Genomic DNA, 288358 nt, shown 5'->3' on the forward strand with positions numbered 1-288358 from the left:
TGCCATGAAGGAGTTGATGACAAGTTGTGTTTTTGCAGGAGGAAAAAAGAAAGGCTGTGTCTGATAGTGTCTCCACACTGTTGTCTGTACTTTCTTCTGATTGTTTTGGCTGGGTTCCAGTTTCTTACCCTGGTGCTGCTGTTGCTGCATCAGAATGATTTATTCTGCCTTACTGACAGACATCTGTGAAGGTTGTGTGGCTTTGTGAGTGCCTTTTTGCAGGGGCTGGGTGTGCTGGGTGTGCTGCCTCTGAAGCACTGTTGAGTCCCTCACAGGCCACATGCTTGGTAGAAGTGTGCAGCTCCAAGACTATCAATGGTCATTTCAAACCATCTCACAAAGTCTGTGTCTTCCCTGTCCTGACAAGCTTTCTGCTCAGTCTTTTACATTTACCCAAAGGGCTTTCCAATGAGAACCTACTGATGCTTATTCCAGTGTTAAAAACTTCTGGAGACCAGGTGATTTCCCAAAGTGTCCGAGGTGGGTCGCAACTATCCCAGGTGTTCTATAACCAACATAAGCCAGAGCTAGCAGAGTGGTGCTGAGAAAGAGAGGTGTTTCATGTCACTAAATCAGGATTTGTCTGATGTTGGGGCACAGATGGTTGCTCTGATGAAGGATGTTCTTGGCTTTCTCCATTTACTGGATTATTCTTGACTGTGGTAACAAAGCACTATCAACAGTAGAAGATACATGCAAACCATATGAATGCCTCATCTACGTGATGGCATAATATTTTTTAATCATAATCTGTAACAATAAATAGGGTACTGCTGGATTTGTTGGCAATGTTATAAGAATTTATTTAGAAACTGTAAAACAGGATAAACTTATATGTCAGGTTTTCCAAAAGGGTAACAATTGTAATAATACACAAAGTTTTAGTTGGACCAAAAGACAAAAAGCAGTTTTTTTCTAATTCAAAAAATACAAACGTTTGCTACAGGTACAAAATTATAAAAAGTTTGTCTTTTCCTCTTGATCTGGTGACAGACACATATAGCAGAGATGTATATTTCACCAGCTTCAAATTCATATAAGCTATGGGAATTGACAGTAAAGAAAAAGAAAAGTAGTTAAGAAAACATAGAAACAACTTCTTGTCTTTCATTTAACCGGAATTGAACTCCATTTTCTTATTCCTTTGCAGTTTTTTAGTTGCCAACATTTAAATTAGTGTTACTCATGCTTCATATAACAATCAGAAATAACAGCAGGTTTACCTCATGCATTTATTTTTAATATTCATTACATAATGTCTTTTCACCATGCTACCTAGGAAGGTTAGTGTTTTTATTGACAACATTTAAGGGAGGTTGAGGATAAAGGAATGCAATCAGGATCCAGGAATATTTCTATCTGCTACTTCACAAGGAGATGTTAGAAATTCTCCAATTAGAATTAAAAAAAATTTAATTAATTCTGCTTGGAACTGTTTGCAATAACAAATGTAACAAAAAGGTCATTTAACAGAAGGGGAAAATGCTGCTGAGTGCCTCTGTCAGTGAAACACACCTCTGTGTCCTGTATTGTGCAAAGATGCAGGAGCCCCACACATCTGGTCTCTGAGGTTTGCATATGGGCTTCTGCACCTGAGAAGACCATGTGTGTCTTATTAATGATGGATTTGTGCTTCAGGCTGCTGCTCCACTTGGCTCTGTGTGTGCAGCATTCAGTAGAGCTGGGCAGAGGAACCACCAGAAATGTTGTCAGTAAAAACAAGAAGCAGCTCACCTTTTTTTTTCTTAAAAATAAAATAAAATAAAAGGACTCTCCATCTTTGCCTGGTAATTTTCAGTGACAAGTGGCCTTTACGTTTGCAGTGTGGTTGATTTGTAACTGTAATCTCCCTTCCAAAGTTGATCTAGCAAAGATGCTTGGTGTTTTCATATTATCTTGCCTAGTTCAAAACTGAATTCTTGGGTTTGCTATACAAGCAGAATGCTGCAAAGCTGGTAAGGCCTGAGATAAGGTCTAACAACTCTTCTTCCTCATCTTTCTGTTTGTGACCAAAGGACGTACTAGATGGCACCAGAAAGCTGCTGTTCCCAGGTTGTGGAATTTTGCATCCCTTCTCACAGGGATGGGTGATCTGAACTGTGGTCCCAAAATGCACTACCTCTTGTTGGCAGTTGCAAACACAGTGTTTTTCATACAGTGGTGGTGGCAGCTAAGCCTTAATCTCATCTCTCTTACCTTAAGAAATATTATCATGTAAGAAAGAAAAAAAAAAAGCTGCATCTCACATTTCTTCTTGCTCTAGAACAACTGGGAAACTAGAGTATGGGGTGCTCTCTGCCATCTTTACTAACTATGCTTCGAGGAAAAAAAAATTAAAAATAACTTACACAGCACTACCACAGGACTCTATCACCAGCCAAGAACAAACTACAGCAATACACTATCACGGCGTTATTTACAACATGATGGAATGTTATGCATATAATAAATTACATTTAATACTTTTCCTCTTAAACTCTGATAAATGTAAGCTCATGCTTATTTTATTTATTTTTTTTCAGTCCAATATATTTTTCTCTATGTATCTTAAGTGCATAGGCAAGTATAGGAGGTGATAGTGCTGTTTGCCTATCTTTTCTATGTTTTTAGAAGCCAAATTGCTCTCCAAATTTGTAATACATCACAGTATGCTACTGTCCTCACTGAGATTTATTTTATAGCACATACCTTTCCACAGCAGAAGGAGTAAGGGATTGTCAGCTACGTGTGTGCTTATATTGACGTTAAGTCTTACTAAGAGATCTTGTGAGCTCTTTTCAAGTGGATGAGCGAAAAGAAGGAAGTGGGATTTGTATGGCATTGCATGCCTTGGGAAATCTGACAGTGCTCCTAAACTTAACAGAAATGTGCAGAGGAAAGAGCCAGGAAGAAGGTTTACAAAAGGCTGGGGTTGGGGCTCCCAGGGGTAGGTGAAAACTGAGAGTCCCTTGTTGCTCTGCAGGACAGAAAGTTTGACTGCTGTATTTATTTTTGCAGCTGTTCAGAGGTTCCATACTGGTGTATGCAGAAGTCAAGCTTTGTTTTGTTAATAAGGGGAGGACCTGCTTGTGTTTTGGTATTTTTTTTAAGGTTAAGTCAATTTACAGCTACCTCGTTGGCTCTGTACCATGGTGGATGGGATTTATGCCAGTGCAAAAGGCTTTGCTCTCCTGCTCATAAGAAGCAACCTGGCCTCTAGGAGTTGAAGAGTCCCATGACAGGCAGCTTTGTGCGGGCCCAGGTGCCAGAGGTGCTTGGAGCCCCAGAGAGCTGCAGAAATACCCTGAGGGAACAAAAGGAAGAACAGCAAAAAAAAGTGGTCCCCTTGGGTATCTATACCACTCTTCTACTCTCTGGTTTCTCCCTGGACAGTCAGCAACACAGTTTCTGCTGGGACTAAAGGCTGACTCCCTCCTAAAGAAAGGATTTGGAGGAAACAAACACTGGCTAAGAGATACTACAAATGAAGAACGCATGAACTGCTGGATTTATGATGAGATGGACCTTGGGGAAGTTGCCTGCAGAGAAGGAAACTACCTCCAGCCTGAGCAGAGCAGTGGAATGCCCTACCTAATACTGTTATGCAAAGGGAAAATTCTGCTCTGCTTTGTGTTCAGATGGTCCCTTCATGCTCTGCATAAATATTCATGTGTGGAGTTGTTAGTTTCATAGAGCAATTTTAACTACTTAAGCATTATTTCTGTTAATCAAAGTATGAAAATGTATCCAGCTGAAGTCACAAGAGTGCAGTCTATGAGGATAACTGTTTTATTGCTACAGGCCATGCCAGATGTAAGTCCTTGATTGTGTACGCAACCAACACATGCAAACACTTTGTTTAGTTTTTGACCTAGGGTAAAGTAGTCTTACCAATGCAGGTAGCCTACTTCTGACTGTATTCCTTTTAACTTATTTGCATTTCTGCTAGGTTAAAAGGAGACTATAATGGTCGCTACCCTACTTTTGTGAATGCTAGAATGCATAGAGGGCAAAAACCGAGCTTCTCTACTTACTCACTCTTCCTATCTACACACCATATATTCAGTAGAAATTAACATGTCACTCAATGTGTTCTCCTCAAGATATAATACACCAGGAACTGACACCAAAGCAACTATGAAAACAAAACCTGGGTACTGCAAACACTTCTAAAACCCATTCAGAATTAATTTTAAACATCTGGAAATGGTTGAAGATTGGAAAGATGTAAATTCATTTGAGTTTCCTTTACAGAAGTTGGGAGTAAAGACAAAGGTTCTGTCCCAAAACAAACAATGCCCTGTCTTTTTCAATACAAGTGAAAGTGGAGTGCCTTCCATATTAAAATTATCACATGATGTTTCCCAATATAAAAACTATGTGCAATTTATGTACAATATTCCCATACACTACTCTGACTGGCAACACTCAAAGCCAATGCTATGATTACAACTGCTAGGTTCATAGAAGAGCACACTCAAGAGGAAATTTGGGGTCTGGTAGCATTCTAGCTGAGGTAGGTTAAAACAGACCTGCTAATTCGAAAATCTTGCATGAGTTCTATGGTACTGAATGAAACTGAAGATTATAACACAGTTGGTCTGTGATATTCTTTACAAAACCAAGATAAGCATAGCACAGTTATTCCATTGTCTACAAGTTTACTAATACAATCCGTTCCAGACTTTAGAGGAAGTACTGATGCTTCCTCACTTAAAAGCATATGTTTTTTTTCTTTACATTATTGGTTTTATTTCCCGCTTCAGTCTTGACATTGCTGAAGGTGCACTGCTGTTCCGCAGGAGAGGTGGGCTACAGGATGCTTGGTTGGTTACAGGCAGCTGGATGGCAGACTGCTTTATGTCTGTGCAATAGCCCAGTCCTGTTCTGGGCTGTCTTTCCCTTCCCACAACGGCTGTGAGGTGGGATGACCCACGGGAGGATTCTGGCTGCTTTGCCACAGGGAAGCCTTGTCATCACTCAGTACTACCTGAGTGATGTGCTCTAGACAGAGACCAGAAGTGAGCCTGGAGCAGGATATCTGGGGGCTGGCAGGCTGCCTGAAGGCACACCTGGGCTGTTTGTCCTGTGGCTGTGCTTTAATGCAAAGCAGTAAGCTGGATTTTGGTTAGAATATTTGTTTTCAGGTTTAATAATTACATGCCTGATAACAATATGTGTGTGCGTATATGTAGACTTGAAGAGGAAAGTTTGTATAAGCAGCAGGATTTAAAGAAAGGAAATTGTACATTGATAGGATTTGAGAGTTTATGCATTTCTCGTTTGATAGCACCACACTTCTATAGGGTTAGAGTGACAAGAGTCCAAGATGTCATGGGCTCATCAAGTCTGCTGCATCTCGACCTCATGGATTGCCACTCTACACACACACACACTTGCATTTGTTAGCTGGGTTCAGAGGAAATGAAGCACACAGGCAAACCATCGTTTGGTTTCCTGTCAACTGCATGCAGGTGATGGTGCCATGGCTGTAAGAAAAGATCACTGTCAGTCAGACTCCAGTTGTCATGGGCAGGACCTGAAATGGCTGCTCGATTTCGTGGGAGATGCCAGGCACAGGTCAAGTCTTGCAAAAGATTTATGTCCCAATCCAGAAAAATTCTTAGGGACAGGTTTTGCATTACTGTTATTAATCTCAAGTGTTTCATTAGGATCAAGACATTAGCTCACAGTAATCTAATAGAAAATTAAGGCTTTAGATCTCAAAGCTACATTGGAACTACAGCTGCACAGGTTTTATGAGGATCAAGGCTGTAAAGCAGTATTTCTCAATGTGGGACACTTTGCACGTGCCATATTTAAATAAATCTCTTATCATTTCAGTTCAAAGGAAACTCCCATGCACTGTTTTTCAATAGCTGTGTTGACAACCACAATCAGATCTTCTGTAAGTGTCTCTGCAGTCATGCCTAAATAACAAACACTAAAATGCATCAAGGATGTTTTTCTTTCAGCTTTCTGTATCTGAACTTTGCATGTATCATAGTGTTAGCTAAAATGAGCCCAGCTGTTTCATGGCAGCATTTGGGAACCAATCTTGTTCTCATTGCAGATAATAATGCAATGAGATTCTAAGGGGACATCATCCTATAGCTTATTGCAGTCTAGAGCCAGAGGGAATATTTCATGGTCATTTGAGCCTCTGAATGTAATTGACAACCAGGAATTCTTGAGCATATAACCTCTGCTTCAGCTGTCAAAACATATGCTTTCTTTATTTAAGGACTTCAGGTGGCAAGGGAATCCAGTTCATCTACTGGTAAACTGCTCCAACATCCATTGTCCTTCAGTCTCACCCATGTTTTCAGCATCCCTAATATCCAAGCACAAATCCAGCCATGAGAGAGAAAATACACTCATTTAACCTTTTGTTTTACAGATGTGTTTGTGTGTGTGTGTGCACATGAGTGTACATATGTGTACAACGCAGAGTAGATATGTTCAGGTACCCATCTGCAGTTGAGTGCCAGTCCAGTGGATGTGCTTGCTATGGCTGTTAAATTGAAAATGGAGTGGCCTAACTCTAACCAGCTGATTATTCGGTGAGCAGCATGCTGCACAGTGTTTTAAGTCAGGGAAGAGGATGCTTTTTTACTGACCTACTGAAAAGTGCCAAAACACACTGAGAAGGCTTACAGAATCCAGCACAGTGTCAGACGGGGACTTCATTAGTTGTTGGGCAACTTGGGCTGTTTTACAGATTGTGGCACCTCCAGTCCTGTGTGCAGGGTCACCTGCATAAAGAAGAAATAACATTAGATTCAAAACTGAGACATCCTCAGCAAAGAGTGTTCATGAAGGCAAAGTGCAGGTAAATGACATGGACAGAGCTGTAGGACTGCAGGTCCAAGTTTAAATCAAGACTATTCATGGAGATGATATCTAGGCTTTGAAACAAACAAGTCTCCTTCCCCCTTCCCTCCTGAATACTTTGGGACCGAGAAGCCAGGTGTCTGTACCTTTTCCCAAATCTAGCCACCAGTTATAGGTATCCAGAAGTGCTGCTTGCTAGGTACAAGGTGGATGGGATCCCTGCATGATGGACCCCAAGTGCTTCAGGACAGAGGTCACGCAGTGGAGCCCATGTACGTGATGAGTATTCCACCCTGGCTGTCTCGGTCCTGCCTGATCTAAGCTGACCTCCTTCAATCCTCAGGCTCCTGGGTATTTCCACAGGTTCTCTCTTATACCACACCCAGCTTCTAGCCATAAGCAGTGATCTTGAAGTAAAAATGCCTTCTAGTTAAAGACAGTTCCTCAAAGAGTAAAACCTCTTACATACAGAGCACAAGAATGATGTGCTGACTGTTATGCTAATTCTCTGACCTATGTTGCCTTTGCTCTCCTTACCACTGTGCTGCTCATACTTCAGTCATTTGCCAATGTTAATTATCTCCAAACATGAGATCTAGAAGGAATTAAGATGGTTTTTTGTCAGACTGGCTGGGGAGAACTTTAGAGACACTGCTTTTCAAGTGGAGCATCACAGGAAAATCAGATCAGGAATTAGTGCATGCAGGTACTTCTACTTGTTTTACGGCATTACTCTTCCCATTGCTCAGGCAAGGCATAAGTGAAATGTAGTCCAAAAAGAGTGAGGAGCCTAGATGTAAGCCTGAGAAGAAAAGAAACCCTATCTGTACTGACTACCTACAGATGATGCTTTCAGCTCCTTTAGCTGGAAAGGGCAAGTGGGGCTGGACTGTAGGAGATTTACCTGGACGTTTCGATTGAGGCTTAGTGCAGGCATGAAGACACCCTCGATATTTTCAAATGCTGGAGGCCCCTGCTGCTGCCCATTTATGTAAAAGGTCAGGTTGTGCTTGTTCAGGTCCAGGAGAACACCAACGGTGGCACCTTTAGAAACTCCTCCTTCAGTCCTAGGGTACAAAGGGCACATTGCTGGTGAAGGCAGAGGGCTACATTATGCTGCTCTCTTGTCCTGGGTTGAAGTATATCCTATCACCATCTTCATGAACTGTTGAAACCAGGTGAGGCAGTGCTCTCTGCCTCCCCCACTCTGGATTATCTTCTGTTAATGGGCCCATCAGCACCTTTGCCACACGATTCACAGATAACCCCCTCCTGGACTATCTCCTGTTAATGGGCCCATCAGGCCTTATCACATGACTCACCATCCCATTGTGAGATGCTCCGCCCAGAAGGAGGAACCAAGCATTCCAGCCTGGATATAAGCTGAGACTCTGAACACCAGAGCAGCATTTACCTACTGGACTCCCAGAGGACAAGAGCTACTGCTGGAACTTCAGACCCATTATTTCTACAGGATCACCGCTTCAACAGAACCACTCTGCTTGGACTGCTACCACCATAGGGTGTCAGGTTGTATTCTGTCTTTGTCAGTGTTCTTGTACTACTGCATTTATTTATTTATTTTAATATTTATCCTATAAAATTATAATTCTAACTTACGACCTCCCACTGGTTTGGTTTCAAACTAGTACATCACTCTAGGACAAGCCAGCCTTACTAAAGGGAGCATGGAGCAGCACAGGGAAGTGATTATCCCTGAGGCATTTGGCGATGACTGATCTACAGCTTTATCTGAAGCACGTGTACCACAGCCATGGGAGTTTAATGAGGGGATCCCAAAGAGAAATTAGATCCACCTCTCCTGTAACTGCAATTTAAGAGGTGAAAATGGGTTCCAGAGCTAACAGGTCCCCTCAGCTAATGACCATCGGAAGGTGAGCCAGTGGAGTCCTGGAGACATGGCACCTCTAAGTATCCCTGTCACAGTGAAGTGATGCATGGCAGGAAACGAAAAAGCAGGAAGCTGTTTTGCTAGATGTTCATTTCTAATCAATATGCCTGCTGATGGCTTGAGAGAGAGACTTTCAGTTTAACTACTCACCTTGTCATGCTCTAAAGGAGCCCAGATTTCCAGAGCCCAGGGAGCCAGCAGAGCTACAACACACAGTGGTTTTTGGGTGGAAGTTGGGACTGGTTAGGCCTAAGTGTAGTTTCTGGTTGACGAGGGGCTCAGCTACAGGACTGGGAGATGTCTCAAGGGTGCAGGCACAGTTATTAATACCAGTGATAATTGGTTGTGTCAGGAGCAGCTGCTGAGAGCTGCTGTAGTGTCAGAGCTTGCCAGGACAGACTCAGCCAGCCATTACACGCTTGAGCAATTTGACATTAATGCACTTTGACATGGGGGTTAGTCAAACTCAGCATTACTTTGGAGCACACTGAGCAAAAATATCCACTAGATATGCAGATTGGCCACAGGCACTGTTGTTCTGCTGATATCGTGGGGCTCTGCGATGGATTTACAGCACGACACAATTTGTTCAGGGTAAATCAGATTTCAAATAATTTGCAGTAGGAAAGGAAGCAGCTGTCTTTTGTCCTGTGCACTCGCCTCAGGCACACAACGTTCACAAGATTAATGGCATTTTATCATAAAATTTATCACAATAGGTAGGCAAAACATAAAAAAAAGGGGAGAGGGGATAGGAGTATGATTAGGAAGAATATAGTGAAGGATAAGAAATTTTCCTCTTGTCCACTAGGTGTCACAAACTGTTTTCCTTTAGACAAAATGTGGCACGTGGCACTTCACCTGAAGGTAGATTATAGAAAACTGTTGTGACTTCTCCATATAAAGCTCGTCAAACAATAATAGTATAGCTAAGAATCATGGATTGACTCTGAGAGGTGTTAGATGTGAAAATCCACTGTTCTCAGATTTGTCTGATTTGATTTCTGGTCCGGTAAGTATTAATAGGTTTCTCTCTGACCTCTTCTCCAAAACCACAAAATATATTTTCCATCAAAACTTAAGATGCTCACCTACCCTGAGTATGTCACTATATAAACTGCTTTTATTAAAAGCTCTCAATCATAAAACTCGCTATGAGATTGTGAGAAGCAACAGTACTATAATTTGGAGCTATTTACAAGTAGATTACTTTCTTTATCCCTGTGTTTCGGAACAGTTTTTATTGTAGGCCACCACATTTTAGATCCTGCTTAAAATGGATTTTATTACATCCTTTTAAATGACATTGTTTCTCTAAGGGAAACAGAAACAGCACTTTGTATTTTTGAGATTATGATGTTCTCTCCTATATGACAAGCTAATTTGTTTCTTGTGGGCTAATTGGCTGGGTGCTGCATGGTGACATTGAGTGACTCCTCTGCAGCCCCTGGGGACAGCTCCACTGAAGAGGAGACAGATTCTGCCTGCAGATTCCAGCCAGGCAAGGGCAGGACCCAGCTGAGGCCCCTACATGAGCCACAGGGGTGTTGGGGGCAGAGCAGAAGGGTCGGGACCTTCTCCCTTTATTCCTGCCCCAAGTTCTGCAGGAATTCATCAGGTAGATTGCCCCATTCCTACCCTGCCATCTCCCCACAGTGAGAAACTTGGTCTGGCAGGATTAAGGAAGGATAGAAGCAGGCAGGAGCTCTTCACCACACCACTGTAAGGGAGGCTGGACTTCCTCTGGGGCTGAACAGCTGCTCTTACTCAGCATCCCATGCCTGTCTTGGGAACAGTACTTTGAGGACTCCAGCACTTTTTGGACTATTTCCTGGTTGATTTCTCCAGGAGGAGAGCTGGAAGAGTCTGTTTTATGAGAAAACTTATGCAATACATTTGCTCATTCTTATGTACACCATTTAGACAGCATTACAGGATAATTTTTCTAATAAATACTTTTGTTGTGGTAAAAGAAGCCAGATAGATCAAGAGGCTCAAACTGATATTGCTCCCTCCTGGTACACTTCTGTGGCTCCATGTAAAAAACCTGCTCCTTTACTGTAATGAATTTTTAAGCTACTTAACGACACTTACTCCACACAACCCCAGCAACCTTTCATGTGAAAGGAAAATAGAACTTTTTTGTTGCAATGCTCCCTTAATAAATACTTAGTATTTTTTAAAGGACAATCCAATTCTGGAAATAGGCAACACTGTTTCATTTTTTCAAGTAAATCCCATTTGTCCTGCACATTTTGATTTCTCTGTGCAACAATAAGTCCTGAGTGCAGAAGTGCTGAACAGAAGCCTGGAAGGACAGAGTACAGAAAGGAGAATTTGGCTACCATGAAAAATGCCATTGCCTGTGGCAGTAGAGGCTGTTATTCCAAGATGCTTTCAGTAACAGCTTGGACAATGTGCAGAATACGATTGCATGAATTGGCTTGAGGAATTAAGAAGAGTAGTTTCACTATTATTTAAAAATAAATCTTAACAACAATTTATGAAAAATTTAATAAACTTAATACTTAGTTCAACTCTCCATTAACAATACTTCACGTGCTAGTTTTACAGCATCTTAACAACTTCGTGATACCTATCACCAATGATAGCATTTTTCATTCAATTGTAGCATTTCTGTGTGATGAAAAAACCTGCTCTTGAGATCTCTGAAGTCAATGAAGAGACTCCCCTGATTGCAAGGGACTTTTAAGACTAAAATGCAAATACTCTAGATTTCGACTTTCTGTTGTTTTTCAGTATAAAATATTTCAGTGTGATTTACATCTTCTTCTTTCCATAAACATGTAGTGGCTGGAGTATATTGCCTGTAGCACCTGGTAGTCCTGCTTTGGGAACTTTGCCAAGGAACAGATCTATTGCATTGAATGTCAGTGCCTCTTGTTAATGGGCATAGAGCACCTCTCAGAATAGTTTGGATAGGAAAGGACCTTTAAAGGTCATCTAGTTCAACCCCCCCACAAAAAGCAGGGACATCTTCAACTAGGTCAAGCTGCTCAAAAGCCCATCCAATCTGATCTTGAATGTTTCTAGGGATGGGGCATCCACCAGCTCTCTGGGCATCCAGTTTCAGTGTTTCACCACCTTCACTGTAAAAAAATATCTTCCTTATAGCAAGTCTGAATTTATCCTCTTTCAGCTCCAAACCATCACCCCTTGTCCTAGCACAAGAGGCCCTGCTAAAAAGTCTGTCTTCATCTTCCTCATAAACCCCCTGTAAGTACTGAAGGACCACAATCAGGTTACTCTGGAGTTTTCTCTTCTCCAGGCTGAGCAACCCCATCTCTCTCAGCCTTTTGTCAAAGGAGAGATGTTCCATCCCTCTGACACTTTTTGCCCAGGATATAGTTGTCCTTCTGGGCTGCAAGTGCATGCTGACAGATCATGATCAGCCTCTCATGCACCAGTATGCCTAAGTCCTTCTTGGCAGGGGTGCTGTCAGTCCCTTTATCCTCCATCCTGCCCTGACCCAGATGCAGGACTGTGTACTTTGCTTTGTTGAAGCCCATGACATTACTACAGCCCCACTTCTTGACTTCGTCCAGGTCCCTCTGGGTGGCATCTCATCCGTCAGGGTGTGTCAACCACACCACTCAGCATGGTGTCACCTGTGACCTTGCTGAGGTTGCACTTGATCCCACTCTCTATGACATTGATAATGACATTAAATAGGATGGGCCCCAGCATGGACCCCTGAGGGACACCACTTGTCACCAACCCCCATATGAACATATAGCTGTTGACCACTACCCTCTGGATGTGACTGTCCAACCAATTCCTTATCCATTGGACAGTCCATCCATCAAATCCATGTGTCTCCAATTTGCAGAGAAGGATTTTGTGGGGGACCATATCAGGGGCCTTACAGCAGTGCAGATGGATGTTGCCCATAGCTTGTCCACTGCTGCAGTGACTCCATCATGGAAGGCCAAGAGGTTGGTAAGGTAGGACTTGCCCTTGGTAAAGCCGTGCTCACTGTCTTGAATTACCCCCTTGTCCTCCATGTGCCTTGGCAGAGCTTCTGGAAGGATCTGTTTCATGATTTTCCCAGGCTCAGATTTCTGGGAACAAAAAGACTTAAAGGTGTCTCCCAAACTTACATCTTACATCTCTTCCCTGAAGTATTTTCTTAACCAGTTTCCTCAGCCCTCTATTTCTGAATGCATTAGAGTCTTCTGTTCATGGCCCCTTCAGCATTACAGAAGTCATGCTAGATCCAATTTTGCACACGGTAAGTGAAAGGAGCAGAAAAGTCCTCTAAATGTGATAGGTCACACAAATTAGTCTTTCAAACTCTATCTCAGGTTATCCTGAAAAGTAGTCATTTATTAATTACCCTCAGTTATTCTCATGAAGATTAGAAAGCAAGAAACTATTACTAAGGGGTAACTTCCATCACAATAACATCCCAGAGGCTAAAAGTTGACAATGAATGCACTTTGGATTGTGATACTGTGCTGTCATGTACTCGTGTCCAGTGGGGAAAAACAAACAGGCAGCAATAACTGTTTCCACAAGACTATTACAGCTAATGAGTTAAAAAACTGACCTAGTTGACTGTTACAGTTAAAAATATAATGCCTAGACCTAATTTCATTGAAGCGCATGTGATTTCATAAGACTACATGCCCTTTGCGAGTGTACTTCCCTTGAACAGATATTCCATGGGTCTTTCCATGCCTTCCACATGCCTTTGTGTTTTATCAGGTAAAAACTGGGAAACTATCATCAACAGAAAGCACTTTGTTCTCCCGATTAAGCAGGACAATTGGAAATCCTAAGTGTTTGCATTGTTTGTGCCTCCCAGAAAAAAGCTTTCGCTTAGCTTGTGTGTTGCTTGCCGGGAGGAGCATGCCGAGGACCAAATCCACAAAATAGGTTTCTGGGACAATGGTGCACAGAATGGTTGCCAGCTTTTTTCCAGAAAACATAAGCTGTTCCACAGAGCATTAAAATTAATACAGCTTAACATTACTTCCGCCCTGAATTGAATCAAGATGTTAAAGGGACAGAGAACTTTTTGGTATATTTATTATACTGATGTTATTTTACTTTAAATTGTCTCAGGACATGATCTAAGGCCTTTGGACCCATGGAAAACAATCCAAGTGACTTCAGATAGCTTTTGATCCAGCTACAGGGTTCTTCCACCTGTCTGTAATGAACTGCAAAATCAAACCATGTTTCAAACAAAAATTCCCAGCAATTGCAGTGTACTTACTTAAAGCACAGGAATGCTGTAGAGTATAAATGACTATTCAGTGGGAGACATTACAATTACCCTTAGGATACAGTGCATGTTGACACAACCTTATCTCTTTAAGGAGACACCTGCATTTCAGTGTTTTAAAAATCACTGCAAAAAACTTTGTTTTAATCATTTGGTATAACAGAAAAACCATCTGAGATAGTGAGAGTGGAAGACCAGCTGAGACAGTCAGTAGAAAACTAAATCAAAGCTGATTCCAGCTCTGCCCACAGGTCTCCTGCATTTCTTTAGTCAGACACTTTACCCACATACCAATCTCCCATTGTGATTGAATAGGTATACAAATACACTATTTCCCTAAATAAGCAAGGGACTTAGGATCCTCTTCAGAGGAGATCTTCTCAAGGGTCTCAGTACCCAGCTGACCTTCAGCTGAGCTTGGCCCTCTCATGGGACACAGAAAGAGAGCAGTGCAGTTCTGCTCTAATACCTTCAAGCAACTTTAACCATGTGCCCCTGCACAATCTGGCATCACTTCAAAGAAACAGAAGCCAGCACTAGGTAACTATCCTGAGTGCTGAAAGTCATGCAACCGTGTCAGCACAACACAGGATCTGTGCTGACAGTTGTTCTCTCTGTGTGATCCATCCCTGGAGGTACCTGTAGCTAGAACATGTCCCAGTTGGTTGTAGTAGTTGAGGTGCTTTTCAAAGCTCTTCAGTACAATGGCTCAGTAGAACGAAAGCTGTCACTTAGCCCTCACTGCCAAACAGTCCCTGTATCCAGATCCACCTCAGTGTGGCCTACAGCAAAACCCTTAATAGCTGTCAGAACGGAAACAAACACCCGCGGCCTAATTATCATACAATCTGCATCCAAGATTCCTCCTAATGAGGAGAATCAACCACCTTTCTCCCTCCAGACATGACAGAAGTCCTGCATCCCACCGTGCTGTGCCCCTGTCTGCTGATGTGGGTGGGACATGCAGTAATGGGTTTAAGTCACAGCAGGGGGGATTTAGGCAAGATCTCAGGGAAAGATTGATAACAGTGAGGATAACAAACAGCACCTTAACAGACTGTTAAGGTGCGATCACTGTCACAAGTGATTTTTAAGAAGGAACAAAATAAGTACATTTAGCCAGAAGCTGGGCTAGAGACACCTGCCTCTGATGTAGAAAAACCGCCTGTGAGGAGAGAAGCCCTCAGGCAGGCAGCACTCACCGATTGGTGTGGGAATTGCAGTGCATGAACCAGCTGCGGTTGTTGTCCACATACATGGCCCAGGCCTTGTCGTCCTTGCCCAGCATCATGTCCTTGACCACGTTGATCCTGGCGATGCCGAAGGCTGGGTCCGGGTGGTTGTCATAGCGATCCACGTGCAGCTCCCAGTAATGCACGCCCTTGGAGAAGGCTGCGGTGCCCAGAACCACTCGATCGTCGTAGCTGTTGCAGGTGGCAGTCTGGTTGTCATTCGACAGCACTATGTCTCTGTGAGCTGAGGAGGGGTCAAAGGTGAACCATGCCACTGTGGAAAGGGAAAAGGAAAGGTAGGATTGCATCAAGAGGGGCTGTGTCCAGGCATTGCCCGCTTTACTTCCATAAGAAGGATAAAATTCTGCCTTATAAAGAAGGATAAAATTCTACCCCACTGCACTCTGAGGTAATAAAGGCCATCTTTCCTTGCCACTGTAGGCAGCTACACAAGATTAACCGGAGCTGGTACCCTTCTGCTCTTCAGCTCAGAAGTGCTTTGCGTTATTTGCGCTTGTTTCCCTGAAATTTAGCTGCTAAGGGTAGTGACATTCTGTCCACTTTCAGGAACAAGAAAGTCACTGAGGAGAACGAGAAAGTCACAAAGGCTTCTCCATGACATGGAAACTGCTCATGTAGGTGAATTGATTCAGGATCACCTTTAATGGAAATAGAGATTAGCTGTGCCTATGCTGGTTAGGATTGACTTCACTAGTTTGTCAAAGTGAAGGGGTCTTTTTACAAAAGGAAAAAAATCCCCAAAAGCTCCTAAAGTATAAATATTTTATACTGGCCTATTTTGGCAACACAGCATAAAAGTGGAAGTGATAATAGCAAGCACTTCTTGATTCATTACAGAATCATTAATGAAGATGAACTTCCTGTAATGTCTGTATGGATGTCAAGTATAATTACAGAGGAACATGCATGAATTCCCATCTCTGTATTATCAAACCTTGCAGGGAAATTGAAGCAGTAGCGAAGAAAAAGACAAATCCACGAGATAAATGGAGAAAGGGAGACAGAATGGGACAAAAAATATCCCATGAGTTGCATAACTGTTTCTGTACACTAAAGAAAGTATCTTAGTTAGATATTAGACTTTTACAGCCAACTAAAGTCACACAACTTGAAGCCTAAAGTGTTACTGATAATGGAAAATGCCAGTAGGTGTCAAACACATTTATGGGTGTAAAGGGACAAAAGTGTCTTGCCACTGAGACCTGCAGCTTTTCATTTAGAAAGTGGCAAAGCCCCAGCTCACCATCGGACGTCTGTAAAATGACTGTCTTGCTGTAAGGACCAACGCCTGAGGAGTTGAAAGCCTTGACTCTGGCATTGTAAGTGCTGTTGAAATGAAGGCCGTCAATGGTGCAGAGAGTCTCCTTGCCAACATATACTTCCTAAACATTCCAAAAAAACCAAGAGAGAGAGAATGAGGGACATAGTTTAACATAGTTAAGATTTCTAAATACAAGCCAAAAGTGAATAGCTTCTCTTTGCTTCCCAGGATGTATGAGTGATGCTGAAGTACAGACAGCCACAGCACGGGAGACATCAAGGATGGTTAGCACTGGATAAACTAAGGTGAAGATGAAGCTGGAAGAGTAAAGCAATAAAGGGCAACACAAAAAATCTCCATGCTCATCTTATTGCAATATCTACTCCAAACGACTATTTTGGAGACTAGTCCCAGTATCTGACACACGGTGGCTGTTATTTTATCTAAGACAAAAAATGAGGGCATATAAGAATAAAAAAAAACCAAGTGCAATTTTGTTCTGTTGGAAAGGTTATCTCATGCCTAGGTTAAAATATAATTTTGAAAACTGAAAACGCAGATCCAGAAGAAAATTATCTCCTAAAAATTAGGATTACATGCACCACATGATGAAACAGTAACTAGACAACAGAGACATCAAAAAAAGTCTTCAAATGTTTGTTATACAGCAAGTACTTCTGTAATGTGAAATACTTCAGAGGGAGGAACATGTAGGCAGACCATTGAGGAGGATCAGATTATGCAGGCTATGATGAACTGAAAGAAGCCTCGAAAATCCTGTCTTGGCAGCAGGTTGAAAGATAATTCTTTTCCACCTCTGACTTCTCTGATTCTGTGAAATCTGAAGGTTTACGGTAGCAAAGGCACCAAAGTGCTTAAAACTGTCATTGAGCAAACAACTCAGATCCCAGTTCAGTTAAGACTTAAGTAACGCCTAGAAATAGTTCTGATGATTAATAGTTCTCTTTCATATAAACCCAAAAGGATGCGATAAGAAAGGAATTGCTTAAGTTTACAGCAAGACGTGTTTGTTGTCTTTGCTGCTATGGTGGCTGCTACGAACAACAAAATCTTTTGCGTCCTGAGTTAGCTGGTGATCATTCATGGAGACAAAGAAGAGTTTTAATAGAATAACTTAGTTTACCTCCATGTGATAAGATATGCTGACTGTCAAAAAAATTTGTATCTGTTGAACAACTCTCACGTTTTCTAATCCACTTCATTTTCCCCACTGTTCACTGCTTCGGTTTATGCAGGTTGATGCTCTCTGCTTCAACAAAGATGTTCTTTAAATCCACCCATCAAATACTGATAAAATGCAGTCAATGTCTTCGCTTTCAGATACAGAATTCTCCATTTTAATGATCAGCAAACCCTTATTGAAAGAGCGTTGCTGAGAAGCCTGCCTTTTATCTTTTAATGGGTAAAACTGAGGATGTTTCTACCACAGCAAGCAGACCATTCGCCTTAGAAGTTATCACCTTACAGTTTTAAGGATTGAGATGGTTTTGTATATTTTTCTAACCTAAAATCTTAACATGGCACTGCTGGCAGTCCACTTTTGTTACTTTGGCAGTAACAAAACTCACCCACACAAATGAGCTTGGATATGCACCAGCCTGAAATCTTGTTATTCGCAAGACATGAACACCACTTTAAAACGTTTATCCTGGATAAACTGGATAAAAGATACTGGAATTGTAACACCTTATTCTAACTCTTCATTCATCACACACTGATATATAACCCTCTTACCTACTAACATTGACTGTATTGGCAGCTCTCAGCCATTCACAAAAGGACCTTTTCAGGTAATGGAAACCAGGCTCTTCAAATCCCTGTGAAATTTTACCTGGACCAAGGAACAGAGGAGGTCTTCCAAAAACCACAATGCCCTCTTCAAAATGGCCTGCCAATATTGCTGCCTCTTCTAATGAGGGGTGTTCCAATCAGGTACCTTTGCTGGCTATGGGTGTAGTAGTTTGGCAGTTCCTTACGTGGATCCACGCCAGGACATTTTCAGCTTGAGAAATCTTTAGGTTTCCAAGGAGGAGCCAGTTTGCAGCTCCCGAAGAAATGCCATCATGTGTTTTTGGCAAAATTCCCCATTTGTGAAGAGAGCAGCTGTACTCCACAATGATCTCCAGATGCTTTTGAGGCACCAGCCCCTAGGGAAAGCACTGGGCCAGCCTGGTCCTGAGCAACAGGAGCATGAAGCCTGCCTGAGGAGGAAGGACGAGGACATGGCTGGAAGAAAGCTGATTGAATTGCTTCTCTAGTTTGTTTATCAGGATGTGTGGAAAAAGTATGGGAGCCCTTAAGCACCCTGCAACCAGGAGCATCACGCTGTAGCATCACCCTGAGGATTTGGAAGGACAGCACTTGGGAAGCCTTTCCATATTTATCAGTTTCATCACAGCGTGACAGTGGAAAAAGCTTCCACCAGCCTGGTCTCATGCACTCCCAGGGGAAAGATTTCGAAATCCTGTATTTTTATGAAGGATTGTACTTTTTACTCAGAAAATCAGGACAGACTAAGCTGCATTTCTGTACCGAGAATGTCAGCTGTTGAAACAGGGTGCAATGAACAGATGAGAGTAGGGGCTTCAAAGAAATTTCTGGTTTGTGCAATGAACCACCTCCAGCTTCTGCAGGCTTGTATGGGATTTTCTACTCTGGAATGCACTAGGGATACCTCAAGGCTTTCTGTGCAAGAGCCCTGAAAATAACCTCAGACAAACTTCCTACCTAAGCCAGAGGTCCTTCAGTTAAGCAGCATCCGCACTGCTTTCTCCACCAACACAATGGAATTAGGGATGTTTTGACAACTCACATCTTCCCTACCCCTCTCCCCATCCTCAGACAGAAAAAAAAATCCATATCTGGAGGAAACTCACATACAAAGAAACACAAATAAATGTTGAATGAAATTCTCACTCGGAATTGGCCACCATCTCCATCATCAAGTTCCAAGATATAACCTTCCACTGGGTTGTGGCTCAAAGGTGGCATCCTCCAGGCCAATGTCACACTGTTGTTCCTGGTGCAACACTTCTCCAGCTGCAGTAATGGGACAGGTGGCACTGAAAAAGGAACTGGGTACAGGTTAGTGTCACTCTGGCCTACCCCATTAGTCTGTGCCGTGAGCAGTATGGCAACTGCTCACCTCCTTCCCCTTGCCAGGGAGCCAGTGTTTGTTAGCAAGAGAGTCCATTCTCTTCCTTGAAACAAAAGGCAGTAAAATTACATAACAAAATGTTGTTACCCCATTAGACAAATCATTTCACTGAAAGATGTAAACAGAAACATATCTGGACTTGATTGTCGTGTCTCATAAGAACTAGAGTCTGGGGAATGCATGTGTGGTTTTCTTCCCAAGAGTCATTGTCTGGAAGAATTCTTCTTCACATCAGAGCACCCACTGTCCCCAAAAGGAGGGGCAGGGGGTGTCTCAGGCCATAGGGCAGCATCGCAGACGCAATGCTGCCAGGGAGCCCAATGTATTAACAAAGAATTGGGCTATTAACAAGCAGAGCAGCCACTCCTCCCAGCACAGCTGAGAGACAGCAGGAACTCCACCAAAAGCAGGAAAGTAATTCTTCACTACAGTTGTGGGGGGTTCTAAAAATCTAATTTACCACCCCTCCTTCTCGCTCTAGTTTTTCATCAAAAATACCTTGGATATGTTAACTTTATGGCAACCACACTTAAACTGTTGAAGCAAATTGTTCCATTTGCAAACTTTATCTAAATCCCATGGTTCAGGTAGGAAAAGGAACTTCTGCATCACAGGAGACTCATCATGGAAATTACAAATGCAAAGTTTTCTACCAACATGCCTTTTCGGTAACTTGCTCAGAAGAAACACCAAGAGACTGTTTACCAGACCAGCATCTTAAAAATAAAAAGAAACAGAGTAAAACATTCAGCTGTGTCTCTGTGGGAAACCGACTCTATCCAACCTCTCCTAAAGACAACTACGCTCTCACTGTTCACTCTTTGCTGGCAATTATAAAGTGAAAATTTAGTCTTCTCGATAGACCTGGCATGCATCTTATGCACTGTTGAAACCATAATGTTTAAGTAGGATGCAAGCGATGCAGAGAGCCTGCCTGGTCTTCTGCCCAAGGCTAAATTTCGCCATTCAATATCTCAATATCATTTCTGCTGAGCTCAATCATGTCTTAGAAGAAACTGAGTGCTTTGAGAATTCATTGGCTTCACAATATCAGTTTGCTTTTCTTTTATCTACTCTGCTTTGACCCTCTAGTTTATTCTCCTCCTTCTGTCTGCGTGAGAGCTAAGCCCTTGAGCTGTTCCTTTCGTCCTATTTTACGTTTCTGGATAAAAGAGGACTGTTCATGTTCTGTGTACCAAGCAGACTGTGGGAAAATGGATGCTACTGTGTGACAGGGCTGAGGCTTCACCCCCACTTTGGAAGTGACATGAAAGTCAACATCACACTTGTGATAAACAGTGCAGAAGCTACCACGGCTTTCCGCTGGCATTATCCATCACCACAGTGAACGCAGATGGTTGGTAGCCCAGAAGAATGAAACAAAAGAGCTTTATAAATTAGCTCTTGAAGGTTTTTCTGTGAAAAGGAAGCCTTGTTCCTATTCCTTGATATTTAAGGATGATTCAGAGGGTGTCATAAATAAAAACCTGCTTGTATTCTCACATGGAAAGTTCAGACTTTTCTCTAGGAGACACTGTGTCTGGAGAAGTCAGAGAAATGTGACAGGAGCCAAAAATCTGAAAATGAGGAATTCAGAGGTAATGGGATTTTTTTAGGTGAAGCATTTTAAGTTTAGAGTTTTGTCTGTGTTTGTTAGCCTGAGTATTCCTGGTGACTGACGAGCCTGGGAGAAGTGGGTCTATCAGCCATCCACACTCCTGCCACTTTTGCTAGCTGGTTAGCCTTCCCAGGAGGCATTTGTCTGGTCTGCCCCATTTCTGAGACTCGTCCTGGCAAGATTGGATGAAAACCTAATTTCTGAAGTTTATAAGATGCAAAATAGACCATGCCCCTTCACCTCTGAATAAACCACTAACCTTTTCAGCCTCTGGAAAAAAAAACAACTCCTAACTCCTAGGAACGCTGATAGGAGGCTTTCAGGAACTGTTCACGTAATGCACAATCAGAATTTTTGGGGGAGGGTATATTTTTTACAATTCTCTTTTAACTATGTAAACAGGAATGCTGTCTAGGAATAAAATGTTTTCATCCAGTAGAGTGCTGTTGTTCCCACTTCCCAGTGGAAGTGTGAATTTTGGCCCAATGTGTGAGAGTTTCATTTTATGGGGAAGTGCCTTGTCTTCTTTAATGTGTTGCTGGATAGTTAAGGCTTTGTGAGTAATCCATATCAGCCTCCTGCTCTCTTTGAGTCAGCCTGTGGCCTGAACGGCACACCTCTTCTGAAGGAGAGGCAGGAAGCTCCTGCCAAGCACCTGTGCAGCTTTGCTGCATGATGCTTTCTGTGACTGCCCTCCTGCTTCCTCCACTGGATGTGGATGGGCGGAGATTTGCCTTGATCTCAAATTCCCTATGGAAGAAGAAAAGATGAACACTTGTAAACTCACAGGAAAGTGCAAAGTGAGTTGAATAATCGGGACACTGGTATACAGTTCACAGCAAGCAGCAATGGAATAGGACTAAGAAAAAAATACAGGCTAAGTGCCAGGGAAAAAAAAGGCTCAGATGTTAAATTACAGTTCTGTCCCACTTCTTGACCAATTTAAAGTTCTCAAGAGATTTTTTGAAGGAAAATATTAAAAATATAAAGGGAGAAATTATACTGCATTGGCACAGAGGGACTTATTAATGAGTCTGAATGATGTCTTGCTATTTTTAAAGTGCTTCATGCAGGTCACTGTTCGATAACAAATTCGACCCTGACTGATGTCTCTTGTCAACTGAGCAGTTCCCAAAACATATTGCTCAATGTATCTCACAGCTGATCAGGGTAGTCCCCTCACAGGGTACAGTAGGGCTGCTCTGAGATGTTGTCTTTTGTCCTCTCGACAAGCAAGTGGTGCAATGGTGTCATCCACCTTCCCAGACTAGTTTGTAAAGGACTAAATGCACCAAAAGAGTGGGACCTCCAGAAACACAAAAACTTTGACTTCCTCCAAAAGTGCAGTACGGCCCTGGAATAGCCTGATTCAGTGCTGTAGCAAGTGCCTCACAAACAGCATTATGAGAGAAGGAGAGACCACAAGAAGCTGAGTCCATGACACAGAGCAGAAAGAACCAGAGGTAAAGCTTAAGGTGAAACAGTTGTCCTTTAATTGTCAGGGCTGTACAGCTTATGCCTGGAGAAGCAGAGATTTGTGGCAGATGTGTCTGGGGAATCTTCATGGTTTGCAGAGGAGGGAAGGAGTCACTCAGGACATGGAGAAGGCGTATATGAATGGATGTTCAGAGGTGGTACAGAAAAGTAGAGTAGGTATATATTTTCCTATTTTGTATGTAGTCCTGTTTTTCAGCCAATCAAGACTGCATGCCAGTTACAGCTGTGTGAACAAAACAAACCCGGAACAAGCATTTGACTGTGCCAATAAACTGAGAATATGTGAAGTACACATCAAGCCAGGCATCAGAGGACAGGAATTTTGTGCCAATGCACTCAGTAAAAGCAACAGAGAGAAGAAAACGTGGACAGAGAAAATTATCTGGGAAAGCTCAAAATGCCAGCAACTACAAGAGCTGTGTGAGTGTCTCTCGGGTCAGTTGGCCCAGGGAGTGTGGGACTCAGTGAGACCCTTTGGTCAACACGACTGCCTAAGCATTACTTCTGCACCTATCACATCTCTGCACATTTAATTTGTTCTTAGATTGCTTCTTCTTTCTGTAAAAAAGAAAAAGAGCCCTATGACCTTTATTTTTTGAGATGAGCTTTAGATCTGTGCTTATAAGTAATGTAGATGAACATGACATCGAAGCAAATGTAATGTGATTTATTACCATTTTCATTCTTCTTTGTCTAACACAGTGAATCAATGTTTACTTAGAAGCATGCTTTCACTCTAAATGACCCATTCAAGTTCAATGAGGTTGAATGAGGCCAGAGTTTGAAAAAAAACCCAGAAATTCAGTCATGTACTAAGCACTGATAACATTAATACAGATATTACATTGCAAAGCTTTTGGGGAAAAAAACAACTTACAGTTGGAAAAGCTATGCTTGCCCTGTTCTCCTAGATCTCCCCAAAACTTCCTTTACAAATCATTGACATCTTTAATGCCAGTGCTTTAATGCTAATGCTTTAATGTTTTAATCTGCTCTTGTCTCAGCCAGTAAAATGAGTTAATAACATTCACCTCAACACCAACATTTGGCAAAGATTGATAACTTGTTGGTGTGCTGGCGTAGGTAGGATTGAAGAAAGATGAGCAGATGTGAAGAGTCATTCACATTTTTTCTTTGTGAAACTGGATGCTCAGAAATATGCAAGTCACAGAGTCACAGAACAGGTCAGTTTGGAAGGGACCACAGAGGGTCATCTGGTCCAGCCTACTTGCTCAAGCAGGGACATCCTACGGCACCTGGTACAGGATTGTGTCCCTATGGTTCTTGAATACCTCCAGTGAGGGAGACTCCACAACCTCTCTGGGCAATCTGTTCCAGTGCTCATGATCATAAATAGCAAAACATCACCATGCAACTGCAGTTTGTCCTTACAGTCAGTAAAGTGATGTTCCCAATTCATTTGGGTGCTCGCTCCTGAATTGCTGAGTTGATTACTCTGTGATACCTATATTTCTAGATGCAAGACCACTCTGCATGAGAAAATGCAAGTAGTGCATCTGAAGAAGTGCAAATCATGCCTGGCAAGTTTGGTGGCCTTCTATGATAGAATAACAGCAGTGGCAGATGAGGGAAGAGGATCTGGTGTCACCTACCTGGACATGTGCAAAGCATTTGACACTGTCCCCCATGACATCCCTGTCTCTAAAATGGAGAGACAAGAATTTTAATGGATGGACCTCTCAGTTGATAAGAAATTGGCTGGATGGCTGCACTGAAAGAGTTACAGTCAATGGCTCGATGTACTAAGTCCATCTCCAGGGCCCCCAACATAGGAAGGACATGGAACTGTGGGAGTAGGTCCAGAAGAGGGACACAAAGGTGATCAGAGGGCTGAAGCACATCTCCAGTGAAGACAGGCTGGGAGAGCTGCGGTTGCTCAGCCTGGAGAAGACTCCAGCGAGACCATATCTGTGGCCTTCCAGTACCTAAAGGGGTCTACTAGAGAGCTGGGGAGGGAGTTTTTACAAGGGCACATAGTAATAGGACAGGGAGAATGACTTCAAACTGAAAGAGAGAAGCTTTAGATTAGGTATTAGAGGGAAGTCTTTGCTGTGAGGGTGGTGAGGCACTGAAACAGGGTGCCCAGGGAAGCCGTGGATGCCCCATTCCTGGATGGGTTCAAGGCCAGGCTGGACGGGGCTCTGAGCAACCTGGTCTAGTGAAAGGTGTCCTTGCCTGTGACAGGGGGTTGGGAATAGATGATCTTTAAGGTTCCCGTCCAACCCAGATAAGTTTACAATTCTAAAATAATGCAGAGTTGGTTGAGGTCATAGAAGTAAAATTTCAGAAAAAAAAAGGCCTAGGTGTCAGACTGAGAAGTTCAAATCAAAATAGACTTGCTATCATAAAGAGAAAAAGATATATACACATCTATATACTAAACAATCCCCAACACCTATGAATGTTAGCTTGGAACTGGTCAGTGGCTTGTTCTGCTTGGGCACACAGAGTTATGAAGGGGAATAATCCCTGATGCATCTTAAGGAATGGTGGCCAGGTTAACACCTTTTCCTCTATTCTTTGAGTGCTGTGTGCATGGTCACATTGTTTGTGCTCACCAACCTGTTGGGGCATGCAACAGATAAACCCTGATCAGGACCAAGACAGCTCAAGCAAAAGCCCTCCCTGAGGGCTAACCCTGACTTTGGGGAACAAAGCCCAAGGGTGGAAGCTCTGCACAGGGTTGGGCTGCAAAAGTCCTGTCTTCTTCTCTGCTCCTCAGATTGTGTCTAACTCAGTACCAGAGCTTCCCAGCCATCCTATGATAAATGACAGCATAGCAGATAACATTATCTTTCATAAAGCACAAGTGAATTTGGCTCAATTAAAGTTTTGTAAGTCTTCAACCTTAAAGCCAGGTGAATGTCCACAAGCCAAATACCGAAGTTGCTCTCACCTCAGGTAACCTGTGGTTAATTAGCAATCTATGTGACTAGTTTAACTAATTTTTTCATATGTTTGTAAAGGACAGTGGTGGGAGATTAGTATTAAATGTATTTCACAATAAATATGGCTAGCATTAAATATAAACTGATTTTAAAAAGACAAGTGCAGACAGCACTCAGAGGAGTTTTATCAGTGATGTTCCTTCTCTCTTGACTCCACTCGCCTGTCTGGCAACATTTCAAAGGAGCAGTTCACAGATGTTTATTGAATAACTTTAACACAGCCTGTTTATGCCAAGATGCAAAGCATTCTTGGTGATCAGACTCTGGCCTTTAACTGTTTGTACACTGTTTCTCCACATAGCTGCCAAATTACCCACCCTAATGACCTCATCTTGGGAGTCTTAGATGGAGAATTAGGCCCATAGAGAACACATAAGCTGAACAAAATTCTTTTTGATTGCTCAAAACAAACAAAAAAAAAAGCACATCTGACATCACTACACGAATATCCTTAACTCATTCACTGACTTCTGGCAGCCTCTATCCTGTCACCCACATGCATAATTAAGGCTTGAATCACCACTGTGAGAAGCTAATGACATCATTCCCAGGGACCACAATGGCTTTCAAACCCAACTGTTCTACAGATCTATCTAATTCTGATGCAGTTCTCATCCTGCTCCACATAAACTAACCCCATTGCAAGCTCATGATGTTAATTTTCTTTCTTTTTTTATGTCAGTGACATGTCCTGTTCATCAGCTTCCTCTTTTAAATTCGTTTTTTAACCTCAGTTCCCTCTAGCTTGTCTACCAGAATTATCCAGATACCTGGAACCAAGGAATGGTATAGCCACGGAGCTCCCTCCCCCTTGTGTGGTATAGCCATGGAGGTAGTTTCCCTTTGTGAATCTCTTCCTTGTGATTTTTTTTATTAAGATCGACACTTTTTGCAGGACAGTCCAGATATGAGTCAAAGGTCAAAGGCTGGGGTGTTTTTTTTTCCCCCCGCTCGTGTGTGTATGTGTGTGTGTAATATTTATTTTCTACTTCAGCTGTTTCTGACAAGATAGGGGTAATCTTGAATTAACCATGATACCTTGAATTAACCACGTCAAACCTAGGAATGCTACAAAATGGCATGAAGTTTCATGCAGCTCATATCCTATTAACCTTCAAAGCCCTACTCTGAAGAATTTATCTTTACAATATTTTTAAGTGCATCTGGTATTTCTATCTGAGCTCGTTCAGCTCAGATAGAAATACCAGATGCACTTAAGGATTATACATACGAGGGGAGTACACCTTTCCAGGAAACACCCAGTAACCTGAATTTGCCTGAAAACCTTTTAAAACTATCCAGCAAATTCAAGCCATTCCTCTTTCCTCCTTTGGTATCGTCACACCTCCAATCACTGTTTCAACACATGCATGAAAAACAGAGAAAGGAAAATCATAAAAGCTCACCCCTACATTTCATCTGAATAAAATCCAGCTGGTGAATTGACTGCAGTAAAGGTTCACTATCCAGAGTCAAGTCAAACTCAGCAGATACTTTTGGCTCCAAAGCTCCTTTGACCCACTGTTCCTGAGATACCTGAACACGCTTGATTAAAGCATCCGAAATCTGAAAGACAGTACCAGGTTTATAAGGAAATGGCAGATGCAGACATTAAAAATGACAGAATGCCTGTGAGATACAGCACAAAGGAAACAGGATTAAGAAAGCAAAACAGACGAGATGGGATCTGGTCGTTTTGGGGTGAGGTCCATTTATGTTGCATCCTTTCATCTTGTCTTTTTAAGATAAATCTCATCTTAGGCTAGGAAAGTAAAAGCTGCATTTATAAAGCCTGTTAAGATTATGTTGTGTGTCATGCCTTTGAATGCCACATATAATTCTGTACTCTGTTCTCTGATCTACATGGTCTACTTTTGCTCTCCTGTTTAAAAAGAAGTTGCACAAATAGAGGCTTAAATGTTTGAGTCTCTCCATTCAGCAGAGATGATTCAGTGGATGAAAGCTAAAGGATTAAAAAATCAAATGGTAAGGAAGGTGTATATTACTCACAGTGAGGATGATAAATTGTCAGATAGATTTTCACATATATGATGGATTTTCTACAATTACATCCAAAGTGAATTTAATTTTTAAAGCTTTGCTCTATCTCAGCCCACAGACAATCAGACCAAAAGTCAAACTAAAATGATCACAACAGATTCTTCTGGAAGTTAAATCCTGACTCTGTGGAAATCAATTAATTCAACTGTCCTTGAGTTCAGTGAAGCTGCCATTTGGAAATCTGGAGTCCCTGACAGTAAAGTTCCTGTAAGTCACGGAGTAGATTTTCTTTTTCTGGGTATAACAGAGACAATTTTCCTTTGTTGCAGGAATTTGAATACTTTTCCTCATTACTTTTGCTGAGGACACTCCTGTCTGAGACCCTGCATCAAGAGCTCCTCATCAGTCTGCACAGTAGGTGGAGGAGTATCCCACAGCCTCCTGCAACCTTGGAATCACTTCCTGGGATGCTGGATCCCTTGGCCATGTCCCAATATCCTGAAGCAGGAGTAGTAGCTCTGAGTAATGCAGTGCCTGGGTGTCTGCTGGCTGTCTTGAAAGCATCATTAGATAAACCAGGAAAAACTAAAAACAAAAATGGGTTTGGTTTTATTTTTTTATAAATGGGTGCAGCAAAAACTGAAGCCACAAAAGTTACAGGGAAAGTAAGCTGGAAAGAAAGTAAAGCATGTATCTAGATAGCATGTAGGTAAGACCTAAAGGTTTTGTTTGTCCTGTAGTGTCCAACCAACAGCCTGTTAAAATCTGTGTAATCTTAACAGATTACAGAGATTTTAATCTACACCACACATTCCTCCCTCCTGCTTGAGACCAGACATGACAGTAACAATCAGTCTCGAATGCTAATAGGTTTAGGTTGGCTAATTCTCATCCTGTTTTTTAGGGATGCTCTGCATTCATGTGTGCAGGTCATTTTGTTTGATGTACCTTTCTTTTCCGGCAATGAATAAGGCAATAAAACTACTAGGGCAAAATAAAATAATTAATAAACATATTAAAATAAATTAAGCAAAGTAATTTATGGGAAAATAAATGTTATGTTATGTTTTGTCTCATCAATAGACACACTTCCACTGTTTGCACCTAAGAAACAATTTCCCACAAATTAAGGCAATTATTGGCTAGGCGATATTTTGCAAAGAAAAGGTACCTGGAGCTGCCACAGGTCTTGATGCAACAATCTCAGTGAAGCAAAGCTACATGCAAGCCCCTTCAGTCTAGATTTCCTTACAGGGGAGGTGTTGAAAGGAATCTTTTACATGGCAGAGCAAAGGGGAGAAGCACAAGGGGGAGAAGTACTACTCAGCTAAATCAATCAGAGAGCTCTGTGGGGCCCTTTGTTGGGTTTCTCAGATGAAAATAAAATAATATTCTGCAAAAAGCTATAATTAACTGCATAGCATCTTTCTCTCAGCCCAGAAGAAAGGGCTGGCAAGAGGAAAGACATCAGGAGTTAGAGGAGTGGTGTGACCGCTAGCTCCCCACCTCAGTCAGGGTGCAGCTGTTAAAGCCATTTCTTTGCTGGGACACTCAGGCAGTCACCAGGCTCTCTGAGTTTTAGACAGTACTTATAGGAGTTAGGTGAACCTGCCTTGGAGGTGGAAGGGGCTAATTAACAAAGTCACAGATTTTTAGACTTAGCTTTAACATCTTTTTTTTTGTTTGTTTGGTTTTTTTTGGTTTTTTTTTTGTTTTTTTCTTCCCCAGAACATTAGGAAGAAAAATACCTGTAAAAACCCAGAGGGATCATTTTCTTTGATAACTTCCAGGCAGTATTCCATAAGCCCTGTTGACTGGCGTAGCTTCAGTGTGCAGTGATTTATCTGGTCCCAAACAACCTGGAAAACAAACACCAGTACAGTTCTATGACTGCCTCAGCTTGCAGTGAATAGTCTAAAATTATTTCAGAAGAGACAAGGAATGGGAGAGTGTGTTAAATCTATGCTTAATTTAGCTGCCATATGGCCACTGCCGTATCTCCATCAGCTTCACTCACTTGCTCTGTATTGTAAATACCGATAATTAGCTTGGCAAAATGTTGTGCACAGGGAATCTCAATTTTCAGAGCAGATTAATTGCTCAAAGATTAGGCTTGCTTGGGGCAGAGAGGGCACAGAACATGTCTCTGCATTTGCAGAGTTCACATTTCCAGTCACACTTTCACTAACATCTGAGCTTTTAAAGAGTCCTTCACTTTAGAGGCAAACTGCTGGAGTGGTTTCTCACAGATCATACCCTAACATTCTCTTCACAATTTAGCATTGAATCTGCTCTGCTTAACACATTGCTGGAATTAAGAAATAAAACAGCTGCCTCACATTTTTTCCAGATCTGGCCTTGATTCTCCTGCTACATGGCTGTGGATTAGGTCTAAAGCACTGTGTTCTGTAGGACAACTTGTGACAGCAATAAACTGCAGAGTTTGCTGTGCTGTCAGCAGTATGTCCTAAGTGCTGGCCCTTGCTAAGCAAGCTGAATGCTGATCTCAGGTAGATATTGTTAACTGATACGTTAGATAATCCACTTCAGTTTTTCCTTCTGTCTTAGACACTTTTAATGTGAATGGCACTATAATACCTCAAAATCACATAAAGACCAGCATTTTAAGAAATGTGTCTATTTAAATGTTTCTTGACTGCCACTTCATTCAACCATTTTAGATTTCTTCTTGCCATCTCCTTTTACTGCACTTCATTAATATATTTTGAGTAGCTCATGTATTTCTGGAGGTGTCTTACATGAATTTAAAGGTTCAAGAAGATATCAAAATCACAACTGTTTACTTGGGCAGAAGGTCCCAAAATTCAAACCACACACAGGTTTCACTGGTAAGCATCTCTCAAAAGATAGACCCAAACCATCAGATAAATAAAGATTGATGGTCTGATTCAACAAACTGCTGAAGTATATCCATAATTTAATGTGTGCAGGCATAGCTCCATTAAACTGCAGAGCTGGAACCTGCTAAAGGACTTCAGAATTTGGTTACTAGGAGATTTCATGGTGTAAAGGGTTGGGGAGCTTGACAAAATACACCAGGTACCTATCAACAGCTGTGCTGAGCTGATGAGAGGAGTGCTCACCTTCAGCTTGTGCTCACGTTCCTTGGTGACCTTTGTGAGCAGTTTTGCCTTTTGCCGTGTTAGCGCGTCAACCAAGGCATCACACTGGGCCACGAGACAGGCTTCGTAATCCAGCCCATTCTCCTGCAACAAGGAGAGTCTTCCCATCAAAGAAAGCATAGTTTGCAGCTTAAGCTATTGCTCATACCTGCTTTTCTGTTCAGAAAAGGTTTTCTTTCAAGATTCTCAGGGTTTTTGTTGCCTTTCTGATTTCATTACAGCTGTACCAGTAATAGCTGCATGCTATAAAATGAAACGGTAAGATGCAACACCACAAATGGTCTTATTCAAAACCTTGATTTACTGGCACTTTCCAGACAACAGATGTAGTGCAACATAATGGAAATGCTAAATGTAACATACACAGTGCATACATACAGGAGAGGATTCTGCTCCAATCTGTTTTAATTATCCCTCTGTAGCAACTTTGAAATCACTGGCTCTGTACCACAGCAATTAGAACAGAATTATGGACCAGAATCTGGTCTACTGGCTTATTACAAGGAAATTAATGAGGTACAAAGCCTTAAGGTTTGTGTGTTGCTTCTAGTACTTTTTTTAAAATAGTAGCACTTGGCAGTGAAGCTCTATACTTGATTAGCTTTTTAAAAAGAGGCAAGTTTCTGTTCACATTCTGGTAAAATTCTTTGCTAGGCAGAAACCAGCATGAGGTATACAACACTGAGCCTTTAGTAGGGTCTGGGAACAATTTAGTGTTACATAAATCCCTGGAACTGCTTTTGTAGTACCCATTCAAAGGAAGACTCTCCCTCACCTCCTCTTCTCATGAGACTAGAAGGAGAAAACTTTCAAGCTCCTCTTCCAAGGAGATGTTTAGGTGTGCTATCAGCTTTCCTCCCAAATACCCCAATTAAATAAAAAAACCAGCCATCATTAAATGTGAGAATATTTTAAACATGTACTGGAGGAGAAGCACTCTTTCCTAAGCCCTTATAATCCCCTAACTCATTACTATCTCTTAGCTCTTTTGCTTTTCTCTTACTTTCTACTCATTTGCTTTGCTTCTTTATTTTGAGTTCAAAATTTTCAGCACCGTACTCCCCTTCCCCCATTGTGACCCGTGCATCCCATTCTCCAGCTGATGGATGCAGGGTCAGTGCTCCCAGAGAAGCCCCCACCGTAGCCCTAGACCTGCCAGCGAGATGTGGGCGGGGGTTTATCTGGTGGTGGGCAGACACCAGACGGCTCCGCTCCTGCTCACAGGTTTGTCTTAGACTCTTCCTGTTTGCGTCTCTCCCTCCTCGGCTTGTGTCACACCCAGCTCCCCCTTCAGCCCATTTCCATCCCGTTACTCTGGAAGTGCTGGGTTGTGCACAGAGCCTGAGTCAGTCGGTGGCTGCAGTGCATCATCTCTCTCCTCATTTTCTGCTCACACATCAAACGGGGTGTTTGGCGCTATGCCTCCTTCAAGTGAGAAAGTATGAAATTGTTACAGCAGATGGGAAAATGGGAAAATCAGATCATGAAGCAACGGGGAGAAGCAAGGAAGCAACAGGAGCAATGAGGAACAGGCAGTATCTGAAAAGAAAAGACCAAGAGATATAAAAGTGACCTCAGAGAAGAGAAAGGCAGGAAAAAAAAGAGGGGGGAACAACAGATCTGCAAAGCAGGGAAAAGTAGATTATGAATTTGAAAACTGCCCCAGGTAAGATAAAAGCATGGTTCCTGGTAGCTCTGGCAAGCTCAGAGAGGAGACAAAGACTGTGGATGGCTGTCTGGTCTGCAGTGCGTTGACACAGGATAAAAAATTAATATATTGCTTACTCCTCTGTGTAAAAGTATTACTAAAATACATTTTTGCTGAGGGGTAAATGTCCATATGTGAGTGTGGCAACCATAATAAGATTCCTGCTGTAAATAACCTGCTCTGAGATATGTGTGTCTGGCTATAAACCTATGAACAAAGGCTACATCGGTTCCCCCACAAAACAACGGTACAAGAACTATTTTTTGTCCAAATGTCAAAAGGCACAGATTGGCTCATGACACATCTAAACTATTTCCCCTTGGCGAAATGTGGCTGTAACAAACCTGACTCCCAGTAGCATTCCCTGGTATGTGCTATCATCAAAGGCTGCTTGACCATTGCATGAGAAGAGTGCAATTTGTCAGGAGAGAAAGCCATTCCAGGGAGCTCCTTAAGGGTTAAAGTGTGTGGGTGATCATCTTGGAGCCATGCCCCAGCTTTCTTTTACTGAGGAACACAATATGCAGCTGATTAGTCCTGCTGTTTTGGTTTGCTGAAATTTGATGTTTCACTCAGGCTCAGCATGAAGACTGGCTCAACACATGAGGGTCAGATTCAAGTTTGTGCCCAGACTTGGCAAAATGTTAGAGGGTATAATTTCCCCTCTTGAGCTCTCCTCTAGCATTTCAAGCAACAAGCAGCATCAAATAATTGGCTTGGTCTTTTGATCCAACTGTAGCAGCTCCCTTATGCAGAGCAATTTGGCAGTAATTTTATTGAAACACATTAAAGGATTTTACAGCATAGTCATAAATAGTCATAATAGGCCACTTCTAGGTTTCAGGAGGGAAAAATACATTTGTAATGGAGCTAGATGACTCAAGAAAGATTGGTGATAGACTACTGTTTTGGATGGTCTATCTCATCCTAAAATAGCTGTTCATATCTATAGGAAGAAGTGCTCTCTAGAGGTGCCTGTCTTTTCTCCTTGGACAGTGAAAAAAGCTAGCTGAGCTACATAACTGTTAAATGGGTAAGTCAGCTGAGAGAAACCTCACACTACAGCCAAAACACAGCACATTACAGGTGCCAGTCAGTGGCTTTGCACTGGTTTCTTTCAGTTAAATGTCCTTTAATTTTACCAGTTTCTCATTTTGCTGTGTTCCCTTCCCCATGTGGCCATGGCAGACTGTGAAGGTGGGTAGTTAGGCTGCCCTGAGGCAACCCAAGAGCTTGGGCAGCTCTTGTGCTAAAAATTCATCCTCTAGGGTTTTCAGTGGCATACTTTAATGAATAAATTATAAACTTTTTGAACTTCTGCTTTGGTTTTCTGTTGCTAACAAGCGCAGGACTTGTTGATGAAAGATGAGCAAGCAGCAGAGTGGGCTACTGAAGAGCAGATGATGCATATCCCATCGCTGTAGACACTATGCAGCTCAAATCAGAGTGGCACATTTCCAGGTACACTCTGCAGGGAGAGAAGGACCTTGAGGATCATCTGACCTCCAGCACTGATGAGTCTAAATCTGATGGAAATTAAGGCTTATTTCATTTTGGGTTTGTGCCCTCAATTACTGCACTCACTATGAGCTCTTTTTCTGACTATTAAATCTGGACAATTACAGGCATGAAAATAACTTACGCTCCAATAAATGACACATTGATTTAGAAGTAGTTACTTTTTTTTTTTTTAGTAGAATATTCCTGCATTTTTGAGTATATGTAGGACATTCCTACAAGTACTCTAATGGGCAGGTTGACTGGATTTTTTGCAGAAATTAGTGCATTTTTAGAAAATGTAAGATGAAAAGCTAACAGCACATTTGGAATGTGTTAAAATGAGAATTTATCCTAAATGCCGAATTCAAGCAATTGCAGTCATGGGAGGAGCCTAGAAGCATGACTAATGGATTCAATCAAACACTAATCAACACAGCTCAGATGTCCAGTATTGAGTATCAGCTTTTTGCAACAAACAGCACACAATCTAGAAGCTAAAAGGGGCTTGCAGGCATTATTTGATGAATAATTTTACCTAGAAAATCCATTCACGAAAGGTCAGATGATTCCAGGAAAGATGAGAATAGCACAGGAGACAAAGTCATCAAATAAATTATTCACTCAGTTCTATTGATTACTGTATTATCAAAACAGATAATATTCTACAGTTACCTGGATCTGCTGCAATAAATTTTTCAGCTGAACCAAAAATTCTTTAGCTTCCTTTGCTTTATCCGAAACACCATTTAAAGCCTGAGACAGTTGTGCCTGCAAGGGAGAAAAGAGGAGGAGAAAAACCAAAAAGTTAGTGATAAAATGCAAATGTTTTTCTTAGTAATCCTTGGATCTGATGATTAATAATGTGCTAAAAGGCTTACACATATTCTTAATTCCACGAAGTGTTTGTGCCAGAATAGTCAAGAATTTTACTATAATCAGATTTAATGAGGGTGAAATATGCATGTGGGGGCAGTCAAGTATTGTGTCTGCACATTCCACTTTATTGCAGCAACTTGGAAAGTCAAAACACCTTTTTGTAAGACAGCTACCCACACGTATAAGGAGGTAGTAGTCTTACACTTACACAGTAGCATCTGTCATGCTGAAAAATCCCCAAGTGCTTTCCGAAATGACACTTCTTTTTCTTCCAAGTCTGAAATCTTTATAAATGTGGTAGATACTACCAAACCTGAGATAAACTAGGACTTTAAAGACAAATTCACCTTCTCAGACTCCATAGTAATGTCCCTTTGGGGCTCCAGCTTCCTGTGCTCCAACTCAACAAACAGGTGAATGTTTCTGCAAAAGTTGGAAAAAACCTTTTCTCTAACTTTTGGCCAGTAAGGCACATAGAATATGTCTTTTTGAAGTCCACACTCTAGGCCTAACCTTCCTTTTCCTCAGCTAACAGCTGAGATCTCAGAACCAGAGGCTTGTGGATGAATTTTGAGGACAGGAAGGAAGGAATGCTTTTGCCCCTGACAGACCCATTGATCCATTCTGGGGGTCCCAGTGCCCTGAGCTGGAGGATCATGACTGTGAGAATGATCAGCTCTCAGTCAACCCCAAATTTGTGCAGAATTTTCTACTCCAGATGAATCCCTGTACGTCTGTGGGACCCTATAGGATTCACTAAGTGTACTCAAAGAACTGGCTGATGTCATTGCGAGGTTCTCTGGGATGGAGCAACTCTGGATATATGTAAGACTGGGGAACAGGAGGCTGGAAAGTGACCCTTGAAAGCACATTAGTGCTAAATTCTAAATGAGAATATGCTTTACAAAATTCATTCATAACGAATGTAAAGGGAAGACACATGACTATGCCTATTTCTCAATATTTGAATCTTTGCTTTTCCCTACACAAACCTTCGCAAATGCACAAAAACCTGAAATGATGATGTTTGATATTAACACCACGGGAAGCCACAGAAGCAAACTCCAGGTTCATGAAAGAGTCTCTGTTTTCTGCCAGATCAGACAGTCAGGACTTGAGGTCAGCTCTACACAGGCTGATCATGTTTGCCAAAGCCTGAAGCCCACTTTTTTTGATCATACTTTCTGCTCCACTCACAGGGCACATCTGAGCCTTTGATTTCTCGAGATGACACAGAACAAGGTGAAAGCAGCACATGACAAAGCAGCTGGAGTGTGAGCAAGAAAGAAATAAGTGGCAGAACCATTATATTCTCTGTCATTGACTGTCCTGACCAAATTGTCCCAGGGAGTCAAGGGTTCCTTTCTTTCAAATCAAAACCAATGGCTGGTCCCTACAAAAGTAAAATTTCCACTTTCCCAACATCTGCCCCACCTCCCAAAGCATCTCAAAGTGCATTTCACCGGATCAGAAGAGACAAAAGCAGTATGTGGGCATCACAGCAGCTGTAGAAAACCACCACAGACAAATTGTAAGCAGGATATATACCAATGGCAATCAGCACAGTCACTCCTGGCTTGTGGCCCACTCCCATCAGAGAGCTGCAACTCTCAGAAACTCAGCCATGTCACTGTCTAAAGGGCTCATAAGCAAATTGATCTGTTCATTAAAACCTGTGGTTGCATTAACTCTGCTGCAGCATGAAGCCGAGTAGAAGACCAGATTTCCATTTGTGAAACACACTTAGAGATAATAGCTTTGTTTTTCCAAGCATTTGTAAAAGATACCTTGCAAATCAGAGGAATTTAGTCATGCATTTCTCATTAAAATCAAGTGGAGCTACATGACTAAGCCCTCAGTAAACCAACCAAGCAATAAAAAATGCCCTGTACACCCAGAGCAATCTTTCATACCACTGGAAAATTTATTGTAAGTCAAACTGAGATGTAACAGGCTCCACTGACTGGGACAATTAATAACTCTTGACAAATGGTGTTCTACCATTTGGTGGAACACCAAAGGAACACCATGGTGTTATCTTTACTTTAATATCTGGTCTTGAAAACAATCATGTGAGGATTGATACAATCCTCAATTGATGAGTTGGATACCAAGTTTCTATTTCCATCCATTACAGGAACACAGAGATCACAAGGGTAAGTAATTAAATCCTGATGGGCAGGGAAGACCTCTGATTTTAGAAAATGAACCAGATAATGGCCATGTCCTTTTTCAACCAAACACTTCATGCTCATTTAGCTTGCCATCCCTCCATCTCTCTTTAGCAGCAGATTGACTATTGATTAGATAAGCTTGTCCTGGTGTTGAATTCTCATAAAGCCCACATGTTTTTGGGAACACAAGTCTTTAGGTCAGGAAATAAAAGCAGGCATGTGGACTCCTACATTTGCCTGCAACTCCCTGCCTGCCTGCCCTTCACAGACCTATCCAGCTGTGGGTGTTTTCAGCATTTTGGCACATATGTATAGTTAACCCTTTAGAATGGGTAGAGTTGAAATGTGTCCCCCACCATTCCTCACATTCACAAGTCTGAAGTCCTACCTAAATGTGATTACCACTGTACTTGCTAGGAAGACATGAAAGGATTAAACTTCAACAGAAAACTAAGAGTTTTTCTTTACAATTTTGAACTGCTGGTCCAGACGCGCTTTTTAGGCAAGTGAATATAATGAAGTACAGCTAAACCAGGCGATTTTCATAGATTTGTGCCATTGGAGCCTTGTTGTTATTTTGCACCAATTTAACTTTCTCTGTAGGAGAAGCTACATGCAGCAGTGCAATGAGGAACCTGCACCACTAACAGGGGCCAACCAGCCCAGTATAACTTTGGTATCAGCAGTACAGCTGAGGGTAAGTGCACATTTTTTTGCATGGTCCGCAGCATGGCCTGGACAAGGTTATATACTCTGTAATTTCCCACTAGGTCACTGTACAAGGCCCAGACAAAGGAGGAGCCAAACAAAGGGCTAACACAAGGAAGGCTTCTTCTGAACCCTTTCAGCTGCCTCTACCAGCTACCCTGGAGCATCTGGAGAGAACACATAAACCTTAAATTATGTTTGGCATACCAGTAAATGTACGTAATTTATGGTTTGGCCAAAGTAACTGCAGGTAATAAACTTGCAGAAATTGCTGTATCAGAGAACTGCTTCTAAGCAGAAGTATCTAATTCCAAAACAATTTATCTGAATGAATGTAAGCTGATGATTTAGGCTGCCTGGCTAAAGAGTTCCATCATATTTATTTTGTGCCAACCACATTTTTATGGAAAATATAATATTCACAAGACCATAATTTCAGAGTCCCCAAATTATTTAATTTTGAGAGTTTCTTTTAGCTAGAATTTTGACATTGAATGAATATGCAAATCAAGAGAAAAATCATGTTCCATGATACCTCAGTCAGAGAAAAAAATGCAGTGAAAATACAAGCCAAAAGGGATTTTTTCAATATTTGACAGTAGGAAAGAGAGAAAATGACTGATTCTAAACTTTGATTACACTGGACTGTAATGTTCCAAAGAGTATCAAACAGTTTAAACTCAAGGCAGACCTTAATACATCACAAGCTCATCTCTCATGCTCTCCAGAACATCAGTCATGTTTGAACTGTGAACTCAGACCCTGCTCATCAAAACAATTCTGCTCAGAAGTGGATTCTGACACTGGGATATGACCAGCAGCTGCAAATTCTTAATCTGTTGCTCCTGGGCCAAGAGAACTTCACTTCGCAAACACTCATCGTGTTAGGGAGTAATGATGGCTGAGCTGCTGGCAGAACATTCAAACTGAAACACCTCCAGAAGAAGTTTGTCTTTCCTCTTGGATAGATAAACATGCAGATCACCCCAAGGGGCATCTTCTTAAAACAGAAAGTCAATTTTTTGCCTTGCCAAATACCTCAGCCTATCTTGTTCTGAGATGGCCACTCCATGGCCAAGGGTTGATGACACCAGTCTTGATTTTGCCCTTTCCTGCAGTGTCTGAAAAGATCTCTCTGTGCTTTCTTTACTGCTATCTGCAAGCAGAGAGTAAAAAGAAGGGAATCCTGCAGCCAGCAGAGCTGGTCAAGTGCTCTTTGAACAGCTGTGGGAGAAGTCCTTTAGCCCCAGTACAGCAGGAAGCTCCAAAGGACTGTCCTCAGCTCTCAGATATTGAAGGCCCCTCTGTATGTTCATATGTATTAGCTAATCATTTTTCCGGAGTCCATCATTCTCAGCAAGAAAGAACTAACTTCATACACATTTTCAACTTCTAAGGCCACATCTTGCTCTATATTCACATGGTTGCAAAGCCTTATTTTTAGCAAGGAAAGCCTGACCAAGTGACCCACCAGCTCCACCAGACCTCACTAAACCCCTGGGTAGCCAAGCAAATGGCTCTGTCCTCTCCACAAAGGAATCCAGGGAGGGGTAGGGAGCATCACTTTGCAGGGAAGCATGAATCACTTTGGAGCATCACTTTGCAGGGAAGCACAGTGACAATTTGTGAATCAGAAAAAGCTTTACTTGTCCCTAGTCCCCATCTACAACTCCTTATTTATGTTTGTGTCATGAAAGTCTCTCTAGCCATTACTCCTGGTTTGTTTGGGAATGCAGAGGGAGGAGACCGTTTTTAAGGCTCAGGAGGACTCCCAGTGTCCATGATCATCTGTACCATGCTTTCTTGTCCAAAACATTCGGGTGGCTGTGGGCCACTCTCCCTCATTGACATACAGTTGTGGCAGCTTGCACTGAGTCCTGGATGAAAGGGAGGTGGTGAAAAGAAGGAACAACCACCCTGTCTCCCCACAGGTAGCTGCTGCCACTGCAAGAGCATGGGAAGGCTGAGGACAGCATGGACAAGGACCCTGTGGAAGGCAAACAAGTTAGTGAGATGGACTTGATAACTCCAGCTATCTGCCTGAGACCTGGTTGAACCTCACTGGTCAAGGTGAGGCCAGAAACAGAGGGAGTCTGGATTTTCCAACCCTAAACAGAGACTGAGGGGTCAGTGGGAAGACAGGAAGGGCCAAAAACCTAAGAGCACCACTCCAAAGGGAGAAGAATCTGAGAGGATGATGGACATGAAGAACCTCTTGTCCTACAAACTGCAACCAGCCTTTGGGGCATTGGGATGAACAAATCCCAGCGCTGAGCATCACCCCAGCTCCGGGCATCACCCCAGCTCCCTGCCGGCTGTCGGGACTCACCTTGTGCTGCTTCCACATGGCTCCCAGGGCCTTCACGTCGTGCTTGCTGTGCTTGCCCTCCTCCAAGCACTGGTAGCAGACGGGGCTGCGGCAGCTCACGCAGTACATGCTGTAGTTCTCCAGGTCGTGCTCGGCGCACGTCGGCAGCTTTCGGCCGCCGCCCGCCCCCTTCCCGCCGCCGCCGTCCCCGCCGCCGCCGGGGGCGCCCGGGTGTGCGGGCGGCGGGGCCAGGCGGTGCTTGGCGAAGGGCCCGCGGGCCGGGTGGCAGCGGAGCTGGCATGCGGCGCAGTACAGCACCTCGCACTGCTCGCACAGCACGGCGGCCGGCTCGGGCGGGCTGCGGTCGCACAGCTGGCACTTAGCGGCGGCGGCGGCGGCGGCGCGGCCCTGCTGGTAGCGCTGCACGATGGCCTCCAGCAGCCGGTTGCGCTGGAAGCCGCGGAGCCCGCGCTGGTCCAGGGACGCGCTCCGGTGGCACTGCGGGCAGGTGAGGGAGGAGCTGGCGGGGCCGGCGCCCCGCGGAGCCGCCGCCGCCCCCGGGGGCGCGGGCACCAGCGGCAGCACCCGCACGCCATTGGGGGACTTCAGGCTGGGGGTGTAGGAGCCGTAGCCGCTGTCGGTCTCGCTGTGCAGGCTTAGCTTGTCCGCGTGGTCCCCGCCGCCACCGCCCGCCGCGCTCTCCGAGTCCAGGCAGGCGGCGGAGCCCGCGGCGGCTCCCGGCCCCGCTCCCGGCCCCGCTCCCGGCGCGGCGGCGGCGGGCGGCGCGGGGCCCCGAGAGTGGAGCAGGGGCGGCAGGTGCTGCTCGCTCTCCGGGGTCTGCACGGCGATGGTGCGGGCGCAGGGCAGGCAGACATTGTGCGAGCAGGGCAGGATGATGGGCTCCCGGAAGAGCGAGCCGCACACCGGGCACTTCAGCTCCTCTTCCATGGCCGCGGCGCGGCTTTGTGCGCGGGCTCCTCAGGCGGGCGGCGCGGGGTCGCCGCCGGCTCCCCCCATTCCCCGAGGCGCCCCCTCCGCCGCCTCCCTCCGCTCCGGGAGCCGGGGCGAGGCCGGGAGCGCTCCCGCCGCCCCGCGAGGTTCAGCACCCGCCGCCGGGAGACAGCTCCGCACGGCCCGGCCAGCGCCCGGGGAGCCGCCCGGCGGCCGCGGGATGCTCGGGGCCGGGAAAGGCTGCCCGCCGGCCGTGGAGCGGGCAGGGAGCGCGGTGGGACTGTTTTAACGTTGGTGGTGGCATAGAGTAATAATATATGGGGAAGGGAGGCGGGGGGCGGAGGCAGGGCAGGGGTAGGAAGGGGCGGGAAGAGCCCTTTCCAGCAAATAAAGTGGTCGCTCTCTCCACGGCTGGGAAAGGCTAAAACATTTTTTAAAGGGTCTCTACACAGCGATGTCTTCATATCTTTAAATAAAGCCATTGTTTGGGCAGCAGATTGAACGCAGGCGGGGTTTAGTTATCTCTAGTAGCCCTCTCTGCCGTCCCCGAATTAAAGAAGGATGCTTACCAGCGAACTAAGCTCGTGCCTCTCCTTCACACGGCTCTCACCGTGCTGGAGCACAAGCAAGATGCACAAAATGTCAGGCACTGACGGAGGGAGGGATGATAAAGGGGTTAAAAGGGAAGCACGAACCCCAGCTACGAGCACTGTGGCTGGCAGAGGCGGCAGAGCGCAGCGAGCCGGGGACGTGCTACATCGCCCCAGCTCCCAGCTCTGTGACCCCAACAGGAATCTACTGTGAAGATAAATCAGGGATGACAGCTGAGAGTTTATGAACTGAAAATAACCATCCTTAGAAGAAAGAAACCAGCAGTGGGAAATCCCCCATCTGTTTTGTTTACATACACTAAGCCTGGATGTAGCAGTGGTTTATTTCAGAGTGAAGAGATTATATGTAAGAGTGATTTCACTGATTTGTATTATTGTTTTTGTCTATCTTGTTTAACAGCCACTACCATATTAAGCTCAAGTCCATAAGCAGATCCTAATTCTTAGTTTGTTTAAAAATGCAAACTGGTCTTTTCAAAACAGCTGTTAAAAATGAGGAACTAAGTGGTATCGAATGAAAAGAAGAAAAAAAAAAAAAAAGAGAAGAGCTAGCCTGCTAAAGCCATTGAGTCTCATCATAACATTTCTCAGTAAATGACAAGGGGTTTTGTGACACTGGTTAGGAAAGGGTTTTCTAGTTTCAGGGTTTGCTTTTGCCAGATAATTAAAACTGTTGATGCACAGAAAAGGAGGAATGGGGTCAGAGAGTATGAATATATTAAAGCTTCAATTTTTTTCAGTCTTTCCTCTCTGCAGTTCCTTTTTGTATCTTGCCCAGCCACTCTCATGACAAGCTGAGGGGGAAAAATCCCTGAGGGGTTTAAAGCCTTGTAGTTCCCCGTTTCAGGGTGAAAAGCAGCAGGTTTGGCCTCTGGCAGATAGTAGAAACAGCCGTGACCCACATAAACCTGCCTGTCATCTGGCTAGGTATCTTCTATTTTCATGTGACCTCTGTGCTGGGATTGAGAGTTTCTAGACTGATTGTGTGTTTGGGCTACCTCCAGCCAGAAACCTCAGTACTGCAAGAAGTGTTCTCAAACACCACTGATTTCACAGCTACCTTATGCTACCACGTAGTAAGAAAAACCCGTGGGTGAAATACTGTTATCTTCATAGTTGCTGTTCTCTGCTCTACCATCTGTCAGCAGCGGGAGTGGATGTACTCTAAAGATTTCTTGCAGACCTATACGGGAATCCAAGTCACAAATTTCAAGTCCGTGTTGGAAGCCATAATCCTAAATGTCATTATGAAGGCATGGTAGCTTTTTCATGGAATTTTGCCTTCTATCTTTACCTGTCCTGTGTGGAAGGTGACAGTGATCGTAACGTGCATAATAGTAGCATCAGGTCTGAGACATCCGAGAAAAAAATGAACAGACAGGTAAATGGTGGAAATGTGAAGGTATGAACACCAAACCTGACCAACTACCTTTTATAGCTGCTTTTTAGCTGGGGCTTGCAACTTCCAGAGTTCTAATACACTGAATTTTACATACCCATTTCCAATCCTACTCTAGAATTTGTGTAAAATCCTAGAACAGTTGGCACTTCACATGGGAAATGGCAAGAAAGAAATCATCTCAGAAGTACATTCTCTTTCAAACAAAACTTTTCTTCTCTCCACAAACCTGACTTGACCTGAGAGCATATCACTATAGTAGAGGACAATTGAAATGGAGATTTAAAAAGTGGTCTGTTCTTCTCTGTTCTGTGGTGTGACTTTCACATCATTCATGGTCTTTTTTAACCTACTGTGTGAATCTGAAAGTTAATGCCCAAGAGAGCTATGGCTTTGAGAACAGGGAGAGCTGCACTTGTTTACCTGTCCTACCAGTCCCAGAACAGCCCTTGTTGCCAAGGAGTTGTAAAGTTTCAATGCAGAAACCTTGATCCTCATGGCACCAGAGACTGCTGCTAGAAGCAGCACCTACTTTAGCAATATTCTGATGAGTTTAGGTTGCAGAGCACAGATTCTTCGCCTTATGAAAAGTATTTCTCTATATAACTGCACTGCTGCTGGTGGAAGTGAACAGTCAAAACATCACTATAACCCTTACTACTCCAGGGGTCAGAATGGAAACTGGTCTAAGAGTTGAAAAATGCCACTGAGCTTGAGCAGACTGACTTTGGAAAATCTTACTCTTGATGAGAAACAGATCCCATCAAGATGATTCCACTAATTTTAATGGAACTATTCATAAAGAATTATTTGGTCTGAGCCTGAAAGAATTGGGCCTTTACTATGTTTTGTAATGAAGGCATTATTATAATGGCTATGATCCCTATGATTTTTCATCTTTTTATGTTCAAATGAGTCTTTAATCTGTTAGAGATGTAGCAGTGTATGGATAACCTAGAGACCCTATATTGGCAGTCCTAGCTTTGATCTTCATTTTAATACTCCAGTATCACTGGTATCATCCCCTTAAACTATTTACCTTTTGTAAGAACCTATTAGCATCTTTTATATCCCCTCAATGGGGAAAAAAAAAGCCAACAAGGTTTATTTATAGTTTTACATTTTAAAAAAACATAAGACAAGTTGTGGTACAACACTGCAGTAAGGAGAGGTTTTGATTAATCTTTTTGCCTCTCTTGCTTTGTTGCTTACGCCTTCTCATTCTGCTTGTTGTGACTTTTTTGTTGACTTCCCATTCCTTTTCTTGTACTTTTTTTAATTTTATATTGCCCTCACACATTAAACTATTTCCAGGTGGTTTTCTTTCTTTCCTTCTTTCTTCTCTCATTTTTTTTCCTTCAATAGCTGTCCTTCACTTCACTTTATTCAGTTTTCTTCTTTTACCACTGCTGTTTCTCCATGGGGAATTTTTTGATTCCAGTATTCCAACATCGCTTCTGCTAATGGGCATCACTCCAAGTGCACATCCTCTCATCTGAAGGGCAACAGGGAAGAAAAAGGATCTTATCTCTGCAGGTTCTTATTCCATTGCAAGAAGGAGAACAGAGAAACAGTTCACAGGAGCAGAGCAGATAAAATGTGCTTGGGCTGAAGCCAGCAGTTTGTGTGATAGTGTGAGCTGAAGAGTTTCACTGCCTCGTTAAACACGCAGGGTGCTCAATTATTAGCGGAGGATGCCCTCAGCAACCACGGTGGACAACACAGCTGCACCTGCTGGTCATTTCTGAATCTGAGGCTGTATTCTAACCAGTGGCTGTACACTCCACACACCTCAGCATTGCTCCTATGCATGATAAAAAACACAACACAGTGTCATCTCTTCTGTCCGCTTATTCTCCATCATGTTCTTTACCCAGACTCGCCTCTCCGCCTCCAGTTGAAGCTGGCACTGCATGTTCTGTTTGAGGGGTGATGTGGCAAAGAGGCATAGGAAGATAGGCTCCCACTGTGGCTAAGAGGAAAAGCTAATCTATATGGTCCATGGGAGCTTTGGAAGTTGCAGCTCCTTGGTTTGGTACATTTGCATTAAGTACATTATGTAGGTATAAGAGTTTTGAAACTGATTTTGTTCTGTGTTGTTTTGGTTGGGTTTTGGGTTTTTTTTTTTTAGCATGCATTCAAGTAGCTATTATATTATTTAGGGTTTTCAAATATTTGCACATTGATCTGCTCATGAAAGGAAGGACAGCAAAGCTTGGCAGCAGCCCAGAAGAGTGTCCCAGAAGCATGGCTGCTGATAAAAAGCTTATCTGTTGGCTAGCAGAAGACTGTATCTGTAATAGAAATGCAGCTACATATTGAATTTTCTCTGTCAGAGGAGTAAATCTGCCATGAAAAATATAATTCACAGATGAGGACAATTCCATACAATGGAATTTTATTCATAGTGTCTGCTGAGTATATGCTTGTTATGATGGTTAAACAGCAAAAAACGGTGCTTGATCCTAAACATTGCTCAACAAATACTCACACTTCTAAATCTATTTCAGCGATCTAAGAATGAAATTCCATAGAGAGAAAAATAGAGCTTTAAACACATATGCCAACAAAAAGTGGTAGGTTGGCGCAGACGAATTTCAGTAAGAGGTCAGTTTCAATGCTTCCTAACAAATTTGTATCTAAAAGAAAGCACAAAGAAAGCACAAAAGGCACTAACCTATAATCAAGACTCTTGAAAAATAAGATCTCATGTTTCTGTGATGCTGTAAAAATACAGCGGCCTGCAAGACTTTGGAATTACTCCAGGGACATCTTGGCTTTCCTGCTGTGCCAGGAATCCTTTCTTTCTTGCTGTTTTTATGCAGTGGAGTGAGATACTTTTCCTTCAAGAGTACAGTTCAACTTGCAAGGAGCATCCTCAGGGGTGCTTGCTCTTTTGAAAGGCGAGAGGATGAGAGCGCTGGACCCTGAGCAGCTGCGTGTGAGGAACAGCAGGGAGTGGGGCCCAGCTTTGGACACATTTCAGAGCACCAAAGGGTTAACATCCTCACAGTATGATTGCTATAGAGCACTCGTGTCATGTTTGCTGCCTTTTTAAAAAGTAACTGTGTAAACTTCTCATTGAGATGATTTGGTTTCAATGGTATTACATCAGACACTGGGTTAGGGCTCCTCATCTGGTCCCTGGGCCAGCTTGAGGAGACAGGGTCGTAGGAGGCTGTTCTGAGCATGGGCTGGCAGTCTGCCTCAATGCTCTGCTCCTGTCCTGACATGGTTCTCTGCTCCCTCAGCTGTCCCTATGGTCATTCCATTCAAGCCTGTAAAGAAAAGTTTACATGGCTTTTTAAGAAGGTAGTCAAGGATTACATAAAAATCCAGACCCGTCCCAATATCCTCTTTTGGTTGGAAGGCTGAAAGGAGGAAGGAAAAAGTAATAGCATTCTAAGTGTCGTGGATTGGGAGGGAATAGACAAGAGGGACAAACACCCCCACAAAACCAAACAAGGAGTAAGTAATCTCAACATTGAAGCACCAATGTTTCCTAAGAGCAAAGGAAGGGCTGAAGGAAAACATATTTGGAAAAGAATCCAGACTGGGTTAGGCACTTGTACATACAACTGTAAAGTGGAGGTAAATTGCCACCATGTGGCAATCTCTTCCCATGTAAAGAAAACACTTACTTAAAGGGGGTACTGAAGTTCTGTCCCTGAAAGTATGGGCAGTGTTCTGTGAACAGGGCTAGGAATGATCCAAGTGAGACTCGCTGAGAAGGCCTCTTATCAAGAAGGGAGCCCCAAGTAGCTTTTCTACCTTACTATATGTAAGAAAGGACAAAACGTGCAGTCCTTGTTCAGCAAGAGACAACAAGCTAGGAAATCTCCCTGAGCAATGAAGGATCTATAAATACTCTGAGAGATGGGCTTTGCTCTTCTATTCTGCAAGTAGCTCAAGTGAGCCCTGAATGTGTATTTGAAAGACCAAGAGACCCATGAGACCTGCCTTCACTGTAGGTACTGGGACAAAATTTACATGGAGTTCTAGTGGGTTTCACCAAAACCTCCTCTACATACTGCAGTGCTATACAGGAGCATCGAAAATGAGGCGCCTTGGAAGCTGCATAGAGAAATGAGCCAAGAAAAATGTAGGAGATTATAACTGAGTGGGGCCAGATTGACAGGTTGCAGAAACAGGCTGCCTTGAGCTTCCCCTTCTCTTTTCAGCTTTGTTTCTGATAAGTAAACAGGAACTCCCACATTGCTATGCACCAGAGAATCAAGACAGGAGAGGCTTCTTATGTGCATGGAGACTCATGTCCTGCCAATTGTTGATGAGATGAGCACTGTAATCCAGCACAAATCTGTGTCACCACTGCATAGGAAGGTTCTTTCTGACACCACCCCCAGCTGCCCATTCTCATCACCTCTCCTGCACTTACAGCAGCTCTCAGACAGCCACAAGCATTAATCCAGACCAGGAAAATTAGCTTCCAGCATCAGCATCTTGATTCAGAGGTGCCTGTGCCTACACAAGGACAGGAGTGGGGAGGAATTCCCCCTTGCAGCACCACTGAAAATTTCTACAAGATCCAAAAAGCAATGTCTGTGGTATGAGACATCAGCATCAGTCAAGTGCAGAGGCAAGTCTGCAAGATGCCAAGCTTTTTTCATCAACAACACACGTCACCTACAGGAGATTTATGCATCCTTCTCTTCAGCAGCCCATTGAGCTGCCCAGTAGGAGGGAGCAAACAGACATCAGCCAAATCAATCACACTTACACCAGCAATGTATTCTTTTGCTTCATTTAGTATTACATTTCCTGATTTGAAAAACACCTTCATTCTGCTTTTGTCCTCTCTTTCCCTTTGCTACATTTTCCTTTCATCTATGACAGCATCTTTTAACATTCTTATATAAGTACAGAGATTCTGCTTCCCTTTTCCTTACGTTGCTTTCCCTTGCTACTTTTCAGTCCTTCTTGATGCAAACTCCCTTGACCCTTTACCTTCCCCTCCTGACTCTTTTGCAGCCTTTCTGCCTTTTTTTCTCCCACTACTCATCTCATAAACAGAGGCCTCCTCCTTCCAAAGCTCTGTTTGTTCCCCACCTCACACTGAATCCAGCCCTAGGTGTACGTTTGTCAGCCCCCTGGACAAGAGGGAAGTGATCTGAAGAACATGAATCCTACAGAGAGGTGGGTTTATCCCATCAGCCCTCTGTACTGGCTATGGCAAGAAACCCTTATTCAAGAGAAGGAAGATGTGCCTATCAGTCCCTTGGGCACAAAGGATTGTCCTTTTCCTGCCTTCACTGCAGAAGGACCAGCCTGCTGATGGGGTATGATGCTGACCATGAAGTTTTCTTTGTCATGTCATTGTGAAACAAGAGGCAGAGGATTCTCCCTGGGGAGAACCCCTTACATAAGAGATTTTATTTGTCAGTGTGCATTGCCAAATGCCAGCCCAAAACAGAAGTACAGCAGAGAGGTTTGCATAAAGATAAAGTAAGCAGCATCACTCGACTCCTGTGCAGCTCCAGCAATGTGGGTCATGGAGGGATGTAGGAAGCTGTCACCATTTAGCCTACTGAGAAATACTAATGTAGAAGAAATGGAAGGCCCTCTCTGGTCTGGAATAAAAAGGTACAAAGAGCACTATGAATCCCACAGACATGCCACGCAGTCTGGTCCATCATATTCTAATTCTTATTTACATCAAACTTTGCACCCTTGCAACCACTGATTTCAAGTGCTTGAGCTTCTTTTTCATTGAAGCCTGTACATGACATGAGGCATGCACAGAATCAAGTATAAACACTGTCTAGTTCCTCTGTATGTTTCTGCTATGTTCTGTAGAAATGGCCAGTCCACTTTCAGGCCTCCTCTTCATTCCTCAAGCTTCATAATTTCTCAGTACACATCACATGGGAACCCAGAATTCCATAAATGACACTCCTCAAAAAAACCCCAAACCATTGCCAATCTGATTTCAATTTCCTTCTTGTACTTGCTTTGATACCCACTAAGATAAGTAAAATGGCAGTATTTGTGAAATACCCAATCTACTGCATGTGTATTTAAAATCAAATCAGTCAGCACATTACCCCAGCTGTAGAGAGATTAGTCAGAATCTCCCTCCTCAACTTTTCCTTTCTAAGTCTCTTGCTGGGCTCTTGCTTCCAATAAGTTGATCCCACTTTTAATTTTATGTTTCCATCAATAGCAGAGGAGTAAAACAGCTGAAGGGAACAGATAAGGGACTTAGTCCACTACTGCCACCATCCAACTCCAAATTGGATTGACTGGCTGAGTGCCCCCAAATCCTCCATGGATATGCAATTTAATAGAAAGAAAAAGACTCCACACACAAAGAAAAATATGCAGAAAATAATAAGACCACTTTGTGAAACATAATAGTTTCAGCAATGTGCATATGATTATATCCTTAATTCAAATGAAATGCAACAGACAGTCTTTTATGTTATCCACGGAAAAAAGAACCCCAGCCAATGATTTAATTTGTCCTTTTACTAAATGATTTAATTTTAGCAAGCTGTTATCCAGGAAGAACATTAAAAAGAGCCACATAGCATCAGCCTAACAATGAACCTGGCCCACCTTATCTTTGACAGCAGCCAATAAAGGGAACAAGGAGAAGTGCAAAATAGAAGTGCAAAAAAAACAGATGGGGAAAAAATGCTAAGTAGAATTTGAGGAAGATGAATAATAGGTTAAAGCAGGTGGAGGAACTAAAATCATTCCCTTAGTTAGAGTGAGGCTTTATTCCCATGGATGAGCACACATGGATTTCTAGAGAGGCAGCTCCAAGCAGGATCAGTGCTCACAGGGAGCAGCGCTCTGGGCTGTGCCTGAGTGCTCCCTTACCTGATGGCAGCAGTGGAGATCAGCTGTCCTGCCTGCACAGGCAGAGCCGCAGGGATTTGGCCAAACATTCATTTTTAATTTGTTTTTCCTTTTAACTTGAGATAGTGCCCCTAAGATTCAATCAATTTTAACTTCAAGCTGAAATTATGCATCTTCAAAGTAAGTGTTGGTTTCTTCTGTAATTGCTCAGTTAATGGGAAAAGTAGGATTATAATAGTCCTACCAAACTCCTTTGTCCCAAACCAGGCAGATCTCTGCCCTAGTGGTATGTTGTGCTGTCCCCATATCTCCCTCTCACTAGCTTCCTTTAAATTATTCCATTTGGTTTCACGACTTGCCTCCCCTTGATCTCCTAATAGGATGGTGAACCCCTGATCTCTCTCCAGTAGCTCTGCTTGAAACCTAACCTTTCCAGACTGCCAAACTTCCATTTGCCCCTCATTTCCCTCCTGCTGTGCCACCAGTCTCATCAGTCTCTTTCTAAAACTTGAGATTTCAATTTTCTTCCATTATTTTTCTTCTAGGAAAACTCAGCTTAGCCTATTCACTGCTCAACCACCGCAGCAGTTGCTGAGTAACAAAGAATCAGTGGAACATTACAGCGTTTGCAGCGGCTCATTTAACAGCACCACAAATGTTTTGTACAAGGAGAGAGCCATGACTTCTATTTGTTACCGACATTTGGAACATCTCCAGCTCAAACGCTGCAGCATTGGGTTTATTTTTTTCTGATTCGGTAAAACGGAGTCTCCATTCATGATCTGTGCACAGCACGGGCCCACAAGCAAGAAATGGAGGGTGGGATTAATTCCACCTGGAGAGTGTGCCTCGTCCCTCCATGGGACAGATGCCTTTGGTGGTGGAGACCTGTTGCCCACTGCCCTGCTGTGCCAGAGCTGCTCCAGGCAGCTGGCAAGGTTTACACCTGACACTCACCCTTCAGATGGGCAAAGCTGGCTTCAGCTGGGAAATGCTGCCTGCAGGGTGTCTGCCTCCTGAAGTGACAGCAGCACCCATGGTGAGGGGCTGGAGAGGTACTGCAGATGTCAGCACTGGAGGAGATGGGGTGGGGGCATCACTCTTTTGGCAAAAGGCCAGGTTGCACAACAGATTCCCAACCCCACTGCCCTTCCTGCTTCTCCCTCAGGTTATTTCTGGCTTTGCTGACAGCCCTGTTTGTCCATAGGATGACTGTGGGTAACAATGTCAGCTCTGACATTCAGTCATAATTGATCCTCAAGGACATAGAGCAGAACAAAGGATGGCTACACTATAAATTACCAAAATAGGCCACACCCCCTTCTCTCCAGAGCCCTTCATCTCCCCTGCCACCATCTTGCCCAGGGGTTCAGTGGGATTGCAGGTTGTCCGTGGTGCCTGTCCCAGGCACAAGGCCAGGAGCAGCCTTCCCCCTGCACATGGAGATGGTCCAGCACTGGCTTCCTTGAAGGCACTGGTTCTCTCTATTGCCTCCTGCATGCTGAGAAACATTGCCCTGGTCTTCCTGATCTTCTCAGTAACTCACTAATACTGGATGGATCGCTTTGTGGATTGTTGTGCAGGGCAGTGTGTTTGACCATTTCTTCAGTGGAAGCCATAATTACCAATATTCTAATCTGAGGTGCAAGTGCCCGTGACAAACATCCCCAGCTCAGGCAAAAGACTGGACATTCTAAGCTTAAAATTGAGTGATACACAGGTTGGCCTGTATTACTACCTGTGGGTAGTGACATCATCAGTGAAATCATTATTTGAGATAACAGAAGTCTCAAACTAGAAGTGGAATTTTTTTTCATATACGTAAATTTCTTGCGTGGATGTACATACATGAGACATACCTGTTGACCAGCTCCAAGTAATTACAGCCTGCTTTTCTGTATTTCCATCACAACCCAGATAGGGTATATGAGAATTAGGGGTGAATGAGGTCTGCAGGAACTCTGGAAGAGGCTTCTGAGGTGACCCCAGTGAGATGAGAAAGGTACTCACATTCTGCCTGCCTCTTCTTCTTTAATATTCAAAATTTCAAATATTTTTACTAACCCATTTGTCAGTTCACTAATAATAATTACAATGGCAATCACAAGATCAGTGTAAGCCTTAAATTGTGTGTTTGTAATGTTCTGAGACTCTACATTAATTGAATGGTATTATAAAATAAGAAGTTAATTTTTTTTCTGCTTTTTTTTTTAAATTTTATATCTCTGTGTAAAAAGACAGTAGGCCTTGAATCTGTAATAAAAAAAGCAGCTGCCTTCACCTTCCAGCAATAGAAATACAGCACAGCAGACTATATATATATATACACCCCACCCTCAGTCTGCACAGTTGTTAACAAACATGTATTTTACATTTAGCCAGTAACTGCTGTTCAAGGTTTCTCTCTAGGTGCTCAGGGATGAGCTAAACATCACTTTGATTACAGAGTGGTGCATTCCCCATATCAAAAGCTAGCAAAAGTAGTTCCTTTGATAGCAAAAGGAACAGCCAGTGGTGATTAAAACAAGCAGATGTCCTGGGGAAGTGTTTGAAGTGAACTGCAGGCCCTGATCAAAGCACAGGTAGTGTAAGCATACAAGGCTAGCAGGAAGAAATCTGGTATTTTATTAGACCAGCACACACTACTGGAGAAAATGGGCAACTTTTCATACAAAAGCCTTTCTTCAGCTCTGTCATTTGGTGTAATAAAAGGTGTTGTGTCTCCCTACCTATGTTGCCTCTCTCTTCTGTTCACAGACCACTACTGAGCCAATACTCCTGCTGCTACAGCAGAGGAAAGTCTTGCTGACAGACATGATTGATGCCACATGGTCCCACACTTCAGGGGAATAATCTCAGAGTTTAATTATTCCAGTACAGAAATGCAAAGAGAATTTATCTGAATTATTGAAAAAGAGCTCTGTCACAGGAAGAAGAAACAAGCAGTTGAAAGACGTATTTGTCAAAACCCAACAATTCCATTGCAACAATAGCAAAAAACTATTTTTCAACATGATTCAGGTTACCACAGAACAAAGCTGTCTAAAGTCTCTGTGTTTTACAATGGCTCTCTGGCTTTGTTCAACTTTATTCCAGTGTCCTCGGATACTTGTTTTTTCATCTGTAGCTATGCACCCCTCTGCCCTACCTGACTGTTTGTCAAACTGAGACAAAAAGAGCTCTTCTGCCACTTTCTCTCAAGAGCAATGAGCTTGACAAGAAAGCTGAGAAGAGCCCTCTTCAGCTCACATTTGCAAGGACCTCACTGCTTGACAGCTCTTCCTCATCCCTCAGCAGCAGCTTTCTCCATCCCGAGGCCTTGCAATCTCTGCAGGGAAGGAGGCTGAACCGCTGAAAAAAGCCTGAGCCTCATGTAGCATGGCAGAGAGACAACAGGGAGACAGGAAGGAAGAAGGCAAAGGTGATTAACTGGGGTGAGAATTTCTGCAAAGGCAGCGCTTGACATCGAGGTAGGCAACAACTTGAAGAAGGGCAAGCCTCAAGTTCATGTTTTGGCTACAAAAGGACATAGACCAGATTTTGAGATTGGAATTAATTTATCTTGAACGTATAGTTAGATGCCCTGGAGAACTGTGGGACGGGACTAACAGGGCAGAGGCAGGTACTAGTCCTGGGAGGGGTGTGGCTCTTTAGTAAGCCGCTTGTTGAAACTACGTCCCCTTCAGTGGGGCGTGTGTGACGTTCATCTAGGGAAAAAAACAAGACAAGGCCAAGAAGGATAAAATGTTAACCCAAGCCTTTATATTTTGTGCCACTAAACTGAACTCCTTCGTGAAAATTTTTGATCGAAGGCAATGCTGATACAGTTGTAGATCTGCCAGTTTGCTTCCAAGCCGTCTGTGATCAAAGAAACATTTTCCCCAGCCAGCTCTGCTGCCAAACAGGCAGGCAAGCAGGAGTGAGACAGGGTGGCTGACTAATTTCCAAATGTCAAAGTTTGCCTTTAACTGTCTCCCTCCCCCCACCAATTTTAAAGAGGTAGAACTACCTGTTTGTGATGGCAGTGCCTTGGGCAAATGAAATGTTATTGTTCTTGGGACACTGGCTACCAGTGCTGAGCACTGTTCCTGAAGTCTCATCACACAGTAATCCCTGAGGAATGCATCTTCCTCTGTTTCTTCAGGGGATGTTTTTTCTCACTCTATGTAATATTTTGTGAGCAGCTACTGTGAAATCCTGAGTAAATGTCACTTGCACTTTCCTTGTCAGTGAAGAGTGGAGTTCTTGCTACAGATCCTGGCTTTGCAGCGTATACCTGTTTATTGCTCTTACAGACAGGCACAGCACCTTGTGTACATGAGTCTCTCCAGAGGGCATGTAAATAGTTTAACAAATAACACATCACCAAATGTTTTCCCTCTCAGCCCAGAGGCAGAAGAGACAGTATTTCCCCAAATAAACACAGTCTAACCAATCCTTCCATATTCCTGCAGACAAACACTTGGGGGGAGAGATGAAATTGTAACCTTTCCCTGAAAGCTGCTCCAAGTCCTTGCCTGTCTAGGACATGGCACAGTGGAGGTCTTCACTGGAAATGTTGCATAGCTGTGGCACATTAGATCTAGGCCATGGTCTGTAAATCCCCAAAAGTTCTTAATGAAAGATTTGACTCTGCAGCAGTCAAAAATCAAACACTGAGGTATATGCTGAAGAAAACAAGAAACCTCTTCAACAGCTGAGAATCAGAGTGGCAGCACTGTCCATCAGCTACTGCCCATCATCAGCTCACACTGCAAACTGTGAGATGCATGAGATGCAGCCATGTTCTGCTGAGGCTGTAACTTCTATGGAAACTCTCAGAGTGATGTAAAATGGGATAACCCCATCTGTAATTCCCACCCCATTGTATTCCCACTACAATATAAGAAAGATATTAAGTGTGTGTGACTCTTGAGGATGTCCTGTGCAGGGCTGGGAGTTGGACTTGATCATCCTTGTGGTTTCCTTCCAACAGAGCATATTCTGTGATTCTGTGATAAATATCCATAAACACTGAAAAGTTATGTGGAAAGGTGAAAGAAACATGTCAATGGAAAAATAAGAGCTCTTCACTACATACATTAATAGATGCTTGAGAAAAAACCGAGGAAGCAGAGCCCCCTCTCCCCTACATGCATTTCACCATAGATGTTCTTGTTCTCTTTTCCCACATGTTTGGCTTCTCCTTTTCACCGTGCTGACAATTTTACTGTTTTAAGGGTGTTATTTTTCTCAGCACTGTTTCCAGGAAACATTTATTTCTTTTTGCCACATTTCTTTTTATTTCTTTCTTTATTGTCTTACTGGTTACACACCTCACCATACCACTAGGGCTGTGTCCCCCAAATACACACTTCAAATTTGCCTATTTCTCCTCATTATTTTTGATCCAGCAAAAGCCCCAATGACCTTTAAACTGAGCTCCTCCTTCCCTGCTGAGAACCTAACCTCAAAAGAGGCTTTTTTTCTCTCTTTATTTTTTTCTTATTTCAATCCTTCTTTTTCAATGTCATTATCTCTCTTTTCCAAAACCAAAACAACCCCCTCAAAGCTACCCCTGTGTTTATTGTCTTCCAACATCTCCCGTGACTCTCCTCATTGAATTTCCCATAAGGAACCCTGCAACAATCACAAGACCCATAGAAACCCCTGCCACAGTGACGAAAAATGCATTGGCTCTACCTGTGTTGCGAGAGGGAGCACAATTGAGCCTCTCACGTCAATTGTGAACTCTGCTGCTCACGTGGTCTCCTGCAAAGACAGTAAACTAAGCACAGACTCCTGTAGAGAAAATAAAAGCTGGAAGGGCTCCCCTGGTGTGTCACATTGCACTGAAGCTTCAAAAAGGTAGGCAAAAAAACATTTAACTTTTGCAAGACAAGGAAGCACAGTAAAATGTTGCCGAGTGACTAATTTAGAAGAGTGAGAAATGTAAAGGAAATAGACAAGACTGGATTAAGATGCAAGTGTGATACAGAGTAGAGCGGTATATAACTTAGGAAACTCCAAGGAAAAAGAAGGGGACTGGAAGGAATTGGAGCTGGTAAATTCAAAGTTAACCCAACTGTTGCAGATATGGAAAATCGGGACCAGGTTGGCTTAGGAAGGCTGAAATCTGTCTCAGCACCTTGCTGTTCCAGGTTCTCTAACAGTGTTTGTCCCTGGACTATAAAGAACTTGACAACCTAAACTGTCTGTAGCTTTATCAGTTCTTTGGCCCATTTTGCTGTCATCCTAAACTAGGTCTAGCACAATTTAAGTTGCAGAGGACGTACATAAGGGAATATTCTTGCACACAGGGCTGTAGTCTTTTTGAAAATTGTAAAAGCTTAAAGTAGTTAGCAATTTCCCAACCATTGACATCAATAAATTAAATGAGGAAAGAAGGCTGGAAGTGAACTGAATCCTTGCATGAAGTACAAGAAAAAGAGGACAGGCACTTCTTTTGGCTTATCAGAGCTAGGGCAGGAGAAACATCTGATCTTCTCTTGGCTCTTTGGGCAGGTTCTGAGGTACAGCCGTGGATTGCTCTGAGGCAAGGGTACTAAACTAAAGATTTGAGCTCTTTCTACTGCTTGTTCATGAGGCACCATGAATAAGCAGCACCTATGGTAAGATCATGGATGTGTCCCTCCTTCACTGAATAGCTGACCTGGTACTTAAAAACCTGTGACACCACCACTGACATTTATGTATGTAATTAATTTCACATTAACAAATTCTCCAGGTGAAGCTTTTGCTCAAAACCAGTGGATTCTGTATCTTAATATGGAGCCTGTTTTCTCTAATGGTTCATTAAAATAGCCAGTTCTAACTTGATTTTTACATTATTTTTATATAACCATTTGCTTCTACCCCAGAGAACAGATGATGCCAGCTAAACAAATTCATTACTTCAGTGATTACAGTGAGGTTGAATTAAGTGATGCCTTTAGCCTTGCTTGGTAGTGTTCCATTCCTTCTGTTTTTGATAAATTAACCAATGATGATCATGGAGTTTTGATAAACTGACAAGGTTTACTTTCTTCATAAAGCTGTGAGCTTCCTACCTGATAAGCATAAAAAAGACTTATTAAGGCCACTATTTTAAATCATCTTCTAACCTATGTTGTTCTTGTTTATATTTCACTTATTTAATTTTTTATCTTCTCTATTTTGCCTGAACACCAGTAGAAATGAAGCAATGTGTGATGGCTGAGAAAAATTACCATACAAGCAATATTTAAAAGAGTGTAGGTGTACAGCGCTCCCAGTGTAAACTGGGAGGAGAGGAAGAGCCAGAGGGAATAATTCTTTGTTCAGGCTAGGCTGCCTCTGTCATTCAAGAGGACAAAATCAAGACAGTAGGGCATTGCCAGGCTGCACTTCTACTGCCATCTGAAAAGTGCCCAGGGGGAGTTGTGCTGTGCTAGCTCAAGATATTTTCCTTCCCATCTGCTCAAGTTGATTTAGAGAAGTGCATTATACAACCTAACTGCTATACTGAGGTTCAAATGAGTGTGGCAGTGCACTTAACACTTCAAGGAGATGTTTTGAGCTAAAGGAGTGATTATATAAAACCAGGCCTTTCAGTCAGCTATGGTAAAGGTATTGCTATATGGCTGTTAGAAGAAACAAACAAAAACCTAGCAGGAAACCCCCACAAAACAAACCAGAAAGCCAAAACCAACCCAAAACAAACTCCCGAGAAGATGAATATTAAAACTGAGAAAGGCTGAACCACACTCAAGTGTATCAGCAAATGGAGCAACAGTGTGAAAACCAGTGAGAACAAGAGTATAAACACCTCACCTGCACAACTTGGGCACTTGGCAGCGAAACACTGATGTTATCGTATATCAGTTATCCAGGACGTGCTCACCTGCAGTTCTTCAGATCGTCTCGTATCACTGCCAGTATCAAAAGTAGCATTTGTAAATCACACATTAAGTTCTTGCCCTCAGCTAAAAAAACCCCCCACACATTTAGTGTCTGAAATGTGATAAAACTTCACTATTAATACCGCTTAATGGAAAGCCTTCTTCAAGTTCCCTACATTTTCTCTTATAAAACTGATTGTGTCCTTTACACAGGCCAGTATTACAAGTAACACCATCTTTCTTCATCCTTGTTTATGTGACTGTTATGCACCTCCCAGGTCTATTTGGTAAATCAGTATTGCTCTGAAGACCAAGGTCCCCTAAGAAAAAGCTTGACAGTGAGACTGTTTGTCAGCTCTTCTCTGAAACATCCAACATTCAAACACCACAGGTCTCCTGTTGTTTCAGACACAGGCTCTAACCCAATTCTCTCAACAGCTGAAGCCAGTGGGACAGACTGACACTGAATTCCATGAGATTTGGATCAAGCCTCATGGGGCTTATTCTAGGTATACCAGAGGTCCACAGAACATATTAGGGAGCATCTTCCTATGAAAATTTTGGAAAATATCTTAAATTGCACACTTCTTGCAGTTTTAGCTAGCTATGGTTTTGTTGATATTTCATTAAATGAATGAGAATTTAAAGTAATTCATTTCAGAATCAAGTCTAGAGCAGAGACAGCAAGATATTTCAGTTCTGAAATTATTAAAAAATCATGGTATTTATGAGTTACTGTTTATCTTCTGATCTATGATAGTTCACCAAAGTGATATCAAATTATCATTTTATCTCTTTCTCTCTATACCTCAAAGCAATATCAAAGAAAAGCATGACTTGACAAGAATAAAGTTGGTAAATATAAAAGTCTTCATCAAAAGAGTGAGTAACCTATTTTCAAAGCACTGACAAAATTATGTTCATTCTTTTCTAAAAGTTTTCATAATCATTGAAAAATAAAAGAGATGTTTCTTGATATTTTTTTGTTACAGTTGAAAGTTGACAATAATTGTGAGATATCTAAAAGTTATTCCAGGTCACTGGTATTCCAAAAAGTTCTGAAAGCTCATAATTAATTAAAGAGCAGTTGCACTCTGACAGTGATAAAAACCAGTAAGTTGAACTCAAAGCATGCATACCTTGCACTCCACATCTTATTTCTCATAGTATAGCGGTTTGTGGCTTTGCATAAATTACATTTCATTTATCCTGTCACAGTTTTTAAAAAGAAGCTAAGACAGAAAGGAGACTAAGAAGAATGAAGTTGCTTTTGCCTGTCCAACCTGTAAACTCAAAAAGATCTCCACCATTTTATCTCTTTAGCATTCTTTAAAGATGCAAGTGGAAATAAAATTATTGATGTGCCTTAAAAGTGACTTTTATTTTCACAGCAAGTGTTGGACTTGATAGCAATCCTATTTTTGATGGTTCCTATTCAGGCAGTCTCTGTAGGCTTCCATCTTCCCAGGACAACTCAACAGAGAAAAGCGAAGAATCCTTAAGATTACATTTGCCAAATGGAATGACTCTTATTTTTCCAGACTTGCCGAAAATACTTCATAAATCCCTGTTTTTGCCTTCAACTCATTTATATACCTGTTTGTTCCTGTCAGTGACTGATTAGGGATCAGCTTGATCTGATCTCATTTCCAGCACTGATGTTTGGACTTAGCAACTTCCCCTCTTTGTGGATATTTGCTGTCGCATTTCCCCCTGCAGGGGTTTTAGTCTTTTGTTTAACTTTAAGTTTTCGTTTCCTTTTGCAACCTCAACATTTATTGTAGATTGTTTTTTGGGTTAGGCTTTCTCTGTGCCATGCTCCAGATGGCACCAAGTTGTAAAATGACAAAGAATTGACTGGATCACTTTATGGTTTGATCCTGTCTCATGTGAGTTGTCTCCAATTTTGCAGCAGGTGCTTAAGGTGTGTGCAGGAATTGTCGCACTCTAGCACCATTCCTACCTGGCAATGACAGCTGTTGGCATTACAGTTATTCCTCAACGTCTCTACCAATGAAGAAAACCCTGAAAAGCTGGAGGGAGTTCAAGGAAGGAAGATAAACTGAACATTTGGATCCCCCAGAGTGCTGGATGGGTTTCTCTCAGTCCACATGTCAGGCTGGGACAATCATGTCTGTCTGCAATAAATTGAAAAGCATGATTGTGTTGAGAGGCACATGAGCTCAGCACATGCTGATAAGGATCATCTATCCTCCTGGCAGGCACATACATTCCTTGGGCAGGAGACAGAGAAACAAACACACAGTTTGCACTGCCTGAGAGGGGCTTTTCTAATAACGAAAAAGGGGGGAAAAGAGGGGTGGATTGTTTTCACACTATTTGAAATGTAAACTGCTTTGATACAATTTCTTTGCCAGGTTCACACCAGGTAAATATCTGGTATCATGTACTTACACCAAAAAGTTATTTTCAAGCATTATGTTTTCTGCATAGAATGTATTTCATTTTTAAATACTGACAGTATTTCAAAGATACTCCTTTGTACCATAACAGAAGTAGGTTGCCCATACAAATAAGGCCCAAACTTGTTGCTGTTCAGGTGCGACATACTAAAATGCTGCAAGAAGCAATGATTATAGTTCAGCTAGTAGAACATCTGCCTCTGAGTCAGTAATTGCTGATTGTCCCTGCACTGAATTTAGGGGTCACTGGGGCTGCTGAACGTGCTGTTCTTGTATGAAATATGAAACAAAAATTCTAGTCACTTGTTGGCCATTAAACAACCGATGACAGCTTTCATCAGACACTCATAATAGCTTTGCTCCTCTAACTGTGCCAGGTAATTACAGTCTCTCTACCTAAATGAACTTTCAATTACACAGAGCACCTTTCTCCTCTAAACTGTTTAGAAATAATGTTATGCACCGTAAAATGATTTCCCCTGTCCCAGCTCAGTACTGGCTCCATTTCAGCACAAGGCAAGGAGATCCAGGTCCACACGAGGATGCTCCCCTCAAGCACTGGCCTGGCCTCAATTCGGCTGGCTGGCCTCATCCATCCTGTGCAACCCCAGCTGCTGCTGCAAGGAAGCAAGGAAGCCCTGCTGGAATTTGCTCATCCCTCTCCCTTCTGAGGGCCTGCAGAGGAGTGAGACAGAGCCTGAGAGAGAGTTCAACCTTTTTGCAGCAGCAGGCAGAGCTCCAGCCAGGCGGAGGCCAGTACAGGACAATGGCATTTGGCACAGCTGAACTGAAGGGTATGAACTGAAGGGTATGAACTGAAGGGTGTGAACTCAGGTTTTTCACAGCCTCAGTTTCGAACTTAATTATTCAGCAGCTCAGTTCAGGCACAAATCTGTCTACTTGCATTGCAGGAGAGGAAAGATCATTTTATGAGAACACAGGTACATCTGAATATAAAATTATGCCCCCGCCCCAGCCAGCATTGTAGCCATTTACAGCTGAAGAGAAATGTTTATCTCCTGGGCAGTGTAATCTACATCTATCTAGTGAAAACATGTTATCTAATAGATTGCCATATTCAGCCTGGAAAAAAAAAAATCTCATATACACAATCGCTAAGGGAGAACGCAGAGGAAAGAAGGAAGAAATATGATCTCTTTTCTAACATCAGCTGACATAATAGTACATAGTAACTTCCACGTTTGTTCCAAATGACCATTTCGCAGAGAAATAATGAATTTTTTTTTTTAAATTACCAATGACCATTCCTCACTCAAAAAGGCTTTGAGGCAGATACAAATTGCTAGAGAATCTGCAATAAACTGCACTCTGCAAGCACAAGTCCTTCCCACTTCTGTGCACCCGCAGCCATTCCCGCTCAGCAGCTTGCTTCCCGCTGTGCCGTTTCGCCTGCAGATTTAGAACTCCCATCATTTTTACCTCAGATGACCTCAGCCCAGCTTAGACAGCATCCTCCAAATCTGACCCCAATGCAGATCTCACTAAAGGAAAGGGTCTGCTCAGTGTCACTGAGATAATAAGACAAATACCCTTAAAGCCTGTAGCTCTGATCCCCTGGCGATCTGCTTTCAGTAATCAGATTCTGGAAAGCTGTTATTGTAAGTCAAGGCGGACTGTTGAGAGTAAGAAGTGAGTTGTTGTGAGGCTAACAAACTGAACTAACAACACAGCCTGGTAATAAATGCCCCCTGCAACCATCTTTTGGATGAGGCAAATGCTTATCAGAACTGTACTGAACTCATGGGAAAGAGGAGAAAATATCCCAAGCACATTGAAGTCCTTCTTTTCCTTTTTTTTTTTTTTTTGACACTGCAAAAGGAGATGTAGGGAAGATGTGAGGTTAATTTATTACACAGTTACCTCACAAACTCTGCTGGATTCTTTCATGGCTATGAATTTTCATATAATACTGAAATAATAAATTCTTACAGCTTTCCATTGTTTCTCGTTTCATTTTGGGGGATTTACTTTTACCAGCTGATAAGAAATACTAAAATGGTTTACTTTCTCAATTACAACAGAAATCCTGAAAAGAAGGATACATTATAGGATTATGAATTTGGTGTGGTCTAAATTATAACTCTTTTTTTTTTTTCCCTAGAGTTCTCATAATGGGGAAGAATCTATGAGGCTGGAGAGGCAGAATGAAAAAAAGACTGGTACCACTACATCTAATTTAATAAAGTGAGAGGGCAGAATAAGGAGATTTTAAACACAGCATTGCAGTGCACTGAGTGCTGTATTGTGGAGAAGATTTATAGCTTGATCTAAGGTTAAACAGAGATATGAAAAAAACATATTTTGGCACCATCAGGAAAGCAAACAGTTAGATACCTCAACTGGAGGTCCCATCAACTTGACTTTCAGATCCAGTCCTTATTTCTCTTTAGTATGATCCTTTCTATAATCCCAAACCAGAATTTGTGATAGGAAAGCACAGACTTTGAGTCTTTTTTCCCCTTCACAACAAAAAACAGCAGCACTTGGAACTGACTGCAGTGTAAAAAAATACAATGAGAGAGAGGAATTAGACCACTCATCATTGAAGAAATGTAACTACCTATTTGCCACATGCACATGCTATTCAGATTTCCATACTGCATCTCACTGCTTCAACTAGTGGGCATAAATTAGTTCAAAAATCCATACCATCCTCATTGTGAAAAGGAGAGAGGAAAGAGAGCTCTGCTTTGAGTTGCTGCCACTTCAAAAACCAAACCAAACCAACAACACAACAACAAAAAATCAAACCTCACAAGAAAAACAAAATCCTACACGTACATTATTGCTGGCTGGGAGTTGCCATTAGTGATGAAACAGTTACTAACACACACTATTCGATCTCTACAGATCACTCCCTGTAGCCTCTGATTCCCGCTGAATCTATTGGCCTTGCCTTGTCCAGTCCTAACCACCTTTCTGTCACACCTATCCCCCATGCCCTAGACATCTCTCTCCTGTTGTCAAGATTTTCTTCTCTTTTTTTCCTGTTTATCCATGAAAAAGGAAGAATTAGTCTGACTTCACTGCAGCAGGCTCAAGGGTAGCATAAGATATGGCAGAGAAGCTGAGGAAGGCAGCAGCAAGAGTGCTGAAGAGTAAAAGAAGTTTTCTTATAGAATATTAGAAATTAATTGTGTAGGCATAAGTTTAACTGTAACTTGCTTACAGCTTAGCATGAGTGGGTCCTGCTTAAAAACTAGCACAGGTGAACTCTAAATGAACTCTATTTGTTAACATGAATGCCTAAGCAGAGGATGAACAAAGACTGGTTATCTTCAGATAAGGACTGAGACTCTGGAGGGCTCCAAGGCTGGCCCAAGATGTAAGATAAGAGCTGCCCATGTGGGCATGGAGAAAGACTTCAATGAGGTGTTGGTGGACCCCATAAATTGCCATTGGACCCAGAGCAGCAGGGCAGGTGAAGATCTGGTGCACAGACTGAGGGTATAAAGGGCTAGGGATTTCTTAGTCCAGGATCCCTTTCCAGAGACACAGAGATTGAGCATCCATGTGTGGCAGCAGAAGCAAGAAAAGGCAGGGGAAAGGAATAAAGGCATTTGAGACCAGAGCTAGGGGACATTGCTTTGGAACAGGGTCTATGCCAGGACAAGGACAGGATTTGGTGAAAAACCAACAACAAGGGCAACAGCAGCAGGCTGAGAGAGCAAGTGGTGTGTACCAGGGTTTATAGCCACAAGAATACATTTCATCAAGAACTTTAAACTGGAACCTGGATCCCCAAACCTCCATATTTGTGTTTTTAGCACTTTGTTCTGAACCTTCCAAAGGCTGAAGTGTCTTTCTTGGGTATCTATGAGGTAGCAGACTTATAAAAAAGGTAAGAGCCCTCTCTTGCTCCTGTTTACTCAGGTAATTTAAATAGGTGGATCTCTGCTCCAGATGTGAGGATACCACTTTGCTAGGGGCCTAGCTGGAAGACCCTATGCTATGTGTTAAAATATACTTGGGGTTTCAACTTTTAGGCAGAGATGTAAAAATATACCTGGAAAAAAAGTGTCAAAATTAGGACCCGAACATTTTTATTTAAAACTGATGAGAAATGATGCCTAAGAATTGAATGATCTTTAGCTGAAAATCTAATTTCTGTTTGGTTATACCACTATATGGCATCATATATCAGGTTCCAATTATAACCAGCCAATTCTAAATTCTTTTCTGCCAAGTGGCTGAGATTTGCATCATTCCCAAAGCACCACAGAACAGTCTGATCTCTATTCCTCCATATCAGTAATAAAAGCTATAGGCCTCATGAGAAAGAGAGTGTGTTCAGGCACTTTAACTACAGGGGAAAATGGAAGAGTAAAGCATGTGTAACTAATTATTAATTTGTCTTGCTTATGCCCAGTTTGTGGTATCTGAATCCTGACTGGCCCTTGACAAGTAATTCTGACTGAAAGTTAAGCCAGTGAGAGACATCTTCCCAACACAAAAAGGATATGGACAGATGAGCTCTGGTGCATCTTGTTTAGCAAGTTTTAAGATATCCCTGATGTACAGCTGACAAATGTGACACGTGCCACATTGCTGCAAACTCTGGAGTATTACTTTAAATTTCTAATGAATGTAGCTTTAAGCAAAGGCGCTGCTTTGTAGCAGGAAGCAGAGGCACATGTCTTTTTGTCAGTTCTGTTGGGTGGAAAAACATTCCTGGGAATCACAAACCAGGCATTTAAAATTAGTCGATGCTTTTTTACCACGACCTACCTTCAGCTCCCTGTGTCCTCATGTCCTCATTCCAATGTGGATAACGATGCTACCTTCTAACATGGGGCTGTCATAATGAGGAATTCCATTAACATCTGTGGATAACTCAGTTATTAAATGGGAAAGCATCAGAGAAAAGGCTGTAGGGAACAGTTTTAATGTATCATTTCAAGATACACTATAATGCATATAGATCACCCCATTTGGAGAAAGGGTGTTAGTAAATGACGCACAAATGATACACAGGCATTGTGTATCCTCCTAATGAATTAGAAAAGGAAAAACATCACATATGAATACGTAAATTAAACCCTGGCCACAATGAATTTCCCTAAAGAGATGTTATGGGACACCACTCTTCTGGAACTTCCTAATTCTTTGTGACATAGCAACATGTATTTTTAATGTGGGGTTTTTTGAGGTAACGTCCTTAGCAAAGATCAGTTTTGACAAGTAACATGTTTCTGTAGTTCAGTTCTGGGAACCAACAAAGACCAAGAGGTCTATACAGCTAACAAAAGCTTGCTTCATATCCAAAAGACATTAACTGCAAATGACTCCAGCTTCCATTATCACCCTGTTAGAACTAGGTCGGAATAAATAAAGCAGTAGATTTAGATTTTAAAGGATAATTATGAATTTGGTATGAATGAAGGCTAGATAAGGTTGCCAGTTGAGAGAAGGTTCACTGAAGACACAAAAAGTGGGGGCTTTTTTCTTTTTCAGATTACAAAGCTGAGCAGTAAGACAGCGTAAAGGTCTCTGCAATGGTAAGCATGTCAACAAGCTGCCTAAAGGACAAAAGTGTGAAGAAAATGCACTCAGAATTTAATGAGATCAGGTAAACCAAAAAAAAAATTAAGGTGGTCTATTATTAGATAAAATAATACAAGCTTTATCTAATAGCAGTCATCTGGGAGAAAAAAAGGGGGTGTTGAATGGAGAAGAAAATAAATGTAATTCCAAATAAGCAGAAAGCTAGCACAGTGTGTACTTCTTTAGCAAAACAAAGTTTTTGCAGTCAGGCACCCTTGGCTGACACTTTTAATCTACAAAAAGGATGGTTTAAAATGCCTTCAGTTTCATAAAAGCTATGAGCACACTTTTATTTTTCACAATCAACTTGGGCAGAAGCAGCATCATGCCTAACCGGGGGAAAAAAATCTTCTTCATTCCAAGGTAAAAAGCATCTAAAAGCACATCAAGTTGTCTGAGAAGTCAATCCCTAAAGTGGCATGTAAACATGAACAAAGATTGGCAAAAGCTTCCTCAACTGTAAGCAGTTTGAAAACAATTGTCACAGAGTCTGGTGACATTTAAACCATGAAAAAGCCATGTGAGTCTGGGAACAAAACTGAAAGTATGTAGAGGCTTAACTCAAAATGACCATATGTGGGTATTTCTTGAAGAGAAAACCCCACAAACAAAGCAGGGTCATGGGAATAGGAATGCACCTCTAAACAATCTGGTTTTGCAATGGCAGCATATTCCCCGAACTCCAGTTTTATACCCGGCTTTGGTTTGGATTTTGAATAATCCAGAACTGCCCTATTTTTTTTTTTTTTAATTTATTTCAAGAGACTCCGGATATGCAAACATGTCAAGGAGATAGGGAGGGAAACACAAAAGGCACAAAATCAGAGTTGGCACATTGAGGTGGCATCGCCGTGGTACCAGGGCTGCGGCCGCACTGGCAGTTTGGGGGATTCCCGTGCCACATCCCCCGTCCTGGAACATGGCTCCCTCTGCACAGTCTTCTCAGGAAAGCACCTGGGTATTTCTGTAAAGCAGAGCAATAACCCTCTGCGAATAACGCTGGAAGACAGACAGCGAGCTCAGATTGAGACATTTGACTCACAAAGCAGATACGTTTGTGTAGCTGCAATGCTTGGAGATTTAACACTTTTGGTACAAAACTTGGCTGTGGGGATATTAAAGTGTTGTGGATTAAGCCCAGCTGGAAATTAAGCACCACAGCTGCCCGCTTAGCCACCCCCACTCAGCCCTCCCCCTCCCCCAGTGGAATGGGAGGGAGAATCAAAAGTAAAACATGTAGGTTGAGATAAGAACAGTTTAATAATTGCAAACAAAGTACAAATAAAAAAGGTGAATATCCCTTTGGCCAGTTTGGGTCACCTGCCACGGCTACGCTCCCTCCCAGCTTCTTTGGTGTACCTTTTCCCCACTAGAACATGAGGCAGACACACAGAGGCAAAAAAACGCCCTTAGGATAAACACGACTTAGCAAAAATCAAAGCGTCAGTATATTATCAACATTATTCTCATTCTGAATCAAAAACAGAGCAATGTACAGGCTACTGAGAAGCCATCTATCCCAGCCCAAACCGGAGCAGAAGAAACGTCTTGATGGAAAGGGAGAGCAGATGTCTCGTTATCAGGCGACTGATGTACCGCCATCGCCACAGGAGAACCGGTCACCCTCCGCCTGTAGCATTTAATCTGCTTTCATGCCTGCTTTCACTGCGCTTCATGCCTCCCCCAGCCCCAGGGCCGAGCCCGGCGGCTCAGCCCCGCAGCCGCAGGGCGCTTCTGCCTCCCGGGGCCCGGGCACTGGGCGCTGCCGCGGGGCTGTTTCTGCGGGGCACGGGCTGAGGCTGCGCCCGCGGGGACTCGCCTCGGCTCAGACAAAGCGGCCGAGCTGTGGCAGCCCACGGTGGCCCCGGCCCTGACCCAGGGCACCCGCGACGCGGCCCCTCCGCCGCCCCCACCCCGCCGCCTCCCTTCTCCCCCCCTTCTCCTCCCTTCCCTCCGCCGGCCCCGCACGGCTCCCCCGCCCCCGCCCGGCCCGGAGGCGGGGCGGGCTCCGGGCGGCGCCTCCCGCGGCGGGGCCGAGGCGGCTCCTTCCGCCGGTGGCCGCGGCTGCAGCATGAGCGGGCCGGGGCTGCTGGGGCCCGGCGGCGGCGCGGGGCTGCCGCCGCTGCCCAAGAGCTTGAGCGGGCTGCTGAATTCCTCGTCCTCGGGAGGCGGCGGCGGCCAGGGTGGGCGCTGGCGGGACCTGGAGCGGCTCTACGCGCAGAAGTCCCGCATCCAAGACGAGCTGAGCGGCGGCGGCCGTGGCTCGCCGCGCCCGCCCAAGCCTCCCAACCTGGACGCGGCGCTGGCCCTGCTCCGCAAGGAGATGGTGAGCGGGGCGGGCCGGGGCTCGGCGGGGGCGGCGGACGTGGCGAGCGGCGGCGCCGCCACCTCCTGGGGCCAGAACGTCCCCCGGCTCCCACCCCGGGTGGGCGCGGGCGGCCCGGGCCGGTGCAGCCCCCGTTAGCCGGTCGGTACCGGCGGCGGGGAAGGCTGGGGCCGGTGGCGGTGGGGCCGATGGGGATGAGGAGCCGCTCACCGCGCCCTGCGGCACCCACCGGGACCCGGCACCCACGGCGAAAGGCTGGCGTTGAACAATACCCCCGGTGTCGGCACAGATTCGTGCAGCCCAAGTGGCAGCGATTCGGCGTAGCTTTCTCCAGGACTCTGTTTTGATCCTGTAGCGCGGAGTTAGTATAGCGAAATTCTTCCGGGCGACCTGGCGCACCTTTTGATTAAACACTAATTGGGTGTTGGTGCTTTGCTGGTGCAAGCTGCAGCTGTAATGACTAATAATAGCCTAAGCCTTGCGCGCTGGGGATTCTGTAGAATCAGTACAAGAAAGACAAGGAGCCGCTGGAGAGGGTCCAGCGGAGGGCCACAAAGATAATTAGGGGTCTGGAGCATCTTTGTTATGAAGAGAGACTGCAGGAGATGGGCCTGTTTAGTCTAGAGAAAAGAAGACAGAGAGGATCTCATTAATACATATAAATATCTGAAAGGTGAGTCTCAAGAGAACGGTGCCAGACTCTTTCCGGTGGTGCCCAGCAACAGCATGAAGAGCAATGGCCGTAAACTGAAACACAAGGAGTTCCATCTCAGCATGAGGAACAACTTCTTTACATTGGGGGTGGCAGAGCACTGGAACAGGCTGCCCAGGGAGCTTGTGGAGTCTGCCTGTCTAGAGACATTCAAAGCCCACCAGGACATGTTCGTGTGTCACCTGCTCAAGGTGACCCTGTTTTGGCAGGGAGGTTGGACTGGGTGATCTCCAGAGGTGTCTTCCAGCTCTAGTAACTCCACGAAGCATATAAAATATGATATTGCTGAAAATCTGCCCAGTTCAAGACCTTTTTTCTTAGGCTAAAAAGGACAAGAAACTCTCTTGAAAGGTCCTTCTGTGGATTTAGAAGGACAGTGTAACGTGCTGAAATCTTAGTCTGCCACCAGTGTTTGAATAGTTGGAGGTAATTTCTTAAAACTTAGAATTGCCGGTTTGCATTAAAGCTCAGGAAGGATGGGTGTCTGTCAACTGCCAGGGCTTTCTTCTGCAATGCTGTAAAAGGAAACAAGGACATGTGGTCTTAGTCATCTTAAGCCTTTCCAAAAAGACAAAGATAACTCATTAGACAAGTCTAATTATTTTTTTTCCGAATGGCAAATTAAATGAGATACTTCTCAAAGTCATTTGATAACTAGACTTCCCCTTTAAACTTTCCTTTAATACTTGACGATAATTCGATAAAATATTTCTGAAGGAAAAGATACTTCTAAACACATCAAAGACTTTCAAGCAACAGGCTCCTTGGTTCCAGATGTACTTTTCTGTGGGCTGTACAAATTAGAGAGACTCTTGTGTACTAATAGGCTGCCTTTCATCAAGAAGATAAAAGCACTTGATTACTGATACTGAACACTCTTTCTTGCAGCAGCCAAAGATACTTTTATTGAGCGATGGGTTTGCTTTCAATTTCCATAGTGAGTGAGGAAGAAATGCACGGAGCATCTTTCCTTGCATGATCAAGCAAGGCACTGTGTATGTTTTTAAGTTTTTAAAGCTGAGAAAGTGATGAACTTGGATGCTTTGGAGAGGGAGGGAGGAAAGTAGCGGCCATTTCAGAATTGCAATCTGAGGAACAGAGTTACCACAGGAATTGTGCTCTATAGGTTGTCTTATCAAGAGTCAAATCTTGGCTGGCATTAAAAACTCTGCTAATGCTATAGGCTTGGACATTTCTCCAGGCTTTCCTTACCTCAGGAATCACACTTGAAAGTTTTGAAGAGACTGCATTTTTCTCAGTAGACTTCTTGTTTGGTTGTTTGATATTAGTGGCAGCAGCAGAAGAATAAGATATGAAACATAACTATTTGGTTTAAAGACCTGTTACATTAATTCTGCTGAGCAATTTTTCCATTGAAGTTTGTGCTTGGCAGTCAGTAGAATTGAACTTCACAGAAAGTACTGAAGTCCTTTATGGAGCTCAAACAGGAGAGCTGCTGGTGAAAATGCTCCCACTTTCCTTGGGAGACAAAGGTCGCCTGTCTCCAGGTTCACTTTTTGGGCTCAACTCAGTCATGATTTCTTTTTGAACAGTTTTGGGCTGCGGTCTTGTCCCTCAAACATTAAGTTCTCATGCAGGTCTGCCAGGTGGATCTTATGTTTGTATGTCATAGTGTTAGGCCCAATTTCACGGCATCCTTTCTTAGCTCAGGTGAGCAGTTTGTCTAGGTTATGAACGAAAATGGGTGAGAAAGTAGCATAGATGTGAGGTGGTGGAAAGACTTATCTGTAATATCCTGGCAGCCAGCACAGTGTTCCATGTCTTGTCCTGAAGTCTTCACATTTAGCCTGTGCAGGACTTCATGTTTTGGCTTCATGATGTCACTAAGTAATTTGTGTTGTTCTTGAAAGATGCCGCATCCTATTTTTCTCCGTAGCATTCTGGGGCATGATTTGTTTTTTCTCCTCACTTTTAGAAAGAGCTGCTGGTAGGATAGTTCAGCAATATCAAAGTAAGATCTTCATGCTAGCGTCTTGTGGTTTTCTTGTGTACTGAGTGTATTGTCCTGAGAATTCAGAAGTATAAGGTGAGGTAAGGTAAGAGTTCTCATTCTGAGTAAAATACAGCCTGGTGTTCAGGTTGCAGTAAAGGCTGCTAGATTGATTTATTTATTTATTTATTTATTTATTTATTTATTTATTTATTTATTTCCTCTTGACATGAGTTGTGGCAAAAACTTCTTTGATGAAACTGAGGCTCACTAGGAACAGTCTGTCGGCTTAACAGTTCCTTGAAAAATATGGCTGAAATGCTTCTCTATAATGCTTCTCTATAACCTCTTCCTGGGTGGTGGTTTAAATTTGCTGCGAGACAAAACCTAGTTTTAATTTGATCTGACTTGGATAGGTGACAATGTCAAGTGAACTCTCCATTTTGTTGCCAGAGAGGAAGACTGAATTGAGTTAAATGAGCAGCTTCATTTCACTTTGCAGTGCAACATACTGGTTTAGTACCTGACATAAAGATGCAGCCTTTTTTTTTTTAAATGGTTCTTCAAATGTTTAATTCGCTCTGGAACTAATGTTTGAGAGGCTTAAGGACCGAATTATTAGGTGCTTAACTATTATCAAGTCTATGCTTGAGTGGCACATGAAAATACTTTGAAGATTTGCAAGATAGGACATTTGTCTTTGTGTCACTTCTGCTTTAGTTTTGCTGCCTTAAAGTAGTGTGGTGTATTGTGCTGGACAGTCTGGCTTTGTCAGATGCCCAGGTACATCAATATACAAAAGAAAATTAGAATAGAAATACTTAGCTGGGAAGTGGGAAAATCAGTCAGAGTCCCATTTGAAATTTTCACTCCAGACCGTTTCAAACAAAAACAGAGCGCGTTGTGATGGTGTGAGAGAAAGATGTGTGAAAGACACACATTGTTTCTGGAAAAATATCTCCCTTGCATAATGAGAAATATAGCCTTTATGAATTTCTCTGCCATGGTTGCCATGGCAGTGAACTGCTTTTTGAAAGTTAAGCACACTGTTCTAATACAACATTTTGAAGAACACTTTGGATTTGTTCTGAATTATTGTATCACATTGTTTATTGTTCTTTTGTCCACCAGTCACCTTAGGAAATGAATTTTACTTCCACATTTCAGAACTGTTCAAGGTGGAAAGAAGCTTGAACCTCCTGTTTAGCAACAAAAGGTACATACTGCCATAGAAAGGCAATTGTAATGATGATTGTTTGAATTGCTCCCCCTTCAGGTTGGCCTTCGGCAGCTGGATATGTCATTGCTGTGTCAACTCTACTCCCTGTACGAATCCATTCAAGAATACAAAGGTGCCTGCCAAGCCGACTCTAACGCAGACTGCTCGTATGCCCTGGAAAACGGCTTTTTTGATGAAGAGGAGGAATACTTCTAGAAGCAGGAAGATTCCCCTCAAGGCTGACTGAACTGAGGTTCTTTTGTCCTTCTCTCCCTGTAACACACCTCAACAAGAGCAACTGGAATTTATATGGATCCCTCTTCCTGAGAAGGAACACCCAGCTACCCCGAGTTGTGTTAAATTCTCTTATTTTAACAGGCTGTCAGTACAAGTTACTCATGCAAATACCACTTGAGCAAAGTGCTGTACTTTTAACTTTTGAAGAGTCCTCAGACATGCTTGACAAGAGTTTTCAATTTAATTTGGAAGGTGGGTGTTTTCATCTTACAAACATCGGTAGCTTATAACTGGAATTTTAATCGTAGAAGACGGCAGCGACTTCCTGAGTTGTAATAACTTTGTAAGGGGGGAGGGAAGCCTCCGCTGTGGTGTAAATAGCTCTAGGCGATTTTTGGGGGCGGGGGGTCAGTGGCATTGATAAATGCATTTTGAACAGGCATCTGGATGCACACACATCCTCAGCACTACTAAGCTAGCTCTGCTCTTACCGGCTGCATCCAGTTTTGTACTGGATGAATTGTTTACACAGTTATTTTTTTTTTCTCCTTAAGCTAATTTATTCCTAGCTTACAAGCTGTACATGTGATAGTGAATATTATCAGCAGGGTTTTTTCCTTCTGTTGATCTAATTCACTTTCTTGGTACTGCCAGTTGGCGTTAACTTTTATACTCTTCTCTGGATTTCTTGCATCGACGTAGCTCTTTGACCTGCTAAACGCTGCTCTGAAATGGTTTGCTTAGCTTTTACTGCACTGCATAGTAAAAGCACATTTTCAAACATAGTCTGTCTGCCACTATGTGGCTTGGAATAACATGAACTCTTGTGCAAGTGTTCTTGATCATATGAAGAATAAGGAAACCTCTCATATGACACAATGGGACAAATTGCAATATTTTATACTGGGTGAACATTGTTGCTGTAAGGTAGATGACAGCTCTTTTTAAAAATGCAAAATAAGTATTTTGAGCACATACTTTGCATATGTTAAAACTTTTTATACTAACTTGTTCTTTGAAATATAACTTATTTTTGTTTTCAGAACTTACTAAAGCACTTGATTAAGTTTTTATTAATTCATAGTGTGAAATGCTTAATCAGCTGAGAGTTGCCAACTATCTGAGTTTTCACCCTTCTTTAATTTAAGTAAAATCAACTCCCAATGCGATACTAGTTTCTAAAATTTAATTCTGAAGATTGCTGTAAAGCACAGTGCCTGAATATTGACACAAGGTAATAATTAAGGGCTTAAACCTCAAAGGGTTTTTGCATGGTTCATGTCTGGCATGCATGCAGTTTGCAGGAAGAATTGGAGATCACATTCTGGGGTAGCTCCTCTGTTAGTTTTTAACAAAGGCTAGGATGTTTCAGTGATAGAAGCCAAGAGACTTCCAGGGTGCATTCCCTCTAAAACTGGCTTATTTTAGTGGAATTCAAAGGCCACAAGAGTAAAGACTGTGCTGTAATTGTGTACGTGTATAAGTTCTTAAGCTAGTCTGTGGCAGTGGTTGGATATTTTTTTAATGTTAATTCTGGTCTAATTGCTTCACTCACCCAAAACTAAACTGAATGATAAGGAAAACACAGATAATTCAGATAGTTACATGTGTACTTAAAAGTTGTGTGCCTATGTGTGTATACATGTATAAATATATATACACACACATATTTACATGCAACTTTATGCTTTGACTTATGAATGTATAAGCTTTTAGTACAATTTGCTGTGCTTTTAGTATTCACAGGAGGCTTTTTCTGGTCTGTTGAAGTACTGCTATTTTCTTGCTCTTTTCCCAAGAATAAAAAGCATGATGTTTAGCATAACTGTTTAATGTTGTGTGTATTTTAATTTATCTTATCAGTGAATACAAACCTTACCCCCCTTCCCAACCCCATTTCCCATAAGAAAACTACAACTAGTCATCACCCTGGACTGAAGGAAACCATTTTAAAATTACATTGGGAAAACTTCCACCTATCTCTATTTGGAATGGAATTTCCTGCTACTCTGTCTTAATTGGATTTTACTTGGTTTTGAAATCAGGAGAAAATCCTGTTTCTACTACTAAAACTAATGATTCTGTTTTACAGATCTTTAGACAGTGCCGTTCCTTAGTAGTCTCGGTGGTGAGAATGGACTTCAGCAAGATTCACAGTACTTTCTCTGGCATAAGTTAAAAAGTGAAATGATTTATGTTTCTAATCATGCTCATGATTTGGGCAACATGGAACATTTGGCTGGTATTCCCTGTACCAAGGGAAGAATAAAAGTCCTAAAGCATCACTCCACAAAATTCGGACTGAAAACCAGGATGGATTATAGGGACTTGCTAAGTTTTCAGTGCCCTGTTCCTTTTAATAACAGCATCTGGTGAGGGAGAGAAGTTGTAGTGTGTATTCCTAAGGAAAACTCAAATAGGTTTTAATACAAGAAGAAATTTGTTATAAAGTCAATAAGCAGCTGTTGCAGAGGCTGATTTCTATGCCTTGGTGTTGCAGTTGTGAGCTGTATCTCTTTACCACATTATGACAGCACGAGGCAGGGGAATCGCTCTGAAAGAGGGGTGCTTGGTAGGAGAGTGTAACTTAAAAACTGAGTAGTTGCTACAGGCAGCTTCAAGTCAGAGTTTGGTGTGTGCACAACAGAACAGAGTCAATGTTACTACTAAAGCTTCCTATCCATGGTCCAAACTACATCCCAACATAGCTTTCCCATTTTGACTCCATAACCCCAGTTCATCTTAACTCCTAAGTTTTTAAGGGTATCTTTTAAGGATATAGGGAAAGGAACTTCTCTACCCAGTGAACACTGCGGAGCTTTTTCAGTCCTGCATAGCACATGCAATAATGAGCAGGCCCAGGAATAGACAGTTTACAGGGAAACCAGAACAGTCGGGCTCCTACTGCCCAGAGGTGGAGAACTCTGTGTAGAGCAGTTCAGAAGGGTACCTGGGTAACTTCACTGGCCTTTCTCCAAAGGGCCTGTAAATGTGGTAAAGCAGTTAGAAATAATTGTTAGATCTCCACTAACTGTACTTGAAGTTTTATTTTTACTTCAACAGTATATCACCCTCCTTCCATTGCTATGACAACTGCAGAGTCATACTGTCATAATTACATTACAGTTTAGTTCCCTGGAAATTTCCCTAGTCTACAAAAAGAGAAGAGTCTGGAAGGAGTGCTCCACTTTGAAGAACGTGGGTGTCAAAAAGTAATGGATGGCTGATACTATGGCTAATTTAACATATGAGCATTTAGGTTCAGCTTCAGCTCCTGGTAAAGTCATTGTCAGTGCTATTGACTTTAGTGTGGATTGACTTCAAAGCAGGGATCTTTTCCTAAAATCAGAACTGCTGCTTGTTCTTTCCAAGACTGTGGAACAGCTGTATACTAAGATACAGGGGATATTCAAATACACACTACAAATGTATTACTAAAAGGTACTGCTTTAATGCACCAAAAGGCAGTAGGCAATCATTAGAGTAACTTGTAAAAAGCATGAATGTTGCTTCAATGAAAGAGTTTTCCAATAAAGGTGGGGCAAAATTGCATTCAGTTTTATCCATAGTTTAGCTGCTTGCTAAAGTTGAGACTTTAGTACAACATTTGATGTAGTCATGAAATTGGAAGACTAGAAGAATTAGGCAAAAATTATTATAGTATTTGTAATTAATTTAGTTCCTAATTATAAGTAACCTGATCATTTTATATGGCTTCTAAAATAAGCTGATTTTTTTAAATTATGTTTACAATTTCTTGTAAATCAGACAGTGTGCAAAATTTAAATGCAATGGAGAGAGTAGCAAAGCCCCCACAGTGTTTATAATTGATCCACTTAGTACTTATTTACAAACCTAAGGTTTTGTGTCACGTTTAGCCTTCATCCTAAGGAAACAAAGTGTATGCAGTAAATCTGTCCAGCGTTTTCCATCAGTCTGCTTGCTATAAACTAGATCTGGTAGGACAGAAGCTGGAAAAGTTGCTCTAAGAGTTCTAAGAAACCTTGTAAGAATTTGGAGCTGGAGGAGGAGAGAGACTTGACTGCTCTTTGGACAGGATCAGAGTGTAACTCCCCTTTTGGTTTCTGTTTGGCCACCCGGCTGCCAGAAGGCAAAAGCTGTGTGGTCACACAGCTGCTGGCAGCTCTGCAGTGCTGGGTGCCAGTGGGGCATGTGGGAAGGAGGCAAGTCTCAGCACATCTTTTAGAGAGAGGATGAAAACTGCAGACACATCAAGGGGCCCTGGGAAACCCTCAGGTGCAGCCTTTAGGACTCAGTGGGATGCTGGAAGGGAAGAGCAGTGTGGAGGAATGTTACAGTTTCTGGTGGTAGGAGCTTGGCACAGTTTGGAAGGAGATGCTGAGGTCCTGGGACACGAGTTCTTTAAAATCCCAAGTTTGATTAGTTCTGCTGCTGACGCCTCAGGGGGCTTTTCATGTCCTTTTTAGACCTGTTTTAGAGACTGGGGTTATGCTGTTTGTTATGTATTTTTAACATGGCACTCATTTGTTGCAGGTACACGCTTTTGTGTAACTGGAAAGAACATGTTTTCTTTGACTTATATTTAGCTGCCTAGCTAAAGCCATCCATTTTCCTTGAGGAATTAGATTGCTCTGAGGGCAAAGGAAACTAATTCCCCCACTCTGCTGTTCAGCTGGCTGCTGGGGAGAAATGTGAAATGGAGGGATTAATCAGGTACATGCCAAAGGGAACCCTAACAGCAGCTCTTTTCTCCAATGTACAGCTCTGTCACCTTCAGCCACTTTGCAAGAATTTACTGTTTTTGTGATGCCTGCCTGTACAGGATACATTACCACAGCAGTTTGAGGTTCATATTCCTTTTCATATACTACATGCATTTTCTCAGAAACTCCACAGAAGTACATTTTTCCATCCATAATCTTTCCTTTATTTGAAGTTACTACATTTAACTCTGGACAACGCTACATGACCTAAGGAAGTAATTTGTTTGTTTTCTTAGCAAAGTAGTTGAAAGATTTCTCTTATTTGCCAAGTCATCTTCTATTGATTTGAACATTTTCTGTGAGTTTCCAAGCTCCCTATGTGGTAAAGCCTCTTAACTGCTTATTCTAAGATCCTGGCCACTGCAGCTCTGCAGGTAGTGTTACAAACATCCAGGCTCTGCTGTGAGGGCTAGGTTCTGCCATGGCTGAAAGAGCCTGGGGGGATCTGTGCACAGGGACACCCTCTCCTTAGCTGAGGTGGCCCCACGGAGCCCTGATGTGCTCTAGGGATTCAAACCTGGGTGAGGCTGGATGTGTGCTGGACTGACACCTGCAGCTTGTGGGAAAATTGCATCTTGTAAGCAACGAAGAGGATTAGCAAGGGGTTCTCACTGAGATGACTCCCTCAGCAGCGAGTCTGGCTATTTGGTTTTAAATGACAGAGGAACTTTGGAGGGGATGAATATTCACTGCAAAAGTCTCCTTCCCTTAGTTTTTTGTCCCCCTCTCTCTCATCTGTTCTACTCACAAAACTTAATTAAATGAACGTGGAAACAACCAGGCCTAAATAATGAAGCCCACATCTGATTTCAGAGGAATGTGCTTTTAGCAGTAGAATTTACATTTTTCAGATAAGGTTGGTATGCAAGTTAAAAAGACAAAGCCATCTGCTACTGAAATACACAGACTTGTGACTATTTTTGGCTCTTTCTTAAACTTTTGCCACAGATTTTAAATGCACTTGTGCTAAGACTTTTCTAAGGTAATGTCTTCAAGAGAATGTAATCTTTCAGAATCCCTCAGTTTAATATCAGAGGAGAAATCCCGTGCAAATAACGGATTGTTACAATTTAGTGGCCGAAGCAGACTGTTTGGAATTGTTAGCACATAGAGAGTTCAGGTCTGTGTCAAACCACTGCCTTAAATTCATGTTAGCAGTTTAATCCTCCTTGCAGTGCTAACTGCTCACTTTCAGAAATCACAAGCATTTCTTCCACAGGTCAGAAACGTCCCTGTGATTATCTGGCTAGACACATGAGTAAGAGTTTGTGAGCTCCTTTTGGCTCAGGATACCAGGCGCTGTCACAAACAATAAAGTTGCCTGTCTGAGCCCTATCAGCTCTTGCTTAAACTCTTCTGACTCGTCAAACAGCAGAACCTTTTAAATCATTTACAAGCAGGCAGTGTAATAAGGTTGTTACTTCAGTTATGAAAGCACCTGGATGACAGGGACAGTACATTTTGTTGGCTTTTTTTCTTTCCTCTCAACCTTTTACAGTATCTTTGGTTCCCTGAATCTTGATTTTTAACAAAGAACTAATTATTTGTACTGAAAGGCCTCATGGATATTGGAAAAGTCAAACGTTGCATGCAGAGATGAGCTAACAAGCGAAGTTTTGAACAGGTAAAGTTCAAGCTTAAACAGGACAACATTTTAACCTGTTCCATTACTCCTAAACAACATCAAAGGCTGTTTGTCTTGTGGAATAAAATTACTTCTTATATGCTATGTTGCACTAAAGATATTCAGATAGACTGAAATATTAAAGTAGTTTGGTATAGGGGAAGGACATTTTATTAGAATCAGCTGAAAAAATAGTATATAGAATCAGAGAGAAAATTAATTTCTCATAGCATTAGAATATTAAAGCTCTGTTACCATTTAGTTTTTATCCTAACAAAATGTGTATGAACACAGCATGTCTACATTCTTTTCAAGGGTCTTGCTATTCCTTTTTCTTCTGTTAGTATTGTACAAATCATACACAATCTTGACTCGTATCTTTAAAATAACCTTTCTCTTTCTGACTGATACTTAGTCATGATGCTCAAATTGGAGAAGCATTTCCTTAAATACCTTGCATCATACATATAACCTGTAGAGAGAATGAAATATATAGCACCTATTCAATGTATAATTTGTGTGCATTTTTAGAAGCGGAAAGACATTTATGGACAGTTCTAGTGTATTTTTGGAGACCATCGTTGCATAGTTGCTTGCATACAGGATTAACCCTTAAGGAAAAACGAGAGAAGCAGAAATTTGAAGTAATCACTGTGGGGAAGAAGGAATTCTGGATTTTGCATATCTTTTATCCTGTCTCATGTCCTTTCTTACAGGATTTGCTTGAGGTCTGAGTTCTCATATGTAAATAGGTTTGTCTTGTCTCCAGTGCTTTGTGTGGTTTAACAATAGGACTTTTTTTCACTTATCACTAGCCAGTCATTCAAAAAGTCCTTTCTGTTTCTGTTGCAAATGCAGAACTGTTTGAGGCTTTCAATGTTCCTTTTTCTCACAGAGGATAATACTCTTTTCTGTGCTTTTGAATGCAGGTGTGTACAGGCAGAATACATCAATCAGGGAGAGAAGCCAAGCATATCTCGTTATTGCCACAGAGATTTATTTGTATAAGCATCTGCTAAAAAGTGTGCCCACTAATGAAAATCTACACTACAAATTCTTTTGCAAATTAGGAGGGAGTTTGTATGGATGCATTTGTTCTTCAGGAACAGAGATCTCAAGGCACCATGCTCATTCTCTCATTCTCTGAATTACTTTCATTTGTAGGCACTGACTGTATTTTTGTTTCAGCTTACTGGTGTTACCCAGTATTCACTTCCTTACAAAAAGTTTGTAGTAGATCTGAAGAGGTGCAGGTTGCCTTGTTCATTTAAAATTAAATCTGTAATGCTTTGTAGTCCTGCAGCCAAGGAATTTGATGGATTTTTGTGTCACTGGTTTAGCAAGGCTAAGCAGAGGGTAGCGGGATAGGAAGCGTGCAACCTGGAGAATAAAATTGAAGGACAGAATCTTTCTAAAAGACCAACCCACCATCTTCACAATGGATTCCTCAAGTAAAATCTTGTATTTTCACAAAATCATATTGCTTGAGTAAATGGTCATAGCTGAAAAACAGCTGGGCATCAAACTGCCACTACGCGCCAGAGGAGCTGATAGGTCTCCTAATTTAGGAAAGGCAACTTAGGTTTGGTCTCTGAGAGCCAGAATCTCTGCCTGCCAGGGAGAACATCTGTCAGGAGTGCCTACCCATCCCAGTGGCTGGCGGAAGCACCAGATGACCTCTGAGATCACTTCTAGCCCTGTCGGATTCTGTGAAAACAAAACTATTCCCAAGGGGGTGGCAGAGGCAGCTGCCAGCTCAGGACAAAGAGCTGAGCCTTCAGGAGCAGCTGCTGCAAGTTTAGAGGAGACAGCACTTTCCAATATAATGGCATGCAATGACAGATGGCACCTTCCACCCTGCCATTATAGTGAGGAAGGATCTGCCCACGAGGGCTTCCTGTTTTGCCACCCCTTATTAGGTCGTGTTGGACAGGAATAAAAACACCTCTCTGAACTTTCAGTCAAAGTGCTTGTGCAGCTGAATTAGATCAGAATCATCATGCTGGCATTTTGTTACATAAAAGTAGCTGACTAACAATGAAAGGAGGGAGACGTGATCTTTGTGATCTTTACATGCTTCTGATACTGTTTCATCAGGGACATGACTTTTTTTTTTAACTGATACAATCTGTTCTGTGGCACAATACTCAAACTATTGTGGGAGGAAGGTACCTTTCTTGCTGGTGGCCTTTTCTTTCAGTGTAGGACCTTAAAACAGACAGAAGCTGCACCATTTCAAACAGATAAGGCAGAAAATGCACAGGCTGTAGGAACAGAATTGACTTTCCTTCTACTTACACACACAGACACACACATCATTTACATAAACTGCACAATTCAGTTGAGCAGAGAACTATTTTAGGGGAAAGTCCACTTAAAGAAGTGCAAAATACATTTGAAAAGATGTGATTTTTAGTACAAACTAAGCCTTCTCATGTGGTTGTGTAAAGAAATGAATACCTGCCATTGTGTTCGTCCACAGGAAAGTTAATTTGCTTTTCTAAAGAAAAGGGTTCAAATAATATCCACCATTCCTGGAAGGAATTCTTCATGAATCATCATTTTGCTCTCTCTCAGGACAAAATGAGTAAGAGATGGATTGTGCTTCCCTTACTGTGCAACCCATCTGCCATTTTCACACAGATTCCTGCTTTGGACAAATTTATAAGGTGTATGCTCAATGTGATACATTCACTTTTGGTCCCTATCCCGCAAAATCCAATACATTTTTTCTCGTGCTGGTATGTGGCATGTTATTATCCAGTGGATGTTCTCAATGGGAAATGTTTTCTTCCTAGTTATTACTGCACTTCTGTTGGCTTTTGATTTTTAGTGATCAAAAGAACACTGTAGCCCTACTGAGAGAAAGAGAGACTATCTCTACTGTAGCCAAGACATGATACATATGTGGCTTTGATGGTTAGAACCAAAGCTTTATTCTGGAAGTGAAGTGAGAGACCAAAGAAAGGATCAAAGTTAAGGAGTGATGCATCTGTGACAGCATCAGATGGGCTGCAGCTTGCCTGGCAGGGAATCACTATAAAGGTAACACCCACAGATGCTTAGAGAGTGAATAAGCAGTTCTGACGAAGGAGTGCAAGGTGAGTAGAAGTGCTTCTATATTGTTGAGGTTTTGTTTTTTGTTTTAAATCTGTGTGATGTTATTGACTTTGTTTACTGAAAAGATATCAATGGTTTATAGTATTTTTTAAGAAATATTTTTCTGCAAAGTGTACCAGTGCTTTCTATCTCGAAATCTCAAACTAAAGTACTTTTTTTTTTCTTTTAGATAGGTGAAAGTAAGATCAGCTAATGTGCCAGCTCCCTTTGCTCCAAGTTTGTTAACTAATTTCAGATTTATTTTGGCACACAACAGCTGCAGTAACTTCAAAATCATAATATGGGATTAGTGATTTGCTGTATATACCCCTAAAAGTCTTCAGATGTGTACATTCCAGGACTGCATGCCAGTGAGGGTCAGAATTAAAGCTCCCCTTAGTATAACAAAGACTTTAAACATGTCACCTTTAATATTCACATTCTCTGGCTCCAGGCATGACTGTTTCATATCTGACATTCACGGTGTTGACTGACTCCTAACAACCTGCAGCTGAAAGGACTTAATGCTTTTCATCTTTCTAAGCAGACATGAACAAATTAATCCTCCCCCAAATCCTGTGATGGTGGAGATAACAATCGTTTTATGGAGCCACATATATGACTTGCTCAAGGTCACAGCACTGGCCAGTCTTAGAGCCAGGATTAGGATTCAGGTCTCATTTCAGGTCCCTGGTCCTGTGCTCAGAGAGCCATGGCACGCACTTCTCTGCAGCAAAACAGTTCTTTTGCCTAAAAAATGTCCTCAGAATTACAGTTAGAGATTGCAAGAAATCAAGGGGATCATCTGGATTTATTTCAGCAGCAGCCAGCACATGTAAAAACTCTTAAGTTCACACTCTTATGCTTCTATGTAAAGGAATTTAAACCACATTTTTACCCAGGGGAAAAAACCTCCAACAAACCCAAACAATATCTATTATTCTAATGAATAGCAATTAAAACATCATTAGCACTATTCCGTAGTTGCTTTGGAGACCTGTAATTTGTCTACACAGAGCTCAAAAAAAGTTTTACAAATTTAGGACAGCAGATCATGTTTAGGAAAAAGATTTTATGAAGCTCCTTATGTTCATATCTTCTTTCTTGCCAGCTCAGTAATACAGTAGCATTACTGGAAAGACTAAGGTCAGAACAGCTAAGAGGCATGAGAGAAAATGGGAATCTTGTTACATAGAGCTTCTTTCAAATTTTAACTGCAGAAACCCGAGTTTCAAATTAATTCATAAACAAAAATCCTATTGATTTTTAGCAGTGGAGGAATGCATTCCTCTCTGGCCACATGAATTTTTGCAGAGCTCAGTAAGACTCAGAATAATCCCAGCTTGCGGAACTGTTTAGGTTTTTAAGAGATGTCATCCTGAACTATTTTGTATTTTATAGCTTTCATGGTTGTATCTTGAATTGACCTTGATACCAAGTCACCAAAACAAGTATTTTGTGACCTGTTTTTCATCATTAATTTCATTCTCACATTTCTCCAAACTGAAGACGGATGTTCATTTCTGAAAGCTTGGATTTGTGATTTTAAAAAACCAAAAATTAATCCAAGAACACATATGTAAGAGTGTCTGTGTGTTCCTTCCAGTTTTGAAATCGACAGAGGTTTCCTTATCAACAAAGGTTTCCTTATCAACTCCAGATGGCACTGCAGTGCTTAACACCACCGGGCTGGGGAGAGCTCAAGGAATGCAAAAGCAGGCGAGCCCCTGAGAAACAAGGGCCTGCTTGTTTTATCCGAAATCAGCTAATAGTTTTCCAGTACAGATGTCCTACTTTACTTTCAGTTTGGTGAAGACTGGGGTAAGAAATGGCAGCTTATATGCCTCTGAGATAGGACTTGTGTGGAAGAAAGGGCTCCCTTGTCTGTATGTGCAGGAGGTCACAAGGGTAGTAGCCCGTGCACCAGCAAAGCCTAATGCAGCACACACTAAAGCAGAATGAAGGGAGAAGCTTTGCTGTTGCACAGCTCTTCCTAATCAGTGATTAGTTCTATCGCTATACAATTGGTAATTCTGTGTTATAAAAGTGTATTTTCAAGGCTGTAGTGCAAACCATTGAAGTAATGAGGTCACTGGTACTTTTCTAGGGAAACTCATAGACTTTACTGCTTGGAAGACATCTTTTGCTATGTCATGTTATCACTTAGACTATTAAAAAACGTCTGCAATAAATACTACTCTTCTTCCATGTTCAGCATTTGTAAACTTGGGAGTAGGATGTTTTTAGATTTGCTTAATGATGCACTCATAAACATCTATACCGTGTATTTTCTTACATATTTTTCTTGAGATGCTCTCTCCTTAGTTTTTATTACCATCTTAATTTTGTAGAAGTCTGCCAGACTCCTACCTTCTCTTTTAACCCTCCTTAGCTTTTACTGTAATTCTCCAATTTTGCATACCCTCATTTCTAAATCCTTGCTACATGGCCTGTGGACCCACAGAATTTCCCAGCTCCCACTGTGCAATCACTGAGCCATTGCTCAATCTAAGTCTCTGTTACACCCCTGGTTCTTCTGTGTGTTTCATGCAATGGAGTTCTGAATTTACTCCATAGGCCACAATACCCCTTCTGATTCCAAGCAAAACTCAAAGAGTTTCTATAGGTCCACTTCCAGGCTGCTGTATTTTAAACTCAAATAAATCCTCTCCTATAAGTTAATGAAATTGATGATGATACATAGAAAGGGCTATTGGCCATCCATCTTCCAGCACAGGTAACTTTCATTACATTAAGTTTATGGAAAAAAGATGAGTTCAAAAGACAAAAAGGAATAAAAGCAAGACAGATGTGATGGTTTTACACAGGCAGAACCTTAAAATAGTCTTGGTTCTCTCTGAAGCACTGTTTGCTTTCAAAAGCATAATAAAATGCACTCATGTGGCCCCCACTCCCCAGCGGGTGTCCTTAAGCTGAAATATTAGTGTATTTGTCAGGGTAGTTTTGGTAAATGAGTAGCTTAAACACCAAACAATGCTGAATGCCCTACATTACTAATGATGCCTCTGAAGACTGAGAACCTGTACCACACCTGCTTTTGTTCCACAGCTCTGGAGCTTTTAATTGTCTTCTCTTGCTTCAGAGTTGTCTAAGGGCAGTGGTGGCTCCTGGCAGCATTACAGAGTGCATAACTAATACGTTATCAGTGTATGCGGCACAACAGGTAAACACTGCTTCTTTCAGAATGTGTTCATGTCCATTCTAAGTGTTCTGAAAAAAACCTCAGAAAATACCTGAGATCAGTTTTCAAAAATTCAAAATAATGTTTAATTTAAGAAGACTCTCCTCAAATAAAATTTATATACATTGTATTTACAATTTTGCTGCTGACAATGTCATGTTTACATATAATAACCTGCATTACTTACACCTAAATGGGCTCTGCTGAGCCTCTAGACTGAAACCAGTTCCAGACCAAATATCTGAAAAAAACCAAACAAAAATCCCCTTTTGTGGGGGGTACAGATAACCATGACACATATGATAAATATTAAAAAAAACACCCAACTCTAACCTAAGAAGAATAAACCAAAGCACTGTTGTTACATTGTTAGACAAACAAAATCGGCATTAGAAATCATGCACATTTTTCTGAAGAGACATCCAGAGTTGTGGTGGATTGACCCAGTCTGGATGTCAGATGCTCACCAAAGCTGCTCTGTCACTCCTCAGGTAGGCACTGAAGAGAAAATAAAAGGAAGGGCTCATGGGTCGAGATAAAGATGGGGAGGGTTAAATCACCAGTTACTGTCAAGGACAAAACAGACTCAACATGGGCAATTAATTCATTACCAATCAAATCAAGAGTCTCACATACTTAAAAATGTTGCATTTTGGGTTTTTTTGCTTTCTCTGACATGCTCAGAAAGTTGCAAAGTGTAACACAAATGACCAAAGTGCTGTCAGCCTTTGATTTAATAAAACAGAATCAGCAACCATTTGCTTTTCTGATCAATTTTGCACAGCATAGGCAGTTCCATCAGACAAACAAGTTTGATGTCTTCTGTGGTCATAATGTAGACTTACTCTAAACCTGTTGGGAATTAACTTGGAGATGTTGCAAAATATTTTTTGATTCATTCTGGAGAACACAGACATGAGACAGCAACTGAGGAAAACAAAGAATGGAAGTAATCCCTATGGATAGTACAGCCTTCCAGAACTCAAGCAGGAGAATTAAATATTGGATGGAACAAAAGGAAACTGGTCTGCACAAAAGTGGGTTTGTGTCCTTATTACTGTCTTCTGGAAACTGATTCTGTCGGTTCCTTTGTGGGCCACTTAGCTCTCCTTTGGCCTGCTGAGGATGAAGGTGCAGAACTTCTATCAGAGTCTCTTCATTAGTTTAGGCCTAAACATTTTTGTTTGTTTGTTTTAAAAGTACTACTCTATTGCTGAATGGCCTCTTGTTTCAGTTTTTGCTTCCACTGAATGTACAGCCAGATGAGGACTGGGTGGGGAGGATGTGACTGAAATGCAGAAGAAGCAGTATCCCAAACAACCCTGCATGTTGGGGATCAGTCCTTTCACTCTCTTCAGCTTTTGGAACAAAGCAGCATTTATGAGATCACACAAAATTTCAAGTATTTATGAGATCACCTAAAATTTGAAGCCAGTTTAAATCTATCATTCCTAGAGATTACTCTAGAACTAGATATTTTATTATTTTGGATTGTTACATGAACATTCCAAAGAATGCAGCTTGGTTTTCCCATTGTAATTTCATTCTGGAATACTTGCCTTTTCTCTAATAATTTGCAAATGTTCACTTTTCTCTTTGAAAATCTGGTTTTGCGGAAATATAAATTTTGGCTTTTACATTTTTCCACTGACTCCCTTCCTCTTAAGGGAACAATTCATCCTTCTCTCTCTGCCAAAATGCCCTGATTGGTAGCAGGGCTGGGTTTTTTTAGTGTACCTTTCATCTTACAGCCACAGCTATGCAGCCAGATTTATAAAACTGTTAGGATATGAGACATTCATATTTTTAATGGGAAAATAAACACCCTAAGGCTGAAGTTTTATGGTTCAGCACAGTAAATAGCCAAACTTCTAATTTTTTTTTCTTATCTATCACCTTCTTTATCCCTATTAAAACAGTGCTTTTGGAGCCTGGTGGCAGAGATCATTCTTAGAAAATTATCATCATGTTGTTGGTATTTCTTCACTGGGTTGACATTTCAAACATCCCATCCCATTCTCTGGAACAAGCAGACCACACCATTTTCCAAAATTAATCCAAAGAAGATGGCAAACCAAGGGAGTATTCGGTTCAAGTTCAAGGTAACTGGAAAAGAAAACAGAACAAATTTATCATGTACATTTATCATTTCTTGAAGAAGACCGAAGAAATCATATGAGAATTCATATTAATTTGTGTGTATAAGACATCACAAGATTTGTTAAAAGTCTGCATTCCAAAGACATGAATAAAATTAATATGAAATTTTCATTTTTCAGAAACTCAAAAGAATTCTATTTTATGTTTCAATGACCCATGAGTTTTCCCAGGTTGTAACAGAGGGATCTGGTGGATATAATATCATATATACAAAGTGAGATAAGTGACCATATATACAGATGGTGAGATAAGAGGTACTTTTTTCTTCCTTTTAAATTTTTTTTTATTTCAATCACTTTCTATTAGAGTTTAAAGAACACAGTTTTAAACTAGAGCTATTTCAGTCACGTATCTGATACAGATTAAAAAGATAACAATAATAATGACTTCGGTAACATCAACAGTCTCTCACACATATTCTATACACATAATCCAGTAATAAAAAATGCAAAAATGTACCTCTAATTGCCTGAGAGTTTGATATCAAGACAAACACTTTTATAAACGCAAGGCACAAAGGTGTGTAGTCGTGCTCCCAAATAACAGCTGGAATTAGCAGAAGCTTTCCATAGGTGGACAACAGCAGTGCTTTGAGAAGTAAAATGAAGTCAGACTTCTTTTTCAGCATCTCAGGTGTCATCCACCACAAGGTAATAAAAATGCCAATGAAAAATGAAGTTTGTTCTAAAAGGAAATAAAAGGTGTTGGAAAGAGAGAACGAAATGCCAAAAATCAAGTCCAGTTCTGAATGAATTTCAGTAAAATGACATGTCCCAAATGCAACGGAGTAATTTTTTAAAAGCCATAGGCAAATACAAATGTTCTCTATCTCCTGTGTTCATTTTAATAGCCAAATATTCCTTACACCAATTCAGTATGATGACATTCAGAATAATTTTATCACAGGATTATATCTGTAAGATTATCATATTTGTGATTTCTGACTCCATACAGCACAGGAAATTAAGCATAAGAACCTCTTCACTTTTACTTTTTAGCAACAAGAGAGGTTTGGGGGTTTTTTTCAACTGTCTGTTAGGCTGTAAAACAAAATCAATCCTTGTCTTCTTTGCAAAAGGTCACCAGCAATGAACCCTTTTCATTCAGCATGAGAAAGAACACCAAGGTGAAAACACCACTGAGCTACCAGACTTTTTTTGACACCACTCCTGTGATATGCTGGCATTAATGCAGATGTCAAAGAAACTCCCACAATAACTGTAATAGATGAACCACTACTGAAAAATGAGTTCAATATTTTTACTGACATATTATAAAAACCTACTTAAAACAACATTAAACAAGAAAGGATTTAAATTAAGCTCTGAATGTGTAAGAAAAATACTAGTTTTAGTGTGCAACTTTGATTTAAACACTATCATCTGAAAAAGTATGAGAAAAAACGTTTTAACCAGCATAGAACAAAACTGCTCCTCTGCCTTCAAGTGTAGTCTGAAACAGAGAAGTATTTACTCTATTATTGATGACACTGGTCTGTATTTTAGCGTATTTGTTTAAAAAAACACCCCAAACAGATACAGCTTTTCCCAATTGTTTACTTTAGTAAAGTTGTAGCACCTTAATGAATAGTGAACCTTGAAGTCAACATGAAACATGGAATAAGGCTGAGCTCTACACTGATCCTCAAACTGTATCAATAGATATCAGGCAAAGACTTCTGAATATTGCCACTTTTCAGTCTCTTCATATCTAATGCTGATCATATCAGTCTGAACTGTAATCAGGATAAATAGGCATCTGCTTTAAATGCAGGTAAATTAGAGAATATGTGTATAATTGTTTAACCATACTGGGTTGGACATTACATCCATTCTGTATCAATTTTTGCAGTATGGGCCTGAAGTTCTTCAGTGCCTAAAGAGTATATAATACATATCACCAATCTTACCTAAAGAAGCTATGCCAAACATTCTATAAAAATCCCACTCTTTGGCATATCTGATTAAGTCATCAGGATCGGTATTTTGGCTTGAATCCTGTAGTTGCAACCACCTGAGATAAGCTTCACAGAGCAAACAAAATATGCAGAGCTTCCCATGAATCTGGAAAATGAAAGAATAATAACAGGACTAGTATTAAATCAGCATAAATTAAAGCATTAGTATGAAATCAGTATTTAAAAGCGATTTCAACACTTCTCCACAAACTCTGTAGGTGTATTATTTTTCTTTAGAATATAAGGAAAATTATTTCTGTTGAGCTACTATTTTAGCACATCATCTGTTAACGTGATAGTCAAATTACAATATGTACAAAACTGCATGAACAGTTCTGTACAGAAGAAGGTATTTAACTGGTTTCTAAGGCCTGATCCATCCTATTTTAAAATTGGGAAGGCTCTTCAGCTAGGAAGGAAAAACCAAAATTGTGCCATTGCTAGCAGAATTATACTATCTAAAATTTCAGTTTAAGGGCAACTACTCCATTCAGCAAACTGGTTTAAGGACACTTATTTCTCTTTTTCCCTGGGACAATCTCCATTAGAAGAAACTGGTAGTGTAGTTGCACCAGAATGTTTCTTAGTTCATGTAAGGGTGAGGTGCCAAAATTAAAGGGAGGAATAGAACCACACAAAACTACTTAAATTATCTTCTGAAGTGAAGATTATGCAAAAATTATGTTGTGAGGGCCAACAATTAGCATGTTTCCACATTAAACAGTCTATAAGCCAGTGCATATATGAGGTGATTTCTGGTTTTATACAGACTTAAACAAGCCATAACAATTTCTGTGCATGGATTCTACTTTCTCCATTGTTATGCCAACTGCACATACATGCACAGACTTTGCCAGTTTAAAATTCAATTTATTTCAATAGATGAACTTTTCACAAACAGTCCTTCCAGAAGCATCACAGAAAACATCATTACCAGTCTCCAGAAGCACTGAATTAATTAAAAATATTTAGCTAGATTTATGCTTGAAAGATGAGGCAAGTGTATTTATCTACACTGCTCAAACTGGCTAAGAGGTACTAACATGAACACAGCATACACTTGTGCTCAGAGATTTTGCTCTAGATTAGCTTCCCTCTCCTGGGAGATCAATCCTTACAGTAAAAATATGCAATACTAAAAAGCTACACCTCTACACTCCAGCCTGGCCAGCCCAACTGTGTAATTCTGCATCAACCATGCTTCAAGTGAAAACCACCATCTTTTGCTCTGGCTTTGAGGGTATGGTTAATTACACAGATATAAACTGGTGAGAAATTAGTACAGTAGGTTTAACTGGCACAGTATTGTTAATTTGGTATGCTATACTCCTATTGCTCATTTCAGAAAGAATTGTTTCCAACAGAAATTTAATTTGGAAATTAATCTGCAATTAGATCTTTCTCTTACAGTGTAATTTAGCACATCATCCTTTTAGCATCAATTAATGTGATAGGCAGATTAGGGGGTGTAGAAAACTGCACAAAGTGTTCTTTGCAGTTTCTTCTCTTTAACATGTAATATGACTTTGTATTTGCTGGTACTGCAGCATCACTTCTGTGAAGACAGAAGCTGTCTTAGTAACAATGGGAGTTTGAGATTCCATGTGTTTTATTCATGATATAAGTGGTTCAAATTGCTGAAATCTGTGGAAGGACAGGACACAAACAGTCTTTAAAGTTTTACAACTATTACAACTGACTTACCAAGCCTAAATATATTTTTAACAAAAGAAGTCACAAGGTAGGGACATAGCAACTTACATTTATCTTTGTATTGAAAAGAATGTGCCTATATGCTTGTGCTTTGCATAAAACTGCATTAATCAAGATGATAACAGGATCATACTCAATATATTTATCCACAGGTTTCTGGCAGGATTTCTGAAAATCACAAAACAAGAAGAATTAGGGGAAGAAAAAGGATAGGAAGAGTTTATAAAATTTTCCTCTGATCTTAGTACAACTGGATAAATACAAACTAGTGATTAAATTATTATTAGTCGTTCCCTAATGTCATCTTTATTTTCAATACAGTTTTAATCCATCCAGAAAAATTGCTTCTCCTCCCTTGACACTACAGTTGACACAAAGACTTCCCTTATAAAATAGAAAGATTTATTATTGATTTTTACAGGCTTCAGATTAAGATCAGTAATGAACTATGCAGGAATGGACTTAGTTATCATTTTGTGCTCCACAGATGCAAAATACTAAACTGCTTTCTCAAGACTGAAGAAATGCACCAGTGTCATGCTAAAGGTTAGCTGATCATGGCGCATCTACTGGGTATTTTATTTGTGTTATTTTGGGTATTTTTTAGAAAGAAAATTAATTTCTTCTATCCCTTCCTTATTTTCAGAGATCATATCCTACCTTTTTCTTCCTTTAAATGAGACAGTAAATGTTTTTTGCTGTTGCGTTGTTCTTCCATACTGTTAAATTGTCTGGATGTTTCAACCAGTATTCCATCATTGAGCAAACACCACTACATTCAGAATGTAGTTTTCACACAGATCTGCAGCCAGAGTCAGTGTAGAACTAAACAGTGCTAGGACACTAAACCATCACTTCTCTGACACATCTGCTGGTTCCTGCAGTGTCTGCTGGAGAGGGTATTTCACCCAGACCACTGGGAACTGCTTGTCATCAATCCCCTCCAGCTTTATTGACTTACCTGCCTGGCTGATCACTCCTTGATTTGAGTTAGGGCTAATAAAAGGCTGTTATACTGTAAGCAGGAGGGTTAAATAGTCTTACAAAAGGTTCATCTAGCAGACCTGAGGGGGAAGTAACTTCTAGCAGAGAGCTGAGGAGCAGCAGAGGAGCAGCAGCCACCACTTCAGCACAAACAAGTGCACTTGCAGAAGGGTGCTCTCCTGCAGGCCAGCTTTCTCCTGCTGCTAATATTCCAGTCTGGCTACTTGTTTCCTCCAAGCTGTCCTCAGCTAATCTTGGTCACCCAGGCCTTCATGCTAGCTGCCACACTGAGAACACAACAGTCATAGAAATTATCTCTATTTCCATTTTAATGAGTGCATGGTGGTGCACTGCCAGAAGAGAAATGTTGGCACACCACTTTCTGAAATGCTGGAACAGCCAAAAATGCAGACAACACACACCTACAGATAAACTCCCAGGACAGAACATAAAGTTTTTCAATTTTATAGAGATTCATTTTTCTGTCAGGCAAAGTACCATGCAACTAAGTACCATGCTGCTGCTCACTCACCCTGCAATAGGATGAGGAGAAGACTCAAAAAAAGGTAAAACCCATGGGTGGTAAAAAGAATAGTTTCATAATTGAAATAAAGTAAAATAGAAAAATAATAGTGATGAAATGGAAGATAAAAAGAGAGATAGAGTCCAAGAGAAATAAGAGCTGCACAACACAATTTCTCACCACCCACTGACCAATGCCCATTCCATCTCTGAGCAGTGACCAACCCCTCCTGGCCAACTCCCCCCAGTTCCTTTACCGAGCATGACACTCTATGGCATATCCCTTTGGCAAGTTGGGGGTCATCTGTCCTGGCTCTGCTTCCTCCCAGCTCCTTGTGCACCTGCTGGCTGGCAGAGCATGGGAAACTGAAAAGTCCTTGACTCGGGGTGAGCACAACAACTAAAACTCATCAGTGTGTTATCATTATTCTCATTCTGAATCCAAAACAGCACTCTACCAGCTCCTAGACATAAAATTAAACCAGCCAAAACTAGGACAGTGTCTGAAGTTAACAGTACCTTTCTATTCAACAGAACTATTTTTGTAGAATCTGAGAATGCAGAATTTCACCAGCAAATTGACTCAGAAGTCCAACATCAATGTCAAGAAAAACATCCAAACAAATGCATAAACTGAAATTGACTGTCTAGGGAATGCTGCAACCTCTAATCAGTATTTCTTGGTCCAGCTTAAAGGAAAATTTATTTCAATAAGACAACACTGTGTATGACAGTACACAAGTTAGAGGTAATGAATTAAAAAACTCCCTCAATTAACCAAGAGTTTGATAAGCCTAAAAGTTAAGTGAATGAGATGGAAAAAGGACATCATTAACACAAGACCACAGTTATGAGATTTATAGAGTGAAAAAGAAATTGCTACTTTAATTAGAAGCAGTGTCTTGCTTCATTTCTTTCTACTGGGACATCATGAACAGATGTTTTTATAGGAGGTATTTTGCATATGTCAAATCTCTGGGTTCATGTAGCATCGGACAAGTGCAATTTTTTTTTTTAATATGTTTATTCACTCAAGCATTGGACAAGTCCATACAAAATAAGATTATTCAAAACAATGGGTGTCATAAAGGTTAGATGAAGGATATCCTACATACACCCAGTTTTATTATGCTTTCAAATTCTCCTACAACAGAACATTATTTGGCCAGGACCAAAAATCTTTCTGAGTAAAGAATGGTATTTTCAATCAGAACATCCCAGTCAAATACTGATCAAAAATTTGCAGTTAAGAGGTATTGAAAAATTTTCACTGACAGCTGACAAGAATTTTAGACAACGAAAATTTATCAGACCAACTATTCAGGCAAAACCAACAAAACAGAAATTTCCTGCAGATATATATGAAGACTGCTACAAATGAATACACAAATAGTGGTGTCTTTTGCCCCACAGCTTCTGGCAGCCAAATACCAAACCTTCTCTGCAGCTGTGAAAATTATGTTAAATTTAGTATTTCTGTCTTCTAGATCTAGATGAGAGCCCTACTTAATATATTTTATATTCCTAATATACTTTATTTCTATGTGAGTCTCTGTTGCAAGAAAGAAAAGTCCTCTGTGCTCACCCAGCCAGTGACCTAGCCAGCATGAGTTCATCCAGGGATTTGTGAGACCTACAAACCACCTTTGCTGCAAAAGACTTGTGCGTGCACTGCTACAGACTAATTGGATGATGGTTGATATACCATTAGTATACTACAGAACTAACATGCCCTCTAGGAAGAATTTTCTCCATACTTGGCTTTTTCATTTTTTTTTTTCCAGCTATACAACTAAAACATGTGACACAAACCTTTAATGCCTAGGAAAGAAACTTGTGACTAAAGCCTGACTTCAGCAAAATCAGTGCAAGCAAGGATTGATGCAGTTTAAGTACATATGTTTCACTAGATAGTTTCAGCTGGTTAAAGGGATGTAACTTTGTGGACACTGATAATCACTAACACTTTGAGAGACGATTAGTATGAGCAGCTCATCTACAGAGAACTGCTTGCACACATACTTTTAAGATTTTAGTCAGGCAGTTTAGTGTGAACTACAATCCTGGTGCTCATGTCTTGTTCCCCACTGCTGTTCTGCACAGCTCTAGTCAGTGGCCTGGGCAGCAGGAGCAAAGAAAGCATGTCTTTAACACACCTGAGCTTTTTCATCTTCTTTGGACTTTCTCAAAGAAGTGCCTCAGTAATCACAAAAGCAGTAAAAAGAGGTAACTAGATTTCTCTATACTTTTAGCCATTTTTCAACTTCTGCCTTAAATAGGTAATTGGCATCAGAAACAAGTAACCGGTATCTTCTCTTGAAAAAACAGACACTACTTCGATTAAAAGTAAAAGTACTTTCAGATTATGTTGCAGAAGAAAAAAGTCCAGTTTTGCACCATAAATTCTATTTACACATCTTCCGATTTGCTTTAAATTTAAGGAACACTGCGAGTGTTTGATACTGACACACAAAAGTCCAACAGACACTGTGCTCCCCTTAAAAAGGATGTTAAACATATATCAATACTCTAGCAAATTTAAATAGATATTACTTTGGGAACTGTTTGACTAATCAAATATTTAGGAAGATTTGACTATGCTTCTCTGTTGTTTAAAAAAAATCATCCATTTTCATACATTAGAAGTTGGCTTAGTTACCTTAAAAATTTTTTAAAACCAATAAGCAGAGGCAAATCAAAGAAAAAAAGAAACCTTCAAAAGCTAGTACAACCATCTTCTTCATAGTGTAGTATATGAGATTCTTTTTGATCAAAGCAATCCAAAACATTTAAAGAAAGTAACATACATTTTAACATCTCAATTCTATTAAATATGACCAAAAAAAGTACTGATATGTTAATTCAAACTGCATGTTTATCAGCCTTTTATAAAACACTACTCAAAAGACATAACTCTTACTTTGTTCATCAAAGATACTCAACTTGCAGTGTTCACAAATGTGTGCCCAATACAATACAGTCTACAAAAAATTGAGAAAACACCTTCTGTCTCTGAAGGATAAAGTTTCTAAAGTAGATGAACATGACTTTTTTTGAGTAACCTCTCTAATATTAAAATATGACTTATTTTTAAATAAAATTATTTTGGGATGGGGTTTGTTGAAAGCAAAAGAACTCTTGAAAAGGAAGCCACAGGACATGACAGAAAGTAAAAATACACACTGAAGAACAAATTTCATCTAAAACTACCATGAAAACCACATCAAGAATACATTCGCAAATCTCTGGGCATTAGAAATATCAACAAAACAGTCTCATTATAATATTCTTTTCTCCAGGGTTTGGAGTTCGGCAAAATTAAGCTACAGTTTTCTGCTGGACTACGTACACAGCAAATTGTAACAAACATTTACATAGCTTTCACATGAACATGGATCCATTTGCATAGGTTCATAGGCAAATTAAAGACTCTTGTGAGAGTGCCCTTAATCCCAATTGCACCCTTATATAATAAAACACATTAGCTGTGCTGCTTTCAGGAATGAATTCTTTATTAGGGATGCAGCCAAGTGTCATAGTGGACTGAAAAACAAAACAGCACAGTTTCAGATACATTCCGTTTCAGAAAATGAATTTAAAATATTGTTTTATAATTTTTTTTTGTGTATAATACATTTTCCAGTAGTGAGCTGGTCTGTAAATAGAGTTATGTAAAATTGGCATGTTATTTTCCAGGATGATCCTTGTACTCTTGACATATTCTTTACCATACCACATAAATGCTTTGCATTCAAAGCATTTGGTCTCTCTGCCTTGCTGCAATAAAAGAGCTTTTCAATTATTTTTTAATTGCAGAAAAGCTAAATGAAGTGTGCACTGCTCAGGCAATTTGGCTTTCTTATTACAAAACACAAGGGGGATCCTGACTGTGCTCTATATATTGCAATGAGTAATTTCTTTTCCTTTGTTATGATCTGGAAAATTTTTAACATTTTATTTTTAAACATAACCACATATATGAAATTGAAACCCAAATTTTAAAAATGTTTGCATGCTTTTCTTTCTATTTCTGAACAAGTGAAGTTTGCTAATTTTCTTTCTGTATTCATTGCACTTCACAAGATTTATTTCAGGTTAGCCAAATATGTTCCCACCCCCTGGCCCAGCATTATTACTGTAGCAGAAGTGTTATTTGAACAATATTTTTTCCTTACTGTTCTTAATGGTTGGTTTGTAATATATGCAGTGAAGATCTGCTGTATTATTTACAGGTCAATTAAATTTTAAGGGTCTCAAAATAATTACCAAAACCCCTCTCTAGAAGGAGCCCCATAGGCTTGCTTTCACCATGGCTGTTCACTTGGAATAGGGAACACATCAGAACAGCCACAGATCAGGACTAAACCCAGACCCATGGGATGCAAAGTGAGTGCCAAACATCACCTCCATTGGAGGCAATCCTAACATGCCCACACATTCCACACTCTCCCCTGCGGCTCCTCAGTTAGCACACTGAACAAAAAGGATATTGAAGAGGTCCATCCATGAAAAGTATATGCAGGATGAGAAAATGGTTCATCCATTAAATGCAAATCCCCAGCAAGAAGGAATGTGCAGTGCCAGAGGTCTGGGCTAGGTTTCAGCTGAAAATGGGTCTTATTTAAACAAAACATTTTAAAAGAAATAACAGAACTTGAGGAATTTGTGGCAGTTAGCCACCTTGCAGAGTTATTAAGAAAAGACATGACCTTTCCAACCCAAGTGTACTGTGTGGACTTCTATGTTTTATAGAAGAAAGTTTCTTTAGTTCCTTCAGCACCCATTGCAAATTTATTCCCAGAGTGGATAATAACACTTGTGAGGTCTTTAATGCTTGCCCACATTAAAATTACAATACGGAGTTCAAAGAAACTTTTAATTATAAGAGCAGTAAGAAATGCTGCGGGAACTAAACTAAAGCAACATTAGACTGAATTTCCAAAATTGTACTCTAATATTGTGGGCTGGAAACACATGTTCCTTAATGAAAGCTTTTAGTGTTTGCCTCTGGAAAAAATTCATTCTTCTCTTCCATAAACTAATAACAGAATACAGAATCATGGTATTTTGCTTAGGCATTCAAATTTAAATCTTCCACCTCAAAATCACACCCAGATCTGGTTAAACACATCCTAAAATAAATGTAGGGCTAGACAGAAGTTGCTGTTGCTTTTAGATGCAGATTTATTAATGTATCAAGGATAACTTTAAAATAGTACTGGGGAAAGTCAGTAGGTCAGTATGAAACAGTGATGATCTCGACAGTGTTCTGCTTGTTCCAAATTTTCCAGGATCCCCTATTTTACTTACTATATGGAACAAATGTTGGGTTGTTGCCTGTTTTTTTTCCTTAAGGTATCAGTATTTCCAGATACTACTTGAAAATGGGAATGAAACACAAGTGCTTTTTAGCAAAAAAAATTACCGAGATGATGCCCACTGGCCTCACTTTGAATATCAATACACAATCTTTCTATGAATTTTTCACTTCTTCCTTAATGCTACAGTGGAGTAGCAGTACTCGGTGCTCTCACTCCACAAAGATAGATAAAAAATATTCTCAGGCTGAGTGATCACACCTTCTAACATCGCCTCAGACCTTCAATTTTTCTCAAATACCTTCAGCTTTTCTAAGGTTTTTTGAGGCCTACTCTCTAAGTTTTATACATAACTCACATAAATTATGTTTTGACTGATAAGTGGGATCGTCATATACTTTTAAGTGAAGACTTCTAAGCTGTCATTGTTTTCAGGTTTGATCATCAAGAAGATTCATAACATTAACACACTCATATCACTACTCGTGAAATTCTGTGAAGTGTATCAAATGACATGCAGTACTTGACTATTTTTTGTTGTCAGCAGCATGATGATGAACAACCTTCCAGGTCTTTGGCCAGAGCACAGCCTTGCCTGCATGGAAAAGAATGCCTGCAGAGAGCTGGTACAGTGACAAAACTATCCTTACGGATTAAAAGGAAAAGTAAACGGAGCATTGCTCTACTGGAAATCATGAAGCCTTGGTAGCTGGAGACAAGAGGAGGGCTTTCCTGCTGTATGCAGATAAACCCAAAGTCACATCAGTTCAACTGAAAGAATCTTTTGATCTTGGCAATCTTTCAGCATTCTCATCTCTACTTTATATACTGTGAGCTAACATGTCTCCTGCTCTCAGCACTGCCTGGGTGGCCAGAAATTGAGGGAAAGTTTTGAAATTATAAGACATGAGCCAAATAAGAGCAGCTAAACTGAAACTGAACCATGATGATCCACAACACAGCCAGAGGAAACAGACTGGTACACATCAGTGAAAAATGGTACAGACCTGGGGCTGCATGGAGAAAGGTGGACAAAATTCCAAATTGCTAGGAATACGTGATTCTTTGCTCTTTCTTTTACTCAGTTCTTTGTTCTTTCTATATGAGTTAAGCACTTGTGACAAATACAGCAACTGGGACTTAAGTCGTTGATTCTACGTGGTATGCCACAGCTCCAGCAGACCAGGATCTTTGGTCCTCAAATGGTTAAATGCCACGGGGAATGAGTGCCACCTACTGGCTCCCGGGTTGCCTTCGATCTGCTTATCTAACTACCAGTAATAAGCAAGAGGAAGCTGTAGATTTCAGTGAGGTCTCCCTTCAGCCTGCTCTTCTCCAGGCTGGATATGCCAAGTGACCTCAGCTGCTCCTCATACGGCCTCCCCTCTACATTGTTCATCAGCTCTGTAGTCCTCCTTTAGATGCTCTCCATAAGCTTTACATCTTTCTTACACTGCTTTGCCCAACAGTGCCCCCAGCACTGGAGATGAGGCCGCCCCAGCTCGGAGCAGAGCGGGACAATCCCCTCCCTTGCCTGGCTGCCGTGCTGTGGCTGATGCCCCCAGGACAGGGTTGGCCCTCCTGGCTGCCAGGGCACAATGACTCGTGTTCAACTTGCCATTGACAAGGACCCCCACATCCCTTTAAATAATCATCACTCAGACCCTGACTTTTAGGTCGAGTGGCACAGGAGCTGTGTCCAACCAAGGAGCCACGCTCAGATCTGCCCTTCAGCAAGAGCCAGTCCAAGCACACACAGCAGCAGACGCACTGCAGAGCCCTGTACAAAAGCACACAGTCAGAACAGCTCTGCCACACGGGTGCACTCGAGAAGCTGGAGGAAACAGAGCAGACAGAAAACCTACAGAATCACAGAGAGGGTCAGGTTGAAAAAGACCACAGGGGGTCATCTGGTCCAACATCCCTGCTCAAGCAGAGCCATCCCAGAGCACCTGGCACAGGATTGTGTCCAGATGGTTCTTGAACACCTCCAGTAAGGAGATGTGCGCTCCACAACCTCTCAGAACAATCTGCTCCAGTGCTCAGTCACCTGCACGGTGAAGAAGTTCTTCCTCATATCCAGGTAGAACTTCCTGTGCATCAGTTTCTGCCCGTTGCCTCGTCTTATTGCTCGGCACCACCGAGAAGAGCCTAGCTCCACCCTCATGACACCGTCCCTTTAGATATTTATACACGTTGATGAGTCCTCCTCTCAGTCGTCTCTTCTCGAACGGGCCCAGGTCCCTCAGCCTTTCCTCCCAAGACACCTGGATTCAGGGAAAGCGGCCACACGCGCGGGCATGGCCCGAGCCCGGCGCCAGGGGCCGCTCTAGGGGCCCAGGCGCCCGCGTGCCACCGGGCCCACCCCCACGTGCCGCGCGCTGCCGCCTACTGACGTCAGAGCTTCCCACGTGCATTCCTGGCCTCCCCCACGCACTGCCCGCCGCCCCAACTCACGCAGATGGAAATACGGAGCACCCCGCGCTGGTAGTCCCGGTACAGCTCCGTCGCCTCCCCGCTGCACTCGATGCAGCGGTAAGCACCGAGCGCCGCCATGGGGCGCGAGAGCACGCCCAGCCCTGTCAACGCTTCCACACCGCCTCCTCGTTTCCGCGTTTGGGAGCGTAGCCGGGCCAGACCGCGCCACGCTGCATCCCGGGAACTGTGGTTTTCCTACTGCTACCGTACGCCCGACTGCGCCGGCGGGGAACTCCATGTCCCAGGGGGCACCGCGGCGGCGGCCCCGTGGGAGGGGCGGCAGAGGCACCCCGTGTGCTCGGCCGAGGCGGCGCGCATGCGCGCTGTGAAGATGGCACCTGCCGGCGGGCTGGCCCGGGGTGCGTGGGTGCCGCTGGCCGTGCTGGCCGTGCTGGCCCGGGCCGCGCTCGCCCTCACCGAGCGCTACCCCGCGCTGTCCCTGCTCCAGCAGGAGCGGCACCGGCAGCGCCACGGCCCGGCGGAGGAGTGGGCGGAGCAGTACTCGGCCGAGTGCGGTGAGTCGGGGGCGTCGCCGCCGTGACCGCCCGCAGCCCCGGGGCGGCGATGCCGGGGCCGCGGGGGCGGGGGCGGTGATGGGGGCTCGGGGCGGTGCGGGGCGGCGGCGGCCCCTCGGCTGTGGGCGCCGCTGCCGCTCGGCTGACTCGCAGCGAGGCATCTCCGGCTGAGCCCGCCGTGCCGTGTGTGGCGCCGAGACACAGAGGCTGTGGCAGTGAGCCGAGGAAAACCTCTCAGCCCTGGGACAGGCAAACCTTAGGTACCACACGGGAGCATCCCTGCTGCCCCACTCACCTCCCGAGCCCAGCAGCTGGGCTCTGCCTGCTTTTTAATTCCTGCGCTCAGTAGTATGTGGATGTGCCAGCACCCCGTGCTCGTATTACTGAGTTTCTCAGTACAAGATAGGGAGCTGTTGCAGAGAGTTCAGGAGTCTGGAACATCTCCTACGAAGAGACTGTGGGAGCTGGGCCTGTTTAGTCTAAAGAAAAGAAAACTGAGAGGGAATCTCATTAAGGTATATAAATATCTCAAAGGCAGGTGTCAAGGGGACGGTGCCAGACTTTTTAGTGATGCCCAGAGACAGGATGAGGAGCAGTAGCCGCAAACTAAAATATGATAAGTTCCACTTCAACTTGAGGAAGAACCGCTTCGTATGAGGAGGGTGTTAGAGCACTTGGAACAGGCTGCCCATGGAGCCTGTGGATTTTCCCTATCTGGAGACATTCAAAACCCACCTACCTGGATGAGGGTTCCTGTGTCACCTATTCAAGGTGACCCTGAAGGTGGCTTGGACTGAATGATCTCCATAAGGTCTCTTCCAACCACATCAGTTCCATGTTTCAGTGAGTGAGATGTGGCTTGATTTAATTTCAGCTACAGCTTTATGTATTTTACTGGTGAACTGGATTATTCTCTTTATGAGGGCCAAGTTTGGGTAGAAGATCTGCTATATTTCACGTTATTTGGTGTCTTGTAATACAGGCATAGTTAAAACTGTTTATTTTTATGTGCTTGAATATCTCTTGTTTCTGGATCATGCGGCTTAATGTGTTGCAATTGTTGGTCTTGAGCATGGTGTGAATGGGCCATACAAAAATGCCAGTCTGAATCACAAGGTGTGTGCATAATACCGATGAAGAAAAAGGTTTATCAGTTGCTTGGAATGTGATACTAAATTATGTAAAAGAGAATAACCAGTGATGTGTCATGAATTCTTAGCTGTCAGCATGGTTTTGTGATTTTTTTCTGCCCTTTATTTCGTAAAGCCTGTGCTCACATCAACAATTCCCGTGGTCCTTAACAACTAAAATAAAACTAGTATAATCCACTTGAATATGGTACGTGAACATGAAATCAGTTGGTGAAAGTTATCTCAGGTAACTGTTGCTATAAATTATTCAAGCTTAAGCATAAAACAAGAAGACTTTCACCCAGTGTTGAGATAAAAATCTGTATACCCGACAAGTTAATAAATGGCAAAGCACTTGATTACCTCTGTTACAAGACGTGACATGAATGATTAACTCAAGGTGCTCCTTCAGAGGTGGATTGGGAAGATTAGATTCTGATTTAAGGGTGGATGTTGTTTTAAAGAAACCGGTGTAACTAGGATTGATGCAAAGAATTCTGCTTGAATCATCAGGTATCTCAGGTACCTTGCATGCACTGATAATAAGAGAGCCCTTGTTACAGAACAACATACTTACCTTCAAGTAGCTGTATACCAATTCACTCTTTGCTGTTTGAGAGTTAGGACTGAATGAATTGCCAGTTGAAAAATTCCCTTAAGCTCTTGGTCTTTGTTTTAATACAACTTGCACAGAAGCTTTTTTTTTTTTTTTTTTTTTTTGTCTCAAAAAAAGACCTCTGGAGGCTACTACAGCGTCCAAAGTACTTTATCTGGTTGGTGTTTCTAGTTATTCATGAAGTTGTTAATGTGGTTCAGTTTTGATTGTCTGACTTGCAGACAAAGGCAGATCCATTTTTCCCTGTGGGTAAAGCAGTTTGTTGCCCCAAGAACTGCAAGATTTGAAGGGGCCTTTCCCTGCTGTAGCTTGTATCAAGCTTGTGGCTTGGCTGTCTTATTCCCTACCACCTTCCAAAAAATTCCTTCACTAATCCTTGCTGTTGTGGAGAAAATGATTCCGGAGGCAGGCCGTGTCTGCACCTCTTTGTTTTGATGTCTGAAGTGAAAGTTTCTCGGTGAGTGTGCAGCCAAAACTCTTTAAGTTACTGACTCACAAACACCAACAGGAACAAGTAACGTGTTAACAACGCCGGCATAGCACGGGAGTGTTTGGCCAACGTGAAGAACAAAGGGCAGTGATGAAACCTCGTGCTGGTAGCACTCTTTTTGGAACCTATGAGTGGTTGGCCACTGTTCTCACAGGACTGACTTTAAACTTTGACCTTCTGCTTTTACCAGCCTTGCTTTTGTTGTAAAACTTCTCCCACTGGTTATCATTTATGGCTCAACGTAGATCCAAGTTCCTGTTTACAGGAAATGATTTTTAGATGCTGTCTTGACTTCTCTTTACAAGCAGACTGTTTCTTTTTCTCTTTTAGCTCTGTGCTTGTGAGAGAGAGGGAATTAACTAACTGCAATCCTTAAGTAAAAATGTAAGAGCACACCCTGCCCCCCAGCCTTTCAAAGTTAGCATCAAGCTTAGATTTACAAACATTAAGGGAGATGATAAAATTTGGTACTTGTGACATGGATTCAAGGAGATAATACTGTATATTTGTTTTTTCTTGTTTAGTCTTGAAATGTTTAAAGATCATAGAAGCTTTAGGATCCAAAGATTTGAAAGTCAACAATTCTATTGGTATAGCATTTAAAAGCATCATGTACGGGAAGTAGTGGTTTCTGTTGTCTATCAGTCTAAGGGGGTGTTGTTGATTATTTTTGTTACTTCTTTTTTTGTTTGATATCTTAAACTTCTCTGCTGTGCCAATAAGCTGTGTTTGACTTTTTAAAGAAATTAATCAGTCTTACACTTTGTTTAATGACATTCTTAGTAGCTTACCTTTGTATATGTTCAGTCAATTAAAGTTCGTTATTCTGGCTGCTTTTTGCAGTCTTTATACCTCTGTTTCCTGCAGCTTTTTCCCTACCTCGTTATGGTCCATTCAATTTATTTTCCTCTGTGGGATTGGAATGATAATTTCTAATTTTTGGGTGAGAGAGTGGAATCATAATGCTGAAAGGGGACACACCTGCCCCAAGCTTTTGTTATTTGCTTCCTCCATTTTTACCTCCGCCCCACTTTTTTAGCACCTCTTTTTATTAATCTATTTTTAACCAAAAGCATAAGCATGAGTAAGGTTAACACTAATTATGTACACGCTGTCCTGTCAGCTATTGCTTCCCTGGCTGAGGGTGTAGTGCTATGGGCAGAAAGTGCTTCATGAAAGTTCTGCCCTGTGGGATTCCCAGTGGGGAAGCTGTTCAGTCAGACATGAGGAAATGTGAGCTGTAATAATAGAATATGTATGTAACTCTGTATGTAACTCCTAAAGGTGTTTTCTCTCTTTTCTCCCAGATTCATCATTTTTGCTCTTCCATGAATCAGATTGTGATGTAGGAGGATCATCGTCCTGTGAATCTATGCTTTCCCTGAATACAGAAAAAATACTGGTATGTTATCGAGAATATAACATATGAAATAATTTTAATAGATTGTTGAAGTGGCAGATCACTTCAGCTGCATGACTTCATTCAGTTAGAATGAAGTTCAGGGAAATAAATGCAGATAGAATCTATTAATCAGTAGGCATAGCTGTCCAAAGGAATAAACTCAAGTTGCTCATAAAAGTATTACTTTGTAGTAATCTGTCATGAGTCTTTAGGGCTGTCAACTAGTTGAAGCAGATGTTGTCACTGGGAGCTAACCTTCACCTCAGTTAATCAACCAATTAATTTTTTAGTTTTGGAGGTCCAGGGACTATGCCTGAAAAAGGGGGAGGTGCATTACTTTCTACCCAGATTAACTTCCTGAGGTTTACCGCAAAACACTTGTAGAAGTGAGAGTAATGACTTCTAGTCTCTACAGAAGTAACATTTTTTATTAGAGTTATATGTTAGAGTTAGAGGCTCCAGACCATATTTCACTAAATGTGATACTGACCTGGCATGTGAAGAATATTCTAACAAATGAAGAGTATTTTTTGGTAGAGAGACCTCATGAGGATTATTTTGGAATTTGGGTTTTCTTGCAACACTACTCTTAGCCTTTTGAGAACACAGGTTTGATATTACATCTTCTGTCTAGTAGAGTGTAGGTGTTGAAAATCTTGAGATGATTTCCATGTGAATATACAAAGTAGCCTTGGCAAATTTTTTAGAAATTATTGGCTGTGAGGGAGTGTGTAAGCAATATTATAACTGGAAGCAACTTCTCCAGAGGTGGCACCTGGGATTAAAACTACTATACTGCAAATCCACTAAGCGAATTATTTAACTTAAATGTTCTCCTCAGACTTCATCATATATTGGTCAGAAGATCTTTTTGGTCTAGTCCAACATTGCCAGCAGTTCTTACTGACGCAGTGAAATGTATATTTGTTGGTACGAAATTTCCCTCTTAAAGAAAACCAAAATGGCTGTTTTAAACAGAGCAAGAATTAAACCTGTTGGGATAGGGTGCTGTGATGAAAATTCTCCTGTTTCTTGAAGACAGAATGACTGACATTTTTTTGTATGTAGAGTTGCAGGATGTTTAACCTGTGCCTGACTTGAGAGTTTGTTGAGGAAGTGTGAAACCACTTTCTCTACCACACCAACAGTTCTGTTACTCTGTAATGACAAAACAGATGAGTTAGTGGTACTTCTCTTGCCATCACATGCAGCTCAGTAATCCATAGGAAATCATTCTAATGTATTGTGAGATTCTTCTGCTGGTGTCTTATTTTCCAATACCAGTGTGGAATCTTGCCATATCTTATCTTTGTGTGCAAAGATGTGTAGATCTGGTTTTGTAAATCCACCAAGGAACGTGTTGTCCTTCAGTAAAAATGTTTTGACGTTTTTCCTAATATTAAGACAATTATAGAAGAATAATGTTTTACAGAGTGAAGTGTTAAAAGTCATTTTCTGAATATTACACTAAGGCCATTGGTGATATAAAAATGTTGTGTTTGTAGATGCATATGGATTGCAATGTAGCTTTAGTTTTTCTTATTGTTATATCTGTTGAGCTCTGCTCATTTTTGTGCTGGTTTTTAATGTCTTTTCTCTGTAAGGGAAATAACTGCCACACTCCATCCCTGTAGAGGTGCAGATACAGGTGGAGTAACAATTTTCAGTGTTACAGTGTAATGTAGAGCTAACACATCACCTTCAATTGCAGGGAAAAAAAAAAAAAAAAAAAAAAAAGGTTTGTAAAGTCTAGTTGCTAATCATTCATGCTTTCCAAAATACTCAAGTTCTTAGAGCAGACCAAACATTCTCCTCATCATTAGACACACAGGACGAAAACTATGCAGTGGGATCTGACAATTTAACTTTTGCACTTTGTAGATAAATAAAATATCTGGGTCATGGGCACAAGTAATGTGACTACTTTTGATTGGACAGGCAAAACAACCTAGTGGAAATTAGCTGTTTAGTTGAATTGGAAGAAGAGAACTGAATGGAGAGAGATATTATTTTCCCCCCTTCTTGTTTCCTAAAACAGTTTAAAAGACCTATTAATTTAAATGAACACTTTGTATTTTTCTAACATAAACTACTCTGGCAGGCTTACAGCTGTCTGTGGAAAGTACTTGTGGAAATAAACAGAGCTGAGTATTTCTACTTATCTGGGGGGCTTGTCTTTGACAGTATTGGTTTCTATAGGTGCATTATTTAGGGAACAGGCATCCTAGATAAGGCTACAATTTGAACAAAGTGTAAAACTGATAGAATGTCATTGTTGAAAGGACAGGCTCTTTAGCATGGCATTGTGAAATTAAACTTTTCTATATTGATAGAGTCATACTCTTTTCAGTGTTTATTTTCAGTGTTTTACTCTTCTGCAGTACTCTTCCTTGTGCAGGAGACAAAGGAATAATTATAGGGTAAACAGTATAAGCTTTCATATGAATTAAGGTGTCTTAAAAAAGCCTAAGAACTTCACCTTAAGCAAATATAATGGTAAAATACTGACAATGTTTTCCCTCAGGTTTTCCTCTAACATGCCCTTATGTTAGAGCAGAAAACAGCAGCATCTGACTGAAGAGAAGCTTTTCTCCCTGTGGGAGACTAGGGATGAACTTGATTTCAGTTACCTTAGTGCAATCACATTAGTTTTAACTGTGTTTTAAGGCATCCTCTTAAGGATTTAAGACATGGGTTTTCTGTTAAATTTTGTATTTGGTGAACATTTAAAAACGTGATGTTTTACAGAGTCAAGCGAAGTTGCTTGCAGAGCAAAAACGACTTCCATTTGCTACTGATAATGACAACACAAATGAAGAATTGGGTAAGATATTTTATATAAGGTTTGTGCAGGTGAATGATGTGCTAATTATTAGCACTAAATGTTTTGAAAATTGATGATTGGAGTGATGCATTAACTTCAAATTGATCTTAATAAGTCTGGAAATACAGCAACTTTTCTCTGTTCGTATAAAGCAAAACTTAGCTCTGTTGATAAAAACCTTTCCTGCTTTCTTCACTAGCATTCTTCACTGTGTCTGCTTAAGCAGCTGTTCAAAAAGAATTCTGATTACGTCCTTTTTAACAGGCTCAGCTACTTCCTGTTTCCATTTTTCTGTGATTATTGATGACTAAAACTGTTTAAACATCCAGAAAATTTCACCAATGCAATATGCTTTCTATGAAGCATAGACCTTGAATCTGTTTCCTGTCTTCGCACTCCTCTCATCAAAACTTACATGCAGCAGGAAGACTTTCTGAATTATGTCCTAGGCTGCCTCTTGAAGTTTTTTCAAAGCACACTCAGCGCAAAAAATGGGGGCATTTCAAATAAGTGAACAGGAAATACTTTTCTCAAAGGACTTAAAAACAGTTACACTGCTTCTTCAAATGCAGAGGTATTACAAGGCAGTGAAGAGATTGTTGAGGATGTGTGACAAGGAAGGCAGCAGACTATCTTTTATATAAGAGCAAAGGGAAATTTAATTCCCCTCTAATAAACTTAAAACAATTAAGAATGGGTTTTTTTGACATAGTTTCTACCTTTGTGGATTTATCCAGGAAAATTTGGGGACTTAATCTTTTTTCATATTCCTAGACTACTTAGCTATTTTAGTAGAATCCTGCACACAATCCTGAACTTCTGTTCGGATGAAAATATCTTATACGTTTAGTATCTGTTCTGTAGACTTGGAAGACTGTGCTAGAATGTCCTTGTGTTTCGCATGTAGGCTGCTTTTAGTCCAAGGACATCCTGGTGTGAGGAGCTTGGTTTGGTCCTTCTTGTTTGTGCTTGCTACTTTTAACTGTTCTGAGGAGAAGTAGCACAGAATGTATGGGGCCTTCTGAAGGAATTTTTGGGGCTGAAATACTTTGACTAATGGACCATTGTTAACCATTAGTTTTTTTTTCATAGTGAAGTGCTAGTATTTTTGTAATACTAAAGATTAAAAAATCAAAAAGATACATTTTAAAAAGAAGCTGATACTGTATCAGCTACTAGCTGTCAACCACTTGCCATAGTTTTACAGACAGTTCCCAGTTCAGTTTGGCATTTTTCCAAGTGTCTTGTATAAACTAAATACAGTCCTTATCAGCAAGACAACTGAGTGACAATATAAGTCTTGATTATCTTGCATTGTCCACATTTTTTCTTAACACTGGAATGGTTGAGTTGACTTTATTTTACATCCCAGCTTTTCTGTGTTCTGGGATTGGAACCTAAAGATGATACTAATAACTGCATAGTCTTGAAGAAGAATGAAATAACAAAAATTGAAGAGGTCTTCATCCTGTCCTTCACCCTGCCCATTTTTTCCCTTTTTTGGCACTACTATGTATTTGTGCCAAGTGAAGCTTTTTACATACTGAGGAGAAAGCTTATATTGCACACAAAAATTTCCTTCTTCATTGTAGAAGTGCTCTGAGTGTGAGACAAGCTCTGGATTAAATATATTTCTTATTTCTCTTTCATTTAACTGTTTTCCTTTTTTAATGAACTGTGCTTAGCAACATTGCCAAAACAATGTGGCTCTGCCTGCCTGAAAGATAAGTGTCTGCATCCTATTAATAATGCCTTTGCTTTAACTACCCTATTTGTCTCTTCTCAAGCACCTCTAAGCTATGAGGTGTCTCTTCCATTCTGTTTGGATGACTGCTAAATTCATTTTAAGTGGAGAAAGGTGAAATCCTGCTCGTAGTTCCACTGCCCAGCTGTTTGGACAAACTGCCTGGGGAAAAGTTCTCACTAACTTTCATGGCTGTGGTCTTGAAGATACTGGGTTTTGTTGACAGTGTAGACAGAGCTTAGTTCAGATTTAAGAATTGTGAGAGATTAAAACATGCAAAATGAAACAATCTTGAGATATTCAGCTGTTAGAACTGAACTTCAGTCATGGAACCACAACTAGTTTTCCAGTCTTGTGCTTTAGCTGTATTTTTATATCTTGTGGAGATTACAGGAACATATTTCTTATGGTCTGTTTCTTTTTCAAACACTTGACTTCTACTTCAGAATGGGGGGATGTGAAAGCACTTGAAAGCTTTTCATAATTACAACATAGGTAAAGACTCAGTTGTTTTTCAGTTTCAGTTTTATAAATAATGAAATCAGTTTAGTTGAGGTATTTCTAGGTAATTGAAATGAAGGAATTATTGTGGACTAATAAAGCTTAGCAATATGTGTACAAACAGGTAGAATTTCCCTAATCAAATTGTCAAAAATAGTTAGTGATAGCCAGGTGGCACTTTTCATTGAGAAAGCATCCAGGGATATTGTGTTGGGATCATAGTACCTTTCTTGATCCTAAGTGTTTTAGAAGCAAACGTGGGCCCTTTCCTGAACAATTTGTGAAAAGGAGCAAAAAACCCCACAAACAAATCACAAAACCCCAAAACAGCTCTGAAGAGCACTGGATGAATTGAGTAATTAATGAATCCTTGGTAATGGCTGAGGGAAGTTATATCATTTTGGTGGCTGTTCAGGAATCCTCTGACTATTGTAATCTTCAATGCAATGTAGGAACTTAAACATTTTATAATTCGGTAGTATTTAATATTTTTTAGAAGTCTGTTTTTTTTTTCTGTTTTATTTACATTTTTAATGTTTTGTTAGCAATTGCTTACGTGTTGTTTGGCAACGGCTTGTATGATGAAGCTATACAACATTTTTCAACAATGCTGCAGGTAAGTTTTCTGCTTGGACCCCAAAAAATAACTTAATGAAAGTATCTGTTGCCACATATGGCTTTTAATAAAACAAGTATTAAATTAAGGATTTTTAAATGAGAGTAATTATTCTACTGTTTATTAATTTTCTTTTCCATCCAAACATAAGCATACTCTTAGAACTGGGTGATCAGTATCTTGGTTATTTGGTGAGTATTTTTCTCATCTGTAGGCATTAAGTTTTTATGGCAATTTGACCAAAAAAGCACGTGTTTTCAGAAACCTCAGCTCTGCAGATCTGAAGTTCTTAGATTGTCTGCTTATTGTGTAGGCTGAGATATTTTAAAGTAGACTTTTTTTGGGTCACAGCATGTTGCCAGTAATATGAGAAAAAAATCCCTGACAGAGATAATGTATTGCTAGTGGCAAGTAACACATTGCTTTCACAATGATAAATGATTTTGTATGCTGGCTTTATCCTTTTTCAACAGTAAGAATTGGATTAGTTTAATATATAAATAAAAGGTAACTGATACTTATATTGTGGGTGTTTTTCCTGACCAAAATAAAGAATTCAGAATCTTCTGCAGTTAAGTAGGAGGTAGTCACATTTAAAACAAAACCACCCCCAACAATTTATAAGATTCAACTAAAGATGATTTCAAAGTATTGTATTTTTATGGCTAAAAACTTGGAGCAACCAGAAGCATGGACATACTTTTTCATTTAAACTGTTTAAAGTACACAAATGCAAGTTGAAAGCAATACTGAAAGTAATAGCATGTATTTTTTCTTAAATGTCATATAGCTTGTTCTTAAATTGAGTGGAAGTGTGGCAATTTAATGGAATTATTCCAGGGAATTTATCTGAGGACAAGAGCATTTGGGGGTTTTGTGTGCTTTTATTTTTATTTGGTTGAAACAGATGTTTAGTGATATCTGTCTTGATTTGTTTTAATGTGAGGTTTTGGGTTTTTTTACCCTAATGAGAAATCCTGCTTCCAGAACCACTGGATTTACGTATTGTTTCCTGTCTTTGTTCAGAAGGAAACTTAATACAAGTGAAGATAAGCAAGATACACCAACTGTAGAAACATACTGGGAGAAGTGTTTATGTAATAGAGTACTTCTGCAGCGCCTACATCTCAGTTTAAAGTATGCTTTAATACCATGCTTATAGTATGCCTGAAAGGCTGTAAAGTGATCATGATTGTTCACTCTGTTTTCCACAAGACAATTTTAAAATGCATATCAAGTGATCATTAAAACATTTAACTGAATAAAACAGCCTTGCTTAGCCATGGTATTAAAAGTAGGAAGTTACCTACTGTTGTTGTTGCCAAATGTAAACTTGGAAGCAGCTCAAGTTTGGCAAGCTGCCAGCATTGATATGCCATGTATTCTGTTGTTTTGTCCACGGTAGAGTTTGTTTCTTGGGGAACAGTTTGTTTCTTGGCAGATGTTGCAATTAAATAGGATGAGGCTTGTGCTAGGAGCTTTTGTAGCACAGCTGTGTTTCCTTGCAGGTGTGAAGATGGTGTGATTCCTGACTGGTTTTCAGGGAAACTGACTGCGTAGGCATTGTTGAGTTGACAAAACAGTTTTGCTGTGTAGTGCTTGAAATTTGTATGGGAAAATGTGGTTGGAGTAAATGACATTAAAAAAGATGTAGATTTATTGTGTAGGGTGCATCCTCCCTAAGTGCCCAAGTAGCAAAGTCTCAAAATCAAATCTAACTCAAGGAAAGTTTGCTTGAATTTTGCAGAACTATTTTGGTAGAACACTTCTGGTTTTTGTTGCTGTCTGAATATAAATTTTGTAAGGATGCCACAATATCTTGTTCCCGAATTCTAAATCTCAAATTTAAATTGCATACAAAATAAGCTTTGAGTGGCCAAATTGTATGTTTCTTATCTCAGTGACATGAGACAGAAGTTACGCAATTACTAGTGAGGTTACAACTAATGAAGATTGGGTAATAGAGTATTCTAATGATTACTGTGTATTTTAATCTATTCTAATGTACACTGTGTAATAACTTCTGGTAGGTGGTCACTGGCACTAGAACTGCACTCTGTTTGGCTTTTTTACCAGACAAATACTCCAGAACAATTCCATTAAATTGAATTGGAAGTTGTGAGCATATGAAAGTACGGACTGTAAAACAGTAAACTTCTTTGCCTGTCAGCTGTGTTTGTTCATTGCTTACTACTTTAGATCAGCTAATATTAAATACATATTGAAGAAACCAAAAAATCCACACCACAAATTAATATTATATTTGTTTAACAGGAAGAACCAGAGCTGGTTAGTGCAATTTATGGACGAGGGATATCATATGGAAAAAAAGGACTACATGTAAGTAGATAATTTTTTTAATTAACACCCAAATGAATTATTTGAGTCTCAACTAAGAGCCTGTAACAGGAATAACTAGACTGGTTAGAACGTGTCAAGTACACCCCAAAGACTTTGTGCTGTCCTGCTTCCATGAGGAGTCTGTCCCTTGGTCAATGCACTGTATAAAAGAGGGATCTAGCAGATCATCGTGCTCAGGCCATGGGGACATTTGCTTTGTGACACTGTGGAAGTAAAGCTGCACGACATAAGTGTGCCAAAGGAGAAGATAAGGCACTGTTGTGAGTGGTAGATAGTAAGGCTGTGAGCCACAGCTTCTTGAAAGAATTGCCTGTTCAGATAACAGGCAGTGTCTTGCCTCTGAGAGACGGGTTTATGAAGTCCCACTGAATTCATCTCCGCATCTAAGGTGTGTTTGGAAATGAAAAAATCTTTTATTGCAGCTTGGGAACACTGTCAGCTCTTCCAATACAGTTGATTTCACATTGCTTTTTGATTGCTTATGCCTCTTGATAAGTATACCACCTTGAATTTGTTAAGAAAAATTTCAAAGTTAAATTACTTGGTTGCAATACTTAACTGCCCAAATAATTTCTTTAGTGGAAAGAAATTTATCAGTTGACTATGGTCCTTGTAGGACTTTTTAGCCAGTTGAATCACAATTGAATGGTTGCTAGAGTTCTGGAAGAATGAATAATTGAATAACTCCTTGAAAATTTTCTTTGTATAGAATGTTTAATTGTCTAGGGGTGCTGACAAGAGCTTGAAGTCCCTCATATTTGCTTGTTTTTAACAAAACTATGAGTTTTTTTCAGTTTAACTAGGTGTTGGTACTGCTTCACTTCATAAAAGTTTTTGAGTGGTACATTCAAGACGCAAAGATGATATTAAACACAAAATTTCTTTACTTTGAGAAAGAAGAAAAAGATCAATGAAATCTAATGCAGAACTTGCTATATAATTACTTGAATTTTTTTTCTAATGAAGTAACTATTCCATCCTATTAATTAACTACTTCACTGAGAACAATTTAAAATTTTAGATAGGGAGGATGATGTTGACATCACCCCATTTATCAGTACTGCTTGGCTTAAGTTGCAGGCAGTGCTGATGACAACACTGGGTGTGAGTGTGCCTGTGTGTTGGAGTTTATGTGGGAGCTTGAACCAGCTTTGCTGCCAAGCAAAGTTCCTTTGGAGCTATAAATCTAATATTTATTCACAGAGTTAAATTAATAAATTATTAGAGGTACAACACGAAGATGATGTGTACAAGGTTTAGTTTTGTTGTTTGTAGCAGACAGATGTTTTTTTCCAGCTCTTTGCAGGATAATGCATCTTGATATTATTAGCAAAGGTGTGAAGGGCTTTTAATATAAACTGTTACACTTTCAGACTCTTAGCCAATCTAGTTGTTCTTCATCTTGAGAGTATATTAGTCTAAGTATGCACAGTTGTTCACCTTGTTTATTTTTCCTCCTTTTCAGGATATGAAAAATGCTGAACTTGCTCTGTTTGAGCTCAGTAGGGTGATTAGTCTAGAACCAGATCGTCCTGAAGTATTGGAACAGCGAGCAGAAGTGAGCATTTTTTATGTCTTTTCAGACTTTTGGAGAAGTTGCAATTATACAGTGTTTCCAGTTACATCTTAACTGATTTAATGACTAAAACTTGGTGTTCTGTGAACATTCCTCCTTTCTTTTAAAATACACCCATTTCCTCTCAAACAGTGTAATTTGTGGAATATTTAGTTTTAAAATAAGGTATAGACCATATAGAGTTACTCTAGCCAATAGAATGGCATATATTGTGTTTAAGTGTTCAGTTTCTGACATACTGTATAGCAAGATAATTTGTGTTTATGGGTTTTTTTAATGAAATTATTCAAAATATCACTTGAAGCTTACTGTTTGCACCTTTTGTCATTTTACTAAATCTACTGCAAATAGTAGTTGTTAAAATACCAATTTTTTAAAAAATGCAATTTTGGGGGTTTATATTTGTGTATGTAATTTAAAAATCATTCCAACCCACATATATTTTTAATTTTGAAAATTAAGTTTTGTTTTGCTAACTAAATTACAGAAAATGAAGGTCAAGAAGCAGCTTTGTAGACAAACCAAAAGTATGAATATTAGTCAGCATCCTGTATAACAATAGCTGCCATAATATTCACAGTTTTAATGTTTTTACTGATTTCTTAGTACATTTGTGAACCTTGATCCAAAAATGTGGGAGGCATTCAAATAATTGGAAATGGACCATTTTCCATTGGTGGAATTTTTTTTTTTTTTCAAATAAGGCTTGGGAGAATACTTTCATTACATTTTCATTTGAGTATGTTGAAATAGCTTGAAATTGAGTATTTTGTTTTGACAGACTTGTTTTTAATTTGGAATATGAGGTTTCTGCAAATGTAGTGATGTTCATGTACACTGATAGTTTTGAGAAAACTTCTTTCACATTTACTCTTTCATAGGGATTTAAAAGCCATAATTGCTGAAATTTATAGTGGAACTTTCCAGCCTACTCCAGCAAATACCATTAGTCTGTTACAGCTGAACATGCAGAAGAGTAGTGTTCATACTTCTAAAACAAATCTATTCAGTCTGTCTGCTCTAAACTGTGTTTTGGTTTTGTACTCTTAGATATTGTCCGCACTAGGACGAATCAGTGAAGCATTATCAGATTTCACCAAAGCTATTCAGCTAAAACCATCAGCAACACTCTACTGGCACAGAGGTACCCTTTACTTCATATCTGAGGTTAGTGGATTTTGGAGATTCTCTTTGGCTTTGGTTGTGGGGATGTTCATTATTTTGTTGACTTCTGTGTTAGTTGCTACTTTTGTTCTAGAACTTCTTTCCTATTTAGTTAAAAAAAACCCCAAACCAGTATAATAACAAAAGCCCTGATTCCTCCTGTAGCTGGCTTTCTGACAGTTCAGAAGTATTCTCTAAGTATTTAATTTGCAAATCTATTTAATGCAGAGAATCAGGGGACAAGTACCTTGCATGCACACCTCAGATTCTTTTGTGTTTGAGGAGTAGGATGTGAATAAAGACTGACTTGATTTATAACCTGCAGCTGCATTTAATTACTATTGGTAAAAACTAGTCTAAAAAGGAAAATAGTTATGTCCAAGGCAGTAAGTCCTCTATATACTTAAGAAAAAAACACTCCTCAAAATAAGCAAAAAACCGCTGCAAAAATGCTAACATCCCATTCTGCTATGTGATCTGTGTGTGGTGTTCTTGAAGCTTTAATGTAGGACAAGTAGCTTTATCTTCAAAGATTGTGTGAATACTAGATAGCTGATTTCCTGCTTGATTCTTCAGATTTCACTGTTTGCTTCCAGCTATTTTTCCATTAATTTCACTATGTATACAGCATTTCCTGTAAAAGTTGAAAGTGTATTGTGCATTTGTTGATGTTCTGATTCGTAGTCGATTCATTGCTGTTTAGCCCTGAGACTGACTTCATATACTGAACAAAATTCTGTAGTTTACTTTTATGAAAATATAAGTGCATATTCCTGTTTATTTGTGTGGTGTTTTCTGTGTCATCTGAAATCTTCTTTATCATAGGATTATGCAACAGCCCATGAAGATTTTCAGCGCTCACTGGAACTGAACAAAAATCAGCCTATAGCTATGCTTTATAAAGGCTTAACCTTCTTTCACAGAGGACTTTTGAAGGTAAATCTATATTAAACAGTAGTTCATGTAGAACAGTACCCTTTATTTGAAGTTATTTCCTTAAAATATTAGAAATATCATTGGTGCTGATGTATGTATTTTCTTTCACATAAGGAAGATTTTTGAGGTAAAAGAGTGCAAACAAAGCAAAGATTCCTTTATATGATATGTAAATACTGGAGGTCTTGTTGAATCTCAGTAGATCAGTGATAAGGCTTGTTTAAGGGGTGCTTTGAAAGATATTTATTTGTATTTAGCACTCTGCTAGTATTTGTACAATTATGTTCAAAAATTTCAAAATGAAATGGAGATTTCCTATGTTTTGGGAGGGGGAGAGGGATGAAGAGGAAAATAATTTTAAACTCCTCCTCAAATGATCTAGGGAGTAATCAAGGAAAGTGCTGGTAGAGCCTTGCATTTATGCACATTTATTTCAGTTATATGTTGTTTGTGGAAGGCTAATATCTAACTTGAGGGAATATAATTGCTCCTTCAGTTTCTAAAATCAGCAGGGTAGTAAGTTCTTCCCATGTCTTTATTAGTACTCTATTGGTAGTTGTAGGTAATTGTCCTACGTTTTTGTTCAGTGGGTTTTTTTGTGCACATTGTAGTGCTCAGAATAGATTTGAGAGTTTTTCTAAATAAGATTTTCTAAATCGACTAAATATACCAGTAATTCTTTCCTTACGGCATCTCATTTATTTCACTGAAAACTTCAAGATACTTTTCAGGCATTCCTGAGTAATATAAAGTAGTTGATTATTCCATCCTTAATTCTAAGTCTCAGTATTGAATATTCCAATTTGTGTAGCCACTTTAGTTTGAAAAACTGAGTTCTTAATCAGATTCTTTGAAGAGGAATATTTCTTTAACCACATGCTTATTTTGTTAGCTTTTGTTTTTATTACATTGTATTCCTCACAACAGTAATAGCTACAGTATGTACTATTGTGTGAAGATGATCTCTTACTCTGTAATCCCTCAAGAGAATGTTTCCTACTGAGGAAATAACAAAGAAAGCAATAAGACAATTAAAGGCAGAGTGCAGATTTGAAGGGGTCTTTTGGCCTCCAAAACTTAAGAGGTGTATTATGAATGAAGAAGGAAGACTGTAAGGAGAGACTGCTTTGCCTTAGGGACCAGACAGAGCTTTGAAAGCAAACTCTGAAGAGATTTCATCTCTGAACTCTATTACAATACTAAAAGAATTGCTCATTCCCACTGCATGACAAAAAAAAAAATCCAGCAAAATCTGTCAGGACTGTAAATAATGTTTCAGTATTTCATATATTATTTAGTGATTTTTACTCTATAGATTTCATAATAAATTCATGCCTTGTTTGTTCCTTCCAAAGCTTTTGATATATAACTGTAAATTCCATAGTTACTAACTACTGAAGTTGCTGAAATTTAATGAATGTATTAAGTTACATTTTTTCTGTTGATCCCTTTCTGTAGGAAGCCATTGAATCCTTCAAAGAAGCTCTGAAGCAGAAAGCAGACTTCATAGATGCATATAAAAGTCTGGGACAAGCCTACAGGTACTTACATTCAGAAGTAGTTTTAAAGTAATTTTTTCATCTACTTGTGTTCTTTAAAATGCACTTTAAAGTTTTACACATTTGTTACAAAATTGTGCAAAATCAAATGTGATGTTTGGTAGCTCCAGCAGTTGATATGGCTGTGTCAGGATATGTTCAATCTAAATAATTTCTGTGTTTGCTTTGTATTCTTAATTTAGTCTCTGGTATCTCTTTAAGTCTCCCAGACTCAAAGGTTAGCTAAATGGCAGTTTCCAGTAAGATGTGTTTTAGGTATGCTAAATGATTTTTAAATGATGGAGAGGTTTAATACGAGATGAGCTATAGCTGATTAAATCCTGCTTCAAATGTAGTGGCTTTGCTGTTCATGCATTTATTTGAAACTAAAGAGCTGTGGCTGATCACTATTCTGCTAAAAATTCTTTTTGGCAAATGTATTGAAAACTAGTAAATCTTTGTTTTTCTAGAGTTGCTCTTGTTTGAATTAATTTTGTCTAATATAATAATCTTAAAGAAATCAGTGTACTGAATTAAAAAAACTATGATAACCTAAATTTTATACTGTTTCCATATTAACTTTCTCATGACAGTTTCTCTGTGACTGTTTTTACTGCCTGCTTACATGTACAGCTGTCCTGCACATGGAGTAATTCCAGTCAATAAATTTTTAGTGAATTTCAGTTTTCAAACACCATATGCTTCCTTCTTACTCAGCATTTAAGTAGTTGCTAAATTTGTCAAAACGTGCTTGTACTTAAAAGTTAAAAAGACCTCTCAAAGATAATTTTTCCAAGAATGCTCTTTGTGGAAGTTTATTTACTTTAGTTTCTGAAGAAATACCTTAGGCATGTGTTTTTACAGTTTCAGTGTCTGCTGAGGATTGTGAAGATTTGTGGTCTTGTGGGGTTGTATTTCAGAGCACATATTTCTGGGAGTGACAAACTCTGTGCAGCTGTTCTGTTATTACCACAGAAGAATAGTTGCAAAATTACTGCTTTTGTTATAGAAATTTTCCATTAGTACTGTGTTTCTCTTCAATGCTATCCCCTTTGGACACCTTAACAAGCAATTTTTTTGTCACTGTTGCCTTCTTTCCACCTTCTGGAATCACCTAGAGAGCTTGGTAACTTTGATGCTGCTACAGAGAACTTCCAGAAGGCTTTACTGCTGAATCAAAATCATGTTCAGACATTACAGCTGAAAGGAATGATGCTTTATCATCATGGTAGCTTAGATGAAGCACTAAAGAATTTTAAGGTAAGCAGGCCGTAAGTAAACACAAAATTTAAATGTTTTAATGAGGTCCTGTATTCAACAGATGCAATAAAATGGTCAAATTTTATAGCTTTTCATTCTGAGTGTGTGTGCATTTGGACTACAAATATTTTTTCTAAAGTCTGTCTTAAAAGCTAAAACTTAACCCTTTGTAATTAAAAATGTAATTTTGCTAAAACTAAGGTGGTTTCTTTAACTGTTTTATGTGTTTGTAAAACCAAGCTCTGGCTGATTTTTTTTTTTTTCTTCTTTTTAAACTGGTAACTGTTCTTGCTGATACTTTGACTTGAAACCTAAAGTTTTTTCATATTGGATGAAAGGTAAAATGTACTAGTCTGTAATTTTCAGCTGAAAATAAGTTACAATGTTAATCTAATTCTTCTAGAGTATTTTCTTCTGAAAAAGTCAGCATATGTTGTGATTCACTCTGCTTGCAGATATTTTCTTGTTGCCAAAATCTTGCCCATCTCTGGTGGCATTAAATAATTGCCTTATTTTGTAGACAGAACAAAAAAGGCAGATGTTATTTGTATGCCCATATTCTTAAAATAAGGAGTGAAATAAGATTCCTTTCCAAATGAGTCTGTGCATATCCCAAGGAGAACACTTTATGTGCATTATTACATATTCACCTTCTATAACCCAGTTCGTAGATACTGGTGTAATTGAAAAGGTACTTCAACTTCTGCGATGGAGATGCTCTTCTAAAGATATGTAATTGCTGGAAGAATTGGAGCATTCATTTCTGTATCATAAACAGGAATTTGCTGTGTGTTTAACATACAGTAAATGGCTAATTAACGTAGAAGTGTACTAATGCATGAAGTAGTGAAGAGATGAATGGGGCAAATGATTGAAAAGTATGTATCTTTATAACTAACTCAAAATTATTTGTTACATTGTCAGAAGTATATTTTGCCTAATTTCACCCAACTAACATTGAGCTAATACTGTTAGAGCAAAGTGTGCAAAGCGTATTTTCTTGACAAGGTTTGGGTTTTCAGTTTTTTTCCCCTTTGATAAAGCTGAAAATATTTTTTCTTACATTTGCTAGCAGTTTAAGTGCTCAGCAGCATTTGAAAGAAAATTATGATGGAAATGGATCTTAATAATCAATAAATCTTTTCACTTGTCTTCTGACCAGACAGGTTGGATTATTTGAAGGTACTCTTTTTGTCTCTTAATTTATGGGTGCTTTGTTCCTTTAATCTCCTAGAGATGTCTACAGCTAGAGCCATACAATGAAGTGTGCCAGTACATGAAGGGTCTCAGCCATGTTGCAATGGGACAGTTTTATGAAGGCATAAAAGCTCAGACCAAAGTTATGTTAAATGATCCTCTACCAGGACAGACAGCCAGTCCAGAATATCTAAAAGTGAAATACCTCCGAGGTAAGTTGTTTGTTTTTTTTTTTGTAATGTTCTTAAATGCTTCAAGGACCCTAAAAGTGCAGCAAGCTTGCTTGTAGGTATGGTCATTTTAGAGAAACCAGTGTACATTATCATGAGCACTGTTGAGTATGTATGTTAAGAAAAAAGTACACTGATTCATACTGTTCATACAGTTCAAAGCTAGGTCAAAAAATGGAACATACATTTCTCTATATGTAGACTGTTGTGATACTTAGTTGAAAAGGACTTGCTTCTATCTTGGAAATTGGCTAGTAGCAAAATTATATTATCTAAAAATAATGACTTATTAAAGTCATGTTGTTTAACTGACAAGCATATAACCTGGTTACTGTTTTTGTGTAATGGCATAAGTAAACTGATTATTCAAACAGTATTTAACTTCATTTCTTTCCTCCAGAGTATTCTAGATATTTACATGCACATTTGGACACCCCACTTTCAGAGTATAATACTGACTTAGATCTTCCTGGGAATTTCAAGGATCACTGGGCCAAAAATCTTCCTTTTCTTATAGAAAACTATGAAGAACAGCCAGGGTTGCAGCCACATATCAAGTGAGAATTTTTATTTTTTAAAGCCTATTTGAAATGGGGGGGTCCTGCCACTGAATTCAGTAAAACTGAATTCATTTGAGATATGGGGTGTAGCTGCAACATTCTGTGTATGTTCAGTGGTCTGGGGGGAGGAATGAGTGTTCTTTATCCTGTGTTTAAGTGTTTCTCACACAAATGGTATTGATTTATAAAGCACAGACTTGTTTGCCAAATGCTTTCAGGACTTTCATAGCCAAGCTATGTCTGATGCATGTTTTTCTCCTCTGTAAGAGATGTGTTATTTCAGAATTTTGAAAGCTATAAGCCTGATGTGCAAGAACTCATATGTGTAGCTGATCATCTGGGCTCCATGATGCAGTATGAGACACCAGGATTTCTTCCAAATAAAAGGATACATAGAGGTATACTGAAAATGCTCTGTAAATTTGAGGGGGGATGGGGGGAAGTCAGTGTGGTGATAATTGAATGCTATATCTTTTCTATCTGCAAATTAGTTTTATGCTCTGTTTCTTTCAAATTAGATAGAAAGTTTAAAATAATCATTATGTCAGCATTTTCTGAACCTAGCTGGGCACTGGAAATCAGGATCTCCCAGACTTTTTGATGATGTCTGTTCTTTTCCTGTAAATAAAAAGCTTTTCTGCTTCAGTTTTCCTGTCTGTGCAAAACTGAGTGTTTGGCTTTAGTTGATTGGTACCTCTGTCCTCCTGTCTCACTTCAGCAATGGGATTGGCCACTCTAGAAGTCATGCAAGCTGTGCAGAGGACTTGGGCAAACTCCAAAGTTCGGATGAATGGGAAGACCAGACTGATGCAGTGGAGAGATATGTTTGATATTGCTGTGAAGTGGCGAAGGTAATGGTCACAGAGGACAGAGAGCAAGCCTGGACTGGTTGTCATAATGATGCGTGCCCCAGCTAACCAAAGAGCTGCAGTCATGGACAAGAAGATTGAACACATGCTGCCATTCTGTAACTAGAAAGGTTCTGATAAAAGAAAAGGATGGTCTAGGTACAAGGAGTGCACTTCGGAAAATGCTCCATTTTTCTTCTTCTATAAAGGAGGGAAAAAATCAGAATAGCATTTTCCAGTTGAAGCTAAGCTGGGAGACCTTAGGATCCACTGCAGCTAAGGCAAATATAAACTAACAGTTTCAACTCCAGAAACATCAACTGTTTGAGTTATATGGTTTTTATAAGAAAAAACCCTGTTTCAGAAAAAGTTCTTTTCCATAATCTCTGAATTCTAGTTTTTGCCTAAAATTATTCTGTTGGTGAATAAAACTCTAATAGAAATATTACATGGATTGATATGTGTGCCAATGTTGATATCCTTTGTCTTTGTAGGATAGCTGACCCTGACCAGCCTGTGCTTTGGCTAGACCAAATGCCTGCCCGGAGCCTTAGCAGAGGTTTCAATAATCACATTAACTTAATCAGGTATGAGAGTTTTTCCAAACAGCATTCCCACACACACTGAAGGATTGTACCAGAAATTACCAGCTCTTTGTGAAACAGCATTTTGCAGCACTGAATGTATATGTGCTTATTGTTTTACTTTAATATTTACTTTAGGTTTTCTGATGGAACATTTGGGATTTATGCACAATTTTCCCTTATGACATCTCCTCTTTTTCCTGAATTTCAATTGTACAACTGAGTTATAGCAGCATCTTAACAAGGATCCAGAATACGTGTATTTTCACATGCTGTTTTTGTTTCCCAAATAACCTTAAGTGTAAAAATTTTATAAGTTCATCATAGTTGTACTTTTTACCAGTGCTGCCTCTCGAAGGCAGTGGCATCAATATTGAAACAATGTTGTTCTGTTAGCTCTAATACCAATTTACAGTGAAGGGGAAAAACATAGTTCTCATGGTTGTTTTCAAGGCAGGCCGGAGTAAAACAAAAATGACAAAATAAGTAACCTGTGAAAGGTAACAGTTGCACTTGCAAATAAAGGTAAAATTTAAAAGGTTCAACCGCTGTTGTACGTTCCATCTTCTCCCATGCTGCAAAACTCTATTTGTAGTCATGACAGTGCTACCTCCCTTGAAGTGGTACAAGTGTGATAGACTCGATGTGGCAACATCACTGTCAATCACAGGAGCAGAGTGTGTTTGTGTAAGTAAATATGTAGCCAGGTTTCATCTTATTCCACCCCCTCATGGGAAACAATCTTTGATCTGTTATTCTGCTTTTATGTATGTCTATCTCTTTATTCTTTGAGGAGCTGTACTGAAAAATGAGAAGAAGGGAAACAAAGCCTCCCTAAGAATTACTTCAGGCAGAGAAAAGTAGTGATGTTCTGATGTTCATATGCAGAGGCTTATGAGGATTTGTCCTCACTCTTCTTTTCAGTCTGTGGAATGGACCGTAGCAGCCTAGGGTCGTCTACTTTATGGAGTGGTTAATGCAGCATTAAACTGCAGTGCAGATTATTTACTTTGCAGGATGTGCTGCTTTTTGAACAGTCTTGGGCTCGGGCTTCTCTCTTCACTCAAGCCAAGTGTTACATTTGGGCTCCAGGCTGTTTCCATCTTTGCTGTTGCTGCATTTGTCTCTTGTCTTATGTACAGTGCAGCAGAAACCACAGTCATCTGTACTTGGAAACAGGGATGCATTCCATACTTCACCTGTTTCTTCATGGTTTTATTTCTAAATGGGAGAGTAAAAGCCTAACTTCTAGGTGATCTGTGTTGACAGAAAGGCATTCATGTACCAACACCTAATTAACAACACCTAATGTCCTGAAACTAACACTGAATGTTTCATCTGTGGAAATATGTCCTTGTACAGAATCTCTGTGTCAGGAACTCTTGTTTTGCAGTGGCTAAAGTACTTTACTTGTTTTCCTTTCATTAGGGAATGCTGGCCATACTGACAATGTACTGTTACAGCTGTTTCGGTCATTTTATAGAAGTCTGAAATAAGTTTCATGAACATTCAGAATTGTAGGCCCACAGTGAACATAATTGTAACCTTTTCAGTTTGGCTCAGCCATGGGGGATCTCATCAGCATTTTAGTTGTGCTTATCTGATAGCTAAGTAATGGTTCTCTGAAAAATACTGGTTTGGTGCCTTTTTTGAAGAAACAATAGATTTGAAGCAGCCTAAATACCACTACCTTAGGAGTTGCTCAGGCTTTAGTACTGGATGGGGATTGCATTCATTTTGACTCTGAAAACCTGTTCTGGTTTGGTCATTCTCCAGCCTTAAGTAATAGCTACTTTCTTTGATCAGCTTTCTGTTGTGATTTGTTTCTACTTTTGGCTCCATCCTGATTATTTCACATGATATGAGGGATAAAATAAATAAACATAGCAAGTGGCAATGGTTATTTTTTTAAAGTTAGTTTTGAAGCATGTTCTAGTTCACTATGATTTCTAAATGACAATTTCTTCTTAAAGAGTTATGCAGATTTGTATAATTTCCTTTTTTACATTACTCAGCTTGTAAAAGGACTGCTGATTGTAGAGACTAATAGGGCACAGAGCTAATATCCTTCCCTTGATAACTGAGATGGCTTTATGGTCTTTTGACTGTCCTTCAGGAAGATATACTTACTTTGTTTTATAATTAGGTTATGGTTTGAAAGTTACTCTCGTAATCATATGACTAAGGCTGAATTCTTTCTATAATAGCATGGCTACCTGACAGCCAGGTGTTAACAGTAGATTTAGGCTGACAAATAGCAGTTTGCATGGTTATTTTACGTATTAAGATAAAAGCCGTTCAGTCAAACAAGAAGTGTAGCAACAGCAGTTGGGTGTTCTTCTAGCATTTATAAAAGTTCTAGTCATGCTGAGCTCAAGCTGTCTCTAGTTTTTATCTCATCTGAATTGTACACCAGGAATTTTTGTGGGCAGAAATACTTGGTTTACTTGTCCAGTAGCACAACCTTGTTCTTCACTTGTAATCTTTCCATTGGAAGTCCAGTATTGTTCAGTGATTCCTGTCAAATGAGACTTGTCATGAAGGCACTAGCATTCAGTGTCTGCTGAATTAATTTTTTTTTTTATTTTTCTGAATCCCAAAATGTTTGGAGTGTGTCAGAAAACAAAAAATCTTTTTTGTTTGTTTTGTGTCAATTTGGGGACCTTATTTAAAAGATATATAAGAAACATTTGGTACTTCACAGTTTTTGATAGGCTTTCAGATCTTAGTGTTCTCAAGAAGCAAGTGTGTCAGCTGTCTCTGTTGGTCTGTCGACAAGGGTGAATTTGGCTTATCTCCTTGGTTTAAATGATCAAAGCTAGTAAGCTTGATTTAAAGTATAGAAAATGTTTTGGAAAGCTTTAGTTGTTTTCATAGACAAAGCAAGGATCTGTGATCAGCTAAACATTAATGATATGCTTAATGTTCTTAAGAAAAAAAAAAGACACTCTGAAACACTGCTGCTTTTGAATTCTTGGTGGTAGTGTTTACTAAACAAGAAGAAAGAGTGGGAATAAACACAAATCGCTTTTGACCGCCCACCAATAGTCTTTCTTGGTACGACAGCTTCTAGATGGCCTTTTAGAATGATAGGCGAGCTCTGGATGTATTTTCCAAGATGACACTGAAGGAGAATCCACTTCCTTATACTGACATGCTACTGCCTGTTGTACAGATATTTTTTAATACAGATGGAAAATGATGGGACGTACAACATGGGCAAATTATGTATATTAGATTTGTCTTCATCCTTCTGCTTTCCCTGCCTTCCTTTCCTGTGTGCAGATATGTGTATGTGTTCTGATTCTGTTCAGCTTTTGAGGACTGATTCTGCTGGTTTTCTGAGACTAGGCCTCCTAAGGTGAGAGACTGTCAAGTTAGACATTAGACAGGGACTTGAGCTGCTAGAAATCCCTTAAAGTGGAAAGGAAAAGCTAGGTGTACACAGCTTCCTGTGATTGACAGTGGTTTTGCTTCCTCAGAGAGCGATAACGCTTGCTTTATAAAATCTTGTTTTGTAGACTGGGAGAAGAAGAAGGACTCCTACAAATGCAGTAACGGTATGTAATTTCTCCTCTGAGTGATTAAAATCCTAGCAGGTTTTTAATATCCTAGCACATTTTAATATTGATTTTTTTTACTTAGTAGTCCAAGGGAAAAAGCAACACCTTTTAAATGTTTTTGTTTTTCAGTTACTACTTGTAGCTGTTGGGATTACAAGCAAAATTGCTTCAATATAGAGGGACCTAGGTGAATAAAGAAAAATATATATGGACAGTCAGAGCAGATCAACTTGTGTACTGCCAGATATGTAAATTGGAGAGTGTTGGTTCTCTAGATGTGCAAATTGAGAATTCTCTTCTAGTTGTGTTGTATCTATGAGTCTAGGGAAGATGAAATCTTGTACAAATTGATAATTACCATATAGATAAGATTTGCTGGCATTAGGCACACTAAAATTGGGGAAATATGCATGGAAAGTAGTTTATCAGATAACAACAATTCTAATGATACATGAGTTTGAGCAAGTTTACTGTGTAGTCTATATTTAAAATGGGGCACTGGCAATTCACATAGATTAACCATAAGTGGTTCATTCCTTTAATTTATAGAGCAACTGTGAATAAAATTGTCTTATATATTAATGAGTAATATTTGTGTCCTGAAATGTTGGGTTGCAAAACAAGACTTCAAAAAAACCCTTTCTTTTCTTTGTAGGGGACAGGTCATTAACATGCGGTACCTGGAATACTTTGAGAAAATTCTTCATTTTATCAAAGACAGGATCCTTGTTTATCATGGGTAAATTACAACTTTTCCTCCATCCCTTGCTTTGTTCGCCTGGTAATAGTGATCTGAAATTTACATAATATTCATTTCACAAACTCTGAAAGATTTTTTTCTTAGTTTAGTAAGTTCTGGTTTCCTCATTATATGTAATTGTTTTAATTCCAATTGGAAATGGAAAACTGTATTCATTGCCATATAAAGAAACTTAAACTAACAGGAAAAAAACTCTCTGTGAATTACAGTGTACTTAGAAACTAATAACTGTTTAGAATTTGTAGCTATGGTTCTGTCATGATTGGATCTCCATTCTTTCTAAGCATATGATTTATTAAAGATGTTGAGTTTCCTCCTGGTAGAATCAAGTACAGTTACTCTGAGTGGTGAGATTAATTTATTAAGAAGTGAGGAAAGAAAGAGAAAAGATACGGGAGGCAATTTTCATTGAAACAGGTATTTGACAAGTAGTTTTAAATGAGCAGAGAATCTTCATTATCTATTACATAGATGGGTTGTAGATGCTGAAGGAACTGAAGAGTTGTAGACTCTTGAATGAAATAATATGACTAAAGGTAATATGAAAATTGATGTTGGCATTTGTACTGAATATTGTGGCTCAGTATTCTGTCATTATAAAAAACTAAAATCCACTTTTAGCTTTAAACCCTCTAATTTTCCTTTGACCTGGTAACTTTTCTTAAATACTGAATTCTGTTTTTCAATCTCATTATGCTACTTAAATATCAAAAAATGAAAGTGCAACAATTCCTCATAATAGTTGAAAATCTTCAAGTTTTAGAAATTTATGATAGTTACTGAAAATATGTAAGTTCTTTAGTAACTGGCAGTCTGTCCTCTGTTGCTAGGAAGTTTGTTCAGAGTAAGCCCAGGAGCATTTGACCTTAAACCAGACCAACTTGTGTGATTTCTAAAATAATTCTGTTCTTAAAATCTGGTATAGTGTAATTAATAATTATTAGAGCAGTAATTCAGCAGGTGTCTTCATGATCCAACTGGGCCTGCATCTGAAGTATTTACTTGCGTTTGAGGCTACACAGATGTGTATATTTTGTGAAGAATATTTCTAATTTTAACTCTCTTCTAGTTCGATCTTTCCTTACTTTGAACCCCCTGCCCACACACACTCATGCAAACACTGATGCTTTAGAGTGGCCAGTAGCAAGGGTCAGAGTAATTGAGTAGAGGAAGATAAATCTGATTACTGAAATTGAGGTTTGAAGCTGAAAAACATAAGCTGAGCTGATATAGGAGAAAATTGCTTTTTGAAATAAGAGAACATGTGGACGAGGAGAGCAAGTATAAAGGAACTAATTTTCAGAAAATAAATAATTAACTTTCAATAGCTTACTTTACTATGGCTGATTAGGTTAAAGGTATGTGAATTTCCAGAAATGCTACATGTGTTCGACTGTTGTATTTCGTATTTAATTTTTTTCCAGTGCTAATAATCCAAAAGGACTGCTAGAGGTTCGAGAAGCTTTGGAAAAGGTACATAAAGTAGAAGATCTCCTTCCCATAATGAAGGTAAATTACAGAAAAACTTTAATATATGGTAAAGATCTTAAAATGGGTTCTGGGAGATATTCAGTTCATCAAAAAAAACCATAGTATATAAACTTAAAATGAGTGACTGGAAATAGTAGCTCAGGTTACTCCAAATCTGTATGTATAGCGTTGGGCCTTCCATTTGATATGTGCAAACGGGTGATGTATATTTGAAATCCCTGGCCTAACTGTGAACTGGTAACAAAATTATGGGAAACCAAAATGTTAAATGTAATTCTCTGAAGCCAGCCTTCTCAGCTGAGAGGGTTTGTGGCCGGATCTGCCATAGTGGGTTCATTCTGTGCCTGTACAATAGGAAAGGGAAAAATTGATTCATATTCCTGAAAGATTAGGAATATGGAAGCTTTTTTTACTTTTAGGTTCACTGTTGCAGCTCAGTATGTGGTGGGACTGGCACAGGAGGGTGGGAGAATAGTTGCCCTTTGTGACTGATAGCTAAAATGAAATCTTGGATAACATTTCGGAGCTTAGGAAGACTTGGCAAAAAAGGAGTGGGAAACTTGCAGGTTTTCTTCCTGCTGTTGGTGGTCTTTGTTGAAAGGCTTTGGATATATGACCTGCAAAATGATTTATACTCTCATCTCAGTTTGAGTAGTAAGGCTTGAGCTGGGTTTAAGTAAAAGTTGTTCCCTTTTCCCCCCATTCCCCCAAGTTAATCTGGGGGGAGCAGTGTGGAAGTATTTGGGGGTTGCAGAAATGAGTTACAAAGTATGTCTTTTTAAAGGATTGTAGAGGATTTTAATCAGAGCAGAATGAAACTTGGGAAGAAACAGTTATGCTAAATAGAGACAAATTCTTTACTTTCTTATCTTGTGTGTCCACATTGGAATTTTGTATCCAAGCAAAGCATCTGGGTTGCCATAGAGCAGAGATCTCTGAAGCTGCCTTGCTGCTACTCTGGACAGGCTGCCCGGGTTTGGATGTGTTCTTGGTACTGGTGCTCACTCATGCACTACAGTTATCTTTGCAGGAGCTACGTGGCTTAAGCACTACATTTTTCTATCGGTTTCTATAATATACTGTGAATATATGTTTGAAGACACCCTAATTTCAGGTGTTCTTTTGATATTACTGTCTTGTTCTTGGCTTTGAAGGATGAAGCCAAGTGGATACGAACTGAACCTAAACAAAAGCTTTTGCTAAAGAGGTCGTAGGTATTTGGGTAGATGGACAACTAAGTGTTCTCTACTGGCACACAAATGTGCAAGTAGGCCCCTGTAGAGGATCTAATGTGGTTACTTTCAAATTGTAGGCGAGAAAAAATGCTACTAGTAGAGTTAAAATACAGGTCACTCCAAGAGAATAATAAAAATATATAAACATAGTGGGCTGTACATTATTATTTCAAAGTAAATGTCTCAACTGGCAGCAAATATTCTTTTCAGTTTCCTTACCAGTACATTTTGGTCTGGTTTGAGTCTCCTGCATCCCATTCCAGACTTATCAATGTGGAATGCTGTCTCACTAGTGGCTTTTTGTTCCTTTAAAATAAATGCAGATTCTCTTGAAACAAAACACTCTGGATCACAGGTTTGGGATTAGTACAAATAACTGCCTGAGTAAACATTAGTGCATACTAGTCATTATTAGTGCCTATATAAAATAAATGTCTTTCTATAATGATGTAATTGAGTTATTTGGGTAGCTGGCAAATGCTGTATGTGGAAAGCTGGGCTTTTGGCTTAAATGCAGTTCTGCCTGGTTTAGAGTCTCTGGCTACAGTGTTACTCTTAAATAGTACAGCTTTGTAAAATTCTTAAACCTAGAGATTTTCTTTCGATGAGGATAAACATCAGTTGAAACTGGTTCACAGTTAAAAAACTGTTGCTTTGAGTTGTATTCTGGAATTCACACTTGGACTAATACAGCCACTTCTTAGTGTAAACATAAAATGTGGTCTCAAATTCCTGCTTTTCCATTTACATCATTGCACCAAAAGGTTACCATCAATGTACACCTTGCGGAGGAATCTGTACAACTTGAACAGCTTTGTACAGTTGCTTTTCATAAACAGCTCATTTTATTTGCTATTTAGTTATAAAGTTGAATGCCACTATGCCTCATTCAGTATTTATGGTTTCCATTCAGAAGGAAATGAAGGATGAATGAAATAGCGGCACTAACAGTAACTTTGTTCTGTTCCCTAAGATTGTCCACGTTCAATTCTACTCTGTGTGTTTTGCGTGCTTCAAAGCAATAGGCAGGCAGTCTCTGTCTCTGCTTCCTCTAATATTACTTTTTTTTTTCTTTTGAAAGCAGTTTAACAGTAAAACCAGAGATGGGTTCACTGTGAACACAAAAGTCCCCAGCCTGAAGGATCAAGGGAAAGAATATGATGGATTCACAATTACAATAACAGGAGATAAGTATGTTCACTGTTTTCAGGGCTCGTTAATGTATGTTTTATAATACATTACATACATACTGTTTTCAGGGTACATTAATGATGAACTATTAGCAACTAATTGTCTGAAATGCCATTTCAGCTCACATAAAGTGGGTTTTGTTTTTCGCTAGTGGCATTTTTGTAAATAGCTGAAGTTTATTCATTTGAGGACTTGATTCCTGTTGTGTTTTCAACAAAAAGGGAATATGGATAACACTGATGGAACTGAGTTGATTCTCTAACATATAGCACAAAAGTGAAAAGAGACCTTGTTTTGCAGCTTAGACTTTAAAATGCCTAAAGGGGAAAAATATCAAATACCTTAGTCTTTATTCATATCAAAATACATTTCTTCTTGTGAGACCTTGTCTTTTGTGTTGACTGAGAAGCCCTGAATGGAATGGAAATTTCTGTGATCTAAGAATAGAAGACATTCTCTTCTATTTGAGATTTTGGCCTTTTTTATGTTTGAGATGTTTGCAGACCTTCTTTCTATCTGCAAGTGAAAATTTAAGTAGTACCTGAATGTATGAGAATACAATCAGGAGGCTTTGAGTCACTCTCTGGGTGAGATAGTAAATGTCTCACTTTTTGCATTCTGATTTCTTGTCTTTCTTTCAAAAAATGAGCAAGTCTGAAGCTCAGAAGTGCTGTCGTACTATTAAATAAAAACTTTAAAATTAAAGTTAAAATTCTGTGCACTGGGATTTTTTCCCAGAATTTGTGTGCTTTCAGTGAGTGGCATGGAATCCAAACTTCCCTGTAAAATGTTAATGTGTCTCTTGGTTTTTTATTTCACATTCTGAATTACAGGTTTATATATGGTGAAAGGGCATTAAATATATAGCCTCAGTATTTTGAGGAAAACATTTTGGAGTCAATAAATAGCCTAACTTTGTTCTGGACAATCTTTGTTCAATATCATTCAGTCTGTTTTGATCCATAGTTTGTAACTGCTTTATAACAAAACAATCTTGTTTTGGTAGTGTAGAAACGAAGAAAGCTACACTACCTTCTGTACAAAGATCCTAAGTCTGTAAAGATATTTTAAAATTTCATATTTCTTATTTTTTACCCACAATTTAAGTGAAACACTAATGCTTGTCAAGTATTCTTCAATGGAAATACTTCATCTGTGATTAGGGGGCAGTCTTTATATATTCTTTCAAACTTAGAATGTCATGTAACATTTTTAACTCAGTATTTTGGGGGTTTTTTAATTAAATGGGAAGTAGTGCCTATAATCTCCTGCTTAAGGAAGATAATAGGAAAAAGGTGATGTGTAACTGTAGTAGATTTGTAGTAGATTTGATTACCCTGGATATGCATCAAGTTCTGTTCAAAAAATGTCTTACCTCCTTTTCTTTTTCATCTGCTTAACAGAGTGGGGAACATACTATTTTCAGTAGAAACTCAGACGACAGAAGAGAGAACACAGCTGTATCATGCAGAAATAGATGCACTATATAAGGATCTAACAGCTAAAGGAAAAATTCTAATTCTGTCTGCAGAGCTGGGGGTAAGGCTGTTCAAGGAATTATTAATTCCTTGAGAAAGCCTTTTATGTTTTTATAGTTTCTGTTTAATTGTCCCTGTCCTAATACTTTTTGACAGAGTTTTTAGGTAATAAAGTTACTTAAGCCCAATTATGACAAACACCATAAGAAGTTGCTGTAATTCTATCTGTTACTTTAAATTTTGCTGTGCTTTGCCTGCAGTACTAGAGACTGTCCAGGCAAGGTCTCAAAGTCACTGTGTGTTCTTATTTTTCTCATGGGCCTGAGTTCACCTTTGTTATCATCCCTGTAAGTACTTTTATAATCAGGATTTGGTTCATGGTGGTTACATATAAGATGAGTAACATGAATTCATGAGAAGCACTAGAATTGTGTTTGTGTTGGTTTGATGTGCTAGGACAATCTGACTACATTTGAGCTTGTGCTTTTTCATCCTTTAATAGGTGTGTAGATAAACTGTTTCACATAAATGTTAAAGATACAACAAAGCAATAGACAAAGTAGTTTCTCAGAAGTCTGTTAATCAGACTTCAACTTCACAGTTTGACATTTTCACATTTGAAATGGCTCTTAAAAAATAATTGTGGTAATGTAAGACTTTTCAATGTGTACCTTTATAAGGTATTACCTGGCTATTAAATTATCTTTAATGCACACTTTTTTTTTTCTCTCTTAGGAGGTAGATGCTGTTTGCAACTTGATCCTGTCACTAGTTTATTACTTCTATAATTTAATGCCACTTTCAAGAGGATCTAGGTTAGTGTTGGTATTCATCATGTCTCTTACCTTGAATGCCTGCTGTGCAACGTCCATGTCTTGCTGTATCTTAATGTATTTTTTAGTATTAATATGATTTTTTAACAGAGCTGTGTGCCTTGCACAGCCTCCTTTTGTGTTGCTGTAACAATGGGAACTGACATGGTACTGTTTTAAAAGCTAGTTTGTAATTGCTAATGGTAGCTATTCATAGCTGCTTGTATATTTAAAATGATGAGTAATCTGTATTTATAGACATCAGCTCACACATTGAGAAGTGTAATTTTTAAATTGTAATGCTTGGTTTTCTAATCCATATTGTCATACACTACTGTAATTTCACTTTGGAAGTTTTTCTGAAATGTGTATTTAGGATGAAATATACTTTGGCACAACTTATTTTAATGAAATACACTAAAATATTACTTTAGTAAATTCTTGCAACTGTTAGGGTCACCAAATGAAACTGTAGGATAAAGTTCCATATGTTGCAGAACTCTTCAACTGGAATTCTAGTTTAATGCAAACCTGCTTACATCTAAGACTATTCTGAATCTCTATTCCACCAAGCACTTAGACACTTAACATCTTTAATCATACTCCTAGATACAGTTCAGTATGAAAAAAACCCCCCTGAGATTTTGGGGTTTTATAATCAGATTTTGCATTTATCTTATAGAATGTAAAAATTAAGAGAAATTCTGTCTGAGATTCGCAGTTAAAAAAAAAAAAGTTAAAAATTAAGTAACTGAACAGTTTTACAGTGCCTCTAGCTCTATTGCAGTAGAGTTCATAAACTCATTTTGGCTACAGATGATCTTCTTGGGAACAGGAGTCTGCTTTGTTTTCAGCATGAAGTCACTATGAAGTCTTCAGAATTCCAAACTCTGAAAATATGGTTCTGACTAATGTAGAAACAGTAGTAAAATTCCATAGGTTCGTAACTTCATTCTAGTGATGTTGGATAGTTACAGTGATTCCACTTTTTCAGTGTTTTGTGCTTGTTTTTTTTCTTCTAAAATAACTAGCACAGTAATATTTACTAGCCTTCAATGAAACAATACTATGTTCCATTTCTTTTGTAGTCTAAAATAGCTATATGGAAAGACTTACTGCTTTTAATTTTATTCTTTTAGTGTGATAGCTTATTCAGTGATCATGGGAGCACTAATGGCAAGTGGAAAAGAAGTATCAGGAAAAATCCCTAAAGGAAAGGCAAGTATCAAAATATCAAAGTACAATAGCTCAGTCTTGATGGAGGAAGTAATACTTGTAAATGTGGGGAAAGAGCTGTAAGATTGAGCAGAAATTCCATGCTTATTTGCTGGAGATGGGTCAGCTGCATGCTATGATGTCTTGCAGCCTGAGAGAGTGTTGAAAATTCCATTGCTATTCTGACAGCTGGTGGATTTGGAGATGGTATGTGCAATAATTTGGATTAGTCAAATTGTAGCAGTTTGGTCCCACAGGAATTACAAATCTGTTACTGAAGCATTTCCAGTGTGCTGAGCTGCTTTTTTGAGCTTGCTTTGAGAAGGGTTCTGAGAACACTGGGGCAGAATTAATGACTCTTCTGGTGCACAGCAGAAATTTTCTGTCTGTACTCTCAGTGTATTGTAGAGCTTTTAGGGCTTGGTTAGTAGAAATGGATTTGCAACTTCTTTTGATTTCTTCTTCCCCTCTATTCTGCTGAAGTTAAACTAAGTCCTAGTTTTTAAGTGACTACATTTGAGTATTATACCTCCTTGCTCAATAGAGTATTTGAGTATTATACCACCTTGGTTGATAAAGGATTTCCTTTTCTTGGACAGTTGGGGATTGTTAGCTGTATTACCTTTTCAACATGAAAGGAGTGAGAACACCTCTGTCTCTTTAATGTATTGTCAAAAGAATCAGTAAAATTCCAGTGAGAATCCAAGTTGTTGAAGAAAATACCCCACATGGATAACTGAAGAAAGGGTGATTTTCTCTTTTGTTCTAGAAAGGCCTGAAAACAATGTGCTCCTTTGAGTACAATGAGCTCTAGTAGCTTTTAAGAGCATACAGCATTTGCTTAGCAGCAAGAAAGCTTCTTTTCAGTACACCATTAAGCTGTTATCTTCCCCATTCTGTGGGAATTCAAGCTAAGGTAAAACACTTCTGTGGGGTTTCTTAAGTATTTTCTTAGGACTTGATAGAGAAGTATTTTGCTGACTGATTTTATGCAGGCAAGCAGAGTTTCAGGATTACTACTAAGCAGGATTTCTGACTTGGAGGAATACTGGGGACATCTTTACATTTGAGGGTTTTTCCTGAAACAGAGCGCCTGAATACGAATAAACCTGTTCTTTAGAAAAGCTTTCATGACATGGAAGAAATTGTTGAATGAAACTGGAGTTTGTTTTTTGCTGGAGTTGTTAGAAGGGCTAAGCTGGTCCCAGACTTTAGACAACATGCATTTTCAGGCTGCTCTGAAGTCAAAGGTGCACAGTAGCAAAGTCCTGTTGCTGCCTGGCAAGTCATTCAGTAGCCATGGCCAGTGCAGCTTACAGAATTGGTTGTGTTGGGGTGTGCAAACCCCAAGAGAATTTTAGTGCCTGGCTTGAATGCTGACTTCAAATAAAGTAGTCAGGGCACAGACTGGTTTGTAAGCTTACTCCTGTCTTATCAGGAGCATAGGTAGCAAAGCCCTCAAAGCCTTTCCTGAAGTTGAGAACTGAAAAATTCTCTAATTTCTTAATATCTTTTTTGTTTTCTTGCATTTTCAGCTAGTTGATTTTGAAGCCATGACAGCACCAGGGTCTGAAGCTTTTAGCAAAATAGCAAGGAGCTGGATGAATCTAAAAAGGTAAATCCTTTAGTTCAGATGGGGAATGGGGAAATAAAATATGGAAGACTATACGTAAAATTAAAGCCTATACTAAGAAATGTTACTTAGAAATTACGAGTTTAGTAAAGGATTCAGTTTATTTTTTAACACTGCTTAGGAACTGGTGAGACAAGATTTGCATTTACACGCACAGTAGTATATTTCTAGTCTCACAGAGCAGTTAGTAGTCTAGACATTCAGTTATGTGAGTATTATCCTCTGAAGAAATTATTTAGATTAATGTGTTCTTCATTTTATCCAGTGAGTTGTCTTTTTGTATTATGGCTCATTAGTAAATCTGGCAACAAGTGAACAAAGCAAGGGGAAATTTTGACCCTTTTTTAAAATTCCTACGGGTTTCTTCAAACTATACATCCAAAGTAGTTTGCTTATCCTTTAGTTCTATTTTGATTTGGAGAATAAGTGTTTTCAAACTAGGTAGACATTTTGAGTATGGAGAATTACATTACTTAGTATAGGTGCATGACTTTTTTGCAATGCTTCAAATTTTTGATTTTCATATGAATTTATAATTCTGTATACATTGACAAGGAATTATTGTTATGAATAAAGTGCATTTGATTGATCCCCTAGTTGTTATTCCCCATACAAAATCTAAAAATTGGGCCAGACACAACATCAGTTCTAGAATGCTTCAAGTCAGAATCAAGACGCTTGAAGGGTTCTGAGGGAATTGGCCAAGGTCCTTATAGGGCCATCAGAGGACATTCTTGGTTACTGCAGGAAAGGAAATCTTGAGTTCCTCTTCAGGAAGGCCAAAAGGAAACCCAGAGAAACTGTAGGCTGGTCAGCCTCATTTTGGTCCCTGGGAAAGTCATGAAGTGAGTCCTCTAGGAAAGCATTTCAGTTGATATGAAGGAAAAAGTCACAGAAAACAATCAACGTGAGCTTCCCAAATGTTCTGTGACCCAATGATGGTTCTCTGTGGTAAAAATCAATATTGTTTATTTTTACTTCAGGCAGGGTCCCACAGTATTCTCATATCAAGATAGCACATTATGGTCTGGACAAAAGGCCAACTAGATGGATTAAGATGATGTTTGGAAAACCAGATTTAGGGGGTACTCAGCACTTTGGACCACACTTAAAATTCTGCATTCAGCTGCAGTAAAGACTAAACTAAACCAGAACAAATTCGGTAGAGAGCCACCAATATGGCCAGTGGTCTGGAGCACATGCCTTAACAGGAGAGAGCTGGGCTTGTTCAGCCTGGAGAAGATAATGCTTTGATCTAAGAGCAGCTCTGCAGGACTTGTGAGTGTTTGGTGGGAAGACAAAAACCAATGTGCATCAGTTGAAACAATGTTTAGACCTGGCATAATCTTCAGACTGCCCAAAGAGGCTGTGCAGTCTCTAACCCTGGAGATTTTCAAGACTTGGCAGGATAAAGCCCTGACACCCTGATTTGACTTCTCAGTTGATCTTGCATTGGACAGGATCTTAAAGGTCTGGTCCAACTTCCTAAAGACTGTGTAACTCTCCAGCTGCTCTTAGTGCCAAACACCTCATACTGATTAGTGTTGTTTAACTTTATTATCGGGTTCTGAGCCTGGTAAATTTCAGTAGACTATAAAATCCCTTCCTAAATGAAGAAGGCTAGCAAGATTCAAGGACATCTTTGTTAAACTTAGGCTACAATTCTTCTTGTAAGTGATTCAAATTCAGTATTCATTAAGGAGTGACATTTCTAAACTACAGGTGTAGCAAGTTTTGGTTTTTATTAAAAGTAGTCTGCACAGATATTGAGATATGCTTGTCTTGGAAGTAAAAAATATTTATGGTTCCCACAATTTTTTCTGTAGTTCTCACAATTATCTTCTTTATTAATCCTCTGTTAATGCTGGTTTTGGTTTTGTGGGCTTGTTGCTTTTTTTAAAAAGACATATCTTTACCAAAGAGAAACTTCCTTCTTTGGAGTCAAGTCAGCTTAAGACATTTCAGTGCTACCCACGTGTTTCTGACTCCCTCAGCTGTACTGTTGAAACTTATGGGAATCCATGTCAAACCAGATCAGGAAAGTCATTCATGTTAAAAATAACCTTGCCAAAACAATGTATTTTTAATCAAAACCATTTTGTAAAATAGTAGAACCTAGAAAATTGCTCGGTCAAATAAGAGATGTATAATAGGTGAGGACATGAGCCCGAGTGGAGAAAATGCTAAAGTTGACTTTGCTGAGAGAAAAAAAAAAAAAATCTGAAGAACTGCAGCCCAAAGGACTTGATGTAATAATATAAAGATATTTATCCTGAGTGGCTAATTTGTCTGTGGTAGACAAATAATAGTGGATATGGTAAATAAGGCTGGAAGACTTAAAGCAATACATTTTTTTTTTCTTTAACTTCTGCTGCTTTTGAAAGCTCTTCTGTGTAGACATTGTTTTCAATCTGTATGGTGATGGAGTAGTCATGAAAAGCAAGAGCTGTTTGTGAACAGCAGATTTTGAGAATCATCGAATCATTATGGTTGGGAAAAAACTGTAAGATCATTGACTCCAACCACTAACTTGGCACCACTGTGTTCGCCACTAAACCATGTCCCCAAGTGCTGCATTCACACACTTTGGATGACTTCCAGGGATGGTGATTCCACTGTTTTCCTGGGCAGCTTATTCCAATGTCTTCACCCTTCCCATGAAGAAATATTTCCTAATATCCAATCTAAACCTTCCCTGGCAAACTTGAGCAAATTTCCTCTTGTCTTGTCCGTTGTTAACCTAAGAGAAGAGACCAGCTCCCTCCTGGCTACACCATCCTTTCAGGTGGTTATAGAGAGCAGTAAAGTCACTCCTGAGCCTCCTTTTCCCCAGGGTAAACAACCCCACCTCCCTCAGCTGCTTCTATTAAGACTTGTGCTCCAGACCCTTCACCAGCTCTATTGCCCTTCTCTGGACTCACTCCCAGCACCTCAGTGTCATTTTTGCAGAGAGGTGTCTAAAACTGGACACAGGATTTGAGGTGTGGCCTCACCAGTGCCAAGCACAGGGGGACAATCACTGCCCTGGTCCTGCTGGCCACACTATTGTTGACAGAGGCCAGGATGCCACTGGCTGCCTTGACCACACTGCTGGCTCGTGTTCAGCTGCTCTCAACCAGCACCCACAGGTCCTTCTCTGCCCAGCAGCTTTCAGCCACACCGCTCCAAGCCTGGACCTCTTGACACAAGTCCCAAATTTGTTGGACAAGGGGGTGAAGAGAAGTCTAAGTTGGTGTGTTAACTTGCAGGTAAATTATAAAACTCATCAAAAAATAACATTTTTTTTTCTCTTTCAGTATTTCACCTTCTTACAAGAGCCTACCATCAGTATCAGAGACTTTTCCAACCCTGAGAACGATGATTGAAGTACTAAATACAGACTCATCTCACTGTCTAAAAAAAACAATAGTTGCTGTATAATTTATACAAATAAAAGGCCAAGAGATACCACTTCGTAAATTATTTTGAACGGCAAATTATGGTCAAAATGGTTTGATTTTGTTTTGGTTTTTTTAATAGAACAAACTTACTTGACTGTTTATCACCAGTAAAAGAAATCTTTCTGTGACCAATAATATTAGAGAGGAAAAAAGAAGTAGGACAACTGCTTTTTCATATTAAGACACACTCTAACAGAAATAGTTACTCAGGGGCCGAACTGAAGAGCAGTAAGAAACTTGATCACAGTCATGAACTGAACATACTGCAGGTGAAAATTCAATAAAAGAAAAAAAAAAGCAATCTTCATTGGAAATAACACTATACTACTTGTCATTTTCTTGTTCAAAGCCTCTGACTTTTGCACAGAAAACTTAGAGCTCTACCATGTGTGACTAACTGGAGAATGCCACAAGTATTTCATGTCGTGAAGGAACAGATGTCACCATAATAGAATGGGATTCAGGGAAACATCATTTGGAAACAAATCAAACCAATTACTTATTCGGAGCTAGGCTCTTGGTGAGTAAATGTCAGAAACACAACACTCTCCAAGTACCCATTTGATGGTGGTGGTTGGCAAAAGTTATTAACAGATTGAAAGTATCGAAGTATATTGGGAGTACTAGCTGGTGTTCCTTGAGTTATTTTTGTTGGACAGACTTGGCAGCATTCTGGAAAGGCAGGTTTCCTTAACCAAAGCACAATAAAGGGAAATTTGACCACCTGTTTATTACTAATGAACATGAATTCTAAACTTTCTTGATCAGAATTTCTGTAAAGGGCAAAAGTAGGTATTTCTTTGCAAGTGAGGATAAAGGAGGCTTGTAAGTTTTCATTGAAAGAATTGGGATGCTGTCCATTTGTGACGCAGGTATTCCCAATATTCTATTCTTGAGCACCTTCTTCTATCCCACTAGAAATAAGCATGATTTACTTCTTCTGTTTAAAAGTCTAGAAGTTTAAGAAACGTCTACTAAATTTCATTAAGGAGGAAAGGAATTGTTATTTTCTTGGAAAAACAGCAGTCTGGAAAATATGCCTAACTTTATACCTTGATTGTGTTCTAATGTGATCTTCTAAGCCTGTGAGTTTTGTTATGCCTTGTATTATTCATTGAGAAAGGGGAATTACATCGGCACTTGACCAGACAATCTTGGGAACTATAAAAAGGAGGGGTTTTGTTTTGGGAATTAGACCAGAGGGAGTGGAGAAGGGGTGGTGCTGAAGAAAAAAAAACTGCCTAGGCAAACAAACCGTGTACAATTGTTGGGAGTTTCCTTGTCCTCATTTCTTACTCCTGTGACTGACTTCATCCCCAACCCCTGGTGGCAGACAAAAGAGATGAATGGGAGATCACAGGTGGGTTCAGGGTAACGTGTATTGCACCTCTTATGAGTGTTGTGTGTGCCTGCAAACGTGTTTCAAAGGCTTCTTTCTCTGGGCGTGATGCAGATGACTAAGAAAGAAAGCCAGCTCAAGTCAAGTGTTCTCAAACAAGTTTAACAAACAAAACAGGATTATATAACTGGGCTGGTATGTGATGACTTGGGGAACTGTAATTACCTAAGAGCCAAGGATGTGGAGAAATCTAATTATCATTTTTCATCCTCTTCTGTGTCAGCTGGTCTAGCGATACCATTTGAACTCTTAAATGGGAACATTAATGTATTGCAGCCCCAGTCATTTATCTATTAAGACTGATACTAAAGAAAGCGGAATGAGGAAAAAAAGTAGACTAAGCAATGAAAAACCATTAATCTGAACCTTAATATTTGTGCCAATTTGTAATATATTTTGAAGATTAAATTCCCCTGCAACTACCTAGGCCAAAAGTCAAAATAGATTTAGTCTCACATAAATCTTCTGGCATATTTGCCTATCTTGGGTAAGCTTGGGTTCTTTTGGGTTTTTTGTTTTGATGTGGTTTTTTTGGGTTTTGGTGTTTTTTTGTGGAAAGGAACTATGCTTCCCCCACCCCAGGAGACTGGTAATCTTTTGGAAGTTTGTGTATGGGACCTCGGTGAATCCTTTGCCGAAATAACGACTTGTTACAGGAAATGAGCATTTGTACAGCAAAGGAAGAGACCAGAAAACCTAATTATTTCAGCCTTTAGGAATCTATTTGACCAATGTAACCAATGCCTACTGCATAGACTTATTACATTTAGGCGGCAGCTTTACTGTCAAATTAATACGGAGGCTTCAGACCATCTTGCACCTGAACTGGTGGAGTTGGACAAAAACACTTCTGCCAGGCATCCTGTCTCTTGTGACAGCAGTTGCTGGACCTTCTACCGTGTTAAGAAACACGTACGACTTATTTAGGAGTGAAGAAAGGCAGGTTCTTGAGAGCGGTGCTCCTCTGCCAGCTGAGGCAAGTCCTTTCCTGGTGCTCCTGGCCGCGGCAGCGTGGGAATACTACAGCTTACTTTCCTCGGGAAAGAAGAGGAAGGGGTGTGGGAGAAGAGCGCTACGGCCAGGAGCACTTGAGGGCCGCGGGGCCCGCTCAGCCCCACGCCATCGACGGTACCGAGACCGAAGCAAGCCCGGGAGGCGGCGGGAGAAAGGCCGGCTCCCCGCGGGAGCAGCGGGCGGGCGGGCGGCGCCGCAGGCAGAGGGGGGCAGGGGCTGCCGCGGGCCGGGCGTGCGGGGGGCGGGCAGCGCGGGGAGGCGGCCGCCCGGCTTTATAGGGAGCGAGAGAGGCGGCGTCTGCGGGAAGGGAGCGGAGGAGGCGGTTCTCTTCCCGTTCCCATCCCCAATCCCGCCGTGCGAGTGCGGGGCTGGCGGCGGCGGGGTGGCCATGGCCTCCATGGCGGCGGCGATCGCCGCCTCCCGCACGGCGGTGATGAACGGGAACCGGCCGCTGGACGAGCGGGAGCGCAAGCGGTTCAGCTACTTCTCCTCGCTGAGCCCCATGGCGCGCAAGATCATGGCGGAGAAGGAGCGGATCCGCGAGCGCTACGGGCCCGAGTGGGAGCGGCTGCCGCCCCGCCAGCAGGACGAGATCATCGACAAGTGCCTGGTGGAGCCGCACGTCCAGGCCCGCTACGCCGCGCACCGCGGCACCGCCCGCCCGCCCGCGCAGCCCGCCTCCTACCCCAGCCTGCGCCTCAACACCGGGCAGAAGGTGGTGCGCTTCGGAGACGAGGTACCGGGCGCGGCGGGGAAGGGGAAGGGGCGCCGGCGGGGTCCGGGCTGGAGCGGCGCTCCCCGCCCCCGGCACCGCCGCACGGGCGGGGCGCGACGGCCGCGACCTCCCCCGGGCTGCGGTGCCTTCGGCGCTGCGCTGCCCGGCACCGCGGGCGCTCCGCGCCGGCGGCGGCGGGGCGAGTTGCCCCGGTGATGAGCTTGATTCCTTTATTTCCTCGCTCCCTGGCTGTGCGGGAGGGCGGGATGTTCACCGTGCGAGAGGCACTGGGTCGCACCGTAAAAGCAGGGAAGGCGCCAGCAACGATAGCGCTGAAGTGGATTTTGCAGAAAGGTGACTCGGAGAAGAGGACTCTCTCAGTTCCCCCGATGCCTGGGGCATGACCGTGTCTGGCGCTGGACATAGTCCCTTGCTGAAAATGGGCTGCAGGGAATGTTTACACTGAATTAAATCTCTTCCTTTTCGTTTCTAGTTTTAGACACGGTTAAAAATACAACGCTGAAAACATTCCAGCTCTTGGCATGTTTGACACCTTAAAAAAATGCAGCCTGTTCCATGTCACATGCCAGGAAAAACAGGGGTGTGGAAAGATAGATGGCAAAAAGTATGGATTTTGAACCTTCTGAGAGCCGTCTATCCAACGGTGAAGCGTGGCAGCCCTGGAAATCCACAGTAAAAGAGTACCCGGTGTGGAGCAGTGGGTCATGTTACCGAGTGTGAACCCTTGAAGAGAAAGGTCTAACCATGCTTGAAGGGAAATGACAGTACTCTTCAGATATTGTGTCTCTAATTCAGTGTATTTATTCCCTTTGTTTTCTGTTCTTTTACGTATCTATTCTATTCTTCTATTCTCATATGATTACAGCGCTGGTTTCTTTCGCTATGTCCATATAATGACTTTAAGTGACCTATTGTTAGTTAAGTTATGTGGTTTCTACCCGAAAAAAAAAATCTGCTTCTGCATTTGTAATCATCACTCCAATTTAAAGAGAGCAGTGCTACTTTTAGCTTCCTCTCCAGTATCCCTTGCAATGGGATTTCTAAGAAGCCTGTGGGGCGCACTGATACTGGGCACCATGGATCCTGACCGGCTTTGTGCCAGGAGACTGCTGCCTGTGTTTCCCCTGTCAGGAAGGTGTGACGCTGTGCTGCACACACATTGTATCTAAAGCTAGAGAGTATAGGATGTAGCTCAGTTTTGTCTAGGTCATGATACCCAAAATTCTAGATAAATATTTGATAGTAATGGCCAAAAAGAAGTGTAGAAGGACACAAGACAAGAAATTTGGTTGTGCAAGCAACCTTTGAAAAGAAATTTAAATCTGAAGTTAGTTGTGAAAGAATTTAAAGAGTGTGGAGAGTAAATATGTTCAGTTTTCCCAGCCTCTGAGAGTTCTGCTGTGCTTTCTGCTTTGAATTAGGTGGATCTGGAAGCAAAGCAAGCATGTTGTAGGCTGTTGTGCTGCACTGTATGGAAATAATAATTTCCTAAAGCATCTAAAGAGTCCATCTGAAACTGGGCAAATAGTTTTCTTTCCCCTCTCCTCCCTAAATACAGTTACAGTATGCATGATGTTGGCGTTTGTGTAGCCATTAACCAAAGAAGGCATGGTTCATCCAAATACTTGATACAAAGTGTTTAATTTTGGAACATCTGCCTCACTGACTTCCTCTTTGACTTCTAAGCCGAAGTTAATATAAATTGTTTCTCTGAAGAAAAGAGATTCCACTCGTTTTGGCATTCGCCATTTCCATTTTAGTTCTTCCAACTGTACTACTGAGCCTTGGAGCCTTTCCTGGCTCCTCATCTGATAGCTTCCTCTCCCCTGGCTCCCTTGCTGGCATTTGACCTGATTGCTGGACGTTTGCCCTGGCTGACAAATTGTTCCTCCTTGTCTTGCTGTAGGAGAGCCACAGCCGCCGGTCTCTCGCCGGTTCGGTTCGACTTGCTGGGCTTGCGATGGCTTGTCCTGCAGAGCTCTGTTAGCTCTGTGTCCTGCTCAGACAGCTCAGGGAGCTGTGACCCTGCTGCCTTGCTGAGACTCAGCTGCTGCACGCACCCTGGTCACCCAGCCCTCGCTCAGGACAATGGGATTGGTCCTGGCTGCTGTCCCTGGCTGTTGGTGTATGGCATCCTAAGGCAGGGAAACAGAGAGTAGCCCACATGCCTCAGAATCACTTGTAGATGTTGCAGCGCTTTCCATGAAAGTGTTTTGGTCTGATGATGTTCTTGCTGATACACCTGCTCCAAAAGTTTCATGTTTCCAGCCACAGCTCATCTTCCCTGTTAACTGATGTTGAAATCTGTAGTGATCTACCTGTCTTTGCTTAAGCATGGAAATTTGATCTCTTTCACCTCATGTTCTTTGAAGGACTTGGTAGAAAGCAAGCCAAGGATAAATACTGAAGATACTGATTTACTGGTCCAGGCCTCTCACTGTTTCAGTCCCATTTTCATGCATATAACCGTTATGATAAGGTGGTCCAGAGGATATATGTAGTGGTCGTGTAGCTCTGGACAGTTGCTTCCCTCTTTCTCGCCCCCACCGTTTCCTGTATATCTCTTCTAACACCAAATTTATCTCCTGAACTCATAGCCCAGGACTGTAAGTTCTCAAACTATAAACATCTCCTACGTTTTCAAAACACCTTTGAGTATGTAGGCTGTGTGGGAAGGGTGTTACAGAACATAGACGTGCAGGAACAGGACCGTGGCATCCTGTAGCCATGATCCAGTCATTTTATAATGCTAGAGCACTGCAGCACCATGTGTGACTCTTAGCAAATGCCTGGAGTCACTGCTCCTTCTCTTCCATCTTATCCTCACTGTGGCACCACCAGTCATGGAGTTGGCAGCGGAAGCCCTGCAGGCACTGTGAACACAGTTTCAGAAGAGGATTAGGCTAACAGGGTCATTTCACACCCCAATGAAATAAGTTTTGTCCTGTTTGCTGAAGACTGACTTGCTATCATCGCACATGAGCCCAGCACAGGAGACTGTTTGATAATTTTATGTGTCTAGACAGCCCAGGCCTCTTGGCCGAGGGCTTTTGGATGCTGCAACAGAGCTTCCTCTTTCCAACAAACCTCCAATTGCTGGCATTTCTCCATTTATGATTTCTTCTTTCTAATGCCCATAGCGGTAGAAATGAAGGTTAACTGAGCAGAGAGAAATCTAGAAATACAAGCTGAGACTGAGCATGAATGTAATATAGATGGATTATTTTTGAAATATGCCATAAACTGTGAGGGGAATAGGTGGAAAATCAGCAGTATGTGAGAGGCTACCACTCTTTGCCTGCTGTAGTGGCCAACCTTTGATAATGCAACTGATTTGGTGTCAGTTGATGCTACTGGGTTCTCTCTGGTTGAGTGGAAGATAGTTTAGATATTCAGTTTACAGCAAGTTCTCACTGTTCTCTTAATACCATCCTTTTTTTTTTTTTTCCATAAGTGTGTGACATGCACATGGAGTCAAGGTCTGATTTTTCCTTTGTTTTTTAGTTCTTTTTTTTTTTCCTTTAAATGAATATTCAGTATTTGAGCAGTAAAAGAGTTGGACATGAAATAAATAAACTTTTCATTGGAAAAAATGCCATATGCTTTAGGAAGTGATAAACATTTTATGTGGAGGAAAGATAGGTAAGAGAGTTTGGTTAGCTTCATTCATTATGTCTCAAGAGGGAAGCTTGACTTACCTGCCTTTGTTTTTCTTAGCCTTAAGAACTTTGGCACTAAGCAAAGGATCAACCCTTTTACCTCCCTACTTAAAGTTGCTTTAAAGCAACAAATAGTCAACATAGCAAAAACTTTTAAGTTGGACCTGTTAGAAAGATGTGCCTTTTAAACACCCAAAAATTAAAGGCAGCTTTTGAGTCCAGTAAAACCTCAATAACCAGCAAGTCGTGTTTTAATAACACTTCTGAGAAGCATTTATTGGTGAGTTTGTGTCTTGCCCAGCTACTGTCAGCTGTGCTGAACAATGCTTGTGTCAGACACACAGGCACACTTCTACCAGTGTCTTCCATTTTGAAATTCAGTTGTTGTTTTGCAGCAAGCTGCCTACATATAGCAAATGTAATTTGTGATTATTTTTAATATATTTTGCAGCTGGTTGTTGAAGTCAAGTGTATGACCAGATTTTTGCCTCTCTTTCTCACTCATCTTTTTCAGCTTTGAAATATGTTGCAAGAGGCCCCATTTCTTACAAATAGGTTCTTTTTTTAACCCTGGTGAACAAAAGTTTATTTATTTGCCTTCTTTCTGGAAGAAGGCATTGTTGTATGCTGAAAACAAAAGCTGATCAGATATGGATTTTTTCTAATCTATGTTGGTGACAAATAGCCTTGAACTCTTTTTTTCTAGAATTTCCAGTCATAATTCACTTTTGTTAGTATTGAAATAGTTGATTCTTTTGCTCCCAGTTTCTTCAAGCATGTAAGAACTTGTTTATTCTACAAAAAACCAAAGTTACTTCTCATATTTTGTTGGTGACAAACTTGAATCAGGCAGTTTGGATAGCACAACACAGTTTAACAGTATCCTATGTTTTCACTTGGTCCTCTGCATGTTCTCTGTGTGAAAACACATCAGTGGAGGCCACAAACTTCCTTCCCTTCCCTGACAATGGGCAGAACTTGTCAACTGTCTTCTTCATCCTAGCCCCAAGTACTCTTCAAATAACCACAGACATCAATTGCTTGTAGGTTTGTGTCCTCCAACCACGTCTTATCCTATTTTATTCTTTGCTATATCCTGTGGAAGATCTTTTGAATGTGAACAGAGCACCTCAGAATTACTGGCTCTGAGGTGTGCTGGTCTGTACAACCCGAGATACAATGAGACTTCTTTTTAAGCGAAAAGAAAAAAAATCCTTTTCTTTTAAGGAACTGCTGCCAAACCACTTCTATCTTATATAATTTATGGAACTCTTAGATGCTATCTCTGACCAGAGCTTTTAACAACTCTTACCAAAATTAATTCATTCCAGGAGCTTTTTGCTTGCCTGTGCTGGAGGTCAAGGTCACCAGTTGTGATGCCAGCAAGGGCAATGATGGTTGAGAAGGCATCAGCTTCTATGAAGTGGGACTTGCTCTGTCCTGCAGGGAATGATGTGTCCTGCTGCATGACAGCCTCATACCTTCACTCTGCCTTCCCCATGCTGTTTTTTTATCCCTCTGTGGTTGGCCTTTTGTTGTCAGGGCTGGCTCACAGCAGCAGTGTCATTGCTGAGTTGAGGGTGTGCAGGAGTGTTGGTAGAGGTGTCCCTCCCACTGCTGTCTTTTTCTGCCTCACATACAGCAAAGTGAAGAACTGGATGTCTTGGATCCAGGATGAGGATGAACTTGGCTCACTTTCAAGTTTAAAATTGGTCCCCAGCTGGTTTGCTTGTCCTGTAAATGGCAAGAAGACAGAGCTTCCTTTAAACTCTTTAGATAAAACCCACTGGCAGCTATGGCTACAAATCTGGATCTTTAAGGGGCTGTGACTGCACGTAGCAGTGTTAGTGTTCTCTGGACTTCACTTCTGTCCTTTACTGCTGTGGCCAAAGTCAGGCCCTGATTTATCCAGACCCCATGCAGACAGAAGTGTTATAGTCCTGCCTTGTGTGTGAGACTCAATCCAGTGGTTAGGTTCTCCCATCTCTCTACCCTTCTGGGCTGTGATTCCTCTCTAATGCATGCTTCAGGAATGAAGTGCCAACTCCATCTCAGAGGCAAGGGATATTGTCCTAAAAGGAGTTTGAATTAATTAGACACACCTGCTGTGAGGCATCACAGATTGGATGGTGTGGCATTCCCATGCAGACAGCAGCACACCACAGTGCAAATGCTGGTAGATACTAAAATGCAGACTTTTGCTCCCTTTTTTCCTTTAAATGTTAAAACATCTGAGAATCTGTTTCCTGGATTGAGAGAACCTGTATTACATTTGTGTTCTTGGCAAAAACTTCCTGTACCAAATTTCGTTTTGGCCACAATATGTGATCAAGCAGAGCCCAGGCCTTTCCTCTTAGATGAGCTCTGTCAGGCCAGTTCTTTTTAAGAGCATGGGATCACCCTCAAGTATGCCACAAATACCTTGCTGCTAGAAACCCTGTATTTCACAGATGAGTGATAGTTGGAGTATGACATGTTTTTATGTTTAGGAGATGGTTTTAGACACTTCTAATCATGATCTCATAGCTCTTGGCCATAAAAATCTGCCTGCAGTGAAACAAGAGAGGGTAGATCAGGAGAATGTTATCAGATGTGTGAGAAATATATTTCTAGAAAGGCAGAAACCAGAAATAAGAAAAAAAAGCAACCACAGTGAAATGTGGGGTTCCTGTGTTGTGTTAAAACATGGTTGAGTACTGTTACTCTTTGAACAGCAGGAGTGTGAGAATCCTGCATGGTTACTCCTGGCCTTTCCCTTTCCATACAGTGTTCCCATTCCCGTTCCTTCCCTGGTGTGCTGCGATGCCCACAAGCAGTGACCTTCTCAGGATGGAGGGTGCCACTCACAACCTCTACCTGTGGGACCATCCAATGTACCAATGAGTCCCAGCCATGACTGGGAATGGAAATGCAATCATGTTGTTGTAATTCTTCAACAAATATGAACAACAATCATTTTTCAAATTATTTTCCACCCTTTCATTTTTCAGGTCCGCCTGTATTTCTGGGGAGCATGCCTAATATGAAGAGATTGTTTAAATTTCTCAGTTTGGGATTCTTTTCAGAAATGCAGCTTCTTAGAAGAATGGATTTCAGATTTTGTGCTGTGGATGCCGTGTGGCTCCTTCAACAGCAGTGAATATTTATTCCATTGCAGCCATCACTGACGTGGTGTGATGATGTGTCCTGTTGGGGCTGGATCCAGCTGTGGCTTGGCCCAGTGGCCACACAGCTGTTTCACTCCCCCACGTCTGCCTGGTTGTACATGTGCTCTTTGGTCTGCCAAAGGGAGGAAATGGGGCTTGCTTTCCTTGAGGCCCCTTCTCCTTTTGTTGTTTCTGTCCCTGTGTATTGCTAGTGGCTACCAAAGAAATGCCTAGTAGAAAACTGGAAATATGATTTTAAAGCTGTTTGTTGAGAAACCATTTCAGGAGATTTGGACCAGGTTAAACCTTCATATATTTTGTAGATTAAATTGGTATAATATTGATAAACTTCCCCTCAGAGGACCTGCTTTCAACCAGTCTTAAAATGTAATCAGTGCCATCTTTAAGCAGTGCTTTCACTTTACAGTCAGTTCTGTAGCAGTGGTTGTTACAGTTCCAGCAGTGTAACATAATGTCATCTGTGTGATGCTTCTGAGAAGATGAAGCTGCTCTTCTAATTTTTAGTCATTTTTGAATTTTATTTCAGGACATAACTTGGCAAGATGAACACTCAGCTCCATTCTCCTGGGAAACGAAGGTAAATAGCTGTTTTTTTAAAATCTTGGTTTGTCATTTTATTCTGTTCCTTCTGCATTTATTGTCTTAATTTTGATACTTGATAGATTAATGTCAACTTTATTCTATGCAAGCTGTTTAAAGTGACCATCCTGGAAGTGAAACAGGACTGGTATGCTTTGATTTACATCAGGAGAAACACAAAGTGTACTTCATGAACTGATGTTCTGACTTTGAGTGCAGATGTAAAACCAATTCATTACAAATTATTTGATTTTTTTTGTTGCAAACTTTTTAATCAACTTTCCATATTTAGCAAGACCTTTGTCTCACATACTGTATAAACATAGCTGCATTTCACTTTTGAAGTCAGGAGTAAAGTAGCTAGAAAATGGTGTGAGAAATGTGCAGGTGTCTCATAACTTCACTGGATTCTTTCTGAAAGCCTGTCTAGTAGTTCTTCTTTTATCATGAGCTAGAATGTTGTCTTAGGGCAAGTGTAGTGAAACATGTTAACCTAGGGCCGTGCTAGAAGCATTATATTATTTCCTCTCCAAAAGGCTCCTTAAAAAAATAACGTGTTTTTCTGTGGTGGGTTGGTTTGGGGTTTGTTTTACACCTCATTTTACCTCTGGTATTTTGTCAAAGCGTTATTTATGGTGGGATTCTCATATGGCTAACACAGAGCCAGAGTTCTCCATCTTTCTGAACCTGCAATTGTGCCACATGTGTGATAGGAAATCAAGTTTAGTTCTTGTTCGAGAAATTCTGGGAGCAAAACCACAGCTCATTGTCTTTCTCAACTGGGTATGGCCAGCATGTTCATTTAATCACACATTTCACACTTGGTGTTTTTTGCCTTTATCTGCCAGAGAAAGCTGCTACTGCCCTGTTCCCCATTTCTTTTTTCTTTTTTTTTTTTTTTTTTTTTTTTTTTTTGCCTTTGAACTATGTAGATAATCATGTACGACCTTATGAATATCATCTTAGCCTAATGCAGAGTAATTATTTGGAAATGCCAGTGAATGCTAAATTAATCCAGTTGACCTGAGATTTAGCCCTCCCTGCTCAAGGTCACTGCCTGTAGCTGCACCCCGTCTGTGCTTTGCAGAAGCTGATTAACCTATAACTTGATATGACTCCTGGGTCCTGGCAGCCTGCAGTGCTGCAGTTTAAGAGAAACCAATGCCAGTCTTCGCTTGTCTTAAAACTCCTTTAAAAGCTGTGATGGTTCAGGAACCAGCGGAGGATTTCCTGCAGTGGAAACCTGGTCACTCAGGCAAGCCCTTCTGTCTTACAGGACCCTCAGAAGAAGCAGCCACTGGCTTTTAGTGTAATCTTTTAAAAGTTTTTAACATGGATATACTTGGGTGAAGCTCCCAGGAAAGGAAAAAATGTCAGAAAAGTGTTGACCTCGTTGACAGTAAGGTGAAATAAGTAATACATTGGAGACAGCAGTGTTGTCTTTCTCACTTACTGGTCCAAATACAAAACCTCAGGTTTGGCAATGTGGCAGCCATAATCATATTTTTAAGCTCTGTCTTGATAAGATTTTGTAAGTTCTGAAAACTTGAACTTCCTAGAGATACTGCTTCATATAATGCACTGACTAGAGATGCATGATGAGATACATCTGCAACTTGAATGGATTTTCTCTTTAACTGGTAGTCTTCTTTTCTTTTTAATGCTTGTGTGTCTACTGAAGTGTTTTTAAACCCAGCCTGTGGTTTATTGCCTGCTGATGAAGGGTATTTCCATTGTCCTCCTGGTGTCTCAAAATGAGAGACCAAGTGGATAGATGCACCGATTTCATCCTTTACTGTAATGAATCAAGGAACACAGAATGATATGGAAACACTTGTGTGGTCACGGAAGAGAAATGAGGAGGGGAGAAAGTTGTTTCAGAAGTAATTGTCGTGGCTGATCAAGCTGTGTTTCCCTCTTTCCCCTCTCCCTCCTTGCTGACCAGAAATAAAAGCTGTGCCAGAGCTGTAAACTGAAAAGTTGCATGACCTTTTTCTTTAGAAAAAGTCTAGAGAATCCATTTTTGTCTGGATTTACGGAGTATGGATTGTCAGTTCCTGTGGATTCTTCCTTTTGGTTTTTCCCCAGTGCCTCATATTGTATCAATCTTTCAACCAAATCCTTCCACTGCTGAGTCTTCCTTTTCAAACGTGGAGATCTTGCTTTGTCCTTAATCTTTGATCTTCCCTTACCAGTACTTTTATGAGGTAATACTGGAAGGCAATTTTTAATGAGGTAGCAGCTGAGGAAAAAGTAGCCTGACTCAAGTGGTCCCCTGTGAGGAAACCTGAATGTGCTGTTCAAGAAGGTTGGTGTGTTGTAATGCATTGTTCAACGTCATGTGAGCCAGACCCGTTCCCACTGTTATTTAAGGCTGTCTGGCTCTTTCCATTCCCTGAGCTTTACCCATGATGGGTTGTTCTTTCCACAACACTCTTCTCCCTGATCTCCCTTTAATGCAGTGCTTTTTGTTTGGTTTGGGTTTTGAGCATGCTATTGCCTGAATGTGCATGAATATGCTCGGGCTTACCCAAGGAAGGAAACCTGGCTTTTGCAGAGCAGAAGAAAGTAGAGATGTAAATCAGTAAAACCAATAGGCTTGCTTTTTTTTTTTTTTTTTTTTTTTTTTTTTTTTTTTTTTTTTTTTAGCACTGAGACGTAGAAAGTACTCATTTTGCTAGTTTATTTTTCTGTAACTAATGTGAGGGAAACTGAGAGGGTAGCAAGAAGCGTGGAGAAGAGGGGAGAGCATGTATTCTCCCAGGCTGAGGGCTCTCAGCTGTAACAGTGATGCCAATGGGAATTCTAGCTGATAAGGTGTGGACAAATTTTTCTCACTGTAGCTAGTTCCATGGATTCCCTACTTCCATGGCAGTCAAACTTACCCAGAGAACAGTGTATTGAATTGCTGTCATTTTGTGCAGAACATTGTTGAAGGGCTTGATAAATTCACTTGTGGCACAAGTGGACTTTCTGTGTTCTCACTTTAAACACAAATATGTGATATGTCTGCATGATTGTTGTTCGTATCACAACAAACACTTGCATGAATATCCCTGCTATTTTTAGATGAGTATTTCTTGTCTCACCTTTTTATTTTTAAATCCTCAAACAAGGCAAAGTAGAGCTGCAATGTAAATTGCCAAGTTAGCTGCTAGACAGCATTTAAAATAATATTTTTAGTAGATAACGATAACACTTCTCAGAAGCGAAACTTGGGAAATGGTGAGTTCTCTTGGCACTGCCAATGGGCTGACATTTTAAAACTAAAGATTGAATTGGAAGGAGGGGTTTGGTTCATGGGTGGAGCCCTCATGGACATAACATGTCTTGAAATGTGGGTTACAGTTTTAACTGGAACTCTAGCCAGGTTTATGAATTCAGGGCATTCTATTTATGGCTTCAGGTTCATGTGAGATGAAAGATGACATTTTGGCTGAGTTTAGCCTTTGAGGTTTCTTGGTTTGTTTGAAGTGAAAATTCAGCGTAACTCAGCATGGACCTCAAGATATAAATGGAAAACAAGAATCATGCCTGAACTTGGAAGTAAAATTTCTCTGCAAGTCTTCCTGAACTCAGAACTTTATGGGTTCTGAGCTTTTAGATTTGAGAGGGGTTAATTAATTTAGTAACGGGCAGAAAATATTATAGTTTGCCGCCTCCGTTAACACACGGAATGCACTGAGCAACATGGGAATAAATTGCAATTTACTTCTAATTCATGTTATTAATAAAAATAGGTTTTATTCCAAAGGCTTTAAATAGACACATGCATATCTAAAGCTTTATTTTTCTTGATACAGGTAAAATGGTTGCTGACTCCCTTCTATTTTCAACAGGCCCTCAGGTATTTGTTGAAAGGAGAAGGTTCTGAGGTGTGTTTAAAATAAACCAAAAAAAAGCAAAATGAGGAAGTGACAAACTTCAATCCCTTCAATAATCTGGTTGCTGCCTTCCTGTCCAAATTCCCTAATTATATTGCTACAGAAGTGATCTAATTCCAGCAATGATTTAGGAAGAAAACAACTATGTTCCACTTGTAATAAACATGCTTTACCAACTGTTTCCTTTGTCTAAAATTGAGGCAGTCTTTAGTATCCTCCTTTTTACAAGCCCTACTTGGTGTTTTGTTTCAAGTAGGAAAACAGTGGCAGAAGAGAATTTTTTTCTTCCTTCCTTAGGAGCATGATATTATAATTGTTTGTTACAAGCTATAATTTGGTATGAATATTTTTGCCAACCTGGCATAAATGGCAGTGCTTCATTGGAAGGAGAGTAATCCCTGAGCTTTTGAGATCAGCCTTCCCTTTTTGATTTAGACTACGTATGTTTAAAACATAGTGCTGTAGAACTTCTGTTGACTATTAGTTCTTGAGCAAAAAAAAAAGTCCACCAAACCCAACTTGTGGTAATGGAAGAAACCTTTGTTCAAGGTTTATTTTATGCTGTATGGAGTAAGGATGTGTGTAAGGATTCAGTTACTTGCATCGATCTGTGTTGGTTTTGAGCATAAAATCAGGCGCTGTCAGTACAAGCTTGCTCAAGATAGCCAGGAGCAGTGGCAGACTGGATTGAACTCATATCAGCAGAATATGGAATGGAATTTCCTCCAAAGGTCTATACTGTAGAACTTCGGCATTGTCCTTCTGTATGGACTAAAATTACTTAGATTGGTTTTGAGTGTTTGCTCTATTTTTTGCCTTTGCAATTTGCCTCTGCTGACCTAAGGATTTCTTTGTGACTCTGAAAAGATCCTGAAAACACTCACGGTGTACACAGGAAACAAAGCAAAAACTGCAGCTGCTTTGGGCCCTATATTTATTTTGGTTTTGTCCATTCAGCAAAGCAAAGTCATCTTCTAAATCTTTTAAAGTTGGCTTTCTTACCTCTGCATTTATCAGGCTGTGCTTAAAACAAGTTGCTTTTGACAGTGTTTCTGTAGTCTTTGTCTCAACAATTTAGATTTTTCAGCCTGCCAAGCAAAACAATTTGTTTTGGCTGTATTTGTGTGACTGCTTAGTAAAATACTACACATTCCTGATGAGTGAATAAGATACTTTAAATGTTCCTGGGTTCTTTGTGGTCATCTTGTTTTTAATATGTACTTATGAACTGAGACCTGGTTTCATACAGTATTATTAAATCATGACATTCTCAGTGTCTGGTGCCTCTCTTTCAGCATACATTGTTTCCCATGAGTATATACAGCCACTGTTAGAATTTAGTGGATTATTGCTGCCTTGAGACTGAAGTTCGAGCTAAATTTTTTAATCCAGTAAACAAAGTTCCTAAATACCTTCATGTGGTCTTTTTAAGGAAAGATGGGCATGCAACCTCCTAAAACCTGCAGTTGATAGTATTATTTATATTTATGATACAGAAAAATGATCAGGACAAGACATCCTTTATTTAAACCCTTGCAGCGGTTTGGGACCAGAGGGGTAAGACTGAAAAGAACACAGGCTTCAAGGTTCGCTTTACCTCAAAATACTTCTTTGTGCATGCTTTCACATGCACTCTCTCCCCCTTCTCTTGTAATGTGTTGAGAAAGACTTGCTCATGCAATAGCTTGAAAATACTACTGCTGTTAATAGCTTTTATTTGAATTCCAATAATTTCTAGAAATTACAGTTGGGACTGTACTAGTCTGCCTGTAAACTCTTGAGACGTTCTGGGCTGAACAATTCCCAGAAATACCATTTGGACAGATGGTAGGAAAAAGAAAATATTTTTATTTTATTCCTCAGATGGGGAATTATACGTACAGAAACTGCAACTTGAGTAAAGTAATGCAAAATCAATGAAAACAGCGGGGAACTGAAACCATCTCTCTAGAATCCCAAACTGTGCCTGGAAGACAATTCACTTTTGACCATGAAATCACACCCCATCGTTCAGTGTTTGCCTCCCCAGGGTGGCAGCTGGTAGAGGGCCACAAGTGCAATTCTACTTCTGAGTGCTGCATGGGCAGGTGCAGCCCACAGCAACTCTGCCCCAGCCTGGGGAAGGCACACCTTTACAGGTGAGCTGCTACCCCAAGTTTGGCTGGGGCCAGGAGACATGTGCATCAAGATATTCTCATGGCTGGCAAACCCCAAGGAAAAGGACATTTTTTGGGGGAGAGGGGGAGGTTGCTGTCTTTTAAATATCATTTCCTTCCTTCTCCTGCTGACGCAACCAATTGCCGATTTGCAATCTGATGTAAGAAATTGAGAGCAGAACTCTAATTAAAATCACATTTGTAGTGTCTAGTGACTCATTAGAGTGTACAGTACTACTCATTACTTAGATGTCAGCATAGGGTGTTTCACACATGGGCCTCTTCCGTCTCTGTGAAATTATCTTCCTACTTAGGCTGCTGCTTTGTTGTTTGATTTGTTTTTTTCCTTGCGGGGGAGGGTGTTTTATTGCCAATTTTTTGACTGGATAGATATTGCCTATTAATCATTTTCTTTCGTCAGCTACATTTCTTAGGGGTTTAGATGTGTTAAATAACCTCAGAAGTCAAAGAGAAGCATTATATATTTCAGGGAAAACAGAATATCTTGTGACTGGTCCACAGAAGTTCTTGGCTTCTGGAATTAGATGCTGGAAGCAGAATTATCCATGTGACCTCTCGGGGCTGTATTTACATCATGCTGAGACACAGTGCTTTCAGAACCTGTCGGGGTAGTCTTGTCTTCTTTGCCTTCCTTGTGGGAGAAAGAAACTCCTGAAGAAGTGTTTTCATTTGGATTATTCTGTGTCAGGCTATGAGCTGTTTGATCTCCAAAGCATACCGTGAGACAGATGTGCAATCTCAAGTGTCAGGTGGTCCTGTCTTCTGAAATGGGTACACCCCGTGGTCTCTGCACAGAGGGCAGAGAGGACATCCTCTCCAGAACATGCCTCCACGAGCAGGGTGGAAAGGTACAACTCCCTGAAGTGCTGTTGCAGTGCCACACTCTTCTCTACACTAGGAGTGTTGTGCCACTTCCAAACCACGTCTCTGAGATGATATTTTGACATTTTTTTATTTTTGATATTTTGATATTTTTATCTTTTTTTTTTTTATAAAAAAGAACAGAAAATATCTCCACAGTCAGTGGCTTCAGCTCCACAGCCTAAGAAGTTCTCAGAAGGCCTGGCTTTGCTTGTCTGGCTGGCTGCTGTTGAAATGCGGAGCCATCTTGTTGGTTTACTTGTTCTAATGTTTGTTTTAACAGACCCATACTTCCCTTCCATTGCTGTTTTTCCTGGATTTTATTTCCCACACTGTCCTGGTGGACCTGGGGGCTGTGTTGGCCACTCTGCACTCTGGGCACTGGTCTTCCTCTCCCTTGGGCTGGGGGGTGAAAGAATCATTGTACTGAAAGTGACTGCTGCTGTGATGGCCTTCAGCTACTGTCATCCCTAGTGTGAGCCCCGGGACAGGCTATTCAGAAGAGAGCAGACTGCTGCAGGACAAAGAGTAGCACTGTTTTAATGCCTACATGACAAGTTTTACATGACTTAAGTCTTCCGAGATGGATCTTTTTTTTCTAACCTGTCTTTGATTTTTAGAATCTGTCTTTTGTTTTTTTTCTCCTGGCTGCTGGGGAATTGCAGGTCTATTTTATATTGTGTTGTGGGGTTTTTTTTAAGCTGGGATTTTATCAGTTCTAAAGTCTCAAAGCATCTTAGCTTCAGGGTGGTAAATCACTATTCAGTAGTACTGCCAAATGAGCTTAGGGAAATAAATCCCTATATTTTAATATAGGGAATGGCAGTCACTGTAAATAATCCTCAGCACCATTGCATCTATGGTTTGTTTTTGCAAAATTTATCTGTGGATAAATGTCCTGCTCTTAATTTTGCGTCATGACTTGTTTAAAAAAAATAAATCAGAGCACTAAGTTTTTTCCTCACAGTTTTTTGCAGGCAGGGTGGGTTATTGAGTTGTTTGGTAAGACTTGTGTGTATCCTTGCACTCACCTTATTCTAGTTGAGCTATAAATACTTGCAACTTGTTTATGTTCTGCATCTTTTGATAGCACAGTGAATTCCCCATAAAAACATGGAGCTTGGTGCTTTCTTGCCTACAGCCTTGGAAAAATGATGCATCTAATTCTTTAGAAAGGTCAGATCTAAGTCCATGAATCAAATTATGTGTAGTCAGCTGCTGACTGTTTAAAAAAATTGTTTTATAAATAATCAGTTGCTGGGTTAACAGTTGTTCTTTGATGAGAAGTTTCTGAATATTAACTACAAGGGGTGTGAGTCCTGCTAGATCTAGAGTCCCTTTGAACCTAACATGCACAATACTGTAGGACTCAAGATCAAACACTTCAGTGAAAATGATATGCAACTAGGACTTATTTTAGACTGAAGCCCATAGATGCTATTGCAGTTTTATTCAGGAAAGGCTGGGTAAAGAAGCAGAATGATGGAAAAACATCACAAATTTGTAATGAACTTCCAAAGTACCTTTTAACCATTTGTAGCAAAAGCTACAAGTCCTCTGAGCTTTTTTCAAACCCAATCAGGCCCATGATGACAACAGCATAGCTTTAACAGTAGAGGCAATTTTTCTTTTCCTCGCATTATTTGTTCCTTTTTACAAACACAGGTCTGTATTAGGTTGTTCTTTCCTGGCACATATGCTTATATATTTCTCAGAGGGTAATAAGGCTTAACTTTTATTAGCCTGAATAGTGTGTAGCTAGTTGAGAATCATTTTACTGAAGTGGTGGTAAGTAAAACAAACGTTTTGAAGTACTGCTCACTTTTCTGTGACTTGTAAGATTTTTTTCATGCGTTAAATGTGATCCCTTGCTTCCTTGGCCCGGTATTACCTCTCAGAAATGGGTACAGCTATCTCTGCACCACAAGAGAAAACAAACCAGGGCTCTGGAATAGGTGAAGAACTGGTCCTGCTGGAGTTATTTCTCTTCCTTCAGAGGGGCATTAGAATTATAAAATTACTTACTTATGCATACCCGTTATATCTAATCCTTTATCTTGGAAGTAGATGGACCTGTGACCAACTATTTCAAAGACTACAGTGAAAGATTGCCTTTTGAACTACACTCTGAAGCTTTTTTTTTGCTTAAATTTTTCGTGTGAAACATACCTGACTTTCAAAATGCATCTGCAGCTGTCGTAATGTTTTAGTGCCACTATTCTAATGTTTCAGGGCTGTGCATGCTGTGCACTGCTGCCTTAGATGGCACTGAGCAGCTCCAATACAATTGTTTTCTCTGTCTCCTCTGCAGCAGGTCTGGGACTTTTATGTTTGCTTGCAGTTCAGACTTTTAAAAATCATTATTTTTATGAAACTAAAAAGATAGGCATTTATGGAGAAATTAAGTTATCTTTGCTGTGGTACCTGTTGTCTGAAAGCTGTCTTGCAGTGAGCTAAGCTGTTACCTGTATGCACCAGGGTCAGCAAGTCAAAACTGCATCTGTGTGAAGGGCTTTGAAATACTGTTTTCCTGTCCCTGAACAGAGTCAGATGGAGTTCAGCGTTGCATCTCTCTCCATTCAAGAGCAAGGTGGTGCCCAGCTGCAGAACGAGCAGAGGCAGCCTGTTAAAGCAGCACCTGGTGTCCAAGCCCCTAAATCTTCTCAGGCCAATAAGACCCCTGGCTCTGATGGGTTGATAGCATCCAGAAAGGAAGAGGAGTCGTCCTTCTGGAAGATAAACGCAGAGCGCTCAAAGTTTGAAGGAGACAAGTCTGAGTTCCAGTCCCTGACCCCCAGCCAGATCAAGTCCATGGAGAAAGGAGAGAAGCCCCTTCCCTCTTTTTACAGACAAGAGTCTGCTCCAAAGGAGATGACCAAAGCTGAGAAGCCCAGCATAGCTAAACCAGAGAAGTCTGTCACCCCCAGCCAACCTTCTGTATCTCTCGAATGGGAGAAACCTCGACCTACTCAACTCCCTACTACTTCTCTAGATGACTTCTTTCTTCCTGATCCACCACAGGATCTGGCATCTTCTAGGACAAACAAGGAAGATACTGATGGTACTCTACTTACAGACCCACAAATGCCTGGACAGGTGAGTACTGCTATACTCACTGGCCTTATATTTAAAAACTGTAGAGAACATTAAAATCAGGCAGGTCCACTCTGAAAGATTAGGGACTCCAAAAAGCACTAAGCCATAGCTCAGCTTGATGGCTTTTTGTCTTTCAAATGTGAAGAAATCTATTTAACTTGTTATTTAACAGTCTGTTTAACATGTTAACTTCAATTAACTGCTTTTTCACACATGAGATGAAGGCACAATTTAAATCTAACACCAGAAATACTGACAGGGCACCAAGTAGCTAATTGACAGCAAGCTACCTTGCAAGTTGCTGTATCAAATAAAAGAGGTTGTGGGGTTTGGGGTTTTTGTGGTTTTTTGTGGTTTGTTTGTTTGTTTGTTTGTTTGTTTGTTTGTTTGTTTAAGCAAAACACTTACTGGAAAGAATAAGCTTTTTAACTTGAAAAGTAGGTGAGCTAGGGTCTAGGATACTTTACTGGTACACACAGCATAGTGGTGAATGGTGAACTAGTTCTCAGCTGTTCCAAGCAGCAGCCTGACAGCCACTTCCCAGTGCTTTGTCCCATGCAGCTGTGCTGCTTTCAAATGTGTTTTCTCTTATAGTCCAAAATAGAAATAGAATGAGCTTCCAGAATTAGTCTTCTCAATGTTGTTTTTAATGAAAAAACCCAAACAACTCAACAACAAAAAATAACCTTAAGCAGCTCAATAGCCAATTGAAGCTATTTTAAAAAGCAGATGCTGATCTGTGAGAAAAGAAAGAGAACAGCAGGATATGATACAGTGAGGGGAAAAAAGGAAAGAGATCAAAAGCTTGAAAACTGTGAAGTAGAGAAGAGGAGTGGTACTTCAAGCAGAGCCGTGCAGTTCTGTTTGAAATCTGTGGCATCACTCTGGCACTGGCCTGACACATTACTGTGCACCTTCAGCACTTCACACAGCTTTTTCTCTATTTTCCCAATTGTGATTGTTTGAATTCCAGACAAGATGATGTAAGATCAGAAAGATGCAGGGTGAGGTAACTGGTTGCAAGAGAAGTAAGTGGCAGCACTTAGGAGAGAACAATACTTAAGCCACTCCAGTATTTGAAGCTCTATCTTTAGTTTTCATTTTCTGAAGCTGAGGGATAATGCTTCCTGAGCTACAATTTGTGAACATGGTAGTCCTTTAATTTTAGTTAAGGGCTTTATTATGTTTTCTTACAATTTAACAGTTTTAATTCCTTTGTGAATGTTTTCAAGATAACTGAAATAGTTTGAAAAGCCTGTTTTTTCTCTCTGTGGAGAAACAACCCTCCCATGTGAAAATGGGAACAGGGAAACAGAGAAGAACTTCATGTATGATAAGAATTTTCATCCTTTCTCCTTTTCTGGATTATCTTCCCTGTTCTGGGAAGCCAGGCTCTAGGAAGAAAATCCAGAGACTCAGCTGTGCCTCTTGAATACTCTTCCTAAACACTAAAATCATCCTGAATGTCATGGCTAACGCTGCAGGAGTGAGCATGTTCTGAATAGCTTAGTAAATAACTTGTCATCAAAGTTTAATCTGTGTAGTTTTGTGGAAACAACTAGCTCTAATTGCAACAGACAATCTGTTGAATTAATGATGCTCTCCTTCTGTGTTTGTTTCATTCTCTGCAATTCCCACTGTAGTCTAAAAAATTGATCTTCATGAATTTTTTCCATGAGGAAAAAAAACAAAACATTTTGCCTGCAGACCACAAGAATAACTTTATTTTTATCTGGAATTGCTTTTTGGGGCATTGTGAGTATTTTTCTTTGTCATGTCTAGCATTTTATGGTGTAGGTACTTTGGTATTCTAGAGTACGGTGAAGACCTTGAAATATTGTCAGGCAACATTTTAAACTTTATTTTTTAGATAGGCAGTCAAACATTGAGTTTGTAATAACTGTAATTAACAACTACATCTTATTTCCTTTTTTTTTTTTTTTTTTTTTTACCTTGCAGACTAGTACAAGCAATGTTATCTTGAAGACTGGCTTTGATTTTCTAGACAACTGGTAAAACATACTTCAGAACAGATCAAACCAATTTTTGGGGAAGGAGTGGAATACCTTTCTCCTTGTATGTTAATTTACTAGCATTTGTGTCTTTTTCTAGAAGTAACTTTCAAACTCTTAAATGTTGCCTTTGTATAAACTTTTGTAATACCGTATGCGTTTTTTGTTTTTTAAACAGTGATAGAAGTGTGGTTTCATTTGGATATTTTTTTAATATCTGTTAAAAATTTTAGTAGCTACTGTATTGAGAGGATGGGAGAAGTTACCGTACACATGTTAAAGAAACACAAATGAGAGCCTCTGTGTCCTAGAAATGGAGCCTACAGGACCAGATTGTTGTTTTCAGTGGAAACCTTGCTAGCATGGCTTGTAAGAAATAGTGTTGCACGTGCAGTGGTTCTGCATACTTCAGATAGCCAGCAAAAAATAGTATGAAAAGCAAGCATCCAGAACTGCATTGATTTGTAGATTTTGTTAAGTTTCAAAGTATCTTTTGTACCACTTACTGAAGACACTTTTTTTCTGAAGAAGGCAAGGGCATTGCCAAAATGATGGATCAAAAAAAGCACTGTGTTTGTACCCTACAAATCTGCTAAAATAACTTTAAGAGTGTTAAAAAATGACCTGGGGAAATGGTGTTTCTGGTCTTTGGATTGAAGACTTGGGGGTAGATAGAAGGGAGTGAGACAACACTTAATGAATTGGAGAAATTCTTCAGGGAACACAATTTCACTGCCTCCTTACTAGAGCATAACTCTTCATAATACTAGTGCTGGAACTACAGCACTGGGCATTTCTGGAGTGTAGATTACCTTTGTGTCAGTAAACCACTATGTTTATGGGAGGTCACAGCAGTGTGAGGCTTTTTTTGTTTTTTAAGCAGCTTACCGTCTCAAGGACTCATCAACTTTGGTGCTTTTTCCTCCTTGTGGGTTCATCCTCTTTAGTGTTCAACATCTGGGTTGCATTTATACCTAAGGTGCAGAGAGGCATCTCAAGGTGGCCCTTGGCAGCGTTGCCTCCAGTTCTGCTTTTGAATGATCTTTGGTGTTTAAAATGTAGAGAACAAGAGTAGCTGTCGTTTGGATCTGTTGTCTCTGAAATGCAGCATGATTTACACACTGATTCTCACTGTGTTTACCTCACCTTGAAGCCTTAATTCCCCTACGCACAGCCAGTGACTGGTCTGCTCCAATGCCAAAGGTTTGACTTTTCCCTTTACCTCAGCAATAGTCCCATAGCATTTGTTTGGGGTAGAAGGCAAAACACAGGGCTCTAATGGGTCCCAGCCAAGGCTGTAAGAAGGTCACCATCTCCTGAGCCATAGTTGTGCTAGGCTTCTCATGGATTAGCACTTGACATTTGGTTCAATGCCAGGGGCAGTTAAATGTGCAGAATTGGATGCAGCAGGATTTTTTCTGCTTGTTACAGGAAGAGTTTGCAATGTCCTGGAGGAATCCTTGCCTCTAATTGGTGTGCTGCTTGCTCTGAACAAGCAGAGTATGCTGATAGAGCATTAAAATTTACTTGTTGGGCGAGGAAAATGCTGTAAGCATATCCCCCCCAACCCTTTCCCCCACACCCCACCAAAAAACAAACAAACGAAAAACCAACCAAACAGACAAACACCCCACCAAGGCCAAAACTTCCACTTTTTCTAATGTTTTCTTAAAAGGTTCCTTAGCTAAACGGTAAGATTGCCACAAAGTAGAAGTCACTGCACAGCATACTCTTATTTATAGAAAAATAGCTTCTGAAAAGAAGCTTTTATAGCTTCTGAAAGCTTCTCTACGTTCTTCCTGACATGTAAAAGCTCCTGTAGTTCGTGGATATTATCTCTGCATTCAGCAGTTCAGAAAATATTTGTTGTTACCATCCTGGAATTTACGGCTGTTTTTTTCTTTTGTAGCATTTGCTACAAGCATCCAGAATTAATACATCTTAGAACAACTTTAACACAAATTCTTTAGGTGTGTGATTAATATTGACTTGCACCTTCCTTTTAAAGCTAACAAATGTTAATCTTGGGGTTTACAGTTACCAGTGAATCTGATTTTCTGTACATTCAGCTGCTGAAAAGTCGGAAATCCAAAATGAAGATGCACATTCTAGTCTTTTTCTGATTTGGGGAGATCTGAAAACAAAGTCTCCTACTGTCAAGGAGCATTACTTTAAATCTCTGGTAATACCTTAAAGCTTCTTAGGGAAGAACCTGGGCTGCCTGTCTCTTCCATCGGCTAACTCGACCCTAATACACATTGGGACCAGCTGGTAGAACATGCTGCAGAACTTTTTACTTATCCTGGTAGGTTTTTCCTGTGCTTTGACAAGAGTTGATGCTCCTCCTTTCTTGAATATGTTTTTATTAAACATTCTTACAAAAATGAAATTGTATTTGGTCACATTTTATATTAACAATGTTTTAATAAAGTCACTTTAAATAGAACTGTCAAGGTTTTTGTGCTGCTTTGTGTGTTGTCCTTAATACTCCCCTTGCCTCGGTGCCATTGGAGTTGTTTGGGGCATCTTGAATCTGCCTCAGAGAAAGCCAAGAATAATTTGATCCAGAATTTAGAAACCAAATTTTTTAGATCAGGGGAAAAAAAAATCGACACGCTTCAGCTGTTTTTTCAAGTCTTCAAGTGAATCTGTTTTGGGAGGTATCCTTGCTTCATCATTTCATCTGGCAACTGGGGACAGGATGAGATGTGGGAAAGACTAAAATCTATTTGTCCCTCACTGTAATAGACTTAAACCTAACACACACACTCTCCCACCAATATCTCCAGGTAATCCAAAGCAGTATCTGGATCATTATTGCAGAAGCAATTTGAAAACTGCACATCGTGATTTAGCCCCCGCTGTCAATTAAACACCACACAGCTCTTCCTTAACTTCACCCTAGCAGGATGGGGGAGAGAATGGGTTATGTGTTCGTGTCTCAAAAAGGAAGGTGCTGGCAGAGGCCACTGGGTAGTCTCACTTCCTGCCTTTTGTCATATGCAGCAAGTTCCCAAAATGTAAGAGAATCAAATGTGCAGCTACAAGGATAGTTTTTCTTCTGCATGCTCACATCTACTTCTTCCAGAAATGTATTTGGAAAAACAATTTGGTTTATACTCGAGCTGAATTTCCAACAGCTAAAAGGCATTTGAAGAAGAATTTGGTTTGGAAAGACTCCACAGCCAAGTAAGGGTGGTATTCCAACTATATTTAGGATCTGGCCTACACGTAATTTGCTTCAATCTTGTCTAAGCTCCCTCTCAAATTTTAAAAGTTCTCTCTACTAAAGGCAAATCCACAGCATCTGGGCACTGTCTCAGCACGAGGAGCCAGCAGGTCTGATGGATGAATGAAGACTTGTAAGGGCAGAGTAGAAAAGATGCTGTGCCTGAAGAATAGTGATTGATTGATTGATTGATTGATTGATTGATTTAGTCGTGACTTTAGTGGTATTTGCTGGGGTTGGGACAGCCTTTGAGGTCATGGTTGTGGGTGCTGGTGCAGTACCCAGCAGGCAGAGCCCTGTTGATCACTTAGCAACTGCATCCCCCAAAGAGCTTGCAAGCCAAGTCCCTGGGATACAAAGCCAAGTCCCTGGGTGTTATTTACAGACAGACCCTGGGCTTTGCTGTCCAATTTGCCCATCACCCACTTGAATCAGCATGTTACTGTATACTACTCAGAGATCAAAACCATAATGTGGTGACCAGTGACAGGACCTGAGGGAATGGCCTGAAGTTGTGTCAGGGGAGGTTTAGGTTGAATATTAGAAAAAAGTTCTTCGCCCAGAGGGTGGCTGGGAACATGACTGTGAAACTTGGACCTTATGCAGGATCAAGATACAGGTCTAAATGCCCTTGGTAAGTCGGGATTTGACTGGAATGCCAACAAATCAAAAAACATATAGCTGCCCTGGAAAAAGCTTACTTAATTTTTCTATAATGCTTGTCTCTAAAACGAACAAAGGAATGAAAAAGAAAATAAAGTGCATGGGAGAAGGAAAGAGTCTTCTGTGATTTTTGGAGGATTTGACTTCAGTGACCAAGCTGAGGTTTACACAAGGGCCTGACCTGAGCCCTAGCTTCTCTTACCAAAAGCGTTGAGTGCCAGTGGCCCTGAAGTTTAATGGGTCATTTATCTCCTGAATTTGTTCTCTGAAGTCCAATAACCAGAGTTGAAGGCAGTCTTTGAAAATCTCCCACTTGCAGTAGGTGCCAGTTATCTCAGGAGAAATGTTTTTGTTGCTGTGAAATGCTGGCTGCTATGAAGAGATGCAGTGGCATCCCAATGGGGATGGGAGAAGAAAAGGTGAAGGAAGAAAAAACAAAGTTCAGCTGGGAGGAGAAAATTCCCCACGTGAGTCCTCTCCACCCTGCCATTTCCAAGCTATGTGAGCTGGGAGCACTGGCTCCTCTTAGCTTGGTGGCAGAATTTATTTTGACTTGTAAGAAGCCCAGGCTTTATTACAGCTGTTTGTTATTAAAGTTCTAACTGAACATCCTGCTCTCCTTGACACATTTTTCAGACCTTACATTTGCCAAGAAAGAAACTTCTGATGTGTGCCTATAAGCTTATACTCAAGAAACTCTGCTCTGGCCTGAGTGTTGTACAGATCCCTTTGGGTTCCACCCATTTGGCTGCAGCTCAGTTGCTCCAAGGCAAGAATACTGCAAATGTTTGTGGCCAGCAATTAAAGCTTTTTTTCATAACTTCTCCATGCTGGAGAAACGGAGATGATGGCAGTGATTCAGAGCACGTAGGAGGGCACCTTTGAGCTCCCACCAGGCTGGCAGGCCTGGTGCAGTGCAGGCAGCAGTGGCTGCAGGGGTTGAGGTGCTGGGGGCTGCTGCCTGGGGCTGTGCCACTGCCTCTAAGCCCCCAGCACATCCACAGCCTGCAGCCTGAGACACACTGTGCTGGCTCCAGAAACTTGAGTCTGCCCAAAGTCACTGCAAAAATACCAATAGATGAGAGTTTCTTGGCCCACCATCCTGCAAACTCCGGAGTGCTGCTTCTTGCTTGTCCTCTGTTTCATCCTCTCTGGCTCCCATCTCACCAAGAGAACGATTTAGCAGTCACTTAGAGCCATGCAGTGCCATATTAGGGAGAAAATGTAAAGTTGCAAGATATTTTAGTAACATAGCAAGGCATCAGGGACCTGGTTTCACTGGAGCACACCTGGCATTTTAAATTCCATGCAGATCTTAACTGCTTTTCCTTCAGAAACCACTTAAAGGAGGTGAGAAAGGGAAAAAAAGAATACCAGATTTTATAAATCTGAATGCTCAATCTTAGGGCAAGTTGTACCATATCTCTTCCACTAGCCTTGACCCAAGCTTTGAACCAACCAGCTAACTTTGGCATCAAATCATCTGATTGTGTAAATCCCACGAAAGTCCCAGTCCCTTTCTCATCACTGAGGTTTCACAACTAACATTTCAGGAACACTGATGACTAGTAGCAAGCTTAGTAAAAATCAAAGTACCCTCCTGGATGTTCTTTTCACCAGCTGGTTCAAAACCAGCCCTGGCTAGGAACAAATCTTGCTTATGACTTTGAACCTACTTCTCCCCTTCAGCCACATGCAGTTCCTTGTCACTGATGTGTCCAGCACCTCTCTGCCAGGAATGACATCTGTTCCTCCCCTTCCCAGCATGGCAGGATCATGCCAAAGCCTGGTGCCAGGTCCCTCAGGCCTACAGCCAGTGATGGAGACCTTTCCCTGCCCCGTCACTGGTCTGGGTCACTCCTGGCAGACAGCTGTCCCTTTTGGACTGTCAGGGCTCTCCAGGGCTCAAGGGCTGGGTTGTTGTTGATAGATGGAGCAAGAACCAGGGGTTGGCAAGGTGGGCACTAGCTGACAAGCTTGTCCAGCCTGCTTCCAGCACTGGGCTTGCCCTTTTAGAGGAAACTTTCCCCCTCAGGCTTGCTCCCCAGCAGCAGGGATTGTTGTAGCTTAGCAAAGGGCACCGTGCCAGGATGGGACACTTTCCCTTTGAGACATTTAGCCACCAGTAGCTCATAAGCCAGGCACCAGAGCCCACCTGCAGCCCATCGGTCCTCATGACCCTCAGCACAGAAAAATCTTTCATCTTGACCTGAAATTCACTCTCCAGTTTTCTGCCTTCCTGCCACAGCCCCCACCCTGGCAGCAAGAACCTCAGTGGAGAGGTGAAGCCTTGGAAGGCTTCACCAGTTACAGCAAAGTCTCCTAAAACACTCAGTTTAAAAAACCCTGGACAAGCTTCTCACACATGCTTGGAAAATCAGGCACAGAAGTATTTGCAAAGCAAGGCCATTGAGACACCGCTGGATTTTTGTGGGCATTCTTTAAATATGTTATTTTTGTCTCTATCAACTGTATCAATTTTATTTTTTATTTTTTTTTTTTTTTTGTCCTGAATGGTGCAGAGCCCTGAGATGTACAGAGCCAGCCTTCAGTCCCTCTGCTGGCATCAGCCCCACCACCAGGTCACCAGCCTCACCCCTACACTTTCCCCACAGCAGAGCCCAGCTCTTTTCTCACTCCCACACCATTCCCCAAAGCCAAATGACTTTCACCAGTGTAGAGCCAAAGAGCAGATGGAAAAACTGGATTGTAATGGTAATGTCCTGGTAAGGGAAGTTACATGATGATACAAAACAGAATCAAGGGTGGCTTCTGAATCTGGTCTCAGAGGTTTTATGCAGCAGTCAGCAACCCCAGTTACAGAGGATTTCAACTGACATGAAAAAATCCAACTCCTGACTCCTTTTAACTGTACAGATTCAGTTAAAATCCATAGAAGCAACATCTCTGAGTTCTTCTTAGTTAATTTGCAATGACTCCCCCAGGGTATAACTTTTGCTAGAAATGCCATTAGCATTTACAGTTAAGTTCACTGTGAGGCACTTCTGGTTTTAATTATATAGCATTTATAATACTTCTTCTGGCACTCTCTTAGCATGGAAAAAAATGAACCTAGGATGTAGAAAGATAAAAAAGCTATTAATTCCAGGGCTAGAAATGCCAGATCGGTATAGTTACAAACAGATTGCTCCCTGTAACCCAGCCCAAACAGCTGGCTTTCAGTGTTTGGGTAGGAATGCACCAAACATGACAAAAATGTCTCCATCTGGGGAAGCTAATTTTAGACACTTTTATTTTGGCCAGGCAGTAGAAATACTTGGAGAAGAAATCGTTAAACTTCTAATGAAGAAGCTGTTTTTGTGGAATACATTGCACGCAGTGTTTCCGCAGCAGCCTCCCTGTGTGTCCATCACAGGGAGACTGGAGCTGCTGCTCAACCCAACCTGACCAACACCCAGCTGAAACATATGGGCTCCAGGGAAATTCCATTTGCCAGGGGCTCCCACAGGTCTGTGGGAGTTGGTTGCCAGCACCTGTGGAATCTCAGCTTCCAGAGCAGCGCAGAGCACACACCCCACATCCTCACTCACCCTGGAGAGACAAAGGTCAGGCACTGCAACCGGTGGGGGAGCAAAACAGGTTCCTGCCCCATGAAAGGGGGAAATCCAACATTTTGGACCTTCCCACTGCCTCAAGATAGGGCTGAGGTTCTTCACAGTTTAAGTTTAAAGCAGGACCAACAGCTCCAGCATCCTTCTGGCACACAGTTGACATGGCTCAGTCTCTTCTCTGCTCTTGCAGCTGTTCAGGGCTTAGAGACTCCAAACCCAGCTTGGTGAGGCAGTGACCCTCCTGAGAGGACTAAATGCCAGCTGTCAGACTGGCCCAAAAAGAGGAGGCAAGCCATACAAGTGCATGCACCACCTCTTTGTAAAGAGGCTGATTATAACCCAGTTACAGAGAGAGGGAAAGCACATGGCACATAAACAAGTTGTTACTGGAGAGGTGCACTGAAAGATTTTTAATTGATCCAGAGCTCAGCTGTTTAAAAATTCATAGGCTTCAAGTTACTCTTGCCACGTTTAAAATGAGTTTAACTCTACCTTTTGAGTTTAACAACCTCAGCACTTGCAACCAACTACCTACAAAATGTGGTCAGTTCACAGCCTCTCGCAAACAGCTGATCCATTTATGTACAGCATGTGTTCTTTTTCCATGCCCAGGTCATTGCAGGAGACAGCACGACTCAAAAACAGTGGTGGTTGTAGGGAAGGGACATTCACAATCCTGAAGGACACTGAGTGTCAACAGGATACAAACAAGGATATACATATTTTTTAAACTCAAGAAACTGGGGCTGAGAAATGCTCACTCTTTGTAACAGCAACTGAAATGCTGAAAATCTGCCAGCGGTTCTGCTCTCAGCAAAACTCCAAGGATCAGAGTCAGCTCCATCTGTCGTGTTGTTTCCAGAGCAGACTGTGGCACAGCCCAGCTCTTTGCTGTCCCTTTTGGCAGTAGTGGTGGGCCTCCACCCCAAAGTGCCTCTTCTTGCTCCAGTGCCGAAGGGATGGCCTGGGATGGAAGCCAAGCTGCAGAGATGGAGGCATTGCTGCAGGACACGTCCACAAAAGCCTTTGCCTGCAAACTTGGAGTGACCTCAGATCCCTCATTTCACCTAGAGTTGCTCTTACAGGCTGTCCTGCAGAGATGCTGGTCATGTGTGTGTGTAAAACATATCCAAGGACAGTAACACTGACATTTGTTGTCATCTTTTGAGGACCGGTGAGATGAAGGCCATGGAGGCCCATGAATTGGGCTTTTACATATGAAATAGAAAATGAAAATAGAAATAGAATAAGAAAACCTCCTGGCCAGAGGAGTTGCTAATAACCATGGTGAAGAGGAGGTGCTCATGGCCCTCCTGGCCTGTCTCAGCCTCAGTGACACCAGTGATGGATGGCAGTGCTCTCCTTCCAAATTAGTCACAGCCCACAGTTCTACTCTGTGAAGAGCCAGAGAGAACACCCCTGCCTCAGCTGACTGCCTGAGGTGTAGCCCAATGAATGAAGATGCTAATTTTGTTATTACAGGACATCATTTTTTCCAGTGTTGAAGTTATTCCAAAGAACTTTCCTGCGCTGAAATCCTTTGGATATTCTCTTGACAGTGCAAAATACATCAAGACTCCTGTTCAGAGACTTCCAGTGAAAGCAGCAGGCTCTGATCCTGGCATCAGCTCTGGCTGAATGCCAGGACACAGGTCAAAGCATCATTTTAAGCTCCTGAAAAGCTGCAAAAACATCACCTGAAGTCACCTGGAAGCAGCCTCATGGTGGGAAGGACAAGAAATAGACCTTTGCAAGTCACTTGAGATGGTGGCAAAGATGCCTTTCTGGATGCCAGCTGAGACACAGGCTGCTGGTGGAGTGAATGTCCCCACACTGTGATAGACTCCATGCTGGGAGCTGCACAGGAATGCTGCTGTGGAATGAAATTGTGGCTGGCCAGTCTACCACCAGCAGCCCCAAATCATTTCCCACACTGAGGTGTCCTGCAGAGGTGGCACCCACTGGTATGCAATAAAGGCAAGTCTTTGTTGAAGCAGTAGAGTTTATGGAGAAACTTAAATTCAAAATACACTTACAAACAAGACAGGCTGCCAAATGTGCTGAGAAAAAGCTTTCTATAGCTCATGGATATTTCAGGACATGCACACAAAGTGGGACACTACCTGGAACACCCCAGCTGTGTGTAGTTGGTGGCCCGTTCTCAGAGAGTTCCCAATCCTCAGCAAGGGCGCTCACCCTCACATCTCTGCGTGCTGCTTCTGGCAGGCAGTTGCTGCATGGAAATATTTTCCTGCTTGGAAAACTAGGGCTTACCATGCCTCCAGGGGAAGGCAGACCCTGCATTTCACCGGTGCTCACACTGACAGAAAGAGAGGCAGCACCTCCACAATGCCTGCCACAGTGCACATTTGGGGCCAGCTTTGGAGCTGCTGCTGGATGCACTTTCTACTCACGGATCCATAGCTTTTTGTTTATTTTTAACCTGCTTTGCAAACACAGCTGCACATCCTGCCCTTCGCCCAGAGGCAGTAACAAGGTTTCTCCACTAAGGATGTCCCACTGCAGTCTGGTTTTACAGCTTACACAGCGACCTGAAGAGTAGCTGCCCTTGGGGCAGGGGGACACTGCTGGGCTCTGGTAGTCACCCCACTGTGGAGCACTGTACCCCAGCAGGGCCAGCTGGAGCAGAGGAGGGCATGGTGTGCTGCCAATGCCAGGATGGAACTGCCACATCTAACTTTAGCCTCTGGAGCCCTGAAAGCTCTCTTGAGGTGCCACATACCTTGATAAATCACTTAAGTCAATGCTGCTCGGCCTAAAGCTGGCTTTCAGATGGGAAAGGCCAAGTGCTGAGTGTTAAACATAATTTTGACTGGAGCTGAAGGTCTCTGCTTTCAGGAGTTACCCAGGGCTTCTGAGACTTGTAGGGACTGTGAAATAAGTGAGACGTGAAGAAGAGGCAAAAATGCCAGGGATGTTTTTGTTTTGTTTTCTCCTGCAAACTTGACTGAGAAGAAATCTGTGTGTGCAACGTAAGTGCAGGGTGAAAGCTGGAAGCACGGAAATAAGGAGAAAATACCTGCAGGGTGCAGAACATCCTTTGGGTCTGTGGTTGGACACCAGGGACAGCTGGTGCCTTGTTTCAGGGACACCAATCACATTGTAGAGGCTTCAACAACCTACACAGCAAAGGGTTGAAACAGCAAACTGGGAAAGAAAAGGCATTTTACAGTGAGTTCTGCATTCTGTTGCTTGCTTGACCCTCCCACTTGGACAATATTTAGAGTTTTGAAGTCTGGCTCCTTGTTAGAGGCAAAACAAGTGGTGCAAGATTGATTGATTGATAGGCCTTTGTCACGACAAGGTTTGTTGCACTGGCCCCGGGGAGCTCTTCCTTACAGCACCACAGCCTGGTACCCATATGAATACACATGCACATTCTGATGTCTTTCCCTTCAGAGGTCCATGAAACCCAAGGGAGATTTTTCACCTTCCACGTGAATGAGTTACTGGAGAAACAGAATTTTGCCCTTGGGACAGAGGTGAGTCCATGATTACATGCAATTTTCTTGGATAATCCATGCGTGGTGAACCAAAAGTTGGCTGTCGGCACATTCAGGGGACCAACTGCCTCACTACTGGCAGTTGTGACTGAAGCCCTGTATACAAGCTGTGCTACGTGTACCTAAAACACATGTATATTTCTCTATGAAAGTCATCATTCATATTGCATATTTTATAAAAATTATATAAGCCCACCTTAACATACATATTATTATGCTTCTGGAACAATAGATTTCCATATCTCCCTTCCCTATCTCCCCAACTGAGCGATGCCCGAGAGCAAAGAGACTATGGAGAGAAAAGGAATACTGCTCAAACAATGCAGAATTAGAAAGCTGATGTTAGGTCTTCATAGGTCTAAACCAGAACTTTCCACTCTTGGGGTAGTTTGATGTTAATGCTTTTCAAGAACTGGTTGTTAACGATCAGGAAACTACTAAATTAATGACTCTGGAGAGTTAACTGATGGAACACTTTCAATCATTTGTTAGGGAAGGAAATCCTTGCCTGTAAACAAAGCCAGTGTAGGGTTATTTCATGTCAGGAGTGGTAGCAACACATCAAGACATATACAAACCATGAGTTAGGGCCACTGAAATTATCAACAGGGTTTAGACTTCAAAAAATAATAAATTTGGATTGATCTTTATTTGTATTCAGTTTTCTGAAGCTTTAAGACTTCTTGTAATGCCATTTTATAGACACTCTCGGTAATCACGGAAGCTGAAACTTCCAGTAAAAATCTGACAATTTTTACTTTCTCAGAGGCTTCTGGAGGAAATTAAATTCTATGGCACTGACAGTGCAACTGCAAAGGCTGCCAGCAAGGAAGGCGCCTTTGTAATCCAGACTGAAATCCTGAGCAGCAGTGGAATGATTTCCACCCCACATGAGGCAAAGAGCATCTTTTCAGTTGGCCCAAATCATGGGTCATGTCTTTCTGCCATAAGCAGGGCAAAGGAACCATGTCTGGTGTCTCTTGGGCCATCCCAGGTCCCAGGTTTGGTGTGGTAATGGAGAAATTTGCTGTGGTCTATGGAGGGACATAAGGACAGGGCTGTATTTGCCTTCTGCAGGCTTATTGTCCTCGTGCTTTGGGTGTTGTGGGAACATCCCTGCACACAGCCACAGCAGTGGGCTCCAGCTGCTGCCTGCCTAGCCCCTCACACCATCCTCATCACGGTGTCTGGGGCGCTGCGTGGCTGCATCCCAGCAGCAAAGCTGCTCTGTGCATGCAGCTCTACAAATGGGCTTTGGCACGGTGGGGGAAAACAGGCATCTGTTTATAGGAAATGCAAAAGTTAGGTGGCTGTCCTCAAGGATATGCCTTGAAGAGCATGAGGGCAGTTTAAATGCAAAATCTGTATAGACAGCTGGGAAAGTTTCTTTCCAGTGCCATCCAAAGGTGTTTGATTAATCAGATTGAATGCTTTTACAGGAGGTCTCTATGGGCTGAAATGATGAAGAAAACTGTCCCATCACCAAAAAACTGCATACAGGCAGCCTTCTTCACCAGGGATTTGCCCCATACATCATTCCTCAACATCAGTGAGCTCTATGAGTCAGCCCCCCAACACATGGGTCTCTCTTCTCCTCAGAACTTTTGGGGTGGTGATGGAGCCTTTGCTTCTGGTTCCCAAGACTTAAACCCATGATAATTGTGGCTGTTTATGTCTTCCACTCTTTCATCATGCTGGAAGAAGGGAGCAACACATTCATTCCCTGGTGGGCCAGGCAAGCTGTAATGCCACCCAGTTAAGCCAGACTCACCATGAAATGTTTGCAGGCTGCAGTGTGAGCTGCTGAGGGAGCCATCGCTCTCTAGCTCCTTGCAGATTCACCATCCCACACTCAGCCCAGAGCTCATTTTCTTTTCCTCACACTGAGTTACATATCTTTTCCCCAGGGGTTGTGCAAACTGCACAGTGACTCTTTTTCAGCCTTCCAGCCAGCTGTGAACCTGTTTTTGGCCAAAATTTTTCTACTGTAGCTCTTGTTGGCTCAGAAAAGTGCTTTGACAAGCTTGAAATTTCCTGCCTCAGGAAGGAATAACAACTCTCTAAAAGAGTGCTGTGGGTTCTGTTGGAGAGGTATTATCCACGAGGTGCAGAGAAAGCTGGACTTATTACAAGGATCAGAAACTGAAACAGTCTTTGTCATGGCAGGACTAAAGATGTCTCAGAGCTCCTGGCTCCAAAAATGTAACCCACAGCTTGGCCTGCTGCCATTGTGACATGGCACATTTATTAGGACACTTCTCAGTCTCTATTCCTTGTGCTCAAAAGTTTTCCTATCCCAGTTCAAGAAAATACATCATATATGATGTCTCTGTAAGGAATAAAGTCAGACAGTCTCCAGCTGAACCTGGTAGGGCAGAAAGCTAACCTGACACTGCAGCTGATTTTGACTCATCCACTCCGCTTTCCCCAGGGACATGAAGAAACCCTCCCTGAAATGGGAGAAATATTTATGCAAGTTCCAATGCTGGAGAAGAAATCTATGAGGATGTCAGTGTTGTTGAGTTTTGTCTCCACTCTCCTTGACCCGTGTTCTGATAGAACTTTCGGTAAGCTATTTATCAGGTAAATAGATAAACCAGCCATCATCATATCAACATATGGTGACAGTGACTGAGAACTACCCTATTAATTGCTGACCCCATTTCTATTTCAGTCACTTGGCATGTCCTCTAGGAAATGAATGGGATCAGTCACGATAAATCCATTTTCTCTGGCACCAGATAATCTGCTTTCAAGCTGGAGCAGATGCTGAGATGCCCATGCTGACAGCCTGCTTCTGGATGACCAAGGGGGCTGTGATTGCATCCCTGAAGACTTGTGTCGGGTCCCCTTTGTACAATAAACGGTTCTGCTGCATGGTATTGTGTCCTAAAATGCCCTGCTGATATATCAGAGAATGGCTCAGGTTGGAAGAGGCCAGAGGGGATCATCTGGTCCAGCCTCCCTCCTCAAGCAGGGTCATGCCAGAGCACATGGCACAGGATTGTGTCCAGGCAGTTCTTAAACATCTCCAGTGAGGGAGACTCCACAAATTCTTTGAGAAATAAGATCCCACAGATTATTTCCTGAAGGAATGACAGCCTTTAATTCGGGTGTTAAACCAATGCAGAAAGGCTGAGTGTCTAACAACCAGAGAAGACTGGAGAGAGGTAAATGCTATTTGAATTACTCAAGGGTTTTGAACTCAGATCTCTTTCAGCTCTAATCACTGGGACATGAGACACCATAGTGTGGTGGTTGGGATCTTCCCAGCTCCCTGTGCCAGAGCTACTCTGCTTTGCAGTGAAACAGGGCAGTGATGTCTTAAGTTTTTGCTTTCATGTTTTTTTCAGATTCTGTGCTGCCTAGGGGTATAGTTTTGAGCCTTAAATTAAGTGTTAGTAAGCTCTCTTCACAGAGTAGGTAGACAAAACAAATCCTTTCCCAGATGGAAATCAAGGACAAATGCTACAAGTTTTCAGGCCCAAAAGCATAAACAACGGTGGACTGAAGTGAGAAGAAGGATGACACTTCATAATCTGAAGCTGTAATTGGGAACTAACTCCAATATGTAAATGGACCGAAACTTATAAAAGTGTGAGACCTCATGACCTGTTGTCCATTTTGTGACCATTTTGGGTCCACCTTGGGTGTAGCCCTGGCCAGGCTCTTGTACTGCCCAAGGTGTGTCCTTAAAGGCCTTTTAATAAATACCTACTTTATTCTCTTAGCTCTGTCCAGTCTCTGTTCCAGGTCAGCCTTCCCAAGGCATCAACAGTTCTCTGAGAGATCAGGGGTGGAGAGAGTATGCAAGCATTGAAAAGTATGATTTGCAGGTGCTGCTAGTCAGACAAGGAGAATGCTTGCCATAAAACACTTAACAGTCTAGGGGCACAGTAGCTGCATCCCAGCAGTGGGTGCCCTGAGTGCTGGTCTGAAGAGTTGGACACAGATTTTCCCTCTGGCCCCAGCAGTGCTCAGTGCCCTGCACAGACGTAGCTGGAGCTGGGGGGCTGGAAGAGCCAGGTGTGTGCCCTCAGCCTTCTGCAGGCAGGTGTGGGCTCCCACCCTTCACGAAGAGAAGCCAGCTCAGCCTGGACCCTGGCTGCCAGAGGTCCTTCCCAAAGCCTTGCAGTTGCCATCTCCCTCACTCAGCCCTGGCCCAGCCCCACAAAACTGTGGGCATCTGGGCGAGGAGGGCAGAGGAAGCCATGGGGCTGGAGCTGGAGTGCCCTCGCAGAGCAACGCGGCTGCTTTCCCTCGGGACATTCTGTTTTCACTTTATTTGTGTCCCTGGGACCCAGCTGCTTAGCAACTGGATAAAATTGTCACAAAATGCTGGCATTGCCCCCCTCACCAGGGCAGTGGTTGGGCTGTGTCCTGTCTGCCAGGCGAGGTGGCCACACAACGCTCGTGAGGGGACCCCCATGCCTGTCCTTGTTTTCCTGGGTGGCCTCTCCCAAGGTGTGAGGGAATGTGGCCCTCATGCATGACAAACACTGCACCGCAGGTAAGGCATATAGCTCCATCTGTCCCCGGGGGCAAATGAAACACGGACACTTTTTGGATCTGTGATAAATGATTTTTCCTCTCTGAAGGACCAGGGAAAAAAGCACACTTCAAGTAGTTCAGTGAACTACCTGAAAAGGAAAATATTCACAATTTCTGCTGGATACTTGAGGGAGATGCATACACCGTCTTACTTTGGTTCAGGGCTTTTTAACTAAAAAAAAAAGGGAAAAAATGGCAATTAAGAGTTACAGCTATATATTCCTTGGGTCAGAGAAGAACAAGCACGTGTCTAATAGCCTGCTGCTATCTTTGCCCTGTTTGAGTCCTCTGCCTCTCTGTATAATACTCAAAGAGGAATCGAGGCTGCCCAGGAGGCCAAATCCTGCTCAATGGAGCTCACTTCCTTTGAAGAGTCATGCAAAGGACAAAGGATGAAAATAAGAGATTTTAGGAGACCAATTTATAACACACTTGCCCTTATAAGTGCCTGACGTGCAAGAGATAGTTGCTGGCAATTGCTGACATCTTGTGTGTTTACCTCAATCAGCAAGTATTTATAATTAATTTTTAAAACGCTGAAGTTCCAGCCTTGCTGGGAACATTGCAAACTGCCCTCAGCACTCTGATGTGCTTCCAAAACATATGCTGCCACAAGTCAAAAAGCACAAAGGCTCACATATTTCAGGGGGGAGGTGGAGAGATAATGCAGTTCAAATGAAAACTATTTAGATAACTCATCTCTATCCACAAATATTTAATTTTTCATGACTGGAAGTCACTACAGCTGTTTCAAATGGGGTGAACTGCCACATGACTTCTAGCATTTATCCTACCTGATGCCACAGCAGCACAATATGGAGGGTTTGCCAGCAGTGGGATGGCCAGATTTCACTTTTTTTCTTTCCCCCTCACTCCCCCCGCAATGCCTCGTGCACCACCTGTGCTGACAGAGGAGTTTGCAGGATCCCAAAAGACCTAGTGGGGCTTAAAATAGGCCTGGAACAAAATCAAAAAAACCACAAACAAACAAACCTAGAACACTCACAAAAAAAAAAAAAAAATCAAAAAAAATCCAAACCAAAATGAAGATGCAGCATTGCTGAGCCACTCTGGGAGTTTTTTGAAGAAGCATGGGATGCTTCTGACCACCATTGTGCCCACAATGTTTGCTGGCAGTTTCTGTCTCTGTTTATATGAAGAAAAGGAAGAACACAAATTCACAGTTTTCCAGATTTTTTATTTTTTAAGGCAGTTTTTCATGGTAGCTTTCACTATCTATCTCCCTTTTGGCCTCAGCAGTAGGCTGAGAAGAAAACCTACTGCAAGGCAGGAAAATGCCATTGCCAGACCTACCATCATGGTGATTAGGGTGGCGGAGGTGGTGGAGCTTGGGGCAAACCACAAATGAATACCCTCACAAAAGGCTTATGCCTTGAGTTGATGTTGTTCTTCTAAACTCAGAAATGTGCCATGTCTCAGAGCACTGCCCAACATCTTGGGGTGCAGATGTGGCTGAGAGGATATGGGGGAGCAGAGGAGAGTCAATCAGCTCCAGGGCAGCAGCCAGCCCCGGCTAACATCTAACTTAAGGCTTTAGCAGCAGGTTTACGGTGAGATTTTTATTTTGTGAGGTAGTGGGAAAGCATGCTCAGATTGCAACCCTGTAGCTAAGTGATTCTTTTTTTTTTCCACTCACATAATTATGAAAAATGACTCTCATGTTCCCCATTACTGTTGCTATTAGCAGACAAGGCAGGGCTACCCAGCATGAGCCATTCTTGCTAACAAGGTCTGTGTGCACCACATTAGGGAGTGTACCACTCACAGCTTCCAGAGCACCAAAAGGGATTCACCATAGCTCCTGTAATGGTACAGAGACAAATATATCTGCATCTCATCTCATGTCATAGAAGGCAGCAAGATCTACCTTCAAGGTCCTTGATTAAAAGAAGACCTGCAAGCCCAAACTCCTGCTTCTGGGCAAAGTTGCCCTCCTGCGCTAACACCAGGCAGGTGCAGTGCTGAGAAGGATGATTGTGTTCAGGTGGGGCTGTGGAATCAAATGTCTCTCTCACTCAGTCACTCATACGAGCAGTGCAATAGCACACAAAAACCCCACCTCATCAGGGATTATGTAATCCTCCATCTTCACGCTGCAAAAGTTACTGCCAGAGTTACTCTTCCCTTTTTAAGGTGGGCCTTGCTGTAGTTCAGAAAGGAAATGGTCTAGCACATAGGACAAGGGGTAGCAATTACTGTTCTTCACCTTGATATTGGCAAGGCTTCCAGCACAGGTATCTGTAATACCCTTCCAGCCAAAATGGTGGGACAGGGACTGTGCTGGAACAGTGTCTGAGTGGCCATGGAGCAGCCTGGTTGTACCTACAGCTTCTCTTGTGCTTAACTCCCTTATGTGCCCTCTGCTGTGGCTGCGGGTGTTGTGTAAGCCCCAAGGCAGGACTGGCACTGGGCTCTCTGCAGAGAGCTGGCTGCCCAAGAAAGAGGCTGATTCCTAAAGAACTCAGATGTTATCTCTCAAGTTCCTTGTGGTACAGTCAGAAGGTAACTTTACCAAGTGGGCTGAAAACTCCTCAAGTGTTTTTTCTTAAATGCATTAATTTTGTTTTCAAAGCTGAGGAGACTCTTGCCTGTACCTCATTGCTCCCACCTTTATTTATAATTTTTGTATAGCAATCCTGATTTCTCAAGACAACAGCAGCTCTGTGGAGAGGAAGAGAAAGCTACACTGGCAATACAAGGTATTGAGACATCTCTTCTGCATAGCATGTGAAAAATGGTATATTACAACAAGTTTGTATCCACATCTGAGCTTGTACAGTGAACCAGTTAAGGATCTGTGATTTGGGGATTTTTTTGTTTCAAATGTGTGGACAGTCTAGATTTTAATCCAAACTTTCACAGATTTAGACAGCTGTTTCTAGTGCTGTAAAAGGGCATAAATCAGCACATATGAAAATCAATACACCTCATGGGGCTGAGTACCTCAGTTAATCAAATACTGCAACCATCAGCTTTTGAACAGCTTCCAGCTAGCTCCAGAGTATTTTCTGCATAGTTACAAGATTATAACTGCAAGAAAAAAAGGAAAGTTGGTATTTTAAACCCCATGATCTGTATGGCTTTTCATTGTTTGAGCCTCACTTTTGCTGGAGCTTGATTTTCTTTCCCGAATTGGTCTGAATCTAGAGAAAACAAAACCCTGTCTGTCTCAGTGATCCTGGAGAGCAGGGAATGCAAGGCTAGCCTAGGGCCATCTGTTACACTGCAAGAAAGGTTTTAGAAAACAAGGCCAGACAGTTGATTCACTGTAAAATAGACAGAAGTTATGACGATTATCATGGAAACAAATCCTATGAAGACCTCTTAAGTCCCCGGCTGCTATTACTCTTATTTTTTAAGTCAGCACTAGCTACCCACATCACATGAATAATACTGTATAAGTCACAGATGCAAAACAGCAAAACAGCATCTGCAGAGATCAGGACCTTACCAATGGGCATAATCTAAAACGATTACAGTTGTTCTTCTGGAGCATGGTTGTTGTGGGACACAGTCTTGGACTGCCTGGAGGAAAACGGCCCCATGCAAGCACTCACTGTCTCAGAGGCCATGTGTTTCTCTGAACTGTGTGCAGCTCTGCAGAGATGGGCCTGTGGGACACTCTCTGCCTACAGTGCAAAATGTGAAGCAGAGGAACTTTGCTGGTAGCAGAGGAAGGACTAAGAAAAGGTGAGACGCAATAATTTTTCCCTAAAGTATATCTGTGATGAATGTCAAACCTTAGCTTAAGAACCCTTCTAAGGAACCCTGGGCCTGGGACCACAACTATTAGGAAGTGAATTTTCATCCATGGGGTCCATAGTCTTTCTTCGTCCACAGGTCACCAGACGGCAATTCATGTGGCTACGATGGCGTACTTGTCATGTAGCCACACATTATGCCTGGAAATAAATTCCAAACTGAACAAGTTTTATGCAGCCTTGTATTTTTGAAAGGACCTTAGAGTAATCAGTAGACAAGCAGCAATAAAGGCTTTTAATCACTGTAGTCTGTGCTATGCTGAAATTAAACACAATCCTATTTCATAAAAGCCTGTGGTCACTCAGGAGCAACAGTTTCAGCCTGCTTGAGAGGCATGTGTGCCCCATCCAAATGCTCAGTGCCAAATCCAGTATCAGGCTCTACCAAAAGCACATGATCTGACACATGAACTCATCCACAGTGCTGGAGAACAGAAAGTGGGGGGCAGCATGCATGTTTCTCTGCAGGAAATCTCCTGGTGAAGTTTGCATGTGAAGGGGACCTCAGCTCTTGGGGCAAAAGTCTCAGCAGCAAAGTCGAAAAAACTCTTGGCATCCAAATCAGACTTCTTCAGATGTTCATTGCCAGGTTGATAAACTAATATCAGAAAAAGATCAACTTTACAATAAAGTTTTTCAGGCCCTTCTCCCTTCCCATGTCTTTCCCCAAATGAGAGTCCTTCCAAAGCAGTGTTTTGCTCTGAATTGACCCCATGCAGGGAAAAGAGCCTTTGCTCACTTGGCTTTTACATCTTGTCATTAAGAAGAGACTTCAGCCAGCAGGAAGGAATGAGGCAAAGCTCTCCAAGCACTAGATGCTGGAAACAGCAGTTACTTTATCTGCATCCCAGCCATCCACTTGGGTTCCCACATTTCTTTACCCTGGGAGTTCATTGTGCCTCACCCCAGGAAGCTTTGGCTTAGTGTGAAATGAGAGACAGCTCACAGAAACAGGGAGACAAGGAGAGCACAAGAAAATAAGAAAGCTGTGCTGAGCAGTGTGAGAAGAAAATGACAGACATGCACAGACGAGGCTGATCTGAATTCATGGGGGATTCAGGGGGAGTGAAAGACACCCCCCCCCACCCCCCCAATCCCCATCTGCTCCTTCCTCTTTCCCCCACTGAAACCTGGCGCCCAAGGAAGGAAAAAAGGCAGAAAAACTAGAAAAGGGCATGGGAAGCTGTCAATATGCCCCAGGGCAAGGAAGGAAGGAAACAGCATGGAAGAGATTTAAGCAGTGGGTGGGCTGTGGCAGATACCCCCCTGCACTCTCTCATGGACACCTGAAGTGTCATGCAGAAATACTCCAGCTCTTAGAAGAGGATAGCTGTAGAGAAACCCCATCATTTTGTCAGTGTTTATGAATCTGTGCCCATACCTCGCCTATATTCAGGTTAATGAACTCCTTGTTTTTCGAACTCAGTGCTTGGAATACTCCTGAAATGAGAAACGGACAGCAGTGCTACAAATACACCTCATCCATATTCATACACCAGCTCTCCATCCCACAACGAGGAGTGGCCATGCCGAGGAGAGGGAAGGCCTGGCACAAGGGCAGATTGCTTAGGATTGCTTGGTGGTGGTAGCTCCTCTGACAAAGCAAAGTCCTTGCAAGAGGAAATGTGTTGCTGACTTAAGGTCTTTATGCAAGGCTTACTTCAGGACTTGTCTAGAAGAGGTGTCCTGAATGTGTTAAACAGACAGATTTGGAGGATACTCTGAAATCAAGCCAAGCAATTTGCATTTCTTTATATATCTTATTTAACTTCTATCTCTCAGAAATTTAATAATTTTATTGCTACAGTCAAGCCAGAAAGTAAAGAGAAGAACAAAAGCAAAAAAAAATCAGTGAAGAAAGTTGATTTTTCTTCTCATGAATTGGGTTTTATCTGAATTCAGAGCCATACTAATGATCACTTTATCCAGCCATTTATCCAGCCTTTTAACCTATCTCTGCTGCTGCTGCTTTGTAACGAGACTGACCCTGTGCCAAAAGTGAACTGAGACCTTGGGTGTCTTGGTGTGCAGGGAACCACATCTGAAGCCAAAAGGGGGTATATTATGTAAAAGGTGCAGGAGATACCTGCCCAAGCACGTGCCGATTTTCTCTTTCCATGAGGCACAAGTAATATTTGAACCTTGAACTTGCATGATCCCAAATTAAGCTCCTGGGTGAACCACAAGAAGGGTTACAACATGAACTTTACCAGCATTCTTCACATGCCTTCAACATTGCTGCAGAGTTTATGTAGCAAGCTCTATTCACATGGGGAAATTTTCCATTAGCAGCAGAACATTTTTCACGTTACAGGAGAAAAGCCATGCTAAATGCAAATACTAAACACAACTCCTTTCTGTTAGCCTTGTACTCCATCTCAGATATTGTGCAACAGATATGCTCAACAGCCGAAAGCAGAATAATTTCTTTTTAAAAGGGGATGAAATTCTAGAGGAAGGAGATACTCACGACTCGCATTCTCCAGGCGTATTAGGCAGTTCAGAAAATCATCAAATTCAATCTGGAACTGCTCATCAGAGTATCGTAGGACAATCAGTTGCAGCAGGTAATTGTTGAGCTGGTATCCTTCCCAAAAACACACACAAAGAAAAAGTGAGCAACCTCACACATCAGGGGGAATCTACAGATCTCTACTAACTAATCTTGAAAACCACTTAATGGGAGGATACTCTGTGGCACACATCCGTCCAGAAAGAGATCTAACCAAAAAGTTCCTTAAGCCTGCAATGAATAACAAACTGAACAAGATATTTTTCAGGCACTGCAGTTTCTAGTCCATGAATGCTGTGATGTATGAGAGACCATTCTGTCTTCTTGAATTTGGAGGGATTTCTGTGAAATTAAGAGCTTTAATAAAAATAATTTGTGATGAAATACTAATGCAGTGATTGCTCTTCATAGCAGCTAACTCACTATTCCTTCAACCCTTGAATGTAGATGGACTCAGAGGTGGCTTGTTTCAGGATCTAACCCTGCACATGTGCAGCCCTGTTGAGTTTAACAGAGCTCAATAAAATACAGAAATTGCTCTGGCTGCCTCCCCTTCAGGACTGGGGGTACCTGGGGCAAAATTACCCTACTCAATGTGCCCAGGTTCTCTCTGGGGTTTAGACCTCCTCTCTGTTCAGGAGCACCTGGCCTGTGTGATTGTCTTCTGCACCCACACTGATCTGCCCAACAGGTTTACCAGATAAAATGCAGTGCTTATCTTACCTGCAGCTTTAAGAGCACCACGAAGCTCATAAGAGGACATGGAGCCAGATTTATCAAAGTCAAACTGAAGAAAGATACTCTGTTATGAAAGGAGCACACAGAAAGCTCAGTACTGGCATATGAAAGGGAGCACAGACATGGCATAGAAAGGCAAGGTGTTTATCTCCAGCTGCGCAGTATAAGCATTTAAGAAAGCTGAAAAGACTTTGGTCGAGATCCAGTCTTATTTTATAATGGAGAAGCAAATCTTGGTCCCAATTCTCTTTGTCATACGAACAGGTTGTTGCGACTTAAACAAACTGCCAAATCCAAGCATTAAAACATACTGAGTTGCCCTTCATTAAAAATGTCATGATTTTTTTTAAGTGATTTTAACTGGAAAGATGCATTGTTCTCTGTTGTTTTACTTTCAACTGACACATTCCCTTAATCTTATTTTATATTTTTCTCCATAATTCTGAGCACTGAAGATAAACTGTTTAACATGATGTTAATATTGTCACTTACTCATTTGCTTCTAAGTATAAAAGGTCTGAATAGACACATTCACAGTACAACTAAGAAAGCTGGCCAAACAGTTTGAATTTTGACCTAAATATTAAGCAATTTTCAAGCTGGAGTTGAATTCCATCCTTTTTCTGAAATGACAAATACGACTCTGCTTTGGAATATGAGTTATTTGGAGCTGTCGTCACATTCAGCTTAAAATTTTCCAGCAAATATATGTGCAAATCTTCCTACAGGATACAAGGATTTCTCAAGCCCCTTGTTAAAACACAGTGTGTCCTTTGTTAAAAGAGATGTGGTATTAATACCCAGAAAGTGTTGGCCATTTTTGATGGGCTAGACAAGAAGCAAAAAACTGCATATTTTGAATGCTTTGGTGAAGCACGAATTCAGAAAAAACTATTAATGGCCATAAGGAAACAATTATAATGTCTTTTATTTGAATATTCTGTCTGTGATTGATTCTGCAAGCCTACTTATTCTTACTGCCATATACAGTGGTAAGGAAATGTGTTTAAAATTAGAATCAGCATTTTCCCAGACTTCAATGCAGTTGACTCCTGAGAGATCAGTAACGAAAATGCAGTGACTTAGGAAATGATTGTTCCCTACTCGTGATGAATCATCACTTTCTTCTTCTGTACAACAGCAGTTATGGAAATTCCTTAAGTTTTATTTTGATTGGCTTGCTTATTAGTGTCCATTGCATTCTTTATCCCAAACATAGTTGATTAGCTCACAAAAATCTCAGTTATTTCTAGAAAACCATTATGATTTATCATCATGGAAAGCTAAGAATGTCTTTGACTATCCAAAACAAACCTCACGCTTTTAAAACATTTGTTTTGTGTTAAAATTCATGGCTTGAACACACTCCCGTCTCCATTTTTGTCTGCATGTACCTAATAAACTTTTCAGGAAGTAGCTAATGAAATGGAGGAAAAATAACAGTGGATAATGTCACCTACTATCCATTTCTTCATTTTTTCCCAGAAAACTTTGAACTCACTGAATTCCAGTTTCCCGTTGCCACTGGTCTGATAATATGAACTAAGGAAAAGGACTTGTTATATGAAAGCCCGAATTCAGTCTGAACTTATCAGAGTAGTTCCTTTAAGCAGAAAATGTTAAGTTGACTGGAAAGCCTATGATGCTGCTGAAACTGGCATTGGGATTTCTCATGAGGTAGAGCTCCAGCAGTTACAGTCATGCCTGTGGCTGTGATACTGCAGGAACATTATGTGATACAAAAACACAGCTGAGCAATTCAGGCACTGCATGGGGAAGAAGGACAGATTATTCTAAGGCAAGAACAGTTTTGGATGTAAATGGGATATAAATGATTCAGAGAATTAAACTACCTGATTAAAACAAATTGTTACTGTACCAAAGGAGTTAGTCAACCAATGTGCCCTTCGGTATTTTTATCTAGAGACCAGGCTGTGTTGCAATGGCTGAACCAAAAATTAATGTGAGTACTGGGGAGAGACTGGCAAAATCTGGTCCTTATGGTCTGAAATAAATGCCTGTATAGCAGTTCTAGGAGGCAATGGTTGGATCTTCCTGGTGTTCCCTCTGCCTGAGCTGAGGGACTTATTTCACTTAGTTACTGATGCCCCCCAAGGACAGTTCACTTCCAGGATGAGGCACCTGCTCTGAAATGCTAAATAAGGAATGGTCCCACATTCCCCTTCCTTCTTCCCTCTTGCCAGGACAAAGCCCTTGCTCAGATGGACACTGGCCCAGTGAGAATTCACGAAGGTCAAAACATGCCAAGTGGGGTCTGGCTAATACCTGCTGTTCTTTGAGCACCTACGCTGGTGACATTATTGAGGGCACCCACAGACCCCAAAGACATTCTCACTTTTGCATATTTTTACCCAGCCAGGTTCTTCTTCCCAGGGTCATGTAGAACTCTGACCCTGCTCCTCACCACCACATGGTGACTGTTGCCAGGGAATTCAGTAGCATGTGACACAGAGAAGACCATGCCAGCATTGACTTGGGTTTGCATTTTTATGGTTTTGCTCCTCCATTGTGCTCCAAATAGCACGTCCAGAGTGGGATGATTGTGTCTGCGTTCCTTGTGCTTCCAAAGCAGAGGAGTCGTCGTCTCCCCATTTATTCAAAACTATGCAAAAATTTGCTTGGAAGCATTGCAAATCATGGAAACTATTTAATTGTATCCTAAATAGTAAACCTAGAACTGCTGCCATGCTTTAGGGTCAAGTACAGGCCCTGGCTCTGTGCCAATACCATGTAAGGATGAGATGTGATCATGGACCAGCTCCCTGTTGAGGCTTGGTTTTTAAGCAAGAAAATTTAGAACTGGTCCCCTGTTCTTGTTACATGTGCAGGGTGACTAATCTGCATTGAATTTTAATATTATGAACTAGCTTTCACAGGATAAAATTTTGTCTGTTTTGGTTTTCTCTTAGAAGTGTTTGAGTGGATGTTGTTTCAGTCCATGACAGAGGAACTCAAACATTAGATACCTGCCTTGGTAGGACAGTTTTGTCTCATGTGTAACAAAACTGTCTATTGGGAAAGCATACTGCAAAAGCAGCTGTACCTGAGGAGAAGACATGCTAAACAAACTCAGCAGGTACCAGAACTCTGCAAAGGACAAATCTGGTGGGGAAACACTGGCTGTGATTCACCTGACCTGATGTCTGAGCAGTCATTTAGCACCTCTCAGTTAGGTACATCCAGAACAATTAATTACACCACCCCTTTTGCTGTCTACAAAGGAAGTCTAGAAAGCTGGCTTAGATGTAGATGCCTACACCACAAATGCCTAAATTAGGACAGACAACTCTCACTCACATGTCTGTTTCCTGGAGTCCCAGGAACTAGCTGAAAGACAAGATTTTCCAGTTTTTAAACTGATTGTCAAAAAAGAGCTTTGATATCAGCAATTTTCACCACTGCTGATCCTTAATTTCTGACCCATAACTCACATGTACAACTCTGTCTGGTGAATTTAGCTCCCCAGGCAAGAGACTTTTCTGGACCTAAATCTTCTAGGTCTCTTTCAAATAAACCACAGCTTGAAAAATGCACTGCTCTATACAGAAGTAGCTTGAGATTTACTTCTAAAGGTGGTCAGCATTAAAGCATCTGCCTCTAAATCTGCAATAGAAAACAGTTTGTCCTGAAGCTCCTAACCCTAAATTTCTAAAATAAAAATCAGGATAAAAATCAATCATGCGTTTTTGTCTTCTTTGGGTAGTGATCTGCCACGACATTACCAAATCCATTGCTGACACGCACGACATATCATGTTACAGACAATTACATTCATTCCTCATTTAGCCTTGCAGACACTTATTTGAAAGGATACATCCATAAGAGAAATGATATTTCGGCATGAAATGAGACTTAGGCTCTTGAATTTTATGTTCTTTGCTGAAAAAGAACAATAATAGGAAAGAAATCATGGGCAAAGGTGTCTTTTATAAACAGAAAGGAGAAAATAGGATTCATTGTGGTATGACCTGTGAACTGAAAGGTGAAGGCAGCTCTCACTACAGAGAAATCTCAGTCCAGACAGAGATGCATTTACTGGAGACATGGCAGGAAATACTGTCCTTGATTTGTAAATCAGGGAGTTTTGTACAGGTTTTCCCCTGTGCAAAGGGCCTGTAGCAAGATCGGGAGCTACATCCAGGTCTCAAAAGTCCCAACCTAGTGCCTGTCTCTCCCCAGCAGGGTGGCAGTGCAATAGGGAGCTGGCCTCGCTGGGCTGAGATGGATCGTGCTGGAGGCAGGGCAAGCTCATGGTTAGATCATGGACCAAATGCTTTCCTACCTCTGCCTTCACTGGCTCAAGGACACCAGATTGGGGTCGTAAGATAGCCTTTAATTTTCTATATGTAAATTAATTTAATGGCAGATTTTATGAAGTTATATACAGCCCTTAAGTTAGAAGTTGTCAGCACTTACTTTTTTTAAATACAGCATTCAGAACATATTCAAGTTCTTCTGCAGATATCTCCATGTCCTGCAGAAAAAAAAAGTTAAGCATCTGTTACTTGAATGTAAACACAAATACCAAAAACCTCAGAAAACACAAACCTCACTCATCAGTACTTGATTGCAACTCAGCAAAAGAGAACCATACAAAACCCAGAAAAAGCTAAAAAATTTAAGGGCTGGAAAAATACAGGAGTGCTGCCATGCATAAGTCTTTCTGCAGGAGATCTCAAGCGGGAGCCGCTGATTCAAAGGAAACTCAGCTGCAACTGAACATTAAACCAGGTAGGCTCCTTCAGAGCCTAAGTTCTAGCTTTGGTCCTCCGGCTTGCTCACCAGGGACTGCGCCCTTATCCATCGAGCCACAAGGCATGGTGACCTCTGGTGCCCAAACACCACACTGCAACTAGGCATACTCCCAAAAGATGTCGGGTTTGTTTCATGTGGCCCAGGATAGGAGGAGAAGTCTTTCCCCTCTTTTTGCATTTTGCTCTGACTCAAGGTGTTTTGCACTCACCTTTCCCGAAATCTGCTCAAACAGTGCCCGGAACTGCTTTTCTTCTTCAGTTTCTTGTGGGCTTGGGGTTGGATGTAGAGGCTGCAACACCAACCACACAAGCCCTTATAAGAATTGTAAAATGTGACATTTCTCCTGTAAATAGCCCCTCTGGGTACCTGGGACCACTGTACATCTTAAAATAAGGGTACACATGCTCCTGAACTCTGCCAGATCTGAGGACTCCCAGCCATCTCTCACTCTCTCATTTCCTTCAGCTGGGCAACTGTGTAGTGTGCCATTGCCTTGAAGAGCACCCATCCTGGAAAACACCTCTCCTCTCATCCCACCCTGCACCATCCTGTTTCCCTGGGCCTCCAACAACCACAGTGCTGTTGAGCTCTTTTCTCACAGCATCCTGGGACCCCCGGCCCTTCTTGAGAGCACCAGTGAGAAGCAGCTACACCTCAGCATATTACCCAGCAGAGATTTATTTTGCTACAGAACATGGCCCTGAGATCCTGGAAATGAAGATGTCATTGTTAGCTGAGTCCCCGGAGAAGAGTTTCACTAAAGAAGGACAAATTAGATCTTGGATTAGCTTGTTTCCATGGAAAGGAACACCACAATTAATGGCTTATTTGCAGGGATACACTTAAACAGGAGCTGACTCAGACCCAGCTGCAATTAGTGCTCAGCAGGCAGGCCAAGCCATTCAAAAGCAAAAAGAATTCAATCATTTCAGTAGGCACGTGTGTGTGTGTGTGTGTGTGTGTGTGTGTGTGTGTGTGTGTGTGTAAGCATTCCCTCTCAAGTCCTGTGGATATTGAGAAGTAAAATGAAGATATTTATATGCAAAACTAATGTAGGTTTATCAGACATTCTCTTGCTTCTTATTTTTCACAATAAATAAAATTTTAAAAGATGTGAACAGCCATGTGGCTCCCCAGTACTCATGGGTGGTGCCTTCACTGCACACGTGGTGGCTGACACCCACATCTCATGCTGGCTGGCACTGACTGCCTTCAAGGGGATGGGACGCATAATGATTATAATTTTGATTGTTACAGCTCTTTCACCATATTCAGTGAGCTTAGCATTTCAGTGACATACACAAAGCTGGCAATTGTATAACATTCCTGTGAAATGAATGTGGTTTAGCCAAAGACAGTAAAAGCAATGTATGCCGGCTTCTGCTGAGCTATTCTCTTGATATTTTAACTCTGTAGACTTACCTCAGGGAGATCAATGGCAACGTTTTCATCTAGATCCCTGGAGAAAACAAAACCTCATTTGGTACCTGAAGGTATTCAACATCTGCTTGGGGTGGAAGCTTGCTTCTTACCTTTTCCCCAGGTGAATGATAAAACAGGGTTTATTTTATTTAACAGGTTACGTTTAGCTAAAATTCATCAAACAATCAGATTTTTGCACTTTTAAATTTTGGTATAAGCCCTTAAAAGAGACATTAGGCAGGACTGAGGGAGGACACAGCCGTGCATGTCATCTGCTAAATAATTGATGTCATTCTTTATTCATTATTCATTGTGAACGTATTTTTCCTCAGTATGCTTTTTTAACATAAAATCGTCCTTTGGACAAACTTTGGGAGGAAACAAACAGGAAGCAAACACTGCTGTATTCACAGAGACCCAAACAGTGCCAGGCAGCTAGCAACTCTTCCCTGTCAAACCTCCAGCAGATTCATCATGGTATGCCCTATTTCCCCACCTTCTCAACTCCTCTCAAAAAAAAGTCAGGTTTAGCAAAAATGGGCAAATACGAAAAAACCCCCAAATGATGAAGGGTTTGCCACGCTGGGTCTCTGCTGCAGCCATGCTCTCCCCAGCAGCCAACAACCCCATGTGCAGGGGAGCACTAGAGGGCCCAAAGCTTGCTGCTGACTTACTCAGTGATGGCCTTCTTCTCAGAGAAGATCCTCAGGCAGAAATCTGCTTCCTGGTGTGGCTCAAATGTGGTGGGAATAAGAATGTAATCACCTGGTGGCAGCTTGAATCGGTGGGATACTTCCCTTAAATTGATGTAGGTTTTGCTCCTGGCCTTGGACGGGTGGTACCTGAAGAAGTCTTTGCCCAAGTGTCCATCTCTGCCAGGGCTCTAGGAGGAGAAAAAAAGGTAATGCTGCACTGGCCAGGGTGTGCTGATAGCCACACTCTCTACAAATCCATTTCCCACACTCACCCCTTTCCTAAGCACAGAGCCAAATTCTCCCTGGCACAGTTATTAACCCAGGAAATGATCCTGGCTCTCATTCCCTCTTCCAGATGCTTACAGCAATTTAGCTCTCGCCTTTCAGCAAGGACTCATTACCACAGCCCTTTCCCACCCAGAAGGCAGTCTCAGAGTACTCTGGGACATTGTCTTCCTACTTGAACATTTCCTGCCATTAAACATCACCATCCCAGATAGGGTGTCACAGAGCAGTGACAACAGATTCACCAACTTCAACCTTACTCGGGGACAGGCATCTGTGTGTGATGTGTCCCAGGATGCTCAGAAGAAGCAATATTCCCTCTCCCTGAACCAGGCAGGGGTTGACAGAATCATGGGGCTGTGTGACCTGTTCTAAGAACCCACGGCCTTGTGGGGACTCCTAAATTCTTCTCTGAGAGGACTCCATCCTCCTTGGGGCTTGATGTAACTGAGAAAGTTATTTTGAGAGCAAGGGCCCTAAAAATAGGGCAGGGATACAAACCCAGAGAAAGTTCCAAATGCCCATAGTGGAGCTCTTGTGCTGTAGCAGCAAAGGAGTACCTCATAAATAGAGTAGCCAATGGTCAGCATTTCAGCTCCAAGCTTCTTGAGTTTACGGCGGCCCTTTTGCATCAGTGCTGCAATGAATGTGCACTCGTCTTGTCCATCGTCCTTCTCTGTCAAATGCAGCTTGATTTGTGGATTTGTCCAGAAAGTCTCTGCCAATGTAAAGAACACCAGAGAGTCTCTTGGCTCAGAATAATAACCACCACTATTACTACAAAAACACCCCCACCATACCAAAAAAGACAATGAAGCTGAGGTTTCACTCAAACTTAGTTTTTCCATTAATTGTTATGCTTCTTTCCACTGAGCTTTGCAAAAAATAAGCCAAATCCCAAAGTCCTTCATGGAACTAGGTGTAGGAAAGATTTCAGGTCTGGTGCTTTATTAAGTTACCATGGTTCAAATTAAGCTGTCAGCTGAAATTTTATTAAAATTACATAACTACAATGATCCCATCGTGCTGGTGCCAGTCTGCACTAATGCAGTTCAGATCCATGACACAGCTTCAGAGGCACATAAACATGTTGGCTGAGCTGGGCTTTTTTGTCTCATTTTACTTGCTGCTGAAGTTAAACTGGCTTATTTGAACCTAGTCCTGCTCATGTAAATGCCATTATTAAGAGGTAGATCATATCCAATGAACCTGAGAGCAAAAAAAGCAACTCTTTCACTACAAAGTCTCAAGTGGGACCCTATGAACATTTACCACTTTGTTCATTGCTGGTTTCTTCATTCAAAAAAGCCAATCACAGAAAGGTCTTATCTTTAAAGTACAGCACTCTTAAAGCCTGTGGTTTGAGTTTCCTCATTTGTCCCTTTGGCTGGTTCCTGTCAGCTGAACTGTCCTGCACCCACAGCTCTGGCTACAGAGCTTCTCTCTGAAGAGTTATAGCTGAGGTTAGGTAAAGATTTCAGTGCCTGCTTTTCATTTTCAAACTGGTATGTACTTACCCAGGAAATTTCTACATCCTCCTGCAGTGGCTCCACGAACCCAGCTTCCCTGGTGGATGGTCACTTCCCATTTGTGGGCAGTGCTGTCTCCCAGGGCATCTGGAGTCAGGTTGCAGATCTCAACTTTGTCAAAATGCACTTTGAAGTCTTCAAACTTCATCCTGAGCAAAAGACACAGTAAGGAACAGTCAGCCACTCATTTTTGTGAAGGATGCTCAGCAGAAGTATTTCTCCCCCAGAGCCCCAAGGCCAGATGTAGGGTACTTTTGGTGACCTTGGATATATGCCAGTGTACAGCAGGAGAGCAACTAGCTTTCACTCACTGTGGTGTAAAGCATCCTTTTTGTCTGCATCTCATTCTAACATATCTTACAGCTTTCTTCTATTCAGTTGCAACTGAGTCTAAGATGAAATAGAAGTGACACTGGCACAAAACCTACAGGGGAAAGAGTTATTTCACCAACACCATCCTGGCCTCAATGGCTGCATCTGTATTGCCAAATACCCAACCAAAGGATTGTCTGGCACGTGCAGGAGCTAGGTCTTCATACAAATCATCTATGTGTTCAGTGTCAGGCACAATGACAGCACACCAGTGACGCATGGTGATGGATTAGTCAAGCCATAGTTTGATTACCTCTCTGCATTGCAATTAAAGTCACTTTAATTTAAATTAACGACATTTGGGTCTCTGCTAAGGTTCCTAGGCTCAGGCTGCTCACCCTTCCCTCCCTTATAGGTGCCTGGGACCTTGTTCTAGCAAAAATATAGACCAAACGTGAGAGATAAAGTGTGTTTGGACTTGAGAAATGTCTCCAACCTGCCCTTGAAGGTAGCATAGACACTGCTGCCTGCTACTGTGCCCCACAGACTGCACTGCATGTATTTTATGCCCAAGGTGGAGGCATGTAAATGGCAATGGGCATGAAGGAGCAAATGCCACAATATGGGCAGTTTTGAGCTGCTAGGCTGGGCTGGTTGAAACTAGCCTGCTCAGCACATGGAGAAGCAGATAGGCCAGGAGATTTTATCTAGCAAGTACAAGGGCAAAAAGGTACCCCTAGTCCCATTGGCCAAGGAGTCAGTTCAGGACTGAGCAAACAGCCAAGAGAAGGGACAGCCAGAGCCAGGCACCACTGGGCACTGGGTGCAGCCCTGAGCAACAGGGAACAGGGCACAGAAGCTGTCTAAGAGACAGCAGTTTGCATGGTGTGCACCACAAGGACAGGAGGCACACATACTCTAAGCCTGACAGTAGCCTTGGTAGGCTGAACTTCCCTCTGTAAAAGAGCTGATGCATTAGGCCTTCGTGAGGGCAATTTGGCATCTGGGTATGTTCTCTGCTCTGACTTGCTGTCTTGAAGAGCCCCCCTCTCTTCATGGACCATAGAAATAACATGCAGAAATGGATTTCCTCCCTAACACAAGCTTCTAGAACTATCCTTTTCCTCCTGTGGCAGATGCCTAACAACGAAATGGAGTAGCAGGTAGCAAAAACCCTCCAAGAGGCAAGTTTATCTGTGGCAGTGGCAGATACAACCCAGCTAGCCCTCACTGTGCCTCATCCAACACAGCTAGTTCCATTTTTCTTCCTCATAACAAATATATGTCTGTGGTGACATTAATTTACACTTGCTATGGGCGATTTTACAACTTGGTTTTGGTGTTGAAAGAAACAGCAAGGTTTGCTTTGCTGAGTTCTGCCCTTTCTTGTCAGCTGTTCCCAGATATCGCTAGCCCAAGGCACTGCTAATTCTCACTCTGATGCTCAGGACACTAAAGCAGGGGCAGCATAGCAAAATCTGTCTCCAAATGGCTTGGTTTCCAGGCCACACTATGCAATTTTGGGCTCTTTGGAAATGTACTGCAATGCAGAGGAAGGGGTTGCCCTTTAAAGATTAGATTTGACTTCTAGGAGGTAAAACACCTGTTCTGATTTCCCTGAGCTCTTCTGGGTTTGTACTCATGAAGGGAGAAGAAGACTCTGACGCTCTGATTTTAGAAGGGAAGGGACTAGGATGAGTGAGAAGCTGATTTCTTAGCCAACTACAAGATGCCCCTTTGCATCTATTGGAAAACACCTGGACAAGGCCAATCTGAACTGCTAGCCAAAATGTCTTTGTGGTAGTCAATGAGGTCAAAATGTCCTCAGCATGTCACCATGAGGATTTCCTTCAGTTCTCACAAGTCCAAAGAATAAAAGGGTCTAAAAAAGGATTTTTCCACTAATTTCACTGTTCATTTGATGCCTGCTTGCACACTTTTACCTCCATCACATGGTCAGGCTTTAAGTTGTGCCCTCTATTGAGATACTTGCTGGAGTTACTTGGGTTCCATGTAAACTCTTTGTCTCCTTTACACTCACCACATAAGCTACAACTGTAGCGAGGTCAAAAATAGACAAAAACTCAATCCAAAACCCAAAGAAACACAAAAGCTTTTTGAAGAAACTGCAAATGCCATAATGCATTTGCTACGTCAATAGGAAAATAACCCAAAACATCTTCTGTAAAAATACAGTAACGGAACAGCCACTGGACCTACTTCCCTCCAGTTATCAAAATTTGGGATAAATCATTTCCTGTGACTTAATGTGCTGCATTGTCTATTTCAAATAACTTCTCAGGCCTGAAGCTGAACTTTGGTTTAACTTAGAGGCAAAATCTGGAATAGCACCATTGCATCGATTTACCTCTATGTAAAACAATTGAGCATCTAGCCCTAGAAAATGTGACCCAACACATTGTCACAGCATGGTCAATATAGGGGGGATCACGTGCAAGTCAGCCGTCTGCCTTGTCTGAGATCATGAACTTGGCATGAAGAGCACTTCACACTTCTAAAGCAATTTCCACCATGTTGGTTTCTTTTTTTCATTTCATTTCATTTCATTTCATTTCATTTCATTTCATTTCATTTCATTTCATTTCATTTCATTTCATTTCATTTCATCTTTTCTTCAAAATTTCCACAATTTCACAGGTATCTTGGTGCTCTTTTTTTTATGCAACTAGTAGTATTGCTTCTCAGGACTCATTCTCTTCCAGTGCATGCCCAGAATGAATCTTGAATCTGTTTCATAGCTGATACAGCTATGCTTCTTTCTGCCCTTGTTCATGGGAAGGATTTAAAGGGTGTTACATTCATAGGAGACACACAGTATTTGAAATACCAGTTAACTAAACTGATTTTTGAAGGCTTTTGTTATTAAAACAGACATAGACACACATGAAACACAGAAAACAAAGGGAGCATTCTACCTGCCCTCTCACAGGCAGAAACTGAGAGTTGCATCACTCAAAGGTTTCTTCCTTGTTTCTTGTTTCAGTCACTTGCACCTTGATTTCTGATTAGAGTCACACACTTTAAAAACCTGTGGCTTACCAGAACTCTCCGTCATCCCGTGCTGCCTGCGACAGGCGTCTCTGTTCCGCTGGGCTGACCGAATGCCACTCCGCAGAGCTACAGGAAAACAAAACCCACCTTTACTACAGGGATGTGGCAATTTATTCTCCCTGGCTCAGAATGACTGGCTGGACATAACAGCAAGCTGTTCTTCTCTCACACGGGTTTTATTTGTGCAGCTTGCACAAACACAGCAGCATCTAAGAAGTTTCCTCATCCTGCTGGCACTCATTTATTATTGTACCAATTAATGCAGCCAAAAACAGCACCAGGGCAAAGATCCCAAAGCTGTTCCAGAGTGGTGTCAATGTAAGTTGTTGACACTGGGAGTGGTCTCAGGTGTTTGGGTTGGAGATAATAAGGCTATTGGTAAACCTCAAGATGTTGGTAAGTAAACACTCTCCTTAAATCAGTATTCCATCTGTAGCACCATCTTCTTTTTCACTCTTGTCGCTAATTTAGGGCCAGATTTTTTTTCAAAATTGAGTCAATGGGAACTGAATTGGGTCCTTCCCCTGCACAGAGAGATTTGGTGGAGTAACTGGGGCCCCAGGCTAAGCCTTTGCCTCCTTTTCACTCACCCCTTCAACTCCAGCTGTGGCATATCAAAACAGAACAAAAACCTGAAAAAGCCTTTCAGAAAACCTGGAAGTGCACCACTATATTTCCAATTTGATATAATAAACTTACAGAGTAGAAGGCACCTTGGCTTGTGGTTTTTAATTCCAGCAACCACTGCAAAATATTAATACAGGCTCCTGTATTGACCTGCAAGCCCCTTTGCATCCTGAGTTCCAGAAAGCCTCCCAAGTGCAGAGTCAGAGCTCTGCTTTGCAGAGACAGCCTTTTTGACGAACAGAATAAACTGCCAGATGCCTGTCCTGATCATAACCTCTCCATCTTTTTCAGATTTAAGAACTCATTATACATGTCAATTATCCATGTTTTTCTTCAAGATAAAGGATCTCAGCTGATGTGGATGTATTTAATTTACTTCTGAGCCATGATAAGGACAGGGAAATTTAAAGTAGTCCTACAAATGATTACATGTCCCAGCAATATTAAAGGGCCAGGTAGGTTATGGTTCTTCTCTGAATCTGTGTGAATTTAAAAAAAAAAAAAAAAACCCTCAGTAGAAAAAGTGAAACAAAAATGAAACAATGCGTATGTGCAAAAATATACTGAAAAGTGTGTGTTGGAGAGGAATGTAATATTGATTTTTTACTATGTATTTTTTAAATTTTGTATTGTTTGCACTTTGTTTACCATTAGTAGTAAAGCCTGACTGGTTTTCAGGCCAATCCTGTTGTGGTTTGGGTTCCTTCCACAACTTTGGCCATGGAGAGGGTCTCATTTAATGGCCATATATTAAGATATTACTCCTGATGTGTTTAGAAACCCCAAACAATAAACATAGAAAGATGCAAGCTATTCAGAGGGGGTAATACACTCAGTTTCAGCTTATATGTAGTAGGACAAAGTATGGATGTTATGTTACAAGTACTACAGCAACAGGCTTGTAAATATTTAACCAAAAATATCACTCTGAATGTATAACTTCTACAATTTGGAGAGTATTAAAATTAACTTATTTGTATTAATGCATGATTTCTGCTGATGTTAGGTTTTGGGAGCTAAACAACCTCGACAGAATCCCTGCATTGCCCTGCTTTGAATATGCTGAGGGGGAGATGCTGTAGGGCAGTAATACTGTTAGGCATGTGCAAACCCTTGATTTAATTTCCTATGGAGCAGCTGGGGCTGCAGGAAGCAACTGTGGAGCAGAAGCTGGGATTTGGCCTTTCCAAGGCCAGTGTGTATGGGACAGTGCACCCACTTGTCACTCCAAGGGCCGTTCCACTCCACCTGTCCCCACGGGTTCCTGATCCTTATGAGCCGCACTTGCCGGCCCCTATAGCTCACCTGGGGAAGAAGGAAATAGAGAAAATATCAAGTGCCAGGACCTAGGGAGCAAGGCTTCCCCAGTGTGCAGACGCTGGTGTTAATGGCTGGGCAAAAGGTGCAGAGTGCCATAGGAGGAGTGAAAGGGAAAGCTGGATGGGAATTTGGACAACTTCCCCAGGATAACCTCCCCCATCATCTGAGGCTGAGGGGACACTCCCTTATTTTTTCCCCAGGTGTCTCCTTGCCCCATGCCCCTGGACATACCTCCTCAATGCCAGTCACAGAGTACGCGTGGCCTTTCACAAGGCCAAATGGGGTTCGGGCTTCTGACTCGGCAGCACTGCTGGTCTGGAATGGGGAAAAAAATGTGAATGAACCTCTCTTCAGAGTGAGATTGCAAGTGGTGCCACCTGGTCCCTTCCAAGCACCAGGCTAGCCAGTGGCTAAGCCATACTACAAACAGGGAACTTGTCTTTCTGCTCAACCATGATGCAATATTTTTTCCCATCTGGGAAAAAATATAGAGGGTTTTAAGTGTTGTTCACTCAGAGAAAAAATGAAGTGGTTCCAGGGTGGAATTCCACCTCTGCGCCTGTGATTTTTTTTCAGCACCACCCACATTTCCAGGATCTCAGTCTTAAGTTTCAAACTGAGATCAGCTGTTCACATGGTCACATTTCTTGTAAAAAGGCTTTGGTGGACCGTGGTGGTGATGAAGGGTCCCATCAGTCAGCTGAGTATCACACTGCCTAATTCAATAAAAATTCAACTAGTCTTTGCAAGCAGCAAACTTCACCAGGAGAAAAAGTGAAACTCAAACCAGAAAATATTGAACCCCAAAGTTGAGGGCATTGAGAAATTGAGACCCTATTTCTTACTTACATCAATGGAGCAGCCCACCATTGAGCATCTTTTCAGAGCTTTTTCTAGGATTTCATAGAAATTGTCAGGTGCCGCCTTAACATCATACATTTCTCCTATACCCCCAGTGAAATCCTCCATGGCCTCTATGGTACTGCCACCCTTCAGAGACTCGTAGCTGCCATTCAACCTGGAAAACACATGCTGACTGTGAGGATTGTTTCAAGATATCCATGTTTGAGAGCTTTCTCACACATGTGTTGAATTGCGGCAATAGCACAGAAGTCAAAATAAGTACCCCGGAGAGTACCCAGGCAGTGGTATCGGGGTCATTCTGCTTCCCTTTTTACTTGCATTTTTAATTCATTCATTCCTCCGTATCTTTAAAGCCTGGGTGTGTTCTTCTTTAGTGCCAGTTGTCAGGCTGGCAAGGGCAGCAGCAAATGCTAAAGCTGCTCACTGGGATTGTGAATACCATATGAACAAACTGTGAATAATGTATGCACAAGTAGCAAATTATGTATGTGCAGTGGGACTTACTTGGCATAGGCTTTCTCTAGTAAGGCACTCCAAAATTCATTGAGTTCAGCTGAGTGCAAGAAAACCAGCCGGCCCTTGAAGGTGGGTAATCGGTCATCAATCACGACATCCAGCCACTCGTTGTGCTGCCAGAACTGTTTAGAAAGCATGGAGCATGAGTTTGCTGACAGCAGGGCATTGTAGGGTTCTGGTATCCCAGCATTTCTAATTGTAAGTTAGTGACAATCACAGGCTTCATTAGAAGACATGTAAATCATCTGTTCCTGTTCTGCCATGCTAGGCTGCCCTCTAGGAAGGCTGATCTGTCTTAAGGAAACACCAAGACTAAATGTGCAGACCTGTACTGTAACTCCTTGTCTGGATTATGTCACTCACATAGCTACACAAGTGTTCACCACATAATTCAAGACTCCTTTAGGACACACGTGTTGCAGACCCCAGTCCAACTCCTTTAAGGACTTATATCCTAAGTGAGGTGTGTGTGCCTAGGAAAATGTGAAGTGATTTCTAAAGCCATGTATCTGTTCACAAAACAGGAGTGGCTGTGTTTGTGCCTGTGGGAGGCTGATGCAGCCCTCTAGTCTGTTTCTCAAAACATAAGCAACAGTGTAAGCTCAGCAATCCTACCTTTTTCAGTGTCTCCTCTGTAGTACCTGATAACCTCACTGCAAAATAGACCATGAAATGTAATGACAGAGATGTGTTCGTTCTGTGACAGTTGTTCACCTTACCTGGAAGTGAAATATTCCAGCATAATTGGGCCCAAAATTTTGATCCAGTGGCACCACCCTTGCCAGTGTTTTTTCATTCAGTGTGAGAGAAGCTATGGCTGCCAATAGCCAGCAATCGCCTGTGGATTGAGAAGGGGAAAAGAGGAACAAAAGGGGCCAGAGGAGACGCTATGACAGTTAGCTGCCATTTCCCCTGAAATCCAAATGACAGCCTGCGTGTCCCCAGAGAGGGTGTCCCTGCCTGGCAAGGGCAGACTGTGCTCCAGTCTGGTAGACAAAAGACCCCCTTGGGCTCTTAGTACCCTCGAGTGAAGATCCTTCCCTGATCCTGAATCCCACTGCATCAAGATGGTCCCTGGCATGGGTGGGAGGGAGCTGTGGGCCAGGTGAACCTGGACAGGACCTACAGCTCCACTGCTCCCACCAGTTCAGGATGGACAACATCCCCTCCTGTGTGAGGATACTGCTGCTGCTCCTCACAGTGTGTAGACATGAACACATCCACCCAGAGGGAATCACTCACCAAGATCGCCTTGACAAATGTCAGTTCTGGTGGCTCCTCCAAGGATAAACTTGGGGTCTTTGACAATGTCCTGCAACAGTGAGACAGAAGTTACTTAGAATGTGCCAGGAAAATATCACCATCACTCTGAACCAGACTTGCAGCAGTGCTGAGAAACCCTGTGTGCCACACGAGCTGCATTAACCTGCAGCAGTGTTGCCACCACAAAGAACAAGATGGGGAATCCTAGATAATTAATTACAGTGTAGAGCAATTAAAGAATCAACTGTCCTCATTTTTTTTTTCATAATTACTTGGCTGCTAATGAAAGGCTGGCATTCTTTATTCATCTGTAAGCAATTGTTAAAATATCATAGCACAAACTCATCCAGAAGATTGATGTCAGGTTGCAGCCTCTGTTAACAGGGCTGTTTGCTTGCTTTCCTCCAATGGCTGAAAAAAAATCAAATTAGCAATTTACTTTTAACTGAACTAGTAAGCCTTTTATTTACTTGCATTTAATACCTGGAACATACAGGGTCTGACAACCATGAGACAATTTCTCCCTCAAAAAAGCAAACAACAAAGACAGCTTCAGTCCTGTTAATTCTTAGGAAGAGTTAACATTACCTACCCCATGTGGTCAGAGGTCAGAGGGAATGGTGCTCATGGTAGCATTACAGCAATTCTTAAGCATTCATTAGACTGGTTTAGTTCAATTACTAGTACCATGGCTGGATAGAAAAATTACAGTGATAAACCAATAAGTGTGGCAGGAATTCTCTCTCTTCTCATTTCCCCATGAACAGTGTATTGAATATAATTGATTGAACTGAATGGAAAGGGGGAGAGGAGAATATCTGTTACTGGAGGAATATGCCTGTAATTAATCAGTCTGTCCTGACACATTATTGCAGATCCTGTGGCATGAAGCAGACCCTTCTGTCTAAGTGGCAAATGAAACAAATTAATAGGGAGGGAGGGGAAATAGAAGACCACATTCAATCATTTAATCCCTGCATTTGCCTGGATTAAATTGATTTGCTTCGAGTTCATATCACTGGATTTTCTCAGACCATAGGGTAGAATATTGATAGTTTTGTTCAGCTTCCTGCATTTATTGCTGAGACACCTGCTGCTGGCCACTGCTGGAGCCAGGGCATTCCCCTGGGAGCCAGCATTGCTGCTGCGGAGCTCCCCCTGCAGAGGTAATATTCAGGACGAAGCTGGTTTGCATATTTTTTGTTTGTCTTTGCTGGGGAGGAGGTGGTGGCCAGGTTGTGCCTCAGTCACAGGTGCCGCGGGGAGGAGGTACCACACGACACCCTGTCCCCAGAGTGTGGAGCAAAGGGAAATCAAACAGCAGCTCCTCCTTACCTGGCCCGCCTGCTTGATAAACACACTCAGTCTCGTTGGGACTGGGCATGAACAATAAAACCACAGCTCATTGCCTCTAGACATTGATATAGCAATGGCTGATAAAGTATCTGATCTTCAACAACACACTTTGTTCTATCACCATGGCTCTGAGAAGATGAAATTCTCATTGCAACTAATGCATTTCTCTGTTACCAAGAAGCCCTGAGTGTTAGCAAGGGACAAGATAAAAAACCTTTCCACTGACATGGGTTTGATTCATGACTCATTGTTTATTACGTATCTCTGTAACTCACATATGGAAAAATGTTTTCAACCTCCTATGTTTAAAGCAATAAAAATAATTTTTAAAGTATCAGTAAAAATTAATTGAAAGGACTGGACTTATGCCACATTCTCTGCTTCACAAAAGAAAACACACAGCAGTTTTTGAGTGGGTGTTGCAAAAATAATAATAATAAAAAAGGACTTTCAGATGGTATAATAATCTATCAGGACTTTCAGCATGCTAAAGGACAAAACCCAGCATTCACACACAGCAGGCAGTAATAAAAGAATTCACCTGCACAAGGATATTGCCTAGAACTAGGAACATGCAGTCTTCAGGGAGATGAAACACAGTGACCCGTGACTGTCCTGATGCTGCATTAAAACTGCGTTTCTTTAAACACCAAAGAAAACAAATTGCATCCCTGTGCCTGTCTTGCACTGGTAGAGGGGGTACACAGAGACCTAAAACATGCTGGAGGTGAGATGGTTTCTGTGATTACATTTCTCTGGTCCCAACCTGTCATACTGGTTGTTTTTGGTTGTTCATACTAGGAATATTTCTTTCTTACTTCCTCCTGTAGACCATAGGTTCATTTGACATTGGTAAAACCCGTTTGCCTTTCCTTTTTTGGATGTTTTTCATTCTTCAATTTCTATATCTAACTTTCCCAGACACTGAGCTGTTGAATTCTGGGGAGAGGAGAGGAGAGGAGAGGAGAGGAGAGGAGAGGAGAGGAGAGGAGAGGAGAGGAGAGGAGAGGAGAGGAGAGGAGAGGAGAGGAGAGGAGAGGAGAGGAGAGGAGAGGAGAGGAGAGGAGAGGAGAGGAGAGGAGAGGAGAGGAGAGGAGAGGAGAGGAGAGGAGAGGAGAGGAGAGGAGAGGAGAGGAGAGGAGAGGAGAGGAGAGGAGAGGAGAGGAGAGGAGAGGAGAGGAGAGGAGAGGAGAGGAGAGGAGAGGAGAGGAGAGGAGAGGAGAGGAGAGGAGAGGAGAGGAGAGGAGAGGAGAGGAGAGGAGAGGAGAGGAGAGGAGAGGAGAGGAGAGGAGAGGAGAGGAGAGGAGAGGAGAGGAGAGGAGAGGAGAGGAGAGGAGAGGAGAGGATCTTCTGTTCTTCAGATTATTCTAAAATTTTGAAAGAGGACAGTTTGAATTTGTAATTAAAAAGGATTTTAAAGGATTGCTAAACAAAATCATTAAATGTCTTCCTAAATCTTGGAGCTCTTCACTTTTGTAGAAAGTCAGAGATTCATCTGGTGCAGATCCATGTAGCTCACTGATTGCAGTGGGAGATTTACAGATTACTGCTAGCTGAAGGTCTTGCTCCTGCTGCTACAAACATGTATATATGCAGATATATGCATGTCAAAGTAATGAGAAAGCCTTCTCTACTCTCATTACTAAAGATTAAACTCTAACAGATTGTAAATCAGAAGATTTAGATCATTTGTCCCTGCAATTACCCACATGTACTGTGCTACACTTCATCCAAGCTACTGTTAAATACTGTTGGGAAAGGCAGTAAAAACCAGTCGCCAAGAGAAGAAGTTGGAATATAGATACCCTACACAGAAGCCATGTTGGTGTCCTCACCCTCTCCAGCTGTGGCAACTCACCTGGCACATGCTCCAGGCCCATGTTCCCTTTGCAAAGTAAAATGTGTTAAATTGAAATTGCTACAGCACCTCTATTTTGCTGCTGCTCCTGATGGATAATAGAGATGAAACTGACTTAACTTAGATGCTAAGGAGCCAGAGCAGAGCATAACTAATACCCTGTCCTTACACATCCTCTCAGCCTCCCCTGAGTTTTATTTCTCGCAGTGCAGCTCACAAAAGTGCGTGGGGGGATTGGAGTGTAAAGGCAGATGCCATTTGAGGTAACTTACTCATCCTGGAAGTGTTTCCAGTTCAGCACACAAAGATCCTGAAGATAACAGACCATTCTCCACTGCTCCTGTGTACCATACACTAGGACACAACGGCTCTCAACCACTCCTGGCCACATCTTACACCAAATTTTAACTGCTCTGAAGCCATACAAAGACAAACTAGCACCTAAGAGCTGGGCAAAGGAAAACCATTCTTTATGATTTAGTGTCACAGCCTCGTGCATTTTTGATGCCTCACAGCACTCTAGAGTCACCACACCCGAAGCATTTCAGCCTCACATCCCTCTCCTGTGCTGGGAGAGCAGACCCCCAGACCACCTGGGTTTTTGGAGCACAGATTTGCAGTAGCGCCTGTGGGGGCTGCACTTAGCATGTGTAGGGAACTCCAATTTTTTCATAACTGGAACTTTTCCAGGAGTAACAGCTTTAATTCTGCTCTCTATCAGCACTATGTTAACTACCAGATGCTGAGGCACTGAATGCTTATCACTGTGAATTAAGATAATTTAAATCCTTCTTTAAGCTTATGTTGTTCTTTCTCTCCCTTGATATCACTGTCACCAATGAAAAGTTTTTTTATAAAGGAAGAAGCTTTCAGGCTATTAAAAAAACCAAAACCAGAATAAACACCAGTCGTTAGCAAAGAAATGAAATGTCTCACATTTTTTCTGTGGTTATTAGTTACAGAGTGAAGTGGGTAGAAGGAACCTGGAGTGATGCTGGGTTTGTGATCTGAGAGCATGTGACTGGTGCAGCTTCAGGCTCCCACTGTGTTATTAATGACTCTTATGCAAGATGCATTGAGATACTCACTAAGCCCTTGGCTACTGCTGAATGGATCAGTAACCACAGCATGCATTTGTAATATCTCAGCGTTCCCTGATGGAAGTGAGCAAGTAAGTGTAAGACTCTTGTACTCTACAAGTTAAAAGGTTTGAATTTTTGAAGTTTATCTTAATTATGAATTTCCTACAATAACAGTTAGAACATTATCATAATGTATTTTACCCTTAATTCCCTGCATGGTCTCTTATTTTCATCTTTTGTACGGCAATAATGTAAGAGAGAAGCTGATTATGGGTTCTTTATGCGAGCACACAAATACACATGCATAAGTGTGTCTGTACAATGAGCTACACCTGGAACACGGCATGAAGCCTTCCAGCCCTCTCATCCTGCAGCTTGAGCTCTTTGCAGGTGGCATCTCAATCCTGAGCCACTGCTCCTGAGGTGGGAAGGGCTTCCCCCCCCACTTCATCTCCAGTCTCCCTGAGCACTCCACGTGTTTGGGGCATCCCCGAAGCACAGCAGTGCCTGACTTTGGGCAGGACGGGAGGAGCGACCACAGCGGCATACTCACCCCAGGCCTCTTCCAGACGAAGGGAATGGGGGGGTTTTCACTGAAGAAGAGAGACGAATTGCAGGCGGGGAAGTCGGAGTCCTCAAAGAGCACTCCCCTGCGCAGGCACTCCTGCTTCAGCTGCTCGTAGCCCTTCCCCGAGCTGTGGGTGTCTCGGGCAGCCCCGGGATGCGCAGCCGGCCGCGGCTTCGAGTCCTGGTACAAGTAGGGCATGTCTGCCCGAGAGAGCCCGGCGAGACAAGGCTCAGCTGGTGACGGGGGCAGAATGAGGGGCAGGGCAGGTGGGAAAAGAGAGGGGAGCAAGAATACCTCACGTGCCTCGCGAAGGAAAAGGAGGTGGAAAGGACTCGCTGTTGCGGGGAGCCGGTAATACCCTCCAGCCTTCCTCCGTGTCACCTCCTTGAGCTGCTGCTGAGCTAGACTGACCTCTCGGCTGCTCAGCACAGCACCAGGGACAAACACCCTGAAAGCAAACAGGGAGGCAGGGCGGCCGGTCCCGAGCGCCCTGGGAGCGGCCCGGAGCTGCGCCGTCCTCCCCCGGGGCTGCGGGGCGGGGAAGGGCGTGCGCGGCCCTGGCACCGCTCCGCACCCGGCACGGCCCGGGATGCCTTCGAGGTATGCAGAGCCCAGCCAGGGCCACTGAGCCGAGCCCTGGGGGAGAAAGCAGAGCCCAGGGCGGGCTGCGGCCGCAGTGCCAGCTTGCCTGGCTCTCGCAGGTGGGAGAGCAGCCTGGCCCGGCTGCGGCAGGGCTGCCTCGGCGGGCAGTTGTCCTCGTTGGACATCACGCGGGAGGGACAGCAGGGCCAAGGGATGCCCGTGGCCAGCACTGCTCTGCTGGCAGGGGCCTGGCCACAGAGCAAGGGCTGGGTGTGCAAAGCTAGTGGGGAGGACTTGGAACAGGACGCATCCTGGGCAAACACAGGAAAAGCATTAGAAAATGTTACCCTGAGGAGGGATTCTGATGGACCACACACTGAAGGAGTTCTGCATGCACTATATCATTTAGTGATTTTGAAAACAAATACTTATGTCCTTGTCACCGATTTCCGGGTTTTGTGACCTTGTTCGTCTGACCACAGGAAAGGGTCTGGAGCACAAGTCTTAGGAGCAGCTGAGGGAACAGGGATTGTTTAGCCTGGAGAAGAGGAAGCTCAGGGGAGACCTTATTGCTCTCTACAACCACCTGAAAGAAGGGTGTCGCCAGGTAAGGGGTTGGGCTCCTCTCCCAAGTAACAAGCAGTAGAGCAAGAGGAAATGGCCTCAAGCTGCACCAGGAGTGGTTTATATTAGATACTGAGGAAAATTTCTTCATGGACAGTGTTGTCAAACGTTGGAACAGGCTGCCCATGAAAGTGGTGGTATCACCATCCCTGGGGATATTTAAAAGATGTGCAGATGCTGTGCTCAGGGATGTGGTTTAATGGTGGACTTGGTAGTGCTTGGTAGGACTCAGTGATAAACCTTTTCCAATCTAAATGATTCTGTGATTTTTTTTCTGCTTACCATCCTTCACCTGCACCATTGTGTCTCACACTGGACAGTAAAACATTGTGCTGGAGAGGATGCCAGACAATGCACCATGGATGCACTGAGGGAATAACACTTAGAGCCAGACATGCATATTCCTTTCTGCTTGGAAAGGGAGGAGATGCCACTCTCTTGGAACAAATTACAGTTTGTGTAGTATAAAACACACCCCTGAGTACAAACAGCGCTCAGCCTCCCCTTGCTTTAATGGGCCCTTTGGTGGATCAGTTTAGCTTGCTGCCAAGAGATGATTTATGGAGAGCAATTAGGTGAAAAAGAATTAGTTCCTTTCTGTTCTGCTATTTTTCACAGCAGTGCTGGGAGGAAAGCTTTCTTTTTCAGAACATATATTCCCATGTTTATTTCCCATAATTGCATCCTTGTTGATGTCTGCAGGCTCCCTGCTGAGACCATATTGTGCAAATATATGGATACTGTCCAAATGTGTGAGAAGGGGCAGGCCTGGTGCTCCAAACGTGGCTATCATTTTGACCAAACTTTAGGTTTGCAGAACAGAGTCCAAGTTACTCACGTCAGCTTTTTCTACAGCTGGTGAGAAGATTGAAATCCCCAGAAAGTGACTCACTGTGTACTCATCCTTAAGATCCCTCTGGAGATGACTGTGTCTTTCATTTGCCTCTAGACAGACTCTCGTGGACCATCTTAGGGTAGATGCCCAGATTAAATGCATACAGTTGAGTGAGAGGAACCCCACACAAGGGCTTAAGGCAGGTAAAAGGAGTTTCAGTGCCAACACAAGCCCGGGGATGTGAAGTACCCAAAATCTCATATTCAGCCAGCAGCAAAACTAGGAACTTTATCTGCAACACCTTTGTGTGGGCCAAGGCAGATTTTCATACATCAGAGTAACACGTTGACTGGGGAAGGAGAAGTTCAGTGCCCTAGACATACAGACTGCACACCTGCTATGTCCCAGGGAGACTAACCATGTATCACTTCAGGAAATTTCTTCATTTCAGAGTTCAGCTGCGGATGAAAATGTGTGGGCTGAGCTCTGTTGGGTGCTTGTCCTGCTGCAGGGGAATCCATGCTAATTCTCTCCTATGTGAACATTCTGGTGTCCAGTAAGAAAATTTTCATTCCATAGCTTTTCTCCCAGAGGGCAGGGACAACCTTTCCCTCTCCTCACCCTGCTGCTTCATGTCGTGACACTGCAGGAAAATTCATGTCTCTGAGATTTCAGCCTTGGTGTCAAGGCACTGAAAGTACACAGGAGAGATGGTGTCTGGGGAGTGCGGGTGGAAAAAAGAGGAATGAGCAGAAAACACTTATAAAATGTCGCAGTTCTCATGAAAATACAATACCTTGCCCAACATGTTAAGAATCATGGTGTCATCTCTTGAAGGGCAGAAACAAACAAATCTATGTATCACCTATGTGCTTACCCCACTCCAGACTTCTACAAGGACTAAGCAGTTTTGCTCTTTTACCATGAAAACCCCTCCTGAAAGCAGTGAAGAGCATTTCTCCCCTTAGATGACTTGTTATTCCTGCCACTTGGCGCTCTCTGCAGATTTTCAGGGTGGGAGGAAAATGCAACATGTCCTGTGGTAATCCCTTATGGACAGACACCAGCAACACAATCCTGCTTGCTCAGGAGAGTGGTGAGCAGGATTTGAGCCACTGACCTAGAACACCTTTGCTCCTTAGGTGTCCTGGCTCAGTGAGTAAAAGCAGAGTGTATTTTAACACTCCCTGGAACAGCAGGTGAACACAGATGACAAGAGGCTGCAACACCAGTCTGTGCACATTTCCATTTGGCATGCTGTCGCAGCAGACATTTTGTGACATTTAAGCAACACAAGACAGTACTAATACCAAAGTCTTGTCACACTGAGTAATAAAATTCTCCCTCCAGGATTCCACTGTCTCAGAAACTTTGCGTTTGCAGCCCACTGGGCCTCTCCCAGCAGGAGTGATAGTGCAGGTCTGTCCTTGGTCTGTGCAGGCAGTGAGTGAGTGAGTGAGTGCCTGCCAGTGTGTGAAAGCGCTGCTGGCCGAGAGAGAGCTGTCAGATCGAATGCAATTAATTTCTGGTGGGACTGCTCTGGACACCATTAGGCTCCTGAAGACTGCAGAGATCTCTCTACAAGCCACATGACCAAGCAAGATTTCAAGGTGACAGCATAACAGCATGAGTGATGCACAGGCTGGCAACATATGTTAGAGCTGAATAACATTTTCTCCAGGTACTGTCATTAAATGCTTGTTCCTGAAACATCAGGAGTTTTATCCGTTATCTTCAGCCATGGGAACAAAGCACTCAGGGAGTGTGAACACTGCAATTACAGCTGCCTCCTGCCGAGCCACAATGCTCATCCCACAACACCAACATAGGGGGCCGGATGGAAATTGTGCAGAAGAAGCAGTGGCTCTGGCAGAGGGTGAGCATCCTTGGCCAAGAGCAGAGTCTCAGGCACACTTACTGCTAACAGGAACAGTGTCATTTCTGTCTGCTCTTGGGTCAGACTTGCTTGGACTTCTTATTTTCTTTGAAAAAGTAGAACATCCGATTTGGTTTTCTGTGGTTTGAACAGTTTTTACTCTACAAGAGACTCTTATTCACTTTGCAGTATAATTCATGGGATAGAAGGTGACACAAAGGCTTGATGTAGGAAACTACAGTTTCCACTTCGTGGCCTCCTTGCTTAGCATCATGCTACAGCTCTGGCTTTCACCCTGCTGTTCAGCATTTGGCATGTTCTTTTCCTGAGTCTCACTTATGTAATTCCTTCCCCATAAACATCAGCTAGACTCTGGTCATTCAGGATTTAAAGTTGGTTATTCAAATGACAGCAGCCTGACTAAGTCTTTTATAACACTGTTGTCATTAAACCTCCTGCTCTGTCAACAATTTAACATTGGAGGGTTTTATCCATAGCCTTTGGCCTGACCGACCCCATGTTCTCCAGTGTTTGTTGCCTGCTGGCTAAGCCCCTTCAGTGTCATCTGACCTTCTCTAAGGGACCGGTTTAGGCTGGAATATTTCATTTTTGTGCTCTTTCTCCAGGGGTTTGAGAGAAATGATTGGTTTTGTCTAGGTTCCTTTGTTGTTACCCCTCTATTTGCAAAGATTTAAGGGGAGATGTAATGTGGACTGAGGTACCACCTGTGAAACTCAGCAGCTCTCTGTCCTTCCTCCTCCAGATCTGTATGAAATTACATAAAAAAAATCTTTGTTCTGTCTCTGAGATTAGTCTCATTTTGTACTGCCTGGCACCCTCTGAACCTTGCCTTGATTTGAATCCAAATGCCACAGTCACAGTCACATGAAACCATGCTGTTTCTGATACTTTCCATTACTTTGGCTCAGTGCAGTGCATGGACTTCTGCCCACAGTGGCTTGCAGCCTGGCAGGCTTTGCACGTGCTCCTGCACACATCTTTGCTAACTGGGGACATCTTCTATTGCTCCTGCAACAGCTGAGACTGGATAAAATTAAGCCTAGCTTGGGGCTGTTTCTTTAAGGAATTTTGTCTTGTCTTCTGGCAATAAAGTAATACACACTTTCTCTGGAGAAGACATGGCTTGCTACAGAGGGTCTGGGGTATTCTTCTCTCCTACATTTCCAGGCAGAAATGAGGCAAAGGGAAGGAAGGTGAAAAAGGACAGCTTTAGGGGTTCTGCAAGCCAGCTGAAGACTGGAAAGCCCTGCAAAATGTTGTGGACAGCCTAGTGAAAAAGGCTAGAGAGCAATGAGAAGAAGGGTACAGAAAACCAAGGGGAGGGTTTTTAGGAAGTGCCGTTGGAAAAAATTGCTGATTAAAGGAAAAAAAAACACCTTGGAGGAATTGCAGCATATCAAAGTCTCATTCAAGGGAGGATCCTAAAATAACGGTGAATGTAAGAAGTCTGGTCTCTTTCACTGTGCTGTGCAAAAGCAGTAGGTTCTTCTCCTAGAGAGGCATCAGTCCCCAGAGTGGTCTCAGGACTAAATGTGTGTTCACACCACCTGCAGCTGTGCCCTCACTGCCCACTGCTGTGGCTGGCTATGAAATGCTGGTGTGGCCCAGCCCCTCTGCAGGGCCGAGGGCAGGGAGTGCTGAACTGTCACCCGGAGGGGAGTGACCCCCTGAGGTGGCTCACCCACCACAGCCACCTTGCCCAGGTTACCCTGATGCTGACAGCACTGCAGTGCCAGGCGGCAGCTCTGCTCTGCCCGTCCTCTTTTTGTTTGGCCTCTCTGACGGGCTACCACCCCTTTTACACACCCAAAAATGTGAAACATCTTTTTGTGTGCATGGGTAAGTAAGGACAACATTATCTGTGCTGGCAGCTGAAGTATCATCATTAGACAGCCATCTAAGTGCTTTACCCAGCCAAACAGGACAGCTTTCTGAGCTGTTGTTCCAGGCTTTTGTCAGAGCTGAGCACACAATGCTGCATTAATTCATCACTTCGGGGGAGCAGCAGTTTTAAAAACAAAAGAGGGCTTTTAAGATTATTTTTATTCTTTTTCTTAAGACTGTGAAACACCAAGTGGCAGTATGGGAGAGGAGCCAAGCTGCAGTATGTCTTCAGCTCCCTGAGTCAGAGGCAGTCCCTAAGGGACCTCAGCTTTTCCTGGGAGTAATAGAATAGCTCCATGAGCACTCACTGATTTTTTTTTCTTTAATGAGAGGAGTTATGGTTTTCAAAGGCTTTCATCAGGTTTTGTTGCCAGAAGGCAATCCTAATCCTTTTTTCGTCATGAATATTCTGGGCTCAATAATACTGTTCCTCAGATTTATCCCTCAAGCAGTAAGCTAAATTGTTATTTCATGTTTTTCCAGTTAAAAGAGAAAAGGTAGAAAAATAAAGTAAAGTAAAAATAAAAATGCCCAGAATTGCAGCATTTAAGCCTTTGCTTAAAGATCATCCAGCAAAAACAAAAGAACAGGAAGTTCTGATCTGCCTGGAGATTGACTTTTGCCACTCTATTGAAACCCAAGAAACTTTAAGTTACGAGCTCTTTCATTATTTCCTGTAAAAAAAAATTTTTAAAAAATAACTGGATATAAATTTAACTTTCCCCTCCTCTTGCCTCCAGAATGACTGGTTTACCAAAGGGCAGTAAAGTAATGACATTTCCAAATGTTCCCTGCCGGGACAGCCCCGGTGCCGGGAGCAGCGATGCGGCGGAACCTCCGCACGGCGGCAGCTTCGGATAAGGAGACAGGGAAGGGATCTGCCGCGGTCCTGTGGCCGCGGGATCAGCGCCGGGATGATGCACACACTGCTCTCCCTTCCCGGCAGGCTCCACACCTGCCAGCGCTTCCACACCGGCGCTGCCCGGGGAAGTTGGTTCCCAATTCGGCGTGGCACGGCTGGAGCTGGTGCTGAAGGAGGGGGTGGGTCTGTTCAGCACCCCGAGCAGGGAGATCCTGCTCGGCTCCTGAAAACTGGGCAGCCCCATAGCTGGCCGGCTCAGCCCCTCTGCTTTCCCGCAGGATCCGAAAGCAGGAGAGAGTCCAGCGTAGCCAAACACTCGTTAGTCGTGCACTCCTCAACTTAACCTGAAAGCCCCGCCCTAATCTCAAATCGCAAAAGGGTCTGTAGGCTGTATTTGGAGCACTGAGAATTGCGGCTGCTGTCCCGAGGGAGTTGCAGTTTTGCCCCTGTGGGTGGCTGAGTGGGAGCTGCTGCGGCTCCAGAAGATGGAAGAGTCCCGTCATGCCTGCAGTGAGGAAGGAGCCAGTCTATTTCTCACTAATGAACTGCACAAACTGCATATGATTAAAAACACTCCTCGAGTGAGGCAGGAGACCACCACAGACAGTCTGCTCAGGGGAACACCAAACAGTGCCCAAAAGAGTGGAGTCCTGCTGCCTGCACCTATTTGCCCAGCCAGGCAGAGGAGCAGGAGGAGGGGTGGAGGTGTCACGAGAGAGGCTTGGGAAAAGATAAAGGAGAACCTGGGTTTGTGCAGAGAACACGGATATCCCATCTTCCAAAGGTCTTTCTGTGGCTATGCTTTGAATTTCCAGGCTAGGAGACAACAACTATTGTGCATAGTGCCCTGTGGACAATTTGGCTGGGGTACAAAAATTACAACCAGAGTTTCAAAGCCTCAGTAGTGACAGGAAAGATCAGCCACCAGAAATATCACTTAGGAGATCCGTAGGGAGTAAATCACTACTGAGCTTATTGCAGCACCCTTGTAATACTGAGGGCAGCCGGATGTTTGACGGTGGAGGCTTTTGGAGCTGAATATTTTGGCATTTCCCAGACAGTGGTCACCTGGCTGCATCCCTTGCTCAGCTTGGGTAACAGCTTGAAGACTTCAGTGGCTGACCCAGCTGGCAAATACAGGGACAGTGCAAAATCCCTCCCTGACACAAAGGCATCTACCAGAGTTCTGATAACAAAGCTGGCACCAGCTCGCTAAGGCAGGCATTTTGCTGTGCTGGTGCTGCCATCCCTGCTGCTCTGCCTTATCCACAGGACTGTATGCAGATAGAGTGTGATCGAAAAGGTAAACACACTGGTCTGGGAGTAGAGAAACCTGGATGTTTGTCCTTGAGATGTTGCCAACTTTTTGCATGACTGAAGGTGATTCATGTCACCTCTTTATGACCACTTTCACGCCCAGGACAGGCTGCTCTGTCCTGGCTGCTTTGGTCTGGGATTGTCGATTGCTCCTCACAGGCTCAGCATGTGCCACAGGAAAGGACCCAAAATCAACTATATGTTGCTGTGACTGTTAGACTGCAAAGTATTTTGAGATCCTCAGGGAAGGAGGTTTCCTCTGCCCATGCACACAGTGGGCCCACAGTCATGCCTCTGTGTGCGTGTGCAGGCTGTTGAAAGATCATTCTTAAAATGCTCTTAAAAACTGCATCTTCCACTGAGACAGATAAAAAATAGGGCTACAAAAATTCGAAGCAATCTTTACCATCAGTGTCTGCAAACACAAGCTGTGACAAACCAAATGTAATTTTAGGCTGGAATATTAACAATATTAACAAAAGCTTCCTTGAGAAGCTGAAAGAGACAGCAAGATGGTGATGCTCCCCCCTCCAACAGGGAGGATTTGTGGCACTGCCAGGGCAAGAGCAGGCCAGGCAGCTGGTTCAGCCAGGGCACCTCTCCTGTGGAGAGGGAGCACTGTGCCCCACCAGCCTGTCCACCTGAGTCAGCTGTAAGGCTGCCCACTCATCATGTGCATTTTGGCATCATCCAGGCTTTTTCCCTCCACCCCAGCACAAGAATGGCACACGTGATCCTTGGGGTTTATGGGAGCCAAGTTACCAAGTTTTCCATTGCTCCTTGCTGTGAGAACTCATGGCACAAGTGGGATAATCCCTCTCTTTCATCATCTGTACTTTGAATGTTATTATTGAAAAGCATTTTTGCAATCCTCTTTACACAAAAAATTGGGCAAGCTGAGTACATCCCTCATGCTCACCAGAAGCTTTCACAGAAAAGTGGTTCCAGCCAGCATGGGCAGAGGTCAGGCATACAGAGAAAACACAGGAAAAATCACATGCAAAACTATTTCTGTTTTATTAAAACAGCTAAAAAACTATTACTTTGCACTGCCTTTCCCCACCAGAGACAGCAAAAATCAACAAATAAAATCAGGCCCATGGCAGATGACCATAATTCTTCCAGATTGGGGAGAAAAAAATGGTTTATTGAATTAGAGAAACTTGCCTGACACATTGCCAGAGTGGTACTCCTTTCCTACTTATTCACTCTGGAAAAAGTCTCCAAATACTACGTGTGCAGCTGAAGTTAGAACAGAGCCCATAGGTCTGGCAGGAGACAGAGACACATTTTAGACCCCAATGCAGTAACTCTGCTCCAGTTAGTAAATGTACCCTGATTAAAACAGAAAAAAATCCTGAAATATGGCTGATGTTAATTAATATTAGGAGCCTACTCACAGTTTTTGAAAATTGCTCATTTTTTCCAGGGTTTATGTTGATTTTGAAGAGATAGCAGCATGTTCCTAAATGCTCTGTGCACAGAACAATGCTGAGGCTGAGGGTTGGGTTTGCTGAGTGCAGTGTTTCATTAGTATAGCTCTACTGAAAGAGTGTTTTCAGTCTGTGCTGCAAAATGAGCCAGCATAAGCTGGCCTCAGATCAGACATCTCTATTTCCACAGTAAGTTGAAGACAATCCCTTGGAGAGAAGCATGAGGGATGCTGGAACAAGCAAAATTCATGACAGCTGTCTGTCTGGGGCTTTCTTGAGTTAGCAATCACACCTGGACAATCATGTTCTGCAGAGGCCAATGACCCCGCCCTCTGTTATTCCATTTAATCTCTTTTTGGACCAAGACCTTTGGTCTCTGCAGCATCCTGTGGCAGTCTCCTGCGGTTCAAGCATGCAAAAGGATTCTTCCCTTATATTTGTTGCCTGATAATTTTATTGGGAATCCACTGATTCAGGCAATATTACAGAAGAGTGATTCAAGGTTTTCTGTTCACCTTCAGCTTTTTATGTTCATACTTCTCATACTAGTGGATTCTCTTCCAGCTTGAAATGTCTTGGTCTCTGTAGGCACTCTACTGCTCTACAAAGTTTTTTCCTGGATGTCTCACAAACAATCATTCTTCCATTCCATCCTTACAACCCACTGCCACACCTGGGGTGACCACTGCAGCAGCTGATGAAGCAATAGTCCCCAATCTTCCTTTTGTCAGATCTTCCCACACAGGCATTCCCTTTTGCCTTTCCTCCCTGTCCTTTTCCCAGTGCCTGTTTGCCCTCCCCATTTGGAGCCTTGTTAAGACTCCAGGCTGTGTTCCGTTACCAAAACAGATGAGAGAGGGAACATCGTGAATGTTGATGGGATGTAGAGGTTCATGATTACCAATGTCAACTCACAGGCTGCATAAGCAAACTCTTTGTGGCCTATTTCTCACTCAAGATACTTTTAGGCTTAATAAAAGAAACCCTCAAATTTGGTAATGAATTATATATGCCATGTACATGCTATTATGCTTAAATTAGCCATACATTAATTCCTAATCTATGTATGTCAGACACGCCAACTCAAATTAGGAAGATGTCATGTGAAAGTCTGTGGTCTGAGCCTGTGAGCAGAGTAATTTATTATCCCTCCTCCAGGTCTGCCGCCTCACAGGAGACAAGAGCATCATCACAGGAGTACGCCTGGCCCTTTGAGTTCAGGTCCCAGAGCAAAATTTGGGAAAGCTGGGAAACAAATGGAAGAGAATAAAATATTTACTATTGTTTCTACACAAAGTGCTGAATTTTATGCAGCTTTTCCCAGAACAATATAGATCAATGAAAATGCTTTTTGACAAAGTGGAGATGCGATGTTCTTCGGCAAAAGAATATCTGCCTGGTCGATCAGTCAAAATTCTAGCTTGGACTAAAACATTCTCCCATTCAAGGCTGAATTACATGCTACTGTCTCTAGGGTTAGTGTTCCTCTGCCAGGGTTAAAATTTCTGAACGCTTTTTGGAAGTATTTGCATGAAGAAGTGCTGGAGCACCATCGCAGAGAAATTTTTCATGGGGCAGGGGAGTGCTTCCACATTAGAACTTGAGAACAGTGAGGCTGACCAGGAGACCTGATCCCAGGATGGCTGCAAGGAAACCCATAACTGCAGCACCAGTGTTTTTCCACCCCTCTTTGCTCCCTCTCAGCAGCTACCATGAATAACAAGCAGGAAAAACAGAGGCAGGTTTTGAAGAGAAATGAGGGCAGCAGTGGGGGGGAGGGGGGCGGGCCCGGCTTATGCAAGAGTGGGTATAAAAGGGGCAGCCGAGCACCCCTCCAAAATCGGAGAGTGGGGCAAAAGGAGAGCACACACCTCACCGCTGAAGAACAGGTTTGAGAGGTCTGTGTTTCTTTGTACCTTTACTGTGGCTGTTGCAGGGAGACGTTCATTAGAAAACGTGTGGGCCACAGGCTTGTTTTGTATAAGGGATGCTTGTAGAGCGGCCTTGCTTTTGCCTTCTTGGGTTCCTCGTTGCCAGAAAACTTTTTGCCCAAGTTCTGTGGCACAGCTCTCTTCAAGGGGCAAAATCCTTGGGCACCAGAGCTGAAGGGTAGGATAGAGGCTCTACTCTCTGAAGTCAAAGCTCTATCTTTAAGCACACTCTCATTCCTAAAACCATGGCAACCCAGCAAAAAAAGCCTGACAACAGAGTCCACATATAGTAATTGGAATAATGCTCAGGCACTCCTGTTTAAAAATGTCTCAGAAGTAAAATGAAAGACTATCTGTAATTAAGTACTACTAGGATAAAATATGTTGCAGGTGTGGCAGGATATGTTCTTCCTAATCTGAAACCTTCTTTAGAAGAAACTGTTAGAAGATAAAAGACAAAGATCTAAGAAGTGTGCTGGTGTGTGATGCATCTTAATAGGGGAATATTAATTAACTGAGCCCAAGTGACTGGCAAATGAGGGAGGGATCTGTGTCTGAGCTTTGTAGCAGCGCATGAACACAAGGTGAAATCAAAGGTTCTCCCTCATTACTGGGGCCAGCCAAATTCCCGGTGGCCTGAAGCAGGAGGAGGACTGTGGTGAAAACAGGACATTGAGCGTTACCTGGTGAAACTTCTTTTTCTGGAGAGAGCTAGGTATTTTAATTTGATTACTTTATTAATGTGGGGGCAAGGGTGGGGGCCAAAAGATAGACTTCTGTGTTCCTCAAAGACACTGACCATTTTTTTATTGACAGAAAACAATAGAACTGAGTGCACAAACACCAAAAGACACCCTAGGATCAACTTGGCCAAAAACCCCGAGAATACTCAAGTAAATTGAACTTTCTTTATGTGTCAGAGCCACCAGACTAGCATGTTAGATTTGTTGTTCAGGTGACTCCTGCTCCTCCTCTTCTTCAGGGCTGCCTGCTTAATGCTGGTACCACAGCAAAAGGAGACCAACAGCTGCAGCATGGCTTGGTCATGACCTTCAGGGGAGCTGGAAGCAGGAGATACACAAACAACAACGTTGTCTGGATGCTACAGAACAAAGGCATAATGATTTAAGGAAAAAAAAGTACAGTGGGTGAGGGGTTTGTGATTGCCTCTTTCAGTGTTTATTGTCCACAGCAAACATGTAAGTCTGAGAGCGGTACTGTATGTTATTAGCATTGCTTGTAGCTTATAAGCCAAAGCCAGTAATTTTTAATATTTTTATTCTTACTTTAATAAGGATAAAAATATCCTTATTTTTAATAAGGATACTTTTCAGAGTTTTATGGAATACAAGGTGCCCTTCCATGGAACAGTTTTCATTTGTGTGTCCTTGATACAGAGAGTACTGGGATGGGTTTTCTTTTTACCTGTGTTCAAGCTCATCTCAGGGGACACAGCAGAGCAGCTGTAGCTCATAGGCTCGGCGTGGTCTGGCCATTTGTGTGCACTGCTGGTGCCTGCCTAGTGCCTCAGGTAGACCCATATGGGTGGTGGTGCAGGAGATACAGATTTGGGCTGTGCTCACATCCCACCCACAGCTCCACTGGCATCTAAGGACCAGTTAGCTCCTCTGGTCTTCCTGTGGGAGGCAGTCTCCAGGGTAGAGGGGAAAGAAGGGGGATTGCAACCTGAAAACTAATTTAATCTCTTAGCATTAGCTGGGCAATATGCATTTTTCATCCTTCTCCCTTTGCCTGTATTCTTTGCTAGGCTAGAAGCATTTTAAAGCTGTCTGGAGATGGTACAAATGCTTAGGGATTGTTCTGTGGGCAGATGCTTCCTCAGCTGAGATGCTCAGGCAGCAAGAGGACAAAATACCTTGAGTGTTTCAAGCTGTTTGTTTAAGCCTTTCAGTGCAGGAGAGCATGTTATACAAGCCTGGGCTCAGAACCATTTTGGACCTCATTAGAGTGAGGGTAATCAGATTGTTTAAATGAAAAGCAGGACTGCAGAGACAGAAATTTCTCATCTCTTTGGCATTAGGCACCTGGCATACAGCCCTTGGGCTGGCAGGACTCAGCTGTCCCTGTCTCCACCTTCATCTCCACCAGCCCCAGCTGCCCAGGGACACTGAAAACGTTGCCCTCTCCCAGCTCTCTCCTTGAACCCAACATGTAACTGCACACTGCAGTACAAATCATCCCTGACTGCCCCTCTAAAATCGAAATACAGACGATAAATCAGCCCTATCCTTGTTTGAACCATGGGATTTTAAATACTAAGAATAGCAGGGGCACTGAACAACACTCAGTTTAACCAATTGCATTGCCCCTGGTTTGATTCGCTGTTTATTTGCTTAAAGAGGAAGAAAGGGCACACCAAAATTGAGAGACTGTTTCAAAAGCAGCAGAAAGATCTGCAAATCCCAAGCCCTTTTCCCAAACAGGACTTGGGAAGCTGAGACTGGAAGGGATGAAATCTTTGTGATCCAGATCTGGCAATCTCGCCTGTCTGGCTTTCATCTTCTCCATTTCAACATGTTTTGTTCAGGAGGAGAAAGAACAAAGCCTTGACATTCTGAACAGTTCAAGAGGGAAAGAAGGGGTAAAAATTGAGAGCTTAATCGCTTTATTCTGCAGTAGTATACATGCCTCACACACTCCTGGGTCCTCAGGCTACAAGGTAGAGATTAAAGGCAATTTATCTGTGAAGACAAAAATCTGATCCAACTGTACGACAAATATAAGTACAAAGGAATCTGCATTCCTTTCAGTCTGGCAAGAAATGATGTCCTATAATCAGTTATTCTGCATAGTAAAACGCCTGTGTCTCCCTCGGTAAATGTGTAACTGCGGGCTACACAGGTGCGCTGGGTCTGGCTAAAGGTTATGTATCCACCCTGGAACTTTCTATGCAGCTGGTGTTAAGCCGGGCTCAGGTTTCATTGGGCCCGACCTGGCCTGAGGTAGCTTCTCTCGGCCCCCAGGCTGTGATGTAAAGCAGCTTTGCGCAATGCCGCCGCAGCGCTCCTGTAGAAAGGGCAGAATTCCACCGGCAGTCCCGGGGGGAGAGGTGTTCTGAGGAGCTCGCCTGGGGGACAATAGCATAGGAGGGGCGACACCTCCAGCACAGAGGCGAGTAAGCGCTCTTACTGGATTTGCTTTGAATGCTGCTTTTTCAACTCAGGTGTCCGTGCTTTTCCAAAGGGCTCGGGGGTCTCTTCTTTAGCCAAACAAACCACACTGACTTTCCGCAGATGGGGCTTAGGGTAAGTGCTTGGCAGTAAGAACTGCTCCTCTTGCTTCTGCTCTTGGAACAAAAGCTGATGGGGGGCTCTGGCAGCCAGAACTAGGTGACCACTGGGTGCCAATAATGCCTAATGGCACAGCCTGCCTGGGTGGCACAGGGTCACCCTCCCTGCTGTGCAGGAAAAATTAAGTAATGCGTCAAAAGAATTGTGTGATGGAGAGAACAGTGTGGGAAGGGCATTCCTTCTAATTTGTGGCGTTTTGGTTCATTTTCCTGAGCATCCCAATGTGAAAAATGCATTGAGTCATCTAGAAATCCACCAGCGGTGTAGTTGGCCCAAGTGTGAAAGTGAGGTTGGGAAGGCATCTCCCAAGACAATTTTTTAACCAGTCATAAGCAATGAATATGGTCTGTCATGCATGTCACATGCTACCAGCAGGGTTGGGGAGGTGAAGAGGGGACAGCAGCAAGACTATGCTGCCCATGCAGTAATTTAGAGGATGAGGTGGGAGTTAATGGGGAAGAACAATCCTTGGGTGGAGGCACAGGGACAGAGACCTACAGCAGGTCCTCCCCTGCATGCCTCTGGGGGGCAAACAGTTTCAGACTTGACCCACAGGCATTCAGTAGGAAGACACTTAGACATCCTTAGTAACCACCACAGCAACAGAAAAATCCATTTGCAAACCCAGCTGTTAGATAGGAGCCTACAGCCTGGGAATGTAGATACCCATGTTAGCAGGCAGATATACTTACTAAGGTGTGTATAGTTACCAAGTGTCTGCACATCTCAGTTTTTGTTTGTGCAAGAGAGTGGTGATACTGCAAGCTGGGATATTATTAGGCATGAAATACTTGGGGACCCCTCAGGGGAAAGAATAAGGTTATACATTGTAAATTGGGCTGGGAAAGGGCTGGGTCTTGAATTGATGGATTTAAACACAAGCGCTTTCACCCTAGTGTAAAGTGTTGGTGAGACAAACATTGCTCTGTGTCCTCTCAAAAGGCTCAGGCTACCAGAATTACAATACCTGACAGGCTGGTGTGACCCAAAAAGCCTTGAAGAAAGAAAGCAGAGAGCAGGGCTTGGCTACTGGCAAGGCTGATAGCATTTTGCCCATCCAATGAGCTCTCCAGGACTTGAAGTGGGTGAAAGAGGGTGAACAAAGCTACAATAGACAAGGATTTACTAGTAGAATAAAAATACAGCTCTGAATAACAGCATTTCGGCTGATAATATGTGTTGTGTTGCAGATGCACATTTTCAACACATTTTTATTTGGATTTCAAATACACAGATCAAAAGTCAAATACTAGAAATCCAAGAAAGGTACAGCAGAGCTATTAGTTACCAAAAAGTATGATATAGCAAAAGAGAGAATTCTAAGAATATAAAATATGTCAGTGGGTATAATTTGTCAGTGTGTGTGTGTCCATGACATTCTCATTCCCAATATGCATTACCCCCTTTGTGTTAAAACACCAGTGACATTCTCATACAGTAAAATTCTCTGCTTCTTGTCAGGAAAAACAAGAGCAGCAAGTGGTCTTTTACCTCAGGAGAAGACTTCCTGCACAGATGAGTAAAACTCAGCCTACCCCTTATAAATCTGTATGCAGACGTAGAAGATGCAATGAAAATGGTTTCAGTGTGAGCACATTTGTATACAGGAACCTGGAGTGTGTTTGCCTAGAAGCTAGAACGAATGTTTGCACTGGGCTATGAAAACATAACATGCTCTGCTAGTGCCAAGTATTTTGCTGACTAGACATACAAAGCAGGACCATTCTGTGTTTGGACCTTAAGAGAACTGGTTTCCAAACCCATTTCCTGCATAGCATCAGGCACATTGCTTAGCCTGTCTGTGTGTCAGCAAGGCTCAGTGCAGCAGTTTGCAGAGATGGCTCTGACCAGGTCCCAGGAGCAAATGTTGTTGCATTTGTTGCAAAACAATGTTTTGTAGAAGTAGCATGCTCTAGTTTGCAGGCATAACCAGCATCCACAACCATTCCCACTCTGAATCCTTACGGTACTGGGGTGGGTAATGGAGTCACATCTGTGCCTACCATTTCCCACCTGCTGCCATTGAAACTGGTGTCTGTCTAATCCTGGGCTTTTCGGGGGCAGAGTCAGACCAAACACCAATAAATACTGAAATTCCCACCTTTGTAACTCCAACACAGCACTAACGCCTCATCCTGTGATTAGCAGAAACTGTACGTGAAACAGACTGACCAGTCTCCTTTCCTCCTCATTTTTTCTTTCAGCAGACACCGTGGAGGCAATTTTCCAACATGAATCTGGGAGCAGATCTTCTCTGCTTGTTGGCTTGCCTTACCGTGGTGACCTGTGACCGGGTCTACGTCCACCCTTTCAATTTGTTTTCTTTCAATGAGAGTGACTGTGACAAGCTGGAAAAATTGGTTCAGGAGGGAAAGACTATTGTTCCTGTCTCCATTGAGTCCCAAACCACACCTGAATATGAAGGTGACGTGAATGACAAGAACAAGCTGGAAGCCCCAAGCCTCAACACCTGGGGGAAGGAGGAACGGGGCTACCTGCGTGACTTGGTGTACGTGCTGGGCATGCGGTTTTACAGCGCACTGCAGAAAGCACAGAAGGGCCAAAATGTGCTCCTGTCCCCAACCAGCCTCTACAGCTCCTTGGTGTCGTTCTACCTGGGTGCCTCAAACCAGACAGCACTTGATTTGCAGGGTTTGCTGGGATTTGTTCCCCCCTCTGGAAACCCTGACTGCACTTCCACGGCAGTTGGCAGCAATTTCCTTTCCAGCCTGAGGACAATCGAAAGGCTTGTGAAGAGCGGGGACGAGGAGCTGCTTTTTTCCAAGACACTGAGCCTGTTCTCTGCCCCTGGCACACCCCTCTTCCAGCTGTTCATGGAGCACTTGCTCCCCAGTGCTGATGCATTCTATGCCCGAGCTGTTGACTTTACAAATCCAGGCGAGGCAGCAAAGCAAATAAATACCTTTGTGGAGGCCAAAAGCGAGGGCCAGAGCAAGTGCTTACTGGCAGACATCGACCCATCTGCCGAGCTTCTGTTTGCAGTGGATGTCCACTTGGCAGGTATGAGGCAGCACTGCTGCTTTTGGGAACAGGCTTGGGGAGGGACGGGCAGTAACCCTGCTCCTGGGAAGGAGGCAAGGTCATGCCTGGCCAGTGGGGAAAGGGAAGGGCTCAGATGAAGGGTTGCACCTCTGCTCCTTGCCACTGTGCCAGGGATCCTGCCTGCACTGTGCCATGAGCCAGCAAGGGCAATGGGGAGTGAGGAGGAGGCAGATGGCCTCCAAGAAATTTTCCTTGTTCAGGAAACTAAAGATTAGGAAAGGTGCATGAGAAAGAATTGCGCAGCATCTCTGGCTGCAAAGGAACTAAAAGTCATGAGGGGCTTCCAGCAGTGGTGATCAGGGTGTAGCTTTAAGGAAAACCAAAGGAGCTGGGGATAGCAGGCCAGAGGTACAGATACAAAAAGAGGCTAAAAAATGCAATGATTATGATTCCTCTAGTGGCTATTAAGCACAGAAGTCTGGAGGCAATATCTGGTTCAGGAAGCAACCGAACATCATCAGTTATGGAAGCAGGGCAGCATATACAACCTAGAAGAAATAAGGCAATCCCTCTCATTCCTTAGGGTCATTCCATGCTGCTGTCCCGGAAATGCCCCTGCACTACAACTGAGCCTTCTCTTCTGAGTGTAGCTGCTTTCTTAGATCCTCGTGACTGAATGCAATACCAAAGACTGCACACTCCAGACAGCTTGCCTACCTAGGACTGTAGTTCAGAAAACTTGCAACCCTAAGTTCCTGAGTGAGCCTCTAGTGCTAAAAGTGGAGTTGTGGTGCCCTGGAAACCTCTTTGTGCCTCTATCTTCCCACCTCAAAATTAGATGTCAGGTTTCCTTTGCCTGTCAGTCTCTCAGCAAGCTGTGGGCATCAGCTTTCTCTTCATTGTAAGATAGATAGATATGATACTACAAAAGTAATTGTATTACAGACTTGGGCATGGTCACAGAAGTAGAGTTTTCCTTTAGTGGAACCACTTCTTCTTATGTATTAGAAACTTGTGATTTGTATAAGCTTAGAAATGCATGTTGAAGGATCTGCCTCACTGGGTGAGGCTCTACTATCCTCTCTCTCAGAAGGTGCATTTGAAATGTTGCAGTCCCCATACATGGGATGGACAAAATTGTCCCAAGAACAAATGCATTACACAGGCAATTATCTTCCAGTAAACACAGAAGATGACTTTAGCATTTGGTTTGCCATTTGGTTGTGAAGAGGCATCCATGACATCTGATGCTGTCATGGTCCGTGTCTGTCCCTATAGATGCAGAAACCAAAAAGTACTTTTTTTCCCTCTAAAACACATTCTATAAGCTCCGAGATGCTATTAATAGCCATAGCATTGATAAAGTGACAGAAATCCGTACTAAACAACAGTTAAATGTTCCAGTGGTCTCGAGTGTTGTTCACTTGCGCACAGTTTTCTTCACATTTGTAGACTTGCTGCCAAGCAGGGCCTGCCAATTCAGTGCAGAGCATCAGGTGCAAGGCTCACTGAGGATAGTAGCGTCTTTAAAGCTAAACAGGATTATCTGCCCAGTTGGGCAGCAGCACTGATCTGTGGCAGTGAGAAGATAACATGTTGAAATGCAAAGCTGCGCCAAAATAGTGCAAGGTGAGAGCAAGGCCTCTCATGGTAGTGAATTGGGAAAGAAATTTATTTTAAGGTCCAAAAAGTGTTTGAGTATGTCCTTTTTAACCTCCTTGGCTCAACCAACACTTCAGTGTTGTGCTTGCAACCTTCCCCATTGTTTTGGTTTTAAGATGTTGAGGGGTGAGACCTCAGGCAGAGCTTGTGCTGCCTTCCCTCTCCTGAGCCCACCTGGCTGCCTGAGAGTGCTCCTGCAGCAAGGGTTGGATCTGCTTTCCAAACATGCCATCACTGCACTCCAGGGACAGAGAGGAAACCTGGCAGACCATCTTCACAGGCCTGTGAGCCCCTGGGGACCATGTGACAGCCTGTATGGGAGCAGGCAAGCAAGCAGAGGTGCTTTCCTGTCCCCAGGAAAGGCCACAAAGCCAACAGAAACACAGCAGCTTTAGTCACAGTCCTGATGGTCATGGTCCCTGTGCTGTGAGCTTGATGCCACCAGAAGGCAGATTAAAAGGAGGAGACATATGATTATGGTAGCTAAATGTGATTTTATACATGCAGTCCTTCTCTTAGGCACAGTGTGTTGTTCTTAAACAGAGTAGCTAAGGGGCAGAGGGGAGGAGAGAAGGAAGAGAAGAATCAATTTCTCCTTTCTTGATCTGTTTTTCAGTGAATGTTAAGCAAGCCTTCCCACTCAAAGAGCCTCAGGAGTTCTGGGTGGATTCAAACACGAAGGTCTTGGCCCCTATGATGTCTCTCATGGGGACATTCAAGCACAAAACTGATGCCAGTGGGACTTTTTCCGTGGTGGAAGTGCCCATCAGCAAGACAGCGCTGCTGGTGCTGCTGCAGCCCATCAATGGCAGTGACCTGGAGCACGTTGAGAACGAGCTGACGAGGCAATCCTCAGCCTGGCTCCAGTGGCTGTCTCCAAGGTAGGGAAGGGCCATGTGCACCCTCTCATGGCAGGGATGGATGGGATGGGGTGAGCCACACTCACCTGGGGCCTGCCTGCTCACCTGGGGTTGGATCCTGCCAGAGGCTTTACTGGGGAGCACAGAGAAAAACCCCTGCACAGCCAGGGGGCTCCCTGCAAAGGAGGTCCAGGGAGCATCTTTTCATCTAGGAGTATTTCAAGGAAAAGAGCAAGGCCCTTTGCATCCCACCCATGAAGTGGGATGATCTGAGGTTTAGCAGCAGACCCTGGGTGAAGTCTAGGTGAGCTCACACTTGGAAACAGTAACAGGCACCCACTGTTTGTCCCCACACACCAAGCACTTGTTGCAAATGTTTTCAGGTGCCCATTCCCCAGGACTGCTCAACCACGACGCATTCACAGTGAACAAGCACTCACTTGCCTCTCTCTCTCCACCTCTCTCTTTGCAGAGAAATTAAATTAACACTACCAGCATTAACACTAGAAGACAGCTCTGATCTACAGGAGCTTCTTGCAGACATGGAACTGCCTGCACTGCTGGGGAAGGGGGCAGATTTCAGTAAGATAAGCAACGCCAGTCTAACAGTTGGAAAGGTACAGTACATATCACTGGCATTCAAAAAACATTGTTTCCTGCACAGTTTCAGCCTTTTTTAAACTGAATAAATTTACCTAGCACAAAGCAGTCAGAGCCATGTAGGGGACATGCTTAGTAGGGGACTGAGTATCACATATACAGTGTTTGTTTTGGATTTAGTAGGAGAATAATGCTGCTAAGGCAGGAGCTTTAGTTGTTGGCAAGTCATGGGAGGAATGAATGAGCAGCTGTGTGGTACCTAGCTGCTGGCAGGGGTTAAACTATAACATAAGGCTAACAAGACTACAGACCAGCCCAGTGTAAAAGCACTTAGAGAGATTTTGCATGTTATGGACAAGTACTCCAACAACTTTTTTAAACATCTATGGAGTACAATGTGCTTTATCACATTTATTTACTCAAACTCTCATTTGTCCTGTCTTAATCATGCTCTGATGACTCCAGAGTTACTCATATGTTTTTTCTTACAGGTAATAAATAAAGCCTTTTTCAAACTGGCCAGTGGTGGTACAGATCAGCCAGAAGACCCTGCAGTGCAGAAGGAAGATGGGGCGTACCTGGATGTAACACTGAATAAGCCATTCCTTTTTGCTGTTTTTGAAAAGCAGTCAAGGGCAATGCTTCTTCTTGGGAGAGTAGTAAACCCTCTGCATGAGGATTAAATGCAAAAACAGAGGAAAAGAAAGGAGTGGAAAGATGCACGTTTCCCATCACTTTTTCTTATTCATCAGATATTTTTGTGATGTTGTTGAGTGCTTTACTTAGCTTTGGGATGATGCAGTTAGTGTTTGAAATACAGCTTTTTGAAAGCTAACACCTTGCACCATTTCATCCTCGTTCAACTATTTCATGTGAGGTGACTCACATCCTTCCTCCAGCTTCCATTTTATTCTTTGTCTCTCTTTTGCTCCTAGTTCCCTTTTTGGATGTAGCAGAGCAGGTCAGTGACTCGATGCAAGGCATCAACTTGAAAAAAATAGATAAGCAGCTTTTACTATACTATTTTTATTTACTATACGAAAGGATCTCTTCATTCTTTAAAAAACTTTTAATTGTATGGTCAGTTTTGCAAGAGAGACTCCCTTTTACATTACAGTGACAACTTTACAACTATTCACAGAGATTTGTAGGTTCATCAGCAACATTTCCCTTTAAAATGCTGCCAACAGCACAGGCAGGCTTCCACTTGTCCCACTGAGACAAGATTTTTTGCCTTGGAAGCAAAAACATGCTTAGAGGAAGTTTCTTCTTTCCGCAGCCCAGATATATTCACTTCTTAACTCTATGGAAATGCTAAAAATAGGGTTTGGTAGTTTTTCTGAACTGTGATGGATAAATTCTCAGAGTCTGACAGAATTATCTCTGATTTTTTTAGGAAAAAAAATCCCACAAGGTCCACTATTCCAAGACAATTCCATTTCTTGGATTACTTTATAACCTGTGAGGCATTTCTTACCCTCTCATAGCAAAGACAGACATTACTGGTTAGAGTCCAATTCTGTAAACTCTAACATATCCAAACCATATGTTCTTTAAAAATAGCATTAATGGCAATAATATATATTAGTATGAATAGTGGATGTGGTGCAGCTACTTGTGAATAAAATTATTACAGCAGTCCAGTCCAACTCTTAACAGAGTCATAAAAATTTGAAGCATTGAAGTGGAACAACGGATTATTAGATGACTCTTGAATTAGGAAGTGAGGAATTGCGAGACAAACCTTGGTACTGAGGAAAGTCTGGAACAAGGATTTCCACCTCTCATCTCTCAGTTTATTGTTAGCACTGATGACACTTAAAAATAACTGCAAACCTCTTTGGCAGATGATGCGAGATGTACCCCGCAATGCACAGCAGCTCATTATCATCCACAGTGGCCCAAGCCCAAGTGTGTATCTCATCTAAATGCACTAATGCCAGCAGCTTGCTATTGGTGAGGTGCATACGTGACACATCCTTGTAGCTCCATGGAAAATGCTGTAACATTATAAATAAAATAACCCTCAGAACACTAGGACATAGTATCCATGTATTCATCCATTTATACTCTATGTACTCCAGATTCTCTAACATCTAAATACTGTACTTGTATTATATACAGAAGTAATTAAGTACGAACATGTAGAGGTAGAGAAACATGCAAATAAACTCATTTTCAAGTTTCTTTGCCACAGTTCAGTTGGGCTTTTGTCCATAAATAAGTTCTGGCTTCTGAAATCTGTTCCAAATCAGATTTATGCTTTTAAGACAGCAAATGGCATATTATCAACCACTACAGCCAATGGTATAGCTCTAAGCATATTAATTTAAATGTCATCCCATTTACTTGCTGAAGTCAGAAGGCAGCATCATCTACAAATAAAATTTCTGACCATGAAATGTTCCATTTTTATGAAGAAGGTGGAAAATAACAAGAGGGAGCCCCTGGACACACTGACGGAAAGTTCAGGGAAAAATACATTTATTCACAGGTGGGGGCTGCATGCTCTGGAACTCCATATCCCTGTTCACCGGTTACAGGCAGAAAAACAAAACAAACCCATCAGCCACACTTTTCAGAAAAAAAATTTGTGGTGGAGATCACCTCTCCACTGACACCCCTGGAAAAGAAAAGGAAGAAGGAACTAAAAGTAAACTGACCAGAGTTTATTGTGAACAGAGAAGTGCTGGAGCAAATGTTACGATACCAACAAGATAAGCTATCAGTACAGGTACCCATTCTCCTACATATTCAAATGGTAAAAAAAAACCCCAACTAACAAAGAAAACCACCCATGGCCAATTCCCAAGTCTCTGCTTCCTCAACAGTGTACACTCTCCTGAGACTTGCTTCTGACATCAATTTTACATGTAAAATTTTTATGCTATTTTGTAGTCTTCACTCTCCTCCAGCTTTACCAAAATCCTCTGTCAGGCACACCACGATGCACATTCCAAGCATCCTAGACGCCGTTCACATACTGAGATCCCAAATGCAATCTACAGCCTAATAATCTAGTGAACGAAGCACCTAAACTCAGGCTCTGAAAGGTAGGAGATTTGAAGAAAGAGAACAAAGGCAAGGATGAGCTCTTCAGGTTTCATCAAGCAGCAGAGTTTATCCCTGAGCATAGCTGACAATTTACTGACAGCTTAAAAAACAAAATAATTTTTAAGAAATCTATGCAGTTTGCTTCCTCATCCCTCCAGTTCAACCTTGAAAATACAATGGTTGATGGAAAAAGGGGAGTAAATATTCCTCAAGTGGTCCAGCCAAATATACATACTGCTAGTTAGCTTTAGATGATGTTAGAAGAGTCTGGTCCACTGCTGGTGTAACCTACCAAGCTGAGAACCCAGTTACCATTTTAGAGGAAGACACACCACTGCTCTTTCTCTCCTCAATATTGTACAAAACCTCTCCCAGCTAAATTCCTTCCCAGATTAGAAAGGCATAGCAAGTTTTCTAAAGGTCTTAGGACAGAAGAAGAAAAAGGCACAAAATCAAAACTGCATTACTGTCGTGAAGTGCACTTTAAAAATTACCTAAGGAATAGAAGAAATAGAATTAGTAGCAGAAGACATCTCCATTGGAATGCACTTACTTCAGTTTACCAAAGTTAATTCACACCTTTCTTTCAACAGGGATATCACACAAATGCTTAACTGATATCTTATTCCACTGAAAGGAAATTCAATCCTGTTCAACTGAACAAAAATAAAAGATGGGGAACTGACACAGAACCTATGATACAGGCATTTAAAGCAATCATAGGACCATTCAGTAATTTTGATTTGCTACACAATGTTTTTTCCTGCCCTGAAATTAAAGCTGGTCTTCAATGGAAAAGAACAGAATTCAGCCTCTATTCTCAGAAAGTTGATGAAGACAAGTAGGAAGTGCTGTCATTGCAGGAAGATGTGGAAAATCACTTGCAACTCAAGCACAAGTAATCTCTCTATGCCTTTTTGGTTTGGTACACAGACTACATCCTCTTCTACAAACAAAACTGTTCTATTTTCAATCACTAGTGTGCACAGATCTCAGAATGTGCTACTTCGGTGACAGCTGTTGTAGAAATTTAGTCATATAGAGATGCACACCTGCTGAAATGAGCAGTGGCACAGTGCATTTACAATCAATCCTACAGTCTCAGTCTCAGACTCCAACTTACACATCCATTTTATAATAAGAAAACATGGCTGAAAACAACAGTAGCTAGAACTAGGAAGATGTGTCTACTCCTGACTCTTAAGAAAATTAAGAGGTGTGGGGAGACCAAGCTTTCTGTGTTCATGTATTAGAAACCTGGAAAAATATAATACATACACAAACTCTTGTTTGTAAGCAGTAAGAGTTACATCCACCCAGTAGTGTGTGTCTAAGGCTGAGGATTTCCATGAGCCTGAAGGGGACAAAGATCTGTCATCTGACAAGTTGGTTCACTTTGCTGTTTCTTTTTTCAGCAATGTATTTCGATGCTCCCTTGACTGTGTATGTGCCATGAACGGAGAGAAGCTAAGCAAATTAGAAAAGCCAAATCCTGCTCTCCATTACTCAAGATTGAATCCAAGCACCACCACGAAATTTTAAGCAGTAGGACCTTCCTTACCACTTCTCTTCAAAAAACTAGTATTAGAAAAATCCCAACAGCCACCTTTCCTAATTGCTTCAAAAGCACCATGATCACATAGTTGTGTCTTCTCAACTAAAATATGAACAGCTTCCCACAGTGAGGAATGAAAGCCCTCAAGGTGTGAAAGGTTTGCCCACTACAGCTTCACTTCACACAAGAGCCATGTGCTACAAACCTCATATCTCTAAGTACTTGGAAAATTTGCATCATCTGGGCATTAATCCCCAAGCTCTCTAAATACTTTAGGAAGAAATAGGTATTTTTAATTATTAATCAGGAACTAGAATTCCAGTGTTAAATTTTCACACAGTTAAAAAAAAAAAAAGAAAAAAGAACAAAAAAAGAACAACCAAACACAAACAAAACCAGGGCATTCTCTGACGACTTTTAAGCCTTAAATTCATTTCCTACTGTGCCCTACGTTGCCTGTCCTTCACATATGAAAGAGAAGCATTAATAGGCAGATCACTCTAGGTTCAAGAAAGGTCTTTGTTAATCCTCCTACCATTTTAAACCCTAGTAACACTTTCAAATTTCCTGCTATATAAAGTTGCACCTTGCACTGATGTAACTAGGTTTGAAGTTACAAAAATTCTACATGCATGCAGGTTGAGTTCTAATAGATAATATAATACAAATCAGAAATATGCCAGCCCTGAATAAATACTAGCTTAGTGAATTAAGTTTTAATTTGAAGGAAAACAGCCTGAATGTCATAACCTCTAAATTAGATACCTGTAGTAGAAATTATTTTAAAGATTCCATGTACTCTATGAGCTTTTGTCATGCAGCCCTTCACACCAACATGGTCTGCGAAAAAAAACAAATCAGTTAAATGAAAACATTCAAAACCCAAACAAGAGCTAACCATTTCCCATTATGAGAGAGGGCAGGTGAGTGCAAAGCAGTAATGAGAAATAGCAGCATCCTGTTCCTGCAAGTACTTTATCCCAGGAGAGCCGGAATAACGTTTGGAAGTGTTTGACACCCTGTAAAGAGTTAAAGCACACAGCTGCCTGCCTCAAACACTGTCAAGGCCACAGACAGAACTTGCCATAAGATAAGCCACCACAGCAGGAATTTGAGATATGCACAGAAGGGAGGAATTTGTGACAGGAAGGTGCTGATTCCAGACCTGTCAGAGGTGAGATCTGGCTAGCACATCCTGGTTAATGCATCCAGAAAAAAATTCTCTGGCAAACTGTGGGAGAGAAAGCAAGTGCTCACACTCATATCACTGTTCAAAATCACCTTAAGTTATGGGACAGACAGAGTCTGTGAGCACCACCAACCCCACTGTGTCCCCAGACTCGTTTCTGGGGCTCCCACCAGAGAACTGCACGTGATCCACAGGGTTAACATCAGACACCACAGAACGGCCCCCCAAGGGAGGTACCAGGGCATTCCCACATGAACCTAAACATGTATGAACCCATTGAACTCTTTGTTTCATGGGCTTCCCCCACCCCTGCTGGATCAAGACTGTGACATCACTTTGACCAACATCTAAAATAGAAACAATCAAGTCTTGTTCCTGGATCCGTGGATGGTGATATCTTTCATCTCTACTATGTATTCATATGCTTGCTTCCTCTTTCTTTCTTTTCCCTATATATTTTCCTAAGTGATATCTTTATACTTTCATATTGTTCTGTTTCTATAGACAATAACCAAAACAGCTACATACCTTTCTTCCATTGCAACCAAACTGCTCTAAAATAAACCTGAGAAATATATTTGGATATAGCTCTATATATACATATAGATACGTAAACTCTGGTCACTCATTGTCCTTTCACTCTAATTAAGGGCTCTGTTAACAAGAACCTCAGTTACTTTGCCTCTGGAGCAGGTTGTAACACAGCCATCAATCCATACATTTGATTCAAAAAACATATGGGACATCAAAAGTTTGGCAGACAATTTATTACATATTCTTTTCAACACAGAACTTTGTTCTTGTACATTTCAAGCTGTACAACAAAAATAAGAAAAAACATGTTCTTCTACTTTTATTCTACAGTAGAAAGTTTAGAACTTTGATTGCTTTCCATATAATGGATAACTGATAAATTCTTAGTCTTTTGGTGAAGCAAGTTTATCGAGGCAGAAGATACACTGATTTGCTGCTCGAGATACTTTAGGAAGCACTTCATTGCTATTTATTTGGTAAAACAAAGAAGAGTTATATTGTCTCTCCTTCTTTCAGGGATATTGTTTATCTTCCATCACGTTTTTAAAAATATCTAGGATGGTTCTGTTGTAGCCTGATCCTTGGCAGTTAGAACCAGCTCTGCAAGGGCTGAAAAACTTTTTATGCTGCTTGTTTCCAGTCCCATCTTCTGTATCTAAAAAAGATATAGAAAACTTATTAGTTTTCTTTAAAACATTAAAAGCCCACTAATTATTCTACTTGAAACATTTAGTGAAGCCTATGTTTTGTCCTGCATTGACATGTGGCAAAAAACACAACTGCATACACTGCAAACTATTAAAAACTTGCATCCAACTTTGCTCAGTTAAGTCTCTCCAGTTACAGAAGTGTCTTGCAGGGAAATATTTCACCATCTTCTAGGCAACTTGTAACTAAAGCCAGCTGGAAGCTTCCCAGTGAAGCAATCAGAAAGAGAAACTTGGCTGTAGTTGGTTTTAATGCATTGATTTCAACTGATTCTTTTTTTATTTCCAACTCCAAATGAAGTTTCTGGGCAGTACTTGAAAGATTAACCTGAATACATCCAAGAAGAGCCAACAGCATGACAGTGAAAGCACAGGCTGCAAGAGCCAATGGTTCTGGCCTTGAACTTCCTGGGAGACAAAAACAACTCTACAATTACAGAGGTTGCTGCAAGTAATTTCTTAGCCAGGAAACCTATTGCTCTGAAAATCAGAAAAATCTGGATCTAACTAAAACCATAATGAAGTGATTCTGAAAAGGTGTTTGCTGCTGGAACTCTTTGTAATAGTCACATGTACCAAAACATCTCCCAAGTGATTATGAATAATCTGTCCCAGTTCAGCTTAAATTCACACTGCAGTGATGGAAAAGAAGAACAAAAGCTCAACCTCAGGCAAAAACTGATAAATAATAGTCTTTGTGAGTAAGATTTCCACAGTTCCGCCCAATTGCGATTACCTTCATATCTGAGAAAAGCATCTGCTCACACACAAGCAGACTTTATCTACCTGTTACAATGCATCAACGGCATCTGGACATAAGATCAATGGCAACTAATGATACGAACTCTTAGTTGGATGTTTGTTTATATCTAGATATGATTTTTAGAAATAAAGGAGCGCAAAACAGTATGCTAATACAATTAAATGTAATTAATGCATACATTTCCTGGAATATTTTCTTCTGTGTTTTGCTATTTAAAATTTCATATTTGGCACTGAAAAGCACTTAAGAGTTGTGCAGCACAACAAATCAGGTTGACATCCCCACAGCTCTTGGGAACAGACCCTGACCACGCAGAAAGTCAAGGCTGGAGACACCCCGACAGAAGGCAAACAAAAGGGCCATAAAGAAGTTTCTATCAGACCTATGTCAGGTCCCTGCCCTCTCATTTATAAACACAGTGTTTCCTCTTAATGCTACCAAGCACAGAGCACTACTTGAATTTTGAGTAGTAAGAAATACAAGCTTTGCATTTGTATAAGAAAGGACAGGGAAGTATGCATTGCTGAAGTGGTGTCTATAATCACCGAAGTGTGAGATCATCTCCTTTACACAAATGTGAAAACACAAAGCAAAAACCCAAACCCACACCAACAAAGCTTCCAAGACCAAAATCCGAGTCAAGGTTCCCTTTCCTCTTCCATCTTTCTTCCAAACCCATTAATAATAATAAAACACTCGCTTCTCATAACTTACCTGTTCTCCAAAATACTCAACGTCTAGGGCCAGCTGCAGTCGGATTTTGTTATCATCACTCATGCCCCCATTTGTACCAACAGGGTTTGAAGTTGCAGTTCTTCTGGCTTGCTTCAATCTTTTTAGACTCTCTTCCATTTTCTTAACAGAACTGAGCACATCAGATACAGTTTCATAATACCTAAATTAAGGAAAGTTAATGAGAAAGAAAAAATTCCACTTTACAGAAGAGCCTACTTCATACACAGAAGTACGTCACTGGCCCTGCTGAACAATGCCAGAAGGAATGGCTTCCCTTGCAAAGAAGCTACTTATTAGCATTATCAATTAGTCAGTATTTCCGTTATCAGTTCCAGAGATTACTCCAGGATTACAATTCAGTCTTGAAGACCCCTCATCACAACATTTTTGACTTGCTCAAGATGTGTGTACTCAATAGTGACCAAGGAATGCAACTGCTCAATTTTAAACAGTCAAAATCAGCCCCTCTTTACAATCAATAGAACATTGAGCAAAACTGTTTTTACAAACAGGACAGGAATAACAACCTGACAGATCAAAACCCATGTATTTTTAGGCAAGTTATAAAAGTGTATATGAAAATGTACATGTGCACACCAGTAAGAAATGCCTATTTCTAAAATAAAGAAACTGATTTAAACAGGAATCTCAGGAAGCTGGCAGGAGAAGTCAGAAGAACCCTAACTTAGAAATGGTAGAGATAAAATAAAACACCACTGCCCACAGAGTGGGATCCACATTAAAGAAAGCATAGAATCAAAGAAAGTACACACATCAACTACTCAACAAAAGTTCAGAAAGCCTTATGGATTGAAATCCCATGCCTAAGTGGGAAGAGAATATCATAAAAATTACCAGATGTCCAGGACAGTGAGTTAAGAATAGAAAAAAGAGCAACAATGGGAAATTAAGAGATCCATGAGAGAAGTGACCAGATTGAGCTATCTTCTGTAATTTCCTAAAATATCTAACTTTCAAAAAGCCTCTATTATTCTAACAATTAAAAGAGTTGAAAGAAGAGTTCCTGATAGTTACTTTTAAACAAGGAGGCTACAGAAATCAGACAAACTTTTTAAAGGGTAATTAGATAGGAATGGCTAAAGAAAAAGTATTGCCAGCGCCACAAAAACTTGTTTCACAATACCATTCTACGAAAAGCAAAGGCATTCCAGTAAAAGGCAGGCCTATCCTCTTTTGATATCTTGGTATTTCCTTGTCCCACTCACATGTGATGAATTCCTACTTCTGTTCTACTCCCAAATGCTTCTGCTGTTTAAGCAAATTTAGCCCCCAGTGATTTTTAACTACTTTTGCTCTTTTCTGTTTTTTTCATTTGGATGCAAGAATGCATTATCACAGCAAGAAATTAATTATTTGCCTTATATTCTCAATAAAGAGACTACAATATTCCTCCATTTAAGAAATACAGCTTCTTTCACTTGTCTCTTGCCAGTGAGGATAACAGATTTTAAAACAAAATGATGAAAATAGTAGCAACAAACCATGAAAACAGAATTTGACAGAAAATTCTAAGGAATTAAGAAATGAACCTGCCAGTCATACTGGTGTTTAACCTAAAACTTAATTCACTTTTCAGTTGGAAAAGTGAAGAACTGTTTTTTTTGGGGGAAAAAAGCTCTGGTTGGGTCCAAGGAACTACATAACAGCTACTTTATGTGGTGTCACCAGATTTATTGAAGCTTTAAAAGCAAGACTAAACAGGCACAGAGACATAGAAAGACAGACAAGAATTCACCCTAAGATATTTCAGCTCAATAACCTTGAGTGGCTTCAGATTACAGGAATCTTTGCAGTTCTTCAGCAATGTTACTTAACAAATGCTGTGCGTTACCAGTAGGCTTATTTCTATGCACTAAAAACTGGTTAAGAGACACCAAGCTTGAAAAAAGGGGTTTTGTGCAAAATGAAGATGACCAATGCTGTCAAGACCAATCTAAGCTTAGCCCTGTCCAAAATACTTAAGAAAAGTTTTAAGAACTGTTGGTGAAGGTGTAAAATTGTCTTACAATTTTAAGTCTATTCTGAAAGGTACCAGAAGAGGAAGAGTAGGGAGGCATAAGGAGGCAAAGGGCAAAAAAAGAACTCGTGTTCTGACTATGGGTTAAAACCTCAGTATTACTATGTGGTTAAATCTCAGGAAAAAAAAAAAAAATCAATCTATGCTCAGCAGCAGCTAACAGACAATATAATATGGAAAGAATTATTAGGAAAAACCACATAAGGACAGACAGAAAGCACACATTATACTTTAACCTGCATGGATTCTTCTGATATTATCATCTATGGTCAGAGAGATCAAAGAAAAAGAAAAAAGCAAAACTATAAAGATGGGAAAAGGAAAAAACCCCCATCAAAACAGGCTAAGGCGACTGTTTAGTTTTAGGCAACGTTAGAGATATTAAAAACCAAAAATATAGCTACCACAAAGAGTAAACTGTCCATAACACAAAAAGTAGGAGGTATCCTGAGAAATTTTCTGGCAGAATTTTCAAACAAAATCAAGTATTGCTGCCTCATGTTACAGGCTTTCACTGGCAGAACTCACAGAATGCAACATCTCTGCTCAGTAAGAATTCAAAATACAGCTAGACAAATGGAAAAAAAAATCCATTAAGGAACGTAATGCATATGACTACTGATGTTCAAAAGCCCTCAAGATGCTAACAAGGAAACAGCAGATCTGCTAAAGAAAGTATTGCTTTATGACTGCCTCATTAAAACTGTAAACAATTAGCGCTTCAGCAGTTTAAAAGGCCCAAAGCTTTTTTTTAGACCAGTAGAAAGTTGGATGATCATGTATTAAAAATTTGAAGGACAGTAGAACTCAAGTTCTTGAAAATTCAACCACTGTTCATTGAAAGTAACGTGAGGTTAAGGTCTTACATCAATTCTGAAACAAATACACATCTTTAGTTCACTGTTGTATTCCCAGAAGTAACCAATTTTTCAAATGCCCTATCCATCATGTCATGGTTTTCACAGATCTGAGCAGGAGCCAGGTCTTTGGATTCCCTGCCCAGCTTTTCATCTGCTGAATACACAACATGAGAGTAAATCCAAGGAAATATATCCCCACTAAAGAGTGCTGTATTTTGATTTTCTTTACAGTTGTGTTAATTCATAATGTTTTGGTTTTTTTCTGTGCCTCGTCAATGGACATTGGAGTTTTTAACTAAGGCAAATAACATTCTGTATGGTTCTCTTACTTCTGTGTGCTTTCAGAGAGAGCACCTTCCAACCACTGATGAATCATGGGCTGCTTCAAGGTATCTCTGTAGTCATTCTGCAGTCGGTAGAAGGGCTTAAGAGCACTGTCAACATACGGTGAAGCTTTAGTTGGCACCTCCTGGCAGACGACAGGGAAACAAGTTGGGGAAGAAGGAACCAGTCATTTACTTACTGGAAGTATCAACACCCAATTCTAGCACATGTAAGGAAATGCTAAGCCTGTACCTAAGCAAAGAGATACACAAACCATTTAGGACAAGTCAATGAAGACATCGTTATACAAAGGAAAGATAGTCACAAAATTATTCAGTAGTGTTATACAGAGCGATATAATATAGAAGAAGATTCAAAACGCCCAAAGCCTTTTCAGAGATGCATGTGCCAGCCATTCCTATTATCAGACTATGATCCTGAAAGCTCTGTGTGCTCATGCTGATTCCAGAGAAAGCTGAGCAGACTCAGTGCCCAAACCAGACTATTACACCTTTGTTAAAACACCTACAGCTTTTTACTGTACTTCACTAGGTTGAAGTCATGGACGTGGGCTCTGTCAAGCAGATATGGACAGGCCTGAAGAGCTCACAACAATCTCAGCACAGGCCCTTCTGAGATGTATTTTTTCATTTGCAAGCAGCACTGACCTTGTTGGTTCTCCTATATAATCTTGGAACTTCCAGTGCACTCTTCAGGTATGCAAAGGAGGACTCACTGAGATCCTGGATAATCCTGTTATTCAAGGTAGGCACACAGGCTGATAGAGAAGTCTTTGAATCTTCCAAGGCTCCTAATTAAGTAAAAATGCTGAAGTTTAAAGTCAGCTACCCTGCCCAATCACAACACAGATTACATGAATCCCCCCATCCTCTTAATCCCACCCACTATCTGGTGTCAAGTACAGGACATGCTTATCAAATAAAGATACACCAGCCATTTATAAAGCACTGCCAGTAACACCAACCATTCCTCAGTCAGAAACACAGATAAAGGCAAGGAAAGACAAATGGAGTAAAGTTACATTCTCCAGATTCAAAGTTTTTCCAGTATTACCAATGAAGCAATGGCTTGAATCAAAAAGATCTGACCTTCCAAAGAACTGTGAAATTCTCTCTAAATTCCCTATGGAATTACTGGAATATGTCCAACTCAAAGCCATGACTGGCAACAGGCCATCCTCTGAGCAGGGGATGTGCACAAGCTCCTACATCTCTAATAGACTTGGGACATCTACCAGTGAGTTCTGTTTTAGAGATTTCACTGGAATTCATGATGCAGAACTTCTGGATATGCTTGCAGACAGGGACTAGTTCACTCATGCAGCTACATGCCTAGCTTTAGTTATTAAACTAAATTCAAACTCCGTATTTCACATAAAGAATGATCAGATGAAAAAAACCAAACAAAACCAAAGAGACAAACCCAAAAACCAAATCAACCCAAAACAAAAACCCAGAAAGAAAAAAGGAGACTAAAATAGTGAATTGCTTCTGCCCTCTGAAGTTAAGGTATTTAACTATGATACTTTGATAACCCTCTGCCTCACATGACTCATCAGGCCTGAGAGAGAAAAGTAATTTTAGAAAAACATTTTTGTTTCAACTGGATAATGGAAAGCCTCTCTTTATGTCTTCTTTCCCAGTTCTTTCAAAAGTTCAGAGATACGAATCTTCTAGTCCTCACTTTCTGGAGAAAAATCCTAAAAGCACTTTAGACTCACTCAATTTTAATCATTAAAACATTTTCCAGACTCAACAGGTGTACTCAAGATTGTTTCTATTTAACGATTTAAACAGAAGCCAAATGTCATTAAGTATTTTCATCCTAAACAATGAAACTGTAAAAGTTGATTTCATTTGCTTGGCAGAGGGGATTTGGGAGAAAGGTGAAGGAGCCCCTCAGCTTTACCTGCAATGCAAGATATATTCTTGAAGCCAATCATTTCAAGCTTTGGTTTAATCATGTCTAAGATGTCAGGAATCTGAAAAAAAAAACAACACAAAACCAAGAGAGATATAGTCATGTTATAAATATTTCATTACTTTTTCTACATCCTGTAAGTCTGAAGTGCCTCACAAGGCACCCTCAATTTCTATGGCTTTACTGCGTTTCTATGCAATCAATACTAGAAGTTTACAATATGCAGAGGAATTTAGGCTTACACACTAAATCCTCTACCTTACTATTGTACTCAGAGGAAATTGTTTAGAATTAATAAAATCCACCTGCAATTTACTACTTCAGAAATTACAGAAAATTCAGCCTTGCTGAAAATAAATACACAGGAATCACCCCTGCTGGGAGACAATTAACACCATACATCTCTCCTCAAGATTCTGGATCATTAATCAAGTATAATCATGATGATAAAACCTTTTCCAACCTTCAAGACTAAAACCAGCAAACACTTAAAAGAGAACACTGAGGCTGAACATTGCACCACACTCCAAGCTGCAACAGAGACTTTGCTTGTAAAGGTACAACTGGCAGTGACACTTCACACCAAAAATTGTAGAAAGGTATTATTTTAGGAGTTAAGTCCAGCAGCTACTGATAAAAATAAATACTTGAAGTGGTTTGCCCACAATCTGCCATTTCAAATAAGCACAGAGTAGGCCATGTATCTCAGGTATCAGACATCCCAAGTTTTAGCATTTAAGATTTTTTAAAAAATTATGGTACATTATTTTAAACAATTTAATGCCCTTACAAGTTGCCAAAAACATCAACTAAGACTCTTTCTAAGTAAGTCAAAAGCACAAACCCGATCCTGGAGTTTGTCCAGATCAGCAGCAACATATATCAGCTGAGTACTAGATATAGAAGACACTGGCAGACTTTCTGGAGAAGATCCATTCCCTTGGTCCTCACTGGGGTTGAGGCTTAAAGAAGATTCCTTTCTACCAACCGGCACAGGTTTTTTGCTTTCCTTTGTATTCTCACTGGAAAGGGGCCTTACAGAAACCTGAAACATCAAACTGAAGTGTGAACTAGCAATAGTGAAGGCAGTTAAAGCTGGACAAACTGAAAGAGTACATTCAGGATTTGCAAGACTTCAGCGTTAGAGTGCCGCACCTTCAAGGGATGTTATCAAATACCATTCCTAAATTATGTAAAAAGTAAATTTAAAAAAAATTTGAGTGCACTACAAAGTTGGATGATTTAGAACAAATTTGTCTAACTAAGGTTAGTAGAGGGCAGTCTAATCCTGCTGTCAAACAACTCTTTTCTCCCACCTCCTCAAGCTCTCTGCTGTCAGGCAAGTGCTTCCCCCGACTACTCTGTTTTAACTCTGGTACTTATCAGTTCCTTCCATGAGCTAATTTAGCTGAGAGAGCTAAGGCACTGAGTCACAAAAAATTATAAATGGAGATCTTACTGCTGTCTTCAACTACTGAAGGGGCATGTAGAGTGAAGACAGGATCATATCTTTCCTTGAGGCACAGTGACAGAGTAATAGGCAATGGATATGTATTGTAGCAAGAGAAATTCTGATCAAATAGAAGGAAAAGGCAAATAGGAGGAAAAAGCAATCAGTCACTGGACCAGGGCTCCCAGGAAAGAGTGCAATCACCATCTTTGGATATACTCAAAATTCAGCTTAAGAGGCTCTGCACAACCAGTGCAGTGATACTTTTTACAAGCCAAACTCATGAACTGCTTGAAGGTTAAAAACCATTAACTTCACAAAAAAACTCCTAAAAAGAGGTCACATACTTTGCTTCAAAAAGTCTCTTTTTGATGGACATAGCCCATCCCCAACCCCTTAGAGCAGGCTGCTCCCTCACCTCGCTGACGAACACAGAGTAGCGCGCCAAGACCTGCAGGCTGAGCTTCCACAGGCGGTGCGCTAAGAGCGGTAAAAACATCTGGTCTGACCAGCACTTCACAAGACTCGTCCACACCATGTCAGTGGCCAACAGACAGAAGGAGCTCCCAGCTAGAAATCATGAGGCAACAAAGGTCACATTCCTAAGCATGTTTTCAAAAGATGCAACATCAGTGTAATTGCATTACCCAAGATTTAAAAAAGCCAAGTCTTCCTAAAACACATAATCATAAGATAGAAATGTATTAAGCATTGCCTGAAACAAAATCTTAAAATACTATCTTCTCAATGGTTTAGATTTCAAATTCCACTAAAAGTCTTGCTGTAGCTGTGCAGGCAAAAGCAAGAAATGAAAATCTGCCTGCAATAAAGGCAGAAACAGCTTGGCCAAATAATTCACTTCAGGAAATAACATTTCCAAAATAATTTTTGGCAGTCTTTTGAAGAAGTTACATCAGATATGTCTGCCAGCCATAACATAATACTCCCTTAGCACTAAACTATTGCTCTTCACCCAGTTACATGAGATAGTTACTATAAATATTTATTTTAAACACTGTACAAATACCCATATTTAAACAAAATACTTTTAAAGCAGTTTACACAGTAACATTTTAGAGAATACAATCAGAAAGATAAGGCATGTGTCTGCAAGTTCCAGGCCTATGCCTTGAAGTGGTAAGATTTATATATTTTGTCTCCGTTAGGATTTTTTTCTCCTGGTTTGCATGTATGGATACACACATACAGACATTTAGCTGGCTCACAGCTACGTTCTCAATAAGTATTTACTGTTGCCTGAAATTAGTTCTTCTGATTACAATATGCTCCTAATGCATGTACCAGGTTATACCCTTCCACTCTTATTCCTCCTGTGCATACCTCCTCATCTCCTCATAAATCAATGTCTGTTTCTGGAGCAGAGACCAACACTATGAATGACAGCAAGGCTAAACGCTGCCAACAGACAGCCATTTTCACCTCTACACAGTGCTACAACAATTAAAAAAAATATGCCGCAGTAACACAATAGTAATAGCCTTTTGGTTGTCACTTAGAGGACGTCAAATGCTAACAACTCCTTCTTGCACTCCTTCCATAAGTATGTTAAAGACAGCTGCTAAAGAGGGGGTTTTTAGTAAGCAAAGTGATCACTGAACAGAATTCTCACATTGCCATCTCTATAACAATGTTTTATACTGTTTGATCAGAAATCAGGAAGCTCATGTGAACCACTGGATGCATGTTACTGAACTCAAGAGACACAGTGATCATTGCTACTTATACACCTGATTCCTTTACAATAAATATTTTTTGTGATAAGAGTTTACCTGGTGCTTCCTCTAGAGTATCTGAAAGTGCTTCCTCTAAGGCCCCTGCTATTTCTCTGAATCTGAGAGAAAGAAAAAACTTGAGTATCACAATTCAACAGTTGCTTAAATTGATGCCTAAACATTTTTCAGTGTTTACTTTAATATTATTTCAATGTGTTATCAATGGTCCTAAACAGATTTTAAACCTGGGGTTATTTTTGCCCAACTTAACACCAGCATTCAAACATTTGAAAGAGAACCTTTGACATTTACAGGCACATACAAAGCTTATACTTTGGGATATTATTAAAGTTATGGTTGCAAACATTATCAAAATGATAGCTCACAGAGTGACAAGATCTCAGCTTTCCTAGGAGGAAAGTTTTTTGTTTTGTTCCTGGTTTTAAACTAAAAGCAAACAAATTGGCACACATTGTCTTTAACCTTCAGATATGTGGATACCCGAGCTCCAGCTTTCTACATGTTTGTTAATGAGCAGTATTGTAAGACTCCACAAACAATTCTGTACCTAATAAGAATCAATAGTTCCACAAAGACACCTGTTTTCTTAAATTTCCCCTTCTAAAAATACACTTTTTTTAAAAAAATTCATCATTCAAAGCAAACAAACCCACCCAAATCAAAATGACACATCCAAAATTTTTTAGGTAGTAATAGCAAAAGTTATGAAAACCTCTGATACTTTTCCATACTTGCATCATTTTAAGCTCCCCTGTAGGTAGGAAGTTCTGTTGTCACTGGTTTCCTCTTTTTTGCTTTTATGTGCATCATATAGAAACTCTGTAAGCCTTTCTATCAAACTTACTAATTATAAACCTGTAGGGTTTCTCTTAAAGTCTCACAACCATCATTTCCAGACCAGGACAGGGGCCACCTAACTTTTCTTTTTCTTTTCTAAATTTTCTTCAAATTCCTAATGGACTACGATGAATACTTAGCAAGTAAACATGTTTGTGAAATGGCTTCAAAACCTCAGTTCTGCCTATGCACTACTTCCATCAACAGAGCAGTGTCTTTAAGTCTTACGGTGAAAAGGATTAGAGAACAGAATTTTAATGATGACAAAATTTTTGCTGAGTATTTCTTACACAGGAAATCATTTCCCCAGTGTGGAGTTCACTACAGCTCCACAATCAGCTGTACTGATATCAGTGAAAGAATGAAACAGGGGAAAGAGTTACTGGAGCTGTTTGTGCCAGCACTGCTACAGAAGAAATGCCTCAACATCCACCTGTTCCTCCCTCAAATGATCATTTCTAAAGGCTTTAGTAGTGACTGAGTTCTCTGGGGAATTTCTGTAATTGAAAAAATAAAAACCCAAAAAAACCCCAATCTTAACTATAAATGCCAAATTGTGAAATAACAGTTCAACAAAAATCTTGTATGACTTAAAGGATTTCAACATACATCAAAAGAAAGCTTCCCTGATACATATAATTAATACGTTGCATTATTTTCACAATTATGCACTAAAGAATTCATGGGCACTTGAGTTAGCAGATTATTCCAATATAAAGCAATAATATGATGAAGATGAAATTAAAGATGAATCAGCTGCTGTTATCCAAACATTTCTCAAAATAGTACGCTATTTAGACTTACAGTAATCTTGGATTAAAGGAAAATGATTTTTTAAAACTGTTTTAATCAATCAGAGTTCAGAATAGCTAATGGGAAACATTTCTGAAGAGAAATAATATGCTGAAGCTCCATTTCAATTTTATGAGCGAGATTAAAAAAGTTTGATCAATTTGTCTCCTACTAGAAAAGCTGCACTTGAAACAAAAAGGGCAGACACAGAGAACTAATAATGATATATATCTGTTAAAAGGTTCATAATGGCTGCAGTTCCAGGGACAGTTTTAGTCTGTGCACCACTATGCAGTGAATACTCCTGCCCCTTCCCTTGGGCCAGCATGAATATTTGCACAGTTAAGTGGTTTGGGGAAATGGACTGGAGTTGAACATCAGTCTTTTTTTTTTGCCCTGAGTAACAGGTCCTTATCAGTTCACTACACAACTGTAGGAACAGATGTGCAAACAAAAAACCAAACCAGGGTAACAGATGCTGTGATTACTGTTCTACAAAACACCATGAGCCACCAAAACACTAAGGTCCAGCTCCCAGCCCCACGCTCTTGTCACTTATATTAACTCTACTACTCCTGAAATTCCTGGATGGAATTTTTCAGCACAAGTGTAGATTCCCCCTGGATTTAAGAAACTTTATAAATGTGACTATAGTAGTGCTATTGCCAAATTACAGAACTGTGCAATAAAAAAAGGCCACTAAAGTGATTCAGGTTAAAAATAAACACCAATTTCTCTTCCCTATCTTTTGGAAATTACTTTTGTTTTTTTAAGAGGCTCTCAGAAGGCTTTGGACCAAGAGAGATCACACATGGCACACTTGAGTCATAGCATACTTCATCAATGGTTCCTTGCCTGAAGGGTTGCTCTCCAGCCCTACAATCAGACCTGTAGACTACACTTTCTAAAAATACATTTCTACATTCTATTTTGTTCATTAAAATTCTAACATTACTAGAATTAAAATAGGGCTTTCTTGGGTCTCTCTGTTCTTTTCTAGCTGCAAGGTGTGTAAAGGAAATATTACAGATACATCAGACCTGCTAGTAAAACAACCTACAGGTTATTACTTAGCTCCTCAGGAACAGGAAACAGGAGGACAATCTTTGGGAAACCAATACTACAAGACCCAGCACTAAAGAGTACATGCTGTGAGACAAATAGAACGTCAAAAACAAGAAAAGAGTTATTTTTGCTCTTTAGTCCTTTAGTTTTACATGTCTAAGAAAAAAGATTTCTTCCCTCACATTCAGTATTCCTCCGGATTTGCACAAGTAGCATCGTTCAACATATAGCTTAGTTTCAGGGACAGTGGAGAAAAAGAATTTGAAATAAGAGCTCAAGACTTATTTAGATCTGTTCCTGAAACTCTTACGAGTAGCTTATCAAATCTGCTGTAACAATACAGTACATATTGAAGAACAGCTATGTGTTTTTTTGCTAAATTGTTGAAAGATACAAAAAAGTTACTTGACTTAGTAATTAAATTCTTTGATTTCCACTATGCCAAGTGAGACTTTGAACAATGAGATGTGATCTTAAGCCAGATCATCTTGCAGTGACTAACCACTACTTTTGCTAGAGTGTACAAAAAAATGCATGCCAACCTTATTTGAAAATACACAGGCAAATTCCATTTGTTGTTGAAGCTGTGGTAAGAGGGATGAGCTCTTAACCGTTTCACGCTGGCCTGGGAGCCACACTGTCGTTCAAATTTCCGGACAAAATCCATACTGGTGGTGTATTTCTGCAGGGAGAGAAGGAGCATTCTGATCACACAAAGGCTCCCAGGAAATGACGAATGCCACCCCCATTCAGCAGAACTCTTGCATCATGCTACAACTAAGCTCAAGGGTCAGGATGGACTGACACTGCCCTCCATCACTTAACCATAAAAGGCTAAGAGCCTGGACTGCAGTGAAACCAAAACCAAACTTAATAGGAAGTGTTACTCTGTGTCTTGGGTTTTGTGATTAAAAAAACCCTTTATTCTATTCCCTCTGTTGAAACCCGGTTGGGGAGGTGGTTTTTTTTTTCTTTATCTGTTGTAACTCCCGAAGGGAGGGGATAACTGCCTTCTCTGGTAACATGCCAGCTGTTAAAACCAGGTAGGGCATTGTTTCTTATCTCTGTTCACTCTCCCATTACCTCCATGGGGATTTCTTTTGTTAATGGGCCATTAAAGCTCACCAATGACATGACACATTAAATCATCCCATTTGGGAGATGCTCTACTCAGGGAGGAGGAGCCAAACCATTTCCATCTAGATAAAAAGGAGCCACAAGTGTCACCAGACACCCAGTGTTCCCACACGACTCTTGAAGGAAGACTGGACCCCTCTTTGGAACCTTTTCTCTACAGGACCATCTCTACTTCCAACAGGACCACATCTGCCACTCTAGGAGGGCTTACTTTTGGACTGTTTCCAATACCCTGACCAACATGGTGTCAGGCTGTATTCTGACTCTGTCAGGGGTCTTTTGTATTATTGCATTCATTTTATTTTACTCCTTTTTTTTTTTTTTCTCTTCCTATTAAATTGTATTTCTGACTTGGAGGGTCTCAGTTTTTGCTTTCAAACCACTATACTCTGTGGTAACAACAGCTAACCCAGGACACTTCTAAAAAGCATTAAACTGTCCAAGCACTCTGACTAAGCAGAATTGATCAGAGATTCGTGAGTATTTCTGAACTCAATCACTGGAGTGGTGCTGCACAGTACTAACAGAGACAGGTGCAGCAGATAAAAGTATACAACAAAGAAAAATAATCAGGAATGAGACTCAGAAGTACACAGAGACAACCACACACGAGAATGGAAGCACAGTATTTTTATCTGTTACACAGGACCTGCATTGTAAAAATTTCTGGATCTGTTTCCCTAAAAATGTTTTGCAAATATCAAATACATGCAGAAGAACTTCAAACAATTTCAGATAAACTAACTTCATCCAGTGTACGCTTCTAATAAGATGTTTATGAATAGTATTAAGTTAGCAGCAAGCAAAAAAAATACATTAATCCCCAAACACACTGTGGATTTGGTCTCAACAGTATGAGAACACTGAAAATAATGAAATGATAAATTAAATCATGCACAAAGCAGGCCAAACACTCGGTGAAAACCAGAAGTAAAATGGTACAAGAAATGTTATTTCATACAAAATAGACCTTGCTAACAGACCACAAAAGTTACATAAATGAATTTAAAATCAAAACACAACTGCTTTTAAAATTACTTCCATGGAATGGAAACTAGTTTGGTTTTTGTGCAAGATTCTTCTATTAAAAAAATAGGAAACACACATAAAACCTATCATATAGTCTCATGAATCCCTACTGAATTAATGAAATAAACCTGACTGAATCTCTCAGTGCTTCTGACTTCACTGCAGCATTAGGGTTCAATCCACAATCCAGAGCACTGTGGGAGTGATGTGATTTTGCCTCCTGTGAAGCAGTAAAATGCCATCAAGAGAAGCCCCTGCATGGCTGCTTAGAAAGTCTGCTCTCAAAAACTCTCCTGTGAACAAAGAACATGAACTGGCACTGGGATGCTTTTGTATTTTGTATCTCAGTAAATTCATAACTTCCTGTTAAAGGTGTAATTACGGAAAATCTTTCTTCTGACGTGGCAGTTTCACTGTCAAGACAGTATTCTGAAAAATGCACACAAAAGCTTTTAAGTAACTTATTTTCCCCTAACCTTGTTGTATTTATAACCTATACAAGGTATGGGAGGAGTTAGACGCAGGTTGAATGACAGATTAGTTCTTTTTCAGGCCTCCTTTCTTAGATAATAAACCCAGCACTGTAAAAAGGCAAATAAGCTGTTAATGCTCTGCTACCCTAGATGTAAGTCAGAGATACAAACCAAACACACTGTAAAGAACTTTCAAAATAAAAGGCACCTCAAGAGGCACTTATCTCAGTATTGAGAACATTATATACAGGAGAGGGAACTAACTTCAAGACTGGTTCCTATTTCAGCTTCTAGGGTTGGAATGTTGACTGCACAATTATTTAAGAGAAGTAAAATCGGGAACCAAAACGGAGCAATTTTCAAACAGAGAAATCCAAACTTAATCTCAAATGTTTAGGGATTAAAGAAGTATTCTGTTCAAATACCCATAAATCTACACATTAACTCAAGTAAGGGAACATCAACCTGAAATAATTTTAAAAAACCACCTCGCACAAACACTTATTTCAACATATTTAACATTGCCAGTCTAATTTTTAAAGGATTTAAAACAAATGTTTTATTCCCTCTCCCTCCTCTACACCTAAAAACCCCTTAGCAGATAGTACTGCATATTCAAACTTTTCAGCATTAAACCTATACATAGATACATATGCAAATAAACATGGAGAAAAAGACTTTTCTGCATTTCTATCAACCTAGAAAATGGAGATGCAAGATTATAGTCTAAAATCTGTGTAGAGTTACTTGGCTCATCTTCAGTGCAAAAACAATTTTAAAGGGCTTTTCCCTCCCTCTTAATTCAGAACTATTGGTCTTTATATAGGTGTAATAGCATTTTTACACTTGGCATTTCAACTTTGTATTGATTTTAAAGTAAAATATTTTAATGAGTTCAATGACTATGAGTCACTTAAGTAGTCAAAAGCAGTCTGGAAAGTACTTTGGACTTACTACATGATTTACCTGGAAGTCATGAGTGGGAGTTGGGTTTTTATGGGGTGGGGTTTTTTTTTTGATTCTTGGGTGTTTTTTAAATACCTTTGTTGGCCAGTATCAGTGTAACATAAGACAGGCCTTTTAAGCAAGCCCAGCTTATCTGGAGACAAAATACACTCCCGTACATCATTCAGCACAGTACAGCAAAAGCCAAACAAGTCTCACAATCTGCATTATGCAGGGCATAAGGTGAAAGCTTGAAGAGTGGCTAAAACTTTAAGATAAACTAAGAATTCTCATGAGGAAGGAGGAACACACTGTGGTGTCACTTGCATGGCACTACCACAGTTTTCTTCAACATCCATATAATTTCCTTCTTATTCAGAGATAGCACTGCAAACACACTCAGTCATGCCTACCTGCCTTCACTTATTCAGTCTATTTGTACAAAAGAGATCTTAAATTCCAAGAAAAAGTATCCAAGTGTTTAGTAAAAGCAGTTTTGCAGGAACACATGAAGAATCACATGTCTTATAAACCTACACCAGCAAGCCAGCATTTCCTTAAGTCATCTGTCCTGATATACCAACAATGCCTTCCTTCAGATAATTTATCACTGCTTCCCATCTCTATCTTGAAAATAAAATGTTTCACACTAATCACAAGTCAAATTGCCAGGGGAAAAAAAAAATCCAAATTTTTCAGTAATCATGGCTGAACACAAGGAAAAGCGGAAAGTTTGTATCTTCTGTGACATACTGTAAAGCACTGCCAGAGCCAATCTTCATAAACCAGGAAATCTATTTCACCATCAGTGAAAGATCATGTTTCAGAGACAGAGCAGCACTACCAGTGAAGAAAATACAAGACTGACCAGTACTTTAAATTCATTATTTAATGTAAGCTTGTGATACCAGAGAAATACCACCTGTTTTCTAAACCTGATGGCGCTGCCAAGTATTTTCAGGTTTTAGTTGACTCGTGTCTATAATCACAACATAGTCTCCAGTACGGCAAGAGAGCAAAAGCTAAAACAAGCAAGAGAAACAAAGAATTTTTTTTAATCTTCCCATAGTATAAAACAAGTTGCAAACCAGGTATTTAATAAACATGACAGCTCCTGCTGTACCGAAGTTCTAAACCTGAGTGAACACTGGAGTCATCCACTCCCACCTTCAATTACGTTGCAATTCTACTCCCAAAATGAACACTAATTCATCTGACTAAATAGTGTCCAGTTACTTCTGTATGAGTTTTCCTAACAAACTCGAGGGGAGAATTAATTCCTGTGAAAAATGAACCAAGTGATTTGAGATAACTTCCTCTTCCAAGCCATGCAACAACATGAATTTAGACAAAAACAGCAGGGGGGGGAAGTTAGAGAACATGATGATTCTTTCAATTTTCGTGTGTGTCACAGAAATTAAAAATGGAAAAAATGAAAATTAATTACCTCATGAAACACATCTGGGTTTCCAGGGTTAAAAAGTGATGGTAATTTCTCTTCCAAACCACGTACTATTTCTGGCCACACCGAATTCACTAAGAAATCATATCCAGGAACAATATCTGCTTTTTCACTGAAAAAAAATTGCAATTATTCCATGGTTCTGTATTTACCACCAGGCTTCTATTTGGAGGCAAGAATCACTAAAAAACAGATGCACTGCACTAGACAAAATGCAATGCATTTTTTTACATATTTATGCTGATTCTCTCAAATGGTTCTATCACTGAAGATTTCTTATCTGATTCTACAGTCCACTACTTTATTAGTTATATATTTTGCAAGTGTGTACTGGAAAACTAGTACATTCCAGCTGCGAAATCCTATTATTATTGGCATAATTCAAGTGTTAATATCTCCAAACTTACAAGACCTACCAAGTAGGAATAATGTGATTAATGCAATGAAAAGAAGAACTTTTTCCTAATTGTTCCAAACTGTATTTATACATACTGTGTTTGATCAAAAGATTAAAAGATACCTAGATTATGAAAACTTAAAAACTGAGAGCAGAAGAGATAAAAGCATTCAATTCCAATTTAGTACACTGCACTACAAAGTAGAAACATGCCATTTTTAAGAAGAACAATTAAAACTTGCTGAGGCATTAAGAGAATTAAAATGTTAGTAAAACTTAGGAGTCATAAAAAGCTCAGCAATGGATGACTAATTAGAAAAGTAATTCTGCAGTCCCCAAGGGCTACATCCATAGTTCTGCTAATTACAGCAGTCTACTATATTAACCATCCTGCAAACAGATGAACAAATGGATACAATTCAGTAGATCTGAATTATTTAAGCTTGAAAACAGGCAATTTAATTGCATAAAGAATTAAGCACTTTTTGAGAACACAGTGGAAGCACAAATCAATTAAACCTGTAGTTTCGGTACATGCAATAGATCAGTCAAACCTCTGAGGATCATCCCCACTTTTCTGATGTGCACTAAAAACTCACTAACTTCTGAACTTATATTTTAATGGCTTTATTATGCTCTTCTCCTTGGATGAGGTGTACAATCATATTTAATGGGTTCAAAAAACCAAGTTATCTAACACATCGTATTAGGCATAGGACTCACTTCTACTACTGAAATACACGATTGTCTTTGCTTCCTCTGAAGGTCTGGGCTGCAGCACCAGGAAGGTCTGTTCACTGTTTTGTTTTGAAAGACACAGGCATGAGATAGAAATCACACTTGACTATGAATCTTCAGGAAAAGCCAGATAAGTCATTAGTGCATGAAAGCTGACAATGCAAAGGATTTCAAAGCATATGACACTTGTTGTAACTTCAGTGCAGCTGAGAGAAAGCCCAAGATTTTTACCTGGAAATTGCTCCCCCTGTTACTTCCCGCAGGAGACGGCAATGATGAGGAACAAACTCCAGCAGCCTATTGTACATAGCATGGAGGCCATTAGGGTGGGATTGCACATACTGCTCCACCATCACCTGCCAGCAACAGCTCAATGTTAAATGCCAGAAAGTGAATATAAAATATGCTGTAATATAAGACTCATTAAATGCTTAACACTGTAACCTCAAATACTGGGATAGTCAGTATATTACTTATTTTTTATTATATTTTCCAAGTATAACTTGCCAGCTTGAATTATTACTTCCTCTAAAGCAGCACTCTTAACTGCCAAGACTAGCCCCAAAAATGGGAAGCAGCTCTTTCCTTTTAAATGTGAGCCACTGTATCTGGCTCCCAACTCACTGCTACATCACTGTCACCTGAAGCAGTCTGTCAAGTTAAACAGGCAACTGGTAAAAGCTAATCAAACTCAGAAGAAAATAAAAACTCCTTCTAAATGTTGAGGTGGTTGTTCCAATCCCAAACACAGGCAAGCAAAAGCAAAGAATCTTCTGTGACATTGCTAATCTTTTAATGCAGCTAGCAAATCAGTTTGTCTGGACAGTACCTCATACTCAGTGAAAAGGGATAATCTGCCATAAATAGAAGGAAGACAGTGGAAAAAGAACAATAGCTTGTTTCTTGGTATTCTTCCAGATATCTGAACACATTTGCCTCTTGCTACACAAACAAGTAGAATGCTGCAGAAGTGGTGAAAGAACAGACCCTGAGAGAACCAAGGGGAAAATGGTATGTCCCACACTGTAGCAGCTGTTACAGCACTTAGCAGACACTCAATGGAAACCTGTCCCAAACAGGAGAGGTTTGGTCTTTTCATCCTTCAGCCCAAGAAAAATGGAGGTAAGAAAAAGAATCCCAACTAGATATAATCTGAAACTGGTGACAAGCAGGTAAGAGAATTCCTCCATCCTTTTTTTCTTAAATAGCAACAACAACCAAACTGACATTTTGTTAGGGCTCAGTCCTCCTGTTCTCTCCACAAAGGTATTTTGAAGCTGCTGACAAAAACTGGAGGTTCACAGGAACACCAAGCATGTTTGGAAAAGTTGGAATTTTTACAATATCTTACCTCATCTACATAAGGTTTTACAAGCACCTGACCAACTAACGCCTCTGCATCTCGTGTTTTGTCAATTGTTGCGTAAGTGCGTAGACAGTGGCGTATTATGTCAACATTTGAAGTTTGAAGGCCTTCCAAGAGCAGCCCTTCCAGGGACTGCTGCAACATGGCTGTTATTCCAGCTATACGCTATAAAGAAAAAGAAATTTAGTCATAAAAAGCCAAAAGCAAAGCATGGTCATCATTGTTGAAGTAAATTCATCCAGAAGTACCTAATTCAGCTTTTTATCCTCACTTGAAAAGTACAAAAGTTTTGCTAACTGCCAATGTTGAATGAACATTAACACAAACTAAATGGGTTACTGACGCTATATAAGACAGGATTTATTATAAAAAAGCTAAGGGCAATTATTTTCTTCTGTATGTTGTAAGTTATATGATAACTTACATCAGGTCTGCTTTATCCTGGGGAAAAAAGTCAGTAATTGTTCCTTGTTCAACTGAACCAGTATGTGACAATAAACAAAAGATTTACAACAAGTGACCAGAGATAACAATTGTAGCTTTTATCCCTCACTGTGAGAGACTAAACAGACAGCGTGTACCCAGCACTACTTGTCAAATTACCAGAAACCAATGACACTGAGTGACACTAGCAAAAACCAAAGCAATTAGATTCCTTCTGGCATCTGCCAAACAGCTTCTTCAGTCTGCATACATCCTCATTTTTGCAAACCATTTTTCCTGATCTCTCAGGACATCTTTTCCACTAGATCTGACTCACTGCTACACTACCTCCAGATATACTCCTGGCCCAAGATGGTCCCCACCAACTCTGTATCTGAAGGAAATTCAGCAACACACATTAAGGTAGTCAGAGTCGAACTATGAATATAGCCAGACAATTTTCTTCTCTCCTTTTTTACATGCTGGTGTTGCGTTCATCCACCTAAAATGATTCACACACTTTGTACTGAATGCGCAAAGTCAGGAACCCAACTGCTGAATGGTCATGAAAGCTACATTCTCATGAGCCTTAGCAACAACTGGTACAGGACAAAAGCCCTGGCAAACACCATTAAGGAATCTATGTGACAAATGTTCTCCCACCACATACACTACCCTGCTGCTCACACTCACTGCTGCTATTATCCAAGTTTAATAACTCAGTGGCCAGAGAAGTCTTGTAAACTGTCCATGTAACAACATGATTGCATGGATGTCTGGAGCCGAAACAAGTTTATATTGCCAACAGGAAGAGGCACAGAGTGAAAAACTGGAACTCTGAACTACCTCACCAGCTTGAAAGCCATTTAGAATGACACCATTATGCTAATCAGCCTGAAGCATTACCCCATCTCTATATTCAAAGCTTTCTTTGAGCACAAGTTCTCATTTATTTCCTCTCCCCACTGAATGAATAGAAGAAAAAAATCACCAAAACATCAATGCATCTTTTACAGTAGGTAAAACAGTGTGCACTGGAAAATTAGTAATGGCCAGCATAATTTCATGAGAAGACAAACTTGAATAAATTCAAGCCAGCCACTGTGTGGGCACATTGCATTTATATTCTGGTCTGTACACTGCAGGTAACAAAGCCAACATAAATCTCTAGGACAACGCCTCAGTAACAGTAAGCAGACAAACTGCAAGACACATTAGGCTGACAAAAACATCTGTTGCATTTCCTACTCTTATTCTCAGTAATCTATCCTAAAGAAGTAGGCAAAGAGGGCATAAATCCTCAGAGAAAGCAATAGTTCTAGTCAACTGATAAAAATGATCTCATGAAACCCATTTTTTCTCCATAAATTAATTCAATAAAACTCTGTGGAAACAGGCATTTGTCTTCCAATTATACTGGCTTTGTTTGACTGTGCAAGTGTTAAGTGTCATGCAATACTTACTGGTCTCACTTTGTCTAAAAGGGGCATTCCTTTGCTTTGTACTGCATGAAATTGTAGTTGATTAAATTCCGTGGCAATTCTCTCTAAAACTTGTCCAGTTAGAAGTGGACTAGAAGAGAGACGATACAAAATGAGAATACATAGTTAGATCCTTTTATACCAACTCACTCTCATCTGCAACAGATAGAGTTCTCCCTCAATTTTCTGTAGTTTAAATATTTTGAATTCTGGTAGGTACCACTATAATTATTGCAATCAAGCAGAAATGATCTGGAGCACGCTACATGATTAATGCTGTTTTGAAGCTCTAACATGAAGTGAGTGAAGCAGAAGCTGAAAGGAACATAAGCTCTTGCCTCAGCAGCATGAAGCACTATTTTCTAGATGGCAGTTTTATTATCACATGTAAAGTCAGTCTTAAGAGAGCTCAGAAACTGCACCAGGTGACCTTCACCATCCAGATTTGTTTCTTTCTTACCCTGTCATATAGTAAAAATAATGACAGTTATCTCTAGAGAAACAGTCCTGCCCTTCTCAAGTCCATACAATCCCAATAATGAGCCAAATTTTCAGTTGTTCAAGTATGATCTTAATTGCAAACTTAATCCTGCAAAGTGCCTCACCTGACTGAAAACATCTCCTTTTGTCCCTCCAGGTATCAACCTACTTTCTGGTACCCCAAGCCCCATGACCGTGTGATCCAGCACACTGAGCTGAAGAGACAATCTCACACTGTGTCTTCCCTCCACCTCAAATTGTACTTGCATCCCAGTCAAGCCTTCCAAGTGCATGACTGGTACATCAGTTCCAAAACTGGCTGAAAGACATCTTGCAATCCTCAGCAAAGGCAGAGGAAGAGGTTTGACTGGAATTTGTCACAAACCTTCCTTGTACTAGGTTTGCCTTGCCTGCCTTCAGCTATTCTTGCAGCAGTCCTTTCACTTACACGTAAGCAGGGAAAACAAGAAAAACTATTTTGTTTCATTTACAAATGACACTGGAATAAACTGTAGAGAGTATTTCAGACATGGCAGGATTAGTGACTTCCAATAAAATAAAGTAAAATAAAATAACTGTACACCAACTTCAAACAGCTTGCTTATTGAAAGCACCACAAGTAATTTGGAACTTTGGAGTCTGAGTTACACATTCTGTGAATGACTGGCTTGCAGAACACTAAAATCAAGAAAATACTAAAATTACAGTAATTAATTCCATCAGAGTTACATTTCTAAAGATATATCCTACTGCTTGTAAATTCACCTTCAACAACACCATGAAATTAGTCCCATCAATTACAAACAAAACTGAACATTACAAATTTTTTACCTGTTTCCTTCTAATGAGGACAATTCTTTAGTGCCCTGGGAATGTAGAATCTTCTCAATTTTCTCAACAGACTGAATGACATGAATAAGTCTCAGGACACACATCTGTAATTAAAGAAAGATTTTTTTGTGTATAACCCCAATCCAAACTGACATCACTAAAGAAAATATTTTAGATGGTTTCTTAGTTCTTTGGGTTTTTTCCAGTTTAAGTTTTCTCCCTTTATCTTAACACTTGAGTCATGTCTCAGTTGAAGTATTGCTTACATAAGTCCATAAAACATCACAAATAAACGTTTGTTACAGATGTAGGACAGCTGTTCCTATCCCTGATGTTTTTCAAAGTTAAGCACAAAGACAAATATTAGTGTGTCTCCTGCCCATAAAAAAACACCAGCTATACTTTAATTCCACTCATAATAAGTAAGCTGATACACTACTGCAGTCAGAAACAAGAGCAACTATAACTAAAAAAAAAAATCCAATTAAATCCAACATATATTTTGGGCAACTACAGTAAAACAAAGATTTATGATCAACTAGACACTGTAAAATATGAAGTCTGTCAACCAAAGTGTCAATATATTTTATAAGAACAAAATCCTGCACAGTGTGCATCTAGACAGCCCAGAACTTTCTAAATTTCATTTCCTCTGGGTAAATGGCAAAATCAAAGTCATCCTAAGGATGATCTTTTAAAGGTAATAATTTATCTGTTGTACCTTTTTTCTTCTAATGTCTTCTTGCTTAGTCATCCGGTCATCGACTGCTTGAATTCCTTCACTGACACATGACTTGAGACTCTGTGAGAGAAAAAGTCAGTTTGTAAAGCTTGCTTCCTATTAAAGGGTTGAGAAAAACCTAAAAAAAAAAATAAATCTAAATTTAAGACACAGATTAATAAGATTATGGGACTAATAAAAGCTACAGTGCATCAAGTGAAAAAGCCATAAATACAACTAAATAACTGAAAGGAGAACCTGCTCCTTAGGTATTGCCACTGCAAATAAAATTATTTCCACCAGAACTGTTCCTTTAGTACCTTAGACAGAACAAATGCAGGGAATCAACCCACTATGCTTTCATGTCTTGCAATTTAAGTTAAAAATCAGTTTTAAACAGTATTTTTCATGTAATAAGGATTTCTCTACGCTAGCTGACCCTGTTTTCTGTTAGACATGAAGGGTGTGATATTTTGAAGGCACACTTATGCAGCAAGGATCCCTTTGAACTGGCCGCCAAGATCACCAAAAATTGCCTCTTCCTATAAATACCAAGAGCCATAATAAGATCCACCTTCAAGAGGGTGACGTTTTATGGTTAAATCACACATTGAGCAAAGCAGGTACATAAAGGGATTGTGCTGCATCTGAGTTTTCTCCCATCTTTAAGTTACTCAGATATTAAAACAGTTTCAAGATATCTCCATAGACTTGTCTTGCAAGAGTCTATTCACTTGTCAAATTTAAGAAACTCTTTATCTCTTGATTGAAATGCACAATATGAAATATAAATTTACTGCAATACAAGTGCTTGAAAACACAATGTTTCTCTTACTAGCAATCTAAGTTGTCAATTTTCAAAGAGAAGTTTATTGTAACAAATATGAACTTGAGTAGAAGACGTTCTGTAGATCATATGAGAGCAAGCTGAAGTTTACCAAGCTGTTGACAATGATTGTTTTGAACATACCAGAACTTCTTCCCTTAACTGTCCCAAGGGTACTGAAAGCTGATTGAGAGCCTTGTCCATGCCAACCTAAAGAAATTACGACAAACATATTTGTTACTTTTTTTGATAAGATCATATGTGAATTACTGACAAAGCCTATCATTTTACTAATACTAGAAGAGAACAGAAAAAACATAACTTCCTTTATAACTTCCAGTTTTAAATTCAATGCAAAAAAAAGCTATCTCAAATACAGGCATAAAGATATGAGACTGCTTTCACACAAAGCCAAAAGATAAATAAAATTTCCACCTATAGAAATTCTTCCTCTCAGAAGTATGTTAAGTCTCAGTCTTTGAATCTGCATAATTGGAACAATTACAATTTTCAGACACAAAGTTGAGGGTTTTTTTAAAGATACTTTGACTACACAAAAAGTTTAAAGATTCCTAAAAGGCATCAGAACAGCTTTATGTTTATCATTGTTATTCTATTTTAATAATTTATTTCCTTCAATTTTAAAAGTGCTGACAGTTTGAAACAAACTTTGCCCCGAATTTAACTTTAACTCCATAATGAATCAGGTTTTCAAGACAAAATGCATAAATCTAAAACATCTACCACAGGCCAACAGCAATTCTGTACAGCTGCCAAGTTCTACAGGAATGGTGTATCAGTGCAAGGATTAGAGACCTCAGTTTAAGATGCCATAAATCATAAAATGCCAAATTAAAAGCCACATACTTATCACGTGAAAAATAAAAATCCTGTAAAACCACATTAAGCCTGAACTACACGGCACAACCAGTAACACTTACTAGATTCGTTGAGAGATTAACAAAATCTGCATAGTCCTTATTTATGAGTTCTACCATAGCAGTTTTAAGGAGCTTGTAATAGAGCTCCAGATCCTCTCTGAGCTCTTCCAACTGCACACGTTTCCTGCAGTCTGACACAAAATGATCAACATCAAAATCCGCCTGAAAGTGAAACAGGAAAGAGAGGAGGACGTAAGTAAACAGTTCACACAAGAACACACCCAAAATAAAGTACTCCATATGCCTGTGAGTTGACCAAGCTAAAGCTCGGGAGGGCAAAAGGCTTCTTAACTCTCGGTTTTCAGGATGAAAAGCAGAGTGTCATGGGGCTGAATGCCCAAAGACCAGCTCTCCAAAACACAGGAGACTTTAAAAAACAACCAAACCACGAAACAACAGCCAAGAGTCGAAGCTCAGTACTGAGAACTGCTCTAAGCTCTCCAAGCAGCGAGGCCTCTCGCTGCCGCCAGCCCCGGAGCCCGGCCCTACCCGGACACAGCCGGTCCCTGTCAGTGACAGCCCCGGCGCTCCTCCAGCCCCCGCCCGGGGGAAGGGCCGCGGCCGAGCTGTAAAATCCCGACCAAGGCTCCGGGCCGCTCTCTCCCGCAGGGAGCCCGCCACCCGCATCCTCAGGAAGCCCCTGACCCCTCCACAACCCTCCAGCCCCGGCGGCCCCCGCGCACCTTCATGAACTCGTCCTTATCGAAGCAGAGGTTCTCGGGGCCCCGCGGCAGGTTCATCGCGGCCTCCATGCCGGGCCCGGCGCCCGCACCGCCCCCTCGGCCAGCGCGGCACCGCCGAGCGCGGCAGCCGCCGCAGCGCCCCCTGGAGGGCTCCGGGCGGCGCTGCGGGCGGGGCCCGGCGGCCGGTTTGAGGGGCGCGGTCGCTCGGAGCCGGCCTGCCCGGGATTTGCGGGGCACGGCCGGGAGTCACGGGAGCGACCGGGCTGGAAAACGCCTCTGGGATCATCGAGCCCAACCTGGGACTGAGCGCCACTATGTCGGTTATGTCATGGCATTGCGTGCCACGTCCAGTCTTTTTCTAAACACCTCCAGGGACAGTGACACCACCACTTAATTCCGTAGGCAGCCTATTCCGATATCTAAGCACCTTTCCTGTGAAGAAAAACCTCCTAACGTCCAATCTAAACTTTCCCTGGAGCAGATCGAGGCCATTTCCTCTCGTCCTGTCGCTGGTTGCCTGGAAGAATGGGCTGAGCCCCGCCTGGCTACAGCCTCATTTGTGGCAGTGGTAGAGAGCAGTGAGGTGCCCCCCGAGTCTCCTTTTCTCCAGGCTAAACCCTCCCAGCTCCCTCAGCTGCTTCTCACAAAGGACTTATGCTCCAGACCCTTCACCAGCTCCATCACCCCTCTCTGGACACACTCCAGCACCTCAATGGCCTTCCTGAACAGAGAAGCCCAGAAGTGGTCACGGAACTCACCAGTGCCGAGTGCAGGGGGGCAGTCACTGCCCCGGCCCTGCTGAGCACACTGTTAGTGACACTAATAGTGACAGAGGCCAGGATGCCATTGGCCTTCTTGGCCACCCGGGCACACACTGGCTCATGTTCTGCTGCTGTCAACCAGCACCTCCAGGTCTCCTTCCACCCACCTTTCCCCCAGCCTGTAGCACTGCATGGTGTTGTGGCCAAAGTGTAGGACCCAGCACTCAACACTCACACCCAAATTCATGTTCTGTGGATTTACAAAGGGTAAACTCAATCCCCTCATCCAGATCATCCAGTAACCTACCTCTGTAACCACTAAACCATGTCACCCAGAGCCAGATCCAGATGCCTCTTGATTCCACCATTTCCCTAGGCAACCTATTCCAATGCCTGACCATCCTGCCAGTAATTTTTTTTTTTTTCTAATATCTAACTTGAATCTCTCTTGTCTCAGCTTAAGGCCATTTCCTCATGTCCTCTCAGTGCATGCATAGGAGAAGAGACCTCATACAATCTCCTTTCAGGTAGAAAGCAATGAGGTATCCCCTGGGCCACCTCTTCTCTAGACTAAACAAACCCAGCTCCTTCAGCCATTCCTCATAAGACATGTTTCTAGACCCTTCACAAGCCTTCTCTAGACATGCTCCAGCACCTCAATGTCCTTGAATGATTTGGGTTGGAAAGGATAATGTCCTAGAATGGGTTAGGTTGGAAGGAACCTTAAAGATCATCTAGCTTTAACACTCATGCCATGGGCAGAGACACCTTCCACTAGACCAGGTTGCTCAGAGCCCCTCCAAGATGGTCTTGAACACTTCCAGTGTTGGGACATCCACAGCTTGTCTGGGCAATCTGTTCCAGTGCTTCACCACCTGACAGTAAAGACTTTCTTCCTGATATCTGATCTAAACTTATGGTTCTTGACACCCTGAGATGTCAGGGTAACTGAGCTGTGCTGCTGATGTGGGTGCCTGGTGTGTGCCCCACAGCGGGCACCAAGCGCACCAAACTGACCCAGTCATGTAAAGCTGCAGGGCCTGGCCATCAGTCATGTAAAGTTGCAGGGCTGTGGGGGAGGAAGGGGACTCCAGAGGATGGAACCTGAGCAGGGTCACCCAGATCTGGTAGCCCACAGCCATGTCTCCTCAGGTTTTATGTATTACCAGAGGTGGAGGATACCCAGCCTCTATAAGCAAGAAGTCCAAGGTCTGATCATTCTTTAAGGCAAAATAAGCTTTTTCTCATGTTTAAATTTATTGTAGTTTATGCCCATGTGATCCTGAGTAACAGGAACTGAGTCAGAGCATAATTTAATTCCCCCATCCTTCTTTTCAGCAGTCTCCTCTTAGGCTCTTGTTTCCTTCAAAATCTTTTGTTCAAGGTTGCTGATGCCTTAGCGAAGACAAATTTAGCTCTAGAAAGCCTCCCTGCTGTCACATGCGTTTCTGTTTGCACCTCAGGATGGAAGACAGCAAATGATCTTGTTCCTCGCATGAGCATTTTATGGATTTAATTTTGTCTCAGTGAGCTCAAATGAGGAGCTATCCCAGTGCCTTACCAAAGACTTGTAAAGGTGCATCCTGTGCAACTGTTTCTCTGCCAGCTGCCCTGTGGATAATGACAGAGAAGACTCCCCAGGCCTGGCGAATGTGGGCTCAGTGGTACACCGGGCTGGAAACCCCCAGACCTCTTGGGCGGCCAACAAGCAACAGCACCAACACATACCTCCCCTCCTAAGTCCTTCAGCACTGCCACAGAGCCTGGCTGGTCTGTAACCAGCAAAGATTCGTGCCAGTGAATCATGGCTGGCACTGAGTTTCTCAGAACTTCCCTGAGTCACTGGGAATATGAAGAGTCAAGTGGGTCAGTGGTGAACATGGTGGACATGTGCACCTGCTGGCTGGTTCCCTGTGTGCTCCTTGCCCCCGCTTGCTTTCACCCTGTCCCTTTGGAAAGCTTTTCAAGACTGACATATTTCAGTGTCCAATCCTCTCAGAGATCTCAGAGATTGGCAGGCATGGTTTATAGCTGTCATGTGTTGTCAGCTGGAGAGCAGAAAACAGTACACCCACCTCACAAATCTACACTGGCACTTTTTTTTTTGCAATAGCTATGATTGCATGTCAGGTTTCTTACATTGTGATATTTAAATGTCTATATTCTGGTACAGGAACAAAGCCACACTATTGCTTAGCCATATTTTAAATTAATGAGCAGAATGCTTGAAATTAAAATTCTAACCAGCTTTTAATGTCAACTTCTTAACAAGTAGTTACACCTACTTCTTCTAAGTGTACTAGCTAGGACAAATCTTGCTCTAAAAAGAATTGCTGTTGTCATTTATGGTTTTGTTTACAAAGGTCTAATTATGAAGTGCTTTGAGGAAATAAAAACTACGCTTCTAACTTGAATTTGTTTACTGATGAGCTCTTACATTCTTCATATTTATCAATATAATTGTAAATTCAAATATGAAATTTGTGGAACTTAATAATTGACCAGCGCAGACTGGAATATGGCACTTTCAGTAAGTTAATGCTAAAAGCAGAATTAGGAGTCTTAGGTTATTTCCTCATGCCTTGTGTCTCTGCACAGCCATTTTCACACGGGGCAGTGGTGCACAAAATAAAGTTTCTCCAAAATAGAAGAGATAGGTAAAGCAGTGAGGGAGCCAGTCATTCTAAAGGGTCCTACAAAGCTTGCTATACTTCTATTACTTTTGTTTGCTTAGTCCATTTGTACTACAAGCCCCTTCATCCCTTTCCTTTCCTGATTCTTGTTAGTCATCCCAACACTTCCTGGCTTAGAAAACACAGTTTTAAACACTTTTTCCCAAACACAAGGATGTGGCACCTAAAAATTTCTTGAAAGCTTTTAATCACCATTTAATCTGCAGTTTTTGAATAACATATAATTAATAGATCCATTAGATGAATGAAGAGAGAGCACATGAAAATCTGTCTCAGTATTACTGTTATTATCTGACTAAGGATTATGTAGGTGCCTGAGAGTAGAAGAGCTACTTTTAGCTGTTGCGTGGGCACCGAATTTTAAAGATTCTAGGACTATTTCTTATTCTCAAATAAAGAACATTTCAAGGGAGGAATAATGATACAACGAATTATGTTTAGGAAAATCGCATCATCATTTTACTGAAGGCTGTCAATGACCAATTCACTATCTTGGAAATACTGGTATATAGTAGTTAAGATGGGAAGGAAAACAATTAGTTTTACCTTCCACCACATTCTTGAAAGTCATCTCTGGTTTTATTATTTAAAAAAAGTTTAAGATATCACCTACAATTTATGATAAATGGGAAAAGTGTGACTGTGCACAACATGTAGGGACAGATGTACTACAGCTAATATGTGGTACAACACTCCAGGTACTGAGAAGTTTCAAAAATTTAGGTTGTATTAGGCAAACTGAGGTGCCAGTATTATTGTATTATTGTGAGTACCTTGCCTTCTTAAGATGACATCTCCATCAATTTATCTTCTGGTCCTCCAGCAAAACTGTGTGAGAAATATTCTGTGTTGGTTGCTCTCAGTAGATGTTAAAAACAAAGAGCATCAGTTAATAAATAGGTGTTCAGGTTGCAGAAAGGGATATTTTCCTAATATTAACATTAGGTGCCATATTGAGTGCCTTTATTTTGGTTTCTTTTGGAAATTGAATTAAATACATGAAAAAGGGTAGAAGAGTTTCTATACCTGACTCCAGCCCTGAACACTGAAGTCGGGGAGTGAATGCTGCTCATTTCTGTGGTTAGCTGTCTGTCACCCAACTCCAGAGTGTTAGTAGGCCTACTCAGCTGCTGGGGGTCTAATCATGCTTAATGCCAGTAAGTAAATTAAAAAAGGCTTGGTCCTAAATAACCAGGCTAAAGAAGTTTGGAAATTCCTCAAGTGTTGGGTCTTAGAAGGCAACTATAACATTGCAGTAATGACATTGGGGTGTGGATATATCAAAATATGAATTTATGTGTATGATATAAACATGCATCTTGACATAATAAAGAAAATTTTTTAAGCAATTATTCACTGGAGCAACCTTCCCAAGGACATGGACAAGTGCCCATGACTGCATCACTGGAGGTTTTCAAGATGCAATTGGACAAGGTGCTAAATAATTTCACCTAGACTTCTCTTCTAATGAAAGGTTGGACCAGATAATCTCTGGAGGTTTTTCCCAAACTGACCTATTCTATGCTTCTGTGGCACATAATATGAGATCTGTAGTGAATGTATGTAAAATGTAGAATTGCAGTATGAAAGTATGCCAGTTTAAAACCAGTTTTGAACATACATCATCTTAAAATGTTTTACAATTGTCCCCTTTCCCTGATGGGGTAAGTACAGACTGATACTTTGCATCAAAGATGTGTTGAGCACAGTGACATGAGAAAGCAGAGAGGTGGGTGGGGAGAGAAATGAAGGAGGAGGTTTCAGCTCTCTCATGCTTGAATTGCCACGCCCAGGCAAGGCATAGCGTAAAGCAGTTGCCTAATTTAAGACATCGTGCCTCAGGGCCCCACATAGATGAAAAAAAGGCAATGGCTTTCCACCTTCAACTCGTCCTGACATGCTCCCAATGGCAGTTAGGAAAGCTCTCAAAATGGAACTTAATTATTTTGAGTTAACCTGAAAATTTCTTCTCAGTTATTGAATTAGCTGGCCAATTGGAGTTCAGTGATATCCCTGGCAATACAAAAGTAGCAAGACTGGAGCAGAGGTAAGTGCGTATACCTGATTCAGCAGACTATTACCCAAAATTCAGAGATTAGCAATTTATTTCCATCAGGAGAGGAAACAAATGACAGAATTGTTTATTACTTTGATAATGTGCTTACTACAAGAAAATACAAAAGTCTACCTTTTTAAGACAGAACATTCAAACAACAGTACAATGTGTTGGTTTATAGAGCCAGATCTCCTTTAGTCAGTGTTTTGCCTGAAAGTATCTGTTAAACTTTCCATCAAAGTTATGTTATTCACAAGCAGGACCAAAAAAAACATCATAGGGTTTGGACAAGGTTGAAAGAATTGAGGATTTTCAGCCTGAAGAAGTGAAAGATCTGTGATGCCTTATTTCAGCCTTTTCATATGTAAAGAGTGCTTATAGGAAGGACGGAGAGAGACTTTTACCAAGGCCTGTAGTGTCAGGACATGAAGCAACGATTTTAAACTGAAACAAGGTTGATTTAGATTGGATGTAAGGAAAAATCGTTTACAATGAGAGTGGTGAGGTGCAGGAATAGGTTGTCCAGATAAGCTGTGGATGCCCCAGCACTGGAAGTGTTCACGATCAGGCTGGATGGGGCTTTGAGCATCCTGGGCTAGTAAAAGATGTCCTGGCCTGTGGCAGGGAAGCTGAACTAGATGGTCTTTAAAGGGCCTTTCCAAGCCAAATCATTCTTTAGTTCTATGGTTCTGCAATGCTGTGACTGTCCAGAAGATCACTGGTGTTCCTTTTCTTTCATTCTACTCATTGTTTCTTCAGCATGTCTCATTCTGCCAGGCACATCCTTTCCTGGAACACTACCTAGTGAAACCCTTATCTGCATTTGGTTTATATTTCTCATCATTTTCATGTTTGTTTGTTTGTTTTGCATTGTGATATGTATCTGTGCTTTGATTGAAAGTGGCAAGGTTTCAGCCATTTAATTCCTTAAGGAAGCTCTATTCCTTAGTTCCTTAGGGGAGCCCTATAGTTTCTTATAGTTATCACAAAGGAAAGATAACAGTTCTATGTTGCAAGTTCAGTGAGATTTAATCAAATACACAATGTGCTGTGGAAGAGGTGAACAGAATTTTTCACCTTTCTCCTTTTCCTAATAGGTATCTCTTAGAGAAAGAGATGGAAATTTAGGTGTCCCTTGACAATAGGAATTATGAATTTTTAGCATTTTAGCCACTGGATGTCACTAATGATTCACAAAAACATAGAAATCTGTGCACTTTTTCCAAAGGGTAAAAAATTATTTAAAGAGCACAAGATTTGGAGGAGAAGCATTTCCATCTGAAATGGGAGCAAATTTTATTAGCATGCAGTAAGCAGAGATCTGGTTGGGCTTGCCAAGTTTTGTTTAACTTGATGACTTTTAAGGTGGCAAACAGATACTCTGTTACAAGATTTTGAGGAACAAAGACCACAAAGTTTTTTACGCAGCTCATTTAAGAGGCATGAGCTAACCAAGCTGGAAGAGAAACTGCATGGGAAAATGTTGTGAGTTGTGGTGTATACATCACAGATATTGCATGTAGTCATGTACTTACACACGTGGGGCCCACTTAGCAACACCACAACAGAGGAAATAATGAAAAAGGCTCAGATATGCCATTATTGTATAATTTAAGAGGAAAAATACACATCTGAAGATTTTAACAAATGTGCTTTAGGGTGGCAAAGCATCTTCTGGCCAACATCCCCATACAGGTGCCATCACTGCTGTGCCTTTTGCACTGCAAGTCTCAGGAATACCAAATTACTTAATGCTGTCATGATTTTTGCATTAAATTAGCAACCACTGCAATACCTGTTACAGACGTGTGTAGGACTTCTAGACTTCTCTTCAAGAAATCCTAGAGAGCGATTTCTAATTCTTCAGCGCACATGCCAGATACCAGACATACCCCAGCTGCTTCAGACTTGCTGTGAATGTACAGATCAGCTGTGCAGCTGCTGTGCAAGGGACGCTCTCTGCTGCAGTCCAGGCAGGGGTTTGGTCACGTCCACTGGCCTCAGACATATTCCTTTTGGCTGGAATGCCACATATTTTGACGTACCCAATGGATCTTCTCAAGCACCACCAGCCATCTGCCAAGGGATGCCTGATTCCTAGAAGTTGCAGAAAAATAACCAGATTCTGCTTTTTCTTCTAGGGCATAAAATGCAGGAGGGAAAAGAGGGCATGCCGATCAAAACATGAATCTATGAGCAAGAATACACAGAGATTTTACTATAGATTTACGCAACAATACTATAAATATAGAATAACCATTTCAGTCTGGGGAGTGGCCCACATGTTAAAGCAAGCTACCCTTATTAATAAACACATATTTGACCAAATTGTTATTTCAGTCTTTAGGGTTTTTGCTATCTCAGTTTTGAATACTATTATATTTTGGTTTGTCTGTTATCATTTCCATTTTAATGTTTCATCGTGGTTTCTAAGCTGTAGTCATGTCAATGTTTTTGTCCTTATTAAAGCCCAGGCACAACTGAAAGTGAGAGTGGCAGTATATTCAAGGTGACAATTTTACAGTATGGGTTACAAAAAAAAAGACTCAGGCAGACTTTAATGAGGCTCAACGTACTAACCACCTTGGTACAATTCTTATGACATCAGATGGATTATATGAATTGAATCAAAATTTAGTTTCTTAGTGTGTAGAGAAGCACATGCTGTGCCACGAGGCACAATCAGTCAATGGGTGCTGAACATAAGAGAGACATCTGTGCTTTTAAGGGACTGATCATTCACAGACAGCATACACATAGCTCTCTTTTATCAGTGCTAAGGGCCAAGGACAGATACTACAATATGTGCTATCAGTTTCTTTGTGGGACTGTATCCTTGTTTAAGGCCCTGGGGAGCTGAAACTTAAAATCTCAGCTCTGACATTAAGTTACTTTTGATCAGAGACAATGTGCTTACTCTTTACTTGTACATTTTTAAATGTACATTCCTTTACATTTTTAAAAGTACTCTGCACGGCTGGAAACTTTAAATGACCTTATTAAAAAAATAATATTATCCTCAACTAAAAAAAAAAAAAAAAAGAAAATTAAGTAAAATCTTAAAAAATAATAATCCTAAACTTTATTTAAGTTAAGCTTACCCAAAGGCTCAGAAAAGAGGTATTTGATTGGAATTAAGTTTGCCTATTCTTTCCAGGATGCTGTCAGGCTGCATCATTTTTTCTGAGAAGAATTCTTAGTCCTCATGCAGATGGGAAGTAACAATAAACACCATCTGCTGCAAATTAGGTTACTCTCTTAGCAACGAGTGAGATCAGGCTCTGTCTCAGCCTCCCATTTTCTGTGCTGAAGTACACACTGGCACTTCAGCCTGTAACAGAGCAAGTGATCAGAAGTAAAGTGGAAATAAGAAATGAAAGATCTTTCTTACTCCCCTCCTGGCAAGATCCTTCCTGTCCCTGACAACCCCACAGTTTTGTTGCTGTATGCCAAAGGGTCCAAGATCCTCTCATCACCCCATCTTCCTCTGGCTCCCAGCTTCTCCTGTGGGAGTAGGAGCAGCATCATGAAGTGCTGGCAATCTCTCATGACTGCTAGGTGCAGGGAGCCAGCCCAGGAGGTAAATAGGATCAGCAGAGGAGGGCTGTGTATCAGTTGAGGATGGATTTGAAGCTGTCTGCTGCTGGCAGAGCTCACAGGGAAGAGGGCCAGTGAGACACTCTGCCTGGCTTCCCCCGGCAGAACCCGTTCCCTGACTCACCTGCCCCACGAGTGCCACTCGCCTTCTCCCCCCCCCCAGCTCCACCCCAGGACTGCTCCATGATTACAGCATGTCAACTTGTTAAGGACAGCAGGTGTTGGAGCAGATGCTTCTCATTAACTTGGCATGACATCTTTCCACACAAAGCTCTCCTGTACCATGACAAGGTGATTTTGAAAGAGAATGGTCTGGTTTTTTCCATTGTTTTATACTGTGTCTGATGAACTTTCTCTGTTGGTAATGTTCACAGTGTCTCCACCATGTTCAGGCAGCTGTTAATTCAAGTGCTGTGCAGTTCACAGATGTACACTCTTAGAAGATAAAAATGCAAGGACTTTAGAAGTCATATAAAGCATCTTTCTGATGCAACTATATAAGGAAATGTTATATTTGCCCTCAAATCACCAAAAATACACTTGTAGTTAAAGGACCCAAGTTTGACTCACTACCAGGGGAAAGTTCTCTCTGCTCCTTATTCAAAGATTTGTGGAGAAACCTGCACATCTTGACAGTTTCAAGATCTCATAGAACTAATATTTGTGTCACTCTTTCTTTGTATTTGTCATACTATGGTTTCCAGTCAATGCACAGGTAGCTGAGTGTCAGCCCGATTAGTCACAGGGAACTTTTTTAATATGCTCAGAAAATTTTACTGGCTCTATATGGGATTTGGTAAATTAACACTAGTGATGCTCCTTAAGTTTTAAGACTCAGCTAAATACTAAAAGCCATATAGAATATTCAATTCTTCTGTGATACATCTCCTGAGCATGTACAGATGTGCTCATCAGCTGGTGCCCTTGAGAAGGGTACAGGTCATGAGCACATGTGCTACACCATCCACATGGCCATGTACTGGTCCTGCAGGCCAAGCACTACAAACCTAATCTACTGATGCTCTAAGGAATTATCCCCGTGTTCCAGACATACAATAGGCTGGTTTGAACTAGTGAGAAATAATGCCAGCTGCTCCGAAATCATAGGCAAATATGAGAGATCCCTTCCTTCTGCCCAAGAAAAATTTTTGAGTGGAAAGAGACCATATCTGAGAGAGATAGTATCCTGAACTACACATAAGTCTGTGAGTCACTGCCTTTGTCTAATGCTGTGCAAATAGAGAAAAAAAAACAAAAAACCCACCAAACCATGAGACTATGATTTTCAATCCTCATTCTGTCCTTAGGCTAGTTTTGTCATACTTTCACTTGGGCTACCAAACAATTTACACATGGCAATAAATGATTGGACATGAGCTCATATTTTCTGTTGATTCTACCATTTTCTGCTTGTCCTCTGCCATCTAATCCTAACAAATGACTCTTCTCAGGACACTTGTGCAGCCAAGTGCCTTTGATAAAAAAAGTTTTCCTCTGGCCTCAGCTGCAATACAGGAAGATATGGCAAATGCAGATGAAATTTTCAGTCAGCTAGTTTTACGGAGCTTTTGGTTTAGGTAACTTAAAACATTTTGAAGGGACTGCATATTTAAAAGCCATGCTTGAGGCTTCTTATGAATCAGATGCCTACAAAATGGACCACATTTCAGCATCTGAAAAGCAAGGCAGGCACAATCATGAGTCATTTATTTAAAAAGTAGGACGTATCTGTGCTTTACCAGTGGTGTAATTATATGCACTAAGAAAGTTCTTTTTATTAAAAAAAAAAATTTAGCATGCACCCTCCCAAGACAGAAGAAAAGAAATAAGCAATAGAAATTACCTGATTGGTCATTAAGTGCATCCCTTCACAGCAGGATAATTGCTGTGCAATAGAGAACACAAATCGCTCCAGTGAGCTGAAATTTGTCATGGGGAAGACTAAAGGCAAGATATGATTTTTTTATACAGATTAAAAGAACTTCTCTTGATGAAGTGGTCGCCATTTGTTATATAAAAAAAGAAAAATCTTTGTGCCAGAAAGGCAATGCCCAGCCTGTCCCAGTTCTTCAAATGCAAAAATTGCGTTTTCATCTTTTCCAATGTCTTTGAGGATAGAGTTCCTGCAAGATAAGGAAAAAATGTGCTATAGAGATTGATTGGAAACAGGAGTGCTAAATATCTTTTGCTATGAGGAACTCCTACTCCTCCCTTACTGATCAAGGTTACTGGCGTTGTCCACTTTCTGAGAAAATACGTGTGGTCCTATTCTGCAAATTTTGTGTAAGGAGCACTGGATATATGGAGTTTTCTGCTGGGGCTCCCCAGACCCATGCCAAATGTCAGGTAGGAGGGCGGGGTGCCCACAATATTCCCTGTGTCCTTTCTCTAAACTGACACAGCCAACCACCCCTGGGTCACCCCACTGTGGGGGAAATGCCACTGTGAGGGAGGCATTTACGTCAGCTACTCTTAGTGCTCCCACTGAGATTAAAAGTCTCACAATGCAGCACTTGTTTCCTTGAGTTCCTCTTTCATTTCTCTCTGTCATAGCCAAATGGCAGAGTGGACAACAACTGTTTTTCAGTACTTGGATGAATCCTTGGGGCCACGTACAGGGGAGGAGGTGTATGTATTTTATTGACAGTTAGTGAAATTAGGAGGACTTCTCAGACTGAGATAGAGTTTCTCACCTCCCCTATACAGGGTGCAACCCAGAGATAGGCTGACAGGTGTTTTTGAGAGTGTTCTCTAGGTTGCTGTCTTTAAAAGGTTGTGGCACTGGGGAAAGTCCCAGAGCATATTGAGTGCTACTTTGCATTTTAGAATACTTGCATCTCAGGTAAGGAGAGCAAGAGAGCAAAAAACAGAGGAAGAAAAATAACAAAGGAGCCAGAATGATCTGATCTTACTAAATAACCCATATACAGATGCTGCTAAGATGGCCAAGAATGCTGTGTGAAAACATTTGAGGTAATAGAATCACAGAAAATTAACCTGAAAGAGTTACAGGATATCTGGAAATGCCAAAAAAAGTGTATTGAACTCAAGGGAAGGAATAGTTCCTGCTTCAGTTATGGGAGAGACTCATGAGAAAAACTATGAGGCCGTAATACTTTAAGCTTTCTGAAGCTCACCTCTAAATTGTTGCCTTCAAAATTCTTGGCAGTGCTGAGTCATCTGGTGCTCTCTGATGACAATTCCCTCTCAGTTCACAGCTTGATTACGCTTGACCAGGTACCTCTAGATCTTCCTCCATTGCCTGATTGGTTTTGTACACACCTGAAGTCTCATAAGCTGCATTTCTCATGGCTGTAGTGAGTGATTCCCAACTGGGTATGTTGTCATCCACAGCAATGACATTGTTTGATAAAGAGACAAAAGAGCCTGGGAGAATTTTCAAGGTTAAAGTACATTTTGAGTAGATATAAATAGACTAAAGCTATCATCACACCTGCCTCTCTTCTCTAAAGTCCTGCAGATCACAGGCTCTAAGTGTCACACTCAGCAAGGACAGGAGAATACACAAGAAAGAAATGAGTGCTGCAGGCAGTATAAAAAATACAAGGTTTAAATTTATTTCTGACTCACAGACCCTAAACCATGACTATTTTGTGCAAGTTGTGAGTTCAGCCATGAAAGAACCTTGGGTCACCTTGCTACAAATAAAACTCATTGCTATTTTCTCCCATTGTCTCATAAAGTACGGCAGGTGAAATTTCAGTTCTGCTCTGCTGTTCCAGCTCTCTCACATTCTTCAACATCCATCTCCTAAAATGTTTTCTCTAGTCCCCTCTTTAAATTAAAAATGTTTCTAATTCAAATTTTGGGGGTTTTTAAAGATGATAGCAGTTGCTACAGAAAGTCTGATTGACAGCTCAGCTGGCCCCACATTCTGTCTTTGATGGTGTCTAAAAACAATAAGAATATTTATTAAATCCCTGAAAGATACTCTACTGAAGTATCTCCCTAGATAATACTCAAAGGGATCCAGATGCCTCAAAGCAAATTAGCAACCTGAGATGTCAAAAAAAAAATCTCTTTTATGACAAAAATTGATTGCAATATCCAGTGACTGTCTTAACCTTATGCTTATAAGGACCCTGCCACGTGCCAGACCCTGAATCCTGTCAAGTCAGCCCTCTGCAGCAACCACTGCATGGAGGATTTAACTGAAGATAATTGAAAATCTCTTTCCCTTGAAGGAAAGACAGCTTGATATCCACTGTAGCACAAGTTAGTAATGATGCTGGAGCAACAGATGTGTTCTTGTGGGATGTGGTTGGTTTACAGCTCTCAGATCTCTTCTGCTGTGCCCCATGCAAACACTGAGTCCATGCTGATCTGAGCCCAGATCAGCACTGCCCTGTAAAAGTCTTGGTGAGGCTTGGGAAGTAGGATACAATGTGGAGTGATGCACTGGAGGTGAGTAAAGAGAACATGGGAGAGCTGGAAAGGATGAAAAAAGTCATGGGATGGACTCTCACCACGTGGGTAAAGGAAAATGTGTTTATTTTAGGACAACTTAGAGCTCTGAATCCAAGTTTGGCAGATGGCCCAGTTTTATTTCAGGCCAGTCTTTACAGCATACATTCACTCCTCACCAGAGAAGGAGGAGAATTTTCTTCACAACATCTGAGCTGGCAGGGCCAGCTGGAAGCAGATAGCATGGAAAAGGGGAAGCAGACTTTGAACTGGTCTTCAACCAGCTTGGATGATGGCAATAATGTAATTTGTTCCTTCAACTCAGAGGCTTTGCAGAGGGCAGTGTCTCATCAGCATCCCAATTTATCTTTGTGACCCTAGGACAGAAAGCCGTACTTCCATTTCTTGCACTGACCTCTCAGATTTTTGTTTTCTTTTGTTTTGTTTGTAAAACAGGGCAAAAATGTTCTAACAGCATTTGCTGTTTATTATCCTCCATCTCATTCAGATTATGTCTTGCAGCTTTTGCTCACTGGGGAAGTTTGCATAATAGTTTCAGTTCACTTGCTAACAGTAATTATTTTTTCCAGTCTCTCTTTTGATGTCAGCTGAATAGCTTGGCCTCTAAGAGATGTAATTAGTGATTCCTGCAGTTTGCAATGGAAGGGGGCAATAGCATCATTAAATTCAAGATAAGTCTTAACTTGGTGTTTCAGATGCTCACACAATGTGTTATGCAACAAGGAAATAAAAGCTAAACAATTCTGCCCTTTAGAACTTTCCCCCAGTTTTTTCTCCCCACAGCTTCAATGCAGAGGCTACACAGATTTCCCACTGCAGATAAAAGGACATCAGCTGCTCACATAGCTCAGCTGGCATGTGGTTGGCTTGTGTAACATTGGTTGAGGCAGTGCAGCTCTCCCTCTCTCCCCACTCTTTTGTCCATGCAGCTAATGGAGTCTGGGTATAACGTGCAGCAGCAAAGATGAGATGTGATCCTAACACAAGAGAAAGCAAATAAATAGTCCCAACTTATTTGAAAGAATTGTATCTAGAGAAGTCAGTCCATTCATTCAAGAGGCTTATAATTTACTGTTTTCTCTCGGCTTGTTTATTGCCTTCTTTGGAAACCCATTGACTGTAACAACAACACTTGAAAATTTTTTTAGCATTTACTCTCAGTAGATCTTAAAATTCTTAGTGTTATTTAAGCCTCATCTCACTCCTGTAAAGAAATCATGATGTTATTAATATAAATACCTATTACTTACTTCGTAGGGAAACCAAGGCACAGAAATTGTAATGTTTGTGTATGGCTGTGCATGAAGTAAGTGATAGACTGAAGAACTGACCTCTAGTATCATGCAGCTTTGCCAATTCCCTACCTCCCCATTTTACTTCAGTAAAAAAAGTAATTCAGTAAAAAAAAATCACATGGAAAAAATAGGATTTTATTTAGTAATATTGAAATTATTATTTACTGTTTTCATTTTATTCACACCCTTTCTTTGCAGTTAACTAGGGTTGATTTTAAAGTAACAGTTCTTGAAGTCTATGTAAAATCTCCTTTAAAAATCTTAGTTTTGGGACTGTCCTTTCCTCAAAGTCATATGGCAAAGCTCTGACATGGCAGTGTTGTACCTGCAGACAGAAATCCAAACTGCCATGAAGATTGATAGGATGCTGCAACATAGGAGACAGGAGCACATTTTTAACAAATTTCAGTCCTGTCCAGGACTGTTATGCAGACGTGCATAAGTCTCAAAAGAAGTGGCAACTACACCAAAACTCATCACTTTTTTTCTGTCTCCCCTGACCTGAAAGCTACCTCATGGCTGGATGGGCATCTCCAGTGCTTCTTATCAAACCATCAGTTGTTCAAAGGGTGCAAAGCCCACACAGTCATTCTTTGACTGTTCCCTCAGGTGGGGATGTACATACAACATGCTTCCATTCTACAAGCAGAAGTTTTAATTGGACTAATGCCTTGTCCTGATATTCTCAGAAAGCAGAGAAAGAGGAGAATAGAAATGTTCTCTTCTTTCCTTAAGTAGCCTTTTTTCATTATTTTTTTGTAGTGTGTCTCTTGCCTACGTACATATTGTGAGATTCACTAATTGCCTCTTCCCACCTCCCCTTTCATGTCTTTTCCAACAGTATTTTCTACCTGTTCTCTCTACTCTTCCATTCCAATTATTCATTTTAACATTCCTAGGAGAATATCCTAGATATCCCAATGGATTCTGGGACAGATTTAAAATCCATTTTAACCAAGGGAAATCTCTCCATTTCTGCTGTAGATAGAAATAGCATATGAAGAACTGGCAGCTGGCATATCTGGTGTCTTCTTCCACAGCACAGAACACACACTGGAATTTGGCAGCTCTGTCCCACACGCTGACTTTTATCTTTGCAGAGATACAGTTCATTTGTAGTCCTTGTGCATGTTTCCTAATTTCGGAATTAGCCAGAGCTCTTTTAATTTTAACATTCTGGCTGTCTAGTAAACATGTCTTATTACAGCAGTACCAGATTCAATTTTTGCTTTTTTGGACAAGCTGCATCTTGCCAAAAACCGAAAACCCAGAATCAATTTTTTAAAAAGTCCTTTTACACTCAATTGATTTTTCTGTTGCATCTAATGTATGAGGCATTTAGTTCATTATTCTTGCTGTGGCCAATAGATAAGAGGAACTCCTCTAAAGCTTGTTACCAGAGGGGTCAAGCCCAACTTCTTAGGATGATTTATGGAATATGCATGGCTGTACTCAAGTGGCTGATCCTCTTTTTCTCTTCCCCACAACTGCCTGTCCCACTGATGGATGCACATTCTTGGGATCTGTGATGTGAGAAGGACGGTGTAGTGTATCTTTTCCCATCTCTGTTTTTTGCCAAAAAGAAAAAAAAACAGGTGAAAACCTCTGATTAGGTTGGGAGCAGAGACTGTTCTAGTGACATAAGTGAAGAGCAGCTCCACTTGCATTCCCAGGAAGAACAGCTACCAATAGATGATAATTAGTACATTAGCATCCCCATTAGTCTCTGACAGCATGTGATTAAGCAGCAGAGACCACAATGCCAGTCAATAAGCTAGAAGTAAGCTACTCAAGCCACTCTGAAGAGGTCTGCCAACAACAGAGCATTGGGAGATGCCACTGAGGTGTCAACACAAGTCACAATGAAAGGGATTGGACATCCCACCAGATCTGAGGAAATGTGATAGGTTAGTTGGCTTATTGTCCACATTCTCAATCTCTTCTTTCACCAATTCCCTCAAAACCACAAACTTTTAATTGATTCTCAGCATGAAGCAGTTCCATGGAGAGCACTGTTCATCTCTGGATGATGAAGGCTGTGGTCTTTCATTCTCTCCTTAAACCAGAGACTAGCAACTCTAAGCAGCATAGCAAGGCACAAATGCAGATAGATGTTAAGGAAAGCAAAGCCCATAAGCTGACTCCAGAAGAGTATTACAGACAACATAAGAGTGACTGCCCTGTGGTTTTGGTGGTAGCTTTGGTCCTGTGGCTGTTGCAAGCTGTCATACAACCCTAGGATCAGTACATCACCCAGACAGGTTTCTGTGTCCTTATAAAGGCCTCTGCAAAATAACTGGATAGGGAGTTTTTGCAAAAAAAACGCTGTGGAGATTATTCATCCATTCATTGCTAAGACATTTTCTCACCCATCAATCTTCTATTGTTTTAGTATAATTTTGTTACTACAAGAAAGCACCACCCGGTACTATTTCTTCTATTTTTTGCACTCTCTCGTGTTATAAACTGCACAGCTGATGGGAAAACCATGTCTCTTTACCTATGACATAGATTCTGTGCATTAGCTGTAAGTTCTTACAGGTAGTATCTTCGACAACCAGAATAGACAATAATCTAGACTTCATTCTGTTTCATAGAGAGGAAAGGTGTATGATTGTTTGCCTTATAGTTCCTCTGATACCTAGGACCTGCAAGGCTTCTCTCATTGTGTGGGAGGTGGGTAAGAGCACCACTTTTGTGTGTTTCTGCCTTGAACAGCTGCTCCATGCCCAGGACTTGACAGTGAAGGTGTGCAGAGGTTCAGACGATGCCAGCAGCTTCCTGGGCCAAGCCCACTTGCCCAGGCCCTTCCACCAGCCATGCTCCCCCATGTCCAGTCAAGTAATCCCTCACAAAGCCACCCGGAAAAAGACCTGAAGAAATACCAGAGCCCCTGTTCTTCTTGTTCCAGTTTCCCATTCTTCTCAAAGGCAGAGGGCATAACCTTCCAAGGCAACACACAGAGGCCCAAATATAAAAGGCAGCATGCCAAAATCCAGAGGTGTGGTGTCCCTTTAGGACAATGTAGCTGCTAAAAACACCTCTTCCACAATTGCTAAAGCTTGTATTGTGTAAGTTATTTTACACTCATCTAGGGAAATATCTTCTCCATGCCTTGCCTATTGCAATGACTTTGCAGCTTGTGAGAGGCCTAGGCTTTAGTGATTTGAAGGATTTGTTACAGTACACTCACCTCTTTATTTTTAATGAAGTGGCCTAAGAAAGTTCTGGCAGCTACATTATAGCCATTTTTTCCCCCAGTGTGGCTTAGGCACTATTTTTCCTGTAGTTACCTCTCTTTTATGGGGAGCATAAATCGTCCGTTGTACAGCACTGTATTGGGGTTACAATCTTCAAAAATACAAGAAAAAAGCCAATTACTGTAGAAATTATTTTGAATATGCAAAGAAAGCTGCCTTCCTATGCCAAGCTTAGCTGTCTTGACAAGACATTAATACCATGTTGGCAAACCCCTTCTTTTTTCTTTTAATCTGTATTTTTAATTCAGAGGCTATGCTGATTTTTCAGAACATTAATAATGAACTAATCCAACCTGTGTAAAATCAGGACACGAAGTTACACAGAAAAAACAATGAAAAGGAGAAGAAACATGAAAGCATATTGTGGCAGGGACTGAGTTCCTATCACTGCTTGTAAGTTAGTCTGACTGACACTTCCCAGATAAGACTGCTTTCTGTTGAGTGTAATTATATAACTCTTTGGCTGTTTAGGATGAAACATGCCTTGCTGGGTGACTGCCACAGATTTCTTTCTTTTTTTTTTTTTTTTTTTTTTTTTTTTTTCTTTTTTTTTTTAGTCAGTCAAATACTCAATAACAGAAAAGAAATCTCAGGGAAGCTTTCTCTGATGTTCACCATCTGGAACTGCAAATTCCAGAATGGCATCTTACAAGCCAGGGCCATCCAGAAAAGCCTTTTGAAAGGATTATGATATATGTTGCTATTGACATAAGCAAATAAAAAGCCCTGCCTTGTTTCTTTAACCTAGGTAGCAGATCTCTGACCTTGGAAGCCTCAGTCTTACTCAGTGACCAATCCATTTTAAGAACCTACTGTTTCTGTGGTGGGATGTGACAACTTCTCAGTTTTGCAAGGCTGTGCAGTACATCAAATCTATTTTTCTGAAACTGAGGACAGCAAAGGTGACTGGCTTTCTGGTAATGAAGAGGAGAGACTAAACCTCTGTACGTATTTTGATCCTTGCAAGAGGCGGCTGTAGTCAATGTTGTGAGCTGCAAATGCAGTGGCACATCTTTTGGTCAGGAGGCAGACAGTCTTTGCATATTAACTTCACAAGGTGACTGCTCCTCAGTGCTTTGAGAGCAGTGCTCCATAGTGCCTTATGACTCCACCTGTCAATGGCTTAGACCCCATCTCTCCTGTGTAGAGGGATGAACTGTATAAAAGCTGTCACCCTACCCTGAACCTCTCCGTCTCTCTCCTCAGCTCTCAGTCCTATGTGTGTTGAAGTTCATTGAGGCTCATGCTTGTCCTTCAGGTCAGTCATGTCCACTCTTGGTTTGCTGTGAAGGATGGATGACTCCTGCATCTGTAAATGCTGCCCACATCCCTTACTTCAACTCTTTCTGCAGAAAGTAAATAACAAAAATACCTTTCCCTGGGGTCCACGATCAGTGACCTACTTTGGCTGGATGACTTCAGGTCTGCAATTTATGAGACTCAGACCTCATTTCTGGTGAACAGAGAGCATCCAATGGGCCAGTCTGACGCACACAACCCAGAGAAAAGCCACAACAGTTTTAGGGATTGGTCCTCACCTCTCTGAAGTGTTTATGGGTGTCGTGGTTTGACCCCAGCCAGCCACCAAGCCCCATGCACTCCTTCCCTCCCTCCCTCCCTCCCCCACCAGTGGAATTGGGGAGAGAACAGGAAGAGTAAAAGCTAAAAAACTCATGAGTTGAGATGAAGACAGTTTGATAGGAAGAGCAAAAACCATGCATACAAGCAAAGCAAAACAAGGAACTAATTCACTGCTTCCCATGGGCAGGCAGGTGTTCAGCTATGTCCTGGATTCCCCTTCTCATTCTTCCCCCACTTTATATACTGAGCATGATGCCATACGGTCTGGAATATCCCTTTGGTCAGCTGGGGTCACCTGTCCTGGCTGTGTCTCCTCCCAACCTCCCTTTCATCCCCAGCCTCCTTGACAGCAAGACAATATAAAAAGCAGAAAAGGCCTTGGCTCTGTGTGAGCCCTGATCAGCAATAACAAAAACATCTCTGTATTATCAATCCTGTTTTCTGCACAAATCTAAATACAGCCCTGTACTAGCTGCTGGGAAGAAAATAAACTCTACTGCAGTCAAAACCAGCACAATGAATTATATAAGTGGATAAAGGGCACTGCCTTTGGAAGAGACACATCTCAGTTTTATTAACAATGGAGGAAAATAGTCATGACATAAACAAACTCACTAAAGCCATACTTTTTCTAAGCATGACTTCTGAAGCTGAAGAGGTGCTGAGATTTTCTCTCTTTCTTTTTTCATTCTCAAGGCATTCTTCTGCAACAATTGGAAGTCAAAGGACACCAGATTTGTCCTTCTATGAGGTAGAAAATTTTTTTTTGAGTTCTGATATCATGGTCAAAGTCACATTTTTCATATCACTTGCATCATGTCATTGGTTGCATACATACCATTGCCAGTTCTACCAAATCAGCTAAACTAAGCTGAAAAATCAGTCAGTTGTAACTGGATTCACAATGCTGGTCTATAAATATTCCCCAAGCTGAAATTTTTGTTAGCAATAGGATTGGTAAGAGTTGTCAGATTTTGAACAATTTTTGTAGCTCTTGCCTTCAAATCTTGATTTGATATTAAACTTTGGGAAATAGAATATTTGAAATAGATGGCCTAAACCCATGAATCTCTTACTTTTTCTGAATTTACCTGTCACATGCTTTTGCATTTTGTCAGATTTAAAAAAAAAAAAATTATCATCATAATCATCGAGCACTTGCAAACCTCATCAATTTCCAATTTCCAAGCTTCTGGTACCATTGCTACCAGAAAAATTTTTCTATTCACTTTGGGTGAATAGAATTGAGCTGGATGTTGTTTTCATATGAGGGGAGTTGATGAAATTTCCAGACTGCAGAACTTCAGAGAGATTGTTCATTGTGATTCAGTAGCAAAAGGAAAGATTAACATTTCCATCTGACATGACATACCCCACCATTCAAAGTCTCATTTCATGAACTTCCACTGCACCCTCTCAAAACACAGTGTACTAGACAATTTTAGAAAGTAAAGCCAATGCCTTTACACAGACAGTTCCTCTTGCTGGATTAAAGACATGCATGCCTAATGCTGTGACTAACACTTCCCACCTTATGTCCTGAAATGCAACATCCTGTTCGGATCATCTCTGGCTTCCTTTTTCTTCTCCATGGAGTTATATAAACAGCTTTTGGCCTGCCTCTTATGGCAGTTTTGGCTCATTGCATTCAGAGCATGCCTGCGGCAATGACTACATGGAGCTCAGATTTCCTTCTGTTGCCATCTGCTTTCTACACCTGATACAAAGCCTGGCCTGTTAGCAAAATCATCACTGTGTGTGCTCTATTTTTCTTCCACAAGAATCTGTTATTCCTCAGAATCTCTAATCTCAATCTCATCCATCAAGGATTTGGGGCTGCTGGTGGATGCTGGACATGGCCCAGCAATGTGTGCTTGCCGCCCAGAAAAGTCACTTGTATCCTGGGCTGCCTTCAAAGCAGCATGGGCAGCAGGGCCAGGGAGGGGATTTTGCTCCTCTGCTCTGTTCTGATGAGAACCCACCCAAGTATTGCATCCAGGTCTGGGATCCTCAGTCCAGGAAGGACTTGGGCCTGTTGGAGCAGGTCCCAGAGGAGGGCAGCTAAAACAATCCTAGGGCTGGAGCATTTCTGCTATGGAGAAAAGCTGAGGCAGCTGGGGTTGTTCAGCATGGAGAAGAGAAGGCTCTGGGGATACCATATAGCATCCTGACCATGTAGCAGTCCCTAAAGATGGCCTGCAAGAACACTGGAGAGAGACTTTTCACCATGGCCTGTTGTGATTGGCCTAGGAGCAATTGTTTTAAACCAAAAGAGCTTCAATTTAAGTTACATATAAGGAAAATTTTTTACTGTGTGGGTGGTAAAACACTGGAACAGGTTCTTCAAAGAGCTGGTAGATGCCCCATATCTGGAAACATGCAAGGTCAGATTATTTGTGGCTCTGAGCAGCCAGATCTAGTTGAAGATGTCCCTGCTTATTGAAGGGGGGTTGGACTAGATAACCTTTAAAGGTCCCTTCCAGCCCAAACTGTTCTATGATTCTATGTGACTTGTTTATCTAATGTCCTTCAGTTTATTTATAGCTCATTTGAAATCATCAGCAGCTCCTCCCTCATGCAGCAGAGTATTTGACCATGGAAGCTGGTTCACAAAATTGCTCTGAGCAGGATTGCTCACAGAGGTGCTTATGTTAACTCTGCATCCAAATATCTGGACAACAGAAGATCTAAACAAGACTCCTCCTTGCCAAGTGGTGTGGTTTTGGGGGTTTTTTTGGTTGGTTGGTTGGTTTGGGGGTTTTTGTTTTGGTTTTCTTTTGTTGTTTTGGGGGTTGTTTTGTTTTGGTTTTGTTTGTTTGTTTGTGTTTTTTTTTTTTATTTTTTTTTGGGGGGTTTTTTTTTTTTTTTTTTTTTTTTGGTGCAGTGGTTCTGCACTAGTGCAATTTCTGCACTTAAAAATATCACTGTCTCTTTGAAGGCAGCTTTAATTGCATACTGGAAGTACCTGAGCTGGAGATTGTGTTTACTTGTCTCCATTCTCAGCATAAAGATGCTTTTGATCAACAGTTTCTGTATAACCTTTTTACTTTAATTACAGGAGGGGACTTGTACTGAGTCAAAATAAAGACAACTCTAACTCAACATCATGCCTCTGATACTGGCCAATACCAGCGACTTAGAAGAACAAGAAATTGAGGAAAGGGGAAAATATGAAACAATCTTTATTCTATTTATTGATGCCTCAGCATAAAGAGCTGCAGGTCTTTTGACTGGGAGTTTTTTTTTCACCTCCAAGATTTAACTGGGCTTATGTTAAATATTCCATGTCCAACTTCCACACTAATGAATATATCTAGCAGGGGTTTTTAATCCATTCCTGCTTTTGTCTCCCTAACACCTACGGCAAAAAGTTACATGGTTTCACCACCTGCTATGCAAAAAAAGCTCTTACATTTTTATTATTTACATTTGCTACTGGCTATTTTGGTTTTGTGCACCTTAATTCTTTCATTATAAGAAGCAGTGAAGATTTGTTGTCCTTTTCCAAACCATTATCATTTCATAAACGTTGATCATATTTTCCCTCAGTCATGTCTTTTCCAAGTTAAAATGCTCTGAGCTATCTCCATAGCTTTGAACAGACCTTCTTTGTCCACATCTTTTATGGAAAAAAATATTCTCAGAAAAAGCGTGGGCACATTGTACTAATCCAATTAACGATGGTTTCTATTTGTGACTCCCGTTCTTTTTATTCCCCCAATGTCAGTAGCTAAATTAGAGCATATTCACTTTTATGTATACATAAAAGTGTTTTTCCTGTCTGTGATACAGTGGTCTTAACCTTATGTTTCACCTGTTATTTTATCTCACAGCTCTTCAATATCGTGAAATCCCTCAGACACTTTTTGCAGTCAGCTTTAGAACTGATTTTACTAAACCGTTTTTAATCATCACAAAAGGTTTTTCACCTGCACATGCACCTTTCTTGCCTGTCTGTAACTGCTTCCCAAGTCTGAGCACATTATCTTTGGGATTCTTAGTCGTAATTTCCCTTCTTTGTGAAAAGTGACCATTTGTTCATGTCTTCTTTTCCCTATGTCATTAGCAGATTTTAAATGCAATAATGACTTCCATGCCATGATGACTATATTTGGCTAAGAGCTTTCTGTGAGAGCTCACTGAGAATACAGAAAGGAGCAGTGGAGCAGCAGCAGTCTCTGGAATCTGGGAATCCAGATTAGAGAAGCAAAGCATCTGGGTCAGCTGGAGGGAGATAGAGCTGCTGGAGGTCACAACAAAACAGCTGCAGAAACATTAAGGAAACCTAAAATGAGGTCTGTCTGAGACAAAATCAGCTGGAGAGGCTAAATGATCAGCCTATATCAGGTCTTGCTCAGAAATCTAATTCAGATTAAGGCATTCAATGTGAATGTGAAGAATTATATTAAAATCATGTCACAGAAGAAGAATTAGATTACTTAAGGGACATACTGTATGTCTCATTCGTGTTTGATTGTCATTTTAAATCCAGATTAAGACTGTGCTCCTTAAGACTTCTTAGCATGGCCTATCTGAGTACATTATGAACCTCTATTTCCAAGGAGTTATTCAAATAGCAGAACACAGAATTTCCTCTGGGTGGCTGCTCCATGCCTGGACCAGTTCTCATGACCAAGCCTGCTAGTGTGTATGGATGGTATTTTGTCCCAAAATTTCATAGTAGAAACTGTTCCTTTTTGGGTGGCAATTAATTCAGAGGAGGAATAGCACTTGGGTTTGTTTCCAATGGGCTTGCACTAATGGCTGAAGACACACTATTTTGTTTGGTGAGATCTTTCACTCAACCTTCTCTATTCTGTCTTTATGCCACTGCTTACCTCTGATCCAGCAGGTTTATGTTTCATCATTTTGAAAGAGAGGTAGAAAATTTGTTTTGAAAATTAGTAGGAGTTGCTTCTTCATTCCCCAGCCTTGGCTTTTTGTATGTGATGCATGCCCAGTGCATCTCTGTAAGGTCCATGGAGCTTGCTGCCACCAAGTTGTCCTACTCAGTAATAGAATTGCGGTATTTTATCAAATGTATTTTTATTCTTCAAACTTACATTTCCAACTGAACCTTCTGCAGTGTTAATACGTATTTTTAAAATGGCAAGGAAATAAAAATACTACATGATCTATTTGAAGCAAAGCAATGGCTGACTGGAAACTTGAGTTTATTAAAAAATATACATGTTTTAATTGACTGAGACAGGGCTTTAACCACATATCAGAAAATTTCTTCTGTATGTGTAGTTTTGTGACTGACAGAATTACAGGGAAAAAGAGATTGCATTTCTTTGTAGAGTTTTCTCATGTTCCATCACAGAAATGTACCTGGTTCACCACTGAAGGAATGTTTTTGCTGCTGAAAAGACAGGGTTTGTTATGATGTGTGGCTGTGCTGTGCCAGTGGAGGCTTTTGTTACACTGTGCACAGAGCCAAAAAGTCTTTCAGTTTGGATTACTTCAATTAAAATTTCAGATAACAAAGACAGAAAAAAATTCCATGTCAGAGGGAATACAGCATGTGTCTGTGTGTCTTTTGCCCAGACTATTGCAAACTCCCAGATAGCTCTTAGCTTGAAAAGACAGACACTGGAAACGTTAGTTGTATTTCCAATGCAAAACCTTCGTCTTGAGCATCTTTGACCCCAGCTTTCCAATTTAGTAAATAGACATCCAAAAACCTCCTTGCCACCTTCTCTGCCTTCATCTCAACATATATGCTGATCAATTTTCATTGGGAATTTGATGACTGGAGTTGAAACACCCATTCTGGGAATACCCTTTCATTCCCACCCATCACCCATTCATTCACAATTTCCAGGCAAACCCTTTGTGTTTGGGTAAGTGTGGGAGAGTGTGAATTCGTGGAGAAGGCAGAAGGTGAGAGAGTCAAACTAGCAGAGGGAAAAAAGATGCTTGAAACAGTGACTATTTAAAGGAGTGGAAAATAAATGTTGAGTTCAAGTGTTTGTTTGAAAAAAAAAGGGGCAGAAAAAAGTAAAAATGCTTGAACTAAGAGAGAAAAGGGTGAACAGGAAGCCAATGATCAGAGAGAAGGAAAGAATAAAACTGCAGGGGAAAGTAATAGAAGGGATGAAAGCCTAGGAGAATGGTATTAAAAAACCCTCAGTATTTTCATGAGAAAGCAGTTTGGTTTTATGCCCATGCCTTAGTGAATGAAGTTGACTGTGGTGCCAATTAGTTTCTGAGAATTTACAGCTTGTCCTCATTTTTAACTGCACTTTCCCTCTCATCTCTACTGCAGTTTCATTTGAGGAGCTCAGCTGTAAGTCTCTTTTCTCTTGCAGGAGTCTGAGAACCATGACCTTCCAGCGTCTCACTGGACATGCATGAAAAGCTGTGGGGACCATCCAAGGCAGGACAGGCAGCAGCTGTCTTTAGACAGAGCTTCTTCAGCACCCACACACATTCCTCAGAGTAATAACCGAACTTGTCAGGGTCCAACTTCACCTTTGCAACTGCTCACACCTTCTCAAAATGACACTGTCACAGTCTGGGGCTTCAGAAAACATTTATTTGTCTCTAGCCCGTTAAAAGGTGGATATGTACAGTTTTTCAGAGGAGCTAGTGTGTTTTCTGTAGTATTTTAAAATTGTGGGGAAGGCATCATTTTTCCTTGAAAAGTATGGGCATTTTAATATTCATTTCAGTTGAACTCCATTTAGATACTCGAGTGTTGTTCCCAGAGACCACTCAGAGAATGATCTTCCTAAGGCCATAGGATGTTGTACAGAAGGACAACAGGAGCAGCAGTTTTGAAATTTTTTTTTTTGGCATAAGGAATAAAAATGAAATTTAACCAAAGAATGGAGAAACTTGAGAAACCTTTCACAATTCCAACTGAAGAAATTTGAGCTCTGAAGAAATTCAGAGCTCCTTGAAAGAAGTGGTAAGCTTCACTTTTACCCTGCATGTTCCTCAGTGATGTCTCAGCTCTTCCTTTAATATGAAAGCAAGGTAACCTATGACTAATTTTTTTTGCATCTAAAAGCTCTATAATTCCTCATACCCTGTAAAAAATCTGCAGTGAGACAACAGCAAAAAAAAAAAAAAAAAAAAAAAAAAGCATTATTTATATTAAAATAAAGGATAAAAATGTAGTAGTTTCCCTACGCATGAATACTTCAGTAAGAAACTCACTGGAGAGCATTTTTATTAACAAGAAGAAAAGTAATAACAATAATGATGACAAAAATGAAGAAATATATTTTGCCTTTATACAAAGGAAAAATTTATCTAGAAATTTGCTTCCAACAGTGATGTTCTTCTAGGGACATGGACTTACTCTGTTACATATGTATCTAATGAAATCTAGGCAGCCATGCTCCAGTTTCAGGTATCTGATATTTTTAATAAACTGTGCAGGAATAAAATCCATCTGTCAATAGCATGAAGATCTTTCAGGGACAGGTTTTATTAATGTTTATTCCTGCCAATGAGCCCTTAGTCATATGAGGAATCCTAGTTAAATGAACAAGAGAATAATGTGAAACTTGTGTACCTCTAAAGATAATTACACATAGCTTAGGGAAGAAATCATAGCTATATTGTCTTTGTTTCTTCTCCTACTGAACGGGGTGCCTGAGCAAAACATTTATATGTCACATATACAGATTTGTAAACAGTACCAGAAATAAAGGTTTTAAAGTCATTTTTTATTTGTTTTGGTCCAATTTTGGGATGTGCGTGGTAAACACAAATGTTAATTAAGTCCTTGTGTTGACTCCAGCTACTAACATAGAATGCATTCTGCTTACCAATAATGAAATGCTTTCCCTTGCATCAGTGGGAAACTGCCATGTAGTATCAGATTTGCATGGTACGATCCTGAGTCTACATTTTTCCTCTGGCTTTGAGCCCCTTAGAGTTCCCTTAATGATTCAAATGGCCAATATATGTTTTAGATTCTGTGTCCCTTAATTTAATTTTTCTTAATATTGTTGTTGTTATTATTACCAGATATCCTTCCTTCTTCTATGAGTTCCCCCACTGACGGAAAGAATGAATGTGTCACATTTAAAAGAAAATTTCTAAAGTCCATGCTTATAGAATTATTCACATCTCTCTTTGCTCCCTCTCACCCTTTCTTTTCCCAGATACAGGGAGGGCAAATGATTAATCATGAAGTTGATTGCTAAAAACAACAATAACATCAAAATCCTTTGATTGTTTTTATTGTGCAGTAAATTCTTATATTTTTATGGTTTTTCAGTGCAAGTCACATTCTGTTCAAAACTAACTGCCAATTTCCTTCTAGCTTGTAACTGTGAGGTATTACACTGGGGATTTATTTTGATTCTGGAGTTTAGATACCTGCCTTTTCCTTCATTGATTTGCCCCTGGCATTTCAGGTACTTATCTCAGCAGAATCATTGACTTAAGCTAAGACAACCACAACAAGCATATGCAAAGCTACACACCCACACAGCAATTTCTGCCTGGCATGGTACAGGAATGACAAATGCTTTTTTTGCCTGTTTATGCCAAGCACCTATGTTCTACTCACCAGTTTGAAGGCTATCATCATTTTCCCTTTCATCTGCTAACTTTAACGACCTCTCCATTGCTGCAACAATTTAAAAACGAGTGCTCAGCCATCAGTGCTCAGACTCACTCTGAGCGAGCTAGTGCTCGGCTGGAGATGTGAGTGGGT

The 288358-nt window shown here is 41.4% G+C and overlaps 8 protein-coding genes across 26 annotated transcripts; 4 read left to right on the forward strand and 4 right to left on the reverse strand.

The window, feature by feature from the left end:
• Nucleotides 1-6326: 6326 nt before the first annotated feature.
• On the reverse strand, nucleotides 6327-41118 carry TRIM67 (tripartite motif containing 67). Of its 13 annotated transcripts, XM_066180441.1 has the most exons (12): nucleotides 40985-41118; nucleotides 40192-40867; nucleotides 34777-34872; nucleotides 30858-30980; nucleotides 29502-29612; nucleotides 27165-27318; nucleotides 19428-19585; nucleotides 16473-16611; nucleotides 15902-15919; nucleotides 15179-15482; nucleotides 7718-7880; nucleotides 6327-6734 (listed from the first exon to the last, which is right to left on the reverse strand). In XM_066180441.1, exons 1-12 carry the CDS (start codon nucleotides 41116-41118, stop codon nucleotides 6669-6671), a joined length of 2142 nt encoding a protein of 713 aa, XP_066036538.1. In that variant the 3' UTR covers nucleotides 6327-6668. The 13 variants fall into 13 exon arrangements, with proteins under 13 accessions (XP_066036538.1, XP_066036534.1, XP_066036536.1 ...); XM_066180437.1 differs by lacking the exon at nucleotides 15902-15919 and having other exon boundaries at nucleotides 19428-19573; nucleotides 27159-27318; nucleotides 40991-41118; XM_066180439.1 differs by lacking the exon at nucleotides 15902-15919 and having other exon boundaries at nucleotides 30858-30977.
• A 26753-nt stretch (nucleotides 41119-67871) lies between these two features.
• Nucleotides 67872-74070, forward strand: FAM89A (family with sequence similarity 89 member A). Its single transcript, XM_066178741.1, has 2 exons — nucleotides 67872-68126; nucleotides 72066-74070. Exons 1-2 carry the CDS (start codon nucleotides 67872-67874, stop codon nucleotides 72222-72224), a joined length of 414 nt encoding a protein of 137 aa, XP_066034838.1. The 3' UTR covers nucleotides 72225-74070.
• Nucleotides 74071-85020: 10950 nt separating this feature from the next.
• ARV1 (ARV1 homolog, fatty acid homeostasis modulator) lies at nucleotides 85021-100365 on the reverse strand. Its single transcript, XM_066178743.1, is given in 5 exon segments — nucleotides 85021-87021; nucleotides 87535-87759; nucleotides 88985-89138; nucleotides 90794-90913; nucleotides 100027-100365. Coding segments are annotated over 5 exon segments (945 nt in total). The 3' UTR covers nucleotides 85021-86914.
• Nucleotides 100364-139692, forward strand: TTC13 (tetratricopeptide repeat domain 13). The gene is made up of 23 exons (XM_066178744.1): nucleotides 100364-100562; nucleotides 104106-104200; nucleotides 106949-107024; nucleotides 109815-109885; nucleotides 112160-112225; nucleotides 113712-113804; nucleotides 114873-114989; nucleotides 115812-115922; nucleotides 117381-117463; nucleotides 118579-118720; nucleotides 119955-120129; nucleotides 120548-120704; nucleotides 120975-121105; nucleotides 121426-121558; nucleotides 122050-122142; nucleotides 126358-126441; nucleotides 127887-127971; nucleotides 130270-130379; nucleotides 131783-131918; nucleotides 132593-132672; nucleotides 133809-133887; nucleotides 135420-135499; nucleotides 138814-139692. Exons 1-23 carry the CDS (start codon nucleotides 100364-100366, stop codon nucleotides 138935-138937), a joined length of 2520 nt encoding a protein of 839 aa, XP_066034841.1. The 3' UTR covers nucleotides 138938-139692.
• A 2066-nt stretch (nucleotides 139693-141758) lies between these two features.
• On the forward strand, nucleotides 141759-163994 carry CUNH1orf198 (chromosome unknown C1orf198 homolog). Its single transcript, XM_066178742.1, has 4 exons — nucleotides 141759-142106; nucleotides 149459-149509; nucleotides 158978-159529; nucleotides 161489-163994. The coding sequence occupies exons 1-4, from the start codon at nucleotides 141759-141761 to the stop codon at nucleotides 161543-161545; spliced, it is 1008 nt and encodes a 335-aa protein (XP_066034839.1). The 3' UTR covers nucleotides 161546-163994.
• A 16758-nt stretch (nucleotides 163995-180752) lies between these two features.
• CAPN9 (calpain 9) lies at nucleotides 180753-205855 on the reverse strand. Its single transcript, XM_066180442.1, has 20 exons — nucleotides 205643-205855; nucleotides 200773-200842; nucleotides 200250-200368; nucleotides 199519-199652; nucleotides 199000-199168; nucleotides 198382-198465; nucleotides 198050-198135; nucleotides 196192-196269; nucleotides 192808-192968; nucleotides 191851-192008; nucleotides 190985-191193; nucleotides 190311-190347; nucleotides 189097-189177; nucleotides 188550-188607; nucleotides 187948-188012; nucleotides 185573-185641; nucleotides 184098-184176; nucleotides 183333-183449; nucleotides 182244-182302; nucleotides 180753-181460 (listed from the first exon to the last, which is right to left on the reverse strand). The coding sequence occupies exons 1-20, from the start codon at nucleotides 205853-205855 to the stop codon at nucleotides 181434-181436; spliced, it is 2073 nt and encodes a 690-aa protein (XP_066036539.1). The 3' UTR covers nucleotides 180753-181433.
• An 11079-nt stretch (nucleotides 205856-216934) lies between these two features.
• AGT (angiotensinogen) lies at nucleotides 216935-228938 on the forward strand. Of its 7 annotated transcripts, none has more exons than XM_066178746.1 (5): nucleotides 216935-216989; nucleotides 222538-223354; nucleotides 225615-225879; nucleotides 226331-226475; nucleotides 226950-228938. In XM_066178746.1, exons 2-5 carry the CDS (start codon nucleotides 222565-222567, stop codon nucleotides 227139-227141), a joined length of 1392 nt encoding a protein of 463 aa, XP_066034843.1. In that variant the 5' UTR covers nucleotides 216935-216989; nucleotides 222538-222564; the 3' UTR covers nucleotides 227142-228938. The 7 variants fall into 7 exon arrangements, with proteins under 7 accessions (XP_066034843.1, XP_066034847.1, XP_066034844.1 ...); XM_066178750.1 differs by having other exon boundaries at nucleotides 216939-216989; nucleotides 222541-223354; XM_066178747.1 differs by lacking the exon at nucleotides 216935-216989 and adding an exon at nucleotides 219990-220158.
• A 4076-nt stretch (nucleotides 228939-233014) lies between these two features.
• COG2 (component of oligomeric golgi complex 2) lies at nucleotides 233015-260077 on the reverse strand. Its single transcript, XM_066178753.1, has 18 exons — nucleotides 259990-260077; nucleotides 259307-259468; nucleotides 258510-258575; nucleotides 257540-257620; nucleotides 256819-256922; nucleotides 255490-255598; nucleotides 253589-253768; nucleotides 252469-252593; nucleotides 251088-251214; nucleotides 246599-246738; nucleotides 243399-243460; nucleotides 242027-242178; nucleotides 241003-241203; nucleotides 240147-240219; nucleotides 238886-239028; nucleotides 238223-238362; nucleotides 234975-235155; nucleotides 233015-233445 (listed from the first exon to the last, which is right to left on the reverse strand). Exons 1-18 carry the CDS (start codon nucleotides 260056-260058, stop codon nucleotides 233344-233346), a joined length of 2217 nt encoding a protein of 738 aa, XP_066034850.1. The 5' UTR covers nucleotides 260059-260077; the 3' UTR covers nucleotides 233015-233343.
• Nucleotides 260078-288358: the final 28281 nt, after the last annotated feature.

The sequence above is a fragment of the Chamaea fasciata genome, unplaced genomic scaffold (assembly GCF_029207755.1).
Source record: "Chamaea fasciata isolate MVZ Bird 193981 ecotype frontalis unplaced genomic scaffold, bChaFas1.0.hap1 SCAF_3, whole genome shotgun sequence".
NCBI classification, from domain to species: Eukaryota; Metazoa; Chordata; class Aves; order Passeriformes; family Sylviidae; genus Chamaea; species Chamaea fasciata.

Coding starts and splice junctions, on each gene's coding strand:
- TRIM67 (XM_066180434.1), bottom strand. CDS start 41,118: ATGGAAGAGGAGCTGAAGTGCCCGGTGTGCGGCTCGCTCTTCCGGGAG. Junction 27,319..29,501: donor ATCCCTCTGGGTTTTTACAG/GTATTTTTCTTC, acceptor ACTGTCTTTCAG/ATTTCGGATGCTTTAATCAA. Junction 16,612..19,427: donor GAGATGGTGGCCAATTCCGA/GTGAGAATTTCA, acceptor TGGAATGTTTAG/GAAGTATATGTTGGCAAGGA.
- FAM89A (XM_066178741.1), top strand. CDS start 67,872: ATGAGCGGGCCGGGGCTGCTGGGGCCCGGCGGCGGCGCGGGGCTGCCG. Junction 68,127..72,065: donor CCCTGCTCCGCAAGGAGATG/GTGAGCGGGGCG, acceptor CTCCCCCTTCAG/GTTGGCCTTCGGCAGCTGGA.
- TTC13 (XM_066178744.1), top strand. CDS start 100,364: ATGCGCGCTGTGAAGATGGCACCTGCCGGCGGGCTGGCCCGGGGTGCG. Junction 109,886..112,159: donor ATTTTTCAACAATGCTGCAG/GTAAGTTTTCTG, acceptor TTTGTTTAACAG/GAAGAACCAGAGCTGGTTAG. Junction 112,226..113,711: donor ATGGAAAAAAAGGACTACAT/GTAAGTAGATAA, acceptor CCTCCTTTTCAG/GATATGAAAAATGCTGAACT.
- CUNH1orf198 (XM_066178742.1), top strand. CDS start 141,759: ATGGCCTCCATGGCGGCGGCGATCGCCGCCTCCCGCACGGCGGTGATG. Junction 149,510..158,977: donor CATTCTCCTGGGAAACGAAG/GTAAATAGCTGT, acceptor GTCCCTGAACAG/AGTCAGATGGAGTTCAGCGT. Junction 159,530..161,488: donor ACCCACAAATGCCTGGACAG/GTGAGTACTGCT, acceptor TTTACCTTGCAG/ACTAGTACAAGCAATGTTAT.
- CAPN9 (XM_066180442.1), bottom strand. CDS start 205,855: ATGCCCTACTTGTACCAGGACTCGAAGCCGCGGCCGGCTGCGCATCCC. Junction 192,969..196,191: donor CGGGATGACGGAGAGTTCTG/GTAAGCCACAGG, acceptor TCTTTTGCTCAG/GATGAAGTTTGAAGACTTCA. Junction 188,013..188,549: donor GAATGCTGTATTTAAAAAAA/GTAAGTGCTGAC, acceptor GTTCTTTTTCAG/CAAAGAACATAAAATTCAAG.
- AGT (XM_066178745.1), top strand. Junction 223,355..225,614: donor AGTGGATGTCCACTTGGCAG/GTATGAGGCAGC, acceptor TCTGTTTTTCAG/TGAATGTTAAGCAAGCCTTC. Junction 226,476..226,949: donor CCAGTCTAACAGTTGGAAAG/GTACAGTACATA, acceptor TTTTTCTTACAG/GTAATAAATAAAGCCTTTTT.
- COG2 (XM_066178753.1), bottom strand. CDS start 260,058: ATGGAGGCCGCGATGAACCTGCCGCGGGGCCCCGAGAACCTCTGCTTC. Junction 257,621..258,509: donor AGTTAAGGGAAGAAGTTCTG/GTATGTTCAAAA, acceptor TTTCTCTCACAG/AGTCTCAAGTCATGTGTCAG. Junction 251,215..252,468: donor ACAGGGGGAGCAATTTCCAG/GTAAAAATCTTG, acceptor ATTTTTTTTCAG/TGAAAAAGCAGATATTGTTC.